The 262,636-nt window shown below is 53.1% G+C and overlaps 7 protein-coding genes across 8 annotated transcripts in view; 2 read left to right on the top strand and 5 right to left on the bottom strand.

Moving 5' to 3' along the window:
• Nucleotides 1-9,993: 9,993 nt before the first annotated feature.
• On the bottom strand, nt 9,994-31,171 carry FSTL3 (follistatin like 3). Its single transcript, XM_065422272.1, has 5 exons — nt 31,096-31,171; nt 21,235-21,420; nt 15,175-15,390; nt 10,563-10,790; nt 9,994-10,046 (listed from the first exon to the last, which is right to left on the bottom strand). The coding sequence occupies exons 1-5, from the start codon at nt 31,169-31,171 to the stop codon at nt 9,994-9,996; spliced, it is 759 nt and encodes a 252-aa protein (XP_065278344.1).
• Nucleotides 31,172-52,508: 21,337 nt separating this feature from the next.
• On the top strand, nt 52,509-70,812 carry RNF126 (ring finger protein 126). The gene is made up of 9 exons (XM_065421974.1): nt 52,509-52,614; nt 60,735-60,793; nt 62,979-63,042; nt 64,236-64,480; nt 65,557-65,625; nt 65,716-65,785; nt 67,042-67,135; nt 69,230-69,345; nt 69,589-70,812. The coding sequence occupies exons 1-9, from the start codon at nt 52,540-52,542 to the stop codon at nt 69,736-69,738; spliced, it is 942 nt and encodes a 313-aa protein (XP_065278046.1). The 5' UTR covers nt 52,509-52,539; the 3' UTR covers nt 69,739-70,812.
• Nucleotides 70,813-79,181: 8,369 nt separating this feature from the next.
• On the bottom strand, nt 79,182-97,384 carry FGF22 (fibroblast growth factor 22). The gene is made up of 3 exons (XM_065422347.1): nt 97,126-97,384; nt 79,900-80,003; nt 79,182-79,376 (listed from the first exon to the last, which is right to left on the bottom strand). The coding sequence occupies exons 1-3, from the start codon at nt 97,382-97,384 to the stop codon at nt 79,182-79,184; spliced, it is 558 nt and encodes a 185-aa protein (XP_065278419.1).
• An 8,263-nt stretch (nt 97,385-105,647) lies between these two features.
• On the top strand, nt 105,648-138,307 carry POLRMT (RNA polymerase mitochondrial). The gene is made up of 21 exons (XM_065422346.1): nt 105,648-105,714; nt 106,567-106,659; nt 107,430-108,202; nt 109,907-110,037; nt 115,631-115,817; nt 116,745-116,894; nt 117,737-117,898; nt 118,268-118,438; nt 119,555-119,788; nt 122,185-122,973; nt 124,158-124,280; nt 127,699-127,821; nt 129,019-129,198; nt 130,064-130,150; nt 130,634-130,747; nt 132,172-132,224; nt 132,864-132,962; nt 133,269-133,341; nt 133,886-133,977; nt 134,601-134,674; nt 136,935-138,307. Exons 1-21 carry the CDS (start codon nt 105,648-105,650, stop codon nt 136,982-136,984), a joined length of 3,825 nt encoding a protein of 1,274 aa, XP_065278418.1. The 3' UTR covers nt 136,985-138,307.
• Nucleotides 138,308-154,007: 15,700 nt separating this feature from the next.
• HCN2 (hyperpolarization activated cyclic nucleotide gated potassium and sodium channel 2) lies at nt 154,008-194,197 on the bottom strand. Its single transcript, XM_065422172.1, has 8 exons — nt 193,875-194,197; nt 183,015-183,438; nt 169,261-169,422; nt 162,722-162,940; nt 157,913-158,059; nt 157,485-157,725; nt 156,395-156,559; nt 154,008-154,909 (listed from the first exon to the last, which is right to left on the bottom strand). Exons 1-8 carry the CDS (start codon nt 194,018-194,020, stop codon nt 154,008-154,010), a joined length of 2,406 nt encoding a protein of 801 aa, XP_065278244.1. The 5' UTR covers nt 194,021-194,197.
• A 22,399-nt stretch (nt 194,198-216,596) lies between these two features.
• Nucleotides 216,597-238,352, bottom strand: BSG (basigin (Ok blood group)). Of its 2 annotated transcripts, XM_065421981.1 has the most exons (9): nt 238,280-238,352; nt 228,335-228,682; nt 226,482-226,641; nt 223,146-223,234; nt 222,507-222,643; nt 222,033-222,306; nt 220,293-220,317; nt 219,440-219,511; nt 216,597-217,809 (listed from the first exon to the last, which is right to left on the bottom strand). In XM_065421981.1, exons 1-8 carry the CDS (start codon nt 238,350-238,352, stop codon nt 219,454-219,456), a joined length of 1,164 nt encoding a protein of 387 aa, XP_065278053.1. In that variant the 3' UTR covers nt 216,597-217,809; nt 219,440-219,453. The 2 variants fall into 2 exon arrangements, with proteins under 2 accessions (XP_065278053.1, XP_065278052.1); XM_065421980.1 differs by lacking the exon at nt 228,335-228,682.
• A 16,230-nt stretch (nt 238,353-254,582) lies between these two features.
• The window catches only part of CDC34 (cell division cycle 34, ubiqiutin conjugating enzyme), an 11,016-nt gene continuing 2,962 nt past the window's right edge, over nt 254,583-262,636 (bottom strand). The window contains exons 2-5 of the mRNA XM_065422131.1: nt 259,202-259,288; nt 257,654-257,751; nt 257,014-257,148; nt 254,583-255,658 (exon numbers count right to left, since the gene is read on the bottom strand). Of these exons, the coding sequence (XP_065278203.1) occupies nt 255,448-255,658; nt 257,014-257,148; nt 257,654-257,751; nt 259,202-259,288 (531 nt within the window). The 3' untranslated portion in view covers nt 254,583-255,447. The remainder of the gene's footprint in view (nt 255,659-257,013; nt 257,149-257,653; nt 257,752-259,201; nt 259,289-262,636) is intronic.

Raw genomic sequence — 262,636 nt, 5'->3', positions numbered from 1 at the left:
TCATTTCAAAATGTTGATTTCAATTTTGACATTTTTTATTTTAAAAAGCCTTTGACTATAAATTAACTTACATTTGAAAAGAAATGTTGTTTTGAACTGAAAATGGGACTTTTCGTTTCAAAACCATCCAAAATGGGACACTGACAATTTCTAAACTTTTTTTTTTATTATTATTTATTTCCAAATTTTTTCGGAATGGGAAATGTGTCAAAATCAACCCTTTCCCCCGAAAAATTTCCCAACCAGCTCTATCGCTAAGCATTCATACAGTTTCCTGTCCCTGCCAGATATGGGAACCAAGACACAGAGAGACTGAGTGAGCTACAGTCAGAGAGTTTAAGGCCAGTCATCGTGTCTGATCTCCGGTGTATCATAGGCCAACCATCCACTCAACACCCGCACACTAACCCAACAACTAAAATTAGACCAAAGTGTTACAGCCCACAAGAGACTAGACAAGACTTGCAAATCAATGGAAGAGCCAGGAACAGAGACACCGGATGAGGCCATTCTTCCTTTGCACACACCCTTCCCTCCTTAGCCCCCCACTGGTCGACCCTTTTGGGAACCCACAGGACTAACCGGAGATGCAGTTCCACTCCCACTGAAGTCAGGGGAGCAGCAGTGGTGGGACATCTTCAAAAATAACCTCTAGTGCAGATGAGGCTCCGGTTTCCCAGGCTCCATTAGGCCATGCTGAGTTGCTGACCCCAGCTCTGAAGTTGAAGCCCTCGGAATATCCGGGGAGGTTGTTTCACTTAGAAACAGTTGGTCAGGTTTGAATTCAGTTGGTCTCGCTCCACAATCCCTTTTAACCATCAAAGAAGGACAGTCTGAGACCCACGTGGGTGGTGTCCAAGCCCCCAACCAGCTTGGTGCCGTGTTCAAGAGAATTTGAACGCAGTCATAGGCGCTGGAGGCAATAAAAGTTTATGAGGCTTAGCTTGGGAAGGGTAGGAAGGGAATCGTTATCATCCTGAGGGAGTTACGGGCCCCTGGCAAATTGTGGGCTCCTCTCTCAATGAGAACAGGGCCTTCGGTGTGGATGTTAATGGGACGGTTATTGCATGTTACTGGAAAGCCAGCAGATTATTAAAAACACATCGCCTGGGGCTTTATGTCGATTCAATAGTTCAGCAGCCATTTAACTTCAACGCGTTTTTAAGTAATCGGTATCTAGTTGCCCGGCAGTCTGGGCCATGCAAATACCTGCATGAAATGCAGCACTAGGCAGTTTTTGGTGGCATCATTGAAAGTCATCAGGTAACGAGAGGGGACCAGACTTACAGGTATATTCCAGCTGCTTTGCACAACTCTGGCAATGCAATCAACCCGGCAGAACCGGCCAGTGAAACTGGGCTCATGCTGGGAGTGAACTGGTGACTCTGGTCGTGGATTTAAAACTGCAGGTTCCCTTTGGAAGCTGCAAGGCTAGTGAGGAAAATCCTGTAAAACCAGGAGACCCAGTTTAGTACATTTAAAAGGTATCTCAGGGTTACAGCAAGGGACCAAGGGTTGTAGGGCTCCTGGCTCTGCCATGACTCTGTCATAGGAGGATAGGTCTTTAGGGCCCAATCCCTTGTGGTGCTGAATGCCCTCATGTCCCACTGACTTCACTGAGGGCAGTGGGTACTGCTCAGCACCTCATGGGATCTGGCCTTTCGCCTCACCGTGCCTCAGTTTCCCCATCTGTACATTAGGGATAATGACACATAGTGGACAAAGCACTGGCCTGAGACTTTGGAGACTTGGTTCTATTCCCAGCTCTGCCACTGGCCTTCTGGGTGATCATGGGGAAGCCACGCCCCCTCTCTGTACCTCAGTTTCCCCTCTCTGTAAAATGGGGATAAGGATCCTGACCTCCTTTGTAAAGCGCTTGGACATCTCTGGATGATAACAGCTAGAGGTTGTTATTACTACTACTTCCCACAGGGTGTAGGGAGGGGGATGGGATGACCATGGATCCTACCACAACAGAGTGAGATATAAGACCCATCTCTTTGCGACAGCCTTCAGACACAGCGGGAAAGTTGTCCCCTCACTCAGATACCTCACTGAGAGGACCCTTATAAATACTTAGCCAGACAGTACCAGGGCTACTATTGCAGCAGCCTTTGGGCTATACAGCTGGGTATGGACCCGCCAGGTCTACATATTCCTGGAGCCATCAGCCCCCTCCTTATCCCCCCCCCTTCATGCGGACACAGAGCGTAGCTGCAGATTGTGGTGACCGGCCTCCCGACCTTCCCAAACCGTAGCAGTTCACCAGCATCTCATGTCTATGCTCAGCGGGGAGCATAAGCTGACCCAACGTCAATAAGCAAAGGCAGAACATGGGACCTGGAAGGGTTTGAGTTAGGAACGGAGAAATTGGAAATTCACCCGTTCAGGGAGCCCAGCAGAAGGCAGGACCTCCCTTTAGGTCCCACGCAGAGTACTGCCAACCTCAGGAGAGCAAAAAATAAATGAGTTGGATGCCAACAGATCAGGAAATAGCCACATGTTTGGGGGGCCAATTTACAAAGAGATTATGTGGTTTTTTTTCAGTCTGCCTAACAATTGGTGAACTGCCCATCCCCAGATTGAGAGAGGTGGTGTGTTAGTGCTGCCCATACTCCCAGACATATTGGGTAGGAGGATTTTGGCCCCTGCTGCAGGAGTTTTCACCCCCCACATCTGCCCGTCCCCTGCCCGGCAATGAATTCTTCCCCCCAACTTCCAAATCAACCCTGTGCCCCTAGTCTCCAAATCAGTTCCGCTCTCCAGACGCCCACCAGTTCTGTCCTCCCCTTCCACCAGTCCAGCCAGCACCTCACTCCAAATCTGCCCCACCCGGCCCCCGCCAGTTCTGCCCCCCAGCTCTTCCATCCCCACCCAGCCCCAAATCTGCCCCACCCAGTCCCCACTAGGTCTGCCCCCCAGCTCCTCCACCCCCCACCTCACCCCAAATCTGCCCCACCCAGCCCCCACCAGTTCTGCCCCCCAGCTCCTCCACCCCACCTCACCCCAAATCTGCCCCACCCGGCCCCTGCCAGTTCTGCCCCCCAGCTCTTCCATCCCCACCCAGCCCCAAATCTGCCCCACCCAGTCCCCACTAGGTCTGCCCCCCAGCTCCTCCACCCCCACCCAGCCCCCACCTGACCCCAAATCTGCCCCACCCAGCCCCCGCCAGTTCTGCCCCCCAGCTCTTCCATCCCCACCCAGCCCCAAATCTGCCCCACCCCACCCAGTCCCCACTAGATCTGCCCCCAGCTCCTCCACCCCCACCCAGCCCCCACCTCACCCCAAATCTGCCCCACCCAGCCCCTGCCAGTTCTGTCCCCCAGCTCCTCCACCCCCACCCAGCCCCACCTCACCCCAAATCTGCCCCACCCAGCCCCTGCCAGTTCTGCCCCAGCAGCTCCTCCACCCCCACCCAGCCCCCACCAGTTCTGCCCCCCAGCTCTTCCACCCCCGCCCCAAATCTACCCCACCCCACCCCACCCAGCCTCCACCAGTTCTGCCCCAGCAGCTCCCCAGCCCCCGCCCCTCACCTCCACACGCCCCCTGGGGTTCTTCACCCCTCCCAACGCTGGGGGCTGCAGCAGCGTCCCCGCTCCCCTTCCAAGCCGGGCGGGGGCAACTCCAGGGGCGCTTCAGCCCCCCCCCCGCCACTGCAGGTCCTGCGGGAGGAGCAGGGAGAGGAGCCCACGCGGTGCTCCCAGGAGGGGAGGAGGCCAGGAAAGGGGAGCTAGAGCTCTGATTGGTTGCTCTGCCCCTGGAGGAGGCGGGCAGAGAGGCAGACGGCCAATAAGAAGGGGGCTTTTCCCCCTCCCCACCCACTCAGCGGGGCTCAAATTTGCATGAGGGCAAACCATGGCGAGAGTTGAGCGCTACTACGGTCCCACATCCACCCATAGGGCTAAAGTAGGACTTAAGTGGCGCTGGTGGTGCCTAGGCCTTGTGCTAGGTCCCTACAGACCAGGGGGCGGGGCCTGTGCAGCCCAGGGGGCGGGGCCTGTGCAGCCCAGGGGGCGGGGCCTGTGCTAAGTCCCTGCAGCCCAGGGGGCGGGGCGTGTGCTTAGTCCCTGCAGCCCAGGGGGCGGGGCCTGTGCAGCCCAGGGGGCGGGGCCTGTGCTAGGTCTGTGCAGCCCAGGGGGCGGGGCATGTGCTAGGTCTCTGCACTAGGGTCAGTTATCACCCCTTGAGAGCAAACTCCTTGAGTAGACTCGTGTGTTCCCCCCACCCCCAAACACACACACAGCGACTGTGGTGAAGAACCCCAGCCATCGCCACAGCCCGTTTTAGACCGCGGCTCCTGCGATTTCGCAAAGGATGAGGTTGTGTGGTGATGTCGGGGAGAGTCACACATCGGGACTCAATTAATTGCCGGAGTTGTGTTGTGAAATACCAAACCTTTATGGCACACGCTGATATTAGGAACATATTTGAGGGTTGTTGTTTTTTTTTCTTTCTTTCTTTCTTCTGCATAGAGAGGAGACTTGGCCAGGCTGGAAAAAACCCAACACAAAGTCGAAACAGATGCTTGCCAGGGGCATGGCTCGTTCCAGTGCAGGAACAAAGGCCATGCCACAGTGCATTCTTCACCTGCTAGCCCGGAGGGGCCCCTCCAAGCCCACCGGGGCTGTCTGGGGCGCATGAGGATATGTCTGCAGCAGGGGCAGTGTTGATGTTTTTAGCCCTATTCATAAGAGAAATCTGGGCGGCCAGATTCCAAGCCGGGATGTGTGTTCACTTAAGGAAGAAAGCTCCTTTAAAGGAACACGGGGCACTGTTCTACCCTGGAAGACCAATGTCCCAGGCACTCAGCTGATCAACCTAATCTGTCTGGAAGTCCTTTACTCACCGTGTAAACATCTGCTCATGTGGGAAGCGGTGTGGCTCAGTGGCTAGGGGGCTGGCATAGGCATCAGCTCAGCCCCAGCCCTGCTGTAGGATGTTGGGCAAGTTCCTCTTTGGGGCATGGACTATGTCGCAGTCTGTGTCAGGGATCTCAGTCAGTGCTATTGTATTCCAAACAAAAGCACCCGTCATGGAAGCCATTGCTCACCCGTGGGAAGAAGAGGTTTACCAGTCTGTCCTGCCTCTGCCACACTGCCGTGTGGGCCAGGCTTTCAAACACCGGCTTCTCTTTACAAAGAGAGTGTTCTGGGGGAGTTTTGCACCCCCCGTTATTTGCAAGGGCATGTTAGGTGTAAGCAGCTGGTTGTACCTGCATGTGTTTGGTGGGTGCAAAACCAGAGGCTTGGTTAATGCTGGAATTAAATCTGGCTCTAGCCATGTAGCTGATCATCTCGGCTCCTGGAAATGCTTTGTGCTGAGCAAGCTTAGAGACAGGGCTTCCCTGCACCTGCCCAGAGCTGTGGGCGTGGCCGGACTGCCATGGGTCTGCTCGCACAACAGGCACAAACAGGCGCACACCCAGGCACTTAATAGAGACTCATGTGTGGCCTCAAAGACCCACAAATGCATCATCACACACACAGGCACTTTGTACACACACACACATGCACTTGCAGAGACTTGTGTACACACACACACATTCACACACACCTTCTGGCTCAGCCTGCACCAGCCAGACTGATGCCTGTGCAAAGCCTCTAGGAATTTGCTTTTCTGTCCTGCTCTTTTAGCCAGTGTTATGTGCCGTTGTTGTTTTAAGCGAATCTGTGCTCCAATCTCAGCTATGGGCGCAGAAGTTTCTCAGTAAAAAGTAGAAACTGAGAAACAGCTTCAGGAAGCTTATTTATTCTTTCTCCAAAAGTATCCTTACTTGTAAGTGACCCCAGGATCTGGCCCCATACCCTGCTCTCAATCTCATTGAATTCAGCCAGGGGCATGAGAGAAAACCAGAGACAGGATCTAATCTGTCCACCCCCACCGACCAGCTCAAATATCATGAATGCGGTGATGTTTCCCAGCCATTTTTATTGGGAACTAAAGTGACTGTGATCCAACTTTGCAGCAATATGGCTTGAATGTATAAAATTGCATTAAGGGCATTTGAGCTGCACCGCGGGAAGTTGCGTGCCGTTCAGGGGGCCATCGGAGCGGGCTATCACGCTGGAGATCTCAAAGAGCTCAAAAGTTGGGCACGGCTCACTATCCCTGTCTAATGGAGAAGGAAACCAAGAGGAAGTGACTTGCCCAAGGTCACATGACAGGTCACTGGCGGAGCCAGGAACAGAACCAAGGCCTGGCACCCAGGCCAGTGCCGAATTTACAAATCCGTACTGCCTCGAAAATGGGATGTACCAACAGCCACCTTCAAATATGACCCAGGGGCAGTAGGTGCAGAAAGGACTGACGGGCTCACCCAGTCTGATCAAATGCGTTTTGCATGATTAACCCCTGTGTAATTTCCCTGAATGGGTTACGCTACCTGCCCCTGAGTATCTGCAGTGATCTCACCTGAAGATCACTTCCTTAAGGACTCTGCCAAAACGCCCTGATTCAGTAACTACCAACTTTAACAAGCGGTCTGGTAACAAAGACAAGTGGACTGGATCGATTGGGGATTGGGAATGGAGTCTGAAACATTTCCACTCCAGGGTCTGATCCTAGTCACATTAAGGGGGAGGAAGGAAGGATGGGCCAGTGGTTAGGGTGCTAGCCCGGGACTCTACAGCCATGGATCCAAGTCCCCGTTCTGCGACAGACTCCCTGTGTGCCCTTGGGCTAGTCACCCAGTTGCTCCATGCCTCGGTTTCCAATCTGTAAAATGGGGCTAACAGCACTGCCCCACCTCCCAGCAGTGTTGTGAGGCTAAATACATTAAAGACTGATACTATGGTAATGAGGGCCATAGAAAGGCTTCCCCTGATTTCAGTGGTCTCCGCTACAGCGGAGGAACTTCCATTTGGTGTTATGTGCTGGTGTAAACTGGCCCGTAGGGCTGGATATAGCTCTGGTCAGTGATGCCCAGATGGCTTTACCACATGATGGCTGTTTGGCAGCCTATGTGAAATGAGTTTGGCAGGTCTCAATCAACCCCCCATCTGGGACAAGAGACCACAAAAAAACACCACCTCCATTGCTACTAACTGCTCCCCTTTGCTGTCAATCTCAGTGGAGAGGCCAAGGTCAGGGCTGAGATATATTGCTGGGGAAGTTGGTGCTGTTGGTACCCAGGATGCACCTGTTCTATGGATGACAGAAGACTCGTCTCCAATGCTGTCACTCAGACTGGAAAAAAGATGCAAATTTTTAATAGCGATTACTCACTGGAATTGTTGAGCATTTGCCATCTTTCAATCAAATTAAATGTCTCTTTCCTAAAGACATACTCTAGCTCGACCACAAATTACTGGTCTTGCTGCAGGAATCACTGGTTGCAATTCTCTGCCCTGTGGTATGCAAAAAGTCAGACTAGACTAGTTAATCAGAATGGCCTCTTCTGGCCTTCAGCTCTGTGAATCTGGGCACGGCCTCCACTTTAGAAATTACTAAAAGAAAACAACGACGTGGAACTAGTTTTATTCCTTTTAATTATAACCCAAAATGTAACATAGCAGTAAAATGCCCCCGAACAATATGGAATAGGAAACATACGTGTTACATGGCATACATAAAGGATGGGGACACAACCATACAAAAATAGAAGAGAGGGGATTTTTTAATATATATAATAATATAAAGGCAATGGTTTCTGAGCCGCGTGGTGTTGGAGACGATACGCTATTTACACAGGTCACAACACACACGATGTCGCTGGGGATGTGAAAAATAAATACTGGGGATGCGATCAGAGGAAGCTGAGCTGAGGATCCTTTTTGAATGTGTCCATGAGGTTCTTATGATGTGTTTGATAAGCCAGGGACAGCTGTAATGTCCCGAGGTTCAAGAAACCAACCTGCTGGAGAGGGGGCAGCTGGGATGGGTCACAAAGGAGCCAGGCACCGCTTCCAGGACACAACAGGCCAACCCAATGTAATAGCAACTAGAGGTTCCTGTTGCCATCAGGACCCCTGTGGGCAGAGCTCTGTTAACACACACAGGGAGAGAGAGAGGCAGGAGTTTGGAGGAGAGGCTAACCAGACTAGACAGACAACAGAAGAACTACCGCCCCCATTTTTACAGGTGCGGAACTGAGGCACAGGGACCCCAAAGTCACATACAGAAGCTGTGGCAGGGCTGGGAATTAAACCCAGATCTCCTGAGCCTCAGGGCTTGACCAAGCAGCCAACCTTCGTCTCGCAACGCTTCCCTATTTGCCAAGCACTCATCACCTCTCTTCCCGACTGCCCTCCCCCCTTTCTAGTGAGCGACTGTCTTTGGGATTCCTCCCCCGTTTGTGTCCCAGGGTCAGCAGCCGGGGGAAGAGGGCCAGTCTGGAAACAGAGTTTGCAGCCAACCTGCAGCATGCTCTGTAGCTAGCAGTGGCCTTTCAGCGTGGGCCTGATGGCGATCAAGGGACTGATTTGAAAACCCCAGAATGACATTTAAAACCCAAAAGGCACTGGGCCGGGTTCTCCTCTCACTTACACCGCTGTTAATCAGAGCGACTCCCCTAAAGCTGGGGCAAAGCTGATGTAGGCGAGATCAGGTTTGTAATGACGTTAGGAGAGGTCAGAGTCGGGACCAAAGCTGCCTGCCTGTCTCTTTAACGCACATCCCCTTGGGGCCCTGGTCTCAGATGCCTTGTCTCACAGCCTCCGAACGAGTGCAAAGTGCTACCATGCATACTTGCTTTGCACCAGCATCAGTGGCTCCGCAAAGGTAGGGTGACCAGATGTCCCGATTTTATAGGGATGGTCTCGATTTTTTGGGTCTTTTACTTATATAGGCTCCTATTACCCCCCACCCCTTGTCCCGATTTTTCATACTTGCTGTCTGGTCGCCCTACGCAAAGGTGCAGGACAATGAAAAATGAAGCCCAGAGGTATTACCGAGATGGGCCTGAACTAAGAGACCAACACCACTGAATTCTGGGTAAATTTGGCTCTGAATCCAGACTGGAGCCCTTTGCAGTTGCAATGATCCAGGCTGGTGTAACCCACTCATGTGGCACATTGTCTCTGTCTAGGTCAATGAGCCTGCCACAGCACTGGCTAACGGAGCTGATGCTTTTAGCTCCAGAGGTCTCAGGTTCTATCCCTGCTGCCAATGAGCCACTCAGGGGCATGGCATTATAATGGCAAAGGTTTGCCCAGCCTTGCCCGTTGTGTGAAACCTGGCTTCGAGGGCAGTGTGCGAGGTTGTGTTACCTCTGCGTCCTCACTGACATTGCTTATTACATGGGAACCTGGATTGGACAAGCTTAGGAAAACAAAAGATGCAACAACCACAGCTTTGAACTGAGTTTCCTGCCGTCGGGAGCTGTCCATCCCCACAGCTGAGCCCCTAGGACAGAAAGTCCCTCAAGGGAAGGCTCAACCTCACATTCCCGCTGGACAGGTCCAGGAACTTCTGCAGATGGGGGCACCAAGAATTAAAACAAAAAAATAAATACGCCCGGGAGTGCTGTCTTGGGGCTAGTATACAGCGTGGGCCCAATTCTCAGGGACACTAAGGCCCTCTGGCAGCATAAAGGGGCCTTAAAAAGGTGGAAATGGCTCCCAGACAACCCTCCTGCACGTGGGGGCCTCCCCAGTCAGTGTAGAGCTGGTGTAAAGATGGTACAATGGTCCTGCTCCCAGCCCACAGCCCAGACTGAAGACATGGTTGGAGTGCTCTGTGCTACGGCTAGTCACTGCCTCCCATGGGGAGCAGAGCATAAGTTAGAGCAGCCTAGAGGCTGCTCTAACTTACACCAGGCTCTGAACCACCCAGGACTATGAGGAGCAGAAAGGTGGTTTAAAGCCACCCTAATCTCCCTCCCGTGCCCCAGACGCAGGAACGGAGTAATGAGAATCGGGCCCTATGCGTCTGCATAACATAAACAGATATAAATAAGAATCTTTCATCTTAATAAATATCAGGTATATGGTTTGTACAATATACACATAATGCCCCTGTCTCCTGGGTTCAGCCTCTTGGCAAAGAAGGAGTGTTTCACACATAGTTTTCTTCGGCATCGCCCACATCGAGGGGGAACTTGGCCACAGCTGTAAATAGAGCCATAAAAGAAAATGAGCTGCAGGGCAATATTAAACACTACAGTCTGGAGGGCTCAGGGGACCGGGACTGGGCCATGGAGCATTTCATCTCCAGGTCACTGGTGTAACGTGGCCCATCACAAGAGTGGTCAAAAGTCATCACTCTGCTCTCGGGACAGTTCTCAGACCAGTCCCCAGCGGGCAGGTCTCTGGATCAGGGGAAGCTGAGCACCTGGGATCATGCCCCATCTCTTTAAGCTGAGCGGTAACAGTCAGAAGCAGAAATTGGACGCTCGCAAACGGAGGCACTAAAATTAGAGGGCACGGGACTGACAGGAAAGAGCCATCAGCCTGGGGAATCCCTTTCCACTCTCAAAAGCCCCTTACAAGTGTGGTCTGGGTTGTTTCTCAACACATCTTTACGCAAGGTCTGACTGTGTGGAAGGACCTACCAGCCAACTCTGAACCACACCCCCATCCACCATACCCAGGTGAATGTTCTCCAGGTGAAGAAGTGAAACATACCTAAGCAGCTTCCGTAGTGACGGACTCCGATAGATCTGCCCAAGAAGCAGGTTGCCCGCCGTAGATGGCAGGCAGACGGGTAGGTGATGTTGTTGTTGCCGCAGAGAGTGTGGTCCAGGGTGGAGGGATCCGGGCAGGGGGCCGTTCTGCACATCACACAGTGGGCGCTGCCCGTCTGGTCCACAACGCAGGTGTGAGTCCCGGGGCACACCACGCTGGAGCAGGACTCTAAGGGAAGCAGTCACAAGCCGGAGAGTGAGCTTGGGCGGAGCATGTGTGCGCGTGGTTTAAGCTCCATCAACGAAGGATCATTGTGGACCAAATACTGCTCTCAGTTTCACCAGATTAACTCCGGAATAACCCCACTGGTTTCAGTGAGGTTTCTCCAGCTCTACACTGAGGTAACTGGGAGCAGGGTTTAGCAACAAGTTTCCCTGGAAATTGTGCTTCCCCTCTTTTATTCAGCACAAATCCAGATATTTGGCTACTGGCAAACATTTGCTTCTCTTCACCAGCAGAAGGAAGAAGCCTATGTGGTTTTAGACGGTGCTGTGCATCTGATGGCTACTTGTTCGTGCCTCTGTAGATCTGGGTACAGGAGCAAATCGGATCATAAGTGCAATGAATCCCATGGCCTCATCTGCCCCTGGCATGACACTTGCACACTTCCCCAAACCTCAGTGGATGTAAAACCAGTGACCCTTCCTTTGGCCCCTCTCCACTGCCCGACTGATGGTCTGTGACCTGGGTTCTACAATTCACTCCAAATTAAAACAAGAAGCAAATAGTGGCTTTACCATCCCTAGGCACTGCCCAGCCAGAACCAAATGGAACCGGCAAATTGCTGGGTTCTCGACCCACCGAGCAGTCACAAGAGTGCGAACCCGCACGCTAAGCTAGCCAGAACACATGGAGCAACGGCTGATTTCTGCTCTGACAGCCCGCCTGCGTCCCATCTCTGCTGTGTACACACATACGCTCACACACGCCAGCAGACGGGGCATTCCATGGCAAGTGTGCGTCATCACTTACTGTAGATTATAAACACTCTTTCACAGGGGTTTAAAACTTCAGCTCTTTTTGAAGCTGGATCAGGCGGTGACTCGACAGCCCAGCTCCCAACTCCCCAGATTTGGCTTTTAAGATGATTTCGACAGGAAGGAATTTCAGAGAGGGGGCTGGCAAAAATAATTGGCGTAATAAAGCTGCCAGACCTTGGCAGGTTTGGGATGTTTTTCTGGTCTGTTTTTTTTAAAACAATAGCTGGATGCATCTAAGTGACATGTTATGGGCCGCTGTTCTTTCGTCGGTGATGGACGTAAAACCCCCATTAAATCCAGAGCTGGTTACGCATCAGAAGATGCTACTCTAGTGTAGAAATATACAGCGCATTCAATACTGGGCATCGTATTTCAGTGAGTACATAGGGCTTAAAAATCCCATTGCTCAGTGAGACTTTGGAGCTGTCAGGTCCTGTCGCCCTGCCCCTTGTGCAGTTATTGCCGAAGGAGGATCCCTTATGAAGGAGAAGGGCAGCATTTTATACCCACTTCATGCTGGTGCGATTGCAAAAGCCTTTAGAGTCATACACTTCCTATTGCAATTTGGAGCAAATGAGGATATACGTTGCTGTGCACTGTTAAATATCTGCCACTTATCACCCAGAGGTGGCTGCATTTCAGTGATGGATAAAGTAACCCCCACAGCGGTAGATCAGGTTGCAAATTTCTTTGGGATGGTTCAGGTTACCTAAAGAATAAAAATAACGCCTTCCATTTATCACCTTAACTCCTCAGCTTCCGTTGAGCCTCGTCAGCTTAGTACATACGGGGCCACATCCACAACTGGTGTAAATGGTCATTGTTCTATTTATGACAGTTTGCAGGAGCTGAGCATCTGCCCTCTGCTACGTGAGGTTATGCACTTCTCAGAGGGTGTGTCTACACTGCACACTAAGCCCAGGCTATGTCCCACGTTTGAGCCCAAGCCCCACTTCTGTCCACACACAAGTCAATAGGACTCGGGTCAACAAGCACTCAGGACCTGGGTCCTAGGACTCTGGGAGGAGGCTGGGTCAAGCTCTGTCACTTTGCAGTGTGGTCGCATTAGCACAGCTGGGAGGTTTACAATGTGGAGACATACCCAGAGACTCGCTACAGCTCTTAGATGCAGCAGGGTGAGGTAGACACGGGGGGCCTAATCCTCATCTCACTTACACCCAATGTACATCAGAGGAAAACCCATGGAAGCCAGGGGAATTATCCCAGTGTAAACGAGATCAGAATCAGGGAGTGAGTTTCAACAGGTTCTTCACCAAAACCTCAAAGACTTCAGGGTTCAATGCTGCCACCGGTACCCATGCTGAGTGGGATCTTGCTAGGCAAGGCCCTCCCCTGGGGACTTGCTATGCAAAGAGAGTGGCAGAATCGGGCTATTCAGTATTCGAAGATTCTGGTTCTTACTCATCATTTGCTACATTTATCCCAGCTGCTGGACACATGCAGACCCCCTGGTTCTCTCTGGCTCAGGTCCCAGCCAGCGCTACACATTGTCCTCCCCAAGTCCTGGCCCCAGTGCAGCTCTGCTCAGGCAAGCAACCAAAGCAGGATCACTAATGCAGACCCGGTGCTGGGAGTTTTTACAGTGAGGCGTCTCATCCTGCTCAGGGCTGGCATGGGTGGTGCTGCACTGGGGCTAGGCCAACGGTGGGAGAACAGCTGAGACTCTAGCCTCAGGGGACATGGGAGACAGTGATGCCTAGTGGACAGAGCACTGGACTGGGATTCAGGATTTCTTGGTTCTATTCCACCAATGACCTGTTGGGTGACTGTGGGCAAGTCGCTTCACTGCCCTGTGCCTCAGTTGCCCCATGGGTTATCATGACACTGGCCTCCTTTGTAAAAAGTCTTAAGCTCTACTGGCGAAAAGTGCGAGATAGGAGCTTGGTATTGTTATTTAGGAGGATAAAATAATGCAACATCTGCTCTCCTCACGGCATTTCCACCTAGGGACAGAAACAGCCGGGAGAATGACAGATCTCTCATACTGGGCACCCTGTCACATTAAAATAACCCATGAAAAGACATACAATAAAACTGGAACTAGGCCCGAACCAGATTGGCCCCACCTTGGCCCTTAGTAGGGTGACCAATGTCCCAATTTTATAGGGACAGTCCCGATATTTGGGGCTTGTCTTCTATAGGCGCCTATTACCCCCCACCCCCGTCCCGATTTTTCACACTTGCTGCCTGGTCACCCTAGCCCTTAGAGAAGCCCAGATTTGAACTCCATCTCTCTGGCCCAGCTCTGCTCCTAGGCCCCCAGAGCACCCCTAGAGTGATTGGCTGAATAGGTCAGAGGCCCCGCAGGAGACAGAAGCCTGGGCTCCCACCGCAGCCCTTAGCATTGGAAACTGGGCTATGGAAAGTGAACGCTGGCCGGGGCGCAGGGATGATCCAAACGGAGCAGCAGGGATCTGCTGAGTGGGGCCCGCTCAGCCCTGGAACCAGCTGCCACGTCTCAGCCTGGGCACGGCCGAGGGAATTCACGTGTCTCCAGATTGGAAAGGGTTTGGGGATCCTGAGGGATGGATTAACCTCTCTCTCGATGGCCCTGGAGCATGGTCAGGAGGGGCCTCAATTTAACAGCTCAGCTGGAAGACCGTGCCTCAAACAGGGCAACCCCCTTTCAGGCCTTGGCTTGGAACATGAGTCATGACGGGGGCTCTCTCGGACCCTAAAGCTTCTGGCTCAGAGGCAAGAGGTAAGAAGTGGGGGAACGGCCTGTAGGTCAAACCCAGCTCTGGCCTGCCAGCCCATGTGCCAGTGACCCACACGCTGCCGTCCAGAGCTTTCCTCCCAGCTCCACTCTTGCGTTGAGGGGGCCAGGGATAGCTCAGTGGTTTGAGCATTGGCCTGCTAAACCCAGGGTTGTGAGCCCAATCCTGGGGTAAAAATCTGTCTGGGGATTGGCCCTGCTTTGAGCAGGGGGTTGGACTAGATGACCTCCTGAGGTCCCTTCCAACCCTGACATTCTATGATTCTATGAATTCTGACCAGGCATAAATGCGTGCGGCTCCATTGGGGGTGATGGGTTTCCACCCACTAACAATCGACTCTAAATAGGACCCTGCCCTTCCACCACGAATTCCCATTTCCGCTGCAGGCGGCACAGCGGGCATGTCAGGGGAACAGCCCCAGGCTCCTTGCCCAGTATAGAAATCTCCCACGCTAGAGGGATACGCCACGGGGACCTCAGTAGGGGAATCGCTGCAAAGTCACCTCCAGGGGACAGGAGATACCAGACATGAGGAGAGGGGGAATGCTTGTACCGAGCCTTGAATGTGCTAGGGCTGCAAGCGCCAGCTACTGGGGAAGCTGCCCTCGGGGAGGATCAGCTGCCTTGGTGGAAAGGGTGACCCGTGAGAACATCCATCTTGACAGCACCGGAGAAGCAAGGACAATCTGAAATGATTGAGCACCATTTCCTCCAATTACCAAGGGAACTTGAAACACACTCGCGTTGGGGGTTTTTAGGATAGTTCCACTAAGGCTGCCCGTCGCATGCAGGGAGAGGGCCAGGGCGCGGGAAGAGAAAGGGGGGCCCGACGTACTTTTGCATTTGCCCTGGTACATCACTTCCAGGTCGGGGTGGTCTCTGCACTTTGCGGTCAGCAGCTCGCACTCGTTGCGGTAGGTGTAGCCATCCGAGCCGCACACTTGCAGCTTCCTGGGCAGGCTGGAGCAATCCGGGGCACAGGCGCAGTGGGGACGGCCGTGTTTCATCTTGCAGACTTTACCAGGGCCGCACTCCACCCCCTCGCAGGTCTCTGGGGGGAAAGGAAAGAGGCATTAGCACAAGGGAGCCCCCACTCGGTTTGCACCGGGGCGCGTCCTCTCCCTCTGCAGAGGGATCGAAGGCTGCAAGGGGACCGGGAGACACAGGAGCGGACCAAGAACCAGCTGTGGTTCAAATCTTGCTCACCAGCCTCCTGGTGTGAGGCAAAGATGAATTAACCCCCTAAGGCCCACAGGGACTGAAATCCTTTCTTTAATCACAGGACAGGAGCAAGCAGTCCAAGCTTCCCCACAGCACCTCCTGTTATGAGAGTGCTCGATCAATGAGGGATGGCGGCGCAGATCTAAACAGCGGGTCCACAGTGACAGTGCCAGTAGGGGGCGCTCAAGACAACGCAGTATTGGTCCTGGGTTCGATCGGACCAGTGATGCCTCTTGTTGAGCCCTGTCAAAGGCTTCTTGTATGCTGCTCTTTATACGCCAGCTGCTCTTAACAGCCCCCAGCTGGGCCAGAGCCTGGGGGAGAGAGGATACAGCACCGCGGCCTGCTCAGTCCTTGGACTCTGCTGGGGCCACCATCGAGAGTGCTCACTCCCGTGCTGGCTTTTGGGACGTGCGGGCCCGTCTCCTAAGAACCCCCCCCCCCAAGACCCGCCCAACTCGTTACACAAACAGATGGTAACAGCTACTGGTTCTCGCTGGGGTCAGCCCTGGGGGATTGGATGTGGAAAGCTCCCCGGGCTTTGTCTAGACGAGGGGTTGTTCCCTCCAGCTTGAATGCAACTTGCCCTCCATCCGGACGCAGAACTTCCTTGATTGAGCGTTCAGTTTCAGATCATGCCCGGTAGCCCAGGCTTTACCCTGCGTCACCTCAATCCTGTGTAACTACAGGGTAATGACACAAAGTCCTGAGCCACTCAGCCCCATAACAGTCTGGTTCCTGCCCAATGGGAGCTGTGGAGCCGGCGCTTGGGGCGGGGGCAGCGTGCGGAACCCCCTGGCTGTCTCCACACATAGGAGCCGGAGGGGGGACATGCTGCTGCTTCCGGGAGCTGCACAAAGCCATGGTAGACAGGGCGCCTGCCTTAGCCCCGCTGCACCGCCAACCAGACTTTTAACGGCCCGGTCAGCAGTGCTGATCGGAACCGCCAGGGTCCCATTTCGACCAGGCATTCCGGTCGAAAGCCGGACACCGGGCAACCCTAATAACGGAGCAGATCTGCAGCTTGAAAAGTCGCTCCATTCATCAGCGGAGTCAGACCGGTTTACAGCAGTCGAGGGGCTGGCCCCTATGTTCAACTGCCAGCTGATTTTTCTTTTTTTTAAGAGACATTTCTTTCTCTCGTGCAACAGAGAACCCTGCTCTGTTGTGCACGGCACCCTCCAGAAAGCCCAGCCTGTGCACGCGGCTGTGTGATCAACAAGTTCTCTTTCCCAAACAATACCCAGCCCTGTTTCGCTCCAGGCCTCCGTGACTTGAAAACGAGAATGGGCAACAGCGAGGGGGGAAATCTGTCTGGGACGCCTCTTTCCCTACGGGCAGGGGAGGAAGAAACAGATGGCTGCATTGTCGCACTGGGTCGCCTCCTAGCAAAAACAGTCTGCGCGGGTTCAACGGGGCCGTTGAACTCATGTGCGTGTGTGGCAAGCCGCAGAATTTCCCCCGAACCCAGAAGACATTTGGGGAGTGCGCAGCGCGAGCCGGGGGGAGGCGACATTGGCTCCTATGAGAGGCTAGTTATCACGTCTCCAGAGATTGGAGGTGTGCAGCGGGGAGGAGAGGGGGGAAATCAGGTTGCTCCAGTGGGAGCATTTACAGCATGTTCCACAAGTGTGACTCGGAACCACTGCCCCTGCTTTGCAGGACGGCTACCTTCCCCAGTGCTCTCGGCATCTTCTCTAGCCTGTCGGCCGCGGGGTCAGCTTTACTGCCCCGTTTGGAGCAGGGGAACACGGACGCCCACCACGGTATTACTTGAAATGTGTCTCTTTGGACCTAGAGAACTCTCCCCCTGCGGAGTCATTCCTTCACTGAAGTGGGAGGCGGGGGGCTTGGGGAATGTGACCCCAGGAGCTCGGGGGGGGGTGGAGGAAGTGACTCCATTCAATAAGGGGAAGGGATTGACTGTGGACATGGTGTGGTGCGGTTTCCCTGGAAGATCGCGTAGGGAGGAAGGTGGAATTCCCCCAGGAGTTTGTCCCTATTTCGCAGAGGGGAAATCCCCTGGCAGGGGACCAGCTGCTTTTCCTGTTTGCACCCGGAGCTCTATATCCAAGCAGTAGCCATTGCCTGGAACAGGGCCTGTCTTGTGAGTCAAAGTCCCTAGCTCTGCCGGGACTGAGTAAATGAGTGACGTGGGGCTAGCTCCTGCGGACGAGCCTCGGCTGAGCTCGCCTGGCATCGGCCACGCTCCAAACAGGCCACGCCCTTCGGCGAGCTGGGCTGGGCGATTCCAGCACGCGCAGGGCTCTCTCTGCGCCGGGGTGGCAGTGAGGACTGCTAGACAGATAAAGCATGAGCCTGGGGGGGCGTTGCCACTGCTCCATTCCCAGCAGCCCCGGCCCCTCGCCCAGGTTAGCTCTGCAGTGCCCCGCCGGGCCCCAGAATGCCCCAGAAGGAACGTAACCTGCCTCTGACATGGAACCCTGGCACCCTCCTCCATTCAGGAGCCCTGGGGGTGCTGCCTGGACCTTTCTGCCACTCTCCAGCGGACCTGGCTGCAGAGCAGGGGGAGACACTATGCTAGGGGCAGAGAGACACCGTTTCTCCTGGAGCAGAGCCAGGAGCTGGATCACAGATACAGGTCGTCCCTCCTGCCCTTTTCCAAGGCCTCCTGTGCATCGGCTAGCTCTGGGGGAGGTTCCTTTCCGGCACCTGGGGAACGGGCAGGATCAGATTGGACTTTATGGGGGTTTCTGCAGTGTGGGGAGTTTGTTCCTCCTCTTGCTTTGGGATCCTCTCGTCTCTGGGATCCTGAGGCGCTGATAAATCCCGTGCAGCGGATCGGTGCCTGGCTAAAGCAGCAGAGCTAAACGTAAGCAGAAGCCGAGCAGATCAAGGAGCTCTGTTACCTCCTCCTGGACAGGGTGAGTGAGGAAGGCTGGTTCTCAGCCCGTGTCGCAGGAGAGCTGGGTTTAATTTCTGGCTCGGCCACTGATTCATCACGTGATCTTTAGCAAGTTGCTTAGGATTTTCAGAAGGGCTCAGAAGCACCCAGGTTGTCCAAAGCTCCTGGCCCCCACATCTCTCTGTGCCTCAGTTCCTCCGCTGCAAAACTGGGAGAATAATCTTCCCTTTGCCTGCCTTGTGCATGTCAATTGTAAGATCTCTGGGGGAAGGGCTGGCTCTTGCTGTGCGCCGTGCCTGGCACAATGGGGTCCCAATCTCAGCCCTGCGGTGCAGGCCGAGGTGCAGTGAACAGTAATCATTGACCTGGAGGCGGATTCTGACTTCCCTCATTAAATCAGGGCCTCTACCTCCGTTCCCTCCCAGCGCTGCCTGCCACTCAGCGATGTCAGACATCAGAAGCAGACCCAATCCTCAGAACCTTGAATTGGGGGAAGTTTCAAGTCTGAATCCTGCAGCCTGGGCCTGGTCTCTATAAGGAATCAAGGACCGGGAGGGCAGTTTCAGTTTTACCTCCAGCCTCTCTCACTACCCGTCACGTTGTTCCCCTTCTGGGGACCTCTCCAAGGCTGATTTAAGGGCAGGGAGGCAGCAGTGTCTGTGATCAGGCACGAGAGGGGTGCATAAGGGCGGGGGAAGGCTGTTCGTTAATGGCCTTTGTAAAACAAATGACTCAAAGATCCACGCGACCTTTCCAACCCACTCCCTTACAACTGCGGTCAGCAGGTCTTCTGGCCTGTCCTCACATGGCCGTGCAAGTGTGACGGGAGGATCCGTGCCTCTGGCTTGCTCCGAAACATCTGGAGGGCTTGGAACGCACAAACTGGAGCGTTTCCATTTTTTGAACTAGCCCGTTCTATAAAGACGTTTGGAGATGTTGAAAGGGGAGAGCCGTAAATAAATAAATGGAAATCTGCGGCGGGCAGCTGGAAAGGGAGGATCTGGCAAGAGGAAACTGTTATTTCACCGGGAACGAGCCGCTGCAAGCCGGCTTAGCACACTCAGATCTCTGCTCCTCAGCGGTGTCCAGGGCTGGAACTGCGTTCCAACAGGACTGGGGGGAGTTGCACAGTGTGGGGCGGCAGTCAATCGTCCTACGCTGCCCCCTTGCAAGCCCCCATGCAGGGGGCGGGGCCAGCAGTGGGAGGAGGAGTCTCCACAGTGCACCTCATGGACACGCAAGGCTCCTCTGGAACGCGGGGCAGCCCATAGGCAGCTGTCACACAGCGCCCGCCTGGCGTTATTCTGATCGATGTCAGGGGCCGTTCCAGTCCTCGGGGCCACCCAGGATCCTGAGGGCATGATGCCAACTTCGCCCCCTTGGGCTCTTGCCTCTAGTTGGGGATCTTGCTGCTCGTGCCCTGCTACCCCGACCAGCACTTCTGCTCCTGTTGCTCTAGGATTTGGCTGGGAGTGGCGGGGCAGGGAATAAACCCCCGCACCTCCTGATCCTGAGGAGGGCCATGACAGGGGGAACCTCCAGGTCGTCCCTCCCCCACATGCAGGAGCAGGGAGAAACAAAGTCACACACGTTGGGCCTAAGAGCCTACGTCATCATTGACACCAGTGCAAAGTGAGCGCAAATGGCTCCCCCGTTCCATGGGGGTTCAGTTTACACCTCTCCGCACGGGTGTAAACAACTGCGCGCCAGACACGGCAGTGACTTGGCTCAGAACCAACTCTGCTGGTTCCATGTCGGACCCCAACCCAAAAAGGGGCCTGTTTGTCTAGGTCCGCTGTGGCCGGTCTCCTGAGCTACCAGGCCAAGATGGTGGAAATGCTGCAAGAACAGACAATGGCTGGAGATTTCTGGTTTGTAGGACCAAACTCCCCCAAGGGCGACGCCGGAGTCGATGCCATTTTAAATGTGACCCCAAACCTCTGCTCCTAGTGGCTGTTTGTGATCTAGTAGCTATGACAACAGACTGGGACTCAGGACACCTGTGTTCTTGTCCTAGCTCTGCCTCATGTCACTCTGGGTAAATCACTTCCTTTGTTTCACCTCCCATCCTTTACCTGCTCTCGCTATTTAAGCGAATATCTTTGGGACAGGGACAGTCTCACTCTGGGTACTGCTGCAGCTAAAGCGCCACAGCATAAGACACGTCCTGTGTTGACGGAAGGGGTTTTCCTATCCAGGTAGTTAATCCATCTCTCCAAGAGGCAATGGCTAGGTTGATGTGAGAATTCGTCCGTCAAATTAGCCACGTCTACACCAGGGGTTAGCTCGACCTGTGACGTTTTTCACTGTCCTGAGCCGTGTCGCTGGGTTGAACTAATTTTTAAGTGTAGACCAGGCCTTTGCGGTTAGCTCCACACTGCAAAAAAACCCACAAACACCCATGCCAGCGAGTCTCCGAGCCCAGGTCAGTGGACTCGGGCTCCCGCTACAGGGCTAAAAATAGCAGTGTCCATGTGCCTGCTCTGGCCAGAGCCCGGGGTCTGGGACCCAGCGAGGGGAGAGGGTCTCAGGGCCCGGGAGGGAATGTTGACACTGCTATGTTTAGCCCTGCAGCACAAGCCCGAGTCAGGTAACCCGGGCTCGGAGACTTGCTGCCACAGGGTGTTTTTTTGCAGTGTAGACGTACTGTGTCTCTAGATGCTCCCATAACACTACGCAGTATTTATAATAAAATACAATAGGCTCGGGCCTCCCGCCCCTGGGCAGGCCGGGGCTTCCTTGGGCACTTTGCCGACGTAAGGACAGCGGGGCGGCTGTATGATTTCAGCCATCAGCAAGCACATCTACCTTTGCAAGGATGGCAGGGCACCAGCCCGAGGAACCCCAAGAGGCTGATCTTGTTGCCTGGCTGGGTGTAGTTGGACCAAGCGACGTCAACGTTGCTATTGCCGCAGCATTCCTCCCAGGTCACGTCGGCCTTTAGGATCATGGTGCATTTTGCTTCCTTCCCCTGCTGCAGCCAGCAGATCCCACCTGCCAGGAGAAAGCAGACCATGAGAACCACACTTGGGAGGCTGTGTCCTTAAGATGAAGCTACTGCGTTTATTGGGTAAAGCCACTCCCTGGACAGAGAGCCAGCCCGAAGCCTTTGCACGGCTAAAACAGTGCATAATAGGTGCGAAGTAGTTCCCCACCTCCTGGTGCTTCTAGATACTTGCAGTTCACAAGCTGGCTGTCGCCCCTCTTCAAAGACACAACAGAGCTCAACCTCGGGGTGGGGGTGGGTGGTGGTGGGGGGAATAAACTAATATTTAGGGCTGGATTTGCAAAATGTGTGTCAGCCTGCTATGGCATGTGCAGCTGCCCCATATGCATGGGCTTTGCACAGGTGCACACACATATTTGTGCAGGTGCAGGCATTGGGCCCGGCTTGGGAAATGCAGGGGGTGCTGAGCAGCACGGTCTGCAAATGGCTGTGTTTGAGACAGGCGGTCTGTCTCTCTCCCCTCACTCCCTTCTAGTGCCTTCTCTGAGCCAGACCTGCTTGCCCCTCACCCATCTCTGGCATTAGGCTCTGGAAAACAGACACGGGGTAGTTGTTAAAGAGAACAGCACCAAAACCCTAAAGTGGCAGTTCCCAAACCCCTTCATTTTCATCTGTAGGGCTGGATACTCATGAATCTAGTTCTACAGATGCGGCCCAAGCTATAGTCCTGAGCTCCAGACAGCAAAGACCCCAAAATTGAAAGAGATTTGGCAGTTCTGTCAACTCCAAGCATTCAAAAATCATGAGTTGGGCCCCAAAATTCCATCAGATTGGCTTAAAAACCATGAGACTTTTCAAAAATAGCAACTTTGGGATGCTTTTCATTTGCCTTCCCGTATCGTAGCCTCTAGCGGGTCACGTTTTCAAGCTTTTCTCAGCAATCACAAGGGCTAGAATCTGTTGGGGTTTTTTAAATGAAAGTCGAGATTCTCTCTTATTCACATGAATCCAGGATCTGGGGCTTTAAGAAAGGCACTGAACAGCACGAGGCTTGCAATTCAATCGCAATTCAATCCTAACAGTGGATGTGCAAAAAGAGGTTTCAATCTGGGATTAGATTTCAAGCCTCCCTCCAAGTGTCCAGGGACATTTGGCTCTGGAGATTCTGAGCTCTCCCTCGTTACTTCCCCCTTTCTTAGGTTTTCATCGTTTATAACCACCCATTCAAAAAAAAAAAAAAGAGCACAGAGCATTCAAGCAAGACTAGAACAAGCTGAAAAGACCTGGCACCTCACTGGCAGCACAATGAATTGCCCTGGCCTAAAACACCCCATGGATGCCCTGGTGCCATGACCCCGGGCTGGGCTAAGCTGTGGAGAGTGCTGCCCTATGTCCAGTGTGCAGCACTGCAAAACTACCGGCTGTAGTGGTGGAGCAGACGTGTGGGACCATGAGTGGTATGGCACTTGGGATCAATCCTTCTAGTATGCAGCCATGTCTTGACCATTGGGCACTGGAGACAGCCCCTTGGGACACAGCCAGGCCACTGGCATTTGATCTCACTGAGTCAAAAGCCTGTTTGTTTCTTAATCTCATGAGCGAATCATTTCTTTTTTCTCTCTCTCTTGTGAGTGATTCCTTTGCCATTTCCTTCCTTGTAAACCGGCCACTGCTGACGCTGGTTGGTTTGTTTTCTCATTAGCTTGATCTGGGGTTTGTTAAACGGCTAAAGATGTGGGGGCCAGTTTCCGCCCTCAGACATGCCGGGGTAAATCTGGAGTCACTGCGGTAATCAGTGAAGTTACTTGGGGAGTCACCCCAGTGCACACGGAGATCAGAGTCTGGTCTGAGCTTCCCCAGCCCGCAATTAACCTGACTCTGGTTGGGTTGCAGTAGCTCTTTGCCCTGGGCAATTGGAAGCTCCCGAGGGAAGATTTCTCACTGCAGCCCAGCTTTCTCTGTTCTATAGAGGAGAAGATAATAACAGACTCTGTGTCTGGGCCCTCTCTGATTAAAAGCGCAGGACACCAGGCCACTAACTGAGGAACAGAAGGTTCCTAGTCTCCCCCTCTCGCCCCCGGTCACTAGTCTAGACGGGTGGGGTGTCTGAGCAGAAACAATGGGAAGAGGGAGCCCGCTGTCTCATTCAGGAGGGTTTCTCCCACCCTGGCCTCATGCAGGGTTAATCCTGAACAAACTCACTGAGTTCTGATCATTCTGGGTGACTAACTGCTGGGCCCCACTCCCTTTCTCCCAATCTCACAATGCTGCAGCCAAGGGTAAACCCACAGAGATGACCCTGGGGCATCCTAACATTTGGAGTATACTCCCTCCTCCCCACCCCCATTGGTCATGGACAGGGGCTGTCACTCCTCTTGCCAGCACAGTGTTTCTTTGCATACGACCAGGACTTTGGATTCTGCTCTTAATCTTACCCATGTTAAAGGCATCACAGAGGGTGTAAACCAGAGCAGGATTCAGCCCTGAACACTGACTTGGTCCTTTGTAAATAGCACTGCACACATATTAATGAGTTAATCCTCACAGTGCCCCCTGGGGGATGAGTGAGGATCACGCCCCTGATGGGGAAACTGAGGCACGGAGTGATTTTAATGGGTTGTCTATATGGGTATAATGCCCCCTGTGGACATTCTTATTCCAGCATGAGTGGCTTTTTTCAGTTTAGCACAATAAACTAACAAAAAAAAAGAAAAAGGTACTTTATATCTTTGTTTCCACATGCAGCTATTCCAGAACAACGATTCCTGAGTAACTCCATATTTGGACACTCTCGTTCAGAGTACCTTGTTCTGGTTTAGCTTAATCTACTTGTGAATTAAGCTAAACAGGGACATTTTATTCTAGAATAGAGCGTTCACGCATGGAGTTATTCAGAAATGGCTATTCCACTTTAACTTCGCATCCCACCTTTATCCAAAATAACTTCCAAATCTAGACAAATCCTAGTGGTCATGCAAGGAACTGTAACCACCATAGAACTAGTTTCAATTCACACCTTAGCTTATCCTGGTGTAACTTTCCCATGTGGACAAGCCCTACTACAAAGCTTGCCCAAGGTCAATAACAATGCCATGCCACAGCAGGAAATAGAACCCAGGAGTCCTGATTCCTAGTCCTCGGCTCTAACCTCCAGACCACACTTCCTCCTAGTGGCAGGACTAGAGGGCTGAGTCCCAATGTTTGATCTAACCCAGGGGTGGGCAAAATTTTTGGCCCGAGGGCCACATCGGGGTTGCGCAACTGTATGGAGGGCTGGGTAGGGAAGGCTGTGCCTCCCCAAACAGCCTGGGCCCCGCCCCCCCATCCGTCCCCTGACTGCCCCCCTCCGAACACCCAACCCCTGCTCCTTGTCCCCTGACCGCCCCCTCCCGGGACCCCCGCTGCCTATCCAGCCCCCCTGCTCCCTATCCCCTGACTGCCCCGACCCCTATCCACACCGCCGTCCCCTGACAGCCCCCCCAGGACTCCCACCCCCATCCAACTGCCCTCTGCTCCTCGTCCCCTGACCACCCCCTCCCGGGACCCCCTGCCCCTAACTGTCTCCTGGGATCCCCACCCCCTTATCCACCCCACCCCCCCGCTCCCTGTCCCCTGACTGCCCTCCCGACCCCTATCCACATCCCCGCTCCCTGACAGGCTCCCCGGGACTCCCACTCCCAACTCTCCCTGTTCCCCATCCCCTGACCGACCCCCCAGAACCTCCTCCCCATACAATTGCCCCCTCCTCCCTGACTGCCCCCAGCATCCCCCACTCCCCGCCCCCTTACCAGCAGCAGGAGCTCGCAGCCCCGACACCAGGCCAGAACCAGCTGCGCTCCCCACGCTGCCCAGCGGGAGCGGTGGGCCAGAGTGTGGCCCACATGGCTGCAGGGGAGGGGCTGGGGACTAGGCTCCCAGTCCGGGAGCTCAGGGGCCGGGCTGGATGGTCCCGTGGGCCATAGTTTGTCCACGTCTGATCTAACCACTAGACAACACTGCCCCCTTCAGAACTGTACATTGCGATGACGTGGTTGTCAATGAGCCCGGAATTTGGCCCTGAGCTGCTTATTCATCTGTTAATAATATTAATTGGGCTAGACTCTGCTTTGTTACAAATCCCAGCGACATCCATTCCGGAGTCACGCCATTTTCACACTGGTATAAGTCAAATCAGCCTCCGAGGGTTTGTCTACACGTAGAGCGCTGCCGGGGCAGTAGCGCTTAGTGCAGACGCTACCTACAAGAGCTTGTCCCGTCGGCGTAGGGGCTCCCCCGCCCCAAGAGGCGGTAGCTATGTCGACTGGAGAAGCCCTCCCATTAACACAGTGCTGTCTACACCAGGGGCTAGGTCAGTATAGCTACATCGCTTTTCCACACCCCTGACGTTGGTTTGTAGTGTAGACTCACGCGTGTAGTCTGCATGTCACAACGTTAGCCCCGAGCCAGATCTTTGTCCCCTCTTGATAAAAAATGTTGGGTTTTTTTAAGCAAATAAACATCCTCTGCAGCATTTGCAACCCAAACATTGCAACATTCTGCTGGTGCAACTGACTGGAAACAGTGAAACTGACCAGCCTGTTGTCTTGTCCAAGTTGAGAGCAATGTAAAAGGTAAACAAAGAGCAACCAGCGCAAGCCAGATCCTGCTGTTACTACTGAGTGTAGTAAGGCTCTCTGTGAGCTGAGGGGTGAAAACATTATTACTATCCTGAGTAGTCCCATTGATCCTGGGGACAGGGACCTTGTTCTGAAGTGTTTGCAGGATCAAATCCTCTAAAATAGATTGTTAAAATGCTTTCAGTTTTAAGTACCTGGGACATTACAGGGAGAGGAATGTGTTTGCTTTTAAAGTATGCCGGCAACCGGTGTAAATTCACATCACTGCACTGAATTCAACGGCGTTACAATGATTTACACCAGCTGAGGATCTGGCTCATGTTTTTTAATTTAGCACATGATAAGGGGCTTGGAGCAGAATCCAGGTTCCCCCCCCCCCCCCCCCAAAAAGGTGGAAAGTGTTTGGATCCACGATTTTTCACCCATCTCTAAGTCCAGATGCTAATTCTGGGCCTGATCCCAAGAAGCGCTGAGTTCCCATCGAAGTAAATGGGAGTGGCAGGCGCTGAGGCCCAGATCCCCAAAGGTATTTAGGTGCCTAGCTCCCATGGGAGTCAGCCACCTAAATACCTTTGAGGATCTGGGCCTCTGCCCTTGTCTGCCACCTCTTCTTTCAGTCCTGTTTGCCACTGCCACAGCCCCGTGTGATTCCTTATTGCTTGCTGCAGAAACTGTGCTGCCCTCTCCCGAACGTAATTCATCAAGGGGAAATCTCAATAACTGGCTGGGTACTAAACTCGGATGCAAAATGTGGGGAGCTTTGGCCCCCCTCACGGCTCTGCCAAACCTCCTCATTCCCGACTTGCAGCCTGCCTGGCTGTTCCAGTCCTAGACAACCCACGCACAGCTCTGTCAGTCCTCCCCAATCCTGGCCCCAGCAGATCCAACTCCATCAATTCCAATCCCGGCATTCCACACAGCTCTGCTGCAACTCGGCCAGCCGTTCCAGTGCTGGGCTCCCCACACAGCTCTCTGTCAGTCCTCCTCAATCTTAACCTGCAGCTGCCCCATTCCTGGGCTCCCCACTCACCTTGATCCTGACCCACTCATTTCTCTATAGCATTTCCACTAGTCATAGGTATTTAAAGTGCCACTGGCACCATAGAAATAAATTAGGTTAGATCCAGGAAATTAATTAAAATTACCCGAGGACCTCCCGATTTCATAGCATCTCAGTCTCACGAATGTCCGTTCCCACCACACCACCCCAAAAGCTAGTGAAAAATATAAGCACAAGTATTAGAAGTGGGCCAAACCCTTCCCCAGGAGCCTCCTTATGGAAGCAAGGTCATCCTTCCAGTAGGATTTAAATTCATTGCAGGCTGGGAGATGACACACAGCTACCGGGGAGGGGAGAATTTCTAAATTTGGATACAATCCGAACAAGGTTTTCTGGAATCTGGCTATTTTAGAATAGTTTAGTTGACAAAATAATTTGCAAGTGAAGAGGGGGTCAGTTGTCCTGAGCCTTATGAGAAAAAACAACTGTTTTAAGATTATCACTAACATTTACCCTGTGTCGTTACTTTAACACATCCATTAATCCCATTGCTACTACATAGAACAACTTCTTGCATTTCTAACTGTGCCTAGGTACCATACTGTTGGCACTCTTTAGGGTCCTTCAAATCCTAGTGCCTTTCAACTTGAAGGAACCCCAACGCACTGTGTAAACTTAACCGCCAGGAGAATTTATACGCAAGTAACACTTCTGCTACCGCTGAAATGCAGCTAGGGAGGAGCACCGAATCTGTTTAACAAGGCTGCACACCAGTTCAGGGAAGAAAGAAGCAAATTAGAATCCCATATCCAATTGCATGCTGCAGGGGAGAATTGGAGGGAGACAGGTTGCAACTCTCCGAACTGCAATTTGGCCTGGACCTCGGGGCAAACACCTGTATACTTGTCCTGGGTTCTTTAACGAGGAGGAGTGGTCGCAAGCTTGGTTTTACAATCCCTGGGAAGGAGTTAATTCCCCAGGTTCCTACTCAGGCAAAGTTCCTGTTGATTCCTAGGGTGAAAAGCTGAAAACAGGAGTTGTGCCATTGATTTCAATGGAACCAGGATTTCACCCCTTAATCTGTGCCTCAGTGGGGACTGAAACCATCTATGGTACTTCTCTAGCCCCCACTGCTGGAGTACCTGAGCTCCTTACAAACTTTAATGCATTTAGGCTCCCAGCATCCCTGCGAGGTAGGGGAAGTGCTGTTAAATGGAGAACTCAGGCACAGAGGCTCAGATGTGGAGGAAGGGGAATTGAATCCAGGTCTCCTAAATCCAGGATCGTGCATAGTCACCGGATCATCCTTCCTCTATGAGAATAAGAACTCATTAAGGACGCCAGGGTTTTGACCCAGGGACTGCCTGTGTGGCACTGTTAGTGCACCTAATCCCCAAGATTTAACTGGATCTTGGCTGATATTTGTAACAATTCTTTTGATTTCAGCAAGGGTCCGAATGGCCTGTGCTCCCATTGCCAGTCAGCAACTGTATCTCATACAATGTGCAAGCTGTAGTAATTTTATTCAGATTAGACCAGGTTCAGAGGTGCACTGAGTATCAGGGGAAACATTGCGGTGCAGGCAATGGCACAGATTTGTCTTGTGGCGAAGGCATGAGGCTGGGATCTAGGTCCAATTCCCAGCTCTGCCCTGTGGCCCTTGGGTAAATCACATTAAAGTCCGTGTCTGTAAAACAGGAATCCTACCTCCCAAGGATGCTGCAAGCATAAAATCTATGAATAATTGCAGCATGCTAAGATGATGCCATAGCTAAGGTGATTGGAAATATTTTTGAAGTAAGGTCCCCATTGACCTCGCTCTATCACTCAAGGAAGAAGCAAAAACCCACTGCCTGGCAGAATTCGAGCTTTATATACAGGCTGAGCAAAACTGCAGTGGGAACTTGGATGCTTTAAAATGTTCTCGTAAGATAGGGATTTGTTAGCTAGCTGGCATCTCTGAGGCAGGTTCCCCGGTAGACAGCCATTAGCAAAATTCCATAGGCAAACCCCACGCTTAGTGTTATTTTATGTTAATATTCTTAACAGAAAGGGGCACAAGCAGCAACCTCTGTACCTGGCTTTGGAACGCTCCAGTTAGATGGATCTGGGGTTTGGGGATGCCCCTTTATAAACCCGAGGGGCCTGATTCTCCATTACCTTCCATCTTCAGCAGCAATTTGCAATGGTAAAATGCTACCAGAACAGAATGATAGTACCTGGTACTCACTTGGCCCGGGGGTAAATGACCGCACGAGGCAATGGAAAAATCAGGCCCATGGGCAGGGCTGCTAAATTCAAGTCGGTTCCCAGGTTTGGATTCTGAACGCCCAATGTTTCGAGCTGGCGTTTGGAAATCATTTCTAGTTTTTAAACGGATAAAACTCAGCACTATGGCTGCCCTAGAAAGCATGTGCGTTCTCTTGCTTTTGAGATCCTTCGGGACTGATCCTGATGGGAGGTGAGCACCTGTGGACGTCAGTGGGAGTTATGGGTACTCAGCACTTTTTAGGAACTGACCCCAGTGGGCGACTTTTATACTAACGCCAACTTGGTGAAACAGACCAGCCGCAGTATACTGAGATAGCAGGGGACTTGGCTAACTTTTGCCTGGAATCTCTTTGCTTGAGGCTTCCTTCCACAATGAAATCACAGCCTTTATGACACTGCAGTCTATATCAGTATGATCATGATAGTGGGACTTCATCCTTATGTCTTCACACAGGACCAAATGGGGCAGGGAGAGAAGCTATGGGGGAGGGCTGAGGAGGCTCAGAACCTCAGAGGATTGGGCCCGTAACAAGCCTGGTGAGAAGAAATGCTCCTGTGAAGCACACCAATAGCTACAAAAACAACGAGGAGTCCGGTGGCACCTTAAAGACTAACAGCTTTATTTGGGCATAAGCTTTCGTGGGTAAAAAACCCACTTCTTCAGATGCAACATGTTGTGGTTTTTCACCCATGAAAGCTCATGCCCAAATAAATCTGTTAGTCTTTAAGGTGCCACGGGACTCCTTGTTGTTTTTGTGGATACAGATCGGCTACCCCGATACTGGACACCAATAGCTAGTCTCCAGTAGTGGCCAGGGGTGAACGACCATAATGCTAGATTTATAGTGGTTCTCAACTTTTCCCATACTGGGACCCCCTCCCGGCCTGGGATCCCTCGCCCATCTAGCTAGAAAACCCCTTCCCATTTAGCAATCTGAGAAGGGGGAAAGTGGTCACAACCTCCCCTCCACACACACCTGTTTGTGACGACCCCTAGGGGATTGCTCCCCTGAGGTTAAAACACCTGCTGAATTACAACACAGGGAGGCAATTTCTTCCTAAGCCCAGCTGGGGAACGGTAAGGACCATGTGGCAGGTAAATGGATGGGTGTTCGTCTGGCATCTCCCCCAGTCTGCCCCAATGCAGTTGTCTAGACTACACATGATTTGCACAGATCCAGAGTTGCTGCAACCAACCCATCCCATAGATGATTCGTTTTAAAAGTTTCTAAACTCCCAAGTGCAAAGGAGCCGAAGAAACATTGAACAGCCGCCCTGGAGCTCCAGCTGGGGACTAGCCCAGCTCTCCAGAGCAGGAACTAGCCAGACCGTTTGGAGCACAGGTAGTTTTGCAGCCCCCCAGGGGCACCCCACTCTGCGGCAGCTCCCACACGAACGGCCGCGTTACGGCCGGACGAGGCGTGCGCTGCTAGGAAGTTCATCCAACACCCAACCAAAGGTGCGCCTTGCATTGGTGCTGACCGGGGGAGGGGGCAGGCTGGGATCCTGATCCTGATCCGTTCGGGACAAGGTCCGGTCTGAGATCAGAACCGGCTTTGAACTACTGGAGACCTTTAGCGCTGCAGAATAGCAACGTTTAACCTAACAACGGGAAAGGGTTTTATTTTGGAGGGGGAATAATCCCTCCCACCCCCCAACTTCTACCCGGCGAGGTTTGCAAAGCTCACCTGCATACAAGCACGCGTCTGCAGCTGCCTGCCCTTCCCTAACTCCGGGCAGTTTGCTTCAGGGCAGCAGCGGGTTGTTTGGGGGTTTTTTTTGGCCGGGGTTGTTGTTAAGAGCTGCACCTGGAGCAGCCTCGGAGAATCACTTACCCTGGACGGAGTCCCCTTCCCCTCCAGTGATGTGACACCACATCCCAGCCAGCAGCAGCATCACCCAGGGCTTCATGTTGAGCCGAGACAAGCGATCAAAACCCAGCCAGGCAGCCCCAAAACTTGAAAAGTTGGGTAGTCAATTTCCCACCCCCGCCGAGCCCTCTCCTTTGCCCCAGGGCGTGCGGCTCCCGCAGATCTCCGAGGGGGAGAGGCGTGGGCTGGCCCTCCAAGTCTCTTCGCCTGGTCCTGGGCTGACCTGTTGCCTTTTGAGTTACAAATCTCAGTTTCACACTGGCTATATACAGATTTTTTTTTTCGTGCGGGGTTGAATCATGCTGCCGGGGTGGGCGGTGCCCGCGCAGCAGCCAGTGAAGTGCCGGGAAGAGCAGTGTGTGTGTGTGTGTGTCTGTCTGGACGAATGTATGTTTTCAGGCTCGATTGTCTGAGGTTACAAATCACCCCACTCCCACTCTCATCAATAACGTACACACAAGCGGACAGGCGGAGGGATGGGGAGAAAACTCTCTCGCGTAGCTGGCTGCGAGCGTCGACTTTTTTCTTTTTCTTTTCTCCACTCCTTATTCTTTTCCGCCAAAATAATGCTCCCTGCCTGACCCTTTAAACACATGTCTCTGGTATGTGGAGTAGATCTCTCCCGAGTTCTGTTTACTCCTGCCAGCCCCAGCTTAGAATCACTCATGATTCCAGGCTGGATGGCAAATGGCTTAAGTTTGTAGTTGTTGCTTAGCTGTGGGGAATAATTATAGCACTTTATACATCACAGTTGGTTCAAAAAAGAAGTAGAAGGGGAAAAAAGCTAGAGAATTAATATTAGGCTGTTGGGTTTTTTGTTGAAGTTGTTGGTGGAACGTAGATTTGTTGGGAGGGTCAGATCAAGTGTTATTCCCCAGAGATTTCTCTTGGAACTTCAGGATATGTGTGTGTGTGTGTGTGTGTGTGTACTAATGTGGAGTGGGGCAAATAATTTGACTCAGTGGAAGGATGGGACCAGACTGCAGAGTCCGTGCTAGTGCAAATGTCTGCATGGGTTGTAGGGCAACGAATAATCCAGACCCCTGATTTGAACTTTGGCAAAGTTCAGCCATGCGTGGGCCTGGGGTTTTCTTTCAGGTTAAATCTAGCCGTCTAGTGACCTAGGTTTTACAGCACCCTCTCAATCATGGTGCCAGAGTGCCCAGTAATTTCAGATCATATTACTACTACTTTGCTGTTATGCAGCCTTTTTCATCTTCAAAGCACTTTGTAAATGTTAATGAATTAAAGTTCACAGCCTCTCTAGTAGAACAGTGTTATCCACATTTTGTAGATGGGGAAACTGAGGCACAGACAGGCCCTCATAGAGCAATTCAGTGTCAGAGTGAGGGTTAGAAGTCCTGGCTCCCAGGCCTGTGCTTAGTCTTCTATGCTTGGTGCATGTCTGTGAGGCCAAGGAGAGTCTGCAAAGTAAATGTGGGCAGGTTTTCCATGGATATTACAGGTTGGCAGGTTTTCCATGGGGTGGGAGGGCTGGAATGGGGAAGGGGCGTGGCTTCCAGAACCTGCAGCTCCAGAGAAAATACAGGGAAATGAAGTGCTAGCTGCTTTGTGATTCTGCCTGGCTCCTTTCCCTCTCTTAGCATCACGCCTCAGGGGCCACTGACTCATCTGCCCAGGCCTGTGCAACACCAGTGCTGGGGTGGAGTGGAAGTTAAGGGAACCTGGAGTGATATCACTTCCATGTGAATATCATTCTGCATAGCTACCGGGTTCCGATCATGCCCCACTCCAACCACGCTTGTTCCCAGCCTCCCTGGGGTTGGGTAGAGCAGAGACGCATGCTGTATTCTCTCTGCCTCTTCCTGCAGCTGGTTCAGAGGTCTTTTCTAACCCCTGTCACCTTTATTTTTTGTCCCTCTGTACTTCACAGCTGAGGGGACCATCAGACCCTTAACACTGGCCTCCGCTGAGGTCACTCACTCTGCAAAACTGATCCAGGGTCTTTCCGAAAGGAGGCCCCTTCCAGATGCCACAGGGGACCTCCCTTGCTTCATACTCCCTCTCGCTTAAATTCTGCCTTATGGAGCAGTGATCTTGCTGCTCAGAGCAGGTCATCTCAGAGCTGCTGATGCTATCCCAGAGTTATCCCTGAGTCCTGGTTTGGTGGGGGATTAGTTCAGATCCAGCCAGGGCTAAATGTCACGTGGAAGGAGCAACTCTCTCCAGCCAGCTAGAATCGTAAGAAACGGGAAAGGCTGGCCATGCACAGAACCAGATTCTCCATTACCCTGCACCTCGTGCAGTCATCACACCCGTACATAGTCCATGTCAAATGCTACCAAATCAAAATGCTTCAGCCTTTGTGCAGAGACAACCTCACTAAAAAGAGCAGCGAAGGGGCAGCAGCCTGGGCAGTGGCAGAGGCTAGTTGCCGGCTGCCTTGTACCTTTCTGTTGCGGCACGTGGACCTTTGCTGCGTTCTCTCTAAGCAATTGCCCACGGAAGGGCAGGGGGTCGTAGAGTCAAATTCTGTGGCTGGCTTTAAATCAGCAAGAACAAGTATGCAGCACTGCAGAGGGATCATTAATCCACCCGCTTCAAGGCACGAGCTGCTCATTGAAGTGGCCAAGATGGGATTTTCCCCTGGCATTGCACAATGGGGAGGAGGTTACCTTTCTCAGCAGCATCAAGGATTGGCCACCTCGGGAGGCAGGCTGCCAGAACTGCTGGTCAGATGCCCTACGTCTACAGCATTGTGTTGGGGAGGGAAAAGGTCAAAGCATGGCATATTTTCTTCCTCTCGGAACATAATTCTGTAGTGTCCCTTCAAGGATTGCAAAGGCTGGGGGAAGAGGGATACTCAGCTAATATAAATTGTCATAGCTTTGCTACTGTAGTCAATGAAGATATGACACTTTACGTCAGCTGAGGATCTGTCCCTTTCTAAGCACTAATGAATTTAGCTTCAGCATCCCTGGAAGGCAGGGAAGTATCATTAACCCCATTTTAAAGCTGGGGAAACTGAGGCCCAGCGAGAGGAAGTGGCTTGCCTAAATTCATGCTAGGAGGGGGGGAAGTTCTGTAGCAGAGCCAGGAACAGAAGGTAACAACCCGTCCTGTGCTGTAATCAACAGACAATCCTTCTTCCCCTTTTCACATTTTCCCTGGTGCGCTTATGATTGTCAGCCTAAGGTCAAAACAAAACGGAATGGCTGGCAGATACGAAGCCATAACAGCAGCACATGCCCAAGGGGAAAGGGAGAAGCCATGCCGGAAAAACCAAGTACAGTATGTTTTCTGTCCAGTGATAAAAGGTCATAGGTGCCTGAGCTTAGCCTGAGCACCCAAGAAACGAAACATGTCTCTTTGGCGAGGCCAAAATGTTTCTTCTAGATCTGCCCTCCATGGAGAGGGACATTGTAATGCTGGCTTTTGCAACAGGCTTTGGTGCCGCTACAGTGTTTGGTGGGCAGGGATAAAGCAATTCTTTACAGACACAATAAATGGTAACCTTGCACTTGACCTTCTCTGTCTGATTATGTTCCCTTGTTGAAACGACTCGGGTTAGTTGTCTGGGTGCTGGCATTGTTCTGGATCAAGCGGCTTCCAATGGTATTTTGCTCTGTAGTGGTATTTTAAAATTATGTGTACATTAAAGAGGGAAAAAGAAACAATCTTCTTTAATCTCATTCCATAATCCCTGAACCGCAGATGACCCTTCAAGAGAATCTTGCTTCTCTCCTTTGTTTGGGCTAATTACACTCTGCTATATAAATTATGGCTCCAATTTGCAACAAGACATTGAATTCATTAGTGGCATTGAGGAAAGTGCTTCTTAAAGATCCCATGGCTAGAGCTACACGAGAATGGGGTTTCCATCCCGGCTCGGCAACAGATTTACTGTGGGGCCTCGGGCAAATAATTTAATCTCACTATCGGCCTCAGTTTCCCCACCAGTAAAATGGCATTGATAGCTCCCTACTCCACCGGGATGTAATCCACTAACACTCAGGAGCTGCTCTGATACAACTGGTGATGAGTGCCATAGAAAAACCTACAGATAAACATGGGAGACCAGGCAGCAGAAGCGGGTGGGGTGGGGGAGACCCTTGAGTGTAGGAATTTGCTCTGTGATTAAAAAGAGCCCCAACCCACTGACCTTCAGGGTGTAATATAAGAACCATCTATTTACTTAGGCATTTGCCTAAGCAGGGGGATGATTACAGAGAATACAGAGGTAGCTTTATTCTGGACAGGGAATTTTGTAGGCTGACCTTTGTCAATAGTGTTTTGCACAAGAAATAGCAAGAGGGGCACATTTTACGTGTCACACAATAGAAAACGACAACTGTGCATTATTGCCGTGTACTTGTTGAACACACGATTAGAATCTGGCTTAGAGGACCAGGTCTTTATTTAGTGTAAATTGGTGTGGCTACTCTGAAGTCAGTGGAGCTGCCTCGGTTTACATCACCAAAGGATCTGGCACACAATCCAAATGTAAGCCCAGCAAAGCCAGGGAACCAAGATATAAGGGCAAAGCTCCACTCTTTACTTGTGCCCAGGGACTTCAGCATGTCTCTTATGTTGTTCTGAGATGTCTTCAGCACTCAGGCACAGTAGGGTGTATTAAGGCAGTGTCGCCTAATGGATAGAGCACTAGGAGACCTGGCTTGTATCCCTGTTTCTGCCATTAGCTGTTGGGTGACATTGGGCAAGTCACTACCCTGCTCATTGCCTCAGTTTCCCCATCTGTAAAAAGGGAATAACGATACTGACTTTCTTTATAAAGTACTTTGAGACCTACTGATGAAAAGTGCTGAATAAGAGCTAGGGATAAGGCTGAGGGAAACTGGGGTTATTTAGTCTGGAGAAGAGAAGAGTGAGGGGGGATTTGATAGCAGCCTTCAACTACCTGAAGGGGGGTTCCAAAGAGGATGGAGCTCGGCTGTTCTCAGGGGTGGCAGAACAAGAAGCAATGGTCTCAAGTTGCAGTGGGGGAGGTTTAGGTTGGATATTAGGAAAAACTATTTCACTAGGAGGGTGGTGAAGCACTGGAATGGGTTATTTAGGGTGGTGGAATCTCCACCCTTAGAGCTTTTTAAGGCCCGGCTTGACAAAGCCTTGGCTGGGATGATTTAGTTGGGGTTGGTCCTGCTTTGAGCAGGGGGTTGGGCTAGATACCTCCTGAGGTCTCTTCCTGCCCTAATATGCTATGATTCTATGACTAAGGGAAACGGCCAGATCCTCAGCTAGTATAAACTGGTGCAGCTCCATCAACTTCAATGGAGCTACGCCCATTTAAATCAACTGGCCCTTTATTCAGAGCGATGCCACTTTAGTGGGTTTGCCTCATGGCTGTATTCCCCGCCGTTCACGCTTTCTATGTAGTTGGAATGAGAGAGTTGCTTGTAGACCATGGTCTTATCCATGGAGTTGGGGAGAGATATGTACAGACTAGTGGGTCTGAGCCCAGAGCTGGACATCAGGCACTGCTGTGTTCTAATCCCAGCTCTGAGGCTAGCTTCCTCTGTTCCCCTGGGGCCAGTTGCTTCAAAGCTCCATGCCTCAGTTTCCCCATCTGTCAAACAAAGATAATGTTTCTTGCTCCAGCCTATGGTCGCTCGCGGGGAAGTTGCTGAGGATTAATTCGTTAATATTCACAAAAGTCTTTGAAGATGAAAACCCCCGAAGAAATGCCAAGAATTACTGAGCTATATTCTCCTACCCAAGCAATCTTTTCATGTCACACTTCCATTTCTGCAAAATGGGGAGAGAGGGTTTCAAATCTTTCAAAGACCAACGCCTCCAAATCTGATTCCCTTGGATGTTTGGTCTTGATTCATAGATTCATAGATTCTAGGACTGGAAGGGACCTCGAGAGGTCATCGAGTCCAGTCCCCCTCCTCAAGTCAGACTCCCCCTGACTACTCACCCTGGTTTCTTCAAATAGAGCCTCTGTAGGGAATGCAAGATACTAATGATACCACCTTATAAATACTTAGTTCCACTACTTGGTCTTTTATCCCAGTGCAGCTGCTTTTCCTGACTGCGGTTTTCCCTCTCCAGCCAAGCCCATGGCTGCACCGGGCCCTACTGTAGCATCAACTGCACAGCTAATTAATACCCCATTTACCTCATCTTCCAGATTATTAACAACAAGGGGGTTAAATGACAAAACCGCCTCATGCCCAGTCCTGCAGCAAACCAACTCCCCACCCCGACTTGACACTTTGCCATTTGTTTACTATCCTCCTGCCAGATTTCAGCACATGTGGCAGTGCTTATATCCCAGGCAATTTGAATTAATTATTTGGGTAAGATTTCACAAGGCGCTGTGTCAAATGCTTAATTAAAGTTCCGATCTATTACGCTGCCTGCATCCCACGCCGTAAGCTCAGTCTGTAATTCGATCAGAAAAGCTATTGAGTTTGTCTGGCACAGGTTTGCTCTCTATGAACCCAGCTGTTTATTGCTCAGGGTCCCATTAACCCCTCGGTGCCTGCAGAGCTCTTCTCGGACTATACTCTGCATACATACACTTCTGTCGGCTCATTACATCTCCTTGCCTCAGTTCGCTCTAGAAGGACCTGATCTAAAGCCCCCCCCGAAGTCAGTGGGAGTCTTTCCATTGATTTCAATAGATGTTGAATTAGACCCAGATTTTCAAAGCCACCTAGATAGAAAATCTGGCCCTATATTAAGCCACCTGATCCATGCGTGTTCAATCCCATGGCAATAGATCCTGCAACATACCCAAGACTCTAACTGAATCCAGATGCGGCCCCACTCTAGCTGTTTTCCTGATCCTGACCCCTCTCTCCACTGAAGGTGGCCTGAAAGCTATTCCAGCCCAGAGACATCTTTAGTGCCACAGAGCCAGGGCCGGCTCCAGGCACCAGCTTAACAAGCAGGTGCTTGGGGCGGCCAAGGGAGAGGGGCGGCACCTGCAGCAATTTGGGGGCGGCAGGTCCCTCACTCCCTCTAGGAGCGAAGGACCTGCCACTGAACTGCCGCTGCCGATCGCGGCTTTTTGTTGTTGTTGTTGTTGCTTGGGATGGCAGAAATGCTGGAGCCGGCCCTGCACAGAGCCGCTTGTGTTTTGTCTCTGCAAGCTTCATCCAACTGAATATTCTTTCCTGGTTCTTTCCTTCTCCGTTTCCAGGACATCACCTCCTTAATCCTCAGAGCTTTGCGTCAGCCCCATCCGAAGCCACATCAGCCTCCTTATTGCTCCTGGTGGTTCTCTTTTTCCTGGCATTATGGCCTCTTGCTCCTCAGTTATGCTGGGCAAAGTCCAGAGAACCTGACTCGGTTTCTTACTCAGACTAAGTTTGCTCCAGCCTTCTTCTGTTCTTGGGGGTGCTTCTTCCCCTTGCTTTCTTCACCCAGGTTCTGGGTTCCCATGTGAGCTCAAAGTTTCCCAGTATTCCTTGCATCCTTCTGGGTATCTTTCTAATCCTGGTGTGCCATCCTGTTCTCTTCATCTGGTTCAATGGTTCTCTATCCATTCACCAGTCAATATCACTATGAGCTGGTGGGCTAGCTCACTAGCCCTGGAAGGAGTAAGTTTCCCATCTGTAGAATGGGAATAATAATCCTCCTTTTGTCTGTTTTGCCCATTTAGAATGTAATCTCTTTGGGATAGGGATTGTCTCTTACGATGTGTCTGTACAGTGCCTAGCTCAGTGGGGCTAGGATCTTGCTTGGGACCTCTAGGTGCTACCATAATACAGATAGTAACAGGTCAGAAATCAGCCAGTACCCCTTGCCTACATTGTCTCCCTGCCATTCCAACAGGAACATTGCTCATCTTCTGCATCTGGCTTGGCAGGCAGAGTGGTCTATGAGCGCTTGCACAAGGCTAAGAGCCTCTGACTTTCTTTGTTCTAATCCAGCTCTGCAACTTACTCTGTGACAAGTCACTTGGGCCTAGATCTTCAACGATATTTAGGTGCCTAACTCCCAAGGACTTCAATGTATTTCTTCGCACAAGGCACAGTCAACCTGTGGAACTCCTTGCCAGAGGATATTGAGAAGACCAAGACTTTAACAGGGTTCAAAAAGGAATTAGAGAAGTTCGTGGAGGATAGGTCCATCAATGGCGATTAGCCAGGATGGGCAGGGATGGTATCCCTAGCGTCTGTTTGCCAGAAGCTGGGAATGGGCTACAGGGGATGGATCACTTGGTGATTCCCTGTTCTGTTCATTCCCTCCGGGGCACCTGGCACTGGCCACTGTTGGAAGACACAGGATACTGGGCTGGATGGACCGCTGGTCTGACCCAGTATGGCCGTTCTTATGTTCAGTGGGAGTTAGGCACCTAAATACCGCAGACGGTCAGGGCCTTGACCCCTATGCGTCTGAAGAATGTTGACATAATTCTTGGTTACCTACCTTTCAAGAGCATTGGGAGGATTGCTGCAATTAGTTGGTGTTAGTATGCTTTGAAGATACAAAGCAAAATGTGTGATCTTGAGATCCTTTACTGTGTGTCCCAGTAAAGACTTCTTGGGTAAAATCTAGCCGTACTGTATTCAATGGCAAACCTCTCATGATTTCAATAGGGCCAGGATTTGACTTCTGACCTCTAGTGAGGTCCTTTTCTTTCGTTACAACACGTTCAACAGCCCAGACTCTGACATGGAGGAGCAAATTAAGCCTTGGCATAAGCAGGTGTAATGAAGTCAATGTACACGTGCTCACTTGGAGATTTTTAAAACACGTTCGTCAATACTGAAGCACATTAAAGTTTATGGCCCCAACTGCCTGAAAAGAAAGGCATAAGAAACATGACCGGGGCTGTGAAGTAGAGCTATGGAAAGCAGAGAAATATAGACAGCACCTTGGAGATGGGAAAGTTGTACAGAAGTCGGTAGAGTCACGTTGTTACTACTGAAGAGAAGCAGCTAGTCATTGATGTAGCTGGTTTCCCATCTGAGTGAAGGACCAGATGCCTCTTGTCTATGGCGTTCACTGGGCTCTGTATTTGATTTCTCCAGGCTGTGGATGCACATAGATTTATAGCTGCCTTAATTGGTTCCCTATGAAATGATCGAGTTACGCACATAATTGTCTGATCATTAGGATGGGGGCTGGGGCACAAGTGCCAGGCTATGAAAGAAAAGGGGAAGGCTGGATGGCAAGATTTTAGTTGTCGCTGAAGAGGTTATGTTTCTAATGACCCAGAGTCTCTGCCCAAGTCACTTGCCTGGGTCTAACTGAAGCCAGGTGGACACAGCGTAGTGGGAAGACAATCTGGGGCACAGGAAGAGTCCTGAATGAGCACATCCAGAGGCATCCAAGATTGCTCTGGGCCATGGGGAAAACAGCACCGTGTCCAAAGTCCCTTCCAAGACATGCAAGTCAAAGGAATCATGTTGCCATCAATGTCCTATTCTAATGGGTGCAAGATGTTTTGATCTGTTTGGTCCAAGAATTTTAATTCAGGAGCAGTGCACAAAAAATATTTGCACAAAAGGATATTGCACAAATACAGACGGTGCAGTCATATCGCCCAAGTAACATGGTGCACAAAGATATGTGTCCAAAACGTCACGGAAATATTGCATTGCAACACCCCCCCGTTGATTACACTTCTGTTATGTGGCACTGTGTCTGCTCCTCCGGAGCAAACTCAACCCAGGTGCCTTTAATAGAGTTGCCCCCTTTTATACATCAAGACTCAGTTTCACCCGTGACGTCAAACAGGACAGAAGAACCATTGGCACTGGGAACCCACACAGCCTACTTGTGTGTTGACTCATAACTTTGTCTACACTACATTCCTGCGTGAGTTGCGTAGCAAACTGTGTCATGCATGATGGATCTGGGCCACGTAATTTCACAAAACCCCGGGTGTTCCTTGCCATAAGTTATTGCGGGCATGAGTCTGACTGGGGGATGAATAAGCAGGAAAAGGGACAGAGGCTGTAACAACAGGTAACAGTAGCAGTTAGTGGCACAGAGGATCAATTCAAGAGGGAGCTGTGCCGACGTACACCAGCTGCAGAGCTTGGTTAGAGCTAGGAAAGTGACTATGAACAAGGATGTGGGGCCGGAGGATCCTGCTGAGCGCTGCATGCTCAGGTGTGCCTCTGTGGGCGATCTTCCCCTTTCCGGGGAAAAGTGGGTGCTGCCTCCTCCGCGCCCTCCTCTTCCCTCCCCATCCTGTGAGGAGGGCACGCTACTGGATGTGGGATCTGCATGTGGGGATAGAGGTGGCAGGGAGTGCAGTTGAAGAGGGAACTGGGTTGCTTAATGCATTGTCCTGCCCATCCTGCAATCATCCTTGCAGGGAATCTGCTCCAAAGTGAGCAATACTCAGAGCCTGTTAGCCTGGTGGGACCTTCCAGAGAGCTGGGGGCAGAGACGTGTGAGGAGCAGAGGTTCCTCAAAGCCGGTGTACAAGAAGAGGATGTCTGTGCGGATAGTCCTTTCATCTGGCAGATCACCCAAGGTCTGTTGGTTCCGGGGGGCCAAAAGCTGTGCACTTTCTGCCAGGAATAGGAGAGAAATTCTACCATCCACCCTCCCCCCGTTCACCCCAATGGAACGATGGGGTACTAACTCCTCACGGTGACTCTCATACAGTGTACCAACCCAACCCTCCCGTCTTCTGGCAAGAGGGGACAATCTGGCCCATCCCAGGGCTCTGTGTCTAGTCTCTCTCAATGATGGATCCCAGTTGCTCAATATGCGACTCCAGATTCTGCCTTGCAAGCGCCACCGAAAAGGTCTGAAGAGCCAGCTGCTTTCATCCTGCCCCTTGCACGTCATCACCTGTGACAAAGAGCCTGCGACCGGATGTCAGCTGAGGGTGTAATGGAGGAGGATGAATGGGGCCGAATGGAATCCAGCCCGCTCTTGCAGAGCCATCCTGTCAATGCCGCACTAACCAGAGAAATGAAAGCAAGGCAAGCAGCTATTACTCACAGCTTGACACGTGGTGGGGAGCAGAGACATTGAGTAAGAAAGTGCTATTTATACTGTCAGCTTTTCCCACTGAAGACCCAATCCCGCTCCCACTGAATCACAGGGAAGAGAAGCAAGCTGCAAAATGGCATCTGAGGCCTTGATGCCGCAAGGCACTGAGAACACTCTGCTCCCATTGGCTTCGGGGGGTTTTGAGGGTAGTCAGCACCTGGCGGAAGGCGCACAGCATCTTACAGGATTGGGCCCTTCGTTAGAAGTTGGATCAGTACCCTCCTGGCAGGTCTGATGGGACCATAATTTACATAGTTCAGTACCAGAAAGAGAGGAATTGTTCAGAGAACCGCAATGACAAAAGTTACATTGGCTCAGCAAGCTGCTAGCCAGGAGGGGGGGATCTAACTGTGCCAGGCTTACAACCTACTCAGAAATCAGGGGTCTAGGTTCTTGGTAGCTTGAAGGCTCCACTTCTGACTGGTTTCAGTGAAATGCGAGTCCTGTGCTGCTGCATGGCATGGCACATTCTTAGATTCGCCCCGTCTTCCTCAGCAGCGGGGCAGAATGACTTTCAGAGAAGAATCTCGATGGCTTGCCTAGTACAGGCTTCCAGATAATATAAAAACAAAACATGTTTTTCACATTAAATTTCCCTTGAAAAACAATGGTTTAAATTAAGGGTAAAAAGGAGAGGGGGGAAAAAAGAAAGAAAAGAGAAGAAAACTTTAACGAAACTCCAAAAAGTTTAATGAAACTCCAAACTTTTTAAAAAATAAGTTCTAGAGGTTTCATGAACCCTAAAAGGCAGGTGGGTTCTCCCACCATGAGCTGCTCCAATAGATCAACCCCTCCAGCAAGGACTGGGAATATCAGCAGGGCAAAGAGATGAATGAATGATTGATTATTATTGGCCCTCCAGGAGTTCTTAGAAGCCCCGCCCCTGGATTGGGGCCCTGTTGGGCTGGGCACTATATACCAAAAGCCAGTCCCTGCCCCAAAGAGCGTATCATCTAAAGAGGACAGACAAACAGTGGGAAAGTAAAGAGACTTGCTCAAGGTCACACAAGCAGGTCAGTGGCAGGGATGGGAACAGAATCCACACCTTCTGTCCCAAGAATTTATCTGGACCCCATCACCGCAGTATCTGAGCACCTCCCAATCTTTAATGGGTTTATCCGCACCCTGCCGTGGGGAACGGCAGTGCCATTATCCCTGTTGTGCAGATCACACTCCTCAGACACAGAGTAGGTCTACATTACAGCAGGGCCGCCCGGGGGTGGGGGTGGGGGGGCAAGTGGGGCAATTTGCCCCAGGCCCTGCGAGCCCTGGCCGAGAATCCCTTCCCTGGTTACTCACCCGGCGGCGGTCCGGGTCTTCGGCGGCACTTCGGCAGTGGGCCCTTCAGTCGCTCCGGGTCTTCGGCAGCATTTCGGCGGGCAGGTCCTTCAGTGCTGCGGAAGACGCGGAGCGAGTGAAGGACCCGCCGCCGCCGCTGCAGACTCGGAGCGCCGCCCGGTGAGTACAAGCGCCGCAGTGGGTGGCGCCTTTTTTTATGTCCGCTCCCCCGCTTTGCCCCAGGCCCCCTGAATCCTCTGGGCGGCCCTGCATTACAGTGGCTAAGCTAGAGGACTGCAGCTGTAGCGTAGACACTTCCTACAGCAATGGAAGGGGATTTTCCATCAGTGTAGATAATCCATCTCTCGGAGTGACAGAAGAATCTTGGTTGTGTCTATAGCAGGAGTTAGGTTTACCTAGCTACGTCACACAGGGTGTGAGACTTTTCTCAGCCCTGAGCAATGTAGGTAGGTAGACCTACGTTTTAGGTACATACCAGACTTCTGTGACTTGCCCAGAATCACACAAGGGTGTGCCAGTTCGGATAGTGGTTTTAGGCGATGTGCACACATGATTTGGTGGAAAGCGGATTGAGACCCTCAAACTCAATTCACGCAGGCCACCAAACAGCCACCCGATAACTTTTGGTCACGGCAGCTGGGGCTGGTTTTGAACCTGTGAGCCAGAGGTGAAAGGCTCTTTGGGTGGAGGTGGGGATAGAAATGTAATTCTTATGATCTGCCTGTACATTCATTCAAAGGGAAACTGATTCAAATCCAACATGACGTGAGTGACTGGTTCAGTGCGGACAGTCCCTGAAGCGTTTGTAACAAACCTATCGGCTTTCATTTGAATGGTCTCCAATTTATGAATTAAAATATGCAATTCTAGATCATCTGGGGTGGGGGAAAGCCAGGAGCCCAGCTACTCTATTTATTCTCACTTGCCCAGAAACACAACACAGAGCTAGGCTTTGGCTCCTTTGAGCTTCTCCTGGCTTCAAGGATCTTTCTAAGGCAGAATCTGGGGTTGGTTCTGTGCCTTGCAGGAGAGAATTGCATCTGCCATTCTGGAACTAACCAGCTCTGGGTCTGCACGGCAGAGTTTGGATCTGAATGGTGGGGCAGTCTGGGAGAGTTTGAAACTGGGATTTCAACTCTGGATATCACTTAAAACAAAGACCCTTGTTCTGGGGCGGGGACATCGTTCTCGAACTAGCTCTCCCCTGGACATGTATGGTTTTGTGAAACAGGATTTAGGGTGACGGAGGTGGTATGCAACAGCTCAGCTTTAACCCCAGACTTGCTGATGACCTCTCAGCTTTTATGAATAGGAAATATACAGCGCTTGGGAGCCCCCGGCTTCCACAACGTGATGTGGATCTGGGGTGTGCAGGGGGAGGAACTGTGAAGGGAACACGTCTGTGCAAGGCGACATCTACGTGGAATAACATCTGAGAGTCTGGGATTTATATAAACACTGCAGAGCTCATGTCAGCAAATCCAGGAGTCGGATGGATTTCCCCACAGCTTTGTTACTTCCCGCAGGGCATGTCTGGATAGAGAAGGCCCCAGCTACAGGTTCCTCTGCCTGCTAACCACCTTTGAGCAATGTAAACTAGACCCCACGCAGCTGGCACAGTGCTGGCAAGCTGGACTTCCCCCAGCACAAAATGGGAGCAAGTGTGTGCCATGAACACACGTCACACACGCATGCTGGAGAGCCTCAGAGTCTGAGCCGCCTCTCACCCCTCGCCAACAGCCTGGCAGAGTGGCATTGTCTGAATGAAGTAACGTCTCGGGACGTGATCTCATGGTTAACGCCCACAGGCCCTTGGATGGAATGCAAGCGGCAGGGTCATGTGAATGGAACAAGAGGTGCCCTGACTCAATTCCTCTGGGCTTCCTGGGCATGTGCATCTCATGTGCATGAGCCAGACAGAATCACTTGCTTGGGGCTGGGTATGATCTGTAGGCTGCTTCCTGCAGGGAGCTGAACAGAGAAGATTCTACTGCTTTGCAGTGGTGCTAGATTAAACTTCCCCTTTTCCTGCAGGTGTGGACAGTTTAAAGGTCTAAGCATTGGCCTTGCTACATTTACTCTCCCTGTAATCACAGGGACAGAATCCCAAGTGAGGTCTCCAACCCTTCATCTTAAAGGAGATATATTCAGCCACTGCAGTTTACTCCATGTGCCTCTCAGATGTGTCCTTTCAGGCCTGTCTCTTCCTTGTGGACATTTAAGTGTTTGTGATATTTTCCACTGCCCTTAGCCAAAATTCTCCCTCTTTCCTTGCTGCCTTCCCTGAATGGTTATGGCTGCATTCCAGCAATTGCTAGAAAAGCATTTTGGGAATGGAAGGTGCTGTATACGGATAACTTAGTGCTGAGCAACTAATTCACAGAGGATAACTGATTCAAAACATTTTGCCTCCTGGTCAATCTTCTGCAAACAGACTGCAGTTTTCTCATATTTGCTATTCAAGAGCATTAGCAGAAAATGTTCATGGCTGGCAGCTCACTTGCAAATATTCAAAACGGAGTCCGTTTTGATTGGACGCATGTTCCACCTGAGAATTTTCTGCCCCCACTGAAAGAGGATAACTCTTAGAATTGGCTTCCCAGTACAAATATGCATCACTCTGAATTTGATAACGGCTTTCCGTCAATGACCATTGACGTTTGCTTAAAATGTGAGGTTTCTGCCAATGCTCCTGCTGGTGAACCTGTGTGCTAGAAATCATGCAGAACAGGGGCATGCACTCAGCAAAGCAGGCTCATTTAAACCATCGGATGTTTGCAGCAAATCTTTCCTGCAGTATTCGCCCAGCTCCCACTATTATCTCCTTAAATGGCTGGATTTACTCACAGGGGATAATATTCACCCAAGTGAAGACAGCGCATGTGACAATCTCTGCTTGACTTATGTCCCACAAGAGGGAAGAGCTGGGCATCTGTAGTATCAACTGGTACAATCTCTTCCTTTGTCTCCAGGAGGCCTTCTAAAGATCAACCGCTTTGGAATGTCCCTCACCACATCTGTTATCCAGGATGTGGCCTCTGGTGGGACAGACTGTGCAAAGTGGCTGCCAATACACTCTACTATCCCAGTGCAGAAATGCAAGACTCAGCCTCTACTAACTACCCATCTATCTCTACCCATCTGTCCACAGGCATTTAGATGCCAACTGCTGGGACTGAAACTTTCCCAGGTTTGTAAATCTGTCCACAAGCGTGTAGTTTCCTCTCTGGATCGGTCAGATTGCCTCTAAAGGGTCTTTCTTTCCATTGTCCACTCATCTTCTCTCACCTAAGATGAGAAACAGCAGCACTGAAGAATAGAGTTGCTCTTGCGCATTGGTCCATTGACCTCCAGCACCAACAATAGCGAATACTTGATGCTTCCGAGGACAGTGCAAACCTCTCCAGCTGTGCACTTTGTTTGTACATCTAGTACAATGGGGCCCTGCTCCATGACTGGGGCTCCCACGCTCTACTGCAATACAAATAAAACAAACCACAATAATGACAGGGAAATTATTTCCTGCTTGCTCCAGGCTATCAGCGCCTGAAGCCCTGAAACATGAGATTTGATCACCCTTATCTCAATATGCCTATGTGAAAATATTATCAATGATTATTAAAATGATACAGCTGCCATATTTGACTCCATCCCTTCCTTTGTCCAGGACACAGAAAGCAAAGGAGTATTTCCTGCTTGTTATAAATGTACAGCCATTCGCTACAGCTTGTTCTCCTACCATGGCACAGAGTAAAAAAAGGAGAGAGAGGTCCAAGTCAAAAAAGTCAGATCAGAACTTTCCTTAAGTTTGAGAGGTGTCAGAACCCAGGATTTGGGTTCAGACTAGTATAGTTGGTGGGAATTTACAAAGTTTGGCTCTAGATTTAGAGCTGAACTGTCACCCGGGTCAGGGGATTTCAGATGTGATGTTTTCGTCTAGACTCATCTCCTATAAAAAGGAGGGACTCACCAGTTACAGGAATAGCTAGCAGAATCGTGAATCAATTACCAATCAATTGTGAAAATTTCTCAACAAATACTAGAATCCTTACTAATGACTCTACAGTAACTGACTACAGTTACTAATCAGCTGCAGAATTTGCTAAGCAATTGTTAGAATTTCTAAGCAATTACTAAGCAATTCTAGAAATAGCTGCTCAATTACTAATCAGTTTCTATAACGATGTCTAAACGGCTCCAGAAAAAGCCAGTTATTTAGTAACCAATGGCAAAATTTTGTACCACTGTCCCTCAGCTTTTTAATTTTTTAAAATAAACTGACAATTTCAGAGTTTTACCTCTCTGCTTTTCAGAAGTACAAAAATTCACTGAGCAAAAACACCTCCAGAAGTTCATCTCTTCTTAAAAACCTGAGCCAATGGCGCCCTCTCGTGGATACAGATTAATTTGATGCTTAGGCATCTATGCAGCAGCCCCTTTTTTGTGCGTGACCAGATTCTTCTGTTGTATTAACTGTTGGCTTCAGTGGAGTTCTCGGTGTGAATTAGATCCAGCATGTGCAGCTAGGAAGAGTATTCTCAAACCACCACATACATACACAATCTATTCTCTGATATCAGGGGGTAGCCGTGTTAATCTGTAGTGACAAAAACAACAAGGAGTCCTGTAGCACCTTAAAGACTAACAGATTTATTTGGGCATAAGCTTTTGTGCGTAAAAAACCCACTTCTTCAGATGCTTCTGCCTTCAGATGCATCTGAAGAAGTGGGTTTTTTTAACCCACAAAAGCTTATGCCCAAATAAATCTGTTAGTCTTTAAGGTGCCCCCGGACTCCCAATCTATTCTCTGAGTCTCATGTTGATGGGTGAATTTGTGTGTGGAATTGTGGCATTTGCCTCTTATTATTTATATCACGGTAGCATCTACAAGCCCCACCCATGATCAGGACCCCACTGCGCTAGGCTCTGTACAGACACAGAACATAAAGACAGTGCCTGCCCCACAGAGCTTACAATCTAAGTAACGTGCCTGGCATAGAGCTGTTTTTACCATAGTGTTCTTTCTCCGAACACTGTGGTTAAAAATAGCCAGCACTTGCTAAAATAAAGCTAGGATCCTGCACATACACACGCATACAGGTCTGTCGCATCTTACGCGCATTTAACATGCGCGATTTCAGCTTTACGCGGTCGGCAAAAAAAAAAAAAAAAAGAGAGAGAAAAATAACAATTTTAATACTGTTCTTGTAGTGCGGGCGATTCTGCCCGCCATTCAACTCAATGTAATTTTGACTATACACGGTTTTCACTTTACGCGCTAACCGCGGAACAGAACCCCCGCGTAAGATGAGACTCGTCTGTACTTAACTTTGCCTCATATGGGTAATCATGTGTGCAAAATTAAGCAGCTAATTAGTGTTTGCAGGATTGGGGCTTTTAGGCTGTTCTGAGGTTTTAGCTTATTGTCTATCAGGGCCCTTGGAGAAACAGAGCAAAAGAACTATTTATTTCTCTGTTGTTTAAGCCACCCTTAACTCTCACAAGTGCCAACATCTGAAGTTAAAAAAATTAGCAGAGCTGATCAAAAACTTTCTGAAAAGTTATTTTGACAGTGGGATTTTTTTGGTTAGAAATTTACACTTGAAACACCATCCAAAAAATGATTTCCCCTCCCCCCCCAGTTTTTTGCTAACCAGCTCCCCCAACCCCACTCCAATTTTGGTTTTCAGAGGAAGTTTTTCATTTTTGCCAACATTTTTCACAAGGAGAAAAAAAATGTACCAGCCAGCTCCACCGTTTTGAAAACGGTGCCATCCTTCCACAGATAAGCACATCACCAAACCACCAACACACGCAGTGATAAGACTCACTGGAGAGGACAAGAACTGAATGGGCTAGGGAGACGGATTTCCCTTCTCTGCCCTACACAGGGTCACTTCAGGACCCTGCGGAGGCACTCTGGCTGGGTGGAGTCGGAGAAAAGCTTGCTCTGCAAGTTCCCAAGCTGTCCCTGTTTTGTGCATTGACAGTCCAGGGGCCTCATGACCTCTATCCAGAAGTGCTGGAACTTGGGGTGCTGCCGCACCCCCTGGTTTGAAGTGGTTTCCATCAGATACAGGGTTTACAGCTTGGTTCAATGGCTCTCAGCACCCCCACTCTGCAAATTGTTCCAGCACCACTGCCTCTATCTGGCACCTTTCACCGGCAATACATTCACTTCTAAAAGTTTTTTAAAAAATTGTTTTTTTTTTTAAAAAGGTGGATCTATGCATAGGATTTTTCTTTGTGCACCACCAGCACACTGGGGCCCTAATCTCAGTGAGCAATAGCATAAATCATAATAATCACTGGTGCTATAATTCTGTAACAATTGGCTGCTGCATCCCATTACCATGCCTTGGACTCCTATATATTCTCCACGCCCTCAATCAATCAGAGACTTCCTTTCACAATGCCATCCTGATCCATATCTTGGGCCAGATTCTATTTCACACCTCTTAGTGGGTGCAGATCAGAAGGTCCAACACAGAGGGAGCAAAAGTAGATTCATGCCTCCCAAATTCTGGTCTGGTAGAACAGATAACCCTATAGAGCTGTGTGGCAACCCAGAATAGTTGGAACATAGAGGGCTCCTTCCTGCCACGACCAGGCCCATGGGTCTGTCCTACGTTATATCCCTTTGTCAGAGGCTGTGAATGGAGACAACATAAGGCCTTATGCTGCATAGGAACCCACCTGCAATAGGGGGGAATTTCTGGCTGGTGGATCTGCCAATGTTCTAGCCCCTTTAAGCAGCTGGAGCAATGCTAAGGCCCAGAATTGGGGCCCTTGTCTGTGCATGGATAGATTAGATTAATTCATAAAACCAAATTTATAGCTGAGGACCAATCATCCAATGGGCCAAATCCTGAGGTTCGTCCTCAGAGCCAAAACCTCACATGTGTATGCAGAAGACTTCAATTCTTCCTTAGATATTAAGGGGAACGGTGTTCCAAAAACTTCTCTTTAAAAAAAAAATGAAATTTTGTTTGTTTCATTATATATTCAAAATAAATACACGGCACTTGTTTTTGTCAACTGGCACTAACTGGTCCCAGCTGCCAGACACAGCTGAAATTGGCAATGGATGGTTTTATCCCTGACCACCAGCTAGCATTTCCATGGAAACAGAAATGGTAAAAATGGGGGAATTTGCTTTAACTGTTTCTCAGCTACCTAACATGCCAGGCACGAGGGAGAGATGAACCCCAGTGCTGCCAGAAGTACTAGGAACATGAGCAGGCAGCACTGGAATTTGAACGCCATAGCAAAAAAATACTCTTTGACAGCACAGGTGCTGGAGTGGCAGCACCAGCACGCCACTGCTAGTTCTTCTCTAGTACAGATATTGGGTCAAATCCATCTTCAGTGAAGTGTCATCCCCTGGAAACAAATCTGTCCCTTGAAGGAGGAGGATGTATGGCTACAGTGGCTAGCAAACTTTGCTCAGCTGAGGGCTGCCTTCATAACCCGCTATGTGCCTAGGTACCTCTCCTAATTGACCAAAATTGGGGTAGACTGAGAATACACAGAGGTGCAGCTGATAAAGACTGGTTTCAGAGTAGCAGCCGTGTTAGTCTGTATCCGCAAAAAGAACAGGAGTACTTGTGGCACCTTAGAGACTAACAAATTTATTAGAGCATAAGCTTTCGTGGGCTGCATGCGAAGTGGGCTGTAGCCCACGAAAGCTTATGCTCTAATAAATTTTTTAGTCTCTAAGGTGCCACAAGTACTCCTGTTCTTTTTGCGGATAAAGACTGCCGGTCCCAGCATGCAATGCTCTTATTGATTTCAGATCAGAAGCATGCTGGGATATGTAGTCTCCATGGAAATACCTCTGTATTAATGAAGAGAACAGACATTAGCTAAATTATGGAATTCTGTGGGCAGCAGTGAGCCCAAGGACACAAGCTGGTAGTAGCGCCATGAGTAAGCTCTCCCATCAGTCAGAACATTGTTCTTCCACAGTGTAGTTTATAAAATATGTATTATGCAGAATGTAGTTGAAATATTACTCCAGCCAGTTACCAATACTCCTTCAATTCCTGTCCCTCACCAACATGCAGCGTTGCTGTGGGGTTGTCAACTGCTGCACTCCACCCCAGAGGTGGCTGCATTTCAGTGGCAGATGAAGTCAGTCTTGTGCTTGCAAGCATACATTTACAGAGGAAAAACTCACCCACAGATGTGAGAGGGGTGCTGGTGCTGAGTGGCCACATCGAGATGAGCGTCACGTTCGCCAATGGAAAAGCAAACCCGGCACCAGCCGTCAGAGCCCCGGCACTCCAGTCAAAGGAGCCGTTCCCGCCGCTGGGTGTCAGCACCGGGCCGTGCTAGTGGTTGAGGCTTAGCGGTAGTGGGAGACACTGTCGTGGGGGGCTTCTTTTGTATCTGAGACCAACAAGCAGACAGGCCTCCGTGCAGACCCCACAGAGCCCAATAGGCACAGGTAGAGGGACTCCCCTGCCCCCGTGCAGCCCCCTACACTCCATACCTCTGTGCAGTCCCCTACACCCCCATGCAGCCCCCTACACCCGATACTCGTGCTGTCCCCTACACCCCTATGCAGCCCCCCAAACCCCCATGCAGTCCCCTACGCCCCATACCCCTGTGGAGTCCCCTACACCCCCATGCAGCCTCCTACACCCCTTACCCCTATGCAGTCCCCTACGTCCCCATGCAGCCCCCTACAACCCATACCCCTGTGCAGCTCCCTCTTGCCCCTGTCCAGTAAGGGGACATGGACCCTAGATGGGGAGTCCTTCCCCAAGCCCTCCTGCTCTTCCCCCTCTCCTCAATTAGCTCCTCCTCCCAAAATGGTTTTAGCCCCTCCCACTTCATCAGGAGCCCCCAGTGGGCGTGGCTATGCCCTCCAGTGGTTTCCCACCTCAACCCTCTCCCCTGAGGAGACTCAACGCCCCATCCCTCAAATCAAAGAGGCCCCGCCCCCTCCCTTTGGGCTCCCAGAGGCCCCGCCCTCAAGACTCTCAGCAGCTCCGCCCTTCGCCCCCCCCTCCCGCCGAGTCACAGAGGCTCCACCCCATCTCGACCCGCGTTTCCGCCAGTCCCACCACGAGCCCTTTTCGTGCCTGCTCGGCTGCCGTAGCCGCGCCGTGCGTCGCCCCCGGCCGGGCGGGGCGGCGTGGCGTGCGGGGAAAGATGGCGGAGGCTTCCCCGCAGCCGGGACGGTACTTCTGCCACTGCTGCGCGGCCGAGATCGCTCCGCGCCTGCCGGTGAGGAGGGGGTCGCGGCCTGAGCTGGGGGGTGGCCGGGCAGTTGGTGAGGGGGAGGGGCCCGGGCCAGCTGGGGGATGGGGGGCTGAGAGGGGGTCGCTGGGGGGCAGCGGCCTGGGGAGGGTGAGTGATCAGACTGGGGGAGCTGGGGCAGTGGGGAGAAGTGGGGGGATGAAGGGGGTTGGGGTGGAGGGGGGGGGTCGGGGAAGGCGTGTAAAAGGGTCCCCTAGGCTGGAGGGGGAGGGAGGGAGGGAGGTTGTACTGGGCGGGGTTTAGGGAAGCCAGTCTGGGAGGGTGATGGGCTCTGTGCTGGGGAGAGCGGGGAGTTTCTAGCCTGCTGGACATCCCCTTGCTCTTCCTGGGTTGGAAGATAGCAAAGGGGACTGGGGGCTCTTGGGTGGGGAGCAGGAGGGTGAAGGGGACCCCCCCCATGTTCTGGGAAGAGTGGGATCCTGCTGACTGTTAAACTGCGAGGCGGTGGCTGTCCCCACACACCCTTCCCCCAGGCTTTCGAACTGGGACAACTTGACTGGGAGGGTGACTTCAATGTTTCATGGTAACATACACTGCAAAATGTTTGATCAAAAGACGTGCCCACCCCAACGCTGCCTATACCAAATACCCAGGGGGGCTGTCTCCTGGCACCCTATCCATGCCTCTGGGTTTTTCTTGCCCCACTGCCTTCATTTATGTGGCGGGAGAGGTTCTAAGTGACACTCTTCCAAATTAAAGCTGTGTGTTTACTACTCTATGTGCACCAGATAAACCCCAAACAAAAAACATGGGGGGGGGGGTGAGAGAGTTTCTCCAATTATCAGGAAGATTTTCTATTAACAGTCAGTGGAGAAAAGCGGAGTGTAACCCTTAGAGAAAGTAATTCTTTGGAATGTAGGAATGGGCAACCGTGAGGCAAACACAATAATTTCACTGACCAGCGCAGGACTGTTTCTTATACTCATTGTAGTGCTTTAACAGTGTGCTTTGAGCTCCACCTAAAATGCCCATGCAGCTTTACTTGTTAGGAGAGAAACACCCTCCCCCCATAATGGTGAGAAAAAAGTGCTGATTATTGGCATGAAAGTGACTTTGATAAAGTAACACGTTTGACCATGACTTGTAGGAAATCCAGCCAAGATGTGTTCTATTAATGAGTTGCCAAATGTCATCAGCCCATCAAGTTTATTTTTGAAGTTAATGAGCCTTTCCCTTGATGCTGAGCCTTTATTTGTCCTGAAACTCCTAACACATCATGCCAGGAAATTAATTGCAATAGAATTTTTATCTTTAGTGAAAAGCGACAGAGTCCTGTGGCACCTTATAGACTAACAGACATATTGGAGCATAAGCTTTCAAGGGTGAATACCCACTTCGTCAGATGTGTATGCATCTGACGAAGTGGGTATTCACCCACGAAAGCTTATGCTCCAATACGTCTGTAAGGTGCCACGGGACTCTTTGTCGCTTTTCACAGATCCAGACTAATGCGGCTACCCCTCTGATACTATCTTTAGTGAAATTCATTTGCTGATCTGGTGTACAGTGAAAACTCAAGATGTGCCATGAACTTGGTAGTGAGTTCCAGATATAATACTTGACATTTTAGTAGAGTGCTTAGCAGCTGAACATCTCAGGGTCCTTTAGACATGTTGCTAAATATTACTCCGGTATTACTGGGGAAATTGAGCCCTCAAACAGATTAAGAAATTTACCCAAGGTCATAAAAACATCAGTGCCAAGGTTGGAAATAGAACCCACTTCCCTACTCTAGCCACTAGACCATGAGGCTTCTCGGTGTTGTATTGTTTCTAGGGAAGTCTTTTTAAATGGTGTGCAAAAATAATCCAGTTTAATTCATATTTAAAAATCAACCCAGAGCTTCACTGTGTATTGTAAATGTGTGTTGCTGTCAACCGGTCTCTTTACTAGAGTAATTCACAGGGCTGTGAATGGTTGGTTGGTTGTGCTGGACTACTTTGTTAAATCTTCCTTCTGAGTGTTCAAATCTATAGCATTTTATATAGTCATAAGAGCGCTTTTACCACACCCTTTGGCCGGGGTTTTGGAAGGAGCAAAAGGAAGTTAGGTGTTCAGTTCTTATTAATTCAATGGGAATTGGGTGCCTAACTCCCTTGGGTCTCTTTGAAACTCCCAGCTGTAAAGTCTGAGTTGCAGAATCCTACCAAAAATCTATTTTCTGTTAGGCTATATGTACACTACCACATTTGTTGGTACAGTATAACTTGTGTTGTTCAGGAGTGTGGAAAAAACCACCCCTCTGAGCAACGCAAGTTTCACCAACAGAAGCGCCGGTGTGGACAGTGCTATGTCAGTCGAAGAGCTTCTCCCGCCAACATAACTACCGCCTCTCTTTGGGGATCGTTTAATTACGTTGATAGGAGAGCTCTGTCCCATCCGCATAGAGCGGCTACACAAGAGATCTTACAGCGGTGCAGCTGCATTGGTACAGTCGGGTGCTGTAAGCTTTCTAGTGTATACATAGCCTGGGTGAAGTGTACAAGATTTTGAGATAAACAAGTCTCTTTTTTGCCTCATACCTGATAAAGAGCTCTGTGTAGCTTGAAAGCTTGTACTCTCCACCAACTGAACCTGGTCCCATAAAAGATATTCCCTCACCCACCTTGTCCCTCTCATATCAGCTACAACACCACTGCAAACTATCTTTTAGTGTCAGACTTGACACCTAGTGCCAGTAGATTGTGTAGAGGAGTGTATGTTTATCTTAAAATGAACTAGAGGAAAGTTTACAAGTTTTTTATATTTTGAGGGTGTCTAGATTAGTTCAATGATTGTCTAGTAATTGTAACAGGCTGCTGAGAAGGTTGTCAAATTATTTTTAAATATAAATAAAAATGTCTCCTTTAAATCAGTTGCTGTTCAGCTGTTGCTGTAGCGTTGCTGTGATGCTTACTGTGAAAAGATTCTGCCTTTTCCCGATGTTTTTTAAACCTTCCAAAGTTACAAAAATACTAGTTTTTTTGTTTGGTAAATAGGCTCCCACATCTGTGTATGATTTAGCTTTAAGGTAAATACCACATTATGAATGCTCCTCAGGATGTGATCTTTGTCTGTGAACAGCAGCTGCTAAAACCTTCCAGTGCACACTGATGCTTGATTCTCCAAGTGTGTGTGTGTCTGAATATACCTGGTTAACCCTTTATATGGAGGAGATTTTTTTAGGTATGACTATCAAACACTATATTTTATTTTCTAGTCTGATTATGTTGTAACGGACGTTTTTAACCACAGCTTCAGACTCACTAACTGGATGTCATTTTCTTTCACGTGTGACAGCAGGGATTCCCTGATATTTCGACAAACTACTGTTGAACTGGGAGGTTAATATTTTTGTTAAAGGATGTTTAGCCTGGCAGGCTTTAATTTGAGCATCCAGCTTTCCTGATAACTCCTCAATTCAGTGGCTGTTTGATGAAAACTTTGCTGGCTGTTATTTTAAAATCAGGAAAGAGAATGTTTATAGCAAGATTTTCTAGATACGCCACCTTGGACTTATGTCAAGCACTGGTTCATAAACTAACCAAGGACAGGGCTGGTTGTTGCTTGAATGGAAGACCTTGAGGAAATCCAGCATGGTGATGCAGCTGGTGGCACTCGTCTTTCTGAGGCTTGGTCTACACTTACCCCCCAATTCGAACTAAGGTACGCAACTTCAGCTACGTGAATAACGTAGCTGAAGTTCGAAGTACCTTAGTTCGAACTTACCTCGGTCCACACGCGGCAGGCAGGCTCCCCCGTCGACGCCGCGGTTCCCCCGTCGACGCCACGGTACTCCTCTCGTCTAGCTGGAGTACCGCAGTCGACGGCGATCACTTCCTGGTTCGACTTATCGCGTCCAGACAAGACGCGATAAGTCGAACCCAGAACTTCGATTCCCAGCCGCCGAACTAGCGGCTGGGTGTAGACATACCCTGAGTCAGCAACTGGAAGTGCTGTTTCTGAAATACATAAAACTCAGGCCTTTAATCTTTGGTCCCATTAGAGATTCCATAGTACTTTTCAAAACGTGCTGAAGATAGATTTCTTGGCCAGATTCCAGCTTGGGTAATTAGTCCACCTACCTACAGTTCTTCCTACAATGTTATGTTGCTGCATTCTTTTAAACACCTGCTGTTTCACTTCTGGGATACCTGCAGTTGAGCAGTGGGTGAAATGAACCCTTTGTATCGCTGATCAGTTTTTCACCGGGTTGAAAGAATTGGATTTATATTTTACATTTATATACAGTTTAAGAGCTAAAAGGCTGATATGCTCCTGCTAACTACTCTTGAGCTTTGAGAGGGTGGATAGGGAATTTGTTGGTTGTCACCCCTCCATCCCCCCCCAAAATACTTCCTCCCAGATATATTGGTCACTAGCCTTGTGTAATACGCAAAGTTGGGTTTCCTATAACAATTGGAGCAATCCTTTTGGTGGTGAATGCAACCGTTGTCTGTTTTCTAACATCGCTCAGTGCTGAAAATCCAGGCTCAGTTGATTGATGCTCAAGCAGCTAGTTGTTTCAGAGGTCCAAATTAGGTAGGTCACTCTTATTGACAGCAAACTAAGTCACCAGAGTGGAACTGACACTGCATGTGTTACAAAAGGAAAGAGTCTAACAGTTTGAGGAGCAGCGAACTTTGGCAATTGTGCTGTTCCAGCTGCAAAAGAATTTGCTGATTGCTGTATTCAGAACTGCCTGTTGGCAAAATTATATCCCTCTAATAGGAAAGCTGAGAGGAGCCAATCACTTGCTTCTCTTGATCAGGCTCACGGTACTGAGCATGGAAAGCAATAGATTGGTTTTGTAAATTCTTATCCGAGTGGGGCATTGATGGAATTTGAGGACATTGGCTGAAGTTTATTTCAAAGGGAGAGAGACTGATCCAGTTTTTTGTACACTCCTTCCCCTGTGTGCCGTTAACCAACTCCCTGTGAGGCGTTTGGGTTAGGTAGGAACACGTCTGAAATACAAGTTGCAGGTATTTTGTAGAAACATGACTGCAAATCTAAAGAGAGTTCCGTGGGGGAGAGGAGGCAGCTGCATCTGTTAAGTGGTATTCAGGGGCAGTACCTACAGATGGGTGGCGTCTTGCTGACTCCTTATTCTCTGGAATAGAGACAATATCGAATGGATTTTGGGTGTTGCTGTGCACAGCTAGGGTCTTACAATGTTTTTTTTCCCCCATGGCTTGGGAAGGAATCACAAACTTCTTAGCAGGGTGAGCACAGGCCACTTGCATCCTGTTCCTTTTGGGAATCAGGTAGCTCGGCTCCTAAGTGGAATATCTTTGGGCTTGACTACACCACCCCACAGTTTGGACTAAAGGGATGTGAACAGCCGTGCACTCCAAAGTGCTGTGCTGTAACTGCCCCGTTTGGGCGCTTCGGGTGCAAATGTAAAGATCCCGAGTTCACACTAATTTAGTCCTCTTGGACTTGGGACCTTTAAATTCATGCCTGCAGTGTCCACAGCACTTTGGTACTCACTGCTATTCATACCACCGTAGTTCAAGCTGCAGGTTAATGTAGACATGCCCTATGTTCTTGGGTGTGACAATCCTGAAAGTAAAAGTAGTAGGGGAAGCAGCACCTGCATTCTTTGGAAAGATAAACTCAGATAAGCCAGCTATTAGTATTAGTGGAATTAGTAAATTCCACTTAGGGTAGGCAAAATATAAATGACCAAAGTGTCCTGTTTGGTTCAAACTGGGCATGGTACACTTCACTTCCTCTCTCCAGCTGCACTGTATTGTATAGCATTGTTGTGTGTAGTTATTTGTGGGGGCTCATTTTAGTGACAAGTGAGTCCTGCGTATAATTTTAAGCCCTTTGAGTTTCTTCTGTCTCAAAGGGGCAATCGAACCATCAATAGTCATTAAACATAAATGCTTCACTAAAGCTGGGACTAAATGAGAAAAGCAGGTGTAGAAGACCCTTACTCTGAGAAGGAATTCCGATTCTGAACATGCCGACTGTTTGAGCTTTATAAAAGGTCCGGTCTTAAATTTGGAGCGATAGAGGTAGATGGAACGAGCTTTCTCTAATGAGCATGCAGAGTGGGAGGTTATTTTAGTGTTTGTGTTGCAGAATGACCCCCTTATGTCTCCTTGAAGCCTCCATTGGTAGAGCTACACTGCAATTATAAACCCATGGCGGGCCCATGCCAACTGGCTGGGGCTGTGAGGCTTCTAAATTGTGGTGTAGACATCTGGGTTCTGGCTGGAGCCCGGGCTCTAGGACCCTGCAAGGTGGGAGGGTCCCAGAGCTCAGGGCTGCAGCCAGAGACCCAACTCTACACCGCAGTTAAACAGCCTCTCAGCCCCACATGCCTGAGTCAGCTGGGTTGTCTAATTGCAATGTCGACATACCCTGTGTGGTGAAAAATCCCAGCTCTTGTTAGTAAATGCTTTCCTCTTTGTTCTTCCTGACATTATAATTGGCAGTAACTGTAACTCCACATTGTTTCTCTTTCATTCTGACAGTTTGTCCTCTAGAAGCCATTTGAAAATCAACACGTACGCATGCTGCCTTGCCAGGAAATCCAGTGGTTTTGCTTTCACTTCACCTGTGACTACATTAAGATCTGTCTTCTTTCTAATGCTCTGTCTGCGCTGGGGGTTAACCAGTGTTATCTGAACCACTTTTAAACCATGCTCCAAACAGTTTCAGGCTTAAGTTTGTCTGGCCAGTGTGATGAAGGCCCAAGTTCCCTCTAAGCTGTGCGGCCACATGGCTGCGCAGCAGGCTATCAAGGGCTGCTGCGGCAAGAGAGGGCTGGAGGGAGTCCCCTCCCCCCCCCCCCCCTTGGGGCAGCCTGCACCCGAAACCCCTCATCCCCAGCCCCACCCCAGAGCCCACACCCCCAGGCTAAGCCCTCACCCCCTGCACCCCAACCCTCTGCCCCAGCCCTGAGCCCCCTCCCATATCCTGAACCCCTCATCCCTGGCCCCACCCCAGAGCCCCCAGCCGAAGCCCTCACCCCCCTGCACCCCAACCCTCTGCCCCAGCCCTGAGCCCCCTCCCACACTCCAAATCCCTCGGCCCCACCCCCGCCACACATCACTTCCATATTGGTGCACATAACAAAATTAATTCCGCACATGGATGTAAACAATAGAGGGAACATTGACTGAAGGCATACGTTAATGATTTAAAAACTGTTATAAAGGGTGCTTGACTTTCTGTGGTCTATAATCTAATCTCTGCATAACAGAATGCTTTTAAAACATGATTTGATAACAGTTGTGCCCTGTTCCCACTGACTAGGGAAACTGTTATGCCTGAAATGGTTTTATGCAGCATTTAAAACTGGTTCATGTAATACAGTGTGGATAGAGAAGGATGTAGCCATGTGTCTGTATCCCATGAGTCTGTTAAGTAGAGATTCTTTTTACAAAAGGGTGAGAAACAAGCATGGAATTCTGGGATTTGTAGCCTTCCGTCATAAAAGGCACAAAATAAGTCCAGACAGAACTCCTGAAATCATCTCAGTTGCCATCAGAAACTAAAGAATGCTCCGGAAAGTGTGAGGTAGAAAGGCTGCCTATTACATTTGTAGTTAATCCTGCTCTACCTGGGGAAGGATAGTAAGAGTGAGGTTATGAAGTTTGGAATTTTCTCTGGAATTGTTAACTTCACGTATTGTTACATGTTGGTCCTCATTGTGAAAGTTGGTGTGGCCTTGCATGAATTAAGACCAATTTCTAGTTAGTCCCCTTAAATGTGAATAATTTGAGCCCGGTGTTACACGGGGCTGCAGTGCTATATGTCCTACCATATCTAATCCATAAAGATGGCTTCCTCCTTCTCCAGGACTTAGAGCTCCTGCTTGTCGCCAGAGTGGCTCAAAACAGTGACTTCTTTGGTACTTAAAGCATGGTGGACTTTGGGGAGTGGCGCAATGCCTGACTTCACCTCTTAGTTTATAGAATGTTATTCTGAGCGCACAGTCAGGTTTTCCGTGCCTTATGCCTGTTGGCTAGCAGTAACATCCATCCTTGAGAATGGAACGCAGGGTTTTTCTCCATTTCTCCATATGGAAGATACTATCTGTAACTATTTTCTAGCACCTGCGTTTCTCATGTAGTTTTTCTCTTCTATAGGATTATATTTGCCCAAGGTGTGAATCTGGTTTTATTGAAGAACTTCCAGAGGAGCCCAGGTAATTTGCTGTTCCTGAAGGATACCGTGAACGTTAACTTGGAATCTTCTCTGTTCTGTTTCCTTTTCCTGGGGTGGGAGGTGTTACAAACTAAGGGGACCGGTTGGACAACCTCTAACGATATTTGGTTTTTCTCAGTGAAAACCTACTTGATTTTTCCAAAGTTGTAACATACTTAACTCACACACAGTCTGTGTCCACAACCATGTTTCCCAACCATGATGGATGGAAGCCTGACATCCTCACTAGTGACCTGTGGACATTCAGAGAACTTTCTGCAGTTTTGACTGGACTTTCTCTGCCCTGGGCTGCTTGCTCCAAACCTCTCTCTTTCCCACAGTCTCTTCATCTTAGCTTCACTCCATACCTTCTCTTCTCCCATGCCTTGACCCCTCATCCCCCTGCCCTTTTCTTTCCTTTTAACTGATCCCCTGCTAACTAACCCCCCCCCCCAAAAAAAAAAACCCCACCATGCAACTTAAATCCCATTTGCTGCCATCACATTGTTTACTCTGCTTGTATGTTCTACCTCATCCCCCACCCTGCGTCTGTCTTGTCTAGTTGGTTTGTAAGCTCTTCAGGGCAGGACCGTCTACTTTTCTGTGTTGCAGGGTGCCCAGCATAATCGTGCCCTGATCTTGTTTGGTCCTTAGGCACTACCAAAATATACATATTAATTTAAATAAAATAATAAGCATGACAGTAGCTGATTTCTAACCGTTTTTCTGCTATGTAGACAGTAGCACCTAGCTGTGGGTTAATTGGGGGTAGCGCCCCCCGAAATCTGAGAGAGCGGATGATGTCCCAGAGGCCACTGTGAAGAAACACCCACTATTCCAGGGGTTCTCAAACTGGGGGTCGGGACCCCTCAGGGGGTTGTGCGGTTATTACATGGGGGGTCGCGAGCTGTCAGCCTCCACCCCAAACCCCGCTTTGCCTCCAGCATTTATGTCGTGTTAAATATATTAAAAGTGTTTTTCATTTATAAGGGGGGTCACACTCAGAGGCTTGCTATGTGAAAGGGGTCACCACTACAAAAGATAGAGAACCCCTGCACTATCCCATACACACAGCAGGAAGCAGTGATACACACATAGTTATACAGAATGTGATCAGGATGTGGTTTTTGCCTTGTAAAAAATGCTTTAATGTGTGGACACGCTGACCTGTTTTGGCTGTAATGGTGCGTTTGCCAGTGCAGGTTACGCGTAATGTAATTCTTGGTCTTGACTTGCAGTGAGCGTGGCCTTGAGATTTAAACAGTGCAAGGTGACAAGATGTTAAAGAGGTCCACTTGTTTGTTCTTAAACGTATAAGCAAGTCTCCGCCTACGTCAACTGTATCAAGTGTGCATTAGTTATTCCTTTGGATTGCAGTAGGTTTTCTAAACCCATGCAGAGGCATAGCTCCATGCTGAAAGGCAGCATTGTCTGGTAGATGGAGCTAGAAATCGTGCCTAGCTAATCCTAGCTCTGAGAGTGACTTGCTGTGACTTTGGCAGAGTCAATCAGGTGCTCTGAACCTCAGTTTACTCTGCTGTAAAACCAAGATAACATTTAGCACACGCATGAGCCATGAGGAGTAACGTTCATACAGCTCTTTGAAAGCATAGCGCTATGTATTGTTAATAGTTCTCTTGTAATCATTTGCTAACTGTCATTCTCTGACTGGTCATGTGATTTTGCAGTGCAGAAAAGAGGACTGGTTCCAACGAGTGGGTTTGCAACAGCAGCATTAAGCGTGTTTGCATCGTTGTGATGTTGGCATCCTAAATCTTACCCTCATGGTGCTCTGGAGAACGTAGCTGAGTTGCCTAGGGGTGGAGTGGGTAGAGGAATGCTTGGCTGATGTAACAGGTGGGCCTTCTCTAGCAAAGTTACTGTTCTGCAGCTTCATGAGATGTGCACAAGGCAATCAACAAGAGGGGGAAAGATCTGAATATTCAGGGAAGTAAGGAACAGCAAGAAACAAAAATTACATGAGCGATTGCAGTGGGAAACAGCAGCTGATGAGAAAATAATGTGTTGCCTGTGAAATGGTTTTGCACAACTCGTAAACTGGTGTGACGTTTGCCCCTACCGAGATCCCATCCCTTGCTTCCCTCTGCTGCAAAAGGCTTTCCATCGACCCCGCGCGTCGCGAGTCAGCATTTCTGAGTCTAACCGATGCTGTTCGCTCTTCTCAGGAATGCTGAGAATGGTTCCAGCTCTTCCGCGTCGACCAGCGATCAGAGCAGGCATCCATTCGAGGTGAGTAATAGCAGCTCCCCAGCCCCTGCTAGATTATTTTTTTCTTGCCATTGGATCTGAATGTTTTCCACAGACAGATCATTTTATTATGTCCCCTGGATTTTGTCAAAGTTTGGGGGTAAATATCATCCAAGCGCCGCTTCTAGAACTCTCTAAATATGGCATTCTTCTCGGTGGACAGCTGCGTCTCCCCATATCCCGCTTTTGTTAGGGGGAGCCAGGCTGTGGTATATTGAACTGTTTATCTGGGTATGCCGTGGTCACCGTTTAAGGCAGGGGTGGGCAAACTTTTTGGCCTGAGGGCCACATTGGGGTTGCAAAACTGTATGGAGGGCCGGGTAGGGAAGGCTGTGCCTCCCCAAATAGCCTGGCTCCCGCCCCCTATCTGACACCTCCCAGTTTCCGCTCCCTGACTGCCCCCCTCAGAACCCCTGACCCATCCAACCCCCCCGCTCCTTGTCCCCTGATCGCCCCCGGGACCCCACCCCCATCCAACCCTCCTGCTCCTAGCCCCCTGACTGCTCTGACCTCTATCCACACCCCCGTCCCCTGACAGGCCCCCCGGGACTCCCATGCTTATCCTCCGCCCCCCGTCCGCCCCCCAGAACCTCCGCCCCATCCGTCCGCCCCCTGCTCCCTGTCCCCTGACTGCCCCCCCAGAACCTCCCGCCCCTTATCCACCCTCCGGCCCCCTTACCATGCTGCTCAGAACAGCATGTCTGGCAGCCGCGCCGCCCGGCTGGAGGTAGACACACTGACGCTCTGCTCGGCAGGAGCACGCAACCCCGCCACCCAGAGCGCTGCCTGCGCGGTGGCGTAGCTGCTGGGGAGGGGGGACAGCAGGGGAGGGGGCTGGGGGCTAGCCTCCCTGGCTGGGAGCTCAAGGGCCGGGCAGGACGGTCCCACGGGCCGTAGTTTGCCCACCTCTGGTTTAAAGAGTCAGCAGTTAGCCTCAGTGCCACACAGTGGTATCAGAAAAATAATGGTTATTTCCTAAATTTAATCTCGGCCGATGCTGTCTGCTCATTACAGGGCTGCTTCTCAGCACAGAGCCCTCAGCTGTGATGCTGGAGGCTGTCTGCAGAGTTTGGCTTTGTTTCATCACAGAGGCCTTTGTTGGGACCTGAATATTGTTAGTAGAAGTAAAAGCTTGCTCCTTGTGACCAATCTGCCTTGAATTCCCTTCACTACAGAACGTGGATCAGCACTTATTCACCTTGCCACAGGGCTATGGCCAGTTCGCCTTTGGGATTTTTGATGACAGCTTTGAGTTTCCTGCCTTTGGGTCCAGTGGCCAATCTGAAGACAACAGGGACTCCGAGAACCGGCGGGACAGAGAGCACCAGTCTCGGCACAGATATGGCGCAAGGCAGCCCCGAGCCCGCCTCACTGCACGGCGTGCCACTGGCAGGCACGAGGGAGTCCCAACGCTAGAAGGGTGAGAGGTGGTTTCGCTTTCTAGGGCTCTGCTCAGTGACCAGGGCTTGATTTTCTTTTTAAAGGGGTTTAGCTGAGAACCATAACATTTGTTTGTGTTCTCCATTCACGAGGACTAGCCCCCACTAAAAGCTTCCTGTGTCGCGTTCTTCTCCTTCACAGATGTCTTACTTTCCATGCAAACAGCTGCTTTTGGAAGATTACATTTCAGCCGGACTAGAACCCTTATCAAGCCTGTATCTTGAGTGAAATTGGCCATGGTTTACCTGTACTCTACAATAGGTCATACCACAAAGAAGGGAATATACCTGAGAGCTTTTAACTAAAAGATGCCCTAGACTGAATAAGCATCTGTCTGCCCTGATTCTTTTCCTTGAGCTTGGTCACTTGTGGGCAAAGCAGCATGAAACCCAGCTGATGTGTCCGATCACTGGTGAATTTCTCCGCTCTTTGCAATCAGCAGTTGGAAATGCTGCTGCCTCCTAGGCCTATGCTAAAAAGTAGGATCCCAGAGACACTGTCCACTTCCCACCTTTGTGTAGGAAAATGTTCCTCTCTGAATAAAATCCTTCGACTTCTTTCTGTGGCAAGAAATAAGTAGTCACTAGGGCGTGGTCTACACTGTGGGGGGGGGGGGGGAGGGATCGATCTAAGATACGCAACTTCAGCTACGAGAATAGCGTCGCTGAAGTCGACGTATCTTAGATCGACTTAGAATCACTTACTTCGCGTCCTCGCGGCGCGGGATCGACGGCCGCCGCTCCCCCGTCGACTCCGCTTCTGCCTCTCGCTGTGGTGGAGTTCCGGAGTTGATGGCAAAGCGATCGGGGATCGATTTATCGCATCTACACTAGACGCGATAAATTGATCCCTGATAGCTTGATCACTACCCGCCGATCTGGCGGGTAGTGTAGACGTACCCTTGGATGCAGTTGCATCTTAAGCCGGATACCGTGTCTTACCTTTCGTTCCCCCTGATGGTACCACAGTATTTCCTAGCTACTCTGGACTTCCAGGCTGTTTGTGGGATTTAGTGGATCCTAGTTCTTATTTGATTTTGATTTTGCTGTCTTTCAGAATTATACAGCAGCTGGTCAATGGCATTATTGCACCTACAACAATACCAAACCTAGGACTAGGCCCTTGGTGAGTTGGAGTTACGGGTTACTCTACCTAAAGGTCTGGTTGTGTGTAGTCCCAGTGGAGACTAACACCCTGTTGTCTTTATTCTTAAAGGGGAGTCTTGCATTCGAATCCAATGGACTATGCCTGGGGTGCCAATGGCTTGGATGCAATTATTACACAGGTAAAACTGGCACCTGTTCTATGCGTATGCCACTGGGGGATGCTCGTGTGCAGTGATTGGTACTGGAGTGGAGCCCTTTCTCTAAGAATCTACCCTTCTCCCTTCCATAGAGGGGTAGCACTGACATCTGTCTTGGTTAGTAGGGACTTACAGTCCAGTATGCCTCCAAACCCTACCGTTGAGTCAATGTGTATAAAAGTGTCTACACAAGGAGCTTAGGTTTGCACTCCATTGCCAGGGAAAATGTCTTTTGTTTCATGTTTCATGATTCATGTGTCTTGAAATGCACCAGTAGGGAGCGCTCTGTTTACTTCCCCTGCAGTGGCTTATCCTGGAATGAGGCTTTTCAGTAACTGTTTCCTAAAGGAAGCAATGTATTTGAAAACCCAAGATCTGCACCTAGGGGGAACAGTGTGACCAGAAACATGTTTCAGTCGGGGCTTGGTTGTGGTTCCAAAAGACAAGCATGTTCTCCTGTCTGCCACAAGCTGACAACCTGTTTTATGGCTGTTGGTGATTTAGGAAGGTAGAAGAGAGGGCCGCACTTGATTCTGCTCCTGGTATTCCTCATGCTGTCCGATAACAAAGGCACCCATTAAATTTGTGGCAGGAACAATGTTTTAAATTTAAAAACATTAAGAGGAAATCATTCCTGTAGCATGTGTTCGGCAAGTGGAATTCACTGCTGGAGAGTTCTAAGACGAATTGTCATGACTGGGGCATGGGCGGTCAGACCTAGTGGTTGGAGCAGGAGTCAGGAATTAGGAAGCAGCCCAAAGCAGGGAGATCCCCGTTGCATGCACAACTTCCTGTTCCTGTGCTGGGTTTATATAGAAGTTGTGAACCAATCAGGACCTCCAGCATTCTGCCAATCAGATTCCAGGACTGGAGTCCTCTGCCAGGGGCTTCTATTCTGGCAACTGCTAGCAGGTCCCTGGGTGGCAGGTTGGAAGAGCCCTGTGGACCAGGGTTCAAGACTTGTGGTCCCCGCCGTCTATGCGCATGTTAAATCTCATGCTGAGGGTTGTCAGCTGGTCCATTCAGAGGTCAGGATGGAATTTTTCTCCTCGGTGCAGCTCTGCAAAGTTGCCCAGCTCCATGGTGGGGAATTAATATTTGAAGCATCAGGAGTTAGCCAGCAGTAGAAGCAGGTGACAGGACACTGGGTTAGATGTCTCAATACCTTAACCTAACAAATCCTGTGTACCATCCAGCCGGTGTCGTTTTCCTGTACTGTATGGCGTTTTGTCTTTCAGTTATTAAATCAATTTGAAAACACTGGGCCGCCTCCAGCAGACAAAGAGAAGATCCAAGCGCTCCCCACCGTTCAGATAACAGAGGAACACGTAGGTACGTCCCCTGCCTCCTCAGCGAGTCATCCAACAAAGAGCTTTGCAAAGCTTTCATGTGGTTTTTCCCTTGGGATTTTCATGTTGGCTCCTAATCTGTCGTAGGGCTAAAGAATTCCAGAGGCAGAACTGGGCACAGCTCTCTCTCATACGCCTGCCTGAAGGAAGCACTGTAAAGCTGATACGTTTGCACTAGGCAGTTAACTGCCCCAGCTTTAGCAGCTAACGTAGCTAGACGCGTATAAACGTTGGAGCCAGCAGAGAAGTTGGGGGACTCTCTTGGAAATGAGAGGTCTTTACTATCTCCTGGGCATTGTCGCTTTTTAGGGGAATCTCACACCGCTGTAGTGCCACTGGTAGGAGTGGTGGTGTAGAACAGCCGGCAGCATGCTTACCACTGCGTAGAGATTGGCTCAATCCTCATTTTAAAGCCCAGACCGAACCTGTTGAGGAGTTTTCACACCTGACCCAAACCTGATGCTTGTAGTTGGGTGGGGCCCATTGGTTTTGTTTCAGGTAGCACGGCTCTCGCGCACGCTGTGCCGGACTCTGGGCCAGGAGCCCTATGCTGTCTGGTCTCCACCCCCGCACTCCACTCACCCCCCAGGAGGTTCTGTCCCTGCCACTGCTGGGTGCACATGGTACATGACATGTCGCACTCCGCTGGGGCTCCTTCCTACAGGACTGGGGAGCCCAGTCTGAGGCATGCCCCTGCAGGGAGCTCGGCTGCCTGGCAGCAGCTTCAGACAGCCCTAGCGCCTTTGGCCACGGAGTGTCCTGGCAGGCAGGCAGGACGGGGAAGGAATCCAGCCCACCTGCCTGGCTAAGCCAGCATCGTCCCACGCCTGCTGTGCTGTGCTATGTGTATCCCACCCCTACCTGCACAGCAGCACAACGTGGGCTCCTGGTGCACTCCGAGTCTCCTCGTGCTGCCCCCTTCCATGGCAGAGCCGGGCCGCTGTCCGCCGACTCCTTCAGCCAGCTGCTGCCACCTCCACTGAGCTCTGGGGACAGGGAACCGGATCCTTCCCTTGCTTCCTCAAAGTCCAAACCCGAGCGTGAGAGCGTCAAGTTCTTTTCATGCCTCATCTGACACCTGTAGTCAGGTTCTGGTCAGGCTGCAAGCCTCTGCCCCTGTCTCTTCTAGATGGGCTATAAGCAGCATTACATGAGACAGCCGTAAAAATGCACCCAGTGGGACTGCAGCTGTGAAATTCTCCTGAAACGGTCAGCGCTGGTGCAGCCCCTGCGTGTAAACATCTCTTGGGAGCAGTGAATGGTGTTTGCTGGCTGTCATAGCAGTGCATAGTAAAATGCTGGGCAGACTGGCTTACAGGAATAGATATTTGACTCTGTTAGGTTTAATATAGAATTAGGCTTGGCAGACTTTGATTTTTAGTTTTTATACTATCGGTGTTTATTTTTAAGCTTTTTTTTTTATTTCTAGCTTCACAATGGGGGAATGATGGGAGGGGTTGGACAATACTTATTGAATGACAGTATTCGCTGAGAGTCACAAAGTTAGTTTTGTAATTGTTGAAATACAAATTGTCGACCACATATGTCAAAATATACAAGGTACGTTTCCTTAACTCAAATTCTAATAGGTTCTCAAACAGCCTTTTTCTTTCTTTACCGGTGTGTAAATTTTGATGATTGTTGATGGAAATATTTTTTCGTGGGTTTGTGTGTACAATGACATTGACATTTAAAAATAAAAAATTGAATCTTTCCAAGCCTACACCTGAAACACTGGCAGCAGCATGTTGCGAAAGGGAGTAAGAGAGAAAATATAGGTAAGGAAGGAGAGGAATTTGGGAGTAAGGTGGAGAGATACAGGCAGCTATCCCAAGTGGCAGAAGCTCTGGAGGCAGTAGCTTTCTCCCCAGTGCTGGGGAGACTGAGAAAGGTCATCAGGTAACTGGCCTAAGTCAAGAATAAAGAGAGTCAGGTTAGCTGGAGCACGTCCGTGGCGAGTTTTCAAAGCTGGGCAGCTCTGAACGGATTTCTGAAATGGGAGGGGAAACCAGCGCTCATTCTGCTCCCAAGCAGTCAGCCCTCTTGATTCTTAGCTTTGTGTTTTTGTGACTCGCAGGTTCCGGGCTCGAGTGTCCTGTATGTAAAGAGGATTACACACTTGGTGAAAATGTCCGGCAATTACCCTGCAATCATCTATTCCACAATGGCTGTATAGTCCCTTGGCTGGAACAGGTTAGTTACACCAGCGTGCGGATCCCTTTGATGCCAGGGGAATATTATATACTCTGGACATGTTCCATTATACTGTTCTCATTGGTAAATATTTCTATATCCTGATGATGCCTGAGCGTGAGCAGCCTTTTGGCTCTGAAGAAGGAGGCAGTCAGCAGCGTGACCGGCTGTTACTCGCACTGTTCCCATGTCCTATGTCTAATCCTTTCTCTCTTGATTTTTTTTTTTTTTTAATCTCCAAAGCACGACACATGCCCCGTGTGCCGGAAAAGTTTAAGTGGACAAAACACTGCCACGAATCCCCCAGGACTCACAGGGATGAATTTCTCCTCCTCGTCGTCTTCCTCTTCCTCCAGCTCACCAAGTAATGAAAACTCGTCAAACAACTCATGAATCCTAGCCCAGCCCCTGTCCCGCGTTCCCTGTCCATAGCCCTTCCTCCCTAGCCAACATAAGCAACTAAGGGCCTTCCGGAGCGGAGCAAGGGGGGGAACTGAAACCCAGAAATTCCCTCACGAGGCCCCTGGTTCTTCAGAGACGAGACACCTCATGCTCTCCAGTGGGAGGAAGTTCTCTGAATTCATCGCGTCGCCGCGTGGACTCTTAAAACTGCCGTGAAAGGCCGTTAAGCTTCACAAATTGGAAACCCAAGGTGCTGAGCGATTGGCTGCGACTCCAACTGGGGGAAGGTGGTTTGTATGGTTTTGAGATTCCGCTCTTTATATTCTGGCCCCCGCTCCTCCATCCCTTATGCTTTGAAGTTTTAAACCTTTAAAATGACAGTGTAACAAAATCTGGTTTGCTCCGAGGATTTCCAGGTGGGGAGGACGAGTGAGGGTGGAGGAGTTGCCACAGAAAATGTGAACTCTTGGAATAGACAGCTATCCCTCCCTCCCCTGCCACAGTCCCTTTTTGTTTTCTTTATAACTTCACCCTTCTCATAGTCAACACCGAAAGGGTTTTTATAATTTTAAATTATTACTGCTGTTAAATAAATGGACATTTCAGCTCAACAAGAAGGTATGCATGATTTGTGGATAAATACAGGGTAAGCTCGTCTGAGTACTGTACTATACCTTCCCAGCGGCAGGGCAGCCTGCCCTGAGATCATTGTGCCCTCGTTCCCTCCCCAGCGTGCCATAGGCTGGTACACGGTGACTTCTTTAGCACTAGGTTCCTACTGACCAACGCCCGTGTACATTGCCAGCCTGCAAATCGTCAAGCGCTGTCGGCTGCGGGATAGAAACTGCAGCATTCTTGTTCGGTTTTTGTATTTCTACCCCTCCTGCCAACCCCTGCAGTCCTGCCCTTCTCTCACCCTGGATGTGGAGTGTTGGCTGCAGGACTGGAGTTGTACCAGAGTGAGGACCAGCCAAACACCATCGTGATCAGATCAAATACAGAGCAAGGGACGCTTGAGAAAAATGTATTTCAAAGCTACTTCAAAATACAGCTGCTTTAAAAATTCCCAGGAGCTTGTGAATCGGTTTCCTTGCAAGAGTTGGTTTGCTGGGGGGAGGGTGGTGGGGGGAACTTTTGTCCTGATCTGGGGGTTTTTGATTTGGTATGAGGTTTTTTAATCGGATCCATTCTGGAGGGAGGAAGTCAGAGCGAGTATGCTCAAAGTTACGTTTTCATGGGTTGGGGGCAGGACATATTCCATTTACTGTTCTGATCACTTTGAAGCTGAAGTTTTAGTGGCGGATGGTGTGATTCTGAAGGCATCCGTAGTAGGAACCGTTGTAGATGGGGGTTTTCCAGGCCTGCCTGCGGGATAGAGGGTCCTGCCCCATGTAAAGGGGAGGCTGTGACACAAGCTGTAGCTGGAGGATTAAGTGAAGCAACTGATCCCATGGAAGACCCCAAAGAAGCACTATGGGTGTGCGGCTCCAACTGAGCTCTGGGGCTGCACAGTCAGCAGGGAGAGCCAGGTGGGAAATCTAGCTGTCGGACCACAGAAGATGCTGAATGATGTGTCTTCAGGGTGAGAGGTAGAAGCTTATTTCTGGAGTCAAGTGGTGGATTCTCAAAAACAAATCTGCTCTTGAGAGCTCGCCACACTGACATGGTCTGGCCTTAGAAGGAATCCTGGAGTCTTAGCCAAGATCAATGGGTGTGTGATATGCAATGTGTGTTGAAGGCCTTCACAGAAGTGTACGGGGGAAGGAAGATGGGTAAGGAGTCCGCTGCAGAGAGAGCCTTTTCCTCCAGGGTGGGACCGTGTGGCAAGGCACATGAGCATTCTCTCATCTCCAAGGCCAGGTTGACAGGTTTTACCAATGTAGCTATGTCAGGAGTGTGGAAAAAATCACCCCCCTAACTCATGGCTTTGCCAGCAAAACCCTTTGTGTAGACACATCTTCTACCGCAAAAGGGACTCTTTCTGGTATAGCTAATGTCATTCGGGGAGATGGTTTAACAGAAGAACTCCTTTTGCTGGTATAAGCTGCATCTCCCCTAGGGGACTTCGCCCAAAGCCTTTGTAGTGTGGCAGGAACGCTGCCAGCTTTTTTGCTGCCCTAGGCGGCGGAAGGTCCCACCCCCGAAATACCGCCCCCCACAGAGGCGGCGGAAGGTCCCGCCCCCGAAATACCGCCGATGACCGGGGCGGCCAAAGATCCGGCTGCCGCCCCCCAAATGTTAGCGCCCTAGGCGACTGCCTAGGTCGCCTAATGGGTTGCGCCGGCCCTGTAGTGTGGACTAGCCCCAAGTAATGTGAGGTTTTTAACAGGAAGAAGCTGTTATACCCTGCAAACTCACAGTTGCAGTTTTGTGTGTTGCCAGCAGGTGGAGCAACAGGCCCAGAGGTTTCAAACAATCTGGTTGTGGCAAAGCTAAAACGTCCTAAAGATGATTGGGTGTCTAGTGGCAGTCAGCCAGGTCACGTACTGACCCGGCTAACCTAGTCTTCATGGGAAGGCTTTTATTCTGACTCTGGGGTAGGGGGGCCAAGGGGACCTGGCTTATACCTTTAGTTAAGATCTGTGGCTCGGGGTGTAAATTTTAGGACTCCGTACTCTCCTCGCTCCACAGCAGAGCTACCACTGGGCTCAACGGGAGATTTGCACAAAGGTCAAGGGGAGGATCTGGCCTTTATGTTAAAAACACCAAGGAGTCTGGTGGCACCTTAAAGACTAACAGATGGATTTGGGCATAAGCTTTCGTGGGTAAAAACCCCACTTCTTCAGATGCATCTGAAGAAGTGGGTTTTTTACCCACGAAAGCTTATGCCCAAATACATCTGTTAGTCTTTAAGGTGCCACCAGACTCCTCATTGTTTTTGTGGATACAGACTAACACGGCTACCCCCTGATACTTGATGCCTTTATGTTGTAACTAAACTTTTATTCTGCCCTTGCCATTGTGCTCAGGGAAATATGCTCCTGGTTAAGACCGGTTGGCTTTCTTCCTCTTCCAGCCACCTTTCTCCATCTCTCCTCCAGTCTGTCTGTCACCTCTTTTCCCTCCCTTTCAGTAACTTCCAGTCCCACACCAGTGGAGCCAGCTCCCATTCCCTTTCCCCTCCTCCCATCTGCAAAAACCAGAAATAGTTCACCCTGCCATCTAAAGTGTCGCTGGTCATGTGCGTTATCGCCCCAGTCAGGTTAACGGTAAGCGAGGAAGTACGTACCTCTCTCATTGTTTCAGGCTTGCTGCAGACTCAGGCAGACACCATTGCCTCAGTTCCACTTGGTGCACGTTTGGAAGGTTATCTTCATAACTGGGGGGCTAGAAACCTTTTTATAAAATGAAAGTTTAGACTCCACGTGGGCCACATAAATGTACCATGCTGGCTCGGGGCTGTATGTTTGACACTATTGCTATAGGATGTGTAGTGACAAAGGCCAAAGTGGGCGAGCCTAGAGTCATCGAGTCACCCCATTGTGATTAGGGTGATCCATATAAAAGTGACTGCCTTCCATATTTCCCCGCCATAGTGTATTTCCATTGGGGCAAACACAGTTAGAACCAAAACCTAACTATCTGGGCTCTGGGTCTTTGGATCTCCTGGCAAAATCAGCCTATGGACCCTTCCTTGACTTCTCCAGCTTAGCTCCACTGCTCCTCTACCCAGACTGTTGGGGTATGTTCTGCTTCATACTAAATCTGGAGTTTCCCTGTGTCCCACTGGTTCCCCGTTGCTTAATGTTGCCAGGCTACGATGCTGGTGACTCCTCCAAATTGACCTGTTGTCCTAAGGCCCCATTGCTGGTTGGCTTTTAGGACAGTCTCTGTTTTTAGGATTCAAGGGCAGAAACTCGGCTGTGCTCTGAAAGGGTGAGAATGCAACCAGGAAGCCGGTGCGCTGTGGAAAGGGGGAGGAGCTGGTAGACTCTGGCTGCTGGCCCCTTGTTGACAGTCCAGTTTGTGAAGTGGGGCTATGGGAGAGGCTGGTAGGATGACTTGAGCAATCCTGCCACTGTACTTTCTGTTCCAGCGACACTTCATAAAACAAACTGGCTGTTACATGCCAGCTAGGTCACTTGGATTGCCACACACTTCAAACCCTCTCGGCTCGCTTCTCAGTTGCCTTGTGCTGTTGAAAATCTTTTGACCTGTTTCATGTTAACTTGACAACTCTGGGTGGGAAGGAAGGTATGGTACTCCGGGTATCTCCTTTAGACAGTCCGCCGACACCTCGACGACTTTCAACTGCATCTTTCTTGAGATACTCGCAGAGGTGCCTTCTGCACTATATGTTGCCTTTTATAGATTTGTTAAAGATGCATTTAGGGCAAGATGGTTCTAGCCCTGCTTTGTGGAGGACGCGCAACTTCAAGGTTGTTACTGACATAAAGGAGGGACCGGTGCCATGAAAACCCAGGGGGTGTTTAAACACGCAGTGGTGATGGTTGTGGTAGCACCCAAAGCCTCAAATCAGGAGTGGGGACCCCACGTCCTCCCAGAGAGTTAGATCATGACATCATAACCCCTTCCCATTTAGGACGAGGTTTTCCAAAGAGTTCTGCTCCCATCTAGGCAAGTGGTCAGATGTTCTCAATGGGATGCTGCTCGGTGCTGAGTCCTTAAGAAAATCAGTCCAGAAGGGTATTCGTTCCCTCCAGTTCTTTACGCTCTGTCACTTGCAGGGCCTTGATCCATCCTAGTTTAGCTATGCTGTTGAGGCTGCTGGGAGTCTAAGGAAACCCTTAAGCACAGGTCTGTGTCTTAAGATCATCCAAGGGAGGATGGATGTTTGTCTAGAGCCTCTTCTTAAACTGTTTCGGAAGAAAAACTAGACCATTTTGCTAGAGGACGGAGCTGCTAAAATGTCTGGAGAAAAAGCCCAACTGTGAGTGCAGCGCGTGGCCATCGAAAGCATGCCTGGGATTCACACCAGGGTCTAATCCAGGGAAGCTACACCTGAGCAGCAGTGCTGGAATGTTTCTCCCATCGTGCTTGCCAAGTGGACATGTGTCGTTGGGAAGTTCCTTTGATCTTTCAAAAGGCTGGTATCTTCGGGACGGGGCATCAGGGTCGGTGGCTTGTTTGGAACGTCCTGAGCTGGCTGGTGAGGCAGGAATTTTGTCACCAGGGCTGCCTTGCTTGAGGGCCAGCTCTCTCATAGCCCATTGATCTTGCTTCTGAGGATGAGTGGGTTTAGACCCAGGATGGACAGAAGGAAGCATTTACTTCGTCATTAAAACACAGGCCTGGGAGACAGAGAGGTAGGTTCTGTACCCAACTCTGCCATCGACTGAGACCTTGGACACCTTTGCTGTGTCTTCACACTTGTAAAACAGGGATGTTACCTACTCCACACAGGTATAGGGCGGCTTCATTCATTCATGTTTGTAAAACACACAGTCTCACAAACTGCCAGAAGGCTCCCAAGAGTTTCCTCTCCAGGCCCTTGTGGCTAATGGTGGTGGTGTGAGACCTGATTCTCTTTAGCAAGAGGCACCATGGGGTTAATGCGGGAGCTTTTCCCCTGAGCACAGACCAGTTCTAAATCTGGTTTGATGACAAAGCAAACAAGTCGTGGTTTCTGCACAATTTTGATTCTCCAGAACCTGGCTCAGCACGGGTGTTGCAGAACTGTGCACAGTCAGAGCCCCGTGTGGGACGCTTCCGGGCTTGTGCTATGTCTGGTTCCAGCCAGCGTCGAGATCGCTACATTCACCCGGTTGTTTTCTTCAAAGGAAACGAGTCAGCGCTGTAGCCTGTGCCCCTTTAAGGACCGAGCTGCCTTCAGACCCACGGAGCATGACTCAGTGGCTAAAGTACTAGCCTTAGACTCTGGATACCTGGGTTCGATTCCCTGCTGTGCCACACACCTTGGGCTCAGATCCTTAAAGGTTTGGGATCTGGGCCTTGATCTCTCTACCTCTGTAAGCTGGGGGTAAAAGCACTGTCCTACCTCAGAGGGGTGTTAGGAGGAGGTCAGATTACCCGAGTGCTCAGTAATGGGGCTATGGAAGTCGCTCAAACCAGCACACCTGCATGCCTTAAACAGGGTGAGGTGCAAAATGAGGCACTTCCTGGCACTGTTTTTGGTTGGGGGCTTCAATCCCTGGGATATAACCAACTAATAAAATCTAAAGCTTCCATCCCACTGTGCTTTGCTCTGGGTCTCATGGAGAAGGAAGCTTTTCTGGCCAGAACAGCACTCCAACACTAATCCCTGAGATGGGGAATGGGGGCGAATAGATTTCTCCTGCAGCAGAGATCTCCTGGACTGTCTCGTAGTGGGTGAGATCAGGAGCTCCATACGGGATCACAGGTGGCATTTCCTGCTCTGTAAGAGGATGCTGCTGTGTTAAGGAAGCTGTTGTCTCAGTCTGATGGGGTGGCTTGAGTCCACTAGCCTCGTTTAGTTACTGAGAAACTGGGCTGCTCCTTGGAGCTTGACTTTGATTCCTTCTAAATAGCTAGGGATTTCCCCTCTTATACTTTCCTCCTTCTCTTCCTGCTCCGGGAGGGGCTGCTTCAGCTGGAAGCGCAGTGATTAGGATCAGGCAGCTGTTCTTACTTGATTCCACAGTGGAGCCTTTGATGTCCTGGGCACAGCCCCACGCTCCGGTGTGAGAAGCTGGCAGCAGTAAAATGAAGATAGGCCAGTTCACGTACCAGCACAAAGGAGGAAGTGTCTCTGCTGCACCTGAGAGAGGTCAGAGGGGAGCCTGTCTAGTATACACCCAGGATCGGAATGTCTTGGTCAGGCTGAAGCAGCGGTGTGGTGTAGAGGCTACAGCTCTGACCCTGGGAGTCAGGAGATCTGGGTTCTACTCCTGGCTCTGCCATTGACCCGCTGTGTGCCCTTGGGCAAGTCACGTCCTCGCTCTGTGCCTCAGTTTCCCCTCCTACTCTTTGTCCAGTCTATTTAGATTGTGAGCTCTTTGGGGAAGGGATGTCGCTGTATGTACAGCACCTTGCACAGTGTGGTCCTGATCTCAGCTGGGGCCTGTCAATGTTCCTGTATCCCAGATGATAATCCCTTTCAGGGCGGCTGCATCACAACTCCTTTCCTCAACAGGGTAACAGCTGGAGTGCAGGATCTGGGTTGCCCGTCAGTTTGCAGCCCACCTTCCAAGTCGTTCCGTAGTGCTTGGCGCATGAGCTACTGGCACATGTTTTCCTCGTGCTGAAGATGCTGAGACTCCCAAGTGATTGGGCGGCCTTACGAGTGGGAGCGTGCTGCACTGCGTGTGGGGGCAAGCGCCTGCTGGATGTAATAGCAGAGCTGAGCTGGCACCCACGCGCCGTTTGCGGGTACAAGGAGCGCGCACACAGCGATCGGCTTCGAACCGCCACTTCGTAGCAGTTAGAACCCATCGGCGCCTCTCTCCACCTGGCTTCAGACCTACCTTGTTGGCTTCCCCTCTCCGGCTGGCGTGTCCTGCGCCTACCCAGAAAGCCCAACCGGAAGGGCAGAGTCTGCCGCTGCTCCGGCACGGAGGCGTTGGGTGAGAAGTTGTTCTTCCTGCCGGGTGGCGAGGAATAGGAAATCCAGTCACTGCCCCGGTTCGTGCTGCTGAGGTCCGGAGAAGGGAATTTCCTCCCGAATACAGATGGTAGCAGCGGGGTGACTCCTTGCGTAGTGATACTTAGAAGGAAGCACGGGTGTCTTGCTTTCATTGTGGCAGGCCTTGTTTCCCCTGCCTGAAATCCACTGCGTAGGGCTGGGCTGTAACCTGGTGAACACACGCCGAGAGCACAGTCCTCTCAGCACCTGGGAGCCCTTTGGTTCCCTCTGATTGTCCTTATCTGTGGAGGAACCGAGGAGGAGTGTGAAGTCCAAGCGTGTTCTGGGAACGTTATGGGTGCCGTGAAGTGAGATGCCCCTGCAGTACCGTTGTTGAGCTAGGCGGGCTGCCTTGCCCTGGCCTCCTGGGACTAGTTTAGCTGTGAGTGGACCCCGAACTCGCTCACTATCTTATCTCTGCACAGTCTCTCTGGCTCCAGCAGTCTCCTGAGGACCCTTCCCTGATGGAGTCTCCTGCTGTTTGACAAGAGCTTGAATGGAGCCGTGGCTTTCACTTTCTCTCAGCTCATTGCCTGTGGATGGGGGAGAGGGGCACCTGTATTAATGGGACCACCGGGAGGTCGTATCTGTTTCTCCTGCTTCTTTCCCCTTCCACCCTACTCTGACTGCTGGGACCAGCTCGTCACCTGGACCAAATCTGGCCACTCTCAGCGCTGACCTATTTAGGTCCTTACTGGGGATGCCCAGTGGTGGTCATGAGTCCTGAGGATCTAGGTGGTGAGTCAGAGCCGCCCTACAGAGGGTCGAAAGGCTCCATCGTCTTGATCCCTTTACTGGGCTACCGTCAGGAGCCAACGTCCTAGGGCAAAGTGAGCTCATTTGGGCCTGTGCCCTTCTTTGAGCTGTGTGCTGTCAGTCTAACCCCTGCCGGGCTCTACGCTGGCCACGGGGCGTCCTTCATGGTGCTGTGAAAGAGCATCGCAGGGCAGGCTGCTCTGCTGCTTTAAAGCCCTATCGGCCCTTTGGTGGTGGGGAAAGGGGGAGACAAGACAAGGATTCAGGAAAGCAGGAGCCGCTGGTTCTTTTCAAACCATCTGTGCCCTGTTTCCTTCTCTCTTAGCTTTGCTCTTCAGGACAAATTCCATCACAGGTCTCGGTGCTGTACCTAGCTAATACTTTGCACATAGAGCATTTGACACCTGTAGATCTCAACGCACTTGACCAAGGTATCGAAGGCAATCACGGCTGTGCCCATCTAGCTGCCGTGGTCCAGAGCTGGCTGCCGTCCACTCTGTCTGGGAAAGGCACAAGTTGTAGACAGGCGCTTTCAGCTTTGGGAAAGCCAAGCGGATGCAGCACAGAGAACCCAGAAGAGCAAAACTACAGAGGTTTTACCCCTTGCCCTCCAGCAATGGCACAGCCCCATGGTTACTGTAAAAGTACAGAACAGGGCTTTAATTTGCCTGGCCGCTTATAGACAGACACTGTATACATGTGCATTGATACGTCGTTTAACAAAAACAACCCCAAAGTGTCTGGCCGTTCCCACTTGGGTGGCTCAGCCTCCCTTCAGCCGTCTTTTGAGGGAACAATGGTTGGAGCATTATGCCCATAGATCCTGGGGGCCTGCTGCGGGGGGGTGGGGGAGCTGCCAGCGCTCAGGGTGACACACGCAGGATGATTCCACTTCCTGGGTCCACGGGGAGTCAGTTCTAGCCACGTGGGGGGCTCCAGTGCTGCTCACTGGAGAGCAGATCCAAAGCAGCGGTTTTAAATCCTTCACCGCTCCCGGGGCAGGGGGAGAGCCCATCTCCTTTTTCATTCCAAAAAATAATAAATAGCACAAAAAGAGTCCTTTAAAAAAAAACGACCCCCCAACCCGCCTCAGTCCAGGGTGGCTGCGTGCGGCTCAGGAGACGAGCATGGGCAGGAAGTGAGCGGAGAGGTGCTGGCGCCGCGTCTTGTCCCCCTGCCTGGGCCTGCCCTTGCCGTTGAGGGCCAGGAACATGGGGCGGTTCCCGGGGCGCCAGCGCAGCGAGGCGTAGGTGTTGTAGCCGTTCTCCTCGATGCGCTCTTTGAACTTGCAGTTGGGGTTATACTCCTTCTGGGGAGACAGAAACGGGGCCGTGAGTGCAGTGCGGCTGGGGGGTGTCCTCTGACTGGGGGGGGCTAGAGCAAGGAACCTTAAGAGTCCGGGGTTATATCCCCAGCTCCTGGCCGGGAATGAAGTTCAGAGGTTACAGCCGGAGACTAGGAGTCAGGGAGTTCCAGTTTCAGGAAGGGAGTGGGGTGTAACAGAGCAAGCAGCCAGGAGGCAAGACTCCTAGCAATGTGTGCATCCGTAGGTTCAGACATTTGGTGTATGTGCTGCCGGCCCCCAGCAGTGAGGGCTTCCTTCCAGCAGCATGCTGCCTGTCTCTAAGCAGCTACCCACCCCCTGACTTAGCAGCATCAGGCACAATATCCTGAATGCCGGGCTGGGCTGAGCAGGGTCCTGCTAGCTCCTATCCCAAATTCTCCAGCCGACCAGTCTGATCCCTGGTCCAGAACGAAGCCACAAGCCGTGCTCCCCACAGAGCATCCTGTAAGGAGGGCCGAGGAGGAGGGGAAAACAGCTTGCTACCTACCGACCCGTATACTTTCCCCTTCTTGTTCATGGCCAGGTAGAAACCCGTGTGCACGGATTTGATGGCTACGACGCCCACTCGCACCGACCGGATCTCCAGGATGCCTGCGGGGAAACAGAGAATTCAGGGCACTGAATCGGAAGAGTGGAACAGTGCTGCAAGCGGGTGTGGAAAACAGCTGGGCTGCCATGGCGCAGGGCCCAGGCGCTTCATTTCGTTAGCCAGCAAAGCCCCTGTGGAGACACATTTTGTACGAGCGCCAACGGAAGGCATCGCATTGCCTGCCACTGGAATGCAGCCACCTCTGGGGTGGAAGGTGGCAGCATTTAGCAGCTTATTACAGCAATATTATTCAATACCTAAGAAGCCTTTCATCCAATTTGAACTGTTCAGGGGAGGCAGAGTGCAGTCAGCTAGGTTGGAATCTGTCGAGGGCACCCATGTGTGGATGATTCTGGCTGGACCTTTGTCAATGAGGCTGCCGGTAGCAAAACATCTTCCTATCGCTCCCTCAGCTTGCCTGACCTTTGATTTCCCAGTAACAGTCGGCAGGAGGCTTGAGTTAATTGAATGCCTCCCATCGCCAGAAAGCTGAGAGACAGACAGCTGCTGTCACGTGACTAACAAGGCGTTGCTTTATGCGGAGAAGCTTGTCTCTCACCAACAGAAGCGGGTCCAATAAAAGAGATTCCCTTGCCCCGTATCACTTGACAGGGGAGTGACTTGAGGCTGGAAAGTGAACCAACAAGTGACTGAGTTACAAATTGCTCCATATAAACTCCCTGGCCGAGGAGAGCTTTAAGGAGGGATGGCAGAATAACCAGCAGTGCATGACCAAAGAGCTTACCATCTAAATAGACAACCGGTGGGAGGTGAAACTGAGGCACAGAGATGAGACTAGAACCCAGGTCTCCTGACTCCCAGTCCTGTGTGCTAGGCACTGGGCAACACGGCCTCCTAATTATTGGTTGTGTTGCAGGAGCATCAAGAGCCCCCAATCAGAAATCGGTGCCCCACTCTGCTAGGCGCCCATACACACAATGAAGAAAGCCGTGATCCAAAAAGCTTCAATCTAAGCGAAGACTTTGGCCATGTTGGGATTTTTGGGCCGTAGATGAGTGCAGTGGGGACAGAGGATGCAATTTCACTGAGGACCTCTTGGGCCAAACTCTGATCTTGGTTCTTCTAGTGAAAATCTGGAGTCACTCCATGGAGATCAATGGAGTGACGCCCGGTTTTCAGCAGTGTAAGATCAGAAATGAGTCCATTGAGAAATGCCAAGGTAAGCCCTACACTGCTTCAGAGCTTGACAACAATGCATGGGTGCTGTGTTGTTTATTTGTCTTGTGATAGTCCAGGGCCCCATCGTACTAGGTGCAAAAGGGGAGTCCCTGCCCACAGCAGAGAGACCTTTCAATTCCTCCAGGCCTGGAGAGGTTTATCCTTCCAGTCCCAATACAAAACAAAAAGACCCTTTGATACTGGGCTGGAGGGGGAGACTGGGTTTGCAGAGCTCCGCTCTGCAGCCTTCATCCTTCCAATCCGATCCCGCCCATGGCACAGAGTTGAGCCATACGCACTAAGGGAGGGAAATCCAGTTTCCTTGGGTTGCCCCAGCCTTGTGTGTAGAGAGCTGACAGCGTGTTCAGTAGAACTGCTTACACATTTTCCATTGCCAGTTTTCCGTCAGGAACTGCGGCTTCGAGATTGGCGGAAACGTATCGATGTTGTCGACATCGGACAGGAAATTATTGAAGCTATTCGTTTTGACTTCATTGTTTCAACTTTTACGGTATAATTTAGAATACAGACCAAAGTCAAAACATTTAGACTTTTAATATAGCACAAAATGAACCAAAGTCAAAATATCTCTGTATCGGGTGGTTTTGATGATTTGGAAATGAAATCTAGCCATTTTCATTGTGTGACACACTTAGAAATTTTGACTTTTCACTTGGCTTCGGCTCAAGAGATGATCCTCAGCTGGGGTGAAGCTGCAGAACTCCACTGACCTCAATGGATCTACAGTGACTTTAGGCCAGTTTAGAGATTAACAAATTTATTTGGGCATAAGCTTTAGCCCAGGAAAGCTTATGCCCAAATAAATGTGTTAGTCTCTAAGGTGCCACAAGGACTCCTCGTTGTTTTTGCTGATACAGACTAACACGGCTGCCGCTCTGAAACCTTTATGCCAGCTGCGGATCTGCCCCAAAGCCTCCATCCCCAGGAGCTCAGACAACACAGAATGCCCTGGAATGCACAAAGAAGAAAACTAATGTAGCTCACCAGACTGTCCTGATCACACGCACGTGTTGATGTTGATTGAGCTAATCAGTGCAAACAGTTCCTGCCCTTGTCTGGGCTCAGGGGCCAGCTACTCAGATTGCTGCCAATTGATGCTGGAAACAGGGCTATTCCTGAATGCAGACAAAGCCATTAGAGTGATGGTGTTTTTATGATGCTAATACCTAGTGGTTACATGGAGCTTTTTCATCCGTAGATCTCAAAGTGCTTTACAGAGGAGGTCTGTATCATTATCCTCCTTGTACAAATGGGGAAACTGAGGCACAGAGCAATGTCATTTTCTTCTTTTGTACGTGCCCCAAGTTGATATCTAGACTGTTCAGCCCTCTAACGGCTGCATCAGAGGGCACCAAGGTGTTGCAGTCCACCCTCCAATCTTCTAAACGTGCACTCCTGCCCCACCCTCTGCCTCAGTGCCCCACCCTCCCAATCTGTGAAGATTGGACTAAGCCACCTTTCTGCATTGTGGTAGCCGCTCTGGGCCATGCAGTCAGCAGCCTGTGTAGCCTAGTCTAGGATCTGCATCCCAAGTTGCAAGCAGGTCAATTAGGGCTTCTGAAATTCATCTCTCGATCCCAGAGTTGCTGCCGCTCTCTGAGGACATAGCTGTCAGCCCTGATGTGCCCTGGTTCATCTGGGATTGGCACTGGGCTGGCGGCACTGGGCATGAACGTGAATGGCAACTACAAAAGGATGGCGCCTTGTGTAAGTTTTGGGGGAGCTCTGTGTGCCAGTAGATACAAATTAGATATTAACGTGTGGCAAAGGCAACCACTAATGGTACATGTCACTGCGTTCAGTTCTGCATCAACTGGATGTGTGTGCTGCCTTCTGCTCTAAACTGCTCCACCTTATTCTGCTGGTGCGAACATCAGCGCCAGGACCGAGGTCTGTACCACATTCTGCTCTGCAGAAGGTTCCTGCTGTCTTCTGAATCAATGGCCGTGCGGGAGCTGATCTTTTCTTTGCGTTCTACATGGGCGCAGTATGTTAGAGTCCAGTCCAGATTGATCTCACTTCTTTAGGAGTCAGGCTAGAAAGAGATCGGACTGTCCTCAACACAAACTGTTAGGGGTTGGTCGGTCAGGTGGAAGCTTTTCCAAACCTTGCCCCTCTTTTCTGGCTTCCAGTGGGGACTCGGGGTTGGCCTGGTTCTCATGTGCCAGGAGCAGCTTTGCTCCATCCTGGAGTTATCTGCTGAGACTAACCGAGCTCAACGGGAATGTTATTGCTTCAATAGAACACAGTTTGTATCAATGTTTTTTTTCTTTCTTTAAAATGCTCGCAACCAAGGAGACAAATTCCAGTTGCCCTCGAGCGCCGGGGATGGGACGAGGTGCCCCTTAATCCCGACAGGCGGCCTTTGATATTTCCAACCAAAATTGGTGTCAACGCGGGCGAGAGGCCAAGGTTTATCTACAAAACAGCGGCAGCTGCGTGGTAACTGACCTTTCCCATCTTCTGAGCTGTCTGAAGGGCCTGGCTCTATTGAAGGCTCCAGAGGAATTCTCCGGTGGCAAGATTTCCCATAGACTCCCATTCACCCCAATGGTTCCACCCTCATAGACAGCCACTGAAAGGGAACGGGGAACAGTCTAGGGATCTGGCTTTCACGACAGCAGGTTGGGTCGTTGAAGCTGAGCCAGGCTCAAGGGGGCGCCCTGGTGCATAGACATCACGCACGCAAATACGCCACCTCTGAAAAAGAACCTCCCACCCGCCTGCCCCCTTCATTAACAGAAATTTAGAGGGTCTGGTCTGAATTTCAGTGGCAGATGGGGGCCTTGGGATCCTGCACTGATGGGGCTGAATCCAAGCTCTGGAGCTGAACCCTGAGTTCTGAACTTCAGTGACGCTCCCTAACAAGGCAGAGGATTGTGTCCGTGCAGCGCCAAGCACTACAGGCTCCCGATCCTGGCTGCTGCCCCAATGTTGTTTTCATTGTTTGTGTCGAGGTAGCACCCAGGAGCCCCAGTCACAGGCCAGGACCTATTGTGGTCGGTGCTGTGCAAACAGGACAGAGAGACAGTCCCTGCCCCAGGGACATTGCAATTGGAGTATAAGACCAGAGAAAATAGAGGGATCCAGACACGGGATTATATGGAAACTATGAGCCAATATTGGTCGGCATGAAAAGTAGCGGTCCAGGCACACCAGCAGCTTAAACGCTGTCAGGTTTGTTGTGGGAATCACAGCAGAGGAGCGTCTGAAGGCGGATCAGGAGGGAACTTTGTGGATGTTTCCGGGGAGAGAGGGGGCAGCGTGGGAGAAGGCACAAAGGGGCTTGTTTGGGGAATGTAACAACAGGCTGGGATCTTGGGCCGGTCGGAGGCGGGAGTCGATGGTGGAGAACGAGACGTGAGCTCGGGTGGGGATCGGCCGTGAATGGCCTTGACCGTGAAGACAAGCAGCTGGGGTTAGATGTGATAGAGAAGGTGCTTAATAATCAGGGCCGGCTCCAGCATTTCTGCCGCCCCAAGCAAAAAAAAAAAGCTGCGATCGCGATCAGCGGCGGCAATTGGGGAGGAAAAAAAAAAAGCCGCGATCGGCGGCGACAGTTCAGCGGCAGATCCTTCGCTCCTAGAGGGAGTGAGGGACCTGCCACCCCCAAATTGCCGCAGGTGCCGCCCCTCTCCCTTGGCCACCCCAAGCACCTGCTTGTTAAGCTGGTGCCTGGAGCCGGCCCTGTTAATAATAATTAACCTAGACTCCCTTAGACCCACTTATACTCGTGATGTGATCAGTTACTCAAAAACTTCCCACGCTGTTAGTCACAACCAGCTCAATGGGCACAACGGCCTTGGGGTTTAGACCCTGGGGTATGGCGTAGGAGACCTGAGCTCAGTTCCCAGCTCTGCTACAGATCTCCTTGAGCAAACCACCTCACTGATGGCCCCAGTGCCCGCTGCAGGGAATGTTGGGAAGACGTTACATCTGGTATGGACGTGACCCGCTAGCAGAAAAGCGCGTTCACTCATAAGGAAGCTGGGAGCAGCACAGAAAGCACCATCCATACATCAGTGTGAAGTGCAGTGCCAGGCGCATCATTAACGTGACAAGTGCTAACGGCGGACGGGGAACGATGCCAATACCTCGGAGGGGAATCTTCCACTCATTCCCCACTGAGGAGTGCTGCGCTGCATGGAAGCAGGAAAAGCGTGTGGCCCTGACAGGATTTCACCAGAAATGTAACTACACCCTTGGTAAGAAGAGTATAAAATGGCTGTCCATCTTCATGTCATCCAAGAGAACAAGATGTCCAAGATATGGGAGAAAGCTAGGGTGATACCTATATCAAAACCAGGAAAGGACCAGTCCCTACCAGCTAGCGACCGGCTGATATCACTTCCAAACTTGCTTACAAACTCCTGGCGCAACTAATGCTTCAAAGCCTCATGTCTACAGTAGAGTTGGCTCTGGGTGATGACCAGGCAGGCCTAATAGGAGGACTTGTGACCAAGTTCTTGCTCTTGCCACCAAAACATAAAGTGGTTTCCCACAGAAGGAGAAGACGGGCTGTGTTTCTTGATTTGACGCCATCTGGCACACTAACCTGCTAGTCAAGATGTCAGAGATGTTACTTCCAATAGGTTGTTATGGCTACAGAAATGATGCTTTGAAACAGACAATTCCAAGTGATATTAGGCAGTAAACTAAGGACATGGAGGATCCAGAAGAACGGACTCTTCCAGGGCTCTGCTCTTGCCCCAATTTTTTCCAATGTATTTACAAATGATCTGCCCCCCACAATCTCAAGGCCATTCAGGTATGCAGATGACATCTGCCTCGCTTCAAGAGACAGAGATTTCCAAAAGATTGGGGACAACCTGAACTAAGGCGTGGCAGCATCAGACTATTGCAAGAAGTGGAGACTTAAGACCCGGGTGTCAAAGACTGTGTGGTCATACTTCCATCTCGGTCACGCCAATGCTTCACGTGAGCCCAACATCTTCTTGAGTGGAAAACAATGGGCATGGGACCCGCAGGCCATATATCCAGGAGTAACTCCTAGCTTGTATACTTACCTACAAAGAACGCCTCAGCCATGTAGCTGAGAAGATTAAGAGCAAAAATGGCCTCCTACATAAGCTTCCCTGCTCGGTGCTAGCTCTCTGCTACTCAGTGGCGCAATGCCGTGCTCCGGTGCGGTTAAGCTCTTCCCACACCAAGCTAGTTGATGTCCAATTGAATCAAACAATGAAAATAACCGGGACTACGAGACCAAACCAACACAGAGTTGCTGCTGGTCCTTTCGAATATCCCGCCGGCTAACATCAGGCATCAGGCGTCACGTTGCAGCACAAGAACCGCCTGGACAAAATCCAGGAGACCCACAACTGCCATTTTTCATAGGGATCGGGGAAGCGTCTCACCACCATGAGCAAAACCAAGGAGGGACCAGGAAAGCCGGAGGTTCAGGTGGACCTTTCCCAAAGGCCCTAGCACAACTGAGACACCAGAGGTGCTGTGAGCACAGGAACGTGTGCAGTCTGGTAGTCAGAGGAGGAGTCGGGGCTCCTGGGTTCTATTCCCCGTTCCCACACTCTGTGACCCAGGGCGGATAGTGTTCTTGGTGCCTCGTGTGGCCAGCCAATAAAATCCCTGGGATAAGACTTATCAGGCCCTTCGGGCCCTATAATTTATGCTCGTCGTCTGACCTCCCGCATGACACAAGCCAGAGAACCTCACCCAATAGTCCTAGAGTGGAGGGAATTCCCCTCCCCTTCTCCACCAGCCCAGCAACTTGTGTTGGGAGCTTCTGGGATGGAAGGTGCTACATGAAAGGGAAAGCACGGTTACCGTCTCAGGCGCTGGCTGGGGAATTGGGATTTCTGTCCCAGCGCTACGTTCTCTGAGCTCCAGCTTGAAAAACAGGCCAGCACTTTGATCCCAAGCTGCACGGGCAGCGAGATCAGCAAACAGCAAAGAACAAAACCACCCCAGCTTGGACCTGGCTGCATTAGCCGCAGCCATGGTCGTCCTTTTCCCCGCAGGCAAGGAGATGAAAGTTGGGGACTGATTTCCCTGCGGCGAAAAGTCCAATTTTGTTGTGTGATTTCTTTTCCCCTTCTCCCTTGGGACCAGCTGCTTCCCCAGAGCCAGGCGGAAGGGATCCAAGCAAAACCTCCACTTGGCTGGAACAAATTGTCAGTCTTTGACCTGCGCTGACCCCTGATTTATTCCCCCCTAATTGGCAGCCGTGTTGTGCCTTTTGCCGAAATGTGATTCCTGATCTTCAGGCACAGACCCCTGCTGTTAGATCATCCCAGGCTCTTTCACCTCCCGGGGTCCTTCCTCAGCTCCCGGTGCCCGGGTGGTCTGGGAAGAACCGGCCCCAGAGACTAAGGGCTAATTGTTATATTCACTCCCACCTGCGGGGGGCCGGAGGGGAAGCCTGACACTAGCTCCTGGCTGCTTTTGCGGAGTGGCAGAGGGGGGGGAAAAGGCACAAAAAGATGAGGAAAGAGGAACTGAAGGGATTAAAGTGGTAAAACTGCAATTCTCCCCCACTACCCAGTGCCTCCGGGGCTGCGTTTGTTTTTTTCCTATCTGCTTTTTTTCCCTTCCTCTTGGGAAACGCCTGCCGTGTCCTAGCTGTGTGAGCCACGTCCCCCATGACCCTCCAGGCCGGGCCCAGGACGACTTCCTCATGTCAGCCTGCAACCCACTGACCCACCTTCCAAGGAAAGAGAAAGGACCCGGCCTTGGGTGTGTCTGGGGTGTGGATACGTGCATGGGCGTAAAGTAGGGGTGTGTGCATGGGCACATGCTCTGCCTCGTGCATGCATATATACACAGTACACGCATAAACAAATCCCATATCGATCAGTGATTCTCAGACTTTTGTACTGGTGACCCCTTTCACAGAGCAAGCCTCTGAGTGTGACCCCCCCCCTTATAAATTAAAACCACTTTTTTATATATTTAACACCATTATAAATGCTGGAGGCAAACCGGGGTTTGGGGTGGAGGCTGACAGCTCGCGACCCCCTGAAGGGGCCCGACCCCCAGTTTAAGAACCCCTGATATAGATGCTCTCCCCATATACACAATAACATGTGGCCTGCATTACACACGTACCTTGCACCTATACACACTACGCTATGTATGCAATGGAGATGTACATGCCACGCACGTAGCTTGCACAGGTACACACGACATGCATTGCACAGACAGGGATGCAAAGGTGCAGTGTGTCTACGTGAATGGATGGAGGGGCCTCGCCTGCGCACTTGTGAGAATGGGGGTGGAGGTGTGCGGCTGTGCGTATACGAAAGAAGGCGGATGGCTCAGTGCAAGGCGGGGTGTGTGTTTGAACGAGGGGAGGAGGAGGAGGAGATGTGAGTAGCACAGGGTGTGCACACGTGGGAATGTGGGTGGATCAGAGTGCAAGTGGAGGGAATGCAGCTGGATGAGTGGTGTGCGTGTGTGAACAGGGCTGGGCGAGGATTTCTGTCCCCTGGATGGTTAGCGGGAGTCTGTGTGTGTGGGGGTGGGAGGAGTACATGAAGAGAGGAGGGGTGTCGTTGTAATACAGACCTCGCCTGGGGTCTGGCTCTGTGCTCGGCCAGAGGTGTCTGGCTGGCTGGCAGATCTCCTAGCAGCGTCACTAATGCAAAAGGCATGTGGCCAGACAAGGCAGGGTTTACACTGGAACCACCCAGCGCAGTTTCAGGAAACTCCATCTCCAGATTCCCGGAGCTCCTGCTCTGGCCAAGACCCTGGGGGTAGCGAGCCTCTGCGCAGACACACAGCTCCCCACGTGTGCCGCCGACTCCTTCGCAGCCCCCCACGCTGGCACTGGCAAGCTGCACTGCCATCCCTGGTGCTACTCAGCCAGCTTTACTCAGTGTCCTTAGCACAACCTGCTCGCCCAGGGGTGTGATGAGAGTTCACGTTGCCTTGGGCTGGGGCCCGAGGAGCTCGAAGCATTGTGCAAATGGCTAGTTCTCACAACACCCTGGGGAGTGAGGTCAGTATTTTCAGTCCCATTTTGCAACTGGGGAAACTGAGGCACAAAGGGGCCGAGAGTCACCCAAGCTAACACAGCAAGTCAGCATCAGAGCCGGGCACTCAGGTTCGGAGCTCCTGGCCTGCAGGTGCTTGCTCAGACTTCGAGCCCACGCTACGCTCTTGGGAAATCCCAACTCTCCTATTAAACCCAGAGGAAGCAGCACTGAGAAAAAACAATGGGGGCCCTTTCTAGGATCCCCTTCCACTCCCCTCTCTGCGCCGCTCTTCCCCACTCACAGCCTCTATGAATATACAAGAATCTGGCGCCCGGGTCTCATGCCTCCTCCATCTCTGCGCTGAGCCCGGTAACAGGTCGCAGCAGAGCAGGTCTGGAAGCAAACGTCTCCCTGCTCAGGACACGACCAGGTTCTCTGCTGCACAGCATGTAGATATGGGAGGCCAGGGAGGGACTGCTCCGTTCTGGGGGGTGGATCTCCATTCTCTGTGTCCTTTCTCCAGAGCAGCGGTTCCCTGGGAGGGTGTCTCCTTCCCCACATTCCGGAGCTGGAATGCCCTCATTAGCACCATCCCCTCTAATGCTTGAGCGAAAGGAGTAACTCCATTAACTGGCAGCTCCCACAGGCTCTTCTGTGGATTTGCCACTCAAGGAGGACAAAGACCCCCCCACACACACTCCTACCATGAGTACAGAAGCATCGCCCTTAGTGGCGCCAGCCCTGGGAGGAGAGAGCGCGAAATCCACTCAGTGACACTGACAAACCTCTTTTCTTTGGGGCAGGTGGGGTTTTCAGCACAGCATCCGATTTGTTGTTCTTTGTATCACAGGAGCAGCTAGGGATCAGAGCCCTGTTGCACCAGGCTGGGTTGGGGTATACACCCCACACTGGCACTGAGAGGTTCAGGGCCGCCCAGAGGGGGGGCAAGTGGGGCAATTTGCCCCAGGCCCCGGGCCCCACAAGAATATAGTATTCTATAAATATTGCAAGTTTTTTTTTTATGGAAGGGGCCCCCGAAATTGCTTTGCCCCAGGCCCCCTAATCCTCTGGGCAGCCCTGGAGAGGGTTAATGGGAGCTCCGGCACTCAATCAGCTACCTGCTGGCACCTGGAGGGGGTCAATTAAGCAAGGCCACCGGGAAAGGAATCAGGCGACCCTCAGTTGGGGGGAGACCCACGAAAGAGGAAGCGCGGCGCAGTGGAGGAGGCTGGGAAGGGCAGAAGGGGCTTCAGAGCGTAGCTGTGGTTTGGGGATTTGTTGGTGAGCCCTGGGGAAGGATGCTGGGGTGTACGGCCCTGAAGGAAGGGTGAGGGCTGAAACCTTGAAGCGCCTGAGAGAAATACAGCTGCCTGGCAGGCCCAGGAAGGGGCTGTGGGGAAAGGCCTGCTGCCAGCCCAGGGTAGGAAGAAGCCTGTGGGAGGCAGCAGGGGATGAGTCTGAATAGACAGACCCAGGCTGCTCACTACAGGCTCCCTGGGCTGGCACCCGGAGGAGAGAAAGGGCCTGGGTTCCTCTACCAGCCACCAGGGAAGGTGGTGGGGGAAAAACCTGCAGAGACAGACAAGGGGATCAGGACTTCTGACTACCCTGGGACAAGGGCGTGTACGGACCACGGGGCCCAGAGTCGTGGGCTGCAAACCTCTCAGAACAACATTGGACAGTTGCTGTGTTGGACTTTCTCTTACCCCGGAAGGGGTGGAAACAAAATAGGACCTGGCCAAAGAGCAGCCCCCTGCACCCGGAGCATGGGAACAAAGCCTGCTGGGCCGCGCCCAGCCCCTAGGAGGCGCACCTGCAGCGAGTCCACCCCTCTACTCGGGCGCTGGTCAACTGGTCCTGCCCCCAAGATTTGCCGTCGAAACACAGGGGAGGTGCAAGGGGCGGGTGCAGACTGCAGTGACCCTGCAGGGGGCGCCGCATGATGCACGGATGGAGCCACGCATGCAGCGGCTTCAAAGACACCAAGCGAGAGCCCAGGGTTGAGCCAGGTGCATTTTCCCAGCTGCCGCCTGACCTGCTGTCATACAGCCGGAGTTCCCAGCCAAACTTGCCCCCAACGTCCCTCGTAAATCTGGCCAGGGCAGGCTGGCGAGGGGCAGGCTGGCGCCTGTGCGTGATCACAAGGCAGGAAGTCTTTCATTAACGAGGCCAGCTCCGAGGAAGCCTGGCAGCCTCTGAGGATCAAAGGTCACCTGGCTCTTTATTGTTTCCGATTGCGCTTCACGGATGGGGAAGCTGGCTGGGAATTGGAAGGCACCCGGCATCCTGCACCCCTTGCAGAGGCTGGGGGGCGGGGGAGGGAGTCTAGATACCCACTCAATGCTCCCCCAGCTGAGGCCACTGGTGTGTTTGCAATCAACCTCCCCTTGCCCTGATGGGCTGGCACCGGCAAGCCAGAATTCTTCCCCCATCGCCCCAGGCCCCCCATGGGGGGAAGGCGGAGGATGTGCTCTTACTCTCCAGAGAGAGGGGAAGAGCTCCCAGGGGCGACTGAACAGATGGAGCCCAGATGAGGACGGGAGAAGCATCAGGAGCTGCCCTCGGTCAGGGTAAAGGAGGTGGGTGGGAAACTGGCAGGAACTTTGAGCAAGGGAGAAGGCTCCAGACACCGTAAGAGACAGACAGACGGATGGATGGACGGACAGATACGAATTTAGGTCGAATTATTTCACATGAAAGGGCCGTTCAACATGGTCCCAGTTGGGGCGGCTGCAGCAGCTGTTACAAAGGAGTTGGAGAGACAGGTAGGCTCATTTCTGGAGCCGGAGAGAAGCTGCTACCGATCTATATGCCAAGGGGGTTCTGGGCACATCCTCTGGCCCTGGCCATCAGGGCAGAACGTTTCCCGCAGCACCTCCTGCTGGCTAGACAGAGATTAGTCTCTCTCTCTGGAAGCAGCCAGCGGGCTCCTTACTTTGCTTTGTGCCACAGCGGCCCGCTGTAGCCGCAGGCGAACGGACCCGTCGCCACAAACTAGCAGCCTCGTTCACGGCTGGGGTGGGCTTTGCTGTGGTGGGCAGCTCCCGGGGCAGTGGGAGCACCTAGGGTGACCAGATGTCCCGATTTTATAGGGACAGTCCCGATTTTGGGTCTTTTTCTTATATAGGCTCCTATTATCCCCCACCCCCATCCGGATTTTTCACACTTGCTGTCTGGTCACCCTAGGAGCACCGCAGGAGGATCAGCAGTTGAGTCTGGGTTAACTCAGCCCAGGGGTGAGCGGTCACACTGCTGCAAAGCCGCGGCGCTCCTGGGGTCTATCCCATGTCACTTTGTGCTGCAGGCAGCCCAGCTGCTCTCTGATTTCCCCCCCCCCCCCAATGACTTGTGGGAGGATTTGACTGTCTTTCCAGGCACCCAGGGGGGATTGTGGGAAGGCATTGGAGGACAGGCAGCATTCAAGTGGTGCTAGCCCACATCCTCCCCGCCAAGAGGGCAGGTTACCAGCGGGAGTGAACCCAGCACTCAGGACAGGATGGGCCAGGGAGCCCAGGTTTAAAGCACCACAGCACGAGAGTTTTGTGTGTGGAGGTGGAGCCAGGATGGGGCATCACCCGAGTAAGACCCCGGACTCTCTTTTGTGAAAACATCCCCCTTAGATTTTCACACTCAGCTGGACACCACTTCATCTCTTAGCATGAGCAAAACTGGTCTCCATTAAGCAACATTTTCTGTCCCTGTTTTGCAGATAGCGCAACGTCCCCGGTCTCTAGTTTTGGCTCATCAAGGCCGTTAAAGGGACACTGTCAGGATGAAAATGGCGTTTTACGAAGACCAGAGTTTGCAAAGCCTCTGATCAATGGGAGCACAGAAACTGCCAGACCAGATCAGACTAACAGCCCATCACCCCGTCTCCAACAGGCCCCAGCACCGCTACTTCAGAGAAAGGTGCATGAAGCCCTGCAGCAGGCACTTACGGGAAAATTTCTCTTCAGCCCCTCGGTTATTGGTTGGCTTCTGCCTAAAATGGGAAGGGTCAGATCTTTTCCCAGGGGGGAGGGAAATTTACCCCCTCCTCTGTGGCATTTGCCACCCACTCATCGCAGCGTTGCACAAGTGCCCCGGAGCCAGGACCTGGCACCGGCTAGAAAGAAGTCATCTTTTGCAAGGTCTGAGCAAAGCCGCCCGCAAACAGCCTGGGAGGTGAGAAGCTAATTAGGTGGCAGCAACTCCAGTCAGGTTGAACGATCCTGTGCGGTTGTTGCTATTAATAACAAAGGACGTTTGCTTCTCTACAAATAACACAAGCTGGTCTGCTCTCAGTCGGGGCTGGCTCTGTCCTGGGAGTTCAAACCCGACAGTGGCTCTGTTCCCTTGCCCAACAAAATCGCCATCCCAATAAAGGCTAGATCCCACCTTGGCCAGCCTCAGGCTTAGCAGAGGGGGCTGCACAGGAGGAACTGATCCCTTCGGGAGGCTCCAGGACAGCATACGCTGCTGCAGGCAGCATCCGCATATAGTTCCCCCCCCACACACACATCACCCCAGGCCATGCTGCTAGCCAGGACCGATACGGAGTCACTGCTCTGCCCTCATTGCTTCTTTCCAAGCCTTCGGCTCCTGCTAGGGGAGCTTGGCAGGAGTGAAAGGTGACGCAATCCTCCCAATTGGGCCCTTGGTGTTTGCAACCATCAGCTTTAGAGAAAGGACCTGGCTCTGCCACTGAGCCCCTGCGTGGAGTCAGTCCCGTCGCTCTGTGCCTCGGTTTCCCCATCTGTACAATGGAGATCATCCTTTGTCGGTCTTGTTTATTACGATTGTAAACTCTTTGGGGGCAGAGTCTCTCGGTCTGTTCAGTTCCCAGCACAATGGGATCCAGACTGTCATACCAATAATAAACTCGACCAAACTCACAGGGAAGGGTAACCCTGGCCGATCTGGGCCATGTTAGTCATCACATAGCCATGCTGGGCTAGACACCACCCTCGTTAGGGTCAGTGGAACTGCCTGGGTGCAAACGAGGACGGGATCGGACTCCTGCAGGAGCCAATCCCTCGGATTGCGCCCAGATCTCAGGCGGCTTTCCTGACTCCAGCGCTTTTGTCTTCGAGATACCGTCAGCCTCCCATCCCTGTCTCCGTGGCTGCACTTGGGTGCCAAGTCCCGCCAGGAGCTGCAGCACTGTTATCAAGGAGATGGGAGAGGGGTGGGGACTGGCAGAGCAGGGAGAGAGTGGAACTGAATCAGGACTTTGCTTCCACAGTGAAAATATTTACGGCCGAACTCTGATGAACTGAGACTACTAGCTACGGGGGCCACTGGCCGCCTCTTCCCGCCTCCTGCCGGTAGGGTGACCAGATGTCCCGATTTTATAGGGACAGTCCCGATTTTTGGGTCTTTTTCTCATATAGGCTCCTATTACCCCCCACCCCGTCCCGATTTTTCACACTTGCAGTCTGGTCACCCTACCTGCCGGCGGCCTGGGGAACTCCTGATTAGAGGCCGGTGGAGGAGGCAAAGCAGCAGCCTCATGCCCCAGGGAAAGGCCTAATCCTGTGGTGTTGTTACTGTATCCTAGCATCATGGCAAATCTTGGGTGCTCCTCCCCATACCGCCTCTCTGTGGGATGCAGGTGACGCTGCTGTAGGGAGGCAGGGATAGCTCAGTGGTTTGAGCATTGGCCTGCTAAACCCAGGATTGTAAATTCAATCCTTGATGGGGCCACTTACGGATCTGGGGCAAAATCAGTACTTGGTCCTGCTAGTGAAGGCAGGGGGCTGGACTCGATGACCTTCAAGGTCCCTTCCAGTTCTAGGAGATAGGATATCTCCATAAATGTATTTATTTAAAGCAGCCGGCTGATGTTATGCTCCTGATCCCCTTGCTGTGATTTTCCCTGACCCTTCCTTAATGCACTCGAGATGTCATATCATAATGCTGTCCGACGGGGTCAGGCTGCACGCTATTTGGGGCAGTGGCCTCACCTTCGTATTTGACTCTTAAGTATCTCGGGCCCTATGCAAAGGTATCATAACAACACTATCTGGCCTCCTGTAGCAAACACAGGCCCCCATGCATCTGCCCAGGCCTCCTGGCGTTAATTAGGATGCAGTTCTGGGCACTGACGCAAAGGCAGAGGCGCAAAGTACCTTGCTGCATTTCAGGGCCAGTCTGTTGCGCAGAGAGAGCTGGGCAGAATTCCAGGCGTCTGGGAAGCGGGCTTGGAACGGGTCAGGATTAATGTAGCGGAGGGGTGTTAAGACTAGAGGATGCCTCAGTCTGCAAAAAGTCAGACCTGGATTCTGAGCCTCCCCCTCCAGCAGAAATTTGGTTCAAGCCCAACTCATCTTAAGAGCAATTCTCCTAAGTATTAACACTACAAGAGCATCTCTGAGGCCACGATCAGCCCCCAGTGATAACATACAGAGAGTAAAAGAGCCCAAGAATTTACAATAGAGTAGGCAAAGGGCAGGGGAAAGGGATTATTAGCCCCATTTTACAGATGGGGAACTGAGGGCCAGAAAGATTAAAGCCCAGGTCCTCAAAGGTATATAGCCCGGGTCCCATTCAAACCAATGGGAGTTAGGTGCCTAAATATCAATGAGGATCTGGGCTTTAAAGTGCCTCACCCAAGGCTGCACAAGGGGTCAATGTTAGAGCTGGCAAGTGACCCCAGATCCCCTGAGTCACAGGTCACAAGCCCATCCCAACCCTCATTAGCAGCAGGCAAGTGACCCTATGATCTAATGAAAAACTCGCTCATCGCTGCACGGAGCTGGACAGGCGACTCAATCACAGGGCAAAGAATTGCTGCAGGTGCCGAGTGCAACTAAAAAGAGAATTATTAGCGATCAGACAAGAAGCTGATGTCCCGACGGCCTGGTGAGGCCGTGTGTCGACTGCAGGGGCTGTGCCTCAGGGCTGGGATGCAGGGGGAATTGGAGATTTCCGGTGGCCTTGCAGGAGATCTTCTCATGCATACGTAAGGCAAGATTTTCAAAAGTGACTCAGTGAGTTTGGGGGCTCAACTTGAAGCTACTTTAAAACCCTGATTTTTAGAGAGCAGGTGCTCAGGTCCCTTCTGAAAATCAGGCTTTCTTTCAAGCTGTTGCTAATCCCTTTTGAAAGTCCGGGCCTTACTTGAGTTTCCGTTAGAGATGGGCCTGAATCCGAACTGGAATACAAACCTAGATCCGGCCCCACGTTTCATGGCTGCACCTAGCGCCAAACTCCCCCACCTCTGCTTCAAATGGAGCTTCCTAACTTTGAAAACCCCTGCTCTCTCCGTGACGCCTGGTCCGTCCTTCCTGTCCTTGGGTAAGTCGCTTCCCCGCTCCGGGCCTCAGTTTCTCCATCTGTAAAATGGGGCTAACAGCACCTACCCACCTTCATGGAGCACTTTGAGATCGACTGATGGGAAGTGCTCAGTGCGTGATGGTTATGTCCATGCCAGACTAAATAATTCCAGAAAAATTCCTCTGAAAAAACACCTACTGCAGCATATCCAGCACACCACCTCTCTACCCCGGCACCCGTATACACGGATGCTCCCCAGGCCTACATACATCTCTGAGAGTTAACATGCTTGTAATGACCCAGCTGAGTGACACTCTTACTGTTATTTTCCTTTGTGATGGGAGTGGGAACCTGGGGGAACCCAGGCTCCAAACAGCCAGGCAAAAAGACCAGGTCCACCAGCAGGGTAGGAAGGATCAGGACCCGGGGATAGGACCATTGATAACAGAGCTTTCCACCTTCAAAGCCCTTTACACACATTAACCAAGCCCCCCCCCCCCCACCAAATCTTGTCTCCCATGTCACAGACAGGGAAACTGAGGCACAAAGAGGCAAAGTGATGCACCCAGGGTTGCAGCCAGAGGCAGAGCAGGGGTTAGGAAGGAGCTGTTCCTGGCTCCCAGCCCAGTGCTCAAACCACTCGCCCCTGCTACCTGATGCACAGGCCTCTAATGTCCCCTGGGGACCCTCCCACCCCGGTGCCCTCCATACTCACTGTTCGGACTTTCCTTCCACCGTGTGCCTTGCACCTTGCCACTGCTGTCGATGCACAGGAAGAAGTGGGTGGAGGCGTACAGCCTCCTCCAGCGCACATCACCCTCCAGATGGTTGTAGCTCCGGGGGTGCCTGCTGGTGGCCCCCAAGTGGCTGCTCCCCAGCGGGGCAGCTGGGTCCCCGTGGGCCGATCCGGCGAGCAGCGAGAGGGCCAGGCAGAGCCAGAGAGAGCAGGGGCCGGCCGCCCCCCACCGCCCCATGGCAGTCCTGGGGGCAGGAGGTCCAGGCGGCAGGTGGGACGGGTGTGACCATGTGCTACGACTGGTTCCAGCACATGCCCGGGCTCAGGCTGGTGGAAGGCGCGGGGCGTTCTCCAGAGCGCGTCACCAGCCCGGGCGAGAGCTCCCGGGGGGCATCCCTGGTGCCAGCTTCCCCGCAGGGCTCCTAGGGCAGGGGGACGACCCCCAGGAAGGGGTCAGCGGGCAGCAACCTCTGGGGGAGCCAGGCCAGAGCAGGCAGCAGCCGGGCTACGCCTGGGGCTTGGCAGGAGCGGCGGGTGCCCCCTGCCCGGCCGCTGCTGGAGTCAGGGTCAGAGCAGGTGGCAGCGGGGACCCCCGGGCGCCGGCTGAGGCTCGGTCTCAGGCGCTGGAGGAGGAAGTGGGGGGCGCGGACGCCACGCGGGGCCCGCCGGACCCGGGGACTCCGGCCATTGACAGGCAAAGCCGCCGCTTCTCCCGGGGGGGGCCCTGCCCGGCGAAGTCCCAGCCAATGGCAGCGGGCGGAGGGCGGGGCGGCTCCTCATTCATAAATCTGCGCGGCTGCGAGGTCTTTAAACCTCTGGGTGCGCGTGTGTGTGAGTACCTGTGTGTGTGCGTGTTTGTGTGGGTGTGTGCATGAGGGTGTATGTATGTGTCTGCATGCATGGGTGCATATCTGTGTCTGTGTGTGCGTACATGTGTACATATGTGTGTGCATGTTTGTGTGGGTGTGTGCATGCGGGTGTATGTGTTTGTGTGCATGTGTGTGTGCATGTTTGCATTTGTGTGTGTTTGTGTGCATATCTGTGTTTGTGTGTGCGTACGTGTGTACATATGTGTGTATGTGTGCGCATGCGTGTGTGTGTGTGTGTGTGTGCACGCATGTGTGTGTGTTTGGGCTCATGTGTGCGTGTGCATGTGCGTGTCTGTTGCCTTGCCCTTGGTGTGGTCACTTGCACACGTCCTACCTTGTGTCGGCCCAGCTCATTGCACGCCACCAGGGCTCCTTCCATCCTCTGTTGCCGCCCACAAACTCCCTGTGTGCCCCCCTCACCTCCCCTTCAATGTCAGGGACTCCCTGCAACTGCCCCACCAATCGCCACCTGGTCATTTTACAGCCACTTGGCACTAGTGTGAATGGCTGTGCAAGGGGCAGTGACATGGAAACTCAAGTGTGTGTGTGTGAGAGAGAGATGGTGTGCGCCACAACCTTAGCTCCCCCACTGACCCTGGGCAAGTCCTGGCACCGTGCCTCAGTTTCCCTCTCTGTAAAAGATGGGCGATTGCTCACCCCAGAGATAGACGTGTGCGTGTGTAGCTGTGTCCTGAAGTCAGTGTGTCATGTTTACCCGTAACACACACCTGAGCCTTCTGCCTTTTTCACACCAACCGCAGCTCTTCTTCGGCTTCTCATGCCAGTACATTGTGAAATGGAGATTTGTCTGTGTGCCCAACAGGTGGTGTGAAAATCGGTGTGTATGTTTACACGTGTGAGGGAGACACGGAAGCCGGGGGTGGGCGGGAGGGAGAGCCTGAGAAGAGAACTCACAGAAACACGACACACGAAACTGAGTTTCTTTTTAGAGGCAGGCTCTGGGTCACCCTCCCTGTGCACAAGCCAGCCACACAATTCCAAGTCCCTCCCTTGGGATCCTGAGGCTGCTGACGGTGCTTGAACAGTGGGTGCAGCTGAGCTCTTGAAAATCCGGGCCTGTGCTTTTTGGGGGGAACGTCTGTAGCTTGAGCTCCCTATTTGCAGCGACCCCTAGCTGTAGAGTGGGCGAGAGCCTCAGTGCCAATAAATGCACCTGCCCCTTGCTCTTTCCTGGTCTGGCTTTTGGTCACGCCTCTAAAGCAGTAAACTGTTTGCTGGAGAACTTTCCCCTTTCTCCCACTTTCTGCCATGAGGTTCCTGAAGCGCCATTAGCCAGATCCTCGAGAGGGTAACCGGCTGGAAGCCAGAGCTCCGGAAAGGTTCCAGAGGCATTCGAATATGCATTAAAGAAGGGAAGCCAGTCCCCCCTCCCAGCCCCACCCCAGACTCACTGCTCCCTCCTTGTTCATGGAATAGGCTGTGAGATGTGACTACGTCACTTAGATACCTAATTACGTACCTATCCCCTCTAACCATTGATCCTGACTCCTCCGCATTTGGAGGAGGCACTAGAGAGGAAGAGTTGTCCAGCGCTAGCCTGGGACCTCAGAGACCCGAGTTCAATTCTTCACCGACTCCCTTGGGCAAGTCACTTAGTCGCCCTGTGCCTTGTTTTCCCCATCTGTTCAATGGGGATGATAGCACTGCCCTTCTTCCTGGGGGGGCTGTGAGGACAGGTACCTTAAAGACTGTGAGGTACTAAGGTGACAGGGGTTATATACATACCCTGGACAGACAGCTCTGGAGAGGGGGGAAGTTGGAAACAGGCCAGACCGCTTTGGAGAATCCAGCTCAGCATCTGCACGTCGGGTGCTGGTCTGACTCTCTGCATCTTCCGACGAACAGGCCCGACGTCTGACTCCCGGGATGCCCCTCTGCCTGGTGGGCTCTGCGGTGACACAGAGTGTTTTGGGGGCCATGCTGAGCCTGTTGGTCCCCAGCAGCAGGAGATGAGCTTCTGGAAGGCAGCGACTGTCCTATGTTGACAAACATTCTTCTCCCTAATTAGCAGTAGGGAGGGAAGTGAGCACAAATATGCCTGGGCTGACCTGACCAGTTTTTTTATAGCTTAATAGCAGCCCGTGAGTCACTGCTTGTCACCAGGCGTATTTCTGCACCGAGACAGAATGACGAGGTACTGGAGCAGGCCCTGGAATACCTGTACTGCTGGCAGAGTGCAGCCTTGGGTATCGATGTGCTAGTCACACCCACACACTGCCGGGGATGTGACTTTGGCAACACAAACACACATATACATGTGACCTGCACACATACATATGTGTATACACACATGCATACTCGCATGGTACCGCTGATCATGTGACTCGTGCATACACACGTAGGTACTCATGCACAAACACACACATGACTGCGGGCCATGGGATTTGTAGGCATCATTGATGTGTGCACGCACTACTGCTGATCATGTGACTCGTGCACCCACCCACACAAGTACAGCACATGTACACACAACCACCAGTCGTGTGACTTGTGCGTGCACACGCGAGAGCTTTCATGGTAATTATTATCAGCTGCTGCCTCCATGAAACAACCCCTGTCCAAAAGTCAATGTGGCAAACCCTGGAATTCAAGCGGGGTCTTGATGCACCAAACCCAGCAGCGAGTGCTGGGGGATACAGCCTTGTCCCTCCCAGCTGCAGCTGGCTTTAAACAGGCTTTCTCCCGAGCCACTCTCTCACTCTCTACCCCCACTACAGTCGCTGTCTGCCTGCCCCCTTCTGTCCGACCGTGGTGTTCAGAGGAGCAGGAACCCTCGTGGTGGTGAAACGCCGGAGGGGCCCGTGCGATGCCCCTGGGTGCAGCAGATGGGTCGAGCAGTGACACCCTGGAACGCAAAATGGTGACAAGGCCAGAAACAGACCAAGAACCAACCATGCGGCACTGGGAATGGACCTCTGGGGCTCCCCCACGTCCCCAGTGCCGTGGGATCCCGCCGGGGCTCCCTGCCCTCTTGAGTCCCTACAACAGGTGTGATTCTCACCCTGGCTCACCGGCTGACCTCCAAAACAGCAGCTGCTCCTTAGCTCCGGAATAGGCCTCTTGGCAGCAAACCAGCATGCCCAGGCGAAGTGGGCAGGAAGGGAGTGGGAACAACCTATCGATCCAGCCTGGGGAACGGGCTTCTTGGAGCCTGGGGGCAAGAGAGGAGGGAAAGAAAGATCGACAGATGGGACTAAACTAAGACCCCCAGATCTGGCCACCCCGGATCTTTGGGGCTCAGATCCTAAGGCGAGTGGGGATGGACAGCTAGTCAGACAGGATCAGGAGCAACTGATCGCTTTGTGCCTGTTGTGTTATCGCCGGAGATTAAAGGGTCCAAGGTTTGATTTCTCGTTGGGGCAATAATTCTCCTGTAAACGCTCCCTGCAGAGGAGCGTTCATCTCCCTCCCTCCCTCCCAAGTCGGGTGACCAGGTACCAAGGGTGAAAAATTGGGACATTTTGTTCTTTTCTGGGGTGGGGGTATAGTTGCCTATATAAAACAAAGTCCTTAATATTAGGACAGTCCCTATAATATGGGGATGTCGGGTCACCCTACTCCCGAGGGACCCGGTACGGCTTTTAGAAATGCAGGCGGGTGCCACGCTGGGGGCTGGGAGGGAGAGGGCAGGCTCCGGAGGATGCAGAAGGTCCTGGGACCTGACATCTCTAGTGATTTCCCCAGTGCCGGGGTTTGATGGTTCCCTTCCTTGGCTAAGGAAGGCGCTGGGTCACCGAACGAGAGCGGCTCACTCGTTGCCCGCTGGGCAGCAGCTGCAGACGTGGTGTCTATTGCTGGCCTCGAGGAAGAGGCTCAGCCGGGCTGGGTGGCTCAGAGCTCTCCCGGCAGCTCTGGAAACGGAGATCGATTTCCTCCCACCCTAGGGTGACCAGACAGCAAGTGTGAAAAATCAGGACGGGGGGTGGGGGGTAATAGGAGCCTATATAAGAAAAAGACCCAAAAATCGGGACTGTCCCTATAAAATCGGGACATCTGGTCACCCTATCCCACCCCCAAATTATCTTTGTGCCAGCCAGGGGTTCCTGGCAGCTCTGCTCACCTGCCTGCAATCAGCATCACCTGCTGCTTTCGGACTGCGCCACCCACTGGCCCCCAGGCTCACCTGCCCACATGAGCATCCTGGGGGTGGGATCAGCCCCGGGGCCCCACCCCCTGCAGTGTCACTCAGCGCTGGTGTCAGCCATCTGCAGTGGGAGCTGCCTGCAACTGGTGACGCCCATATACCCCTCACTGCACCTGCCTGTTGCTGAACTGCCCCCCACGTAGGGTGACCAGATGTCCCCATTTTATAGGGACAGTCCCGATTTTTGGGTCTTTTTCTTATCTAGGCTCCTATTACCCCCCACCCCCGTCCCGATTCTTCACACTTGCTGTCTGGTCACCCTACCCCCACGTCACCCCCACTGCAAACCGCCTCCCCCTGCGCTCCTCGTAATCAGTATCCCAGAACTGGCAGCTCAGGACCCCCCCTGCTATGAGCCACCACCGGGACTCGGAGGGGGCCCATCGCTGGCCGCAGCTCAGGGGACGTCCCCCGAACCCGAAGCCCCATCGGGTTGGGTTTCCAGACCCGGCAGTTTAACAAGAATTCCCACCCCGTACATTTCTCTGCAGCTGTGTCCCCCGCCGCACGTAGCGCCTCCCCGTACTGCGCGTGGTTATATAATGGTTATAAAGGCTAATCTGATCTCTGTGCAGTGCCCAGGCCTTTGCCATCCCAGCAGCAGCCCCACGCCGGGAGCTCGTGTGATGCTCCGCCCAGTTCCACCAGCTCAAGGTCAGTGGTTCAAATCCCCTGCAGCCTGGGGTGACCAAACCGTGGCTGCGGGGCAGCGGTTTGGTCGTAGGGTGAGCGTCCACCTCCCAAAAAAGGCAGGCTGCCTGTTAAGGGTGGGGACGACCATGAGCTGAGTCCCTGCTGCCTTTCACATCACCAACAGCACTCCGGCACTTGGCCTCACGCCCCGAATGACCATCCTTGGAGAAAATGGGGTCTTAGTGATGTCAACTAGACGCATTTTCCCCTCTGGCTCCCGTGTAACTGGCTTCCACAGAGTCACTCCAGATTTGCACGGGTGTAAATGCTCTGGGAGAGCTGGCCACACCCGCAACTGCTGTTACTCCCAGCGTGGGTGTATGTTGTGTTTTCACAGCCTCACCCTGCTGGGTGTTATTCCATAGGTGCCTATGCAGATGGGGAAGCCCACTGCTGATTACTGTGTCTTGCCAATTAGCTGGGAGGCAAACAAACCCTAATGAAAGTGGGCCCATGGCCCCCACGATGCACTGTAGCCATCTGGCTGGTGGGTGACGCTCGTTCTAGTTCTGCCAACAGCAGCCTGCTAGAAAGGGGTCCTTGGTAGATTTAAGAGTCTTTTGCTAAAGTGTTCCCCTCTGCTGTTCGGGAGGAGGGGGGCGACATCTCTGTGTGTGAGAAATCGAGGGGTGCAAAATTCGGGGGTTACTACGGTCAGAGCAGTGGGCTGGGAGTCAGGACTCCTGGGTTCTACTCTGAGCTCTTGGAGGGGAGAGGGGTCGAGTGGTTAGAGCAGGGCGGAGGCTGTGAGTTGGGATTCCTGGTTTTTATTCCTAGCTCTGGGAGGGGAGAGTGACCATGAATGAACCCCTTCCACCTTGGGATAGTAACTCACATCCTTGTTCTTTAGGGCTTAATCTGATCTGTAACTACAAGACCCCAGGATGGGCCCTAAGGTGGGGGGCAGGTTATCTCACATCTGCTTCCTGCAGCATTTCTTGCACCTTCCTCTACTGCACCCGGTACTGGCCCCCGCCCCGTGGCAGGCAGGAGGATGGACTAGAAGGACCTCGTGTCTGATCCAGTCTGGCAAAGCTGATAGTAGGACATGGGAGCTTTGTGTAACCATTAACCCTTCCCACGCTCCTGCAGGGTAGCTGCTTGCATGCCCCTCTCTCAGCTCCCCGGGGCAGGCACTGGAGCAGACAGCAGCTCTTGTGTCACTGGAGGTGATGCTGACTCAGATGCGGAGTCATCTTAATGAGCAAGAGTCCTCGCCCCAAGCAGGTGGCGTGCGGCGTTCCTGTTCCTCCGTCTGCACCGCGGTGGCATTTTCTAGGCTTGCCTTGGCAGGAGTTTATTTGCAGGGAGGATTCTGGTGTCCCCCAGGTGGATTGTTCCCATAGAAATAGCTGGCTCAGAGGAGAGGCCTGTGGGAACCAAGCAGAGAGTGCGGGTGACTGGTCAGAACAGGGGAGCTGGGCAACAGGACTCCTCCTGGGTCCTCTTACAGGCTCTGGGAGAGAAGCGTGGTCTAATGGTTAGAGCACTGAGGCTGGGAGTTCAGACTCCTGGGTTCTGTCATTGGATCGGGGGGGGGGGGGGGGCGTGCGTCTAATGGTTAGAGCAGTGGGGCTGGGAGTCAGGATTTCTGGAATCTATTCCCAGCTCTGCCACTGTCTCACTAAGCCAGTTTGGGCAGGTCATTTCCCCGTGCCTCAGTTTCCCCATCTGTAAAATGTCTGATAGCCCTGACCTCCGTCACCAGGAGTTATGATAATGTGGTATTTGGCTCTCAGAGCTGAGTCAGCTCTATAATCCCTCATTTTTCAGACAGGGAAACTGAGGCCCAAAGAGTGGAAGCAGCTCGCTCAGGGCCAGACAGCAAGTTAGCAGCAGAACCCAAAACAAACCACAGCGCACTCGACTTTCAGCCCAGTGTGCTATGGACTACACGACGCTGCCTCTTCTAGGGTTTGCTTTGAGATCCTCCGGGCCAAAACCCATTAAAACCAATGGGAGTCTGTGACCCTGGGCAGAGGGAGAGGGTGTGTGCGCCCTCTGCTGGAACAGGTGCAAACTGCCAGCTCTAGAGTTAAATACCTGCTTGACATGAGGCCTTGGCAATGCAGAGAGCCGGTGAAGCAGATGGGATGGGAGAGCAGGGGCTGCCAAGGAGCAGGCTCTTGCGCCGATGATATGGGTGAGGTCTGGTGCTACACGAGCAGAGGGGGCGGGAAGTGGAGGATTTTACAAGCCAAGGGCCCACTCCTGCCCGCTTCCCTTGTAGCTAGTGGAAATACTCCCCCTGATTTTAACCGAATTGACCTGCCTAGCATGCCTGCGGCTATCGTGGGCCGGCCTTGGAGGGTGAGAGTGAAACGAATCAAAGGAGATGGAGCCCGGACCTAGGAGGAGGGCGACTGAGGGGGAGAGGGCAGGGTAGCAACCAGGAACCGTGACTGCCCTGCGAGCAGCACCAGCCATGCCAGGAGGATCTCAAAGCTCCAGGAGGACACAGGAGGGGAGGCAGCCCCAGCAACCATGGGAGAAAGGGTCACAGGCAGTGCCCTGCGCTCCCAGCTCAGCCCACCAGAGGGAGCCAAAGGGCGCCCCTACCCTGCACTGCATCCTGGGAGTTGGAGTCTCCAGCGCCGGAGACAGCCCCACCTAGGCTTGCCGCGGCGCGGTGCACGCCGGGAGATGTAGTTCCGCGGTGCCCGGGGGTGGGGCGGGGAACTACAGCCCCCGGGAGGCGGTGCGGCCGGCGCGTGCGCGGTGGAGCCGGCGGCGCTGAGCAGAGGGAGGGATGGCGGCCTAGCGTGGCCGGGGGCATGTGGCGGGTGCTGAGGCTGCGGGCGGCGCTGCTGGGCCGGGGGCCGGCCTGGCTGTGGGGCCCAGGTAACGGCGGGTCCAGACAGAGCGGGGGGGGCTGCGCCCCGCGCCCCTCCCCCCCACGGGCACAGAGTCGGGGGGGGCTGAGCCCCCGCGCCCCTCCCCCCCACGGGCAATGAGCCGGGGGGGTGAACCCGCCTCCCCCCCTCAACGGGCACAGAGTCGGGGGGGCTGAGCCCCGCGCCCCTCCCCCCCACGGGCAATGAGCCGGGGTGTGTGTGAACCCCTCCCCCCCACGGGCACGGAGTCGGGGGGGGGCTGAGTCCCCCGGCCCCCTCCCTCCCAGCAGCGTGGTGAAGGTTTGTTCCCACATCCCAGGTATAGAGGACAACGGGGGCCACGGAGTCCCTGACCCTTTCCCCGTTGCCCCTGCACAGCAGCGGGGGGGGGGGGGTCATCGAGCACCCCCTTCCCCTCCCCGTGATCCCATCCCCCCTTTGATAGCCATGCTGGGGAGGTGGGGGGTGATGGGGCACGAGCTGCTCCTCGGGGGTCGGGCAGTTTTCAGTCTCCTCTGCACAGTCCCCATAATGGGGAAGGGGCTCCCCTTCCTCTGAAGTGGCAGGGCCCTTTGGGGAGGAGCCCGGGAGGCTGGTTCTCCACTCGGCGGTCCTGGCTCGGTTGCTGCAGCCCCTGGCCTGTCCCTGTGCTGCTGGGGCTTCTCCATGTGCATGGACCAGCGGTGACTCCATGTGCGTGTGTGTCTGCGTTGTGCCCAGCCATGGTCGAGGGGGCGTGCGGGGAATCACCGAAATGCTGGGCGGGAAGGGACCCCCGGAGGTCATCTCGTGAGCAGAGCCATCCATCTCGTCCACCCTGGGGTCAGGACCTCGCCCTCATTGTCCCTTTTTGCTGCAGGAAGATGGACCGTAGTGAGAAATTACTCCTCAGCCAGCGCAAAGGAGGAGGCCAGGAGAAGAGGCGCCTGCGGCAGGGCTGAGCTGCTGGAGTGTAAGTCGGAAACATGGGGGAGAACCAAAGGCATCTGTTCCCATAAGAGCCTCCCCCTCCCCCCCCCCGAGCAGTCTGGGTTTCCTGGTTAGTGGGGTTTATGTGCAGACCCGTAGCTTGGGGGAAAATGCCCCTGTGGCAGTGAGAAGGATCCTTTAGCCAACTCCACCGCCTGGCTGGCCCATACATTGATGTCAGGTTTGAGGCGTTCTCAGCCTCTTCCCTGCTCTGACCCCAAGTTACAGTGGGGCAAAGGTTGGGGAGCCCTCCCACCTAGCCGTGAGGAGCGGGAGGGTGGTTGCGAATGCTTCCCATAGTGCAGTGATGCAGATAAGGCGAACCAAGGCGGGCTTGCTCTCCAACCCTCCAGGCTGCCGTGCTGGGCCGGGAATGTGTGCTTGCCTAAATCAGGGCCCAGTGATGGGTTAATCTGGTTCTGGATATGGCAACCTTCCAGCCACCCCCTGGTAAGGCAGGACCCACTGCTGGGAAACACCACTCTAGGGGGTCCAGGCCATCTGCCTTTGCCACACTGGGGCACCTTGGCCAAGTCACTTTCCTTCAGTGGGAGCTGGGGATCACGCTCGCCTCCCCGAGGCTGGGGAGGGATAACTCACTCCTGTCAAAGAAGAGTGTCAAGCTGAGAATCTGGTGTGTGGGGAGCGACGAGAGGCTTGATTGGTGATGGGGGGACCTGGATGGAGACTGTCTGCAGTGACCGTGAATCACTTTAATTCCCCGTTCGCTCTCTGGTGTGTTTTCTCTGGCAGTGCTGGAGGCTCGCGTCAAGCAGCTCCAGGCCGATAACGTCTCGGAGGTGACAGTTGACCGAGTGGACGTTGCCCCACTGCGGAAGAGCAGCCTCCGGTGCCCTGCGCTGAGTCCGGCAGGGAAGGAGCCTGCTGCAAAAGTCAGGGAGGGGGGCGTCTCCTCTTCCGGGGCCCCCTCCCAGCCCAGCCGCTGGTTTGAAAAGCTGAAAAAGGAGAAATGGATCAAGCATAAGAGACAGTTGAAGCTGGAGCAGAAATTCTCCGCGGCTGCCTCAGCCCCTGGTGCAGAACGAACTAGCCCGCCGTTCTTGGAGCCAGGCAAGGCTGCTGGAGCCAAAGAGAGCCAAGGCAGGGCCAAAGCCGTTCCCCCAAAGGGAGGGACAAATCCAAAGGTATCCAGCAAATCCAAGACCTTCCGTGAAAGCCCCAGGGCTGCGGTGGCTCCTGCCCAGGGCTCTCCCAAGCCGGGCTCCCCTGCCAGCCCCTGTGCTGCGCAGAGCTATGAACGCAGCAGACTGGAGGAATTGCCCGAGATGGGGGAGCTAGAGGGGCCAGTGGTGTTGTGGGAACCAAGGCTGCGGCTGGAAGACAAGGAGGGTAACAAGTACGGGAGCATCCAGCTCATCATCATGTCCTACCTGGAGAGCTGCCTCTTCCTCCGCCAGCCCGAGAGGGCCCAGCAGTGCCTGCTGTTCTACCACCGCTCCCATGCCAGGAGGAAGCTGCTGGGCATCAAGATGTATAACATCCTCATGCACGGCTGGGCTAAAAAGGTACCTTATCCCAGTAACCCACGCTGGTGTGATGGGGGCGCTCACCCTCCAGTGGCCGCACCACATACAGATGTTTGGGTTAGCAGCTGGCTTTGAGCTAATGGTGCAAGCTGTAGTTGCATGTTTTTAGATCTGGAGGTCTGAGGTTCGATCCCTGCAGGGAGCATCTCTTTTCAGCACGCACCCTTGAGCCAGGCCCATGGGTCTGTTTTGAACGGGGGATGGCATGTTTCTGAGGGTGGAGTTTTCTGAGCCATTTGATCATATTTATTCATTGCTGAAATCCGGGGAGATTGATTTAAATCGTCAAGTGAGAAGCCTCAATTTAAATCATCGATTTTAATCAATTTTTCCGTTTGTACTTCAGTTATTTTCTAAAGAAAGGTGCATTCTCATTGGTTGATATAACCATTAAAACATGCTAATTGACAACTAAATAGAACCTTGACACTAGATTTGGTACATCTTTTTGCTACCTAGATGGGTACGCTATAATGGTATAACGTTTACCTAATCAATTATCACGTAATATTTTCAGATTGTATTAATTAATTGTATGTTTTTAGTATGTTAGAAAAGTGATGCATTGCTTATTTACTAGATAATCAACTTTTTGCTCATGATCTGTGTCAAGCTGCGTTAGGATGGTAACTGAAATTTAATTAAACACACAAAACAGCATATCAAATTTATTTTCATTAAACAAAACAAGCCCTTAATACAGGACATGATTTATTGTGCCATATTTTTAAAGCTTGACCAATAAAGTTAGATTTCCCCCCCCTACTTCTTTCTTTATATAGAAAAGCAGCCTTTCACTCAACATTTCTGATAGAGGCTCATAGATTTAGCATATTTATTTCCTATTTAAATATTTTAAGAGATTATAATAAATTCAGGCCTTAACCTATTTTGTATTAAATTTAGATTTAATTTTAAACAGGTTTATTTTTAAAAAGAAAACATAGGTATATCTCCATATATTAATATCTCATAGAGCTGGAAGGGACCCTGAAAGGTCATCGAGAGCCTCCTGCCTTCACTAGCAGGACCAAGTACTGATTTTGCCCCAGATCCCTAAGTGGCCCCCTCAAGGATTGAACTCACAACCCTGGGTTTAAAAGGCCAATGCTCAAACCACTGAGCTATCCCTTCCCCCCTAATTTTTAAACAGCAAAATCAATCCCCCCCCAATAATTTAAACAGCAAAATCAAAAAAATTCAATTTATATTGGACGAAAATAGATTTTTTTTTTGTTAGCCTTGGGAGTAATTAACTCGAGCGGGAGTTTAGCACTGATGGGAGGGAGCAGCTTGCCAGCCGTGGGGACCGGGTCCTTGGTGCTGGTACGGCATGGGGAGTGGCAGATTGTGTGCCTCACACACACACAGCCACTCAATGTCTCTCAGCTCTGATTGGACTGGAAGGGGTGAGGGGGAACCCGGGCGCCAATGCCCGTTCAGTCTGGCACCACTGGGGCCCAGAATGGGGCCAGTTGGGATGGTGGTTTGGGGGTTGCTGCCAGTTGTAATGCCCACTGGGAACTAGTCTGAGACCCACCACACTCGGCTCATGCAGGACCCCTTGGAGCCATTCGATGGTGGGACCATTCAGTGGCTGGGTTCAGAACGAAGCAGGTTTAATCTGGAAGAGAAATGGAGGGGCTTGGAGCTTGAATTGATCTCTCTCCCTCCTCCTCTCAGGGCTCCTTGAACCAGATTGGCCGGCTCTTCTTCATGCTGGAGGAAGCTGGCCTGAAGCCCAATCTCAGCTGCTACGCGGCCGCGCTGGAGTGCATGGGCCGCACTCGAGCCCCCGCCACAGTCATCCTAAGGTAACTGTCCGGGCGTGCTATGCCGCCTCTCCCTTTTCCACTGTTTCCCCCGGGAGCTGGGAAGAGTCGGCTCTCTAACGGCTCGGGAGCTGCGTGGGATAAGCACGGGAGACCTGCCTTCTCTGTGGAAATGCAGATTTGGGGGTTGTAGCGAGCTGCGCTGTGGGTTTGGTTCCCATTGAACCAGTGGGCGTGGGCGGGCTGGGGCAGAGCTTCCCTGCCGGGCAGGCTGGGGCACATCCTCCCAACCTGCCGCGGGGCACGTGCAGCTCCGTGTCTCGCAGTGGGGGACAGAACGGGAAGCAGCCAGCGGTGGCAGTGTGACGGGACATTGCGCGGGTGCTCAGAAGGGGAGCCGAGAGGAGCAGGCACACAAATCTCAAGCCCCCGTATTGGTCCGTGCTAGGAACAGTCTCTCTGGAGCTGCTGGGGGATGGGAGGTTGGAAAGCAGTGAACCTCTGCAAACAGCTGGATCTCCTGCCCTCCATGTATTCGTTACGGGGCAGCTCCTTAGACTCCTCTGTCTCTGGGATGAGCCGCTGTCCTGCTGGGTCTGTCTAAGTGGCATTCCTCCAGGGCCTTTCTCTAGTTAAAGTCTCCTGTTAGCTATGCCTGGACAGGTGAGGGTGACCCTGGCATCTCCCCCAGTTGCTGCTCCACCATCTGTCAGTGGCATTTGTGCACTGTTTCTCCTGGTTGCTATGACTTGGTGCCAGAAGCTGCTGTTAGCCCAGGGTATCAGTCCTAGGGATGACGGGCGTGGCTTAAAAAGGATTCGTGGTTGAAAACTAGTGTGTGGGAAGCACTGGATATGAGTCAAGGCAGCACGAAAGACCTCTTAAAAATCATAAATAGTGTTTGTTTATTAAAAGGGTCTCAATCCAGGTGAATTTCTGTGGCCCGATGTCTGTCACCTGCCTTGAAATGGGGCCGTTGATAGTTTCCTTGCAGTTCTGTTGGCGTGCTTTTTGTGACTCTGACTTTATGGCAGTCTGTATGTTCTTGGCCGGCTTGCCTGTTGCAGACGCCTCTTGTTAACTTGTCCCGGGTCACCTGTTCAGAGCTCAGTTGTGTTGATTTCTTGCCTGCACAAATCTATAAAAACATTTGCACGTCCCTTTGGCTCTGAGCATGTCTCCCCCCCGCCATAAAGATTCAGAATGGACCATCCTGTATTCAGAGACTGTGTGGTTTAATGGGTAGAGTTTAATGGACTGGAGACGTGGATTCTATTCCCAGCTCTGCCACTGAGCTGCTGGGTGGCCTTGGGCAGATCACTTACCTGTTTCATCTGACACCTTTTGTGTGTCTTGTCTATTTAGATTGTAAGCGCTTTGGGGCAGGGACTATCTCTGACTCTGGGTCTGTATGGTGCCTAGTGTGATAGAAGCCCCAATCAAGATCAGGGCCGTAGTGCTACTGTAATACAGGGAGTAATTAGATATTTCCAATGTACCTTTTGTGGCTCACTCGCTGTACTGGGGTGTTTATTGGCCAGCTTTGGAGAAAAGAGGTCACGGTGACTTGCTCTGCTGTAAAATCTTCCATCATGGAGGCTCCCGAAGTGCTACAGTCTTTACATAAAGCACCGCTGAAATGCAATCACTTCTGGGGAGGAGTGCAGCAGCCAGGTGCCCAGCACGCTGCACTAGGAGGAGTTTTGGCCAAGGATGTTGATGTAAAATGCCTTGGGATCTTTCCTGCTCTCACAGGACAAGGCAGGACCTCGGTTTTCCAGGTGATGGGTTTCACTCGCAGTCAGAGTTGAGTTTAGGATGGGGAACACGCTGCAGTTCTCTCAGTAGCATCATTCATCAGCCGCTGCAATGAGCTTGCCTCTCCTCCCTCATTTCTACAAAGTCAGCTGCCTGCAAATCTCCCTGCCTGTCACTTGCTGCGTAATGCTTGGGGGGCCACCAGATGGCGCTCTGAGCATGTGTCTGCACTCTGCCTGGCTGGTGTCCCAGAGATCTTGGTGGCTTTAAATAGCGGCTCGCAGGCTCCCAGGATTGTAGCTACTATGAGCAGCAGTGACTGATTCACCTTGGGAGCTGAAGGGCTCCATGTACGGGAGAGATTTTGATGCCGGGGCTCAGGGTGGCTGCAGAAGACTCCCAGGGCATGGCATCACGGGAATGGAGATGGTCCTAACCCAAACCACTGAGTTCGCCTCCTTACATCTATGCAGCAGCTGGCTTTTATTTAGCATCACGCTGGCCTGAGCTATGCCCACAGCACCGCCAGGCTCTTGTCCAGTCAGCTCGGTGGTAAACCCACAGTCCTGCTGCTCTGCGTGAGCATCAACGGTCTCACGGTGCTTCTGAAAGAATAGCATCCAGTGTGCTGGTTGGCTGCTGCTCTCCACACCAGAGCAGGCTGCCTTTCAGCACCCTCTAAGCAAGCGCTCGCCTCTGCCCGAGTCAGGCATAACAGCGTGGGCGGAGCTGAGCCTAGGGCTGCAACAGGGATATCCAAGTAGCTTCCCTTTGTCCCTCCCCTTTGATCTCATGACTGCATTGCAACCCAACCTCATGGGTTTGGAATAGCCTGAAATTCCCTGGCCCTCAGTCATGCTGGCAGCTGCCCCGCCGCCATCCTTCAGTTACACGCTCTCTGCCCTCTACCAGATGCCACCCGTCTGCAGCGTGGCTGGGAGCGAGCTCTGACGGGATGTGATACGAGGCATGTGTTGGAAGCAGGCTCCGGCGTAACAGTGGGATTCGGCTGCTTTGCTGTTAGAGTAGGAGGAGGATCCTGTAAGGGAGAAGGGGGCATATTCAGAACATGGTTCTCTGCCCTTGGTCCGTTAACGCCGTTTTCCAGCCTCTGCTAATGCAGAATGACAGGTGGATGCATGTGTTCGGAGGTGCTGAGACCTAGAGATGTCGGGGCTTCAGGTCTCTCTCCTCCCAAGCTTGCAGTTGGCACTGTAACCCCACTAGCTCAGGCTGTGACTTCATTGCATCTCTCCAGCTAATCAGGGTTAGGACTTGGTTGGGAGACCCTGCGAGAAAAATCCAGAACGCCGCAGGAAGTGGTGCCAGGTCACTAGGAGACGCGCTGCCCATTGAGCCAGATGGAGCCAGTGGCACCTGGCTTTGCAGCTGGTGAGGTCTCCTGTCAGCTGGGACATAAAACCGAGGACCTGACTGCTCGTGTGATCTTGAATGGTTGGAGCAGGTGTGTTAGCCCCCGTGCCCCATCGATTTCCAACATGGGTACGTGAGCTCTGCCTGGCTTCAGATCCACTGTCCACCTCTTGTGCCAGGCTGCTGTATGCCGTTAAACAACGGCCATGCCCCAACACAGCAGCTGGATTTCAGAAATTGGTGATGTCTCTTTCTACATCTCCGTGGGGCTGAATCCTGGGCCAGTGGGATTGTAGGTGTGGGGCACCTCTCAAGGTTTGACCCATCACAGGTTTCCAAAGTGGCTTGCGGACAGAGCTGGGGAAACCGACACGGCAGAGCGGGAATGTGCTTGGGAAGGGCGGTGAGTCCTGCTGCAGGGACGAAGCCCCACGCAGGGGAATCAGGCCTTCGTATTTCCAGGCAGCGTCTGGCAGGCCTGAGGCTCTGCTGTGGGAGCTAGGTTTCTGCTCAGCGCTGCACGAATGGAACATGAAGGTTAAGCCGGGCCCCTTGGCGGAGGTGGATGCGGAGCAGGGAAGGTAATGGATGTAACACGAGGCTGGGGATGTTCTGGTAAATAGCACTTCAATCCCAGTGCCTCCTTCGTTTCCCGCAGCTGGCCCGCGTGAAGCACATGGGCAGAGAGGGCTCTGTGCTCTCCCAAGGGACTGGATCTTGCTGGCTGGTGCCTCTGCTGACACTTGGGTTGCTGGTTTTAACCATCCCGGGTGGCTGAGGGGTCCGTCTTCTGCTGGCAGGTCCTGTCCCGCGCTCCCTGCAGCCTGCGTCGCTGGTTGTGCTGCCTTTCCCCTGTTACAGCGTGGGTAGAGAGACGGATTCCCGGCTGATGTACGTGGACAAGTTCCAGTCAAGTCTGTAGGCCCAGTCCCCGGCTGTGTGAGTCGGCAGCTTTGTCGAAGTCAATGGACCTGTGCCCCAGTAGGCCAGCTGGGGCTCCGGCCCTCAAAGGGTACAGCTACCCTGCAGAAAAACCCTGCAGTTGCATGTCTCAGAGCTTGGCTCACCTGACTCAGGCTGCTGGGCTCCCAATAGCGGTGTAGTCATTCCCGCCCGGGCTCTGAAACCCAGCGAGGCGGGGGGGGGGCGGGTCTCCGAACCTGGGCTCCAGCCTGCGCCTCAGCATCTACGCCACTATTTTTAGCCCCTCGGTGCAAGCCGGAGCCGTTGACCCGGGCTCTGAACCTCGCTGCTACTGGGATGTGGGGCACTGGAGATGTACCCAGAGTGCACATGTGGGTGTTTGCATTGACTGAATTCAGTCACGTGTGCAATTCCGCACGCTTCCAAGCAGAGGCCAGGAAAGTGTCCTGAGTGCTTTCTCCTTTTGCCCTTGCTCTGTCATCTGGGTAACTGCCCCTCAGGCTGGCGTTGTCTTTACTCCTGGCAGGGATGCGGGCTGATTTCCTGCCTGTCAAATGCTCTGCCCGTCTATCTATCCACTGGTTCTCAGCCTTATCCACTCTGAGACCTGTCTCTCATCCAGCTGGCATCTAGCCAGAACCACTCCCGCCCCCCATTTAGCTGCATGGGTAAGACCAGGGGGTCATGATTCCCCCCCCCAGTGCCTGGTCCTGACCCCACCTCTCCCAGGCTGAGAACCTCTGGGCCAGTCTCCCCTTGGTTGCACAGTAGAAACTAGTTCATTTCAAACCCTCTTTGGCTCCCGCTCCCTCTGTTAACTGAAGGCATTTGCAGGCCTCGTTTGAAAGGCTCCCCATGGACAATGCCGGCACTGCGTGGGGGAGCTGGCGCTGGCCGGCCAAGCTGAGGCCCTGCCCCAAAGAGCCCGTGGCTGGCGCACTGCAGCACAGATCATTGGGACGGGGTGTCTGTGGCCTGAGGATTCCTGGTTCACTTGGGATTTCGGAGACGTTGGAAAGGGCAGAGGGGTGCATGGGATAGAGCCAGCTGTACGGGGTGGCATGAGAGAAGGGCAAGGGATTGCTGTGTCAGCAAAGCCGCCCCCTCTTCTGGCCAGGATAGTGTGTCGAACCCATTCTCTGTAGCTGCCCTCGAGATCCTATTGGCTCCTGCCCCGGGTCTGTAGGCCCGGGCAGCGCGGCAGCTGGAAGCCTGGTAGCACGCAACAGAAGTTCCAGCTCCAGTGCTCTGTCTCGGTAGGTGTCTGCATTTCACAATGGCCAGCGTCTCCAGCTGAGCGTGACTCCCGGTGCGCTGGCTGACACCTGACTGCGCTTGGGAGGAGGAGAGGCTACAGCAGACCTGGGCCAGAGGGACCGTTCCATCGGGGCTCCCCAAGGTGGGGCTTGCTCTGATCCACATGGTTCCTTTCTTCTCCTCTCTGGTGTGCATCTTGCTTAGTCTCTGGTTCCCTGTTTGCACCATCCCTTGTCCTGTGCTTAAACATTAATCGTCTTCCTGGGTAGATATTCCCTCCCTCTCCTCCGTCCCCCCTGCTGATCCATACCTGTCTCCCCAGATGTGTGCAGCAGCTGGAAGAGGATGGTTTCAAGCTGGACGAGCTCTTCAAAGACATTGTCTACGAGGAGGACGAACGGGAGATGGTGCTGAAGGCTGTCAGGATAATCGAGCCAAACTTTCATCCGCTGTCTCAGCCCTGCTCGGAAATTTGCACTTCTCCTTTGCTCCGGGATTTCTACTCCAAGGTAAAGGGGGGCTGCTGGGCGCATGTGCCCGGGGATCCTGCAGGGCTAATGACATTTACCCTTTTGGGATAGGCTATTTGGGGCACAGAGCCCTTGTTATCGGGGTGATTGTCACAGAACTGGTTGCACAGACCACGAGCCCCTTGAGTGAACCAGCAGTATGACTAGCACTGAGCACGGATACATGAATCCTTCCAGCATCCCCAAGAGGCAGAGCCAGCTTTATAGATGGGGAGAAAGGAGCTGGGAGAATAAGTGAGTTGGCCAAGGCCAGAGAGGGAGGCCTGTGTCAGAGCTGGGATGAGAACTCTCAGGTTCCTGGCTCCTAATCCTGTGATCAGTCCCATTCGGCCATGCTAAGAGCTGGGGTTCGGTCCCTCCTGAAGGCCTGCTAGCTGGTGGTTTGGCTTCCAAGGTGCCTCACTTGAGAGCCATGGAAAATGGGGCCTTATGTCTCGGGAGGGGGGGAATCCACTGCCAAAAACAGCGGGGAGTAGTGCCCACGCCAGGTGTGTAGGGTGCTAGCTCGTTGCTGGAAATAAAGCTGGCAAAGGCATGGAAGCAGATTAGTTTGATGTACGACTGCAGCGTCTCATCTAGTTCGGCCAACCGCACGGAAAGGGGAGAGGCTGCGTGGGGCCAGCCCCGGAAGCTCCCTCATTCTGCTCGCGAGGTTGGGATTCTAGCGATGACCCTCATCTCACTGTCACCCCTGCCGAGGAGGCAGCCTGGGTTTCAGCCGTGTGGGTGCTAGCCGGGGACCCGGATTCAACGCCTTGCTCTGCCACAAGTCACTAGGGGGGTCTCTGCCTCAGGTCTGTAAATGAGGGACTATTTACACCTGGGAGCATCCAGCCGCTGAGCGACAGAAGCACCCGAACGCCCTGTACCTGAATCCCAGCACTCACCACCTCTGTCTCCCTGCAGGAAAAGCCGGTCTCCTATCCCAAGCTGGACTTCTCGGTGCGCGAGCTGCGGGAACGCTTCCGGCAGCAGCTGGAGATGGAGACTTCCAACACCATAACCATCAGCTCCGTGGAGTCAGCCAAGCCCCTGACGGAGCAAGCCAGCAAAGCGGTAAAGCCTGGCGCTCGGTGGAGTTACCGCAGGCCTCCTCTGAGAGCAAGGGCTGTAAAGGGAGTTTGGGTGGCTCTGTAGAAGGTGTGCCTCCGGCTCGGCCAGAGGCGATGAGCTGCATGTGGGAATCGTTGGGGGTGTTATGCAGGAGGTCAGACTAGACGATCAGCGTGAGCCTTGTGGCTGGAGATCACTGGCTATCCAGCGAAGTGCTGCCGGAGCCTTACGCCCAAACTGTGCCGGGGGTTACAGCAGTATTGGAAAGTCAGTAAATACCCACAATTCGAAACTAAAGAGCCTCATTCAAAACAAGCAGGGGACTAGATCCCCCCGGGTGTAACCCCCTACTCCACTGGGTTGGGTTTGTTAGTGCCTCGCTCTGGATTATCTATGAGCATTCCGTGTAATAACTGATGCCCTAGGGGTAGGGAAGTAGAAGCCGTTCTGTGCTCTGTGTAAACAGAATGCCCTGCTGAGAGAATGTGGAGATTGAAGACTGGAGGATCCCTTTGCTTGGGGAGTGCCCCCTGCTGGTTCATTCAGGGAAGTGCTTCCTCAACTCGCTGACTCTATGGAGCAGCTGGTGGTTGCATTGGAGGGCAAGAGAATTAAAGAAAACGTAGCCAGAGGCAGGCAGTGAGATAGAGGAGGCGGCAGCGGAGTTCTGGCCCTGATACTGGGAAAGGGGGTGAGAGCTTGGTGTGGGTCTCTAGAGACCCACAGACCTGGGGAATGGGGAAACCCACCGGCGAACTCCTGTGCCCTCGGTTAGCCCACACCTGCCTCTGCGCTCGCACCGTGTGATTGCCAAGCAGCTGACCGCCTTGTTTGCCTGTGTGCAGCGGGAGCTGTTGACCGCGCTGCGCTCTGAGTGGCGGAAGTCCCTCCTCCAGACCCTGCAGGAGTCTAAGATCCACATGGCGAACAGGAGGTCCTGGCAGATGAGCCTCTATCCCTACCTGTGCTTGCTGGAGGACGAGGAGTACGTGGACATCATGCTGCAGGTAGGACACTTTCCCCCGCCCCGTTAGGCTGCCGTGCGGGAACGGAAGAGTCTCCCTTGGCCGATGAGTCGGGCTTGCAGCTGTGCCGCGGGGCACTGTCATGGGGGGATTTGCATCTGGGCCTGCAGAACCAGAACTTGTGCCATGAGCCTGGACCGGGTCTTAGATCAGGGCCACGTTTGCTCCGCGTGCTGAGTAGCAAGCCCACGATCTAGCCCAGCTGTTCCTTCACCTCGATCTTGGCTGCGTCCTGCTGGCTTCTGTCTGTGTTGCACTCTCCCTTTGCTGCCGGGAGCCTGGGTGGTGCCTTTAATGCCCTGATTGATTTGCCCTTCTCCCCTAAGACCCTCGCTGCCTCCCCCTTTTCAGATCCTCTCCAGCCTCCCTCCCCAAGGAGAGTCCCTGCTGGTTTTAGCTAAAGAGCTGGGCGCCAAGATCCACAACAAGTACGCCGTCCGGAAGAAATCGCGCAGCCGCCTGCTGAAGAAGATCCAGAAAATCTATGATACCTACGCCCAGCTGCTGGCAAAGGACGCCCAGGTAGGCCTGTCTTAGCTCCCTGCCCCAAGGGTGAGGGGTCCCCCAGGCTGGTGGGCCATGGCGGCTGGGTGTGATAGAGACAAGGGCAACTGTAGCTTCCAAGGCCTGGACCCAGGGCCTTGTCTCAGGCTCTCCAGTCAATGCGAGCAGCTCTTTGCGGGGAAGCGGCCTGGGCAGCAGATTGCTTCCTGGGTGGGGCAAAGGGCTGCGTCTCTGTCTGCGGGATGCCCTGCGTGCTGAGCCCACGTCCGTGGGGAGGAAGCACTGACTGAGGGGTTGGGGTGTGAAGGGCGCTCCTCCCCCAACACCTAAGATGTTTGGGATTTTCCAGAGGCTTTGGGATTTGCTGTCAGACTAATGTTCCCCAATGCAGGACTCTCGACAGCTGAGAGTGGAGGAGTCGTTGTCCTAGGGCTCGGTAGGTTGGAGGACGTCTCCCAGAGACTCTGCCTCTGCAAACGTCCAGGGCTTGTCTCCTGGGAGGGCATCTCGGGAATTGCAAGTTCCGGAGAAGAGGCTGCGAGAGCTAACGAAACCACTAGCCTGTCTGGCATGCCTGGCGGTCTCTTCCTTCCCGGGTGTGGCTCCGGGAATGAACTCCACTGGCAGAGCCGGAAGGGTCGCCCGGGCACCGCTTGCCCAAGCTAGACCTGGCTCTGGCTCAGGAGCGACCCTGGGTTTGTACAGCATAAGCACGGCCGGTGAAGTTGGCGCTCAGAGCTGTGTGTATGTGTGGAAGGTGCAGATCTGGAAAGGTGAGAGGGTCGTTGCAGGTCAGGCTGGAGGGGGTTGGCAGAGGCTGCTTGTAGGAAGCCAGCCCCTTTCCTGCCTGCACTGACCATGCCTGTGCGGCTTTGCTCCTCAGCTGTCGCGCCTGTTCACATTTACACACACTGTGCGGCTGCCCTGCGGGCGTGGCGGGGGAAGAGCTCTCCTCGGCATCGTCCCACCCACACTGTGCGTCCTCGGCTGCCCCTCTCCAGAAGGCCCCCAGCCCCCGGAGGCGGCGCGGAGGGTTATCTGACCCAGATTCCAGACAGCTCAGTCGGCCCCAATTAATCTCTCGGGAGAAATAATTGCTGCTCACGCTGGGCCATTCTCCTCCTGCCTCCTCAGCTGGATAGTTACCTGCCGCGGGAGTACTGGGAGAAGCTGGAGGCCAGCTCGGGGTCCTCCCTGCTCAGCAAGGACTGCACCTGGCCTCACATCCTGATGGTGCAGCTGGGTGTTCACATGGTGGAGCTCCTCGTGCAAGTGATCAAGGTACAGAGCAACGTCCTGAACCCCAGCTTGGAGGCGAAACTCATCCCCGTCCTGTATCACGTCTACTCCTTCCGCAGCAGCCGGCAGGTAAGGGCCCCAGGGCAGGGAGGGGTCTGTAACCAGGCATCTGGACCCTCCATCAGAACAAACCCACTAGATCATCAGGTCCGGCCTTCTGCCAGCACCAGGTGTGGTCCCCCATCCTCTTGGAAGGCATCGCTATTCAACTGAACATAAGAACGGCCCTACTGGGTCAGACCAATGGTCCATCTAGCCCAGTATCCAATGCCAGGTGGCCAATGCCAGGTGCTTCACAGGGAATGAACAGGGAATCATCAAGTGATCCATCCCCTGTTGTCCATTCCTGGCAAACAGAGGTTAGGGACACTCAGAGCATGGTGTTACATCCCTGTCCATCCTTGCTAATCCCATGAATTTATCTAGTTCTTTTTTGTACCCTGTATTAGTTTTAGCCTTCATAACATCCTCTGGCAAAGAGTTCCACAGGTTGACTGTGTGTTGTGTGAAGAAATACTCCCTTTTGTTTGTTTTAAACCTGCTGCCTATTCATTTCATTGGGTGACCCCTGCTTCTTGTGTTATGTGAAGGAGTAAATAACATTTCCTTATTCACTTTCTCCACATCATTCAAGATTTTATAGACCTCTATCATATCCCCCCTCAGTCGTCTCTTTTCCAAGCTGAAAAGTCCCAGTCTTTTTAATCTCTTCTCATACGGAAGCTGTTCCATACCCCTAATCATTTTTCTTGCCCTTCTCTGTATCTTTTCCAATTCCAATATATCTTTTTTGAAATCTGCACACAGTATTCAAGATGTTGGTGTACCATGGATTTATATAGAGGCCTTATATTTTCTGTCTTGTTCTCTATCGCTTTCCTAATGGTTCCTAACATTCTGTTAGTGTTTTTGACTGTCACTGCACGTTGAGCAGATTTTTTTCAGAGAACTATCCACAATGAATCCTAGATCTCTTTCTTGAGTGGTAACAGCTAATTTAGACACCATCATTTTGTACGTGTAGTTGGGATTATGTTTTCCAATATGCATTACTTTGCATTTATCAACATTGAATTTCATCTGCCATTGTGTTACCCAGTCACCCAGTTTTGTGAGATCCCTCTGTAACTCTTCACAATCTGCTTTGGATTTGATTCTCTTGAGTAATTTTGCCACCTCACTGTTTATTCCTTTTTCCAGATCATTTAGGAATATGTTGGACACTACTGGTCCCAGTACAGACCTTTGGAGGACCCCACTATTTACCTCTCTCCATTCTGAAAACTGACCATTTATTCCTACCCTTTGTTTCCCATCTTTTAACCAGTTACTGATCCATGAGAGGACCTTCCTTCTTATCCCATGACTGCTTACTTTCTGAAAGTCTCTGAAATACACTATATCCGCTGAATCACTCTTGTCCACATATTTGTTGACCCCCTCAACGAATTCTAATAGATTGGTGAGGCATGATTTTCCTTTAACATGATTTGTTGGGGGAAGAGTCAACATGTTTTTTGTAATCTATTTATCTGTTCTTTACTATAGTTCCAACCAATTTCCCTGAAGGCAGGCTTACCGGCCTGTAAGTGCCAGGATCGCCTCTGGAGCCTTTTCAAACAATTGGCGTCACATTAGCTCTCCTCCAGTCATTGGGTACAGAAGCTGATTTAAATGATAGGTTCCATACCGCAGTTAGTAGTTCTGCAATTTCATATTTGAGTTCCTTCAGAACTCAGGTGAATCCCATCTGGTCCTGGTGATTTATTACTCTTTAATTTATCAATTTGTTCCAAAACCTCCTCCAGTGACACCTCAGTCTGGAATGCCTCATACCAGCAAAGGGCTACGGTTAGGCACATGTCCTGTTAGTTCTAGTTCCTTTCCTTCCTCTTCCCAGCTGCCCTGACTTGTGTGTGTGCCCGTTGTGTGCCTTGCATGCAGGCCCCGTTTCACTGACCAAATAGCTTCCTTCTCTTTCTTCCCTCCCCGCTATTCAGTTCCTGGCACACCCCACAGCCTCCCCAGAAGGGACAGAGGGTCATAAACTGCCCCGACGGTTCAGACATCCAGGCCTGCTCCAGCTGGGACCCCCCTCACGGCCTCGCCAGCTCCAGGGTGTTCGGCAGCTTCGGCTCCTACAGCCCCACTCCCACGTAGCTGTCATCCTTGCTCACGTGCTGTGGGTTAAATGGATCAGCAGGTTTTGGGCAGCCGAGCATGATGGATGAACTGGAGTCTGTCCGTTTGTCTGGTTCCGAAGGGGAGGGCTGGGGCGAGAGGCCCCTTTCCCCGGCAGTGAGCGAAGTGAAGCCGCAGTGCAGGGTTACAGGAGCTTTGCATTGTGCTGCCTGACTGGACTCTCTTGGAACCCAGTCTGAAGGGAGTTGTAGCCCCCTGTGTCGCTAATGAACTTGCCCCCCTCTCCCTTCAGAGCTTCACCCTTCTTTAATTCTCCCCCCCAGATCGGGTTTATAAAGCCCCATCCGATCCTCACCCAGATCCTGTCGAACGCCGCCGAGACCACGTTGACTTTCGACTCCTTTGTCATGCCCATGCTGTGCCCCCCGGTGCCATGGACCTCGCCGCACTTCGGGGCCTACATCCTCCTCCCCACCAAGCTGATGCGCTGCGTGGAGGGGGCCATCCAGCACCAGCTCCTGCTGGAGGAGTGTCCCCGCAGCAACCTGCACTCGGTCCTGGACGCCTTGAACCAGCTGGGCAACTGCCCCTGGAAGATCAACCAGCCCGTGCTGGATATCATCATCTCCATCTTCAACGCCAAGGGCAGTGAGAAGCTGGACGTCCCGCCGCCCCTCTCGGAGGCCCCCAAGCCATCCGTGGCCCTCCACGTGGGGCCCAGCACTCCCTGGAGCAAGTCGTCCCTGAAACGCGAGCTGACGCAGTGCAGGAAGAAGACGGTGGAAATGTACAGCCTGCGGATGGACGCCCTCTACAAGCTCTCCATAGCCAACCACATGAGGGATAAGGTGTTCTGGTTCCCCCACAACATGGACTTCCGGGGCAGGACCTACCCCTGCCCGCCCTACTTCAACCACTTGGGCAGCGACATCACCCGGGCCATTCTGCTGTTCGCAGAGGGAAAGCCACTGGGGGCGCGTGGCCTCGACTGGCTCAAGATCCACCTCATTAACCTGACGGGGCTGAAGAAGAAGAACTCTCTGCGGGAGCGGCTGGCCTACGCCAACGAGATAATGGAGGAAATCCTGGACTCTGCTGACAACCCGCTGACGGTATGTAGCGGGGATGGTCTCTCTCGCTTTAGAGGGAGCCCAGAACAAGCCTGGCACTGCTAGCCCTCAGGGAGAGGCATCAGGAACTAAGCGACAAAGCAGAACCCTGGAATCCAGGTCCTCTCGAAGCTGCTCTCAGCTCAGGTCCACACGACAAGCTTGTGCGGGCAGAGGTGCAAAGAGCTGTGATTTCCTGACCGATCCAGCTGTGCCTGCAAACGCCCCAGTGTAGATGCAGTTATGCCGGCAGATCTGTGCTGTTACTGGGGTGGCTTGTTTCGCTCAGTGGGGCTGGAATAAACCCTGCTGGCAGTAGCACAGGTTTGCCGGTTTGCGCTAGGAGTGCTTTGCTGGTATTGTATCGGGCATCTCTACGCCAGCAAAGCGCCTCTAGATGTGGCCTCCGTGATCCTGTGAGAGAGGATCTTGCCCTGCGCCCAAAGTGGAAGCCGGTGAGCGCCTGCCCACCCTGGGTGGCTTTATTAATGTTCCAGTAGCACCCTGGGGTCCCAGTCGAGACTGTGCTAGGCCTAGTGAGAGACAGGCACTGCCCTGAAGCTCTTCCAGTCTAAATACGCACAACAGGAAGGGTTGAAGAGGGATGCTGAGGCCAGGTCTACACTAGAAACTTTTGCTGGTATAATAGCGTTAGTTAGGGGTGTGATCTGCAACATTTTTATACTGGCCAAAGCCTTCGTGTCAGTGTGGTTATACCGGCAAAAGGTGGTACTGCATATTTCATTGGGGGGGGGATAGCTCAGTGGTTTGAGCATTGGCCTGCTAAACCCAAGGTTGTGAGTTCAATCCTTGAGGGGGCCATTTAGGGATCTGGGGCAAAAATCTGTCTGGGGATTGGTCCTGCTTTGAGCAGGGGGTTGGACTAGATGACCTCCTGAGGTCCCTTCCAACCCTGATATTCTATGATTTGGGGAGCCAGAATACGCTCTATCAGCAAAGCCTGTTTTTGCCAGTAGAACCTGTCTCTCTGCTAGGAGGTGCTGCCAATACAGCTGTACCGGCAAACCTTTTCTAGAGCGGACTAGCTTGCCAATGGGTGGGGTGACTTGCCGGAGGTTGTGCCGCAGGTCAGTGGCAGGAGACGTGGCTCCTGGTTCTGACCCAGTTCAATACCCAGGGGCTCTTCTACTCTAGTGCTGAGATGCTCTTCCCTCCCCTCCCCCCAGGGCAGGAAGTGGTGGATGGACACCGATGAACCCTGGCAGGCCTTGGCGTGCTGCATGGAGATAGCCAAGGCTTTGAGATCGCCGGACCCCACAGCCTACATCTCGCACTTCCCCATTCATCAGGTAAGGGGCCCGGTGGCTGTGACTGTTGGATTCCTCCTGCACGGGGCAGAGAGCTTGGGGAGCTAACAGAAACTCGGCGGGGAGAGGGCAGAGGGATGTGGAAGGCTCTGGGTCGCAGGGGTACAGAGGCTGTTGGAACTGCAGTGGTGCTTGGGTTCGACCTGTAAGCAAACAGACCCTAATTCACTCCCATGGCAAGGACCAGGCCACTTTCAAGTGCTTCCTGTTCCAGGGTATGGACGGGAAGGATCAGCGTGCACAAATCCCTGGTCTCTTCCTCATTGGCTGCCAGGCCTGTTATCTGGGTATTTATATGGCCGTCATCCCCATGGTATCTAAACCTCTCCCAAGGATCTGTAGTTTCAGTCTCACTACACACTCCTGCGGGTAGGGAAGCATCACTAACTATGCTGTGCAGATGGGGAAACTGAGTCACAAAGCTGCAGTGACTCACCCATGAGTTTGTAGCAGAGCTGGGATTTGAATCCAGCCTGACCCCGTGTTGCTTTGGATCAGGCAGGCTTGCTGCGAATAGCGGTCGTGGCTGCAGTCTCTGAAAGGCATTGCAACTGCTCAGTATATGCCCCTGGGGGTGGATCTCTCCTAGTCTGTAGCCAGAGGGCTTACGTCAGCTGTTCCGGGTCCTTGCTCATCTGGTCTGAGGGCTGGAGCGGAGCAGCTCTGCTGGCTGGAAGGATGAAAGCCTGACTCTGGATGAGGGCAGAGATAGTTCCTGCTGCGCTAAATGATGCGAGTCCAAGTGCTTCGTGCTCACAGCAAGGCCAGGCCCCGACGGGGCAGTGGAAGCAGAATAACCCTGAGCTTGGTCTACTCACGCTGCCTCCTCGCTAGCGGGGGCTGCCCTTACTGTCCAGAGAGGAGCTGTGGTAGAAAGGATCAGTTGCTCTCATTAACCTTAGCCCTGCTCCGTTCCGTCAGCACAGCCTGGGTGCACCTGTCAGAGGCCTGTGTCGTCAGAGGATACCCCGTCATTAACATTTCCCTGCAAGAGGCGTCTGTGTTTCTCCCCTTAGAGGCTGGATGCTTCTAATGGGGGCAGGGCGAGCGTGTGTCAGAAACTAACCCCAATGTCTCAGATCTCATTGGTGTGACGGCGAAAGCCGATGGGGATGGGGGCGGAATGGAAAATCAAAGATCAAGCGGAGGTGCTGGGAGTCACTTAATAGCTGGCCCATCAACCTCCCGTTGACAGAAGCAGTTCTAAGGTGGGGGCACGGCTGCCATGGGCCTGTGGATCCCGTTTCACCTGTCTGCAGAGCTGCAGGTGCCTCAGGTGGGACAGGGTGGTCCTTTCTCGTGGTGGCTTCAGCCCCCCCGAATATAGACACTGTAGCAGGAGTGGTGGGAGGTACTGAGCATCAAGGCCTCTGCGGTTCAAAGTATGTGTTGCAGGGTGGATTGATTGAAACCACCCGGTAGAAAGGCTCGATTTAAGTCATCACTTTGAATCAGCTTTTCTTTTTCTAAAAAAGTGCATTCTCATTGGTTGGGATAACCATTAAAACATGTTGATTTACACCTAAGCAGAGCCTTTCCATTGGCTTTGGTACATCAATTTTCTACCTGGGAGGGACCGCTAGAAAAATACACATTTATTTAAGCAATTATATGGCTTAACATTTTCAGATTCTTATTAATTGAACATTTTTAATATGTTAGAAAGTGGGGAATAATACATTGCTTAGTTACTCGGTAATTAACTTTTTCCTCGTGATTGGTGTCAGGCTGGGTTAGGATGGTAACCGGAATGTAACGAAACACACAAGAGCATATAAACATTAACACCCTTAAATGTTTTGGACAGATAAACTTCTCTTATCACAACATGTTTCAGATTTTCAACTAAATGGTTTATTAAACAGAGGGATTAACCACAGTCAGTGAACTAAATTGATTAGTTCAGGTCAGCCTGGGAAAATTTTCAAATAAACCTAAATGAAAGTGACTGGAGCTTAAAATCTTACTTACTCTTGAAAATGAGACAGTCTCCTAAGTTACTTAGGTGGATCTTTCGTACCATATTTATAAAGTTTGACTTCAGAAGTTAGATGTTTATTGCCCTGATTCTTTCTTTATACAGAAAAGCAGCCTTTAATGCAAAGTTTTTGATAGAGGCTCATGGATTCAGCATATTTTTTTTTTATTTAAATGTTTTAAGAGATTATAATAAGTTTAGGCCTTAACATATTTTGTATTAAAATCAGATTTCATTTTAAACAGGTTTAAATTTTTAAAGAAAATGTTGTTGTTTAAATAAAATAAGAAAAATCTGATTTAAATAAAAAAAAATCTGTTTTAAAAATTTTGTTTTCAAAAACACAGAATTTTATCCACCCTGCCATGTTGCATTTTAACTATCCTCCATAGAATTTTATCCACCCTGCCATGTTGCATTTTAACTACCCCCCCCCCCCCCAATCCCATTGCTTGGTTCACACCAGGCATGTTTTTGTCGGTGTTGTCCCCCCAGCAGCTGTCGATCCAACTGTTGTGGGAGATTGCTCAGTGGCGAGCATCTGCAAAGGAGGCCTGATACCTGTCTGGTCGCCTAGACTGCAGTGCCACACTTAGGACAGGTCGATGTTAGGTTTGGTAAGGGTCAGGGTGGGGGCCCAATCAAACCCACAGAGCTGAACACCCCAGAGTTTTGGGAGAGCTGAGATCTGGAGCAAAACTCTGGCTCAGTTGCCTCTTTGGTTTCAGGAAGGTTTTCCAAGCAACAGAGGAGAGGCAGCCTGACCCAGTGGCTAGAGCAGTGGACTGGGAGTCAGGAACCCTGGTTTCTATTCCTGGCACTACCACGGACGTGTTGCGTGACCTTGGGCAATTCCCTGCCCTTCTCTGGGTCGGTCTCCCCTCCCACCCTTTTTGTGTCTTATCTACTTCAATTGTAAGCTCTTCTGGGCTGCCTCTTACTATGTTTGTACAGCGCTTAGGACAATAGTGCTCCTATAATACAAACAATATAGAACAATAATTAAAATGTTGCCATTCTTTTTTTTTTTTTTTTAATTCCAGTGAAAACTTACTGTGGGGGTAGAGAGAGGGGCTGATTTTATAAACGTCCCATGCCATGTTTGCAACCCCGTAGTTGCAGCATCGGGCTAGTTCCAGAGACTCAGACAGTGACGCAGACGGGAGATGAAAGGGAAACCAATGAGTCCTTTGTCCCTGCTGGGAAAAGTAAAAAAGCAAAAACGGTGCAAAGTCCGCATCAAAACTTCTTCTGTCCTGAGCCGTTTCCAGCAACATTGGTGAGGGCATGAGAAAGTCAGTGGGAATTGGGTGCCTAACTCCCTTAGGCTTCACTGAAAATCCCAGCCTTGGTTTTTAACCAGGCAATGCCCCTTTAAATGGCCAGGCTCTCAGTCCCACCCTTTGTTCTTCCTGCTCGCAGGACGGCTCTTGCAACGGGCTGCAGCACTACGCCGCGCTGGGGCGTGACGTCATCGGCGCCACCTCGGTCAACCTGATGCCGTGCGACAGCCCCCAGGACGTGTACAGCGGAGTGGCCCAGCAGGTGAGACAGAGCCGGTAACCCTGGCAGGTCCCTACGGTTCACCCCTCTGCTCGGACCCACCGTGGAGCTGGTGGTCAGTGTCCCCAAGCAGAACAGTGCAGTTCCTGCCCTCCGGGGGGAGAGGAGAGGCTGAGATAGACAGCACTATGGCATGCAGCAGGCTCAGTAGACATCAGCTGATTGGAATCTAGCGCCGGACTGTCCCTCTCTCCCCTAGAGGGAAGCACTGCGGTGGCCACAATGAAAATCCAGCTGAGATTGTGCTAGAAGAGGGGAGGGTGTGATCACAGTAGACAGAGAAGGAGCCGTGACCGAGAAATCCCCAAGCCATGAACCATCCCCAGGCTGCTTCTCTCTGGGTTTCCCCCAGGGGCAGATGGGGAGTTGGTGAGACAGGGTCTCCAAGCAGCAGGGAGATGCTCCTCCTGAGTTGCTAGCACCTGGCCAGCACATAGGAGGAGAATTCTCTTTCTTTTGGGCGACATGGGAAACTGATCTCCATGGCACATTCAGTCCTCGGCCTCTCTTCAGAGACTGGGGTTTTCTTGGCATGTTTTGCAATATGAAATCGGCCTGCTGGGAACTGGACTGAGACCTGCCGCATTCATTCCACACACAGAAACTATCCTTAGCTCTTATCTAGAGCTTGTCATCTGTGGATCACCAAGGTCAAGTAGCGTTCTCCCCAATTTTCAGATGGGGAAACCGAGGCACAGAGAGCGGCTCAGCCAGAGGGTCACTGGCAGAGCCAGGAACAGAACCCTGGTCTCCGAAGGCTTGGTCCAGTGCTCAATCCATTCGGCCACATGGTGCACCTGACAGCCATTGGGTGCTGTGCCAGCACAGGGGTGCAAAGGGTCCGTATCGCAATACCAGTGCCCTGAGCTGGTGTCTCTGTGGTCCAAAAACTCCCTAGTTCCTCAGCTAGTGGCCTCTGTTATCCAGGGTGGCTAGCATGGGCCACAGTGTCTGTCGTGGGTGTGGGGGAGGGGCATTCCTAGGGCAGACCGGTGGTCTTGGCTTGGTTTCTCCACAGTCTGTGTAGAGGGGGTGCAGCCCAGCTGGGCCCTGGGGCTCCCTCGATGACCCTATTCCTATCGTAGAATATCAGGGTTGGAGGGGACCTCAGGTGGGTCCTGATTCAGCGGCGGCAGGATCACGGCATCTCCCCCTTGGTTCCTCTCCACGCTGCCCTAGGTAGAAGAATTCCGGAAGCAGGATGCCCAGGAGGGCATGAAGGTCGCCCAGGTCCTGGATGGCTTCATCAGCCGCAAGGTGGTGAAGCAAACGGTGATGACGGTGGTGTACGGCGTCACCAGGTACGGAGGGAGGCTGCAGATCGAGAAGCGGCTCAAGGAGATCAACGGCTTCCCACAGGTAGGACGTCCAGCCCGGCTTCCCCGCTGTCCCGCCTGTGGCCGCTGCCACTGGTGCCTGGCTGAGTTTTATGAAGCGCCTGTTTCCCTGTGGAGAGATTTCCCTTTTCCTCCTCCCCCGGCGCTGCCCTGCCCTCTGGGTCCTGCTAAGTAGATCCAGGCCAGGGGGTTCAGCGAGTGGGGCGGAATGGGACCCAGGTTCTAGGTGGTGTGCAGGCCCCTTTCTCTGCCTGTCGCAGGATGGGGTGGATTCTTCAATCAGGTGTATCCTGTCCCTTTGGTTTCCAGCATTGTCATCTGCTGCCCAGCCTCTCTGGCAGTAATGGGCCTCAGCTGGTGTCTTGTACAATACGAGGCCGTTCTGCTCCCTCTGGGGGTCGTATTGGCCCCCCTGAACCCCCAGAGGTCTGTCTCCATGCAGCCTGCTGGTGCCTGGGCTGGGCTAATGGCACCTCCTGCAGAGCAGAGGGTTTCAGTCGGCACCTCTCAGCGGCTCGTAGTCCCTGTTACTTACATGGCCAGTAATGCTGCGCAGAGGCCGGCAGGGTGCCCCGTGACTTGGCCCTCCTCCCGTGGGAGAGGAGAATCGTGTTAAATGCCAGAGCTCAGCTTCCTCTCCACCCACTCGGCAGCCAGATCCGGGTTCGGATTCCCGGCTCCCCTGACTTGCAGCGAGATCTGGGGTCTCAGCTAGCCCAGGTGGGAAGGCAGGTTCTGTGAGGCGGTAACCCTGGAGGGGAGGGAGACACGTCAGCAACGGCTCATCCCAGCTGTGGTCCTTCGGGTGAGAAGGCAGGCGTGTCTTCATCACAGGGACTCCCACTCCTCCCAAGGGGAGCCCCTCACCCTGCCTCTGATCCACACAGGAGTACGTCTGGGAGGCGTCGCATTACCTCGTCCGGCAGGTGTTCAACAGCCTCAAGGAGATGTTCTCAGGGACTCGAGAGATCCAGGTAAGGTCCCTGCTGCTTTTCTCCCTCTCTCTCTCCTTCCTGCTTTTCCCCTCGCTCCCCTCCTCTTCTGGCTTCCCTGTGTGCTGGAGAGAGCAGCACCGCAGAGCTCCTGGGAGCGCTACAAGCAGGTTGGAGAACAGGAGAGGAGCAGGGGGGGAGCCCCTAGAGATTGTCTCCTCCCATCACCCCGGGGAATGCAGCCCGATCTCTAACGCCAGCCCTGCTCAGGAAGTGAATCGGGGCCACTGGATCCGGCATCTCAAGCAGCAGGTCTCTGTGGGATCCTAGCCCCACAGGAGCATTCCTGACCCCCACCCAGGTGGAATGACTCCCCTGGGGGAGGGGGCCGGAGGGTGTTGTGCCATCCATGGTGGGCTCAGAACAGCCTGTGGTGGGCGGGGACGTTATGGGGTGAATCTGTCCTTAGAACCCCTGGAGCCTCTGGGGCTCTTAAAAGCTGCTCACTCCAGTCTGTCCCTGCAGATCTGGCTGACGGCGAGTGCCCGGCTCATCGCCAAGTCCGGGAACCCGGTGGAGTGGGTCACCCCACTGGGCCTCCCCATCGTGCAGCCGTACCATCAGGCCAAGTCCACAGTGGTGAGTGCCAAGGGGAGCAGAGGTACCGGCAGCTTGTGAGCTGGGACCTCAGTATGGAACATGGGGGATCTAGATCAACGCCCCGCCAACCACCGCCCTGGACCGAGGGCATTAAGGGGCAGTGCGGCAAAGTCTCCAGCCGGTGCATGTGTCGAACCTTGCTGTGTATGTGTGGGTAGTGTGCTGGGAAGTCTCCAGCCGGTGTATGTGTGTCGAACCTTGCTCTGTATGTGTGGGTAGTGTGCTGGGAAGTCTCCAGCCAGTGTATGTGTGTCAAACCTTGCTCTGTATGTGTGGGTAGTGTACACCGTGCTGTGAAGATTCCAGCCGGCGGGGGTGCCGAATCTAGTTGTGTTATACATGCCCGTAGTACAGTGAAGTCTCCCGTGGGTGGGTCTGGGCGGGGAGGGTTTGTGAGGGATGGGTACGGTGTCAGGCCGCGCTCTCTCCCCCCTCCCCACTGACTCACCGGGGTAATGAACCTTTCAGACTCCGGGAGGTGAGCCCAGCACGAGGCAGGGAAACAGGATGAGAAATGAGAAGTGGTTCCTCAGGGTTCACATGACTCACTCTCGCTCCAGTCCCACACTCATCCTCGCTGATCCCCTTCCTTTCTCTCCCCCTCCCCCCCCCCCCCCCCCAGTCTAGTCCTCTCAGCAGCCCTCTCCTTCCCACTCCACCTGACTAATTCAGCAGCTGAGATTCTTGGAGGTGGGAGGAGTTTATCCCTGAGAGGAAGAGACCAGAGGGGGCTTGTATGAGCACTGACATGTGGGCATGAGTCAGCTCTGGGGCGGGGCCCACGGCGGAGCCAGCATCCTTGGGGGGCTGAAGGGTGAGTCAGCGGGACGAAGTCAGGATGGTATTTAAGAGTAGTGGAGCTGGTGAGTAACCGGGGCTCCCCAAAGGCTCAATGACGAGACCCCCACGTGGTGCCGACGGGGGCAATTTTCCGGCATATCAGCAGGGAAACAGATTCCTGCTTGCCCACCTGCACGCAGAACCTGCCCCGTCTCCTAGCCACTGGCACGCCACGTCCCAGCAGTTATGGGGCAGTTCAGGGCGGCCTGCCTGTCTCCAAGCCACTGATTTGTTCAGCTGCATTTCCCAGATCTGCTCGTGAGATAAAGGCCTTTAAAGCCAGGGAGTCTGGGAGCCGGTGAGTCTAGCCGCTGGGCGCCTCCTGGGAGACATGCTGGCCAGCAGGATGAAAGCTCCTGTCCGCTTTCAAAGATCTGAAGTAGGCTGTTCTAATCTGGCCAGGGAGGTGGCCGGGCCAGTCCTGATCCTAGGCTCTGCACGGCGCATGCTGGGGGCCTATTGCTCGTGTGAGCCGCTCTCCAAGAGTGGCATGCCTGGGACTCCCTGGGAACGGGTGATTGTGTCTCTCTGCAGCTGAGTCCGGTCTCTCTCTCTCTCTCTAGCTGAACAGCACCATGCAAACCCTGAGTCTGAACGTGCGATTTGACGCCAGCCAGTAAGTACCAGACTGCGAGAGCTCGGCGCAGACTCTGCGTTCCTTTCCCCTCAGTCTGAGTGATTCCCCCGCCCGCCCCGGTGCAGCCTGGAACTGGGGGAGCCCTCGCCTCCAGGCCGTTTGGAGACAAAACCCTCCCATCAGCAGAGCTTGGCAGATGAGCCCGCAGCAGGAGACACAGGCACTGGTCAGGGCTGCTGCTGGTATTCGCACGCTCCTACGTTCCTTACCTCATGCTGCCCAGTAGGCGTAGGGGGTGGCAGGGGAGGAAGGGCCGGAGGGAATCCAGCAGCGTCCGTGGACAGCGCTGGAGGTGCAGGGCCGTAGCACCCGGCGTGGGATTCCTGGAGAGGGCAGCATCTGCCACCTGCTCCCTTGTGTCCATGAACCAGTGGGGGGGGGGGGGGGGGGGGGGGCAGCTCCTAGAGCTCCCGTCACCGCAGGGAATGCAGCCCAGGCTCCATCCCCACCTGTGCTCTGCCCACTGGATCCAGTTCCCTCCGATCGTGCAGCTCTGGTTGGGGGCATTACCCTGACAGCAGGTCCTGGGCGCTCTGCCTCCCTGCTCTTCCCTTCCCCCGGCTCTGGCCGTGGCGGGCAGCCGGGCTGTCTGACTGACTGGTCTGTGCTCCGCTGCAGGAAACCGGATACGGTGAAGCAGAAAAACGCCTTCCCGCCCAACTTCATCCACTCGCTGGACTCCACGCACATGATGCTGACGGCACTGCACTGCCACAGGTAGGGCCACCTCGGGTCATCCTTGGGGCTACTCTAGCATTTGTGGAGGCAAATCCGCAGGGTTGAGCTGCCCTTGCCGGGGTCCAGCCCTGCTCCTCCCCCCACGGGCCTGCGATCAGGGAGGCACCGTACCCAGGGCACTAGGCAGTGCCACAAGGGATGGCAGCCCCCTTTCAGCTCACGCAGGCCCCTGTGCTGGCGCCAGCAGGAGGGTTTGGCTGCCTGAGACAGGGCCTGGGCTGACATCAGAGAAGAGGGAGGGTCTCTGCGGGCACCACCTGACCCGGCTGCTCTGCTGCCTTTCAGACGGGGCCTGACGTTCGTCTCGGTCCACGACTGCTACTGGACCCACGCGCTGACTGTGGATGTCATGAACCAGGTAGAGACCAGCTCCACCCCCGCGTGAGCAGAGCCTCTTTCACTGACCCAACGCGTCCTCCTCGAGGGGGCTCGGCAGGTGCTGTCCGGCCCCTGTACCTGGCTCTGGAAATCGTCTCCTCCCCCCGCCCCAATTACGTGGGTCTCCTTTCCCTCCCCACCCTGTAGTCTGATTGGCTGTCGGTAACCAAGGCGATGCACCCTGCAAAATACAGTGTGCCAAGATGGCACCTGCTGTTCATGTGTCCCAACCCGCAGCCCCCTGCTATCCCAGCCCTGGGCTCCCCAGGCACGTAGCTCTGCCATTGCCCCTCGCTCGTAATGCACGGCCCTTCCTGGGGTGTTAGCCCTGGGCTTCCCTCCGTTCCCATCCCCCTCCAGCTCCGCTGACACCCCTCGACCCACGGCCCCTCGCTGTGCTCCGTGCTCTGCAGACGCACCCCACCTTCAGCCCGGTGAGAATAGCTCTAAATGGAATCTGTCTTGGGGTGAGAGGGGTGCATGCTATTGTATTCCACTCACTTGTGACCTCCGTGCACTGCCAGGTGTGTCGAGAGCAGTTTGTGGAGTTGCACAGCCAGCCCATCCTGCAGGATCTGTCCAGGTTCATGCTGCAGAAATATTGCACTGACTCTCTGTAAGTACCCAGCTCACCCGCCCGCCCTCTCTGGGGCTCCTTCAGGGGAACTTCCTTTGTTGACTGTGCTGTGTAAGTTCCACAGCCTCCGGCTTGGAGCCTATCCGCATTATCGTTCTTCCGGCTGCCTCTGGGCCGCTCTAGGACAAGGATGGCCCAGTGGTTAGTGAGCTAGGCTACGGCTAGCCTGGGTTCAATCCCCTGCTCTGCCACAGACTCCCTGTGTGACCTTGGGCAAGTCTCTCTGGGCCTCAGCTCCCCATCTGCAAAGGAGGGTGAGATCACTGCCCTGCCTCAGAGGGGCTCTGTGTGCAGAAATTCTGTGAAAGTTGGCAGGTGCTCAGATACTCTGGCCAGATGGGGGCGGCTAGGCACCAGAGAGCGATACTGAGATAACATGGGCCGCAGGAAGATACTTAGATGCCCAAGCGGTCACATAGGGAGAGTCTTATCTCGAAGCTGATCTGGTGGTTCCTTTGACACCGGGGACCTGTCACCGCCCCCTTGGCTCAGAGCCATGTGCCCACAAGCTGCACAGGAGATGTGTGAGAGTCAGGCTGGGAGCAGGAAGGGTTCACGTTCCTGTTTAACACCCCTTTTTCTCGTGGCTTTTTTTGACCCAGGGCTGAGTGGAGGGATAAGAAGTCCCTCGAACCCAAGAGGCTGGTGGAGCTGCTGTCCAAGGTCCCTGAGACAGGTACTGTTATTATCCATTGTGGTTGTTACGGTAGTGCCTCTGGGCCACCCACGAATGCTAGGCACTGGACACACACTTGCCTCTGGAGCTGGTTCCCAGGGGCGGCTCCCAGGCGTGAGCCCTCTGACATGAGTGATTGGAATGAGCCGGCCCCCAGCCCTTCCCCGGCAGTAGCCATGTTTCTGATGACCAGTGTCTTTGAGTTCATCCCGCAGTGGGCAGGAGGAACCTACGAGACAGGACATGGCGTTGTGCTCGGGGGGTGAAAGAGACAGAGGCTTGGTCTACGCCTAAGATGTAGGTTGACCTAGCTACGGTGCTGGAGAGATGTAGCTAAGCCCCGGTGTAGACACAGCTAGGTCAATAGAAGGATTCTTCCGTCAACTAGCTACTGCCTCTCGGGGCAGGATAACCCTTTCTGTCGCTGTAGCAAGTGTCTGTAGAACAGCGGCAGGGCTGCAGCGGCGCCTCTGTAGCGCTGGTAGTGTAGACGCACCTTAGCCTGCCAGACCCTACTGGGGAGCTCGCTTGATCCCCAGGGATCCGTCTCGCGCTGCCAGGAAGGCTGGGTGAGCATCACTATCTTCCCTGTGTCTGGCTGCCAGCCCCCACCCCAGCAGAATCTCCTCCTGGTCCCCGTCCCGAGGCTGGAGTGGACGCACGGCTGGCTGGGAGAACCCCGAGCTCGGCAGTGTCTTGCTGGGGCAGTTAGCGCAGGCGATCTAGCCGAGTTGCAGTTCAGCACTGCACCCTGCCTCCCTGGAACTCCGCCGTGGGGCTTTGCTCCTCATAGACAGGGGCACGGGCAGGAAGGCTGGCACTGCGGTTGAGGCACTGGGCTGGGTCTCAGAAGATTTGGCTCAGTTCCACCACACACTCCCTGTGTGACCATGGGCAAGTCACTTCATCTCTGGGCTTGTGTTGCCGTTCTGAAATGGGAACTCCATTTCCCCTCCACAGCGCCCACCTTAGGCAGAATTTAGCTCGTTTCTTCTCCCCCTGGAAGCCAGTCTCCCCAGTGCGCTAATACGTCTTGTTGCTCTGCTCCAAACATTCGTATTTGCCAATCTGTTCCCACGAACGAGACATCGTACCAGGGATAGAAGTTAGACGCATGGGATAGCGATTGCCGAGATGCGGCTGATACGCATGCAGCGGGAGTAAGACAATTTGTTTAGTTCCCTTAATCTCCAGGCGGGCGTCTCATATGGGTCGCATGCATCTGTCTACATTTTCTCCACAGGAGAAGGTGGGAGAAAGTAGCATTGCCGCTCACTGTTACGCAGCTGCCACCCACCGCCCCAGAGGTGGCTGCATTTCAATGGCGGGTGAAGCCTTCCTTTTGGGATGACTCTGCTAACATCAGCCATTGCTGAGGGAGCCCCTGGCAATCAGGCAGGGCTGGTTTTGATTGCGTGCGGGGCAGACACGCTGCTGCAGTTCTCAGGTGCCCTGAGAGCCGCAATCAGACCCCAGGTTTCGAAGGCTGAGATGCCGTCATCTGTGCGAGTCCCCTCTCCGCCCTGGTAGGACATAACCCCCCGCACAGCAAGCTGCCTTTGGCTCCCATCCCGGCATCCAACTTGCTGCGCGAGCCCAGGCCGGCTGGAGAGCAGAACCTAACTAGCTGGCCGAGATAATCGGAGGTCACCAAGCAAACAGCCCTTGTCCTGACCCAGTCTCTGTCCCTCGCTGGTTCTTCTGCAAGGCCTGGTCCACGCAAAGCTAGAAGCATCCTTGCCCCGGTACTGAAGCCTTCCAGCGTTGCACCCAGCACAGCCTAGGAGGGGGGAGAACATGTCCTGGGGTGGGTGTCCTAGTTCCTCTTCCTCCCCGCTAACCCTCTGCCCCAGGGAAAGCGTCTGCCCGCAATGGGCCGGGTAGCAGGCGGGGGCCTGTGAGCAGTGTGGGCCCCCTGGCATGCTCTCTGCCCCAGGTGGGGTCAGGGAGAGTCGGGCTGATTGCAGCAAAGGGGCTGCAATACGTCTCTTGCTGCTCTCTCCTCCCTGCAGTGGGGGGCTCGTGCTGAGTTTGGGGGGTCGGGGTGTAGCCTAGAATTTAGGGCGGCAAGGGCCAGTGGGATCATCTGATCTGAGTGCCTGCATAACACACCCAGCGATTCCTGCATCCAACCCGTACCTTGTGGTTGAGCTAGAGCACATAGTTGAATCCTTTCCCCTAGAATGCTAAGAGACGCCCCCAGTCTCCAACCTGTGCAGCCCCCGCTCTGACCTTCCCTCTGCTCCCTCTTCCCCTCCAGGCAACTTTGACCTGCAGAAGGTGAAGGAATCTACGTATTTCTTCAGCTGAAACGGACCCCGGGCAAGGCCCTGGACTGTCTATCGAACGCTGGCTAATTGGACCAGAGGTGCCAGCCAGCCGAGTCCAGGGTGGGACCTGGCTCACAGCACCCCCAGCAGAGAACAAGGGGAGACTGTGTCCAGGACCTCGTCCTGGGGGCACAGCAGACAGCTGGCCCAGGGAAATACCCACAAGGGGTGCGTCGGCCTCTGCTTTGGAAACGGACCCTGCCTGGAGAGCAGGAGCATGTGGCTCCACTAGGAGGCAGGATCTCTGCTTTCCCTTGTGCCAGGAGGGGCGTGGCGCTGCCTTCGTATGGCTCTCGCCAGCCCAGCTCACCCGTTCCTCCCTCTGTGCCAAGGGACCTTGAGCTGGAGATCACCGGCTGCTATTTCCCCCGGCGACTGGGGATCGCCGACGCTGACCCAAAGACAAGGTTGCTTTGCTCACCGGGAGCCTCTGGCCCCAAACTGAGGTGGAAGGCAAGGGGCTGATTGGGGACTGGCATTCCCTGCGACCTCAGCCTCACACAGTTGGGTCTCAGCAAGGGGCCCCTGTTTGCTGCTGGTAACTCAGGTGCTCTAGGCCAATCGACCAGGCCTCTCTTCCCCCTTCACTCACCCCCACTCACTACCCCATGCGTCCGGGGAGGAGGGCATCCTGCAGATGGAGCCCTCCAGGCCTGGCTTTGAACACCGTCTGGGTCACCCCCGCCCACGCCAGGCCGGAGCGCTGTCGGTCTGCGCAGGGAAGGGGGCCGTGGGTCTAGGATCCCAGTGAGATACTCTCTTCACTGGACTCCTGCGCCAGTAGCTCTAATGGCGCCGTTGCAGGCTAGCCGAGTGTGCCTGGGGGAGCGAGCTGGAGAGCTCCTCCCGGAACAGCAGCATCCTACAACCAAAGACCTCAGAGTGCTTTAGGATTCTTGGCCAATGAGCTGTTGAATAACCACTTGCCTGGGGAACGAGAACCTGCCCGTCCCTGGTCTCTGCAGCTGCGTCGGACTTTGCTGGCGTTGGCCGGGGTGCGGCACTCAGCCCCGCACTCCGTTTCCGTTCCTTTCCTCTAGCAGCGTGTGTGGGGGGGGGGGGAGACGGCTCCTGGGATATGCGCCTCCCCAGGGGAGTGGTTATTCTGCACTGGGGCAGCCAGTCACTACTGGAATCCAGAGGAGCCTCCCGTACTGATTCACCCTCCCTGCTACGCGGAGTCCTGTCTCCGGGCGCTTTCCAGCGGTGTCTCGTTTTCTGGGATATTGAAGATTCGGCTGCACAGTCTCCGGTGGGGCGGGTGTGTAACTGGAGCGGTGTGTGGAGCACTGTACATTAAAGCCCTTTGAAACGTCTCCTATCGGGGCTGCTTTGTTAGCAAGTGTGGTTGTATTCCGGTGGCGTCTAGAGGCCCCAGCTGAGTTCAGGGCTGGTTAGGCCCAGCACTGCAGTGAGAGCACGTCCCTGCACTGAGGAGCTGACAGGTTCAAACGAAGAGAGAAAGGGTGGCAGGGGAAACTGAGGCACAGAGCAGGGAGGTCAGTGTCAGGGATATAGAACCCAGGGCGCCTGACTCCCAGTCTGCTACCCCATCGCTGGGCCACACTGCGGACCTCACTGTGTGGAGGTGCGTGCTATTTACTGCAGGGGCGGCCAGCCTGAGCCTGAGAAGGAGCCAGAATTTACCAATGTACATTGCCAAAGAGCCACGGTAACACGTAAGCAGCATAGGCGCCGACTTCTGCTGGTACCGGTGGGTGCTCGACCTCCCTCTGCCCCTTCCCCTCCCGCCCCCTTCCAACCCCTTCCCCAAATCCCCACCCTGGCCCCGACTCCTCCCCTGAGCGCGCTGCGTTCCCGCTCCTCCCCCCTCCCTCCTGGAACTTGTTAGGCCGCGAAAGGGCTGTTTTGCTGCGGCAAACGCTGGGAGGAGAAGCAGGGATGCGGCGCTCTCAGGGGAGGAGGGGGGGTGGGGAGGGGAGCTTGGCTGCCAGTGGCTGCAGAGCACCCACTAATTTTTCCCTGTGGGTGCTCCAGCCCCGGACCACCCACGAAGTTGGTGCCTATGGTGAGCAGCCCCCCATCAACTCCGCTCCTGCTCCCACTCCCAGCGCCTCCCACCCACCGCCGATCAATGCCTCCCCCTCTCTCCCCGCACCTCCTGATCAGCTGTTTTGTGGCGTGCAGGAGGCTCTGGGGGGGAGAAGGGGAGCGAGGGCGTGGCAGGCTCAGGGGAGGGGGCAGGAAGCGGTGGAGTGGGGGCAGGGTCTGTGGCAGAGCCAGGGGTTGAGCAGTGAGCTCCCCCTGGCACATTGGAAAGTTGGCGCCTGTAGCTCCAGCCCCGGAGTCGGTGCCTGTACAAGGAGCCGCATATTAACTTCTGAAGAGCCACATGCGGCTCCAGAGACACAGGTTGCCCCCCCCCCCCAATCTACTGCAGGGATGTGTACGCGTACGGGCTGCCTTTACCAAGCACTGCGGGTACAGAGGCTGCGCTGTGCTGGCAACACTGCACAAGGCCAGGACCCGAAGCCTCTTGCAATTAGAGCAGTGACTTACTCAGCAGGGGGTAAGGAAGCCAGCCGAGGCTGCTCTCTGCTACAGTGCAAGGTACCTGGGCGCCCTCGTGGCTAGACGTGAATCTGGGCTTTGGGCCTGATTCTCAGTTACACCAAGGCCTCTTCCCCCTTCCCCCCCACCAGCAACCTCAGGGGGCCTTAAAGTGTCATTACACCTGCAGCCCGAGTGGCTTTAGACTCGCTGAGTTTGAGGCCTGTATCTGCCGATGGTTTGGGGCGTCCGTTCAGCACAAACCAGAGGGGAAAGCGCCACCTCCCACGGCACCTGGCTTTTCCCTGGAGGTCTCCCATCCAGTCCACTCACCGCCCCCATCCGGTGGAGGTTGAGCTCAGCGCAGTCTGACTGCAGCATGACCGGCCTTCACTTTCAACCCGTCCCTCTGCCAGGCCTCTGATGAGCTGAGAGTTGGTCAGTGATGTTTGACATGGCCGCACTCTTCACATGTCCCTTTTCCAGGCGCACCGTGCCCTTGTCACCTCTGTTCCGGTGCAGGCAGCTCGCTGACAGACAATGATTGCACAGCCCGTGGCTTGGCTGCTGGTTAATTTCCCTTGCTTTTAATCGACCTGGAGTTGCTTTGTTTTTTTCCTTTTCCTCCAAAAGACACAAGCCATCTGCCATTTAACGCCCTTCAAGTCTGTCTTTACAAGTGTGCAGTTTTGCGCTAATTAAGAGATTTGCACTTGTGGCTAATAACACCAGCGGCTCCGCTTCCAATTGGCCTTAGATTCTGCCTAGGCTTCTAGGTGGGTTAATGAGAGATGAGTCCTGTTTCTTGGGATTCGAAAAAGGGATCAGACCTTGAGAGAACAAGACTATGCACAGAGACAATAGAGAGCGTTCTGGAAGGGGATCTACATACTCATGCTTCAGGGCTTAAACCTACCTCTAACAGTGGGGGTCAGGAGGAAATGTTTCCCGGGGGCAGATTATTCCATAACTGGCTACTACAAGGTTTCTGGAATCTGCCTCTGAATCAGCTAATATTAGCCATTATTGGCTCGATGGATTCCTGGTCTGATCCAGAGGACAGTTCCTCTCTCATCATCAGCGTGTTAACCCCTCCCATCATGACCAGCAGTGGGCGCACTGAGTCTGCAGGCGTGTCAGAAACTGGTTAGGAGAGGCTGGTTAGAAACCGAGCTGTAGGATGCGGCTGGCCCTTGCCCGGGGAGAGCAGGTTGCCAGCTTGGTGCTTACAGACGAGAAGCTGAGTGCCTGAGAATCACGGTCTGCTCCTCAGCTGTGCAAGCAGCCGTGCGTGTGTTCCAGCCGCGGCAGCCGGGTGCATGGAGATCTGAGTGACGGAGGGCTGTTGTTCCATTTGTTCTTTTGCTGGAGTGTTTGAGTGCAGTGGGGGGCTGCAGATGCCAGCCAGGAGCCGGAGCTCGGCATCTCAGCAGGCTGCACTGAAATGGGAGCCGCGGATGACTGCGCTGGATGCAATCAGCGTGAATCTTGGGGGTGGAGGGGGATGCATGAGGAAATTAAGGGAAAGCACAGCTGCCAGCATGGAGGTGGTAGGAGAAGCCGGCTGGAGGGTAGTCGTGGGCCTCTCCCTTTCCGTTCTATGGAGAAAGGTTAAAGATAGTGGTGGGGGACCAGCTCCCAAATCTCCCCCCCCACCCCCCGAAGGGTGTGTGACTGAGCACATCTCCTCTCCCAAGGGTATTTCTGCATCTGGCTGACCGCCCTCCCCAGCTGAGTGACGCAAGCCCTTCGCCGCCCTCAGCCCTGCTTGGGCCCGTTCACGGCTGGCACGGATCCCTCCCTCCTCTGCCCTGGGGCCATGGTAGCGGGATGCAGAGGGTATCGCTTCTCAGCCAGCCGCTTGAACCTGGCCGGGGGCAGTCGTGGCCGCTGTGGGATGCGGCTTCGATGCTCTGGGTTGCAGTGAGCTGGGGGGCTCTTTAGGCCGTGGGGATCTATGTCGCACCCCCTAGCTTGGTTAGCAGCCTCAGCAGTGGGGACTAAACATCCCCAGTCGAGCGACCAGGGGTTAGGCCCCAAAGCCCTTGGAAGTCATTGGAAAGTGACTGGTGAGCTTTGGATCAGGCCCGTAGGCAGGACGCTGTACGGGGCGAGGGGAGCGCCTGCTGCGGGGGTGGCGAAGACTTTCTCACGCTCTCCCTCGTAGCTTAGCAGCCTCGTTGCTCTTTGCACCTTGGAAATGGGCCTTTTCCAGGGCTGATCCCAAAGCCAAGCCAAGGGACCGGGATCTGCCAGGAGCCCATCGTGAGGGGTTTTTTTTCTTGAAGCAGTCGGCTCTGATTCCATGCCCAGCAGCCCTTATCGTGTGGCTGTGAATGGTACGGGCTGGGGAGGGGAAGTTGCAGGCTTGGGTTTAATTGTATCCATTTTGGAGGCTCAGAAATGCTCCACGGACTCTCCCTGTAAGGAGGATTCGGCTACCAGTAAATTGCAGCCCACGCTGGGACTCCTCTGATTGACGGCACAGCAGGGAGGTGTCTAGGGCTGCAGAGCGTCATTAGTCAAGCCGGGGTTCGGCCAGGACACAAAGGCGATTGGGGGCAGACAGGGCCATGGTTTTAGGCCCCTTTTCCTAGGAATCCCAGGCTTGAACGCGCTGGGGGCTCTGCTGGGAATGGATCAGGGCCGAAGTGGGGGGAAATAGCGAATGCGCGGCAGCATCGCAAGTGGGGAGGTAGGAGCTGGCCAAGAGAAAGGTCCCGCCTGCTCTTGCCATGAAGGCTTGTCCCATTGCTGAGAGCCAGTTCACCAGCTCGCGGGGCTCAGGCTCGGGCTGTTTCATTGCGGTGTAGGCTTCCGGGCTCGGGACCCTCGCACCGCCTGGGCTCCAGCCCAATCCCCTGGACGTGTGCCCTGCAATGAAACAGCCCCTTAGTCTTCAGCGGCAGTGGAGACATGCCCTCCACAGGCCAAGGTGATTGTAGGGGGGGGTCGCAGTACTGCTACCATTACTTCTGTGCTGCTGCTGATGGCGGCATGTAATTATACGACCTGACCCAAAAATGAGTTGGGGTGGGGGGTCGCAAGGTGATTGTAGGGGGGGGTCGCAGTACTGCTACCCTTACTTCTGCGCTGCTGCTGATGGCGGCGCTGCCTTCAGAGCTGGGCTCCCAGCCAGCCGCTGCCGCTCTCCAGCTGCCCAGCTTAGAAGTCAGCACAGAAGTAAGGGTGGCAATACTGCAGCCCCCCTAAAATAACCTTGTGACCCCCCCCTCACAATTCCCTTTTGGGTCAGGACCCCCAATTTGAGAAACGCTGGTCTCCCCTGTGAACTCTGTATAGTAGAGGGTAAAAGCACACAAAAGACCAGATTTCATGGTCGTGACTTTGGTAGGGCCCTGCCCATAACATCTCCCTTCTTCCCAGGGGGGGTTGCGAGGCGAAAACCCATTGCTGACTGTGCGCAGCTCACTCCTGTGATGCTAGGGGCCAGATCAGCACCTCGGTAAGCAGCAGGAGCAAAGGCCTCTTGGAACAAGCTCTGTGTTTGGCAAGGGCGGTGCCCTTCCAACCCCCATGTATTACCCTGCTGGGTACATGACTGGCTCTCTAGCGCCTCCTTTCTCTGCAGCAGCCCCTGGCGGGGCAGGATATGGTGTCAATGACTGAACCTGTGAGTTGATGAGACGATGCAAGCAAGGTCGCCGCCTTCCTGAAATGCTCCTTGTTCGTGTATCTGACAAACAAAGTGAAGTTTTAATTATTAACGATGCTTCGGCATCTCCCGGCAAGTGTTTTGTAGCCTGTTTTGTCACAGGAAGGGAGATGAAACCTCCCTGTCGCGCGCTCTTGTTCAGTCGTAGCGCACACAGGTGGAGGGAGGCAGCTGATGAACTGAGCAAGATTCTGCTGCAGTGGGAAGGAAAGCGACTAGTGAAACGCCGTCTGTCTTCTGTCCCCGACCCCCAGTGATGGGGTGCTGAAGGAAGACAAGTTTTGGGTGTAGTGATGACTAGGACTCTGATTTGTTGTTAATTACCCTGTGGTCCCCCTGAGAATTGTTCCCTTGCCACACAAGTCAGTATCACTGTCTCCATATTACAGGTGGGGAAACTGAGGCACAGCAGCCCAGTGACTTGCCCAAGGAGTCAGTACTAGAGTGGGGGAATTGACCCTGGAGCCTCTGAATGCTGGCTCAGTGCCTTAACCGCACAGCCATCTTGTCTCTGCGTAGCTGGCAGCTTTATTTCAAAGCTGATTGTTCTAGTTGCAAACTCCAGCTGGGATCTGACAGTCCGGCTGTGGCCCAGTCATGTTCGGCTTCTAAGATCTGCAGCCAGGCCGTAGCTCTGAGCTGCGTGAGCTCTGCACAGCTAGCGGGAGGAAGGGGGATGGGTGTATCAGTACAGCCAGCTGGATAGGAGGTGAGGATGTGGAGTAAGACGGTGAGATGGTTTTATATTTGTCACTTTTCTGGCTGGAACTGCCTCTTGAAAGGAAAACGCCCCCAGTGAAATCTCTTCTGAGCTGAGCTGGTACCTGTGAGTCACACCGGTCCACCTACCCACCCAGGCTCAGCGCCGCAGTGCTACTGAGTCATGCTTTTCCCTGCCACGCTCCTGTGCTGGGAGCGACTCCCCATCCATAGCAATAGCCTCTCGGTACCAGGTACCAATGAATCTTTTCTCTTTTCCCCCCGCTGCCCTCTGGGAGGCAGGGTAGAACCTTGCTAATCCCTGCGCCCCCTAATTCACACACACACTGACCAGCAACCAGGAGAGTGTGTGTTCTCCATTACAACCCCTTTTGCATTGCTCTGGGCCCTTAAAGTGGGTGGAAATGATCCCCTGAGATGATCCCATGCCCAGAAGGCATCCCCAGCTGACCCAGAACTGGTGCTGACCCTGCGCCCAGGCTCTGGTGTAGCGGGTGTGTTGGGGGCATGGGCAGGGGCTGTGGACTGTGGTTATTCTCTGCTTCCCAGGGGAACATAGGCCGCAGATCACAGATTGCAGCAGCCCCAAGGCTGCTCTGGTTTACGCTAGGGGCTGGGTAGAGACCTGCCCAGCTCCAGAAGATGGGGAGCACAAAGGAGGCTTAAAGATATCGAACCGTCCCCCAGCTCCTGTTCAGGGCCCGGGTCACTGAGACTAGGCCGTAGGCCTCCACTGCTCTGGGGGGAGACTGGATTTGTCAGGTCTCGGCTCGCAGTGGCCAGAGCCGAGCCCACAGTGCCTGATCCACTACCCAGGAGACAGGTTGTTTGCTCGGGATGTGGGGAAGAGTCATGAATAATTGAAACGAACCTGCGCTTGCCAAATAACTGAACAAAGTACATTCCAGGCTGCATTAGTCCAGCTGTTGTTCTTCTAATAGCTCGTTTGCTCTAGCCCGGTCGATCGCAGTGGCGCGCCTGTTCGGTAGCGGGCGCTAGCGATGGTTTTCTGTTTGTTTTTTCCCAAATCCCCAGACGGTGTCAGCTGTCGGGCCCTGCTGCTGCAATGGTTTCTTTCCTCTGAAGTGATACCCCTGCCCTCACTAGCGACTCATGGGCTGGGATGCAGAGCTGGGGGGCTTTGGAAGTGATACCCCTGCCCTCACTAGCGACTCATGGGCTGGGATGCAGAGCTGGGGGGCTTTGGAAGTGATACCCCTGCCCTCACTAGCGACTCATGGGCTGGGATGCAGAGCTGGGGGGCTTTGGAAGTGATACCCCTGTCCTCACTAGCGACTCATGGGCTGGGATGCAGAGCTGGGGGGGCTTTGGAAGTGATACCCCTGCCCTCACTAGCGACTCATGGGCTGGGATGCAGAGCTGGGGGGCTTTGGAAGTGATACCCCTGCCCTCACTAGCGACTCATGGGCTGGGATGCAGAGCTGGGGGGCTTTGGAAGTTCCCAGCTCAAATGTGTTTGCTGAAAAGCATCTCACCATGACGCCTTACAGAGATGGGCCTAGATCCTCAAAGGTTCTTTAGGTGCCTAACCCACATTTATGTCCATGGGAGTTGGGCACCTAAATACCTTAAGTACCTAAATACATAATTGCTTCACCAAGTGCAAAGGGGGAGGATCTCAGAGCTGATCACTCATTGCTGGGGTTTTTTAAGGTAGAGTCCAGGCCAGGTGGATCAGCTGCACCCTAGGATGGCTTGTGGCTGGACTGTATCTTCGACGGGGGAGATTAGCAGCAGGTGCTGACCATTCTAACAGGCCTAGCCTGGCTATGCATCTTAAGCGGCTCTGAGAGAACCTCGGGGGTGGGTGGCCAGGGTTTTTTTTGTTACTCACTGGCCAAGTTCACAGGCAATTTCTGTTGTTCTCTTCCGAGGAGAGACTGTTGTGGGGGTCGCAGAGCTCATGTGAGCGGAATCCTTTGCACGGCCAGAAGGGAACGTCTCTCATGCAGCGTTCACCGGGTGTGAGCACAGAGACTGAGACCTGAGTAAGGGCTTTGTGTGGGGCTGGGGCCCGACCTTTTCACCTCCTCCTATGGGCTACAGAGCGACATCTTGCTCAGCGGGAGCCCCTTGCTCCCCTTCACACAGGATGAATGGGTTTGTACAGCACCTAGCGCGATCCTAGTCCAGGACAGGGGCACCACCGTGCTACTGCAATACACATTATAAACTGCATTCCTGCTGCCGGCATCGCCGGTGCTGCTCCCCCCTGCCCGCCGCTGCAGCCTTCGCCAGCTTATCTGCATGTTTGCAGGGGACGGCCTTGGCACTTCAGCGCCCCTCCTGCTGCAGGAAATGTGTGTGGCCTGGGGGTGGGGGAACCAAGACTGGAAATAAATGTTTAAGGGTGAGATAATTAACCCCTGGGACCATGAGGAGGGGCCGATTCGCCGTCTCTGCTGCTTTTCAGCTCAAGATTGGCTGGTTTTCTAAAAGCTCTGCGCCAGGCGTTGTGTGTGGGCTGGTCTCTGGTCTGGGCCATGCAGGAGGTCAGACTAGATGAGCACAATGGTCCCTTCTGGCCTTGGATGCTATGTGGAAACCCCCCCCCCCATATTTGGGGGAGCAGGGGTGTGGTCTAGCAGGAAAGGGGGAGAAGTGGGAGTCAGGACTCCCGGGTTCTGTTCCTGACACTGGGTGGAGAATGTGGTCTAGTAGTTAGAGTAGGGAGGCGACTTGGGACTCTGGACTCCTGGGTTCTCTTCCCAGCACTGGAAGTGCGGGGGAATGGGAGCTGGTTTATCTATTCCCAGCTGCGTGTCCTAACTTAGAGACCTTGAGCAAGACATGTCCCCTTCTTCGTCCTGCCTTGGTGCAGGGGACTGGCCTAGATGACCTAGCGAGGTGCCTTCCACGCCTACATTTCTGTGAGGCTCTTCGCCTCAGTTTCTCCATCTGCAACATGGGGATAAAAACCTTGTGAACTGTCATTAACCCTGGGGAAACATGTTGGCCTTCTATGGCAGGTGCTGGAGAAGGGGCGGAGGTTGTGTGACAGGCAACAGGATGGCTGGGGGTTACAGTGAGACACCCTTGGCTGGGGCCACCCCAGCATGGAACAGCCTGGTCTGCTTCACCATTGGGGGGGCGGGAAGCTGTGAGATAGTGTCTCTTCTGCAGCCCGGGAGGATGGCGACTCATCGGCCAGGGTGTGGCTGGCCCTTCAGGTGATCAACCAAAGGCCTGAACAGCTTCTGAAGAGGGGGTCCCATTTCCCAGCACTCTGTGAGTGTTGGGGGGGGGGGGGGGCTTGTTCCACAGCGCTGTCGTCTCCCTGGCTGCATGCCCCATGCAGAGCCCGTGCGGCAGGAGAGGTGTTAGCATTCTGCGCAGCACAGAGCTGCCCTTGGAACGACCTTGCAGCTGAGTCGCATGGAAGCTGCTGCGGCCTCTGACAAGTTCTGCGCACTGATGCCGCTCCTGCAGCTGGCTGGACTCGGATGAGGGAGGGAACACGGGCGGAGGGAGGGGGAATATTAAAACACAGAACTGCATGGATCCCGCGGGCTGGGAGGAGGGGGGCGAGCCGAGTGTCACAGTGTGCGTGTGCTTGGACAGGATTGGATATTAATTACCTTCCCTGGCAGAGATAACACAGCCTGCTAAAAGCTTGGGTGAGCAGAGATGTGTGTGGGGGGGAGAGGATAAAGGACCCACCAAAGCAAGTGGGTGTTAATAAGCCCGAGAAGCCATTAGGAACAAGAGCCACGTTAATCACCCTTCGCTTCCTCAGGCCAGAGATTGCAGCTGCTGCTTTGGGATTTTTTCCCCCTGTCCTCCTGGAAGAACCAAATTGAACAAGCTGGGAGGAGGGTCAGACTAGTCCCTCAGCTTTTCTTAAGGGGGAGGGATGGGGGGAAATGGGCTCGCCTCGCTGGGCTCCCCGCTGGAGATGGGTGCATTTGTCTTCGGAGATCCACGCCCAGGAATTAAGGCTCAACTTTCCTTTGCACTGGCAAGGCCATGGCCTCCCCACGCCAGCTGGCTGCTGCCTTCGCGCTGGTTGGCGTTACCCCGCGGGGAGCCCGCCCAACCTCCCAAGAGGCTGCTGGAAGTAGGGGGGTGGCTGCCATTCTAGACAGGGTTTAGTTTGGTTCAGTGGCTCTCAGCACCCCCCCGCTACAAATAGTTCCTGCACCCTGGAACGTAGGTGCCCAGGTCATAGGATCTGAGGCAAGACTTGGCAGGGAAGCGTGTCTGGCCTGGGCTTTGGAGGAGGTCAGACTAGGCATTGCATCTGGCCTTGGCATCTAGGAGCCGTGGTCTATAGGAGGGGGTGAAACTGGCCTGCATAGCATGGAGTTGTGTGCTGGGGGGGCAGTGCCCCCCTGTGCGAGAGGAGGCTAAAGATGGTCTTGGACCAGTGGGAACTAAAACAAATGACACATTGCAATGGGCTGGGCGGCTCAGTCACGTACCACGGCTGCACGATCCGCCCTGGGGCTTTCTTTAGCTACAAAAATCCTCAAAATGAGTCTGTTTAACATCTCCACCTGGCAACAGAGCTGGAGAGAAATGCAGAGGGACAGTCCCAGCTGCTCCTGGCTTCTGACAGCAGACCCTACCGTGCCGGTGCCAGGACTGGAGTAGCTAGAAGCTCCTTCCCTGCCCCCTACAGCACCTCCTGCTGGGCAAGGCTGCTCCTCTCCAGAGCCAGCACCCCCTGTTGGGAGAGGAACCACTGTGAGCACCCTGCTGGGCTGGGAGTGATGGCCTTGATTTTTCTGAGCTGCACTTGGAGGTGGGCAGGGTGGGGACGTGATCATTCCTCTCTATTCGACATTGGTGAGGCCTCACCTGGAGTACTGTGTCCAGTTTTGGGCCCCACACTACAAGAAGGATGTGGAAAAATTGGAAAGAGTCCAGCGGAGGGCAACAAAAATGATTAGGGGGCTGGAGCACATGACTTAGGAGGAGAGTCTGAGGGAACTGGGATTGTTTAGTCTGCAGAAGAGAAGAATGAGGGGGGATTTGATAGCTGCTTTCCACTACCTGAAAGGGGGTTCCAAAGAGGATGGATCTAGACTGTTCTCAGTGGTACCAGATGACAGAACAAGGACTAATGGTCTCAAGTTGCAGTGGGGGAGGTTTAGGTTGGATATTAGGAAAAACTTTTTCACTAGGAGGATGGTGAAGCACTGGAATGGGTTCCCTAGGGAGGTGGTGGAATCTCCTTCCTTAGAGGTTTTTAAGGCCCGGCTTGACAAAGCCCTGGCTGGGATGATTTAGTTGGGATTAGGTCCTGCTTTGAGCAGGGGGTGGGACTAGATGACCTCCTGAGGTCCCTTCCAGCCCTGAGATTCTATGAACTGTTGCAGCAAGCCTGGGGCGAGGAGAGGGATTGAAAAGGGGGTAGAAGATAGAAAGAAGCCGGGGCAGCCGGCCGGAGTGGAGACAAGGCGAGGCAGGGGAGGAGCAGGCCCACGAGAACGTGACGGGCGGCAGTGAAAAGAGACGGACGCCGGCGTAGCTCTGCCAGTGCTGCCATGTTTATTGCACAGGATGGTCTGGATGAAAAAAAGGTGGATTCTCCGACGGAAACAGCCGCCAGTGCCAGTGACACAATCCAGCCGTCTCCATAGCGACGGGGCGCTTTGATTGGCTTTTGTCACCACGAGTTCCGTTATCGGTTATACATTCAACATGAAAGGCGCAAGGATGCTAGGAATACAGGCGTTAGCACACACAGCTCACCTGCCTCTGCCTTAGAAAAGGTACCGGTTACACGTTAGCGTAATAAGGAGATTAGTAAGGAGTATCGATAATAAACACGTTGACCGTTTGCCCGCTCCTTGCCTTGTCCGTGGTGGATAGACGTCGAGGATTAAAGCAAGAACGCCTCATCGCCGGCCAGGCGTGATGCAAATACTACTCACCAGGCCAAGGGGTTGTGCTGCCCCCCCATCCCCAGCTTTTCACTCCCTGTCCCCCATCTCATCAGTGCCAGGACAGGGCTGGCTTTCCAACAAGCCTCGGCCAGGAGGTCACAGCCCCCGTGGGCTGGAGCCGGCCGCGCCAGCTTTTACTTTTAAAAACGCTTACGAATGGCCGCCAGTGCCCCCCGCCCCAGGGAACCGTGCATAAAAAATTCACGCACGAAGCACCAACGCACCCGTGCGACAAACTCAAATCGAAGGCGAGAAAAGTACTAAAAGGTGCGTCCCCTTCCTAAAAGCTCCACTCCTGCTGGACTAGAAAAACAGACGCTCTTCCTACAACGCCAAAGTCAGTCCCAGCACGTTGCCCCGGACGTTAAGAAACCTCCCGGGACTGTGCGCTTCAGATCCCCTTTAAGGGGAGAAAAATTATCACCTGCTTCTGCTCAGGTGAACCAACCTGAGTCTGAGATTCCAGGGAACATGTACTGTAGGGAGCCGTCACAAAATGCAGGAGGATGGGGACCCCCGGCTCTTTCCGGTCTCTCGAAACCTTATGCTCAAATAAATGTGTTAGTCTCTAAGGTGCCACAAGTACTCCTGTTCTTCTTAAGGAGGGGAATGGGCTGGTTACTGGGCAACCCAGCTGCAAGTCCAAGTGCAGCTGCACCAAGCAGTGTTTGCTCCCCTCCCCACAGTGTCTTACCTGGGAGGAATCCAGGTAACACAAGAGATCGGGGGGCAGGATCCCTTTTGCCCCCAGGCTGAGCTGGCTTTGGCAGTCTGGCCCCTACCTCAGCGGTGCTGTTTAGACCACCACCAGGGTGGCAGAACACGTTTAGGGGCCCTCGCAGCAGGGGAGCGGGTGGGGCAAGGGCTGGTGCCTGCACTGTTGGGAGCCAGATATAGGCTGATTGATCACACACCTCTGAGAGTGGCACCTTCACAGTCAGTTCTGCCTCTGCTAGGGAGGCCAGGCTGGAGTAAGGAGCAGTCCTGATACCTCTCAGGGTGGGAAATCAGTGAGCGTGAGATCTTCCCCCTACCAGCCCTGTACATGGAAAGCAGGAGGGAGAGACACCCCCCCTCACACGCCCAGGGCTAATTCCCCCCCCCCCGGCCCTCAAGCAGCTTCTTCTCCCCCCCCAACAACCCCTGCCTTCCAGATGCAGACAATGTGGCACCTCCCCACATAGGCAGACGCACACGGGACGAAAGACGCACACAGCAGGCCCAATGGCGAGAGACAGACACACACATGCAGACACCACAGATGCTGGGGGGCGCTAAACACTGCGAGGCAGCTGGAAGGGTTGGGGCAGCTGGTCCTGGCAAGACGTGGTAACCCCTCCCCACCCTCCCGCCCTACACTCCTAGCGCTTCAGCTACAGCGATAGACCCAAGCTGCCAAGTTCAGACCCAAGCTCTCCCAAGTTGGGCGTTTGGCTGTGGAGGGAAGGAGGGGGGGGTGTCATTTGACCCGACCTCTAATGCTGTCCCCTTGGCTGGTGTAGCCCCCAAATCGAGGGGCTGATGGGAAGTGGGGGCCCACTGCCAACCCGCTCTGGATTCATCAACCACAAAGCCCTCGCCCCATTTCCTTTCTTACTAAGCTAATGGGGATTTTGCTCCCCCCAGCACGACGGAAGCTCGCTCAGGAATTAGCTTTTGTAGGACAAAGCAGGAGCCCTCGGTGAAAGGGGCTTTGCTCCTGCACCCCACACACAGCCCCAGGGGCCGGGCTAGAGGCTGAGTAGTATTTGTGTCCGCTGGCTTATTGCAGTGATGAGGGTGGCAGGAGGGAATGGACGACGCTCGCCGAGCCCAGCGCTTTCCGTTTCAATATTGCACTTGAAAACCAAACAGCCGCCCAGGTTGCAAAGTGCCAATGTCAAGAGGGGGCAGCCACCCCCAGAGACGGTGCCCAGCCGCCTCCTGGAGCCTGCCTGCTCTGCCAGGAGTCCCCAAAGCCAACCCTCTCCTCGTCACATCCCCGACCCCCTCATGCCCGGTGCTCACTTACCTTCAGTGTCACCTAGCAGCCTCTCGCAGAGGCTGGTATGTGAATTGATGGTATTGCAGGGACAGCAGGGAAGGGATCCAGATGCACGTTCGGCCAGGGGCTGAGCACACGACTCTCCTGCCAATGAGAGCTGTAGTGCCAGCATCCCGGAGGGGGCGTGTGGGGCCCACTGAGAGAGAGAGATCAGAGCAAGTTTTCCCTAGGACCCTGGACCCTCCCATGGGAGAGGGGGTGTTAGTGCCCAGGAGGGCTGGCTCCAGGCTTTCAACTGTTCTCAGTGCGCGTCCTGGTGTCTGCAGGAGCCAGCCTGGATGGAGGTGCCAGGCAGCTGTGCCCTGGGAAGGTGAGGAGACGGGACAGCAGAGCGCAGGGATGCTAATAATAATAATAATACTTTGCCCATCTCTGTTGCAAGGCTCGCAAAGCACTTTAGTTCCCAACCCCTCATGCTGTCATGTAGGTAAGTATTATTATCCCCATTTTACAGATGGGAAAACCGAGGCACAGAGAGGTGAGGCGACTTGCCCAAAGCCACACAGCGAGTCGGGCCAGAGCCAGGGACTAGACCACCCGGTCCCTCGCTCTGCCCGTTAAACTATGTGGGGGGAAGATGGGAGAAGAGGAGGATGGGGGGGGGGGGTGTTGAGCAGCTTGACATTGATTTTTCTATTTAAAACATAGAAAACATTCAGCGAGCGAGATGGGAACTGGGGCCTCCCGGCCCGGGTGCCCCCTCCCCAAGCCCCCGGGCCAGGCAGCAGGGGCTGGAGGCCGCTCCTTGGAACAGAGCGAGGGAGGTGTACGCAAAGGCATGGGGGGGCCTGATGGGACCATTGGGGGGGGGGTCCCAGGCTGGAACTGGGGCTAGGGATTGCACTAGCTCCTGGGGGAAGAGATCCCCTCCTCTCTGCCTCTGATGCCAAGGGGGTGGGGATGAGGCGATGAGCTGAGGGGGAGCGGAGAGCGGGGGGGACGAGGCGACGCGCTGGGGGGGGGAGCAGAGAGCGGGGGTGGGGACGAGGCGACGCGCTGGGGGGGGAGGCGACGCGCTGGGGGGGAGCAGAGAGCGGGGGGAGGGGGATGAGGTGACGCGCTGGGGGGGAGCAGAGAGCGGGGGGAGGGGGACGAGGTGACGCGCTGGGGGGGAGCAGAGAGCGGGGGGAGGGGGATGAGGTGACGCGCTGGGGGGAGCAGAGAGGAGCCAGGGCATGAGGCAGGGGCAGGATGAGGTTTGCGGGGGGGAGGGTGGGGGGGGCAGAAGCATCCAGCCCCAAAGGCTAGCCCAGCAAGGGCAGAGGAAGTGGGAGCCCCAGGAAGCGCCTGTCCTCAGGGGCCTTTGCAGACAGAACCACTCGGCCAAGGCGCCCGTCTCCTTCCAAATCCCCCCCCCCCATCCCCGCGTGTGGCACAGGGCTCGGGTTGGGTACAGGCCGGTGCCAGGAGGCAGAACACGTTGGGTGGGGAACTTGGCAGGGCCTGGCAGGGGCTCAGCCCCCTCTGGCTACTCCTCCCTCTCCCGCCAGGCCCCGGAGTGGGCGACCCGTTCCACAGAGCCCTGTGCTGTCGCGGCGCCTGGCTATACAGTGCGTGTGGGCTCCCATGGGCGGCCCTACGAGGGGGGCCCTGCGCACACAGCTATATTCATATATATATAATATACAGATTTCATAATCAAGAGATTAACTAGTTATGGCTTCTATGGTGCAGTCAGTGGGTTTGGATGGACGATGCTCTTCACACGGGCGGTGGCAGCGGGCGATGGGGCTGGACTTTGGTCATAGATGATTCATCGGGGCGCGTGTGGGAGGCTCGACTGGACCTCCCCCGGCCCAGGGAACGGCAGGGGCCTCTGTCCACGCCCCTCCTACCCTGGCCTCTCCGGGCAAAGCGTGTGGAAGCGACGCCCGGCTGCTGTGCTCTGTACAGAAGGGGGCAGGCCCCCGCTGGGTCAGAAGCTCCGGCCGCAGGTTTAGAGTCAGGTGGTGGCGACCCCCACGGTCGGCTCTGGGGCTCATTAACCCTTTGATTTCCACTCCCCTAGGGAGCGGGCCAGGGTGAGGCCTTCGCCAGTTGGAAACAAGCAGGCGGGAGCGTGGAGACGGTGGAAATTGCTGCTGCTTGGCAGCCCCACCGTTACCCCCCCTGCCCGGGATCAGCGGGCAAGGAGCAAAGGTCACAAGTTGGAAGAGAGCCTGGATTTGGCTGGGTCCGTGTCGGGGGCACTGACCACCGAATCTTTCCGGGCGCCGCTCGAGTCCTGCTGGCTGCCGGCTGCCCCCGCGTAGACAGAGCCCGTGGACATCTGGTGGGACAGGGCCATGCGGGGCGGCACCACCCCTCTGAGCCCGGCCTGGGGGCCCGAGCCAGGGGAGGCCGAAGCCTGGACCCCGGCGACGGAGGTGCTGGACTCGTGGGCCGAGGGCGGAGGGCTCTGGGTCATGGTCTGCGAGATCCCGTGAGGCAGGGAGGGCTGCGAGGCTGACAAAGGCCTCGACTCCTCGCTCAGGCTGCTCGTGTGCAGGGCCTGTGTGCTTTTGTGGACGGCCAGCCGCTGGGGTGAGCCAGGAGCCGTCTGCTGAGTCAGGGACAGCTGGGAGCCCGACTGACCCTGGGCGGCGTAAGGGAACGTCCGGCTGGCTCGGGGGCTTTGGGTCGGAGGGCTGGACACCACCGAGGCGAAGGTGCCGGCGGAGGTGGGCCGGGGCGGCTGCTGCAGCTGCATGTTCTGCTGCTGCTGGAGCAGCACCGGGGAGACGGAGAAGGGGCCAGGGACGCCCTGGGCGTACTGCAGGCGCCGCATCATCCTGGGCGAACCGAGGGCCACGGAGCTCACCAGGGGGCTGGCCATCTGGGGGCAGAAGCTCATGGCGACGGCCTGCTGCAGGGTGGCGATGGCCGAGGTCACCTGGGGCTGGACGGGCGCGTATATGGCCGTGTGGTGCCGCAACTCCGCCTGCTGCACCATCTCCCGGTCGTACTTGACGATCTCCTGGATGATCTCGTTCTCCTGGTTGTTGAAGACCCCGGAGTTCAGGTCGTGCTGGACCTTGTGCAGCAGGATGGAATTCTTCTTCCCTGGGGGGTGGGGAAGGGGAAAAAAAGGGGGGGGGTGTTAGTCACAGCCCCATCATTGTCCTTCTGCATGCGGCCCCCCAGCCCGGCTCTTTATCCCACCCTGGCACAGCACCGACCCCCCTCCATGCCTCGCGTGTGCCTCCCTGTGTCCAGACCTTCTCCCCGTGACATGTTTGACCGTTGTAGCTGGGTAACTTTAGCAGCTCCCCGGCCACGGCAGATGCCGGAGTCCTGGCACCCGACGCGGCACGATATTTTTCAGACAGTTTATTCGATGAAAAGTGCTGTTTGGGTCGACCCCAAACTGGTCGCGAATTTGCTGTGAAGAGTTCGGCCGATGACAAAAGGGAGGAGTGGGGAGGGTGCGGCTGCGGCTGCTTCCCCCCCCCATACCCTTTAGCCCAGGGGGCAGGGAACCCATCGGGGATGTGCGAGAGCCAGGTTCAAATCCCTGCTCTGGGCACAGACCCAAAACGAACCTTTTCGATGAACCGAAACGTCTGGAAAATGGCAGAAGTGTCACCGAACAAAAGAATCATGATTGACCCAGCTCTGGCCTATACGTGCTCGGCTCGTCCTCCCTGGGCTGTTCCTTACCGCCTAGGTTTTAAATGCCCCAGTGACCATAAATCAGCCTTCACTGACAGCCCTTCTTGCAGCGAGGACTGGGGCAGGAGGTGAGATTGAAGAGGGATTTGTGGGAGTGAAAAGGAAACAGGTGTGCATGGCTGCAGCTAGGCCTCTCCCTGCCTCCTTAGTCCTCGGGTACCAAGGGCCGCCAATGCCCGAGCTGCCAACTCTGCAGGAGGATGCGGGGCTGCCCCTGGGGTCCCAAAGAGGGGAAGGAGGCGGCAGGGGAGGAGAGAAATTGGAGGCAGGCAGAGGAGGCTCTCCAAGCCCAGCCTCTGCGAGGAGCTGACCGACCCCATCTCAGCACACAGGGGAGGGAGCGAATCTAACTGGCCATTCCCAGCAGGATTTGTGGGGCACGTGGGAAACCTCGTGGGGCGCTTTTAAAGAGGGGACAAGGCCCCTGAGGTCCAACGCCTGACTGAGATCCAGAGAGGTAACCACCCGTCCCCTGTCCCGGGGAGAGAACCCGGCACAGATAGCAAGGACTGCCCCCTGCAGCCCACACGCCACACTCTCCCTATTAACATCTAGTGTCCTCTAGCCACCCCCCTCGCCTCCCGTTATCTTTGCTCCTCTGATGCTATCACTGCTTCTTCCCACTTCAACTGCTGCCCGGGACATTCTGGTTACGGGGCAGCCAAACTTCTGCAGAGCTCCTGAAACTCAGCTCCTCAGCGGCAACTGGGCCTCGGGAGTCAGCCCAGAGGCTGTCCCCCAGGTGGGTCCCCTTTCCATCGGAGGCCTGAGCCCAGGAATGATCGCAGGGGGCCTGTGCGAGCCAGCATGAGAGGGGATGGGCCCCAGGAGTGTCCCCAGCTCGTGGATCGGACCAGCGTCCCTGCCCCCCGGTACCTATGCGGTCGAGGCGGTCGATGGCGACGGTCTCGAAGGCCCGTCTCATCATGGGGTGCTCCTCCAGCACTTCGTTGAAGTTATCCACCGAGAGCGAGTAGAGGCGGCAGTAGGTGTCGGCCCGGACGCTTGCCGTGCGGCGGCCCCTCGTCAGCAAACAGATTTCTGGCGGGGGGGGGGGGGGGAGAGAGGGACCCAGATGTTACAATAAAACCGTGCCCGCGCTAGTGCCCGCCATCAGGAGACGTCACACGCTAACCCAGCCAGCCTCACAACCCTCCCGAGAGACACGGAACAGGCGCAGAGAAGGAGCGACCTGGCCAAGTCTATGGCCCAGCCAGGAATAGAAGCCAATAGTTTTGGCTCCTGGTCACAGCTTTAAACACTAGCCCACAGCCCCCTCCCATGGGAACCAAGCACTGTCCTAGTGGGACTTGCACAGAAGGTGTCACAGAGTGTGGGGAGACAAGGCCCTGCACCCCCTGCTTCCTGGGATTCACCATGACTCTCAGCCAGCCAGTAAAGCGGCAGGTTTATTTAGAAGACAGGAACACAGTCCAAGACAGGTCTTGCAGGTACAGACAACAGGACCCCCCCAGTTAGGTCCATCTTGGGGTCCCAGGGGCACCACAGCCCCATTGGGGGGTCAGAGCCCCATCTGGGCTCCCCTCCATTACACCAGCCAGCTCCTGAAAACCTAACTCTCTCCAGCGTCTCTCACCCAGCCTCTCCCCGGCTCCTCCCCCAGCCTTTGTCCAGTTTCCCGGGCAGAGGTGTCACCTGGCCTCCAACCCCCTTCCTGGGTTCTCACGTTACATGCTCAGGTATCTTCCCTCAAGGCCAGTCTCCCATCCCCCCAATGCAGACGCTCCCAGCCAACCTCCCCACTCAGCATTCAAAGGCCACATTAAGAACAGTCCCAGTTCGTCACAGAAGGTCGCTCCCACTTACCAGGGACGCAGCATCCAGCCTGGAGAACGGCAGTGCCAGCCCGACGCTTACCATCCCCCCGCAGCCGTGTCCACGGAATAAGGCCAGCGAGCACGGCTCGACGGGCAGCACCAGCCGGGGGCCTCCCGCGGGCACTCACCTCCGAAGTAGGAGCCATCCGAGAGCTTCATCTCCTTGTTGCCCTTGGTGAGGACGCTCACCACGCCGTGCTGGATGAAGTACATCTTCTTGCCAATGGTGCCTTCGCGGATGATGTAGTCGCCCGGCTGGAAGACCTCGAACTTCAGCTTGGTGAGCATGGCCGTGACGAAGTTGGGGTCCGCGTTGGCGAAGAGGGGCATGGAGGCCACCAGCTTGCGGCAATTGAAGTTCACAATCTCCTACGGGGGAGGAGAGGAAGGGGGTGAGCGGGGGAAGAGGCAGGCGGACAAGAGGCGGGGAGAAGGGGGACCCTCGTTTCCCTCGGGCTCCTCCCCCCAGCCTGGCTCTTGGGGTAGGGCAGCCCCCGCCTCACTCTAGGGGTGACACCTGCACCCCGGGGGCATCCCCGAGCGGAGGGCTCCTCACCTCCCGCAGGGGCTCGTTCAGCTCGCCCAGGATGCTGTCCTCGTCGAACATCTTGCCCTGGTAGCGGTGTTCGTAGTAGTCGTGGAGCTTCTGCCGGAAGTCGGCAGGCAGCTTGTGGAAGGACATGTACTGCTCCACTTGCTTGTACTGTCCGGGAGGTGGGTGGGGGGGGACAAAACCAATCACAGGCGTTAGATGCAGCCCAGCCAGAACCCAAACGTCCCACCCCCAAGCGTTTGGTTCTGGGTTGGCCCATCGCAGAGAGCGGGGCTATAGCGGGATGTCCCAGCAGCCTGGCGGTGTCTGGAGATGGGGCTCGGGGTCAGGGCCTCTCAGTTATTCAAACAGTGTGGGTGGAAGCTTTGTCATCTGGGGCCTTTAACAGAGATTGGTGCGATCTCAGATCCCCCCTGTCACAGAGTGTGGGGGGACACAAGGCCCTGCACCCCCGGCTTCCTGTGATTAACCATGACTCTCAGCCAGCCAGTAAAGCAGAAGGTTTATTTAGACGACAGGAACACAGTCCAAGACAGGTCTTGCAGGCACAGACAACAGGATCCCCCCCAATTAGGTGCATCTTGGGGTCCCAGGGCACCACAGCCCCTTGGGGGGTCAGAGCCCCATCTGCCTCCCAGCCATTCCACCAGCCAGCTCTGAAACTCCCCCTCCAGCGACCCCTCCCACAGCCTTTGTTCCGTTTCCCGGGCCAAGGTGTCACCTGGCCTCTAACCCCTTCCTGGGTTCTCATGTTACATGCTCAGGTATTCTCCCTCACGGCCAGTCTCCCATCCCCCAATGCAGACCATCCTAGCCACACTCCCCTGCCTTCCCAGCCAACACTCCCCACTCAGCATTCAAAGACCACATTAAGAACAGTCCCAGTTCGTCACACACACACCCCCGCCGCCCCTGTCCCACAAACCCAGGTGCAGCTCAGGCCGATCCCTACCTGCGCCCGCATCGCAGCGTCACCAATGGGCGCCAATCTGTGTGCGCTGCTGGGTGCCCTTGGGGCCCTGATCCCTTTGCTATCAGCTCCAGCTCCGAGCCCCATACCAACAGCCACGCTCAGACCTCCCCCTCCCCAGAGAGGGGCACAAACAGAGCTGCTCGTCTTTGCCCATCCGCGCTCACTCCCAGCCAGTGACAGGCTCCCGCTCCAAGGACTCCAGCCAGCTGTTGGCAGGTCTCTCTGCCCGCCTGACACTCTCCGTGGCTGTCTGGCTCCTCCACCCCCCATGACCTGTCAAAGTCCCCAGCACATGAGTTCTCAGCCCAGTGGCGGGGGGAAATTGCTGCTTTTCACCAGTTCACCTTCATCAGAGATACAGCGACCTGAGCCCCCCACCAATGAACAGCATTGAAGGGGATCATAGATAGCTGGAAAGCTACAGATGCAGGAAAGCGAGGGGCGAGCAGCTGAGGAAGAGAAAGGCCAGGGGAGCAGGGGGGGCAGAGTTGGAATCCGCTCGGAGAATCAAGGGGTCTTGATCGAGGCTGAGGTGCTCAATCAGCCGGTCATTCTGGCTCTAGAGCAGCAGATTGTTCTAGCTCAGCGAGATGTTTTACTTCTAGAGCAGCAGGTCGTTCTGGATCAGGAAGGTGGTTCTGGGGGTTCCAGCTGGGTAAGGCTCTGATCAGGGCTTCATTTGCAAGGAAAGAGGGGCCAGGGCTCAAGCAACTTTTTTTACTTTCACATCCTATGTGGCAAACAGAGGCGCCGGGGCTCTGAACGGCCAGGCCCAGAGGCGCCGGGGCTACGAACGGCCAGGCCCAGAGGCGCCGGGGCTACGAACGGCCAGGCCCAGAGGCGCCGGGGCTCTGAACCGCCAGGCCCAGAGGCGCCGGGGCTCTGAACCGCCAGGCCCAGAGGCGCCGGGGCTCTGAACCGCCAGGCCCAGAGGCGCCGGGGCTCTGAACCGCCAGGCCCAGAGGCGCCGGGGCTCTGAACCGCCGGGCCCAGAGGCGCCGGGGCTCAGCCTTGGCCAGCTCTAGCACAAATCAAGCCTGGGCTGTGATAAAACAGGAGTTCTCAGCTGCTGTGTGCCAATTTCTTTGACTCTTTCCCACCTCAGCACCAGAGCAGGGCTCACTTTCAGCAAGAATCTGATTGTTTGCCCAACATCAGGGTCCCAACGAGCTGGGAATACAAGGCCTGAACTCACCCCCCCGCCATTTCTGAATATCTCCCCCCAGGCTTTTGGGGGTTTGAATCCCAACTTGGAGCTGCACCCCAATCTCCTAGCTTGGCCCCTCTTTCTGTTATGGGCTGTGACCCCCATTGTAGAGATGGGGGAAATGAAGGCACAGAGAGCCCCACGGTTAGACAGTGGGTCAGTGGCACAGCCAGGAACGGAACCCAGGCGTCCTGCCTCCCGCTGGTGAGGAGGGGGGAGAATATGGGGGGAAGGAAGGTGGATGGATGTGGGGAATAGGAGATGGGGCAACTGCTTGGGGAGTGCAAGGGAGCATGGGGGGGAGATGGGGGGGGTGATAGGAGGAGTTTGTATCCACAGCTGAGATCTGTCGCCGTCACATGCTGCAGGTCTCTAACTGCTGCCCGTGAATTCGCTCCCCTCCCTGCCACGTTCCGGCCAGGCCCCTTGGCTGCTGCCTGGCGCTTGGCACAGAGCAGCTCCCTGGCGCTTGGCACAGCTCCCTGGGCAGCCTCACTCCATTGCAGCAATTTGCCAGTGTCACTTTCCCAGCTCCAGGGGTGGAGCGGGGAGGTCACCTTGCAGGGAAGAGCACAGCAGCTCCCTTTGGCAGCTGCTCCAATCACTAGCAGCCCCGGACACCCCGTCTCTCCCTACAGCAGACACCCATGCAGCGAGGGAGCTTGGTCAGGATGGCGACAAAAGGATCGAGTGAGCTGGAAACACCCTCTGGCAGAGGGTTCAGAAGAGGCTCTCTCAGTGGGCAAGATCCTGGAGTCCTCACTAAGGAGCTCAGGATCTGGCCCTTTCTAAAGGGCGCTCTGCCTATGGTGCCAGGCTCCTGGAGCGCTCGCCATACAAATGCGAGCCCTCCCAACAAGGGAGGGGTCTGAGCCGTGAGCAGGGCGGTCCGTCTGCTTGAGCAATGGGGGCTGGGCAGGCTCCTCCGATGAGAATCTCTCCCCCACCCCAGGACCCGAGAAGCAGCTGCAGCCCTGGCTGGTGGAGGAGCGATTGCCACGCGCACACAATCCCACGGGAGCCCTCAGGATTCCAGACCTGTCTTGATGAGCTCCCCGAATGCTCCCCGGGGAGGCGCATATGGAGCAGGCCGCGTTCCGGCAGCGCAGGCTCCCCCAGGACACCGGCTAATGAAGGGAAACGGCAATCTGGTGAGGATGTAAACTCCGGGGTTGCAGCTCACAGACCTCCTGCCTCTCCTGCCAGGATGGGCCAGTCCCCTGCTACAGCCGGAGCCAAGGGGGATGCAAGTTTCCAAAGCCAAGATCCGTCCCCAAAAATGCCATGCAGCCAAAATTCTCCTGCCTGAACCATGGGCCCGTTTGCCTAAATCTTAGGCCCTGTTAATCCCTCTCTCTAACACCAGGCTGCCTTCAGCCCGGCACACAGCCTGCCCCACCCACCCCTGCAATACGACAGTACAGCTCACAGACCCCGTGGTTGCCCTGGCTCATCTTGCGTGGCCCTGGCTTTGATCAGGATGCCCCACTGCACACTGGGATCTGAAGTCTCCATGGGTTATGCCCGTGTTTTAAAGATAACGGGAGATGCACCTGCTCTGTGTTATTTAAAAGAGTTGCGTCCCTCGGGGGTCTGGTCAATTGCACTGTTCCAACAGGCCTCTTGTCTCCCCCTTAATATAACAGCTCAGTTCCTGCACTCGGGGTCATGATTCTGAAGGTGGCTGGGGCTTGTGTCTCCGTGTGCAGGTCTGAATCCCCCTTGAGCGCTTGATCCTACTCTGTCCATGGTCCTGGACTCACCGCTATTAAGTGGAGGTGATTTGAAAGTCTCCCTGTCCAAGGTTCTCAGTTCTACCTCAGACAGGGTTGTTGTCCAAGTGTCATGAAAACCCTCGCTTGGCACATTCTCCGAAGACAAGGGTCGCTCATTTACAGGGGACTTGAACAGAGTCAAAGTCTATCCACAGCGCAGTAGGACCAAGCCCCAGTTTGCGTCCATGCCCAGATTGCTGTCACAGCAATAAAATACAGAATATCCTGTCTCCCGACATGGTGAACAAAGGACACCTAGGGATTCAGTTCGCCTCCCCATGCAATGCAGCCACCTCTGGGGTGGAATGGGGCAGCTGTTTAACAGCTGCGCTGAACATCTGCTTAGGTCAGGGCTGGAAATGACAGAAAAAACCCTGTACCCAGCTGAAATTGCAGAGGGGGATTTCAGGGGGCAGAAGGTAATCATCCAAGCAGGAATTCAGCCCAGGCACATGGGCTAACATCCCTGCTCATTCAGAATTCCCAGGACCTGGGATCAAGTGAGCAGGGCCTCGATGGGACATTTCCATGGGTAGATAGTGCCCCCAGGGCACAGCATCCCCCACTCCCCAACATGTGCTTTTGGGGCCAATGCTGAACAACCTGGACTCCCCTTGAAGCCAGCTCAGGAGGTGCTCACAGGATCGGGCCCAGCAGAGCACTCGTTCTGCAATCAACACGTCCTCCTCCTCCGATGATCCCAGTACCCCCCAACCAAAGCGCCCCGGTCAGTCACGCAGCTTCCCAGCAGCCCGCAGGCCTGCACCATCTCCAGTGTCAAAAATTTTCCAGGCTTCCCACTTGAACGCAAGCCACAACCCCCCCACCCCTCGGCGTGGCACACTGCTCTTCCCTACCTTTTCCTGGTACTGGCGCCGGGAGGAGTCCAGCGACTGGATGAGGGCGGTGGCGTGGCCAATGAACATGGCATAGCAGGTAGCGCCGACGATCATGCTGAGCATGGTAAGCCAGATATCCGTCATGCTCTCGGGGGCCTGCTTCCCGTACCCGATGCACAGCATATGGCTCATCGACATGAACAGGGCAAAGGAGTACAGCTCGCTCCACGAGTTGTTCTGCAAAGACAACATCAGCAGCGACGAACAACTCGCATCAAATGCATCACTCAGGGTGTGCGCGCGTGGGTGGAAGGAGCTGCTCAGACCCACCTCGCAGTTTCCTGGAGAGCAGCTGATAAAAGACAACTGGGTGTGTGTGTGTGTGTGTGTGTGTGTGTGTGTGTGTGTGTGTGTGTGTGTGTGTGTGTGTGTGTGTGAGTGTGTGAGAGAGAGAGAGAGAGAGAGAGAGAGAGAGAGAGAGACCTGGAGACCAGCTGATAAAAGACAACTGGTGTGTGTGTGTGAGAGAGAGAGAGAGAGAGAGACCTGGAGACCAGCTGATAAAAGACAACTGTGTGTGTGTGCGTGTGTGTGTGTGTGTGAGAGAGAGAGAGAGAGAGACCTGGAGACCAGCTGATAAAAGACAAGTGTGTGTGTGTGTGTGTGTGTGTGTGTGTGTGTGTGTGTGTGTGTGAGAGAGAGAGAGAGAGAGAGAGAGAGAGAGAGAGAGAGAGAGAGACCTGGAGACCAGCTGATAAAAGACAACTGTGTGTGTGTGCGTGTGTGTGTGTGTGTGAGAGAGAGAGAGAGAGACCTGGAGACCATCTGATAAAAGACAACTGTGTGTGTGTGTGTGTGTGTGTGAGAGAGAGAGAGAGACCTGGAGGCCAGCTGATAAAAGACAACTGGTGTGTGTGTGTGTGTGTGTGTGTGAGTGAGAGAGAGAGAGAGAGAGAGAGAGACCTGGAGACCAGCTGATAAAAGACAACTGTGTGTGTGTGTGTGTGTGTGTGTGTGTGTGTGTGTGTGTGTGTGTGTGTGTGTGTGTGTGTGTGTGTGTGAGTGAGAGAGAGAGAGAGAGAGAGAGAGAGAGAGAGACCGGGAGACCAGCTGATAAAAGACAACTGGTGTGTGTGTGGGGGGGTGGGGGGGGCTGCTCAGATCCAGCTCTGATCTTCCTCCGGACCAGCTTTTAAAACACAACCACTCTGCTAGAGTCTTGCTGGGGGGTCGGGAGACATGATTTTTGACACAGCATCATGAAGAAATAAACACAAGGCAGCTGAAGGTGTATTTCCAACGGTGCCCATAGAAAATGCTGCCTCTCTACACGTCTTTCGTCGTATCAATGGAAACAAAGCACAAGCAGTCCTGCCCTCCCCCACCCCGTTGGAGTTATTTGGTTGTTTTTACGGGTTTATGAAAGCGCCTGGATCCCCGAGCGCATTTTACAAAAATTAAAATATTATCCATAATTGATTAACGACCCGTCATCACCGCTCACTAGCAAACACCAGCTTTTGGAAAATGACGCTTCAGCCTAGAATAGCACAATTCCGCGTCATCAGCCAAACAGGGCCTTATCCTATTCTGGGTGACCGAGGAATGGAACAGAGCATAGAGAGGAGGGCTGGGCAGAGAGGGTGAGCAGCCCAAGGTCTAGGCACCACTACGAGGGGGATCCACAAAGGTAGTTAGGGGCCTAATGCCCATTGATCTCAATGCGATTTAAGCACTGAAATACCTTTGTGAATTCCACCCCAAGTCCCGGTTACACCCCACAGAGTAGCATCTTCCCATCCACGCCAAGGGCCTGATCCTTCAGCCCTGCCTCAGGCACAACTCTCTTGAAGAGCATCTCGCGAGATGGCAGGATCGGGCCCAAGGTGCTAACCCAAGTCCCAGCTGCATGGGAGGGGCGGGAGTCTCCTCCTCTGATGGCTGGAAATGGGAGGAGCCACCAAGCCACGAGCCATAAACGCCAGGGCTGCCCAGCTTAAAAGGAGAAAAAAGAACCCGTCTGTGTGTAGATTCAAATAAACCGGCTGGGTTGAAATCAAAGGGAAGCGGCAACCCCGTGGGCCGGGGTGGGAGGGGAGAGGGCAGCAGTTAGAGGCACCTTGCTGCGGTGAATTGAATAACACACCGATCATTCCTGACTCTTCCAGATTGGCTGGGGAACGCACACGCACGCACAGACACCAGTCACACCCGCACTGCCCTCACAACTCTCACACACTCACCATCAGCACTCACTCTGCAACTTGAACCCCCACTGTTACCCCCCCACACACTATCTATACACAGATTGCAATAACAACTCTCCCACAATTAGCATTGGCATACACAGCTTAGTCACCACACACGTACACAACCATTACCACATGCATACACAGACACCCCCAAATTACCATGCACATGGCTCTACCATACACCCGCCTCCCCAGGGGCAAGCCAGCATCTCTACACACGCCCCAGTGTTTGTGTCCGAGCAGCAGGGTGGAATCCTATGAGCATAAGCTTGATAAGTTTATGGAGGGAATGGTTTGATGGGATAACGTGATTTTAGTCAATTAGGCATTAACGTGCCATCGCTGGTAAAATGAGGGTCCGGCTGGAGAATCTTGCCCGCATGCTCGGGGTTCTACTGATCGCCATATTTGGGGTCGGGAAGGAATTTTCCTCCAGGGTAGATTGGCAGAGGCCCTGGAGGTTTTTCACCTTCCTCCGCAGCATAGGGCAGGGGTCGCAGGCTGGAGGATTCTGTTGTGGGTGGGTCAGCTTTTGTGGCCTGCATCATGCGGGAGGTCAGACTAGATGACCATATTGGTCCCTTCTGACCTTAAAGTCTATGAGTCTATGAGCACCCACATTCACGTGCAGACAGATCTGTGCATCACCTTACCACGCACGCATCCCTGATAGTAACGATTCGTTTCAAAACGCAACTGACCAAGCCTCAGAGGTCACATGGTTTAGGTTCAAAATAAAGACAAGAGCTTGGAAGGAGAACGCCCGCATCCCTGGGTGCCAATGGAACTCCACCAGCAGGGGGCACTGCTTTGCATCGGCAGCTGTCAGAACTACATCTTAGCCATGGGCAGTGCTCTAAATGGGCAGGCAGCCTGCTCCAAACGCATAGTCCAGCTGGCAAAAGAACTGCTCAGTACATTTTTACAGAGATTGTCCGGGTCCCAATCTCCTGTCTCCCTCTCTCCCCCACATAGATCCACCCCTGGCTTGGGAGCGTTTTGTCTTTACTCTGCCTGTCACTTGGCTCCCAGAACCAGGCCGACGTGACAAGGGCAGGTTTAGATCATCTGTCAGTCAGCTGGGACCCTGCCAAATCCTACTGATGGATGAGGAGCTAACAGAAGCCAGTTTGGTTGGGAGGGAGGGAGGAGTGCAGGTCCCGGTGAAGGAAATGAGCTCAGACAGTCTGGAAAGCACCGAGTTTATTAAAGTACTTGTGCTGGGATACTCAGCTTGTGTGGCAGGAGAGAGAGAGAAGGCAAGAAATGAAAAGCTACCGGTGTGTAAGGAAAGGGGGGTGTACATGGACACCCGTAAGCGGACACCAGTAATGCTGCTCTGGGGAAGGTGTGTTGTAATGGTCAGAGCACAGGTTTGGGAGGCAGCAATTCCTGAGTTCCACGCCCAGCTCTGTGCCTCAGTTTCCCTCTCTGTAAAACAGGCAGAACACCTGACCTGCTTCACAGAACGGTGTGATGCTCAGTTAGTGCACTCCTCTACGAGGAGACGTACGTGGAATTAAAGCTTTGCACCAAACTATTGCTGCCAGTAGCTACATCTGTGATGGGTCCGTGAAGGATAGAGAGATCCCCTCGAAGACGGGAAAGTGTTATATTCCTTTTCTCTGTGATTACACAGTGCCACAGAGAGGACAAGCGACTTGCCCAAGGTGACACAGCAAGTCAGTGACAGAGCTGGAAAAAGAACCCAGGAGTCCTGACTCCCAGCCCCCAGACTGCATGCACTTCATCCCATTCACTGTAATGGAACCTGGAACCCGGAGCCTGAGAGCAACCCACACCTGCCAGCCTTACCTTGCCTTGCATATTCTATTCTGTTCTCACTAGAGTCTTATCCTGTGCCCATGAACGTAGTATCTGAGTCCCTTCCAATGGGGCATTAACCTACTGGGCTAGCATCTGTCCCATGTGGTTTGTTCTCTCATCCTCTCCCGTGGGGGAGCAGTGTGCATGGGAGTGTCTTGGTTTGGATATTTTAATCCACAGGTTGTTCCATGTTGATGTGAGAGAAGGCAGGTCAAAGAACACTTGGAGTAGAAGGTGGGGAGGTTTGGGATGGTCCTCGTTTCTTGGAGGAGTTCGCCCCACAGTCTCAAACCAGACCCCAGACAGCTCCGTCCTCCGCACAGATGCACTTTCCCCTTATGGCAACCATGACCTGGCATTATCTTGCTGCTGATCGCTGGACTTTCCTAACCCCAGAAATGCATCAGAGGCAACGGCAAAACTACCCTCGACCAACTGGGCCCCGAACTCGGTTGGGCCTCTTGTTAATTCTCACGCTGTCATGGACAGTGTAGGGGCCACCGACCGTGTTATGTGCCTCCATGATGTTCTGTCCTACGCCCAGTCTGGCATGTGACGAGGTAGGATGACTGTGACCATCCAGCCATTGTGTTTCAGGTCTTCCGCAGGGTCTTCTCCATTCTTCTTGCATTAGATAAAAGTCCAAGGTGGTTCTCGCCGGGAAGTTGATAGGCATTCGGAGAAATGGCCGTACCACCTGAGAGCGCTGGGTGACCGTTGGAGAGAGCGGGGCCTGTTTAGTTAGAAGCTGGATCTCTTCATTTGACTTGAATTCGAACCATTAGACGTTTTTGATCATTCGGCGATGCTTCCCTTGGACGGTGTTCAACTTCTTTCCAATCTAGGCGCTACAGTAATTCATCTAACAACCGCTCCTGCCATTGGCCAGCCAGCATCTCTGCACACGCCCAAACGTTTGTCTCCGGGCAGCGGGGTGGGATCCTATGTGCACCCGCATTCATGTGCGGAAACTTACGTGCATCACAATCCCACTGCACAACACACACACACACACACACACAGAGGCATGTACCCCCCCATCAATAACACAGACAGGGCATGACACTCACATATGTGATACGCCCCAAGACACACACAGGGCTTGTTGCGCTGTTGGGTTTCGGTTTTAGGTCGATCCTCAAGGTCATGGATCCTGCTAAGGAAATACCTTCCCCTCCCTCGAATTCCTGCTTGGGTTGGAAAAGCTTTACTTGTGTCTCAGTCATTGCAAGGAACGTGGGGGTGGAGGGGAGAGGGAAGGAAACAGAAAGACACGGAGGAATGAAAGAGGAGGAGGTAAACAGAGAGGGGAGGAAGAGAGGGAAGGAAACAGTCAGAAAAAGAGGAAGGCAAGCGAGGACAGGGGAGAAAGACCTAGATGGAGAGAGGAAAACACAAGGAGAGAGAGAGGAGGAGCTGCAGACCGGCGAAAGCGGGTAGATGGAAAGAGAGGAAGGAAATTGTGAGGCGGGAGGGGGAGCTCTGTTAATGCCGCTGCTGCAGGGCCGAGGTAGTGCAATTAAAAGCACGTCCCATTATTTATTAATAGCAGTTTTGTTGCTAAATGAGAAATGGAGGAGAAAGTGGGGGAGGGGAGGAAGCAGAGAGATGCCACAACATCTCTGCTCTGCTCAGAGGAGGGAGGGGGCCGTGTACTTCCGAGCCAGAGCTCTCTGCCAGCAAGACAGGGCCCGGCCTCATGCCATTGATTTGGCTTCCAGCCCCTTTGGCGAATGACGCACCCGAAAGAAAGAGGAACAAGCCCTGCTCCTGTGTCCATGACCGAGACGTATCCTCCTGCCTCCCTCAGCCAGGAGACTGGCTCCGCTCCCCACTGCACCTGCTGGCTGGGGGGGGTCCCGGCAGATCACAGCCAGGACTCTGGGAGCTGCCCCCACAGCAGTGGGGAGGGAGCGTCCTCCGGGAGGTTTGAGACTGCCATGTGGAGTTGCCGGAAGGGGGCAGGGATGGCAGAAGGCGAGTCTCTGCCCATCGCCTTAGCAGGGAGGAGAGGGGTTCTGAATGGGTCTTGGCTTCGGGAGATCCAGCTCCCAGCACCCCTTGGAGCCGATGCGACTCCACCCGGGGCTGCCTAATGGAGCCCGAGAGCACCCAGATGCCTGTGCGCAGCGCCCCGCGGGGACGAAACCGGAGGGAGCTCAGGATAAAAAGGCTTCGGACACAATGAAGAGGTTTGCAGGGACTGTAGGACTGGACAGACCGAGGCTGGCTAAGCGAGGGGGACAGGACATACCCATCTACACACATGGGCGGGGTTAGGAGCCACTGGGGGGCGCTGGCCAGAAGTCCCGGGATGAAACCGACCAAAGGAAATTTTAGGCTGAAGGCATAAGGCTGGGGGAAAGCCCAGCCCCAGGGGAACCGGCCTGCCCTGGCCGGGGAAAGGACCTCAGCACCATGTTCTAGCTCTGTTCGCTCACCCCCCGGAGCAGGAGGCAGCTCTCCCCCGGCACTCACCACCATGCCGTTGATGGAGACCCAGCAGTTGCTGGGGAAGTCCTGGAGCATGGGCACGAGGAACTGGAGGCAGCCGTCCCAGTGACACAGCAGCAGCATCATGCCGATGAGGTTAATGATCCTCATCACCGCGCTGGCCAGGTCGTAGGTCATGTGGAAGATCTGCCGGGGGGAAACAAACGGCGTTAGACCAGTCCTCCCGCTGCTGTGCCAGCCTGCACCGGCCCACCTCCAGGGGAGCTGAAAAGCAATGCCCTGTATTGGGCGCACGGTAGCAGCTTCCCTAGCGGAGGTGAGTTGCAGGGTTTGATTGGGGCCTTTCACTCCACTCTGACCTGGGGAGATTTGCAACCCCCGTCCCTGAGTGTCAGGCTCATCACCCTCGTGTGTCACCGGATTCCAAGCCAAACCTTGTGTTCTCCAAGGGTTCCCGAACCTGGGCTGAGCTGGGAGCTTGCAACCAAAACTGGGCGAGCTCCGCAGGGCACCGGCAGCAAAGCGCCGCACGGCTCCAGGCCCAGCTGTCCAGCATTAGGGAATCACCTGCTGCATGTTAACAGAGAGGGCTGCTTTCCTTCTGCCCCTTCTCCCTCCCCCCTCACACGCAGGACCAGAATCAGGGGGTCACACGACATGGGCAAACTGGTGCCTTGCTAGCCTGCAGCCACCCGGCTAAAGCGCTAGGGACATTTAGCTGCTCTCAGTGACGATCTGTACTGTCTCCATATGCCCGATAGCAATGCTGGGTCTCTGTCACTCACTCGCTCTCTCACACACACACCTCTCGCTTGTTATTTCCCCGGTACAAAGAAAGCCATTTCACGTGGGCTCTGATTCACAGCTGCTCATGATGCTAACGAGCCAAGACAGGGCTGCTTAGCCAAAGAAGCATCCGCTTTGAAATGACTAGATGCTCAGGAACCGTGGGTTCAAATCCCAGCTGGGCACATTTTGAAGGGGAATAACTTGACTTCGGCACAGTACGCCGTGAGTGAATCTTGAGAAGGAGACTTTAAAGCGCAGAGTTTCCGCATGGACATTAAAGACACCAGAGCCCTTTCTTTATGGGGATATTGGCGAACCGCTTGGGCCAATGGGGCAACAGATTCCTTTGACATGAGCGGCACTGTTAATATACAGGACGGGCCCAGCGCTGGACTATTCTTCTTATCATGAATAAGAGCAGTAACTCTCCAGTCACCGGCCTTTTCACTGACATCTGTTCGTCTGAAAACAGTCTCTATTCCCGGCTGGAGCCTGCAGTTATTTTAGGGACCTGGGCTTCCCCTGCCTCCTTTGTCTACACTGCCACAGTCTGGCGACATGTTCTTTGCGTTTATTCTTCCTGCTCTTGGGCTCCGATCCAGCAAAGCTTTAATAACAACGATCCCTAGCTCTCCTCGGCAGACCTCAAAGTGCGGGCGGTATCATTACCCCCATTTTACAGATGGGGAAACCGAGGCAAGGAGCAGGAAGGGACTTGCCCAAGGCCACCCAGAGCCTGAAACAGAGCCCAGGTGTCCTGAATCTCAGCCACTAGGCCACCCTGCCTCTCTCTCCAGCCTGTAAACTCGGCTGCCTAGAAGGGATGAATGGCAGGGTTTATGGAAGAAGTGCTCTCTTGTGGCCACTTCCCCTTCCAGTATCCTGGGCTCCTGATGGATTAAAGGTGTGCGGGCAGCACAGGATTAAATACATCGGTCTCTTAGCACTTTACAAAGGAGGGTCGTTACTCCTATTGTATGGATGGAGAAACTGAGGCACGGGGAGACGGGACTTGCCAAAGATCAGCCAGCAGGAATAGAATCCAGGTGCCCCAGTCCAGGGAGTCACATCACTGCTCTACTACTAACAACTACTCCAATGACTCCATTTGAGTTATGCTAGGGATGGATTTACACCCCCCCCCCATGACCACCTAGAACTCCCCCAAACTGAACAGCACACAAAGCACTTGGATCTCCCCCCAATTCCAACCCCATTTTAACGCGCTTTTCACCCCTTAGGCCTGGCAGCAGGCGGCGTCAGTCTTGGCCCTCCCCAAATCAGAGGAGCCCATCCACCAAAACACCAGACCGACCCTTTCCTCTCCGTCCCCCACCCCCGCGGCCAGGTAACGGTGCTCACAGCCACCCTAAAATCAGGGCATGGGGGAGGGGGAGGGGAGAAAATGATGCCATCCGAGTACCAGCCTCACTGACAGCAGAGATGGTGCAAAATTCAGAGCCAGATTTCCACCCTCAGGGCGGTTAGGAGCCTATTTGGCCTGTTAGACACACGGGGCTGAAAGGCGAGCGGCCTGTCTGGCTCCGGGTTCGAATCCTGAAAGCCCCAAAGCACAGGGATGTTTGGTTTGGAGGGAGGCGGCTGGGGAAGCTCTCACAGAACAGGCCAGCAGGGGACACGGATATGGAGGTGGGTTCTCAGCGCTGAGCTAGAGTCATTCCTAGTGTCGCTCCCGGAACATAACCAGGTGTGACCTATTCGGCATTGGTGAGGCCTCATCTGGAGTACTGCGTCCAGTTTTGGGCCCCACACTACAGGAAGGATGTGGAAAAATTGGAAAGAGTCCAGCGGAGGGCAACAAAAATGATTAGGGGGCTGGAGCACATGACTTATGAGGAGAGGCTGAAGGAACTGGGATTGTTTAGTCTGCAGAAGAGAAGAATGAGGGGGGATTTGATAGCTGCTTTCAACTACCTGAAGGGGGGGGTCATAGAAATTTCTGTCCGTTCCAGCTGAGGAATAAGGAGAGACGGACACAGCTAATCAAGCAAGGAGCCCCGGGAGGGGCGATCCGTTTATTTCAATTGCAATTGGGTTCGAGCTCATAAGTCAGCAAGAACAAAGAAAACACTTACACCAAAGCATTATATGCAGTTGCTTATGATAATCTATCGCTCTATGATTGGCCAAAATTTGCCATCATTACCATACATAATTAGCAAGCTACATGTATCTGCCCCTCTTGTGACCCCTTATTGTTCATTTACTTGCCCCCCACCCTTGTTATTTTGCAAACTAAGTAGTTAGTTATCTCTAGGATACAGGCACAGCGAGTTCCATTGTCTATAGGTTTGGAGTTTGGCTACATTTCCTCTCGAAGGAACTTCCTGAGTTAAGACAACCTATAGCTGACCCCGTGTGTACGTGACAAATTTGCCCCCTGGCCGTTAAGTAGAATAATTCTATATCAGGGGGTTCCAAAGAGGATGGATCTAGACTGTTCTCAGTGGTGGCAGATGACAGAACAAGGAGCAATGGTCTCAAGTTGCAGTGGGGGAGGTTTAGGTTGGATCTTAGGAAAAACTTTTTCACTAGGAGGGCGGTGAAGCACTGGAATGGGTTCCCTAGGGAGGTGGTGGAATCTCCTTCCTTAGAGGTTTTTAAGGCCCAGCTTGACAAAGCCCTGGCTGGGATGATTTTGTTGGGGGTTGGTCCTGCTTTGAGCAGGGGGTTGGACTAGATGACCTCCTGAGGTCCCTTCAAACCCTGATATTCTATGATTCTATGACGGGGACCAGGAAGGAATCAGGCCTCTGGCGTGGAAATTCAACCGGTTCATTTCGGTCCTGGGGGGTAACAGGGCTGGTGATGAGAATGTCCGAGTCTTCCACCCCCAGGACCTCTGCTAGGAGCCCCCACGGGCTGCGGTTAGCAAGCTGCTGTGGGTACAAGTCCCAGCAAGTTAATCCCACAGCAAAGCTCCCCCTGCCAGATCATTGGAACAGGGTGGAAAAAGCCAGGGGACCGAATTTCCCCTCCCACACCAGGTGAGCCGGAGGGCGGGGGGCTGGGAACTGGGGGGGGCGGGGGGGGCTCATTGTAGCAGGTCTCAGGAGACAAGGAAGCAGCTCTTTGCTATGCTGGCATAACCCAGTAGTGTAGACGCAACCGATAGTGATAAAGAAGGTCGTGCTATAACCACACAACCTCCCCGAGCGATGGATTTTTCTCACCCCTGAGCGCCGTAACTATCAACCTAACCTGAGACCAGCCGAAATCTGCACCTTCCACAGACAGATCTTATGTTACTGCCCCGTTAGGGATGGTTAATGGCTCAGCACCTACCTAGAAATGCAGAGCCCGCAGCATTACTGGCCACACTCGGCTGCGCACAATTTTTAACCTGAGCGCGAGGCAGGGGCCAGCGGTGTGAGCAGACCCGGGGTGCTGGGATCCTCCGTTGTAACGCAGCAGCGACCCCCCCACTTTGGAGACCTGGGGCACAGCATTTCAGCCACCGCTTTCCACCGCCGCCTTCCACTTGGGAATCCAGGTCGAGCGAGGGCCCGATTTTAAAGCATTGCGCTGAGCTGCCCCTGCTGCCCCGGAAGTCGCCAGGAGTTGCAGGCGCGCTGAAAATCAGCCCCTCAAGTTGGGCACTAAAAACATATACCACTTTCCGGAGTGTGGCCACTAGCATGCCTCAGTTCCCCCCCCGGGATAACAGCATCTCCTGCCTTGCCAGGGCTCTGCGAGAATGAGCTCGCATTTGCCAAGCACGTGGAGAGGTAATTAGCACAATTTTATCAATGAGGGCTACAAACCGAGCCACGCCCATGAATGGGCATCCTTGGGCTTGCCGGGAAGATGCAGGCCAGGTGTCCAAACCTGCGTTTGCTAAAGAGCAGTTGTGAGCAGGTTGATGGGGCAGCAGCCAGACGTGCATCCGAAGAAGTGGGTATTCACCCACGAAAGCTCATGCTCCTATACGTCTATTAGTTGATAAGGTGCCACAGGCCTCTTTGCCACATGGCGAGTCACTTTGGGAGGAGAGTTGAGCAGGCTAGAAGAGGAAAGGAGGGGACCAACCTTGCGCACGGTGCAGGCACAGAGCCTGCATCCTGCAGAGCTCAGAGGATAAATCCTGGCCCAGGCTGACTGGGGGATCACTGGGTACGACCGAGGCCCCCAGCCGGCTCCACACAGGTGCCTGACCACATGGATCAGGACCTCAGACTGACTGGGGGTCTCACAGCCAAGGGCTGCATCTAGGGTGCACCTCACAGTTGTTAACGCGTTGATCGGCACAGCAGCCCCGGGAGTATGGAACGGCTGTTAACCCCATTTCACAGATGGGGGCTCCGACCTGCAAAGGGATTTAGGCGCCTAGCGATTTTGGAGCACTCGGCCTTCAGTGACTTGCCCAAGGAATCCTGGGGCAGAGCAGAGAATTGGACCCGGGTCTCCCAGGGGCTAGCCTGAGTCGCCCTTCCTCTCTCGTGCCCATACCTAGCTTTAAGACGTGATGCATCACAGAGGGTTTTAGCCTCTCGTCTGAGCCACTCGAACAGATCTGGGGCTCTCTCAGCCAAGCTGCTTTGAGTTTCACTCTCAGGAGCAGCTCAGCTTCCCTCCCCTATCAAACACCAGGGGCCGGGCCGGGCTACTCCCTCTGGACAGCGGATCCAGCCATCGCCAGCTCGGGCAGTAGCCCTTTCCCACTGGTGGCCGGACTCCCTCCTCCCAAGTGGAGCGGACGGGACAGAGACGCATTGGGGATGCCACTCCGAGGGGCGCAAGGATCTGCAGCTCACCCCTCGCCCAGAGCACCCCAGCAAAGTGAAAACTCAGGGCAGCTGCCTGGCTCCTGAATCCCACGGGGCTTCTGTTTCCAATGCCAACGAGACGGGCTCCTCTCCTGCCTGGGGCTTTTCTAACACGGGACACTTTGTACAGCACCGCCCGGCTGAGGAGCTCAAAGCAATTGACCAACAGGGCGCAATTAAGCTTCCCAATACCCCTCCCCCAATTTTAGCCCTGTTCCACAGATCGGGAAACTGAGGTAAAGAGCAAGGACGTGCCCAAGGTCACATAGTGAGGCAGTGGCGACTGGCAGAAAGTCAGCTGGGAATGGAACCCAGGAGTCCTGCCTACCAGCCTTGTGCTGTAGTCACCAGACCATCCTCTTCCTCCTTCTCGTACTACAGAGGGGGCGCAGAGCAGGGGATGCAACGCATCTGAGATCATGCAGCGCGTCAGGGGCTGAGCTGAGAATCGAAGCCAGAACTCTTGGGCTGGTGCTGTGAACACTTACCCCTGTTCCTCCCCAGCATTAGGTGCATCCTAGCAATTCCTACATGCTTCCTCTGCTGGATCAAGCACTGCCCCTGCCTGAATCAGGATACGGGACAGGCCTGTCCATAGCCACACGACAATACACAGTACATGAAAACATGCATGTCAATAAACTCGGAAGATAGGAGCCAGGAGGCAACAAACGGGCAGGAACACATGTGTATGTGTGTGTGTGGGGAGGGGGGGGGTGTTTCATAGCACTGTCTCCCCGCAGCTTGAGGGTAAAACTCCCCCGTCTCCAGGATCCGCAAGGAGGATCCCGCTGCTGAGATCTAAGATTAGGCTTTTCCATAGCACGCCCAGGTGCAGGGGATTTCTGCGTCGCTTCCCAACCCAGCTGTGCCCTGCACCCGGGATCTTGCACTGTTTCAAAGACCCCAGGAGGGAGATATTATTAAACGTGCTTCAAATCCTCTCACTCGCCTCTACCTAGTTTAATGCCCAGACCAAGGCAGCCCTTTTACACACACACACACACACACACACACACACACACACACACACACACACACACACACACACACACACACACACACACACACACACACACACACACACGATATCACTAGTGAGCGAGCCTGGCACCCCCATCCCACTGCTGCAGGGCTGGACTCTGAAGCCATCCCCTCCTCAGCTGGCCCTGCGAGCTCTCATCAGCTGCTTGGTACAGGCTTTTAACAGCCACGTATGAAATATTAACAGCGGGAGATGCCAGCCTCCAGGGCCGCCGCCTGGCGGGCCTGGGCACAGCCGGGCACTGGGGTACACGGACCACTCTGAAAGCGGTGCTGGCCATGCCCCCCAAGGGCACCTCTGGGAGAAGCCAGAGGAGGCACATTTTCTATCTAGGTTCTTATACCACCGCCCATCACTGTGGTATCTGAGCCCGCCCACACGTTGGCAGGACTGGCGGGAGCTGCACTGTGAGATGAGACAATCCAGGGGGTCTTTGACAACACGGGATGCAGAGATACCTCTGAGTGTCCAAAGCAGGGCCTGGGGTAGGCCAGCATGTCCTAATGGGGGTGTGTTTAAACGGGAGGGCGGGGGGCAAGGACAAGCCTCTCAATTGTTGGCCATCATCCAAACTTTCAGTAAAAAAACCCAAGTCTCTACCTGTTACAGCAAACCTTGCAAACACGACCCACGGGGGACCAATGCAGCAGCATCTGCCTGAGTCTGCAGAGAGCCTGAAACAATTGCTTCGAGGTAGGAACGGTCCTATGTGTTTCCAGGGGTGACGACGATACTGTAAACGTCAACACGACATGACGACACTGGGTCATCCAAGGAGAGGAAGGAGGAGTCCGGGCAGGGAGAGAGACAGGAGGGGAGAGGGATGAATGAAGGCCTTGAACACAGCACGGGGCGGGGAGGGGTCATTCTCCGATGTCAAGGCTCAGCTTTCAGAACGGTGGGACTGACACACTTGGGCGGACCATGGTCACACAGCGCGCAGGGGATTGACTTCCCTGCCAAAGGACACAGGTACACTGCAGGTAACACCCCTTCCCCCCGCCCCCGCACACACACACACGGCAGCATGTCTCAGAGCCTGGGTCAACTGACTCGGACTCGCATGGCTCCCACTCCAGGGCTAAAAAGAGCCGTGTGGACGTTCCCGCTCAGGCTGGAGCCTGGGCTCGGAAATCTAGCGAGGGGGGGAAGGTCTCCGAGCCCGGAAACGCCTACCCTAGTTGCAGCCTCCCAGCACAAACTACATTACTTGACCCTCAGCTCTGAGACTTGCTGCCCCAGGGTGGGTTTTTTTTTGCAGTGCCGACATCCCCTCCCTTTTCCATGCAATGCCCCTGGCCGCCCACAGGACGGGGCCAGGCCAGCGCTCGCCCATCCGGCACATTCCCGCCTCCCCCTTTGTAGGCATGGCGTTATTCCGGCGGGCCAGTTCTGCGGAAGGAAGCAGGCGGCACGAAATTAAACCGTTTATTCCGAACGGCCGCCGTGGTTATTAATAGGAGCTATTTGCCGGGGAGGGAGCTGGGCTGCTCCGTCCATGCACGGCCCTGACAGGAGCGGAAGGAATTACGACGGAAGAGATGGAAAAGAGCGAACGGAGCAGCTAGTCCTGCCGGCCGAGGCTGGTTCCCTGCTGTCGTGCTCCTGGCAGGTGAAGGAACGGGGATCCAGGAGGTGGGGATTCATTCCCAGCTCGGACACCAACTCCCTCGGGCCAGTCACTTTCTCTCTCGGGGCCTCAGCTGTAAGCAGAGATAACGAGTCTTCCTTTCTCCCCTGTTTCAGCTCGTTAGCTGGGGGCTTGAAGTAGGGGAAAGCCCCACTTGAGGGCTCCCAAACTAGTGAAAGGGATATTACCCAATTCCTATGTACTACCCCGTGGTTCTCAACCAGGGTACGCAAACCCCAGGCGGTGCGCAGAGATCTTCCAGGGGGTACATCCACTCAGCTAGAGATTTGTCTAGTCTTGCAACAGGCTACATAAAAAGCACCCACAAAGTCAGCACCAATTAAAATGTCAACCAATGACTTGTTCACACTGCTCTGTAGCCTGTACACAGAAATGGAAGTACGGTATTTATATTCCAAATCGATAGTTTTTATAATTATACGGCAGGACTGAGAAAGTCGGCCATGGTTCAGTAACAATTTGCTGTGACACTTCTGTATTTTTATGGCGGATTTTGTCAGCGAGTCGTTTTGCAGTGAGGTGAAAGAGGAATCGGACTCCTGAAAGGGGGACGGGAGTCTGGGAAGGTTGAGAGCCCCTGTACTACACCCCCCTGAGCCCCCATGCAGGGACTCAGGCAGAGGGGCAGGATGGGAGAGACAGGAGATGGTGACACAAAAGTGAGGCCCAAAGCAAGAATCTGAATCCACTCTCCAGCCCTGAATGCGTCAGCCTCAGCTCCCCTGCCAAGAAGGTGCAGGGAAGCAGCTCCCCGGAGCTCTGGGCACCAGGGGGTCCCACAGACCCTGTGCCTATGCCGAAGGAGCCTCCCGCATCCAGCAGAGACAAGGGAACGACAGCGCTGTGCTCTCCCCCTCCTGAGTTGGGTCACGGCGCAGGGCCACGCTCCTCGCTGACGGCTCCACGGCGGTGAGCGGCTGTCAGCTCTGATCCAGCGTGAGCGGCGCTTCCCTGGCGCGATTCCTCGCAGCATGTGGCAGCTTCTTGCCGGGGCAGCACGGGCTTTTTGGGGTCCCCTGCCGAGCGTTCCAGCAGCAACCCGACTCAGGGCCCCGCATGTGGGCCAGGTTCAGCAGGAAGCAAACCCAGAAGCCCATGCTGCCCTCAAAGCTGGGTGTGACCCCCAAATCCCAACCTCCCCTTAGGGATCCCAATCCCTGCCCAGCCCCAGCAAGGAATCAGCAGGGGAAACACCAGGAGTGTGCCAGTGACCTCCCTCAGGCAAGGGTCGGGTGAGACTGCCCCTGCTCCTGGCATTGTCACACCCACAGCCTGTGACATCACGCTTGTGACATTACATGCGACATCAGAGGAAGATGGTCTCTGCAGCCCCAATCATTCCAAAGTTCCCTCGGATTCAAAGGCCCCAGAGTGCTGACGTCTCAGCCTCTGCTCTGCAATGTGTCGGGGAAGGAATCTAAGTGCCCGATCCCTTGTCCCCATCGACACCCAGAGAGGGTTTAAGGATTAGGTAAATGCCATCCCTATATTACAGGTGGGAAAACTGAGGCACAGAAACGTGGCGCAACTGATTCAGTTTGGCCCAGGAGTTGGGTCAGAGTCAGGTTTAGAACCTGGCAGCTCCTCGCTCTGGTCTCTGACCATCGGCCCCCCACTGGCCCCCGTTCCAACTCCCTTTAGACCCAGATCCCATTGCCAGGAAATCCCCAATTCAGATGCCACTGTGAACATGGAGCATAAGCACCGACCCCGGTGGGAGGCAGACGGATGTGCGTGAAAACACGGCTAGATGTGCACAGACACACATCCGCCGCTCTGATGGAGTTTAAATGCCTGAGCCATGCTAATCAGCCACTGACAGCCAGTCTCAGTGAGGCTGTGTGTGTGTGTGTGGGGGGGAAGCATTTGGGGTCACCTAGGCAGAAGACAGCCAGGCATAGCATAGGTGGCACCATCCGTAGGACTTTGCCAAGGCTCCCTTCCCAGAGCCAAGCGTCGGGCGTCGGTGGAGCAGAGCTGAGAGCGGGTGGCAGGCTCTGGGTCATGGGAAAACTCCTCCTAAAGTCTGGGATGAGGCCCAGCAAACCTGTCTCTCCACACGGCGATCAGGAGCCGGGCAGGGAGCCCGGAAGAGAATGGAGAGTCAGGGGCGACAGAGGCAGGCCCCCGCCGAGGAACCCGGGTCGCTCGCTCCCCTTCCTGCTAGCGGCGAGGCAGATGGGGATGGTTTTGAGAGGCCAGCTTCAGACGGGAGGAGACGAGGGAATTTAGGGACAAAGCAGCCGCCTCTCACGGCCTCTCCCAGGCCCCCCGCCCACCCCGTGCACGGAGATTTGTGGGGTGAAGCAAGGGGGCTGGGCTCAGCAGCTGGAGGGCTTCAGAAATCAGCCCCAGGAGCCAGGAACTCCCAAGTCCAAACCGTTTATTAGCACCCCCTCCCCCTGCCAAAACAACCACCCAGCAGGGGCAGAGATAAGGGCACCCACCGGGTGGCGCTACCCCATCAGTTGGCCCCTGTTTAGATAGGCCGAGACTGGTGGTTTGCAGCCCTGGATGGCCGTGACCTTCAAAGCTCAGCCTGGTCGGCTTCTCTGTGCTAGACGCAGCCTCAGGCCCTGGAGTTTCCAGCTGCAAAACGCCAGCCCAGAGCCCCCCGAGCTCGCCAGGCTGGACTGCGGAGGAGAGGAGCGGCCGGCGGGGAGAGCCCAGAGGGGTCTGACTCCTCTCTCCGTGACCTCCCGGGCTGATGTCGCCGTGCTCAGCCTCCACACTGCAGATCGTCTCAGCGCTGCCTGGGCAGCAGAGCCATTACTCAATCCCATCCCCTCTGCCGCTCGGAGCCGGTACCTGCGAGGAGACGGGCGCTGGCGCTGCCTTCGCACCCAGCGTTCCCTCGCCCGCAGACAGCGAGAGACGCCAGGGAGCCGCAGGCAGTTCATGGCCCATCGCGGTCCTGTGGCAGCTCAGGGAGCAGCGGGTGACGGGCCCTGCTCCCGTGCCACAGACAGCGCTCCCAACACGGCCAACAGCGCCTGCAACGCGGTCAGGAAAACTGATACACGCCGGCAACTGGTACATACCCCACCACCCACACAGAGGCTACCGTTACGCACACCAGCAACAGTACATACCACACACCCCGGCAACTGATACACACTCAGCCACACACACACAGAGGCTACCGCTACGCACACCAGCAACAGTACACACCACTCACACCGGCAACTGGTACACACCCCGTCACACACGGAGAGCCTACCACTACACACACCAGCAATAGTACACAGACCACACATACCGGCAACCGGTACACACACCACACACAAAGGCTACTGCTATGCACACCACCAACAGTACACACACCACACACAGAGGCTACCGCTACACGCAGCAGCAACAGTACACACCGGTAACCGGTACACACACCACACAAAGGCAACTGATATACACCCCACCACACACACACACAGGCTACCACTACGCACACCAGCAAACAGTACACACACCACACACAAAGGCAACTGGTACACACATCACACACACCGGCAACTGATACACCACACACGCACACTGGCAACTGGCACACACACACCAACAACCGGCACACACACCGGCAACTGGGTACACACATCACACTCAGAGGCAACCGCTACACACACCGCACATGCAGGCAGAGGGACATCCCAGCTCACCCGCACAGCCCCGGGTGTACATAACACTCCCCCACACCCCATGCAGCGTAGTTGAGGGTAAGGGAATTTTCCTACTTCTCATGTGGGGACTACGGGGTTTAGTGCAGTTTACCCACTTCTTTTTTTACCGCTACACCCGTCTACACAGTTACACGCCCAACCCTCACCTGCCCCGTAGCGCGTTCCTTAGCGCTTTGCGTGTCCTTAAGTGCTGTGGAGGCAAGAAAACACGACAATGAATCCTCCCAGCCGTCCTTGTGAGACAGCCTGTTTTACAGAAGGGGAAACTGAGGCAGGGGGCGGGAAGGGATTTGCTCAAAGTCGAGTCAGTGGCAGTGGTGCTCCGGGCTCCAGTTCACTAGTCCACACTGTCTCTGCGCACGAGGGTGTGAATGTGCATACACAAACGCCCGTGCCTAGACACACGCACTGATGTCCATTCACATCTCTAGGCACACAAATGGACAGCGCACACTTATCAGACACACAATCCCGGAGGCACTCGCGTCTCCCCGTGTGCGCACACAGCACACTGAATCCACACACACGCCGCAGACACCTGCATATTAGACTGACACTTCTCTGGGGCAGGGACTGGCCTTTGGTTCTGTCTGTACAGCGCCTAGCGCAACGGAGTCCTGATCCATGACCCGGGCTGCGGGATGCGATCCCCTCCCAGGGCTGACCCAGGGCTGCCCTCCATTGGAAGGACCGGCCTGCCCAATTCAAAGGGAGCCTCAAAAGACACCACCCCCAAAAACACACACACGCTGTTGCAACGTACGCCTCAGGTAACCACGTCCCAACTCCCTCCTGCTCCGGAAACAGATACGGATCCACACGGGCGGGTGCCTGCGGGCTTAGGGTTTGTCAGCTGGGCGACGCTCAGTCCGGGGTGGGGAAGTGGGGGTGACGATACACACCCTAACCGACCCCCCCCCCCCCCGTCATCAGCCTCTCAAGCCGGGGAGGAGCTGGCTATTCAGGCTGGCACCAAGGGGAAAGGGGACTGGCACAGAGGGGGCGGGGAGCTAAATCCAGGGGAGGGTTCGTGGGGTGAGACCCTGGCTCAGTGGCCAGGCTGGCACCCTTCATAGACTGGTGTCCCCAACCATGCCATCTCTGGGGTGCAGGAGGAGATGCAGGGGTCATACACGGGTGGGGTGGGAGGGGCTTAACAATAATCCAGGCTGGCCACAAGCTGAATGAAGGCGGGAGTGCGCACTAGCGGTTAGAGCAGGAGACTGGCAGTCAGGATCCCTGGGTTCTATTCCCAGCTCTGACCACGTCTTCCTTGGATGACCTCGAGCAAGTCATTCAGTGCATGTGCCTCGGTGTCCCCAGCTCTGGGATCCCAGGAGACTTAGCTTAGGGTTGTAAAGCACTCTGAGCCAGCGAGACAATACGTTAGACTCGATCCCATTATTACTAGGATGACAGGAAAATCCAGGCCAGGACAGTTGTACTAGGGGCAGCCAGTCATCACCATGTGATGGCCTGTGTGAAATGAGTTTGCCAGGTCTCATCCATTCCTAGCGGGCAGGGGCCCCATCAGCAAAACCCACTGCACGTTTGGGAGCAAGACCCTGCTTTGCAGAGGGGCCGATGGCACACGACTCTTTGGCGGGAGTTCTAAGCAACCAGCACCTTTGGCTACTGAGCCATAACCCGCCCCTTCTTAGCCATCTCCTCGAGCTGTTGGGGCCTGAACTCATCCATCTCAGCCCTTTGGACTCTGGGCGAGAGCGCCAGAAGAAGCTGCCTGTGCTCTGATGGAGGAAGGGAATGCAGCCCAGCCGGCATCAAAGGCAGGCAGGTGCCCAAAGGCCATCGGGCCGAGAGACACCCCTTACCTCTTCCCACTGGTGGATGTAGCGGATGAGCCGGGAAAGGCGCAGCAGACGCAGCAGGCTGAGGATCTTGGTGAAGCGGACGATGCGGAGGGCCCGGGCCGTTTTGTACACCTCCGAATCGATGCCCTTCTCCACGATGAGAAAAATATAATCCACAGGGATGGAGGAGACAAAATCCACCACGAACCAGGTCTTCAGGTACTTCTTCTTAATCCTCTCCGGGTCCAGGATGATATCCGTGTTGTCCTCGATGATTATCCCTGTGCGGAAGTTCAGCACCAGGTCCATGAGGAAGAACGTGTCAGAGACCACGTTGAAGACGATCCAGGGGGCCGTGGTCTCCTCCTTAAAGAAGGTGATGCCCACCGGGATGATGATGAGGTTGCCCACCATGAAGAGAAGCATCGTGAAGTCCCAGTAGAACCTGGAGAGGCAGAGCAGATGGAGACATCACCGACAAGCCCTCCGCGTTCCCTCTTGGTTTACTGTGCTCCCGCCCCTGCCCATCCTCACAACGGCCTCCCGCAGGCGTGACCCTCCTGGGAAGCTGGGGTGGGAAATTGAGCTCCGTGTGGGGCTCCGAGCAGCGCAGGGTGGAGTCACCCCGTAACGGGTCGATTAGCCAGCTCTGCCCCGGAGGGGCGGCGTGGCAGCAGCATTTAGGCACAATGGGCAACATGCCATGTGGCGCCTTGATGCCAGATAATCCCTTGTCCCACTTCCCTCTCCTCCCCCTCCCCGCCTCATACCTGCTGCCGGGAAAAGCTTCCCCGTGTGTCCGGTCCCTCCTCCCCCAAACCCAGCTCTCTGGAACCTGCCCCCCGTTCTCCTCCCTTCCTTCACCCTCCTCCTCGTGGGGCTCTGTGCTTGTCTGAAGTAGGGCCTGACTGCAAACACGTGCAGTCCAATGGCTGGATGAGGTCACCCACGGTGGGGGTGTCTGCAGGGCCCCACGCTCTGCGGGGCAGGGGATTATCTAACGCTAGGTCTGTGCACGTTCAAGGTGCTGGATCAGCATCGGGCTGGACCATAAAACGGGAGCTAAGGAGACTGAGCAGCAGGAAATGTAGCAAGCTCCATCAGCCTGAGGGATCTGCAACCCCCCATCGCTTGGGACAAACAACTAGGCTGGGAGAGGCACTGCAGGGACAAGGGGCATGGACCCCAATTCAGCAACCCGGGGCCTATGGCCACGCAACTGCCTGAGCTTCTCACGGCTCCCTCGTCCTTCCTGGTCATGCCGGGAAGGCAGCGCTGGAGCTGGGAACAGAACCCAGGAGTCCTGACTCCCCATCTCCTGCTCTAACCCCTTGAGAGCGCTTCCCTTCCGAGAACAAGCCGGATCGGTGTCCTCTGACCCGGAGCCATTCAGGGCCGAGAGGTGGAAATCTGTCCTGGGAAGGGACAGAGCACTGACCCCAGAAACCCCATCTCCCCAGAGGCTCCATGTGGAAGGGGGGAAGTGGCGGGGAGGGGGAAGGGAGCCTCTCTCTCTCTCAGGGATTGCCTCCAGAGAGAGGCTGGGTTTGAATCACGTACAACTGCAGCTTAAGCCAGTGCTTCCTGCAACCTCCGTTAGACGGAGGGAGGGGGGCGGATTAAGGTTTGGGGGTCTACTCTCGCCTCCCCAGTGTGTTTTCCACCCGGCCCCAACTCCCCTGGCCCTTCCCCGCTCCTTCAGGGCCAGCGGCGACCTTTCCCAAGCGCCTGCAAGGTCGAAGCAGAGCCCCACGGCCCCATCCTAACATTAGCATGCTGCTCCCGTCTCCTCGTTAACATGGTGCTCACCCTCTCCGGGAACGCACCAGCCCCTTGCAGCAGAGCAGTCATGTGTCCACGCGGGTGTGTGTGTGTGTGTGTGGGGGGGAACACACGGAGAGAACGCTGCGGGTTTAACAGCCCGATGCTAAAGAAAAACACGTGCACCCCCTCCTCTCGCCGTACCCAGGAACGCAGCCAGTGGGCCCCTTGCATCCCCCCGTGGTCCCTCTGTCTAACCTCCGGGGGTCTCTGAGCAATTGGCTGGGGCGGCTAATTCCCAGCCTCTCGTCCCCGTGCACCAGATACCCTGCTCTGCTCGATAAGATAATGACACGGGGCCGGGATGCGTTTTTTGCCAGCACTGGGTGATGCCGCTGCTCCGAAGAGCCTCATTTTCTACATGGGTGGGTATTTCATCGCTTACTCTAATGATGGCAATTTATTCATGCAGTTCCTGGGGGCACCTCGTCGCATAAAAGGTCTCAAAGCCGCAGGACCGAAGCAAAGGCAGGTGCAAGCCACAGAAAACCCAGAGAGGGGAAGCAGACAGATATACGTGGTCACTCCTGGCTAAGGAGCTAGTATATATTTGCGGGGGGGAGGGCTGGCTCTCCTCTCCCCCCTCCATTCTCTCCCTCATAAAGGCCGGCACATGAATAGAATTAAACCTGCATCTTTCAAAAGGAAACACAGCTCTCCCTTGGCAGCCAGCCTCCTGACCTTTCTCCAGTGACAGCCTGCACCTGAGACGTTTCCATGGCAACAGCTAGTGATGTCACAACTGCACAATTATGACTTCAGAGCACAGCACGGGGTGCGTCTCCAAGGTACCCTTCAATTATCCCCCGAGGATGCAGAGGGAACATTCGCAGCTGAGAGGAGAGAGAGGCAGTATGGTCTAGTGGCTTTGTATTGAGGGCCTGGGTTCTATTCCCAGCTCCGCCACAGCCTTCCTGTATGACCTTGAGCAAGTCACCTAATCTCTTTGTCTCTTAGGGTCCCCCTCTAGCCGGTCAAGGAGGCAGCAACGGGTGGCAAGAAAGCTCCACCGGGACCTCCTCAGGGAGCGAGTAGGTGGTGGGGATTCCACCTACCCAGACGTCACAGTAATCTGAGTGCCTCACCTGTATTAGTCAAGCTAGTCCTGTGACTCAAGTATTATCCCCATTCTACCAACAGACACCTGAGGCAGAGAGCGGGAATCGAACCCAGGTCTCCCACGTTCCCCTGTCGCACCTTAACCACAAGACCACTCCCCTTCCCTTTCAAAGTCGCAGGGGGGGGGGCCTTAGAGTTCAAGGAACGCTGGAGTAGGGGGAGACTGACAGAGGAGAAAGGCCCCCAAATCTATTAACAACTGCACAAGCCATCTTGCCCCAAATTCGACAAGCTAGATCCCAAAACACCCCTAAGACTCTCGAGGGTAGCTCTGCCCGGCTCAGGATTCCAGGGGCCCGGCCGAAGCAAAACTTTCTGTCCTTGCCTCCGCTAGGGGGTCTGCCAATGCCAGTGTAACTTCCTTACCACCATTTCCTGAGAACTTGTCCCAGACGCTTAAGAGTTCTAAACTCCCTCAGCGCAGAAGCCTGCTGCAGAAGTTTGTACTAATCCTTTTAAATGTTGCCACTGGAATTTCAAGACTGCAGATGCAACAACAGGGCAAACAATCAGAGCAACCCCATCCCTCCTACAAACACTACTTCTAGGATGTATTAGCAGACGTGTTGTAAGCAAGACATGAGAAGTAATTCTTCCGCTCTACTCCGCGCTGATTAGGCCTCAACTGCAGTATTGTGGCCCGTTCTGCATGCCACATTTCAGGAAAGATGTGGACAAATTGGAGAAAGTCCAGAGAAGAGCAACAAAAATGATTAAAGGTCTAGAAAACATGATCTATGGGGGAAGATTGAAAAAAATTGGGTTTGTTTAGTCTGGAAAAGAGAAGACTCAGAGGGGACATGATAACCTTTTATGTACTTGAAAACTGTTGTTAGAAGGAGAAGCGGGGGGAAATTGTTCTTCTTAACCTCTGAGGATAGGACAAGAAGCAACAGGCTTAAATTGCAGCAAGGGCGGTTTAGATTGGACATTCGGAAAAACTTCCTAACTGTCAGGGTGGTTAAGCATTGGAATAAATTGCCTAGGGAGGTTGTGGAATCTCCATCATTGGAGATTTTTAAGAGCAGGTTGGACAAACACCTGTCAGGGATGGTCTAGATAATACTTAGCCCTGCCATGATGGTAGGGGACTGGATTAGATGACCTTTCGAGGTGCCTTCCAATCCTACGATTCTATGATATGATTCCTCCTAGGCTGAAATCTTAAGTTCATTCGAATTCAGCACCACGGACAGCTCACCGCGGTCAGCGATTCAGAGCAGAGAACATTTGTAAACTAATCCCCAGCAACAGAATGCCAGAGAAAATGAAACAGTGCAACCATCAAATATTTTTCCAGCCCAGCCTAGAATATGCTTCATTACCAGAGTGCAGAAAGCAGAAAATTTAGGGTGAGTAAACAAGCAACACATGACTCGTGTAATAGCAGGGAAGGAACCGGCATCCCCCCTACCATTAACCAATTCCACATTTAATTAGTCATGATGCTGCTTGAAGGTTAATAGCCATCGGGATAAATTAGGATTTAAAGACACAAAGAGCAAGGCCCTGATTTCCACATCCTACACTGCCACCCACTGGCTTTGTGGGTGCTCAGCACCTTTTAGATCAGGCCCTAAGGCCAACAGTGTCATACCGAGTTGTCTAAGGTTAGGCTCCTAAATCAAGATTGAGGCACCTAAGTATAAACAGCCTGGTTTTCAGAAAAGCTGCACACCCACATATCCACCGGAAGTTCACGGGAGCAGTGGGCCATCACTGCTTTTGAAAAAAAGGAATCGGGCCACTTACTTAAGTGGGTTTGGGAGCCTAACGGTACAAACCAGGTTTGAAAACTTTGGCCCAAGTGTTTAAGATCCAGTGAGACCTACATTATTGAACCCAATCTCAAACAGTCAAGTACGCAAGGATTCCAACACAGCTGTGTGTGCCATTTCATTGGCCACCAATGTCCTGCATGGATCCTTTGGGGGATTGCTTTGAAGCATTCTTAGCAGTCATCCAAAAAGATTCCCAAACCCTTAAAACATGTCCCTGAAGCAGCAGTTGCTAGCTTATGTTTTTGATGAACAAACTACCAAGTCTGTCTCCCATCTATCAAATATGAGCACTTTGCATTAATTCCATAGCAAGGAAGAATCACCAAAGATATCAGTAATAACCAGTTCATCAGAGCGGTCTCTCAGCTCACAGAGAGAGGCCATCAGATAAATATGTAGCTAAGGTGTCATTTTAAAAAACCACCACCTGAAACAACAGGCCAGACATCCCAGGGAAGCAATACAAATTCTGGTAAAACTACTAGCGCAGCAGCTGCATGCTTTGCAGCATCAAAAGCCACATGGGCAACTTGCCATGGGTATAAAGGCTTCAGCTAATTGGCACAAAATTGTTTATCTAAAACACACACCTGCCATAACACTTGCTTTGACATATCCCTGCCTGGTAGCTCAGCAGCTATTGCTTCACCAGCAGGACCTCACCAGAAATAAAAACCTGCAACTTGCCCAGGTTTATTTCCCATCTGCAGTTGCAGGGAAATGGTGCCTTTGAGTCAGATTACAGGACTCCCAGTCATTCCTTAGGCACGTTTTGATCCTCAGCCTGAACTCTGAGTTTCTCTGTACCAGACAGTCCCAAAGCAAATACACAGAGACACACACACACACACACATTTGCAGCCGCAACGAACTGACTCATCCAAAGTGTGTTGCTCTCGTTTCTAACGTTCCCGGGTTGTGTGCATGCTTCAGGGCTTAAACCAAGCTCTATCTACTAGAAATCAGGATGCATCCTAACGTGGGGACAGATTATTCCACATCTGTCTACTGTGGGGTTTCCTGCACCTTCCTCTGTAGCATCTGGCACTAGCCCCTGTCAGAAACAGGCTACAGTACTAGATGGACCTTGTGTCTGCCCAGTATGTTTGTTCCTATCAGCTGGAAGTAAAACTCTTTTATAACAACACTTTGTGCTATTCTAGTGTCTTATATCCACAGATCTCAAAGCATTTCACAACCATGTTTTGGTGTATTACATCTCCTCACCCTCCTATGTCTCAATTTTACAGAGGGATAAACTGGGGCTTAGAGAAATTAAGCAATTTGCCCAAGGCCACTGCCGAACTGGGAAAAGAACCCATGAGTCCTGACTCTTAGTTATCTGTCCCATCTTAGCTTTAAAGTTTAGCTTCAACCGGGGATAAAAGCGCTAACCAGACATTTTTAAAAAGGCACCAGGAACAGGAAATAAATGGAGAGGGTAACAGAAGACAGCTCATCACTGGGTGGGTCAATTCTGCATCGTATGTTTCAACATGTAATTTATAAGGTTTTTATCAGATTTGCAACTAGTGATACGAAACAGTCACCCTGTTGCCTCCTAGTAATTCAATATTTGTGTAAATAGGAACTTTAGCTCCTGCAGCATATCTCCCCCTTGCATTTTGCATGAATAATTATAGTGCTCTGCCTGTGATGAGATACATTCTGCAAATGGGTGCGATTATGAAGTGATGTCACATATGCAGATGGGCATGATTTTATCTTAAAATGAGAAAATGGATCTTGCAAGGAAAACATTGCTGGAAACACATTCCATTATCCTGATCAGATTTTGGGATGAGAAATATCATTTGGCATAAGCATTAATATGTAGAGTGGAAATCAAATAAAGCCAAATCCGTATGCACCTTGATATGATTTCTGAGATAAATTCTTCCCAGATTTTGCTCTCTGTGTGTATGTATTAAATCTGTGAATGTAACAGGATGGATTTGTTATGAATTCTTTTTCTTCTGCACCTAAATGCCCCAGGTAATACTAGCAAATGAGTCCCTGTCCGCAAAGGGTTTATAGCCTAAATAAACAAAACAGACAAAGGATGGGAGTGGGGGAAAAAACACAGAGAGGAAGTGATGTGCCCATGGTCGCACAGCAGGTTGGTGGCAGAACTGGGGACAGAACCCAGGGCTGTTGCCGCCTAGTTCTTTGCCCTCGCTGCTGCCTACCAGATGACCTTGTGATTGAAGCCCATCACAACGAATAACGCATGGATTTTGATTCCCAGTTCTAACACTGACTCACTGCGTAATCTTGGGCAAATCTCTTAGTCCCCAATTCCGCCAGGCGCTCTGAAAGAGCAGAGCCTGGTGCCCAGGCAAAACTCCACTGGCATCAGGAGTTTCTGTAACCAGCACATGGAGTTGCTGACACAGAGCCTATTGCAGAATTGGGGACGTCAGAGTCTTGTCTGCTGTAAAATGGGATAGAGGAGGAGGAGACGTTTCACGGGAGTGGCGACGCACAATGGATAGCGTTTGCAGAGCCCTGAACGAACACGCCACAAAAGTGCAAGGCACTGTCTGTTCTCGTCTCTTGTTACAACACAATTTAAAAGAAATGCTTTGAAATGGTCCCAATGTCTGTCTGCGAGAAGTAGCTCCTGGCCCTGGTAATTCCTAATTCTCTTAAACACAGCCCAAGCATTGCCACGGCGATCTCATTATGACAAGGTCAAGACAGACAATGGAGATGACACTACAATGTCAAGATGAAACAAACAGATGTCAATGCAAGTTACGCTCTAATACCATTTAAACTCACCACCCCAGATAACGTTAGAACAAAGCGACGACAAATGGAATGAAGAGGGGGCGGGGGAGAGACATTCGGGGCAGATTCTGACCTGAAACCACTGGGACTGAATTGATTTCTATGGAGCTGATCCTTCCTTTCTACACTGGTGCGAATCACGCTCTTTATGCTAGCTGCTTATTCTGCATTAATGCCTCAGGACAAATGATGTGTGGTGGTAATTGACAAGGAGGGGAAAGGTAGAGCTGGCTACACCAGAGACTCATAGAAAAAGATTAACGACCCTACACGTTGTTAGAATGGGATAGCTCAGTGGTTTGAGCATTGGCCAACTAAACCCAGGGTTGTGAATTCAATCCTTGAGGGAGCCACTTAGGGATCTGGGGCAAAAATCAGTACTTTGTCCTGCTAGTGAAGGCAGGGGGCTGGACTGGATGACCTTTCAGGGTCCCTTCCAGTTCTATGAGATAGGTATATCTCCATATATTATATATCAGGGAGCCTTTCCTCTGAGTATCTCGGTCATGTTTCAGCCCTGCAGCATATATGGCCCCTTCCCTGAGAGGGACCCACACCATGGGGAGCGGGGGAAGGAGAATTCCTGTAAGGAATCGCAGTCAGCGGACAGGAGCTAGAGTCTTCTGAACTGGGGAAACACTACAGAACCATTGACACGCGCTACCGCAAGCATGTAACCAGAGGTTACCTACCCAGACAGCCTGTTCCTCCAATAAACACAGCCCGAGCCAATGGAGAGAGGGCACTGGACTGGGAGTCAGGAGGCCCTGGTTCCATCCCCTGTTCTGACACTGACCTGCTGTGTGACCTCGGCCAAATCATTTCCCCCGGATTCTCCTCCCACCCCTTGTCTGGCCTGTCTTTGGGGGCAAGGACAATCTCTCACTACATGTTTGTACAGTCCCTAGTACCACGGGGCCCTGATCTTGTAGGTGCTGTTTGGATACAGATAAGTAAGATCCCCCAAAATCCCCACACACAGCTTTGGAATTCAGTTCAATCCTCTATTGAAATGCCCATATAAACAGACAGAAAGCAGCAGCAAAGCCATCAAGGGAATAAGGGAATAAAACAGCCCATTGGTTCAGGAAACAAGGTTAAGTGGCTACCACAACAGAGGGGCTGGAACTAACTGCAAGACTTTCTGTCCGCCGCATGGGCGCTCTGCATCTCCTACTCTCCAGAGCTGGAGACAGCCTGCATTGCTCCTTGCAAAATGCTGCCGGAGAGAGACGCAGGTAGAGCAGGAACAGCAAGGGAAGGAGGAAGAAAATGGTACCCAAGCGGGCTTGAGCACCCAGATGTCTGGTGACAGCTGCATCCTCTGCACAGTCTTTTGCCTTGGAGAGTGTGGGTGATGGGCAATTTTTCAGCCCCCAATAATAACCACAAAACCCCACAAAGCTGTACAATATTTGATCAGATCATACGCCTCCCCCCAGCAGTTTGAATTTAACTCTGCAAACACTGGGACCAGTCAAAGCTCTCCCGAGGGCTTGGCAGAGGAGGTTGGGGCGGCGGGGACGACAGAATACCGTATGACACGCCAGATGGAAAGGACACAGACGCCGCTGCAGTAGCTTGCGTTCTGCTTTGTGAGTCCCAAGGGGCGCTAGTCCCATGGTGCTGGATGAAAATCTTGCTGGGAAGCCTCAGCACGGAGGACCTGGCTTCACCCACCCTGGAGAATTAAAGCTAGTAACACAATCTGGCCTCATTAAAACATCCTGTAGTGCAGGAGGGGAGAGAGACACACACAAAGCTGCTGCATCACTGATGTTTAAATAAGGGGAGAGACCAGATCCTCGGCCGCTGTTATGCCCACCCTACCTTCCACCGTTCTGTTTACATGGCCAGCCCCGTGCTGGTGGCAGGGAGAAGCCGATTGCTGTGGAATGTTAGACTGAGGGGAGGGGGGCACCATTGCCCACTGGGCTGGGCCATATTTTATTCCCGCTCCTTGCAGCTGCCTTCCCATTTCTGCCTCTCTGGGAGTGACCCCCCGACAAAGCCGGGTCTCTGAACACTGCTGGGTCACTGTGATGGCTTCCTGTTTGGTTACAGGCACCTCGGCGGGAGGGCTAAGAGGTTCAGAGGCCTCCTAGGTGGAGGAAACGCCCAGCCCTGGGGAAAGGCTAAGGGATGCCCCTGTCAAAGGCACCCAGCTTGGGTTCCTCACTCCCTGTCCCCAAGGGAAGCCGGAGGCCTGGTGCCCGCTCAGATGGGCTGCTGCTTCAGTTGGGGATCAGGGCTTCCGCACCCCCAGGGCCAGACAGGAGAAGAAGGTGTAAAACAGAGCCTGGGCTCCTCTCAGCTCCTCCATTCTCCAGGGACAGCTCAAGGTGCCCTCCTGCCAAAGCATCGCCCGGCCTCCCAGCCAGCCCTGGCCTCTCCCCCTGGCGCTCAGCCTCCTCCCCACCCTGGAGGGGCTGATCAGTGGGATAGGGGTGGGGGGGGGAAGATGAGCTAGGTTCCCCTGCCCCTCTGAACTGGGGAAACACTGGCTCCCCCAGAACCTGAAGTCGCTGTAGGGGTGGATGGTCCTGCTCCCTCCTCCAACCTGGGCTCCCTGCCCCTCTCTCTCTCCTCCCCCCCCCATCCTGGGCTCACACACACACCCCGGGGCTCCCTGCCCCTCTCTCTCCCCCCCCCATTCCGGGCTCACACCCCCATCCCGGGCTCCCTGCCCCTCTTTCCCCCCCATCCCGGGCTCACACCCACCCCACGGGGCTCCCTGCCCCTCTCTTCCCCCCCATCCCAGGCTCACCCCCCCATCCCGGGCTCCCTGCCCCTCTCCCCCCCCCCCCATTCCGGGCTCACACACCCCCATCCCGGGCTCCCTGCCCCTCTCTCCCCCCCATCCCGGGCTCACCCCCCGGCCTCCCTGCCGCTCTCTTCTCCCCTATCCCGGGCTCACCTCCCCCCCCCGGCCTCCCTGCCCCTCTCACCCCCCCCCCATTCCGGGCTCACACACCCCCATCCCGGGCTCCCTGCCCCTCTCTCCCCCCCATCCCGGGCTCACCCCCCGGCTCCCTGCCCCTCTCTTCTCCCCTATCCCGGGCTCACCCTCCCCCCGGCCTCCCTGCCCCTCTCCCCCCCCCATCCCGGCCTCCCTGCTCCTCTCTCTCCCCCCCCATCCCGGGCTCACACCCACCCCCCGGGGCTCCCTGCCCCTCTCTTCCCCCCCATCCCAGGCTCACCCCCGCATCCCGGGCTCCCTGCCCCCCCCATTCCGGGCTCACACCCACCCCCCGGAGCTCCCTGCCCCTCTCTTCCCCACTATCCCGGGCTCACCCCCCCCCCCGGCCTCCCCCCGTATTTGAGGTCGCTGAAGGGGTGATCTAGGCCCCCCCCCGGGGTCCGGCACCTGAAGTCGCTGTAGGGGTGGATGATCCAGGCCCCCGCCGACTTGACCCGCTCCTGCTCCCGCTCCACCGCCTTCTGGGAGCCGAACATCCGCAGCGAGAACTTGTTGACCCCGGGCTGGAGCATGGCCCCGAGCTGGCGCTGCATGAAGCTCGCCTGGCTGCCGCGGGGCTCGCCGCCCTCCTCCCCGCCGGCCCCGTCCGGCCCCCCGGGGGAGCCGCTCTCGGTCTCGGCCCCGCTGCACGAGAAGGAGACCTTGGGCTCCCGGGGGGGCTGGGGCTCGGCCTCCGGCTCCCCCCGCCGGCACTCCCCGTTCGGGGAGCCCTTCCCGGCCCGCCCGCTCATGCTGCCGCCCCGCAGCTGCCGCTGCCCGCGCTTGGCCCCTTGGCCCGGCCGCTCCTCCGGGCCCGGCGCCCCGCCGCCGCCGGCCGCCGCCTCCCCGCCGCTGCCCGTCCGCATGCTGCAGCCGCCGCCTCCCTCGCCCGGCCCGCCCGAGAGCCGCAGCCGGCGAGTGGCGAGCCCAGCCCGGCCGGGGGGCGGGGAGAGGGGCGGGGAGAGCGAGCGAGCCTGGAGAACCGGGGGGCGGGGGGCGGATGGAGGAAGGGGGGAGAGTGAGACAGAGACTGGGAGAAGAAGGGGAATGAGGCGGGAGGGATGGAGGGGGGGGGAGGATGGGGAGAGAGGGTAGGAGGGATGGAGGGAGAGAGGGAATGAGATAGAAGGAATGGAGGGAGAGAGAGACTGGGAGAAGAGGGGAATGAGGCAGGAGAGATAGAGAGAGACAAGGAGAAAAGGGGGAATGTGGCAGGAGGGATGGAGGGAGAGAGAGAGACTGGGAGAAGAGGGGGAATGTGGCAGGAGGGATGGAGGGAGAGAGAGAGACTGGGAGAAGAGGGGGCATGTGGCAGGAGGGATGGAGGGGGGACGGAGGGGGAGAGAGGGAATGAGATAGAAGGAATGGAGGGAGAGACAGAGACTGGGAGAAGAGGGGGAATGAGGCAGGAGGGATGGAGGGAGAGAGAGAGACAAGGAGAAGAGGGGGGAGGAGGGGGAAGGATGGAGAGAGTGGGAATGAGATAGAAGGAATGGAGGGAGAGACAGACTGGGAGAAGAGGGGGAATGAGGCAGGAGGGATGTAGGGAGAGAGAGACAAGGAGAAGAGGGGGGAGGAGGCAGGGGGGAGGAGGGGGGAAGGATGGGGAGAGTGGGAATGAGATAGAAGGAATGGAGGGAGAGACAGACTGGGAGAAGAGGGGAATGAGGCAGGAGAGATGGAGGGAGAGAGACAAGGAGAAGAGGGGGAAGGAGGCAGGAGGGATGGAGGGAGGGGTGAAGAATGGGGAGGGGGTAGAGTAAGGCAGGAGAAGGGAGTAACACAAGGGGAGAGGGAGATGGATCAGACTGAAGAAAGGAACAGAGAGAGGGACAGAGACAGGAGAAAGGGAAATCAAGGGGGGGGGGCAGGTGGAGAGAAAGGAAAAGAGAAAGGGAATGCTGGAGGGAGAAAGAAAGGAGAGAGAGGAGGATAAAAAAGAAGCATGCGACAGTGAAATGAGGGCAGGGGAAGAGTAAGGCAAGACAGGAGGGATGGGCAGAGGGGATAGAAGAGAGAAAAGGGGGGAGGGAAATGTGAGAGGCAGAAGTTCCGCTGGGAAAAAGAATTCAGGTTTGAGCCTTCAGTCCCCCCCGGAGTCCCATCTTGCTGCCGGGTCTTAGCAATGCAGCACAGCCCCCTCCCCGCCCCCAGCAAGCAGCTGAGGTGTTGTGCATGAGTCCCAAACCCCGGTGGAGGCCTAGAATGCCATCAGTGTCAGATCCCAGGATGGCCAGGTCCGGGGGTGCTAAGGATGACACCCCCCCCACCCCCACGCCTGCTATGAGTTGCAAGGGTCTCAGCGGCAGGCTGGGGGATTATGGAATTGCTGTCTGTGCCTCAACAAAGTGCATTAGCCTTGACCCGTTCGTGCCGTACCTCACAGCGACTATGTTTGATTTTCTCTCCTTAATGTTTGTTTAAAACAACGGCTACATCATGGCAGTACAGGATGCCTGACGAGGAGCTGCAGGGGCTGGGGGCTGTGCATTCTGTACCCAGTGTCTAGGTGATGGAAATATTCAGAGGAAAAGTACTTACAGGGAAATGTACTTACTCTGCACGAGTAATAGCTTCCTATCTGGTCTTGCAGCTAAAACACTAGACTGGGATGCAGGAAATCTGGATTCAGTTCCTGGCTCCACCACAGTCTCCCTGGGCAGGTCACTTAATCGCCAAAGAGTTGATATCTTCTTAACTTTGCCATTTAAAACAAAAAAACAAACCCAGTTTTGCAATCCACCAACCCAGAAAATTATAAAAATGACTCTCTGAACACCACCATGCTGTGGGAGTCCCATACAGTCTCTCTAGGCTGTTCCAGACCAATTTTCCTCCATTTAGCAACCCTAAATTAACTTTACACCCTGCAAACTCAGCCTGAAACCTGGAGACTCTGCAGTGTTTGACCTCACTGCCATGAGGAACAGACAATTCTGCAGCCAGAATTTAGGTGACAAGTTTTCTTGATGTTTTCCAGCCCTGATAAAGTGATCATCTGTCATCTCAAAGCGCTTTACAAAGGAGGTCAGCATCACTCTCCCCATTTTACGGATGGGGAAACTGAGGCACAGAGCAGGAAATGGAAATGACGTGCTCATGATCACACAGGAAGTTTGTGACAGCCCAAGAGTCCTGTATCCTAGTGCAGTGCACTGTTCACTGCCTCTCTCCCTCTGCTCTGCAGGGCCAACAGGATTAGCAGCCTGTTCACGCTAAGAAACTAACCCTCCCTGACACACACACAAACGGGGAGCCAATATGGTCTGCACTTTCATAGATAGATACACACCCTATATTGACCTTCCCCTTGTTTGACACCCTCGATGACTTAAAACCAGCCAAATCAGCCGGGGGCTGGGACTTCATTCACCATCACGTCAATTTTGGCAGCTGAGACCCTGACCCATAAAACCCAGGTTTCATAATGGAAGCCACTCACAGATCCTTAGGCACTGCCTGATGCTGCTCTACTACACAGAGTTAATCAGAGCGCCTGGGAAACAGCTAAGACTTGGGAAAAGGGTGACACTGGGGGAAGATTTCGTCTTCCGACATCTGGTGTTTTCCATGAATCCTTTGCCCATCTTTGCATGTGTGCTGAGTGGATCCAGTTCAGAAGAAAAGTGCATTTTATGGAGGATTGCTGCCATTTTGGGGTTGAACACAGAACGATGGGCATTAATCATCCACTTTATAACTCCCTGGGGAATCTGACTGTAGGCAGTACTCCTGATCTCACAGCCCTGAAATTGACAGCCCCACCTTCCGCTGCAGGTTCCCAACCTGGCCTGGGCTGGAAGGGAATAGAGATGAATAGCTTTCTTTGTGGTGCAATGTTCCTTAAAGGTTACAGACATTTTAAGAACTAGTAGGCCAATTTTCCCTTTCTCTAGATGGCCAGGAATAGGCAGGGTGAGGAGTCAAACTGGATAGATCACTATATATACATGCACAGTTCCTGGTCTGTTTCCTGAACGCTATAGTCTTCTCATTTGTTTGTTACAGAATTATGTCTGGGTTGACACAGCTTCGTATCAACAATACTAAACAGTCAAAGCATTTTAGAGCATTCATAGGAATTGCCTCACACCCACCATTGAAATACAGCTGCTTTCATGGTGGGATGTAGCAATTCCCAAGCACAGCCTCCCACTGGGAATTAGAACAAGGAAGGAAGAAAAATACTGTCTGCTTGAAACTGCCATGGTGGGGGTGGGTAGTTAGAGATCAGGGGATCACGCTGGAATATTCAGAGCCAGAGCCTGATTTTGAACACTCTGAAGATTGGCTAGGCCTGTCTCATTTTAAGTAGGCAGGGGCCAGAATGGTCTCAAGTGGTCAGGATCTTAGTTTTTACATCTCATCTGAAAGACTCCAAATTCTTGCTCGCCATCAGGAGATGAAGAAAGCAGAGCGTAGGTTAGAGCAGCCCGGTGGTTGCTCTCATTTAGACTGGGGGCCGGGCAGGTTTCTGAACAGCACCCGAATAAGGGAAGAGCAAAGGTGGCTTAAAGACACTTTAAACTGCCCCCAGCCCATCCTTCCTCCCCAAGTGCAGGAGTAATTGGGAATCAGACTCTTATTCACTCTGAGTCTCCTCGTTCGGGTTTGGTTTGTGGAAAGAGTCTGAGCTTCCGAGAGGTCTGGACAGAGCAGTGGGGAAAGCGGCTTGAGGATTTCAGCTCCTCTCCTGGGATCGAGGCCCAGGCATGGAAGCTCAGGGGTCCATCAGCCAAGAGAAAGGAAGCCAAGTTGTGGCAGCATGTGAGAAGCCCTAGGGAGCTGCCTTTGCTAGACAGGGAAGGCTGAAAATGACTTGACACAGAGCAGGATCACAGTACCACGTGGGCTGGTGTCTCAGGGCCTGGCTAGCTTGCCCAACACTGTGGCACCTAGACACCAGCCTGCCTGGCCCTTGCATCACACAGAGACACAAAACCAGACTGGAAGCTGTGTGACAAAGTGGGAATAGTTTTGTGAGTCCTATGTGTGCCTCAGTTTCCCCATCTGGGCGGCATTGTTACCCAGTGGGTGGCTGGGGACTGTTTGCTCTCAGGGAAGGCTAGGAGACATAGGTGGGTGTCGCCTAGCTCCCTGGGCCTTAGTGTCCATATCAGTGGAGTACCTGAGAAGACAGTGGCAAATCCAAACGCTAGGACATTGGCACCTAGCAACCAAGGACCCAGAGGGAGATGGAGATCAAAGGACTGTCAGGTGTGAGGTGGGGGATAAGATCTGATTTCTGGAAGGAGTCAGAGCTCTCCCTGGAGTCTGATGAAGGTCAGATGGACAGAGATGGAACCAAGGGGTTCACTGCAGCTTGGCTGGGCTCTGGGCCAACCAGAATGGATTATGCTTTAACCTTCAGTTCTCGGTGCTACCCTAAGGACTTCCTATGCTGGGTTCCAGGTGACTAGCAAGCCCGTGCGAATGCTGGATGAGCTGCTTTAATCGCTGACGAGTGGACAAATCTGTCTCAGTTGGCGTGGCTGAACGGAGCTTGCGGTGTGAAGCAGGGGCGCTGAAGGCCCAGAGGTCCAGTCCAAGGAGGTGGTGAAGCCGCACGGCTTACCCGGGAAGAAGAGGGACGCTCTTTGGGTGTCTGGCCCACTGAAGGGGTTCCTCCTAGAGACTGTTCCAAAGCTGGGGCCGTAGCACTGATCCTGTGGATCTGGGACAAGCTGCATTTCACACTCACACTGCCACCTGCATGGCAAGGAGAGACTCTGCCAACCTGTCATACCCCCCCCCCCATATATTACACTTCCCCCTACGTCACACACAGATACAGTTACACACAGCACCAGGCATGAGCCCAAATGCATGCTCATGCATAGACCCCCATGCTACACCCTGCATCTCCCCACTACATTCATCCCCCGTGCTACACCCTGCATGACCCCACTACAGTCATCCCCCATGCTACAACCTGCATTACCCCACTACAATCACCCAAATGCTACAACCTGCTTCTCCCCACTACAGTCATCCCCCATGCATCACCCCAGCTACACACATATACACTCACTATATGCTACAGCCAGTGTTACCCCCCCACAGCTCTACACACACACACACACACACTGCAACTTGCATGACTCCCTCTCTCTCTCTCGCACACCAGTCTACTACCTGCACCACGTACACAAGGATAAACACACACCCGCGAGCAGCAGGTTGCCATCTCCATCACACACGCAGGGCTCACATGTGCCAGCAGCATCCTCTGTTTACAGGCTCATTATCAGGCCTGCCAACAAACACATTCCAGGGACAGACAGCCAAAGCAAACCAGACAGCAGGACACGCCACGCAGAGAAAACCATCCAAGGCTCAACGCTGCACTGCGAAGAATCTTTCGGACTGAACTCTGCGTCCACCTCATTAGCCATCTGGTGTGTGTGTTTGTGAGATGGAGGGGAAGGGAGTGGGAGGAGACCCTGAAGGTGATTTGATTTTATGGAGACTTTTGGGGTCAGTTGTCCCTTCTGGCAGCTGCAGATAGCTGTGTGTGTGTCACAAGACGACAGCCGGCCAAGGGCCCCCATGTGCTCAGCCCCTAGTGCCAGTGGTGGCTTGTGGACCAGGGTGTTTGCCTAGCAAAGAGATTCGCAAAGGATCACTGCAGACAGCCCTTGCTGAGGCAGTTTGCATGGAGCAAAACATCCTGCTGCTGCATGTGGCAGTCTGGAGGGGTTTGGAATCATCTGACCTTTCCAGAGACAGGCCAGGTGAGGAGGGGGCAGGTTAGACAGCAAGGTGAGAGGCATTAGAGAGAGCTGTCTTAATCAGAGCCCTCCAGAATAAAGGAGAAGGAAAGGTAGGAGAAAGAGTGAGTGTGAGGAAGGATGGTCCAGAGATTAGGGCACTAGCCTAGGACTTCTGGGTTCCTTTCTCTGCTCTGTTTGATCTGGGGCAAGTCACTCAGTCTCTCTGTGCCTCTGTTTCCCATCTATAAAATGGGGATCATAGCCCTGCTGTACCTCACAGGAGTGTTGTGAGATGCTCAGTGCATCACCATGCTGATGGGGATCATATAAGTACCATAGACTGATGTGCCTGGGTGGGGGAGTGGTGGGGAAGTGGGCGGTGTCATGGTACGTGGAACCACAGGAGGCATTTAGTAAAGAAAACCACTACAGCCACAAACAGGCTTCCACACAGCTTGAGTGCCAGTTTTGTCTCCCATGTGTACCAGGGACCATTGTCTGGAATTCTACACAGCACCCAGAGACACCTAGTGGCTGAACAATGTACTACAGGCAAGCCTCTTGTGGCAGGTGAGAGCACAGAGAAGAGTATGCACAGATGTACATAAGAGGAAAAAGGAAAAACATGCACACATGTTCCTGAGGGGCGTAGGAGACACACTCTGTCTCTCAGCCCATCCCCTGACACTGCCAGCCTGGCTGGTCTTCTGGACACAGATTCACAGCTGACTAGGAGCCTCCTGCCTCCTCCTGCCCCGTTTCCTTCCAATTTTTTGTCACAATCACTTGTTGCAGCTGATCTTAAACTATAGCCTCCTCGGAACTGGGCCTGTCTGCACAGCACCCAGCAAAGGTGGGCTCTTGTCCAGACTGAGGTCTCTGGGCACTACTGCAATATATGTACCAGAGAGAGAGAGAGAGTCCCATTTGCTGACGACCGTCTGAAGCTGTGGGGAGAGTTGGGCTTGCGGTAATTCTTTGTTCCCCTCCCTCCAGCTGAAATCAGAACCTTTTAGCGTTAGATCCACCAGCACCAGCATCTCCCTGGGAAGCCGTACTCAGTGCCCGGTCAGCTGAGCGGGAAAGAGGGGACTGGCTGCGTGTGGCATGGGGTCAGAGCTGTCACCCCTCCCTCCTAGCTGATGCTGACTCTGCACCTAAGTGCAGCCTCCTGCTCATGAGAAGGTGCAAGCCCTAGCCCATCCTATGGGAGAAGAGACTCATTCTCCTCCATCACACCCGGAATTCCCTGCAGCGTGAGACAAGAGGATCCCATCTCTCAGGACAGTCAGGCCTGTTTCGAGCAGGCTGGGTGGAGAGAGGGCAAGGATCAGAGTCAGTTTCCCCCAGGGCTGACACTACAGCCATAGGCCATGGCACAGCCGAGCGGGGAGTGGGACCATCACTGGCTTTAGCTGCTAGTGGTACGAGCAGAGAGACTTCTAGTGCGGGGGATCGTCTCTCGACTCGGCCCCCATTGGTGGGTACCTGAGCCCCTCCTGCTTGTGTATGGGTTTGTGAGCAGTGCTATTGTACAGAGGGGGAAACAGGCCCAGAGAAATGGATTAACTTCGCCAGGCAGTCTGCAGCAGAGCAGGGAACTGAACCCGGATCTCCCAGGTCAGTGCCCTAACCACTAGTCCAGCCTCTCTCTCACCATCACCTGCATCAACACTGCAGACAGATGCAATGTTCATCCCCCTTGGGCAGGGCCCTCAGTGCCACTTGCTCCTCTCTTGGTTCCCTGAGCTCTAGGGCTGGCTGCTTCCCCCACTTCCTGGGATCCACCTCAAGTGCCCATGTCAAAGCCCAGCCCCTTTGAATCCACCACTTGGGTTTCTCCCCTGCGAGGATTCATGTGGAAGAATTCCACTCCGCCCCACCCCAGGAGTGTCCGAATGACTGACCCGATCTAACAGCCTGTTGGCTTTATCCTGTCCCTTCCAGCACTGCCTGGACCTCGGGAGATTCCCCTCCCCTCCTTATGTCTCGCCTTAGTCTGTTACAAAGGAGAAAGCTGGCGGATCTAACCCCAGTCCCCCACCGCCCACACAGAGCGTAGCAACAGTTATAAAGGCAAATCTGGCTGATCTAACCCTCCTTCCCTACACACACACACACAGCCAACAGCGTTTTGCAGCAGAGCTTTCATTATGCTGAGATGTCTGCTGGGCCCTCTGTGTCCTCGCATGGCTCTCTCCTGGGCATGTCACATGTTAACATAAAGGGCAGACAAGGCGGGGGGCACTGCTTGCTCGCTCCATAACAAGAGGGCTAGAACAGCACAAGATTAGGCAGAGTACAAGGGGGATGCCAGGGGACCAGGGGGTCCAGACCAAGATAACTAGCCTGCTTTGGTGCTGGGTGCATACAGAAGGCCTGGCATGAAGTTCACGTCAGTTACCTGGTAGGATTTTTTTCAGAAGATCTTTAGCGAGTTAAGAGTTCCGGCCCAGCCTGCACCTTCCTAAACCGGATCTGGTGTAAGCATGAGACAAATCCTCTCCTTGATTTCCGTGGGGCTATGCAGAGGATCTAGCCCCTGAGCACTGAGAGACTGAGTCTCCCAGGCCCTGCACCTTGTGTCAGTTACCCCGGCGTGAAATGTTACCATCGATGCAAGAGACCATCCTACACAGGTGGAAATGAGAACACAAGGTGGGGAACTTGGATCCTGGACTTCATAGGCAATGAAGAGGTCCTATTCCTGCCTCTGCCGCTGGCTCACTGGGTGACCATGGGCGAGTCACGCCCCTACCCCCGCTTCTGTGCCTCAGTTTCCCCACCTGTACCATGTGGATGACGACATGACCTTTTGTGAAGCGCTTTGCTATCTCTGGATGAAGAAGGCTGGGTGATGACGATGTCTCTCTGGATGATGAAGCATGTATAGAGTTAATCTTTCAGTGTTTTATTATTTCCATTTGTCACGGAGTGTGGGGGATACAGGGCCCTGCACCCCTCTTCCTGAGATTCACCGTGACCCTCAGCCAGCCAGTAAAACGGAAGGTTTATTGGACAACAGGAACACAGTCTACAGCAGAGCTTGTAGATACAACAAGGACCCCTCAATCAAGTCCTTTTGGGGAGTGCAGGGAGCTTAGACCCCAGCTTGGGGTTCCTTGTGTTGCACCTCCCAGCCCAAAACTGAAAAAAAACCTCCCAAATCCCTCCAGCAGCTCTCTCCCCACTCCCCTCTGCTCCTCCTCTCCTTTGTTCCATCTCCCGGGCAGAAGGTGTCACCTCTCCCACCCCCCTTCCTGGCTCAGGTTACAGCTCAGGTAGCTCAATGTAACTCCCAGGCTACATTCCCAGGTCAAATCCGCCTCGCTCCCTGCTCCATCACACCATTACTACAGGGCCAGAGACCCCAGCTGAGAGCAGAGCCCTGGAGGGAGAGACACCTCCTGTGCTGAGCAGCTTTGGCAAGACAGACAGACATGGATGGGAGAGGGGAAAACAGAGACACAGAGAAGTGACTTGCCCAAAGTCAAACAGCAGGGCCATAAAAGAGGTCCTGCGTGCCAGGCCAGCACCCGCTCCATTGCTCCACACTGCCTTTCTGCTGCAAAAATGGCAGCTCACGTTGGAAGGAGCAGAGGTCTCAATGGAAACAAACCAGCCCCGTTGTTAGCCGGTTGCCTCGTGAGCACGCACTGGCATTTTCTGCCAAGCTCTGCCCAGATGGCATCAGTTGGAGTGCGCGACGCACCATCACACCCAAGACTGTTTCCTGGCCTCTTGGGGATATTTCTGTCCCTTCCACTTTACCTCCGTACTTGGGAGTGGAAGCAGCTTCCAAGAGGAACAGTCATTAGCTTATAGGAAACCTCCTTCCAGCCCGGGCTATTTCTTTCCCGTCCTCCCTGATCTTTTCTCTCTTCTGGGCTGCAAGCAAAACCGCAGCAGGGCTAAATGGACACAGTTCTTCTATTTTAAAACCAGTCGGGGGCTGACAGAGGAGCCCTGAGCACAAGGCGGTTTCTCCACCTCCCAGCTCCGCAGGCTGAACCTGAAACCTGGGTTATAAATATCCACGTATTGTTTCCCTATTTAGCCCCTTTGCAGGATCCGGGCTCGCTGCTGGCAGGTGGGGCGGACAGAGGGCAGGCGGCGGCTGCAGAGAAGGAAATGGAGAAAAGAAGAGGAGGAGGAGGAGGATAGAGGGGATGAAGGCCCAGTACAAATGCACGTGACGCAGGAGAGAGGGGCCCAGTCCTGCTTCCACATTCAAGTGGAGACCAGCAGAGCGGACGGGCTCGGGGCTGGGTTGGGATTGTGCGAAGGCACATTGGAGTTTCACAGGGAAGTATCAGAGACACTGGCTGATAACGAGCGTTTGCAGGTCTCAGCACAAGGGGGTGAGGGGAGGGGCAGGAGAATCGGTGGGGGGATTCGGTGCCTCCAAACAGAGTCCCGATCTACGGACAGACACAGCGTGGCCTAGTGCTCTGAGCACAGCCATGGGAGGCCTGAATTCCACACCTCTAGCACAATGTGTCCCAGCTCTGCGCCTCAGTTTCCCCACCTGTAAAATGGGGGCGATACCGCTTTGCCACCTGTGGGGTTGTGAGGCTGGGCTTGCTGGCGGCCACAGGGTGCCAAGCACCGAACAGCTCCAAGAAATGCTTGGATGAGCTAAAGGCAAAGATAACAGCCTCTGATTGGCTCCTGGCGACAGACTTCAGCAGAGCATGAAGAGGGGCAGCTGCCACAAGTCCGCCTTGTGGCCGGGCAAGGCTGGGTGAGATCCAGGAGGGTACAGGAGACTCAACAGAAGCTACTCGATCATTTGCCTTTGCCCAGCATCTGCAGGAGAGCAGCGCCCTCTGCTGCCCAGCATGTGGAACCACAGACGGGTGGAAATTCGAATTCGCACTGAGTAAGGTTCCCTGTAACCACACCGTCTTGTACTGCCAGCCCTTTAGTTCCCCCAAGCTAGACTTGGGTGTGGGGGGGTCAAGTCTCCAATGCCCCCACGCTGGTGCTAGGGGGTACCGGGCTGTTGGAGTTACCGTCTTTCCCATCAGCCTGAGTTCCTGACCACTGCACCTCCTTTCAAACCCCCAAGGCGCAGTTTGGGGAAGGAACCATTGCCCCTACCATAGCAATCAGACCTGAGTCCCAGCCCAGCTTCTCAGCTGCAAGGCCGGCCACCTCCCTAAAATGGTCCCAATGATCTGAAGAGAGCCCTCTGCCCCCGCAGTGTCCGCTCGGCCAGAGATTTCACTGCAGCAGCTATCAGAGAGAGACCAGAGATACTGGGCCAAGGGACGTCCCAGGCATCAGGCCTTTCAAACCATACTAGCGCTGTCAGGTAAAGCGAAACTTAGCCAATGTCACCGAGCGGCTGAAGAAAGAGCCTTCAGCCCTGGCATCCTATTGTAGAAAGGGCTAAGAGGAGAAGAGACACCAGGCCTCCATCCAGAGCTTGAAGGTGACATCCTGGCTCCACTTAAGCCAATGGCAAACTCCCATGGACTTCCGTGGGGTCTAGATTTCACTTTTAGTCTGGTTTATCCGAAGTGGGCACGGACCGCAGGGCAGCGCTGAGACCTTGAAACTTGCCGCATGCAACAGGAAGACGACCTCACTGAACGGAGCTCGTTACGGCCTTAACGAGGGAGCAAAGCCCAGAGCGAAAGGTAAGTCAGCACAGAGCGCAAAGAGGATGACCCTGAATGGATTCCAGGTCCTCTGAAGCTGAGAGACTCATAGAGAGGGAAGCGGTAACTCAGGCTGTGGGGCATGCCCCCCTGGGGGGGGCATGGAGGAATGTTCGCAGGAGGGGGGGAGTGGTGAGACCAGGTGGCTTATGCCAGTGCAGCGGGACCTGGCCCAGGTGGAGAGGAAGGGCCATCTCCACCCCTGACTTACCTCAGCGGGCCACCCAGCCTGTGAGTCAGCGTCAACATCTGCCACGCCGATTTCCACTTCCAGCAGCCTCCTTGCCCACGCACCTTCCCCGACCCTGAACACCCAAGGGGGAAGGGGCAGAGGGGCACATGTTGACCCTGCCCTAGTGGGGCAGCCTGGCTGAAAGGTAGGCAGTGCCACTGGTAAGTAGCTGTGCATTTGAAACTTGCAGGTGTAGGGAATTTAATTCAAGCTGTGCTAAAGTCTCCGCTAGCTTTATGGGTAGGTTATCAAGCCAACTTTTGCATGTGTCTATTTTTGTCTGGCTTGAGGGAGGGGTGCAACCCCAAATTGTAACTCAAAGGGGGGGCAGGAGGGGGGGCTCAACTCAAAGAGTTTGCAAACCACTGAATTAGTTACATTACCTGTGTGGTTATGCCCCATTGGTGATCAGAAAAAAACTACAAAGCAGATTTTAGAATTATTCTGAGCATATCTGGGGTTTACAATATGCCAGAAGCTGGGAATGGGCGACAGGGGATGGATCACTTGCTGATTCCCTGTTCTGTTCATTCCCTCTGGGGCACCTGGCACTGGCCACTGTCGGAAGACAGGACACTGGGCTTGATGTTGGACTGACCCAGTCTGGCTGCTCTTATGTACAATATAGCAGCTTAAGGGGCACGTTGTTTAGAACCTGAAGTTTGGTTTCATTCACACCAGAGGAAATCTTTTGTTGTGAACTGAAATAAAACGATTGTTCAGTTATTTGGATGTTTAACATTGGAGTTAATGTCCGCACCTTGCTGCTCGTTCTCAGGAGCGTTGGGCAGAAGCTTGACCACACTTCCGAAGGCTCCGTACGGCACGTTTGGACCAGAGCTGCTGTCGCAGAGTAGTGCGTTGCAGTGAAATAAGCATAACGGCTTTAGAGTAATACTTGGAGGAACATCGTGCCTTCGGGCTTTAGTTTGTATGAATTCTGATCATTCCAAGCGCCATTTCAGACATTCATCGCCTCTCATTTACCCAGCAGGTAACTGGCTTTATGTTACTTCCTGTGGCTTTTATTTGTCTCTGAATGTCTTTGTTTAGTAAAACTTCTAACTGTGGAAGACTTCTTGAATCATCTCCTTTAGCCTAAGCCATGTGGACTCCAAATGCATGGGGGAGGAAGGTCTGAAATGGTTTGTTAGCGTTACATATCCCTGGTGGGTTGGGTTTGGTTTTGCTTGCTCTGGGTGAGAAGCCCCTATGGCAGAGCCAGAAATAGAACCCAGGAGTCCTGAGTCTGAGCCGCCTGCTCCGACCACACTCCCTTCCAGAGCTGGACGTAGAACCCAGGCGTCCTGAACTCCCAGTGTCCTACTTTAACCCAGCGGTCCCCAAACTTTTTACCTCGTGATACCCTCCCCTTACCCAGAGCCAGGGCAGGGAGCGAAGACTCCGCTCTGGGAGTGGGGGACATGGACAGGGGTAAGGGGCCAAGGCTGGGGCCACAGCTCGGGGTGGGGCTAGGAGTGGAGCCTTGGCTGGAGGCCGAGGCCGGCAGCTGGGACCGGGCACAGGGCTGGGCTGGCAGCTGGGGCCAGGAGCAGAGCTGGGTGGCGCTCCCTCCCCACCCCTGTGGGGGATGGTTTGCCCCCCCCCAAACATTCCTCCGTGTTCCCCCAGGGGGTGAACCTCACAGTTTGGGGATCTCTGTTTTAGCCATTAGACCCTGCTCCCGCCAAAGTTGGGAATAGAACCCAGGAGTCCTGGCTCCCAGTTCCCCGCTCTGATCCCATTCCTCCCTTTCATGTCTGTTATTCAGCTACACTGGTGCTCTCAGATGCCGGTATACGTTTTCTCCTTGAGACACAATCCCACCCCAGGCTCACGCTCAGCTCCCTTTAGCAACCCCCTGGTGTGGGGGTCTTGGCTGCCCTTGGCCTTCCACGGGGAGCGAAAGCCGGGCAGGTGGGAGCAGAGGGAATCCTGCTCCAACTAGGGAACGGGGGGCGCAGCACAACTCAAAACTCCCCTGCTGGGCTTTTCCTGCCACGCTCAACTCTCCACCCCCGTCCTCGCTCTTAATTAACCGTCAGCCTGGGGGCTTCTTTGCTTCTGCAGGTCCCACTACGAGGCCTCCTGTGGACCAACCAGCTCTCAGCCTGCAGAGCAAGCAGAAACGCAAGCGGAAGCCTCCTCTCTGTCTCCCAGCAGCCCCTGCACGGTGACTCGGGGGCTGCCCGGCTGGACTGTTTCTGGCAGGCAGGGCTGGGCTGGAAACAGGTAGAGTCAGTGGCCAAGAAACAGGGAAGTCAGAGGGGTTCTCAGGGAGGTGGCACTGTCTGCCTCTAACGGCGGATAACATGGTCCCTTCCTCCCCCCAGGGGCGCTGGTGCCCCTCTGCCCATCACTCTTGTCAGCACACACCCTAAGATCCTGTCTGGTCACCTGCATCCCTGCTCGATGCTGTTACAGCCACAGACCTTCCTGTCTGAAGACGGAAGCGGCCTTCCCGGGCCCCCTTGCGCTCATGAGCTGACAACTGGAGCGTAATTAGGAGCATTCCAGGGGCATGAGACAGCTGGGCACCGCTGCCCCTTGGCCAAGCGGGAGCAGGTCGCAGGATCCTGTATGTTACCTTCCCACGGGAGCAGACGTCAGCGAGGCGGAGGCGAGATATTTGCTTAGGGGTTCCTGTTTCCTCCTGCAGCCGTGATCACTGAGCTCATGCCACTTTGCCCTGGCATCAGGCAGCCGTTCGATGGGCCCCGTCCCTCCTGGAATCTAAAGCCTGGACTACACTGACAAAGTGTCACTGGCCCAGCTGAAGGGATTTTACACGGACGCAGTTATGCTGGTAAAAGCCATGGCACCAATGCAGTTGCACTGGTATAAAGCACTTATTTAATATCTGTATCAATGCCTGATTTGCTTTGCCAAACTGGAATAAGCGATACCGGTCTGAGCACCCTTGATACCAGTGTATGTATATACCTACCAGGGGTCAATGCTGTCTGGGGAGACAGGGGAGGAATTGCCGCTTAAGAGCAGCAAAACGTTTAGATGCAGACAATACACCGTTCTCTCTTCCTGCCTCGGCTCCTGGGCTGTACACCGGGAAACCCACTGTCACAGAGCCACGGGGTCTGTGCTTCTCCCCAGCTTTTAAACAGGCCCTGGGAGGAACCCCTCTTCCGCCAGGGTAGGCCAGGTGGTCTCACCACCTCCGAGACTGAGCCGCCAGACTCCTGCTTCACAGTGTGAGCTCAGCCCCAGGTTGGAGACCTTGACGTGCTTTACTTTTACACGCGCCTCCGTGGGCATTTGCAGGGACACCAGGCAGCCTTTTCAAAGCAGAGTCGGGTTTCCCCGTCAGCTGGAGCCCAGCACTGGGAAATCCTTAGGTTAGCACAGTCCATTCTAGCCAAGCTGCTGTAGAATCCATTCCCGCTGTCTCCCTGCCCCGTTGTCAGTCCCAGGTGAGCGCCCTGCGTCTCTCCACAGGGCAGCCCTTAATCCAGCCACCTGACACTTTTCCCCTTTGTTCTCGAGCTGGGGACTGTGCCCTTCATCGCTCAGTGGAGAAGCAGAACCATCGCCCTCCGCTTGGCAGCTCGCTGTGAATGTTCCAGCCATTGGGGTTCCCACTGTCTGCTTGGGTTCGCCCCCTTGATCCGAGTCGGTTTCAGCACGTTCCAGCCCGGGTCTTAGCGGCCCATTCTTCCCGGCCCAGCCAGCGCTGTGACACAAACGCCCCGGGCTCGGGTTCTGCCCGCTGGCTCTCAACGCCAGTACAGAAGGAACTGGAGGCAAATGGAGAATTCATAAAAATATTGCAGAAAATTCCCACTTCGTCACCCCCATCAGAGCAAAACTGCTCAGCTCCCAACAGTCTCCAAAGGTAGCCTGGGTCTTCGCGCCTTTTGGGCACTCGATACACTGCACAAAGACACCTTGAAACGCATTTAACTGCCCCTTCAGAGGACACTTTAACCCACGCAAGCCCCCCCGCCCGGTATGGAAAGCTTCATCTTGAGTGCAATGACTCCTGACGCGTATGACATTAGCGCCTGTTGCCATAACAACATTGATTTATTAGCGGAGGAAACTTTGAAGTTAAGGCCAACATTTTCGAGTGGCTTCAGTTGGCAAAAGCCCTGTTTTTGATCCCACCTGTCAGCCTCCAGCCTCCACTTATCAAAGCATCTCACCGTCCCCAAAGTCACTTAGCGTCTGGTTTACAACATCTCAGTGCCAAGGCCGTCCTGTGCTGCTGGGTCCCTAGGGACTGGGGGGGAGGGATGCAGTGACTCGCCCACCCCAGAGGGGACTGGATTCTAGCAGACAAAGAGGGGATGTGACAGTGGCTAGGGCATTGGATAGACTGGGAGAAAAGAGACTTGAGTTCTGTTCTTGGGTCTGCTGCTAACTGGCTAGTCTCTGCCCCCAGCTCCATGCCTGTTTCCCCTCCACCCTTTATTGGGCTTGTCTATTTAGACCAGTGGTTCTTAACCTGGAGTGCATGCACCCCCTGGGGGTCAGAGAATCATAGAATATCAGAGTTGGAAGGGACCTCAGGAGATCATCTAGTCCAACCCCCTGCTCAAAGTAGGACCAATCCCCAGACAGATTTTTGCCCCAGATCCCTAAATGGCCCCCTCAAGGATTGAACTCACAACCCTGGGTTTAGCAGGCCAATGCGCAAACCACTGAGCTATCCCTGCCCCCCCAACTAAGGCTGAGAACACAAAGACAGCATTAGATGCCCTTTCTGGGGGTGTGCGCCATGCCAGATTTTTTTAGAAGGCAAATCATCGAAAACACAAATTAAGCACCGGCACATAAGCACAACTACTTTGTTTCATCAAACCTATGTGTTTATTAACATTATACATCTTTTAACGATTACTGTAATATACAAAAAAATATATATCTAGGTTTAAGAGTGCGAGAACATATTTTTTAGGTTTAAGGGGTGCGAGAACATATTTTGAGAACCAAGGGGGTGCAGGCTGCAGTAAAGGTTAAGAACCACTGATTGAGACTAAGCTTTTTGAGGCAGGGACTGTCTCTGTACAGCGCCTAGCACCTTGAGCTCAGCTGGGGGCTCTAGCTGCTCTTATAACCCAGATCCCCAGAAAGTAGCTGCTGCTGCAGTGGGACATGATTTGGGCCAAGCTGGCCTGCGGAGAGTTAAAAATGTCTAGTAAATGTCACCCCCACACACACACCCAATTCAATTAATTGTGACACTCAGCACTTCACAGAGCAGGGCACCCGCCGCCTTAGGGGGCACCCAGGAGGGAAGGGAGGTGATCTGCTCGCCCAGCCCGGCACTGGCAGAGCTGTCAGCCCCTGGGAGCACAGGGCCTCCACCCACCGCCCAGCCAGGACGGGATCCTGGCGTCACAACTGAAAATGACACAGGCTCAGCCCAGCCTCGGCCACACAGGGCTGCTGCAGCGGAGCGAGCCCCGCAGAGGGCAGCACAACCACGAGTCTATTTCTCCCCCCTTCCGCACCCAGCCCAGCCTGGGGTTTGTTTTGCTGGGGCCCAGCAGCGTGGAACAAAGACACAAACCGAGCGTTGTGCGGCTCCGCCAGACTGGGGCCCATCGTCTGGCCTACAGCCATCAGGCTTTGGCTGGGTTTGTAAACAGGACAATACGTACAACACCGAGTTCGGGCCAGGGTACAGGGTGAGCCAGAGACAGGCACAGAGACTGCCCTGCGCAATCCACTGGCAGGCAGCAGAATCCTGCAGGCCAGCTGCCATCCCAGGTGTGTGGGCAAACGGGGCCACGGCCGCACCCCAGGGAAGGAAACTTGCCATGCTGCCAAGGCAAAAGTGCCCAACTACAGTCGATCGGTTTGTGTTTAAGCAATGGCCATTAGTGGTAAAGGATCCGAGCGGACCCGGGAAGCGCTCGGGAGAACAGCAAGCTTTGTAACAAGGGGGGCAGGGTTTAGTGGTGAAAGCCGGTGACTGGGTACCCAGCCTCCTGTGTGCTATTTCTAGCTCTGCCTTTGACTCCTTCTGCAAACCCCTGAACTGCCCTGTGCCTCCGATTGCCTCCTGGGGCCAGGTGATGCTTCCCGGGGCAGTGGAAGGTCTAGTTCACTGCTTGAGATCACAGCAGAAGAGGTGCCAGAAACAGGCCAAAGCTCACTGTAAAATCACTGACACGTCGGGCACGTGGTTTTGATTGGACAAACAAATCACTCCTCTCTCCCCTGCAGTCTCTGCTGATGAAGACAGCCGGGGTGCAGCCCAGGGCATGGGCTGCCCCTTACCCCACCAGCAGTGGTTGGTTAGAGTCCGGTGCTGAAGTCAGCGCCTGGTGAAGATGATGTCACTCCCCCGACCGTAGATGGGCCTGCGCTGGTACTAGCACCGTACCCAGCCATGAACAGCCTAGCCAGGGAAGGAGCATTGGAGGACAGTCCCCCTATCCCGCCCTTCTCACGTACAGCCTGCACTGCAGCATTCCCGACGACACTCACTACGTTCTGTCACCGCACAGGGCCCCTTCTTTCACTGCTTAATCGATGCAACGCCCGCTAGCTCCTGGCTGGCCGGAAAGCAGATTGCCTCCCCACTACTAAACGCTCTAATGCTTTCCCTGGCCAAGGGACGTGCACCCATTCAACACGAAGCAAGGAAGGAAAATCTTCAGGCTGCGTCTACACGTATAACGCTACAGCGGCGCAGCCCCAGCGTAGACACGCACTGGAGCGATGGGAGGAGCTCTCCTCACGGTAGTTAACCCGCCTCCCTGAGAAGTGGTAGTTAGGTAGGGAGGTCACATTGGCAGAGCTACAACTCTGAGGATGTGTGTGTGTTTCACATTCCAGAAAGACGGAGCTAAGCCGATGGAAGTTTTCAGTATAGACCAGCCCTTTAATTTAAGGCAGGCGCCTATACTACGGAGTCTGTGCCGGCAGAGCCCCCTAGTGTAGACGCAGCCTGCACCGACAGAAGGAGTTTTAGCCCCACCTGCCCAAATGCTGGTAGCTATGTGGACGGAAGCCCTTGTCTGTTGACACAGCTGCGTCTACGCCAGGGGTTTGGTCAGTGAAGTTACGTCGATCCGGGTATGGGGGTTTTCCCGTAACCTGACTGACCGAGCTAAGATGCTGATAATCTCAGCTTGGATAACACAAGCGTGCACGGTCCTCTTCACATTGAGGGAGAGGCGGACCGGGTATTAAACCCATAGACTGGCCATATACCAAGCTGGGAGGCTGGTGGTTAGAGAAGCCTGCATGTAACTGCAGCTGGGTGTGTCCTGACCTGTATGAATGCTGGTGAAAGTGCAAGCGTGGAGGGCTTTGCAGACTGTCACAGCAGCACGGTGTGAGAGGGAGCCCGGGCTGGTGCGGCAGAGGGCTCAGTGGTACCCAGGGCCGGCTCTACCATTTTTGCCGCCCCAAGCAAAATAAAATAAAAAAAAAAAGCCACCCGGACTGTGCCGCCCCCCCAAGAATGGCTGGAATGCCGCCCCAGGCATGTGCTTCCTCCGCTGTGCCTGGAGCCAGCCCTGGTGGTACCCCAGGGGGAACCCGTCACACGAATATGCGGATATAACTTTTAAGCATAGACTAAGCCTTACTTGACTGGGCAACTGAAGCAGAGCAGGGTTAAGGCCAAGAATTTCAAGGAGGCCCCTTGTTTTTGAATCACCCGCAGGCCTGGTCTCCAGAAGTGCTGAGCACTCACAGTTCCCATTTGCTTCTGCTGGAACTGGGCGTGCTGAGCACTTCTGAGAATCAGGCCCGAGAGGCCTAAAATTGGGTCCCCATAAATCAGTGCTGGGAATTAGAACAGCTGCCAGCCAGTCCTTCACTCTGTCCTTCACAGTTGACCTGCAAGATCTTCTCTAGCTTTAACATCCATTTTCCTTCCTGCTGATATACAGGGAAGAACTAGGCAGTAGACATCGCCTGGTTTGATTTGCAGTTGAATGAACCGGACATGAGTTTTCTGCTCAGACTCGTATGCAAATAGGCTCACGGACCTTTGATTCCCCCCTGCGCCCAAGCCTGCACTTCCCCACTCTGCACGTGTGACCCTGAGCACTCGTGGACACAAGAGAGTTCCCTTTCTCCCCTCAAGACCGCTGGCGCGGTTCGTGACAGGGTAGCCAAGGAGCTCGGGCACTGTGCTGGGAGTCAGGAGACTGTGGGTAAGTCCTGTAGCCTCATTTTACAGATGAGGAACCTCTGAATAGGGATGCATATCGCTGCTTAAGTGATACAGAGCCCAGGCCTGGAGGCAGAGTAACTCTTCTTCATACAATTGCCTCGTCTCAGCGTGTAATGTCCTGTTTTCCTTCCTCCCTGCCCTCTCCTACCCCAGCTCCTTCGGGGGCAGGGGTAATACCATTCTCCTCTATAAGCACTAGGTGTTACAGCACTGTGGACCAGGGCAGTACGGGGGCTGGATTGTTTACAACTGGTGGTTTGATATTTATACTCCCTCTGCGCTGTCCACCCCATTTTGTTAAGCTCCAGCATTACAGAGCCTTGAAAACATTGGTTTGGACGGCCTGATAACAGGCAGATAAGATTTCATAACAACGATTGCAGAACTGCTTTTGGAGGCTCGTCAGCGCTTTGATCCTTGCCAGCAGGAGCGAAGGACGGACTCCGTTGAGTTAGTCTATCCTCCTCCTTTGCTTTCGGCTCCGTGCGATGGCCATTTTATCAGCGCTTTGCAAAAGAAAGAAAGAGGCACTCGCTTCGGGGGGGTGGGGGGTGGGAGGGAGTTTATCAGCAGCAGCTGCTGCCTCCGGCACTGGCTCAGAAAGGCCAAGAGCCCAAAAGGGAGAGTTTACATGCCTTTGAAAATCCCACTCTAAGGGAGTTATGCCCCCAGCATCCATTGGTGCCCTAAGCCAAGTGGATTTCAAATGAGTGTAGGGCCCCCATCTTTATGCTTTCATTTTAGATTTTCAAGGGGTGGCGAGTTAAGACACCAAAGGCACAGTAGGCCAGCTACCCCTAAGTACTAAACACGGTAACAAGGAAAAAGGGCTAAGTCTAGAAAACGGTGCTTATTTGTGTTACGGCAGCACCGAGCAGCCCAGCCACGGACTAAGATCCCGTTGCGCTAGGCGCTGTACAAAGAGACAGTCCCTGCCCCCAACGAGCTTACTAGAGATGTGGCTTGGGTAGGAGAGTGCAGCAAGGAAAACTCAAGCCATTAACTGCTCTTGGTAACACTGCTACTGCTCAGCTGTGCCTTCGGGGTCTGGGGCCCTTGTTGCTTAAGCAGCATTCATCTACGGCTGCCCAGGACTCAGATCGCAGCATATACAAACTGGGGCGGGGAAATAGCATCCCCTTTGAAACAACTTTAACAGCAGGATACAGGCTCTATTGACCATTGGTCTGATGCCGCACGGCCATTCCTGTAGCTCATGCTAGGGGAATCCCCATGAAGGCCTCACTTCACATCTTGCGAGGAACAGTGAAACCCCCTCAGCTTCTTGTTTACAAGCAGTGAAACCTGAAACTAAAAAGGTCTTCTTGCCCATTGTTCCGCTTGCTGGATGCATTACGGATCAAGCTTCTTGGGAGGGACGGTGCAAGAGAAGGGGGCAGGCCGGCTGTTGGAATAAAGGGGCTGCAAGGGGGATACCTCCCTCCCGGGTGACAGGAATGGGTTCCACCCGTAAAGGGGAAAGTGACTGATCACATATCAGACACCCCTGGACTTTAATCAGTTACAATCTTCACTTAGGCAGCATCCCTTCCACGCCAGCTGAAGTTGGTAGGGACAGACAATGGGTACTTGCAACTGAGATTCATTTGAGCCTCAAATCAGCTCCTAGTCAGATGTCCACAAAAACCCGTTAACCAGAGTAATAAATGGAATCCCAGGTGTGCCAAAGACTGAATGGGCCCCAGCCACCCCTTCACGCCCCCGGTAACCCCTCCAGGTCAAGTAAGCCTAGACTTCTGCCGGTGCCTGCGCTGCATCCGATCCATGGAGAGGGGCCTTCAGCCTCCAGCCATACTTATCAGAACGCCCACAACCCAGTGTTCGGTCACCCTCCGAGGGCCACGTGGGCGCCACGGCTCCAGAAGAGGCAGGGGAGAATATGCAATTTTGGACCACTCAAAAGGAACCCAACACTTCACCTTACGTGGGCCTGGGGCAGAGGGGATCCCAGGAGATGCACTCAAGAGACCTAGGGTCTATTCCCAGCCCATGGGGTGAGCTTGAGAAAGTCGCTCTTTGTCGGTACATGCCTCAGTTTCCCCATCTATAAAATGAGGGATAATATGTACTTCCCTTGGCAAAGTGCTTTGAGATGTACCCATGAAAAGCGCTCTGTAAGAGCAAGGGATGACTATGCAGTGCAAGCCGTAAGCATTTGGGGATTCAAGTCCAACCAGCCCGAAGTCAAGGTCTGACCCCGTGTCTCCAAACCACAGCGATCTCTTGAGAGGTGCCAGTGACTGATGCTGAAGGTGGCATTACACTGCAGAGCAGATTAGGCCTGCCGTGATCGCTGCTGGCCTACCGGGAGCTGAAAGCAGGAATCAGAATTCACACAAGCGGGACCAGAAAAAGGAATCATCTTTATTGGTGAAGTTTGTTAACAGATGGAATATTTCAATGCTAACCCAACAACACGGGTGATGAATACAGACTGCGTGGCGCGTCCGTTCGCAGGCGCCTAGTCACAGAGAAACACTGAGATGGCTCGAGCACAAGGAAACATGCAGTCAATCTGCTCCCTGGCAGATCTGAACATGAGCCCTGCAGCCCAGCAATCACTCCAAGACTCAGCCCCCCCTCCCACCCCCAGTGTAGCGACATTTAAAAAGAGACTAACAAAACAGTGTGAAATAAGTTAACTAGTCACATTTGCTCAGTTTCCAGCTTTAAAAGCTACCCCTTAAGTTGTCTTTGTTGTTTAAGAGGGTAAATAAAGCAGCCCTGCTGAGAGAGACAATGGGGCAGGAAGCCCATGAGAGTAGCTATGGCATTGATCAATTGCGGGGGAGGGAAAGAAGGGGGGGGTTCCTGCAGATATCAGAGGATTTCCCACCCATTCCCCAAGGGACGGAGCCAGACACCCCCCTTGGTGCCACAGAGAGGTGGGAGCACACACACCACCCAATCCAAGCTCTGTAAAGTATCTCTTCTAGCCGGTACATAACTGGCTTCCCACCCCTTTGGGTCAGATCAGGTCTCCTCTGAAAGGTCATTGAAACAGTTTCTCCCTGACATGCACAAAACAGGGCAGGATGACAGGGCTCCTGGGAGGACACGGCATGCGGGCTGCGTCTAAGGTTCACACTCGCCTACATGGAGATGTCAGTTCTCTCTTTAGCTCCCAGCAGGGCCTCCGACCAGAAATCAGGAAAGCGGAGCAGAGGCACTTTGACTCCTGGAAGCGCAGTGTCTGCAGACACACTCCAACCCCTCCCCGCACACCTCCTTCTCCCCCGATTAACTTTACACACTGCATAAAGCCAGCAAGACACCACACAGGTCACGCTCCCACCTTGCCCTCCCTGCACCAACACTGAGATATAGGACAAAAAGACAGCCAGTGACCAAAGACTACCAGCAACAAAGGGACTAAGTTTACAGGTAGAAAAATCATCCCACTGCTCTTTTTAAAAAAAGTGTATATTTTAGAAGCTACAACTTAAGTTTGTTTCTTTAAAAAGTGAAGTAACTGAATTGCAAGGACACCCTAGGATATTCTTGATGCTACTTTGCAAAACAAAACATCCAGGTGATCTTCTCAGCTACACACCACCTGACAGGAGAGAGAGAAGCCAGTTAGCCATTGCTGGGACGTCCCCAACCCAGGCAGTTTTATTTCAGACAGGTAGGGGGGTGCTGCACTCCTAGGCAGTACAGTGGTTTAAATGGTACAGCCAGAGGGAAGATGGCCTAGTGGTGAAGGCATCGGACTGGGACTCAGGAGATCAAGGCTCAACTCCCAGTTCTGTCTCTCTGTGTGCGCGCTGTCAGGCAAATCACATAGGATCTGTCCACACAGCTTCCCAGTGTGGGTAAACAATCACTCACTAGCTGTGCTGGAGGCAGCAGGCTAGAAACAGCGTGGCCACAGCAGCATGGGCTAATCAACTGAATACAATCCCCTGGTTCTACACATTGATGCGGCTAGTCTGAGCTGCCGCCCGTGTGCGAGCTCAAGATGGGCTCGCATGTTGGCTCACCTGCACTGGGAAGCACCCCCCAAGCAGTGGCGCAGACGCACCCTAAGGCCTTGTCTACACTACGAAGTTTTGTTGGCAAAAGTCACGTCGCTTTAATTAAAATCGCCGTCGCAGGTCCACACTAGCTCCTTGTGTGGGCAGAGCGCATCCACACGCACCGCTCTTGCAAGGACACAGAAAGCAGTGCACTGTGGTAGCGATCCCACTGCGCAACTGGCCGCAGGGCGCTTTGGGAAGGGTTTGCAATGCCTCATGGGGCAGGGACAGCATCACATGAGGCAGGTTTCTCAATCCCATGGTTCCAGGGGCATCCTAGTAGATTGTCAGCTGCTTTTTCAACTGAAGCGTGTGGAGGAATGTCAAAGCAGCCCAGCAGCCTCACGCAGCCAAAAGTAGCTTTGTAGCGTATACACCTTTTGTTGGCAACGTAGTGTCGACAAGGCCTAAGTCTTCGCTCCCTCTCCAAGATGGAGAGGATCATCCTTTCTCCCACCTTTTGTCTACTTAGATTCCTCAGGGCAGTGACTGCGTTACTCTGCCACTGTGCCTAGCACAGGCGTTGTTATAACTGGTGACTGTTAGAGTCCGTTTAAGGCCAGAAGGGACCACCAGATCATCTAGCTTGACCGCCTGTGTATCACAGGCCACCAACACCACCCAGCACCTGCACGCTAAACCCAACAACTGAAACGAGACCCAAGTATTATAGCCCATCAGAGACTAGACTATGACGTCACAGGCAGAGAACAGGAAAGACGGAGGCGCACCACTGCCTGAGGCCCTGCAGTTGGGCAAAGGAGCTTAAGGGAGGAGCCTTTCCCCAGTGTTAATGATTTGGGCTATTCACATGAGGGGCAAGGGGTTTTTGTTTTTGTTTTTAACCAGTGTCCCTTTGATACAATGGCTCCAAATCAGCAGCACATGGACCCCTGCGAAGCCGTAAGTACCCGCTGCTTCCCATTTCCTCCCTCCCATTTCCTGCTGCCCATCTGCATCCACTAGCTCCCAATGGGTGATGCCAGACCCAACAATCCGTTACCCAGGGCTGGAGCTGCCTATGCTTCCAGCAAGAGGCATTCAGCCGGTGGTGGGGAACACCGGGGGGCAGAGGCAAGGCCTCAGCACTGGTTGGGAGAGCAAACTACACCACGTTCTGCAAAGTGCAGACAGCTGAGGGTTGAGGTTGTTGCTGAGATGCCTCACCTGGCCGCCCACTCCTAGTTAGCATTTCTCTGGCGGACGTTCTTGTCCTTGTGGTTTGGGGGATTGCTTTTCCTAGGAAAAGGGGGAGAGAGAAGGCAGTGAGAGGAGAGCCAGGACTTCCTAGCACAACAAAGAAGAAACTGCCTGGCTGCGTAGAAAGCTAAGGGGCCAACTCCCTCCTCACTGATGGAGCACGGGTCTAAAGTGGACAGATGTAAAGACAGGCATCCAGGACACAGCGAGATACGGTTATGAGCCATCTGAACACAAAAGAAGCTACTGTTCCCAACTGAACACCGTGAACAAAGACCACACTGATGACAAGCCACTGGAAGGCGTTTCTGGTAGCTGGTTGGCTCACTAGGGCAGCGGCTCTCAACCTTTCCAGACTACTAAACTCCTTTCCGGAGGCTGATTTGTCTTGCATACCCCAAGTTCCACCTCACTTAAAAACGACGCGCTTACAAAAATCAGACCAACATTCCAAAGTGTCCCAGCGCGCTAGTACTGAACCATGGCTGACTCTCTCATTTCTACCATACAATTACAAAATCAATCCATTGGAATATAAATACTGTACTTGCATTTCAGTGTACAGGATTCAGAACAGTATGAACAAGTCATGACATTTTAGTCTGTCCTGACTTTGCTAATGCTTTTTATGTAGCCTGTTGTAAAAGTAGGCAAATAGCTAGATGAGCTGATGACCTCTGCATCCTGCCTGGGGTACGTGTACCCCTGGTTGAGAACCATTGCACTAGGGCACTAGCCAGTTTGTTCATGCCCACAAGTATGCAAAGCACATCACTGCATCTGTGCCAACATGTCATATAATAAGAGAGCTGGTACTCACAGTGGTGCGGACCCTCCATCATCATCTTCAGGTCCAGGATCGCATGGTAAGAAGGAAAAAGAAAGGTCAGGATGCAGCCTTTAGCCAAACATCACGTCCTGTACACCCCACCCAGCCACTGGTCCCCGAACCTTAAGAGCCAGCATTCTGAACAGGCCTTTCTATACAGGCTGCTGCATATTGGCGGAGATTACAGTTAAGATGCCATCCCATCCTGAGCCTCCCAACAGGCAATATAGCGGTCACTTCAGCAGGGTCTAGGGATGTGAATTTAAGGCCAGAAGCAGCAAGAGCTGTATTGTTCCTAGGTGGTCACCTGTTTTTTGGCAAGTAGTGGGCTTGGCTGTCCCAGGGATGTCCCTTTCTGGGATCCCTGAGGACTAATAGCTGCCAAGGATAACTAAACTTCATCCCCAACCCGGAGGAATTCTTGTACCACATTAACTGAGGTGGATCTGAAGGCCACACTGCTAGGGATCCATGAAGCAATGGCTGGGCAGCTGTTTAATACTGAACAGCCAAAGCTTCAGCATGCTGGGCATAAAAATCAACCCTCAGTCACTCCCAAGAAGTATAATTCCTCTTTGGCACAGAGCTGGAGTGACTTGCCCAAGCCAACAGCAGAGCCACAATTACACATTTCCTGCCTCAAATACTGCAGCCCCGTTGATCCAGCTGAATGTCCCAGAGCCCAAGCACTAACGCACACAGACCCTGACAGCAAGCGAAGATTGCATTAAATTAAACAGGAGACTTTCAGGGAAGTAGGGGGGAGCAGTGCCCCCGCCCTGTACACATTCTGCCAAACACTGTGCGCTGGCTACATCAACAGCACTGTAACTAGGGAAAGACATCTCTGGTGTCACCTGACTCGCTCAGACCTTTCACCAGTTCATTGGCATCTGCCTCCCTCTAACAGGAGAGGGCTGTGTGCCATCGTTTCCATGGCCCACACTTCCCCCACGTGCCGCCCAGCGGTAAGGCCCAGGGGACTGCAATGGGGCACTCTGAAGATTATACGCAGCTGGTGAGAGGACTGATGCAGAGGGACAGCTGGAGCTGTCTCTTCCACTTACCATGTGAGGTCCCACCCAGCAGCAGAGGAGGGAAGAGAGCGGAAAGATAATGCCAGCAGGGACATTGGTCACAGCCATGTTCTCAGCCATCCCAGAAACCCACCACCACATAACCTTCCGGGGCAAGCCTTTGAGCTGGCTCGGGATAAGCTTCTTGCAGTTCCCTTCATCAGAGGGCCAGAGTTTGAGGCATCTTTTTACAGAGCCAGAACTGACTGGTCTGCAGCTAGTTTTTAGGAATCTATAATCCCCCTTTCAGAAGTTCTTGGTAACGTCTGCTCAAGGGTTTCCGATCAGATGACTCACACTACAAGTCGCTGAGTAATTCTTCTCTGCAATGTGATTGGCTACTACCAACGTGACATCACTGTGTTAGGAAGAGATGAGGAGGATCTCAGCCTTCCGGCTATGATCAGGGATGAGTTTAGCCAACACAGGTCCAATCAGAGGCTGTATCTATCCCTGGCTGGGGCAGGAGGCACCGAGCAGAGCGGTTTTCCCCTTTAACATCTGATCAGAAACCCCTCCGGCAGCATCTCTGGAAGCGGGGAAGCCCCCTCTGAAATCAAGATACTTTCATCCCCACCCTACCCAGAACTGTTACACCCATATGCTGCAGAGTTCCTGGGTTAGACGCGACCCCTAAACTCCAGGTGCACCTTACCATCAAGGACTTCATCCGGCTTTCTCCTTTTCTCATAGATGAAGATGATGGTGACAAGAACCAGCACCTCGGCCACAATGCCCAGGAAGGGCCAGAGCGCTGCCAGGCGGCTACGAACCCGCAGTTCCACGATGGTGCCGTCGGTGCCCAACTCGTTGGTGGCATTGCAGACGTACTTGCCCGGGTCCTTCTCGATGTCCAGGTTAACAACACGCAGCTCTGTCTTGTTCCCGCTGGACTTGATGATGAACCGCTCTGTGCCATTGATGATGGGCTGGAAGCGGGGGAAAGAAGCGAATGATTGGGGCAGCCTCTTGTGACTGGACCACTAGCAACTCCACCCCACACAGACCTGCCTTGCTCACTGAGGCACCTCCAGAGCTGCCTATCTCAGGGTTACAGCTCCAGGGGAGGGATAAGCTGCCACCCTCCCTACCACTCCTCCGGGAAGAGAGGTCCCCCCAAAATGCTCACCTCATTCACATCGTTTATGATCTTGTACCAGGTCCACTGACTAACAGGAGGATAAGAGTTACACTTGCAGATCAGAACGCCGGTGTCCCCCTCGTTCCCATGCTCGGATTTCTTGTAGGCCGTCACATGTGGCTTAACTGCAGAGAAAGGCAGCTCAGACGAAGGATTTGGCCAGCCTGATTGGGCTGCAAGTGCTGTAGGCCAGCTAGCCAGCGTCATGGGCAAGGTAGCCATAGGCTTGTATGTCAGCCCGAGAAACAGGCCTCTGGCTCCCATCCCCCCATCCCTTCTCTCAAAAGACCGAGCATTCAAGGTGCTTCCCAAGCAGGCGATGAGAGATTCATGGCTCAAGACCACCTGATCAGCTATTAGCTATCTTCACCCCCTGCCCATATGTCCACGGGGATCATTCCCTTTGTTCAGGAAGGCAGAGGGTTGATGCATCTTTGGTTCTGCTTCCCCAGGCGGCCAAACTGTTCTGTTTACAAGCCGCTTGATCCTAACGCTAGAAGAAGCTGCCTAGTAGGAATCTATCCCATTCCTTCCCCATTTACTACCAGAAGCAGCTGTAAATTGCCAGAGCTGAGCGAGCACATCCGCCCACCCCCCTTACCCGAGAGGAGATACTAAAATAGTTACCTGTCACGTGCACAGTCCTACTCACAGGGGGCTTCGTTTCGAAGATACACTCGTACACCCCTGAGCTGTCTCCATTCACGTCCCCTATTCTGTAAGAAGAAAGGGACATAAGCAGGAAGATTTAGGGGACGTCACGGCCTGTCACACTACCGGGAGCAGGGAGACCATCCCGTCATTAGCTCAGAGGCTGGAAAGGAACAGCCAACTCCAGGCTGCAGAAAGCAGGGCTGAGCTTTCACCTATGGGCAAGAGAAATAGGCCGACTTTTCTGCTTAGGCACTTGAATTGGAGCTAAAAAATACTAAGCCCATCCATATGGAGAAATTGGAAAGGGTCCAGAGAAGAGCAACAAGAATGATTAAAGGTCTTGAGAACATGACCCATGAAGGAAGGCTGAAAGAATTTGGTTTGTTTAGTTTGGAAAAGAGAAGACTGAGAGGGGACATGATAGCAGTTTTCAGGTATCTAAAAGGGTGTCATAAGGAGGAGGGAGAAAACTTGTTCACCTTAGCCTCTAAGGATAGAACAAGAAGCAATGGGCGTAAACTGCAGCAAGGGAGGTCTAGGTTGGACATTAGGAAAAAGTTCCTAACTGTCAGGGTGGTTAAACACTGGAATAAATTGCCTAGGGAGGTTGTGGAATCTCCATCTCTGGAGATATTTAAGAGTAGGTTAGATAAATGTCTATCAGGGATGGTCTAGACAGTATTTGGTCCTGCCATGCGGGCAGGGGACTGGACTCGATGACCTCTCAAGGTCCTTTCCAGTCCTAGAATCTATGAATCATATGTTTAGCAGAAGCCCACCTCCCCTGCTCCCCCCTGCCCTTAATCTGTACTGGGCCTAAGGTCTCTCAACACAGCATTGTCCACCCTGGCCAGATTGCTTAGTTTTAAGTTCCTACCCAGGCAGATGAATCTGCAAACCCACCATCCACCTTTCACTCCTTCCTAGCTCTGCCCCCAGCACCCACTGAGGGTATGCCTACCCCGCCATTAGACACTCGCGGCTGGCCCGTGCCAGCTGACTCAGACTCACGGGGCTCGGGCTGAGGGGCTCCGATTATGGTGTAGACATTCGGGCTTGCGTTGGAGTCCAGGGTCTAGAACTCTGCGAGGTGGTCCGAGCCCCTTAGCCATGCAAGCCTGAGTCAGCTGGCTTGGCCTGGGGCGTCTAATTGCAGCGTAGACACATCCTAGGCAATGACACTGCGTTTTCTTGACTCTGCAGTTAATGTGGAGCTGTGACTAACAGGACAAAACTGGTCAGCAAAACCAAGGTTCTGAAGCACCAGAAGTGAGGTTATATTAAGCGTAAACCATCTCCAGCATGCTCCTCTTTCTTTCAGGCAACAAAGGCCTCAGAGGCTAACTTAAAATGAACTCAGCAGACCAAAGCTATCACAAGGCGTGCAACCAAAAAAAAAAAGTTAAGAACCGAGTTAGCAAGACTCCAGATATGCTGTCCCACCTCTCATGTGGGACATCAACCCCGTGTCCGCTCTGCAAATCAGACAGCTAAAGCGGCAGCAGGATGGGTTTAAAAGAAAGTTACTGGGGGAGTGGCTGCTCAGCTCCCGTTCAGAAATGCCCACCAAGCAAGGGCTGCACATGGGGCTATGCTGCGGCTTTCAAAAGTAAGAAAATCAGATTAGGGCAGAATAATCCCGCCCGAATCCAGAACCTGCCGTTTGTGTCTTGGGGGGGTTGCAGCGACAGGATTTGATGGATTAAAGCTGCCTCACGACAAACGCTCAATTCTGCAGCGTGGTGATCCCCAATGCGGGGGGCCGAGTTTTAGTGCTGTTATTGCACGGACACAATGGGCAGTTTTGTTAGTTCTGCTGCGCTCGGAGCTTTCCCCCTTCCAAAAGCCACTCGAGCGAAGGAATTGAGGTCACACGAGGGAGGCTGGCTTAGAAATACTTTAATCCTTGTTCAGCTCCCTGTTGCTATGGGGAGAGAGGCACGTCAGCTCTGCCATACAAAAGGACATGATGCCGCTCCGGCTGGCTGGGCCAATGCCAGCAGGGGCTGATGGTAATGAGTCTGGAAAGCTCGTTGTCCCTATACAATGGGGCTGGTATTCCAGTTCCCGCTCAGCCACAGCCTGGGACTAGAAAGGCTTGGGCAGTGACCGTTGTAACTAGCAGGGCAGCTCTCTGGGGACAGCGGACAGGACCCTGGAAGCATACCAGAGGAGGACTGCGCAGGAAAATCTTTCCCGACTCAAGTGCAGACAAACAAAACATATCCTGGAGTCTCCTGCACCACATGCGGCCCTCAGCAGGAGCGGGACAGTTCACTTCCTGTCCAAAGAGTGGGAATGCTGGTTTGGTTTGTCTGAGTGCCTTCGAACACTTGATTTTCATCAAAGCCATTTCCCGAAGCTTATCACAAGGAACCTTGCTGACACAGTTCTGTCCAAAGTCAACACAGCAGACAAACCAGAAGGAACAAATTTAGGACACTAGAATACATACTTTTAAATATGCCTCTCACCAAGGGGCTCAATGTATTATTCCTACTGGGCAGGTCCCAGTCTCTCTATTGGTGTGAGATCTGACAGTTACCAAGTTGGGACCAGAATCCAGGTTCCTCATCTCTCAGGCCCCCTGACACGCGCAGCACCTCTATACAATGCTGGAGCACTAAAATCCCACCTGAACTTTCCCAGTCCTGCAGAGGACTTCCTGGCCTTCAGGAGAAGTTTTAGGTCTCCAGGGCTGTATCTGAGCACTCCCCCGACTGCACTCACGATTGCCGCTTCCATCCAGGAAATCCAGCAGCGATCCTTTGAATTGTTGCATGAACTCAGTGTGTTTGATCACCAGCCAGTCCATCCCACTGCATGTTCAGGAGGGATGGGGTGCAGAACCACAGCAGAGGCCAGATATGTCAATAGCCTGAGGCCATGTTACATCTTGTACTGCTATAGTTTAGAAGTGGGAAGGAATTGCCTCTCTGGGGCACACTGGCAGGGACCTTGGGTGTAATGGGGTTGGGGGAAAGGAAGTACATTTCCCTGCTCAGTGCTTTAGAAGGCAGGCTTTTTGGTAGCATGAGTATGGTCAAGTTTTCTGCAAACAAGAGGCTTTCATTCCTGAGCCTCAATGAATCTTAGTCCTGATAGTCCAATGCTGTTATTGTCCCCAAGTTTGGATCCTTCCCTGAAGTACCTGTCCTATGTTCATAGTTAGTTCCACAACCTTGCCATTTGGGTCTGGCTGACCTGAAGTATCAGCTGCCTTAGACAGAACTTTTCTTGGGACAGACCAGAGCAAGAACAATATCTCCCCCCTCTCCCCCTGCCCCCTCAATGCCCTCAGACACCTACTTGTAGGCGGTATATTCAGTCATTTCCTTATCGGAGGTCAAGGTCTTGTCTCCTTTCTTCCACATATGGCCCATGACCGGACCCTGAGGATCGGTTATGTTACAGGAAATCACAACAGCCGAGCCAGAAGTCACATTTGGGGAGGTTTCTACAATGGGATCTGCATTCATAACAAACCTAAGTTAACATGTGGCATTAATATATTTCAGCAGCCATTTCACCTGCCTTAGGACCTTTAAAACAAAGAACATCTATATCACTCACCGTCTCCATGGCAGCTTTTCACTTACCCTCGCAACTTACAAGAAACTGATAAACGGTATCAGCAAGGGAGGTGCAGGAGGAGTCAGACAACCAAGTCTTGAGCACATTTGGCAAAAAGGCAACTATGTTCTCCGCACATCCCTTAGCAGAGCAAGGCAGAATCCTTCTCCAAACCGTCTCTAGACGGTTCAGAGCCTCCTGCGCTCTCAGGAGCGGATGTGTTTTATATTCCATCACAGCTAAGTGCCCATCAAAGCACTTCGTTTTCCATTGCATATCTGAGCAATTACAAGGGGAAAACCCTTTAAGCAGTGTTATCATTCACTCCATTTTTTCATACCTGAATCTGTCAGGGTTTAACAGATTTCACCTGGTGATTGAACAGAGGACCACAATCCAGTCCCTTTTTTGGATGGAAACACAATGCAAGTCTGAGAGACTGGAATCCAGCCTGCACATCTGAAATCAGTGTAGCTTCACTGACTTGGGTGGATTTACACCAGTTTAACAGGAGAATGAGGTCCTGACTCTCCAAAGTCTGACAAGAAAGTTGATCTAACCTGTTGTCACACAGCTAAGCGATCACTAGAGGAAAAATTCTATTCACAGGGAGAGGAAAGTCTCTGGGAAAACAGTTCAATCAATGGAAACTATTAAGCAGCCAATATAAAACGTGAGGTTTTCTACTCTCCCACCCCAGCCCTCTCTGAAGGAACATTTCGCACAGGGCTGAAAAGCACTTAGGATGGTAAAAAAAAAAGCTAAGAACTACTCCAGCAGTATTGTCTTCCGCTAGATTTCTTTGCATTATCTAGAACATTTGCACTACCTGGAACATACACCACAAATGCTACAACCATTTAGTTCCAATGATTTCAAGAGCCAAGATACCATCTTAAGTAGTGAGGTTAAATTTGATTTCCATGCATTAGTCCAAGTTTCAGCTACCGAGAGGAAAAAGATCTCGTCTAGCTCAAAAACTGGACTTTTAACTCTAAGTGAGAGACAGTTTGGTCACTTCCACAGTACAGATAACTACAGTCACATTATCAGTGTCACACACAGACACATACGGCCATTTCAAAAATGGTTGCATCACCAGAAACTAAAAAAGAATTTGATGCCCACAGCTCATACTGCTAGCAAGGAAGAAAGCGTAAAGCAAGGCTGGTCACAGGAGCAGAAGTTGGAAGGAACTGTAGGGAAGGGCTGGTTTGTCAGTGGTGGTTAAGGCAGAGTCTACCAGCAGAATCAAGACTCTGAATTCTGCGAGTCAGCATTGGGACACCGAGGCATCTTAGGACAAGCAGCACATACTAGTTCTTTGGGCTCTGAAAGGTACAGGTTGGTCGGACGGTGTTTTGGTGGGGAAGTCACAACCCTTTTTGAGCAGGGCCACTGTGGATCAAATCACGGATGGTGAAGGGGATCACAGGAGGGTAGGAGTCTCTCAGTTCTACAGCCAGGACGGGAGGGTGAGGAGAGTTTTCAGGAAGTCACAGGACACAAGTGCGGGGGACAGGCCTGGCAAAACACTCAAGACATCGCCGCGTCTGAACAAGTGCCAAGGCCTCAGTGCGGCCACTCACGTTCAATGACAAAAACGTTAGCCTGGGAACGGATCCACTTGACTTTGGGGCTCTTCGACAAGTGGTTGCGGTCGGGGTCGTTGCTAGCCCGGCACTCATATGTGCCCGAGTCGTTGATCGTGAGGTTTGCGATGTAGATGGTGCTGGTAGAGTGCAGGTTATAGGTGGCGTTGATTTTGACACGGTCCTGCCGTGCGCCATCCCAGAGCTGAGCATAGGTCTCGTTCGACTCATCTCCCTCAAACCACCATTGGATCTCAGGGATAGGGTTGCCAATCGCCTCGCAGTGCAATTCCACACTGTCCTCGGTCAGTTTCTTTTGAGACAGTGGTGACTTTATAAAGCCAGCTACGAGTTGGAGAGGTATTAGTGCAAAGCATTAGTGCAAAGAGAGAATTCAGCCACACAGATTTTAGCTGTTTTAAGAAAGTGCAACATGTTATTGCTTCAGGTAAGCATACCTCCCCCCCACCCTGTGTGTGCTATATCCAGCCACGCTGTTAAGATATAGCGACCCAAACCAATGCTTTCCACCAGCGCTGCTAGTCTGCATTTTACAGGCTACTACAGAACCAGAGCCCCCAACCAGCACTGAACAGGGAGCTCAAACACACTACTCAGAGTGGCGCATGCAACACAACAGCCACTGTCTACACACTCTCGCACACTCCATCTGCCCTGCACAGCAATGCTACAAGCCCCTGTCAACTTAATGTAGAGCAAGGAGGCAAATAAAATCAACTGCCTGTGCAAAACGCCCAATGTGTGTGCAGAGCAGATAAGTGTTGCAGTAGAGGTGGAAGAGAAAGAAACCTGAAAGTGTGTTGGAGTTCTTAAATAGTTTGGAAGCTGAGCTGGCAGGCCCAGATATATATTTTTTGCAAGAGAATACGCCTCAGCCTCAGAATCTAAGCTTTGATTTTTAAGAGAGAGAAGCTATGTTTTTAGCCCTTACAGCTGTGAAGGACGTCCCCCACATGTGAACAGAGAAACCGAGGCAGTGCTATCTGCCCAAGCATGCAGAGAACCTAGACGAGGGAAACGACAGCTATCCCAATTTGATGGCGGGGACACAGACTCTGGAACCGAATGACAACATGGTTAACTACTTTGCTGTTAGTTGTGCGCTTACCCCTCCATTGTTAAATGCAGAGTTGGATATTTTGGAAGGAATTGGTTGGCTAGCATTGAAGGTTATAGTGGAATTAAGAGTTTGACCCCCTCTGTGCCGTCCCAGAAGCAGGAGGTAAAGAGGAAGAGGCAGTCCCTTCCCCAGCGCCCAAAATACCAGCACCCTGGGTGTCAAGAGACCTCCTCCCAAAGCTTCCAACCACCTTTCATTCATAAGGCTCAAGGCACTTTGAAGGTGGGGGGCACATTATCACCCCCATTTTGCAGATGGGGAAAGAGACGTCAGAGTTTCGGAGGTTTTTTGGGCAGGGGAGGGGGAGAAGTGAGAGAGAACATCACTAGCCAAGTTCAGTAGCACTTTTTACCCACGAAAGCTTATGCCCAAATAAATCTGTTAGTCTTTAAGGTGCCACCAGACTCCTTGTTGTTTTTGTAGATACAGACTAACACGGCTACCCCCTGATACTTGACAGCTGGGAATAGGACTCTGGTCTCCTGCCTCCAGTCCCGTGCCCTATCCACTGGACTGGGTGAATTATCTTTGTCACATTTAATTCAGTTACAAAACCACCCCATGTTTCTGGGAGTTTACTGGAAGCTGCCACAGAAGTTTTGATGTGCTGCTGCATGTAGCATAAGTGAGGTGGCTGTGCTGCAGAGTTTAGACCCAGTGTGCCACAAACCTATTATACAGCAGGATGGCTTTAATACAGGGGGTGGCAGCATTTCCATTAGGAAAAAAACCCAAATGATTTCAGGTGATCATAGGAGAGGCACTCTCTCTTTTAATGAGTCAGGAGCCTAGTTGTGCCACTGCCAGCTTCCACACTAGAGCTGGCAAAACTGATTTATAAAGCGACTTCCAAAATTCTTCTAACTTGGAGAGTGATTATTCAGACAGGCAAGTGAGATGTGTTATCACATTACCCTTTTGGTGTAGAAGGGCAAGAAAATTTTGTACCTGGGCTAGTGAATTACGTTGAGTTTAAAAGGCTACAAACACCCTGATCTGAGCAGTCGGTTTACATTTTCTTTTTACTATTACAGCATATGTGCAATGATATGGTCTCTCTTATCACAGTCCAGATTCTTCTCCTAGCTGATCCTGCAAAGAAGTCACAGCCCCATGGGATATGACTACTATAGAAGTGAGGATGGCTGCAGGATCACAGCACCAGAAGAGATCAAACCCTTGATTAACCACAGATTTGGTAAGTGTCAAATATGGTAGGAAAATGGATCAAAGGCATGAGATACCCATAGGTAGGCACATGAGTTTGATTCAAACATAGCTGAAATCCCTCCCATCCCCTTGAAGGTGATCTGGCGAGTGCCCCAAATAACCAGGGGAATGCATCAAGCATAATTTGCCATTAAAAAGATACGCTCTATTTTGATAACCAGGAAAGCAGGCACAAATCAAGCTATTCCAGGTATTCACAGTTTTACGCGCGTTTGGATCAAATTGAAAAAACAAACATCTGTAGGTTAGACGAGATTAAGAATTTAATGTAAAATTCTGTTAGTCACCCTAAGTCTTCTAAACACTCTACAAACTAGCTAATCCCTACGTTACAACTGGGAAAAGCGAGGCAGAAAGGCTGAATGACTTGACCAAGGCTAGAACAAGGGTGAGAGTTCTATGAACTCAGACCACCGTTGGAGTATTAATCTATCACACGATGTGGTCTTTAAAAGAAGGTTTTTTAAAATGTGAGCTTTTCAAGGGTCGGGGGGGGAGCCAAGGATTCCGGTTGCTCACCACTTTTTATCCCTAAAAGGATTGTGAATCATAGCAAACACCTTTTTCAGGGAAGAGGGCTGGACACAAGCCCCTTTAAAACTAGAACCAATCAACAACACACCATGGGCTAAAAATCAGCCCTGGTGTAAGCAGATATCGCTCTCAGTCTTATGCAGCAGTTGCACCTAGTTATACCAGGGTGAATTGGCCCCGTATGTCCACAAGTGACCCAGCAGCCCTCAGTCAGACAGACTAAGGGTGAGGAACACAGGCAAGTGAGTCATTTATAATGTAGTAAACAAGTTTTTGCATAGAGAGTTCTGTGCTTTATAAAAAGACACGTCCCCACGTTCACCACATGAGAGACGTGCAAATTCTGTCCTTGCCTTCACACACTCCAAAGTCAGTTGACCACGGTTTAGAATTGGCCAAAGCCCGGCTCTCACCCCAGTCACGGTGACCGGGTGGTATTGTTCAGCATTCCCATTACTGCATCATCTGCCAGCCTTCTCGGTGCTAGCTGATCTGTTCTGGTTCAGAGATTCTTGCAAACTTGCTCTTAGTCACCCTATTGTGGATAGTTTCAGATATTTCAGCTAAGAAAAAAAGAGCAGTTACAACGTGAGCGTTAATAGCAGCTTTGTAAAGTAGTCACGCAAATTCACCAGCCCAGGCACGAAACTGACTTGCTAACAACTCAAGATACAGAGAATGAAGTAATTTTTACTCAGCACAGGCAAGCTCAACTTTGAAAGGTTACATAAGTCAAGGCTACATAGACTCCAGGAGTGGTTAGAGGATAGGAACCTGAACATACTTGTTTCTATTGTGCTCAAGGTAGCAAAGTCCAGAGGATTCACCTATTTCACCCTTCCCAAGAACTGGAAAGACGGCTCAGCACTGATGGATCTGTAAATCAATAGCCTCACAGCAGTCAGACCTGCCAGATACCACACCACTCCCGATTATTTGCCTTTAAAATGGCTTACAGACAATCCGTTAACTGTTTGGAGCCAGAAGCTACAGTTCTACTTCAGAGGCAGGTATTGCATAAGGCCTGGTCTAAAATTAAAACATCAGATCGACCTGGCTACACTGCGTGGTGGTAAGGTCGACCTAACTCCCGGTGTAGACACAGGTAGGTTAATGGAAGAATTCTTCCACCGAAGTAGCTGAAGCAGATTAACTACAGATGGAAAAGACCCCTTCCGTCAACACAGGAAGTGTCTCTACTATGGCACTACAGTGCCACTGTAGTGTAGACATATTGCCCCCCCCCCCCCCCCACCTCCACCAAGGTCTATGAGTTGCTTTGCAGGAAATAACCTATTTCTAGAGAAGTCATTTCTGGACAGTGAAGAAATACTGAGTGACATCAGCTAAAACGACCGTGTTGAGTCAGCGGGTTTTCAGGAAGATTGACCAAAAAACTAGGGTTATTTGTGACATATGCATCCTGTACAGTCACTCCAGACTGTGCAGCTCTCACTGCCAGCTACCTCAACTGCCAGGCCTCCCTACAGGAAAGCAATACACCCTTTATGTAATTAAGTAAACTCCTGGAAAAAGGTGGGGGGGGGGAAGAGAAGAGAGTGTATGTATGTATAATGTACTATGTGTGTATATATATGAGAGCTCTTTCTAATATGATATCTGTATGCAATTTTTGCTGCTCCTACATTTTTGATGCCTGAATGTGGGTACAGTGGAATTTTCCCCCCCTAAAAGGACTCCACAAGATGCATATGTAACAAAGGCATCAGAGGATATACTCTCTCCATACACCAAGCTTTGCATACTTCTAGCACTGAGGAACTAATGAGAATCCACTTCTACTATTAAATAAGTAGGTTTTATTCACCTGATCACAAGGGGTAAGTTCGTTCGTTCGTGTGTTGTGGCTGGCAATCTCTCTTGATTTTGCAAGACTGCTTGGTTTTGAATCACAATCCTATGATTAAACATTCTTAACTACCTAATTTTGAAGAGTCAAGGAAGCGAACACCATTCCTGTGACAGCCTGTCCCATTTTAACTACGGCCTGGTTTAAAGGGGGCCATTAAAATAAAGGTTACTGCTACACAGCCAAGTTGACTACAGAGTGCTCAACAAAATAATCTGCTCCACGATTATCGGTCTTTAAGTTACAGAGCCCCTCATTCACAATTCAAACAGGCTTCTAGAAGCTCAGCAGGTCTGCATTGCTCCTGTGACACCCTTCAGTACTTGCAGTAACCAAGTATCGCCCCTCTTGCTTATGGAAGTAACAAAAACCTCTCCGAGCACAAACTGGATGAGTTAGAACATAAGATAGCCACCAAGAGAGTATATGGCATTCTCTGGAGCTGATGAGAGTTCCTGCTGTTGTAGAACATACAGGTACAACTAACATCAACTCACTGGAATAGCAACGTTAACTGCTTGGTTTTCATTGGCCCTGGACTAGGAGGGGTAACAAGCAAGCAAAAGGACAGGACATTCTCTGACAACTGAGAGCTCACGAGTGTACCAGACTCTGCCATTTTACAGCCTGTTCAAACTCTGCTCTGCCCCACAGAAAAAAACCCACAACGTGATAAATAACGTTCTCTACATGAAAGTCACCTTCATCTAAAAACAGACACTCCCTCTGAGCTGGGGGAGGAGCTGCTGCATTATAACAGTCTGGCACATGTATCTGACTGTCCGTCCCCCCTAGCCTAGCAGCCCCTCCTCTCCCAGAACAGAATATTGTCTTTTCAGCACTGAAGACCCCTTTGCTTATAGGGTTGACGCTTGTTCCACAGTCCAGGAAATGAAATGTGAACATTCCAGCTACTGATGGAGGCTCTGGAGGAATGTTTTATATAACATCAGGGAGCGTCAACGAGTAACCAAGTGAGAGGTGAGAACACTTCCGGGAGTGAGAATTGCTCAGTCTTCCCCATGAATCTGGCAGAGAACAGCAGGTTCCAAGCATGCACACAAGATACCTCTGTGTGGGATTAGCATTAGCAGATTTTAGAAGGGGACCACCAATTGTTCTGTCCAATAAGAATAGCCAAAAAAATATTTCTTGACACTGCAAAGTTATAAGGAGAGTCACTATTAACATACAAAAATCTCATTTGTCTAAATCGGTTTTCTTTTAAACCTATCATTACACATGATTAAGGGATTAGAGAGGAAAAATATCTGCTTCCCCTTCCACCCTCATTTTGTTTACTTGGTGTATTGATAGCCCTTTATTTTCCTATTTGTTTGGGTCTCACACAGCAACGAAGGAGGGAAAAGATAAAAAAGTATGGTTGGAAAGCCAGACTTCGTCAAGGGGGCTCAGTACAGTAGCCACACTTTTTAAAAAAAAGTTAACATACTTATAAAATGTTTAGAGCTTAATTTTGTTCAATAAGGAAAGAGGGAAAGTTCTTCATACAGAATCATAAAGGAATAGGGAGAAGAAAAAACTTGTAAGCATTCGCCCAGATATGCTACTGGAGTTTGTAAGAGCAGCTAAATCCATGTCCTCAATGCAGTCAAGATAGTTTTTGACCATTTTTTGTGAGAATCAATGAGTTAGACCTGAGCATTTTGAGTCATTTCTCTCACTTACACACTCATCACTACAGACCAGCAAACCAGCCTGTCAGACATTTCTATATTTGCTGCTTTCAAGTTTTAATGATGTTTTTCACCCCAGTCCCATTAACAGAATCAAGCCATAAATGGAAGGCTACTGAGCTCCATTTAAAGATTCTGTTTTGAGCCAGACTCACTCTGTAACCTTTAAAGTCCTAATAAAAGAAGCCAGGATGTAACGATACTGGCACACCACACAGTTCTCAGAGCAGCAAGCTACTGAGCTGCCCAAATAGGGGCCTGAATTATCCTACTAAACTATTTTTTTCAGGGCTTTGCCTAGCGCTGGCACCCTAGCTGACATGAGACACGGTGGCCCATGGTCTCATTCCTTGGGAAAGAAGGAGCTGGAAACACAAAGCTCAGGAAAATCCCACTATGGTTAAGGGGGCACTGCAAAACTGACTGGTTTATTAAGGAACCCCCCTCAAAGCCTTCTTGAGGTTAACAAATGTTAGCTACAGCATGAGGTTTTGGCGGAGAGTAGGGAAGGAAAGAAGTTGCCTGTACAGAGACCCCCCTATTTAAGCAAAAAAAACCAAAACAGCTGCACAGACAAAGCCTAATAGCAACAGAACAAATTTACAGCAAGACCAATACTTGACAAATTACATCACTGAACGACACTGGCATCAAAAATCAGATGTAAACTGACCAAAGGGACAGACATGTGACGATAGAAGACCAGCTGGGAAAGTTCCATACTACTGACAGGTTGCCTAGAAGCGCCAGTTGCTTGCCAGGCCATTGTACTTTGAAGCACCTGAAAGAGGACAAATTCATCTGCAGGAGAGAAGATATACACTAGCCAAAGGTTACTGCTTTGCCAGGGTGGGGGGAGACGGGGACTGAGGGGTGTTAGTGTCTCAACTCTGATTTCTGAAGCATCTCATGAGAAATCAGATCTTTACATACAGCACAAACATTAGCCAGTCACATACTACATATGGGCCACAGACTACCTTAATTTTGAAAAGCAGTGCTAGGTATTAAAGTGTAGGGTTAGTGTCAGTCCTTTATAGAAAAATTCAAGCTCACTACAGATGCATACAACATGGGGAGGGAGGAATGCAAATACCCCAAATGTAGCCCAGAACACCAGCTGTTCTAGTTTAATTTGTTGGACACTGTGTCACAAGCCTTAGGGGATGGAAGATGGGGGGGGGGAGGGGGGGAGAACCACATACAATTTTCTGCCTTTAATCCTGCTGCGTAAACAAGATGCAGTTTTGCTGTGGGGCACTGTGAGAGCAAAGCCATTTTATTACTACCCATGCATTTCTCTCCCCCATATACTTGCCTCCTCTGATTTTTCATGAGGTACCAAATGTATTTATGATTTAGAAAAACCACACACAGACCAAAGATCCCACAGCCACACAAGTGTGAAATGGGCAAGACACCATAACTGCAAACCAACCCTGCAATCCCTGAAGGACAAAGCATTTCCCATCATTCTGTGCAGCGTTAGGTTGAATTAGAGTCCTGGGTCTTATTTGTTCTCGAAAACCCCCTATGGCCTAAGGCACACCCGTAGCTCTGTGTAAATACATCCAGCAAACTTCTTTGATAACAGCACAAGAGGTGGGAAACTGAAATGTCACAAAGCAGCGGGAAATGCCAAAGCCTGGCTTATTTACAGTCATATTTCTAGCCATGCCCACCGTCTCACTAGTGCACAGCTTTAACATGGTGACCACACAGGCATTCCTAGGTACTGCTGGTACATTATAAACACCTAAGAGATATATATGGCAGAATTGTTGCTCCATTAGCAGATTACCAAGTGAAGCCCCATGTACACATTTACAGGGTTTTAAAGTCTAAAGATCAGTTACTACTGAAAAACCTTTTGAGTTGATGAACTTAGGCTCTGACAGTAACTAGACTGGCAACAAGGAGCCAGCTTAATTTTCTCTCTTTATTTTTTGCTTTATTTCAAAATGAACACAACAGAGAAATGAGAGAGCATCAAACCAGCTTCACATTAAAAACAGAAACAACAAGGAGTCTGGTGGCACCTTAAAGACTAACAGATTTATTTGGGCATAAGCTTTCGTGGGTAAAAACCTCACTTCTTCGGATGCAACAGTGAGGTTTTTCCCCACGAAAGCTTATGCCCAAATAAATCTGTTAGTCTTTAAGGTGCCACCAGACTCCTTGTTGTTTTTGTAGATACAGACTAACACGGCTACCCCCTGATAATTAAAAACAGAAAATGCTAATTACAGATTAACCTTTTAAGGGAGAGTTTCCATCAGCAAGCACATTCATGCTCCCAAGGGGAGATGATGGGCTGAGAAATGGCAGCTCACAGTACTTCTGGAGTGAATGGAACGGTCCTACACATAACCACTCATCCCATCCACCATTTCCTTGACAACCTTACTCTGGGGACCATCCCCAGGTGGAGAGCTCACCCTGGGGAGACTATGAACACCTGCCTCCCAACACTCCCTCAGATCAGATACCATCCTGGGACAGCAGTCTCCGCCACACCCCTAATCCCACCCCCACCCTCTTATCATGGGAAATGGTGGTACATGTCCCTAGGGAAGGAGGGTAATCATCCCAGATCTCCCTGTGTTTGGGCACATCCTACCTTGGGGTGAAAGTAAGGAACAGTCCCATATACATCTCCTGCCTGCCCCCCCCCCCCAGTGGGATATGCCCTAGACACACACAACAATCCCAGCTGCAGCTCCCCCATTCTCCTCCCCCAAGATGCCAGGACCCTCACCCAACAACCATATGTGCCATGCCCCAGAGGGGACTCCCCCTGTTCACATGTGCCCCAGACAAGCTCCCACTCCTTCAGGGTTCCTCTATTCATGCTCAGGAAGTACCCAACTCATCTTAGCAAGGGTGGGGGGATTCCCTTAAGCTAGTGTGCCTCTCATACCCAAGTTCCTCATCACAGTCATTCTGTTCCCAGCCCCCCCCCCCTAATACCTGCCGCCACCACCCACAAGACCTCAACCCACAGGAGTCCCAGTCTCTCCTCACCAATGGGGGCCCCCCTCATCAGAGCCCTGGCCTCCTCCTCCCCCACAACGGCCCCAGAAGTCTCCTTCCCCCCCCCCCAGCAAGGTCCCCCACAAGCCTCCCTTTACCCTGGATCCCCCCCCGCCCTTCTGGGTCTCAGTCTCCCCCCCACTGCAGGGTCCCCCATGAGCCTCCCACCAGGGCGTCCCACTCTCCCCTCCCACCGTGGGGCCCCCCGTCCTACTGCGGGGTCCTACATGGGCTCCCGCTATGGGGTCGCCCACAGATCTCCCCCTCCCCCAGGCGGGGTCCCAGTCCCCCCTCCACTGCGGGGTCCCCCTACAGGCTCCCCCCACAGGCTCCCAGTCTCCTCTCCCCCCCGGGGGGGTCCCAGCGTCCCCTCCTCCTACGGGTCCCCCCCAGCTCTCCCCTCCCCCCCCGGGGTCCCAGCCCCCCCCGGCTCCTACCTGCTCCGGAGGCGCCTCTCCCGGCGCACAGCAGCGCTACCAGCACCAGCCCCGTGGCCCCGGCCGCCCCCATCGCCGACGCCGCTCGCTGCTCCACCGGCCCCACCAAGAGCCGCCCCGCGCGCGCGCCGCCGCCGCGCCAAGTCACCTCACACCCCGGCAGCCAGCCACGCCCCTCCGACGCCCACGGCGGCCAATCACAACGCCGAAGGGGGAGAACGCCCCGCCCACTCGCCCAGGGGCGCTCCGCCCTCTGACCTTCGACAACAGCGAAGGACGGAATCCGGGAGGGGACATGTGACCGTCAGGGCCGTGTCCTGAAGGAGCAGGGAGGGGCGGGGCTGAATGAGGAGAGTCACGTGCGCCTGTAGGGACGAGGGAGAGGGTGCGGTGCAAATGGGGGGGAAGGGCTGCTGCGGGGGAGGGGTCGAAGCAGGCGGGGGTGGGGGAAGGGCAAAGGGAATGGGGGCAGGGGGATGAGACAGGCAGGGGGTGGGGGGAGGACAAAGGGAATGGGGGCAAGGGGAAGAGACAGGCAGGGGGTGGGGGAAGGGCAGAGGGACCAGACACTTATGTCTGGGCCTGTCTCCATCACTGCCAAGTGGCTGGTTATTTGCCCCAGGGACAGGGGCTTAGGGTTGCCACTTTCCAATCTCACAAAACCGAATATCCTAGCCCCACCCCCTTCCCTGAGGCCCCGCCTCCACTCTCTGCATCCCCCCTCCCTCACTTTCACTGGGCTGGTGGATGCGGGAGGGGACAAGGGCTCTAACTGGGGGTGTGGGGGTGCTGGTTCCTGGCCAAAGGAAGTGTAGAGCCAGTGCCCCGTGGCCCCCCTGTCTAGGAGCCAGACCTGCTGTCCACTTCCGGGGCACAGCGCAGTGTCAGAACAGGTAGGGCCTAGCCTGCCTTAGCCGGGCAGCACCACTGACTGGACTTTTAACAGCCTGGTCAAAAACTAGACACCTGGTCACCCTACAGGGGCTAGTCCCTGTCCCAAGACACTTCAGCTATGTCTACACTGGCACTTGAACAACAAAACGGTTGTCTTTCAGAGGTGTCAATCCCTCCACCCCCGAAAGACAAAAGTTTTGCTGCAACAAGCGCCAGTGTGAACAGTGCGTTGTCGGCAGGAAAACGCAAACGCCGCTTGTTGGGGGTGAATGTTTTTTGTTGGCAGGAGAGCTGACAGCCGCTGCACTGCAGGACCTTTAGCGGCACAGCTGTAGCTACACAGCCGTGTCACTAAAAGCTGTGTAGTGTAGTCAGCCTTACAGACAGTTCAAGTCACAGCAGCAAAGCCCCCTCACCCCCATGCTTTAGAATGAGGCTGACTCAGAGCTCCCAAGGGAATAGGCCTCCAAGCAGCGCAACATCTATCCCCTGCCTTGGATGAGTCCAGAGGGAGCATGTGGGGAGAGGGAGAGAGTGGGGGGAAAGCAGAGACTGGGCCTTCACAGTCAGTTTCTCCTGTAGCTCACCCAGCCCACTGAGGCATCGGACTAGTGGAGCAGTCCTCGAACCCATGGGAGAATTTCCCTGCCAAAGGAGCAGCTCTATGCTCCCCCATTCTTGCAGCTCTTGGCATAGGGGTCATGAGAGGGGTGCGTCTGAGGACGGCAGGAGTGGCCTGGATATACATTTTGTGCTTTGGCGATGGGGAGGAAGCCCATAGCTTGACCTACTAAGGCTGCCGTGAGTTAGAGCACCGCTGGGAGCTATTCTAAACTTTTACTAAGGACTGCAGTGGTTCCTGCTGCAGGTTGAATACTAGCAGCACAAACGTGGCCAAAAGTCATGTTCACCACCCTCTTCTCCTCTCGGACAGCATCTTCTGTGCTGACCAGCTAACATGAGAAAGCACAGAATCTGTCCCATGGTTTTTAACATCATGTCAGAGGCAAGATTAGGCACTCAGCATAGCAGATAACTGTTTCCCCTTCCAGCTGGCAATCTCATGCCACTTTGCTCACATTAAATGAACAGGGCATCCAAAACCTTCTGTGATGCTTTTAAGGCATCATGTCCCTATGTTACAGATAGGGAAACTGAGGCACGGAGCAGTTAAAAAGTTGCCTGAAGTCACACAGTAAGTCATCGGCAGAGCTGGGAGCAGACAAGAGCAAACTGCAGTTGTCCTACCTCTCCTCCTCCAGCTCACTATATGCACTGCCTCCTACACCTAGAAGAATTGCTTAAGGCTGCAATAAAACTAAGACCCAGTACAGCACTTCGCTCCAAACCTGCTTATGGCCTGGATTGTTGGGCAGTGATTCATTTATCCAGCATATACCGCAAGTGGGCGTAAAATCCAGGATCTGTTCTCAACTCCGCCACTTACTCTCTGATCATTTCATTTTTGTACCTCCTCTTCTACAGCCCTGTTTTAATCATGGGAATGGAGACTCCCACCCGCTCTTCAACATAGACTCTAAGTTGGTATCGAAACTCTCCACCCCCAGGGTTTGAATTGTCAATGACACCAGCACTACATGAAGAAGCAAGGCCGGGTCTCTCTCCAGGAACACCCAGAGAGGCACTCCCTCTGCACCACCTTTATATCCAGGTTGCCGCTAATTGGACCTGTTTGTCACTATGACTCAGCAGTACTTACCCTGCCTCTTTTAGCATACAAGCTTTGGCTGATTTAACAGAAGAGCTGTACATTCCTATACAGGGCCAGAGTCTGCTCGCCTTTTACGGGGGGTAACATTGCCCACCTTCATAAAGTGCTTTGATACCTAGCTCGTTTCATCCAAAGGGAAGTGCAGAAAGTTCTACCAGCTGGAACATCCTCTGCACCATGGTAGTACCTAGGGCAATAGTACCGGGTGCTATTACAGAGTCACAGAAATGTGGGGCTGGAAAAGGCCACCTAGTCGAGCCCCCCAGGTATACTTAACCCCTGGCAGGTTTTTATTAAGCTGTTCTTAAAAACCTTCACTGATGGGGATTCCACAGCCTCTCTTAGTAACCCATTCCAGTGCTTAACTACCCTTATCGTTAGAAAGTTTTTCCTAATATCTAACCTAAAGCTCCCTTACTGCAGCTTACACTGATTACTTCTTGTCCTACCTTCAGTGGACATGGAGAACAATTGATCGCTGTCCTCTTTGTAACAGTCCTTAACATATTTGCAGACTGTTATCGGATCCCCTCTTGGTCTTCTTTTCTCAAGAGTAAACATGCCCAGTTTTTTAACCTATCTTCACAGGTCAGGCTTTCTAAACCTTTGATCGTTTTTGTTGCTCTCCTCTGGACTCTCTCCAATTTGTCCACATCTTTCCTGAAGTGGGGCAGCCAAGGCTGCACACTATATTCCAGCAAAGGCCTCACCACTGTTGAGTAAAGCTGAACAATTACTTCCCGTCTCACATCCAAGACTCCTGTTAATGCTCCCCAGAACATTAGCCTTTTTTGCAACTGCATCACATTGTTGACTCATATTCAATTTGTGAGCCACTTTAACTCCCAGATCCTTTAGAGCAGTCTTACCACTTTGCCAGTTATTCCCCATTTTGTAGTTATGCATCTGATTTTTCCTTCCTAAGCAAAGTACTTTGCACTTGTCTTCATTGAGGCCATGTCTAGCCATACAGCCGTGCAGGTGTCCTAGTACAGCTGCAGCACGTCTGGTGAAGATGCTCTATGCCGACAGGCGAGAGCTCTCCCATTTGCATAAAAAAACCCACCTCCGTGAGCGACATAAGCTATGCTGCTGGGAGAAGCTCTCCTGCTGACATAACGCTGTGCATACAAACGCTTATGTCAGTGTAACTTATGTTGCTCAAGGAGGTTGAATATTCACATCCCCGAGCAACGTAAGTTTTGCCAACATAGGCTGTAGTGCAACTGCATTGGCTTAATTGGGATTGCAAATGGGCATAAGCATCCATCCAGCTACATCCCTTTTCAGGATTGGGCCCCAATTCTGCACTCACTTAAGGCTTGGTCTACCCTGAAAACTTAAATCGGTGTAGCTACGTTTGTGTCTCTGGGTGTGAAAAGTCCACACCCCTGAGAGACGCAGCTGTACCAGTCTAACCCCCAGTGTGGACAGCACTAAGTCGACAAAAAGAATTTTTCCATTGACCCAGCTCCTGCCTCGTGGGGAGGTGGATTACCTATGCCCACAGGAGCACCCCTGCTGTTGGCGTAGATAGTGTCTACACTGAAGCGCTATAGCAGTGCAGCTACAGCTGTGTCATTTCAAATGTAGACAAGCACGTAGGCACCTGGAAGGCTCTGTGCATGTGGATGAGTTAGTTATCCCATAATGTTTGACGGGATGACTCATGCAGGCACGAATTCCCTCACGAGTTTAACAGCTGGCAGGATCGGGATCTGAGACTGCACATTCTTCTGGGCAAACCATTTGCTGTCAAGCTCCGAGCACATTCTTGGTGCTATGTAACAGGCAATAATCAGAGAGTGAAAACAGCGAAATCGACCAGCCTCGTCTAGTTTCAGTTGAAATGGGGCACTCGCGATTTTCAGTTTGTTCCAACCCAAAAAATCAGCTTTGAATTAAAAGACACACAGAAGGACTTGTAAAAAGAACGCGGAGTACTTGTGGCACGTTAGAGACTAACAAATTTATTTGAGCATAAGCTTTCGTGGGCTAAAGCCCACTTCATCAGATGCATGCAGTGGCTTTAGCCCATGAAAGCTTATGTTAGTGCCACAAGTACTCCTTGTTCTTTTTGCTGATACAGACTAACACGGCTACCACTCAGAAACCTGTCACCAAGAAGGACTTGTGTGTGGTTAAAGATTTCCAGCCCCTACGCATGTCACTTTCTAAACCGCACTAACAGCATCCACTATAGCATTTATACTATTAATTGTTGCCAGTGTACTTGGAGCTGTACAAGACATGACAGACGAGACACTCCATGGGTAGGGCAGCTTAAAATGTAAGCAGATGGATAACACAGTGAGAGATCCAGAGACAGAATCTGCCTGAGACTAACCTCATCTACTCCAGTAGACTCAGTGCCAAAAATTCCAAACGTCTTAAGCTTAGTGACAAAGCATTTCAGATGCCCCAAAGTAGCACCACAGATTGTACATCTTGCCAGTTAGATACAAACGCCTAGGAGCAGATATATTCCCTTTGTATCCTGGATACACTAGGGATCCCTCTATCACCATGTTTTGTTCTGTTTGTAAAGATCACATGCCAACTTTCAGAGAGACCTGCCTACAGAAGTCTGGAACGCAGGGCCGCTTTAATTGCTGGCTGCTGCAGGAAAAAGCCACATGATCCACGGCTAGTATGTTGCTTGTGGCAGGCCAGGGTGGGTTCTTATTGGGGGTTGCCTCAGCAGTGCCTGTTACCATAGAAGTCACATGGGCAGCCGCATAGCTTCTCTGGGGCTTTGTGTACAAGCTTAGAGAGATATGACCTCCACTTAGGGTGACCAGATGTCCCGATTTTATAGGGACAGTCTCGATTTTTGGGTCTTTTTCTTATATAGGCTCCTATTACCCCCCACCCCCGTCCCGATTTTTCACATTTGCTGTCAGGTCACCCTACACTGTGACAGTATCTTCTCTACAGCAGCCAGGGCCCTCACTTGCCAGGGCTGGTTGGTGAGAGGCTGCTGTAGAAACAACCTTAAAAACAACCCCCCCCCCACACACACATAAAGCTAGATATAGGGGATGATGCTCCATGTCACTGCACTTTGACCAGATCTGTATTTGCAGATCACTACTCTCTTCCTAGGGCCCCCTACAGATTAGCATCCAGGCCAAATTCCAGCTCAGATCGTTACATTCTGCCCATGTAAAAATTTTCCACCGCCTCCCAGTTTTTCCATTCGTCACTGTCAGCTGAAACTGTCCTCCCCATATTGATGCTGAACATTAATTGGATAAAAAACAGCCAAAAAGGCGGAACAAAAATTATGGAAACAGCATGATGGCTCCTCTAGCACGTTGCTTTTCATCCCATCTATCCTCTGTCTGTAAGCCCCTCTGAATAGTCACACTTGTCTTTAAACACGCGGTTGTTAAGACAAGCTTGGTCTTGCTGTGAGCACTTCAATAGCTGCTGTGTTCCACCCCAGAAGTGGCTGCATTTTAGTGGGGGAAGGGAGAGATGAGATTCCTGTATATAGAAGTCTGGATCCTGCAGGTTCTAATGTTGTCAATGGGAGTGGCTCGTGCAGGACCAGGACCAGTCATGCAGGATTAAAGGCAACACTGTTGGAATACAAGTTCTGGGGAAGGCTGGTTTGCTTCAGTAGCAAAAGCCTCCCGTTAATGATTATCCCCCTTTCTCCCCCCAAGTCTCATGCCTGGGGACTTTGTATCCCAGGTCAACAAGCCTGACTCCTTCATAGGCCACCTCCAGCCGTTTCTCTTACAGACACACATGTTAAACTTTAATTTTTATGGAAGGAACCTAGGTCAGCAGGGGCCTCTTCTTGTAAAGGTTTTAAGAGATGGGTGTGGCCCCGAGCAAGTTTCTCACCCACACTAAATGCTGTATTCTTTCACCTGGGGCACTTCTCTAGGTATCAGCGCACGGCCCTTTAACCGCACTAGGCCATTTCCTCAGTGAACGGCAGCACTGAACTTTCCAATGGCGTTCGAGCACAGCCTGAGCGGTGACCGCACAGGACGGGAGTCAGACAGCAGAGACGGCCAGCCCTTCTCGAGAACTCTAGCCCTTCCCCTAATGCCCCGCGCAGTGGAGCGTTGTTTACAGAAAGCAATTTGCAACATTCGATGTAATTGGAAGGAAGGGGAATAGAAGAAACAAGCTTAGATGAGCTAATTATACCAGTGTGATGATGTGCTCGTTAGCCAGAGGATCTAGGGGCTTCCAGCTGCAGAGAAGGATGCTTGCTTCTCAGATAGTGCCTCTCATTCCTCTACTTCCCCCATCTGCCCTTTCATTGGTCCTCCGAGAAGCTTTGGTCTTGGGCATCATCTGTCAGCCCAGGAGAGATTATTTAAACAGGAGGGGAGGCAGGGCCGGCTCCAGGCACCAGCATGTGCTTGGGGCGGCGTGGTGGGCGCTCCGGCCCGAGAGTGGGGCCGCGACTGGGCTCGCCGCCCTCCCCGCGGCGCTCCAGCCGCCGGGGAGAGTGGAGCCGCAGCGGGCTCGCCGCCCTCCCCCCGGCGCTCTGGCCGCCGGGGGCTCTCCGTCCTCCCCCCGGTGCTCTGGGCGGCAAAAAAGCCAGAGCCGGCCCTGAGGGGAGGCACTGGGGGGCCAGGGAAGAGAACAATGCACTGGCAGCATAACAAAGTCAAAGCCAGGGGTAAGTTGACTTCAAAGGCTAAGGCCATCCCTTGGGTTTAGGTCAACTGACATCACCCGCAGTGTTTCTCGAGCCACTAGGATCATGCCTCAAGACGAAGATGATTCGGAGGCGGAGGGCAGCATCAGGAAGGATGTGTCCACCCCTTTCAGTGTGGTTATCACACCAAGCAAACGGCCAGGGGCATTATGTGAGGAGAGGCGTTGACTTTCCGCTGAAGCAGACCCCTGTTGGGGGAAGGATACATGAAGCATTGGTCTGTTCCATGGTTGCATTTCCTGAGACTCAACTCGTTGGATTTGAAAGGAGCAAGCTACAGGGTCTGCCCTATCGCCAAGTCCCACATGTTTGACCATCATGAGTCAAGACCCAATAAAATCATGAGATTTTAAAAAATAATAGAAGCTGCGTTCTTTTACTTTGCCTTCAGGCTTTGGAGTGTACTCAGGTTCTGTTTTCAAGCTTTTCTCTGCTACCATGAGGCTTAGAAACTAGAGCTGGTTTTTTAAAAAAAGAAAAGGTTGCATCCCATGTGAAATTCTGAGAATTTGCAATATAATTTCACCCCGCATGGGGCCAGAGTAGAAGTTCTGAATTTTTCATGAAACAAAGCATTCCAGAACATTTAGCTGAGGTCAAAACATTTGTTTTGACTTATATATTTAAATTAGAAAACTAAATGAAACATTTCAAGCTCATCAAAAGTAATGCTTTGATCATTTCCTATCAGGACTTTCAGCCACAAAAAAAATCCCAATACGTCCCCACCATGTTTTGATTTCATCAAATCAGCTTTTGCCAACAGAAACATGGTCCACTGAAAAATCTGACCAGCTCTATTAGAAACGTACTTTCAAAAAAAGAAAGGCAAGATTCTCACTGAGTCACATGACTCCAGGAGCTGAAACTTTAAGAAAAAACCCACAACACATCTAGTGAGACCCATGGTAAAATCATGGGAGTGAGCAACCCAGTGTCTGCAGAACTGTGTCTGAACAAGATGTGAAGAGAGAGGAAAAAAAGTAGAAATATGTCTAGAAACCTGGATATTTCCAAAGATACAGGAAAGACGTTTTAAAAAATTCCTAAGATAGTGTCTGTAAAAATAAAGCAAGAAAAAAACACCTCAGAAGAGAAAGGCATCCCAGCTTTGCTCCACAGCCCATATGATGGGCTAAGAAAGACTGACCAAGGAAGAGAAAAATAAGATAATTTTAGAGCATTTCATGGGCAGATCTCCAAGCATTTTACACCCAAACTGTTTAAGTGCTTCAGTTTACCATTTACTTGCTGCTATTTTTAGCATGCTGGCTTGCTCGAAGCCCTTGTATTTCCTGTACGTTATGCTTTTGTTGCATGGCTTTCTGAACATCCCACTCGAGCATTTAGGAATAGTATTATCCATTTCTCTCCAGCCTAAAGGCTCTCTGGACATGCCAGTGTCCGTCGGTCCCTATGGAATGATTCTAAAGTGCTTCACGAACAATACACATGCAGCACAATGCTGAAATGCAGCCACCTCTGGGGTGGCACGCAGGAGCCAGTTGTAGAGTAGAGTCCTAGTCAAGCCCCCCGCCCTTATGAGAGGAACTGTAGGGTCTGGTGCTCCTTCAGAGCAGACAGGACCTTGAGTTTTTTAAAGGATCTTCTCTGAAAAACTAAGCGCAGGGACTGTCTTTGTGTTCTGTGCAGCCCCTAGCACAGTGGGGTGGTGGTCCATGAGCCAGGGCTCCTAGGCACTAAGATAATAGAAGCAAGCAGTCACCTTCTTGAGACGCATTTTATCTAGGGAGGCAGGTGTGGCTGAGCCGACCCAGCTGAGATTGGACCTCAGCCATGTTCCCAGGACGTCTGTCTATCCCAGAGCTGGTAGAACGCTCAGCCTAAGCAACCCTCTTGGTTCAAAACACCAGAAGAGTCCAGGGTGGCAGCATCTCCTTGAACTTTGTTTCTTCTATTTCTCTCTCAGCCACACACCCCTCTTTGGCCTCCTCTCAGGGCCGCTCCGTGTTGGGACAGACGACCTAGCAGAACAGGCAAGAGGCCAGAACTGTCCCCACTGATGCAGCAACAAGTGACAATGAACAGGCCCCTTTGTGCAGGGCCATAGATGGGTTTGCTTGTGTTCTCCCTGGGAAGCATCGCTCATCCACAGCTTGCTGGCTCTCCCTCTCCATGATTAACTTGGAGGAGGCATTTTAGTTCCAGCATCAGGTTACCGACTGGGTGGAGTCCGGGACAGAGGGAGGGGAGTTTTCAGTGAGAGGATCCAGAGAAGGGAAACTCCAGAGATTTCTGGTTAAGGGCCAGGACCCGACTGTGTCACTCGCACACACACACGGACCACACGATTAGGAAAATGGGCGGGGCCAGGGCCCGTGGAGGGTCCTCTTTTTTTATTTAATAGATATGGTAACCCTAGTGGCACATCCCTTAAATCAGAACTTTTTATAAGGAACCGGTTGTTAAGATTTTGGCAGCTCATCACTGAGTGTAGACCCATTAGCCAGAGCTAAGGGGGATGGATTAGCGTAGCGAAAGGACCAGGAGCAGACAGGTTCTGCACCGTTGTTGTGCAGTTTTTGGCTGTGCTTGGGCAGGTTTCTGTTCTTGTTGAGAGACATGAAACTCTACCCTGCAGGACAAGACATGCATGCCCTTGAGTTCTTCCTTATGCCTTGGAGGGAGAAGGAGGCAGGCTCCATAACAGTGCCCACTGAGGAGGGCAGTGTGGGAGACAAGACACTGCTACTGACTTGCCACATAACCCTGGGCAAGCTACTTTCCCTCCCTGTGCCTTAGCTTAGCCCTCCGAGAGAGGGATACTAGCACATACTGTCCCAGCTGGGAGTGGGGCTGGGAGGTATTCATTAGGGTTTGTAAAGTGTTATGAGATCCTCAGGTGGAAGGCACTAAAGCGGGGGGGGGGAGGGGGAAGGAGAGCTGCGGGTGCGGTGCCTGTGGGCAGGGCAGCACGCAGAGCCACCTGGCCACACCTCCGCGTACTACATAGGAGCAGGAGGGGGGTCATGCCGGCTGCTTCCTGGGAGCCGCGCGGAGCGGGGCAAGCCCCCAACCCTGCTCCCCAGCTGGAGCGCCGGAGCAGGACAAACCCCTGACCCCACTCCCTGGCAGGAGCTGAAGGCCGGATTAAATGGTCTGACAGGCCGGATGTGGCCCGCGGGCCGTAGTTTGCCCACCCCTGCACTAAGGGATAATGCAGTAGGGCCCCATCCATTTCTAGAGCCAGCTCACTGCTAAAACAAGCACTGCCATTACCCCAAGGGGTGTCACCCTTTTGTTCAGCCAACACACTCTGGACCACACACCAAGATAGATCATAATGGTCGAGAGGAAGAAACTTCCTCCCAGCCCAAGCTGATCTATCCTTCCAGCCCCTTGAGTCTCAGCAGCTCAGATACTAGAGACTGGCAACGCCTGCTACCTGCAGGACAGCACCAGATGGTTTGAGTTCTGAACTCCTGCCCCACGCTGAAGGGGTGGCTGGTGCCTCTGCCATCAGAGACATGACGTTGAACACAAACATTAAGCCAGGACTCGCATCTAATTCTCAATTCCAGCGCCTACATTTTCACGTCCAGACACTGCCCCAGCTGCTCGTGCTGCAAACCCAGCCTGGGAGCCGAGAGATGTTGAAATCTTTCGGCCTATCATCTCATCAGCATTGACGGGGCTGCATTCAGACCGGAGGCGGCAGTTTTGCTGGGGACTCAGTGGGCACTGTAGAATCCAGTTTGCTCCATAATCAAGCCCAGGACTCAATTGTTTTCAGCACCCAGCAGAAGACAGTCCCAGCACTGAAGAATTCGTAACCTAAGGCCCTGCTCAGCAAATACTTCTGCACATGCCAGGTCCCGCTGGCTAGAATTACTCAGATACAGACACATTCATGGAATTGGAACCAAGCGAAGTTGAGGAAAGCACAGCTGAGTTCAAGTTGTTGCAGGACTCCTAGCTAGGATGATCCTTTCTTAACAGGAGGTGAAGTTTGTTTAGGTCATGGCAATCAGCGGATCTGACCCAGCCATACAGAAAACAGGACTGAGCAGGAACAAACATATATATACACCGCCTAGCCCTAATACTTCCCATTTTAAGTTCCACAATGTAGACAGAGTCTACACTGTATCCTTCGGGTTTCATCCTGTTGCCCATCAGAGCACTTTGCATGTCAAATTAATAGCAGGAGTGAAGTGGTAAAAACTATGCGTAGGGAAAGATTTCTGGGTTCTTAGGATGTATTGGCCACATGGCAAGTGGTGTGTATTCACCACAAGCGCATCATACAACCACGCGTTTGAGAGAAGCTGCTATAGAAGTGACTCAGTGCTTAGCGAATAAGCCTCACACGCCCATGCTGGAACAGCTCTGATCCCTGTTTACACATAGGGAAGCAGTGGGTAGTCACCCAGAAACTTGGCAGTCAGTAATCGAACCCCAGTGACTCAACTCCCAGCCCTGTGCTTTCCAGCCAAGAACCCATCATTACAGTCACGGCAGAGCCCCAAAGCTACAAAGCAAAGATCTTAAAACCAAAAAAGGGAAGTTAAAAGAGGAACAGCAGGGCAGGGACAGCGGCAAGACCCAGAGACCTCGCTGCAAGCATCAGCGGCTGCCCTCTCAAGCCTATAATGTTGATTGTAGCCCGTGGCTTGTGCTGATCGGTGTTAAGTGGGGTGTGGGGTCCCAGAAGGGGGAAGAGAAAGTGAGGAAGTGAAATGGAGGAGAGATTGAAAGGGGGAGGAGGAAGGATGGTCCAGTGGTTAGGGCACTAGATTAGGACTTGGGAGACCCAGCTTCAACTCCCTGCTCTGCCCAGTGACCGTGGGTGAGTCACTTGGCCCTTCTGGGCCTCAGTTCCCCCTCTGTACAGTGGGGACAGTCACACTGCCCTGCCTCACAGGGTAGTCGTGAGGAGAAATGTTAAAGATTTTGAGGTGCTCAGATACTAGTGTTGGGGGCCAGGTAAGTACCTAAGAGTAGGGTGACCAGATGTCCCATTTTATAGGGACAGTCCTGTTTTTTGGGATTTTTTCTTATATAGGCGCCTATTACCCTCCCACCCCCTGTTCCGTTTTTTCACAGTTGCTATCTGGTCACCCTACCTAAGAGAGAGACTGAAGTGAATTTAGTCCTGGCAAAACATACCAGGCAGCCCTTCAGACACACTGCCTCCTATTTACCCGCTCAGTCCCACCAGCAATGCATCCCCCTCCTGTCAGTGGGAGGTCAGTCTAGGGCTGACTCTGTCCTTGGGCTCAGACTCCCACCCCAGGGAACCAGATGGTCCAGCTCCATTAGCCACAACTGGCACAGAGACCCAAGCCCATTCTACACCTCTCTCCCATCTGGCTATCGCACAGCAGTGTTTAGTCACCAGTGGCATGAGCTGGAGCTGAACTAGCAACACCACCAACAAAAGGGCTGGCACACGGAGCCTTCCCCCAACTCCCTGAGCCAGATCTCAAGCCCCTTCTCCCCCTCTGCGGATTAACAGCTAGGGGCAATCAGATAGCACATCACAGTCCCACATGCAATGAGCTTTATCAGGCCAGTCACTCCCCCTTCTTCCCCCCTCCCTCCTCAGCACACGCAGGTCCCCAAGAATCTCCCCACACCCAGTCTGCAAACGGGAGGGGCCCCTGCCAGCCGCTCTGCTCCGTCACCGCCAGCGGGACCATCTGGAGGAGGGGGAGATGACACGCCACCTTAGAGCTTGAGGGCCCCATGCCCCTAGCGGCTAAGGCTACCCGGAGTGGTTCCCATGGTTACCCCCTCAGCTCCTGGCAGCGTTAGTGGGAAGACAGAGGGTAGCTCGTGAATGGAACAGGGCTGGCCTGACGAGGCACAGCCCTGCAGGTTCTTACCCTGGGAGCAGGCCCCCAAATCCAGATCAGCAGGTGGTGCATCTCAAGAACCATCTCCTTCTCCAGTGTAGAAATTTAACATTGACAGACTCCCCCCGCAGGAAGGTGAGATTGGCCCAGCTCCCCCGATGGCCCCAGCCACCCCCAGGCTATCCCTGATCTGAGCAGCGGCAGTGCAGGCTTCCGGCCTTCTCCCCCAGGGGTACCACCTGTAGGCTGGGGGGAGGGAGGGGAAGCTCTCTGCCTCTTCTCATGAGGGCAGCAGTTGTGTCAGGCAGCCGTGGATTTTCCACAAGTGCCACGCACCGTTGGATTCAGCCACGGAAAGTTAGCGGGTGACAAGTGAACAGCAAAGTGCAATGCAGGGAACGCTCAGTGCCTGCAGGTTCCCCGGCAGCCCAAGAGACACTTGCACACCCGTTATCTAGCCTCACTCCCCCGATGCCATAATACAGCAACCCCTCAACGGACGGACGTGGGTCCAGAAGCTGCTCCCCTGCCCAGACTATTCGTTATGTTCTAACCTGACAGAAGCAAGGATCCTCCATGGTCCCTTTCCAGCAGACCATGGCCTTCAATTGTTCTCACAGCCTGAGCCCACCAGCCTTCACTTCCATGAAGAGTACGGGAGCTTTAGCCAAGCTACAGTTTCCAAGGAGTCGCTCCCAGGCCCCTGGGGAGTTAAATGAACTATCCCTCTACTCACGGGCTCCCTGTCCAGCTGCAGGTAGGAGGGAGCAGAGTCAGGTGGAGAGGCAGCAACCCCAAAGGCTGCAGGGCAGCTCAAACTCTGGCCCCAAGTATCGTGGGGAAACAATGCAGCAGCCGCCAAGTGGTTGCAGCCAGGGCTTAATTTGTAATGAAAGAGGTGCCGGGGCTCAAGCAATTTTTTTTACTTTCATAACTGACATGGCAAGTCCAGAGGTGCTGGGGCTGTGAACTGCCAAACTTAAAGGTGCCAGGGGTCAACCCTGCCACAAATTAAGCACTGGTTGTATCCCTGACCATCCTGGCTGACAGCCATTGATGGACCTATCCTCCATGAACTCATTGAATTCTTTTTTGAACCCATTTATACTTTTGACCTTCACAATATCCTGGCAACAAATTCCACAGGTTGACCATGCATTGTGTGAAGGAGTACTTCCTTAGGTTGGTTTTAAACCTGCTGACCGTTAATTTCATTAGGTGACCCCTGGCTCTTGTGTTACGTGAAGGATAAACACTTCCCTAGTCACTTTCTCAACACCACTCATGATTTTATAGATGGTATGCCCCCCCTTAGTCATCTTTTTTTTCTAAGCTGAACAGTCCCTGTCTTCAAATCTCTTCTCACATGGAAGGTGTTCCATTCCCCTAAGCATTTTTGCTGCCCTTCTCTGTACCTTTTCCAATTCTAATAGATCTTTTTGGAGACGGGGCAACCAGAAGTGGATGCAGTATTCAAGTTGTGGGCATACGATGAATTTATAAAGTGGTATTATAATATTCTATCCCTTTCCTAATGGCTCATAACATTGTTAGTGTTTATGACTGTTGTTGCCTATTGAGCAGATATTTTCAGAGAACCATCCACACCGACTCCAAGATCCCTTTCTTGCATGGTAACACTAATTTAAAACTCATCATTTTGGATATATAATTAGGATTATGTTTTCCAGTGTGCATTACTTTGCACTTATCAATATTGAATGTTGTCTGCCATTTTGTTGCCTAATCACCCTGTTTCGTGAGATCCCTTTGTAACTCTTTGCAGGCAGCTTTGATCCTAACTGCCTTGACTAATTTTGTAGCATTTGCAAATTTTGCCGTCTCACTGTTCACCTCCCCCTTTCCAAGTCATTTAGGAAGATGTTGAACAGCAGAGATCCCAGTCAAATGCCTTGGGGGAACCTTCCCTTCACCTCTCTCCACTGTGAAAACTGTCCATGTATTCCTATACTTTCCTATTTTTTAACCAGTTACTGATCCATGAGAGGACATTTCCTCTTGTCCCATGATTGCGCTTAAGAGCCAGAAGCTGGGAATGGGCGACAGGGGATGGATCATTTGATGATTACCTGTTCTGTTCATTCCCTCTGGGGCACCTGGCACTGGCCACTGTCAGCAGACAGGATACTGGGCTAGCTGGACCTTTGGTTTGAGCCAGTATGGCCGTTCTGATGTTCCTTTACGGAGGGACCCTGTCAAAGGTTTTCTGAAAGCCCAGGCACCGTATCAACACGATCACCCCTATCCACATGCTTGTTGACACCCACAAAGAATCCAAATAGATTAGGATTTCCCTTTACAAAAAAGGAGTTGACTCTTCCCTAACGATGCGTTCCACATGGTCTGACGATTCTGTTCTTTACTGTAGTTTCAACCCATTTGCCTGGTACTGAAGTGAGACTTACCAGCCTGTAATTATGAGGATGGCTCCTGTAGCTCTTTGTTTAAAAAAATGGGTGTTGCGTTAGCTATCCTCCAGTTGTCTGGAGGATGATGCCCCATGCAACGCAGCTATGCTGCCGGAAAAGGGCTTCTGCCAGCATGGCTAACATTTGTGGAAGTGGTTTTCCTACACGCTGCGTCTACACCAGGGACTATGCCGTCACAGCTGTGTCAACATCGCTACGGTGGCAGAGGTTCTGTAGCGTAGACAGCCAGAGACTGCAACATCTCAGCAGAGGCTGAACTAAACCTGCAGCCTGCCTGCCTGGGCAGCAGCCTGAGTGCCCTGCGGACTAGATCCTGCTGCAGGGATGACAGAGTCCCTGGCTAGACAATCCTTGGCCCTCAAAGGGGGCCGTGGTGGGGGATACAGTTTATCACTTGCGTGTTAACAGAGTTAGTATGTAGTCATAACAGACAGCAGGAACCTATTCAACAGCTCCCACTTGTCACCCCCAACACATGGAGCAGATGCTTATTTATTGGCCTCGCTTTGTTAGACCCTTTTCCAGTTCACTCAGGGCAGCTTGTACTGTGTACTGCAGAGATCTCTCTCCCCGCAGCCCCCCCAGTTGCTGTTGTAGCCTTGGAAGACTTGAGATAAATATTCAAGTCCCACAGGCAAGTCTCCAAACCTCAGAAGCAGAGCACCACACCATGCTGAGGCAGCACTCCCTAGTGGTCACATGCCACACGGCTATTCCCTGAAAGTACTTTATTAAATACTTCGCAAAAAACAGAAGCCAAAAGATTGAAAATTAACCCCCCCCACCTACCCAGTTAAGAACTAAAAACTCCCCCCGCCCCAGGCTTGTCAGTGCAGCCCTGATGTTCTGCCCAGGAACACTCTTCACTTCTCCCCATCCCTGCTAGCATCACACTAGGCTCCACTGCCCAAAGCTAGGCAATTGCAAAAAGAGAGGCTCCCACGTACAGTGGCAGAAAGTAGCTAACTTACTCTCTAGGGCCTATGACTCGAATGCTGGCTGCGCAGCCTTTTGAGCATACTGCCCTCTGATGGCCTGGCCTGGTTCTGCAGAGCCACGCCAGGATGAAAAAGCTGAAACTTTAAAAACAAAGTGCTGGGGAGGGACCAGTTACTACTATGATCAATTCCATGTTGATTAGTTCATAGACTGCAGGGAACTAGTCATAAGCACACACATTCCCCCAACCTCTCCACCTCCTGCACGTAACCTTTCACCAACGCTGCAACGTCCTGGAAATCATTTCTCCTGTGCAGGATTTAAGACAAAGACACATCCCCAAGTGCCCCACATGATTTGCCAAGTTGTCTGTCACTGTCTCCTTAGTGTAACCAGGCTTGCTAGGTTCCCAGCTCAAGGTGGATTTGTAAACGCTCCATGGATTCACCCCCCCACCCTCATGGAAGTTTATAAAACAGGGTTTTTACAAAGACAGTTGTGGTTTTTCCTTTACAGCAGAACAGTCTCCCTGTGAGGTAGAGAGTTAATTTCAGGGCTGACAGATCCTAAATTCAAGCCAGTTTGTGTGTCCTAGTTGAGGTAAAATTCAATAGTTTATGATAAGTTTTGCGATTGCCAGAAGGGCGTCAGGATTCCTCGTTGCCAGAATCATCCTCATCGCCATAGCAACTGTCTGCCTCCTCCTCCATCTCATCATCCTCATAGTAGTCGTCGTAGAAAAGATCTGAGCCTTCGTCCGGGGCTGGAGTCTTGGTCTTCACACAGTACTCTGCCAACGTGGTGGGGACCTTCACGCCATCCCGTTCAGCATCCACCTTGGTTCCCAGGACTTGCTTCCTGAAAGGGGCAAGGAGCAGATGAGAACAGGGCAGAGACACGGAGCAGTTATTCAATCAAGGTCTGAAGGCCAAAAGAGGTGCCAGCCCTGAAGGCTGAAGTCTTCCACAGAGCTGGACATGCTTCTCTCGTTCTGGCCTGCCAATGAGCACTGATGCATGCCCACACCTCTAGGGATAAAAAGGCAGGCTGGTCTCCAGGGTCTACTCTGTCACACCTATCTTATGCCTGAGGCCCATTGGTCATTCACTACTCTGTGTCAGCAGCGCTTGTCAGGCCTGAAATACTCACTATGCCTAACACATTGTTGTCATAATCTGCATCTAAACTGCGTCTGGTAAGATATCGTTGGAAAACAAGTAGCTCACTGATCATTAATATTCTTGCATGGTGTATGTTCATGGTTCATACAAAGAGTCATGAATACGTGCTAGAATTATGTTTGGCAAGCAATATTATCAGCTCAATCTGCCTTAGATAAAGGAATGTGCCTTTATTGTCTCAGCCTGACAGCCAGGCTGGTCAGACAAACAAATACCACCAGTAAAGCCACCAACCTGGGGAGTCTAAATCTCACATGATAAGTAACTGAATCAACTGATTTATAATACTTGGTACATGTTGTATACAATATTGCTGTAATGTCTTATGAAAGTTAATGACACTGGCGATTAAGATCATTGTGACATCTATGAAGTAACACTATGTGAGAAAATATCGATACTCAATGTTATCATGCCTTAAAATCTGACCAAAACACAAGGAGAAACAGATTCTCCCTTCCTCCACTGCCGACAGGAGGGAATAAAATAAATAAATAAATGGAGATATCCTATCTCCTAGAACTGGAAGGGACCTTGAAAGGTCATCGAGTCCAGCCCCTTGCCTTCACTAGCAGGACCAAGTACTGATTTTTGCCCCAGATCCCTAAGTGGCCCCCTCAAGGACTGAACTCACAACCCTGGGTTTAGCAGGCCAATGCTCAAACCACTGAGCTATCCCTCCCCCCAACAACAGAGTTTTCCCCTCTAGACCACCACTTCACACCCAGCCCAGGCCCTTTGCCATAGAGTAGGATCTGCATTGAGACCTCTGCATGCTTTGTTCTCTGCAGAAATCCATGTCTTATAGTCCCCGACCTTCCTGGTAGCAGTGAGCTTTCACGATGTTAACCAGCTGGGCAATACAGGACTACAGCAACAGTGGAACAAGAATCCCTTCTGCATTCAGTCACCCCAAAGTCTATGCGGGACCATTTAGATAAACACTCCCAAGCAAGGTAGTCTAAACAAGAAGCTCCTCCCCTCTTGTTTAAATGCAAGTTATGAGAAGTCGGAGTTCAGCTTGCCACGCACCTGATGATGTCTGTGTACTCCCGATCCTTCCCTTTGGTGTCCTTCCACTTCCTGTACATCACAGAGGCATCCACATTTGCGGGGGAGAAGGTGTTGGGCTCATTGAGCAGCGAGATCACACTCAGAAGGATAGTCCTGAAAAACAGTTAACGAGCGGTAAGAGCCAAGACAGGAGATTGGCCAACCTGCACCACCTAGATCTGAGAGGGACTGGAAATCATCTTCTCATGGTGAGGAGTTTAACAGAACCCGGTCAGTTTGCAAGAGCAGCAGCCACTTACACTGCATGTCACAACAGTGACCACATCCTAACTCCCACAAGCAGGTCAGACACCATGACCTTCTTAAGCTGAAGGAGAAACTGAATGCCGATCAGAAGGCAAGCTGGTCTCTGGTGCATGAAAGACCTGAATTCCTTTGTCAGATTACGCTGCCTTTCAACAGTGCTGACATCCAGCCCGTAAGAAACTGATTTGCCTTTGAATTTCAAAAGAAATTAAATCCAGGTATTTCCTGCAACCTCTAGGATTAGAAGGGCTTTTCCCAGCTGTTTCCTTCGGGCACCTCCTCCAGCCTCTGCATCAGATCTGCTAAGCATCTCGCATCCAATGTGTTCTCCCCTCCCTCCTCGAGGCCTTACCGTACATTCTGGGTGGGGTTCCATCGCTCGGAAGGCAGCTCCCCGCTCTGTGGGTCATCCACCGGAGGGTGGAGAATTGAAATACAGACATCGCCAGTCTGAAAGCACACAGAGAGAGAGAGAGAGAGAGAGAGAGAGAGAGAGAGAGAGAGAGAGAGAGAGAGAGAGAGAGAGAGAGAGAGAGTCTGCTTACACAGGCGCTGATGTCCCAACTCCGGGCACTCCAAACCGCTCTACAAGGTGGTTGATTTATTGTGCCTGTTGCCCTGTTTGCTCGCCCCCCCCCCCCCTTTTGCTTCCAGGGCAGATCTGAGGAAAATGCCACCCAGTGGCTTACGAGTAACTGGGAACAGACAGCCAACCACTGTCGCCAATGCCCAGAGAAGAGCCAGGATCAGTTTAGCTGTCCTATCGTCAGCCACATCTTGGGGAGCAAGTCCCAGGACAGGGACCTCAAGGCTCTCCTGGCCTCCCCTAAGCCAGCAGCTCAGGCAGATTTCAATTAGCCTGAAAGGCCTCACAGAGCAGGGAGTGAGGTGTCTTGCTATGACAGATCCAGCAAAGAACCTTCCCAAGCTGAACTGTACTGAGATGTGCCTATGGGCAGAGCCACTACAGATATGACGCCCTGGGGAGTCTCTTTAGGGAGAGGTTCACTCCAATCACCCCTGCAGTGACGATTTAGAGCACTGATCTAAATCACACCCACTACTCACCTGCCAGCCCTTAAGAGTACCGGAGATTGCCATAGTTACTACAGGACAGGTAACGGATGGCAGTCAGTGACTTAGGAATGAGGAGTCATTTGCACAAGGGGGAGGGATAGCTCAGTGGTTTGAGCATTGGCCTGCTAAACCCAGGGTTGAGAGTTCAATCCTTGAGGGGGCCACTTAGGGATCTGGGGCAAAATCAGTACTTGGTCCTGCTAGTGAAGGCAGGGGGCTGGACTCAATGACCTTTCGGGGTCCCTTCCAGTTCTATGAGATAGAAATAGCTCCATATATCTCTGTCCTGGGACACTTGGAGAGAAGCCCTGCCTGCGTGGGCCGTATCCCCCAGTGCTCTGAATGAGGTGCAAGTACACACAGAGCACTGAGTACCCTAAATACTTTCTGCAGCCAGCCACACTGAGAGTCCTGCAAGTCGCTCGCTCGCTCAGTATCTCCCCATGGATCTTACAGGGCATGACCACATTCCAGCCAGGCGCTGTGGGCAAATACAGTAAACATGGAAGACTGCAAGACTGGACAGACAGACTAGTTCTGGAACAGATTCCAAGAAAGGAGATGAACTGTCTGAGCCCAGGACAAGCCTGGACTGGCTGCTGTGTTTCCAACACAAACTGAGAAAGGTACAAGACACTTCCAGGAGAACCCCAACGTATTTGCTTAAAACCGTCCTCCACTACAGGACATGTCAATACAGGCTGGTGTTCGACACCGAGGTCAACACTTCAGTGCGATCCAGAGGGCTTGGTGCCACTGCAGCAATTGACTAGAAACCCAATCTGTCCTGGGGGCAGATGAGAAGACAGTCCGTGTGACGTACCTCATAGATGTTGGGGTGCCACATTTTGGTCAGGAACCGAAAGGCGGGGGGCGAATAGGGATAATCAATAGGAAACCTGAGACGAGCCTGTGAAGAAACAAAGGGTTCGTTAGTGGCAGTGGTGGGGTGTCATGGCCATGCTGATGCTTCTGGGGGAGCCCCAGCCAAGACTGTACACAAAACCAGATGAGTTGTGCGAGCATGCAGCCCACGTACGCCCCCACTGGCACTCTGCATGCAGGCAGGAGACAGACCCCTTCCCCTGCAGCTCCAACAAGAAGTGACCATCAAGCCTCATCCAGAGGGAGCACCAGTACCACTTCCCATGCAGTAGCTAAGTCCAAAGCTCCCAGCTTCTCTTTACTACTGCTGAGTGGGGGAGGAAGCATGGTTGAGTGGTTAGAGCACAGGCACAGAAAATTAAGAGTACTATTCACAGCTGAGTCATAGACTGGGACCTGGGGCAAGTCACTAACCCTCTGCCTCTTTCCCTACCTGTGAAGTGAGGATGATAGCTTCCCTGGGGGTGGAAGGATATGACCACTGCTCATAATAAACACTTTCAGATCTTTAAGTAGACAGTGCTATGAAAGGTCAGATATAAACCAGCTCAGAAGGATTTTAGGCACTTTCAACTGTCTCGGGTGTTAACAGTCCCCTGAAATCCCTCCCCTTGGAGAAGTGGAGGTCAAGCCCTGCATATCTAGTGGAACAGCTTTGCATTGCTGGATAGAAGCCATGTAATCCCATACCCAAGCCTTATCCCCTAGGAAGGGGAGTGCCTTGCTACTCAGCAATACTGGCTGATGAAAGAGGCATCCCTATAGTGTTGAGGCTTCCAGGAAGATATTGACAAGAACACTGGTGGTCTGAGCTCTGGCAAAGATTCAGAGCGGAGGACAGGGAGCCCTCCCAGGTGGATTTATGGCACTTTTTGGAGGGGACTTTCAAGAGATCATGGCAGTCTTGCCTCCTTATCAAATCTGCTTCCTTGTATTCCCCATCCCATCACCAAGCCTCCCCTTCCCTCTTCAGGAGACCCAGCCGAGTACCAGGTCTCTACCATTTCCCCAGCGCAGATGATTCCCTCCCAGGTGAGGGATGAGTCACTGCTCAAGAGGCCAGCCAGGTATGGGAGAAAACAAAACAAACCACAAGACTCTTGTGGCAACAGGAGGAAATACTAAGATGGTACCAGAAAATTACCCTCCGGACAGTCCTCGTCATACAGGCATTAGGGCACTATCTGTGGATCAAATTCTTTTCTCCTCAGATCCATGGAGGGGCATCTTCAGACAGCCATGCAGCCTGGTAATTAGGTCAGGTTTGCTGGCAGTTACTATGTTTACCAGAGAGACAGAGTGAGACAAACTTTGTTCCTGTGATATAATAATAGCTCTTAAAGCAAGAACGTCAGGCTTTCTGCCTAACAAGTTCTTCAGGGTTAATTCCTTTAGAGACAGGAAATAGCTAAAATGGGTTGAGCCTCTCCCCTGTATCTAAAAAGATGGAATCCACCATCCTAGATCAAGGCAGCCCCCCTCAAAAACCCTGTTGAAGTCTGGATGAGAATTTGCAGCTCTGGGTCTTCTTGTTCCACACACTGAAGTGAAACCAGATCAGCACGCAGACAAACAGACAAGAAGTCAGCAGAGCCAGCATAGCAAAAACAAGCAGGGCTTTTTCTTAGTTGACAGGAACACAGAAGTCTGGATTTAATAAGTTGTTTTGTTTCAAAAGATAAATTCAGTTTGGGGCCTGGACACAGATCTAGTCAGGACTGGATAACATTTAAAGGCACACCATACACCTAGACTCTGTCTAAAACTTTCAACTGCTATAGCTACAAGAGTTTTGTTTACCCTTTACAGAACTTCCAGAAACATTCCTCGATCAAGCACTTTGCTCTTCTAGAGCAGTTTCAGGTTAGGACCTTAAAAGCTCTTTACAAAGATTAAGCCTCATGTCAGGCAGGTAAGTTTCACCATTCTACAGATGGAACAATCAAGGCACTGACAGGTTAAATAACTTGCCAAGTTAGTGGGCTGTGACAGAGTCAGGCATATAACTGAGGACTCCTGATCCCAGTCATGGTCTCCAACCACATTCCTTCCCAAATGCCAGTAACAGCATAAAGGAAAGAGCTGACAGTGTTATAGGGTGGTGAGGAGTTTTGTTGAAAAGGATCAGCAGTTTATTCAGCAGCAGCCTTGGAGGGTCAATGCAGAAGCCAAGGAGCCAGACAGGTTAGGAGCTGCCATGAAAGAAGATCTTAGCCTGATCCAATTCCATGAATATTGGCCCATCCTGGGACAGACCTGCTGTTCCTGTAGTGTTGCTGTGTCAGTCCCAGGATATTAGAGGGACCAGATGGTATCTTTTATTGGACCAACTTCTGTTGTAAGAGAGAGAAGCTTTGAGCTTCAAGAGAGCTTTGCTTCAGGTCTGGGAAACTTACGCAGACTGTCACAGCTAAATAAAAGATGGAACAGATAGTTTAGCATAAGTTAACACATTCCAAGGGACCACTCAAAGTGAAGTGGCCCATTAACATCCCTAATAATAGGGAGAAAGGAAGGGGGAAAGCAGCTGGGGTGGGGGGGTTGTTAGTGGTTACAGATTGTTATTCCATGTTCCTTGCACTTGCCATCCCCTCTGCCCCCATTCCCCAAAAAGGGAATTGCAGAGAGACAACAGATATGTGAAACATGATGCTGGTCTCAGACACTGCTTTACACCTGAGCACAATCAGCTAAATCTCACAGGACATTCTGAAATTAAGGATCCTGCTCCCTGTCCAATTTATTAACATGAAATAAAGAAAACAGCCTTATTCCCACGGTGGTAGTGCTCAGACAAAAATAGCTCAAAGGACTAAAGCCAAGCGAGCAGCTAGAGCATGTCTGCACAAAACCACCACCACCAAACACAGAAGCTGGTTTTGAGACCCAGAAATCGGTTAGGCCTATTGGTCAAAGCGGCAGCTAGAAGAGCTGAGGTTAAGCATTAACTGTCAGACTTCCTAGGTGACTTTAAGCAACTTGTTCAACTTCTGTGCCTCAGTCCCCTGATCTGCAGAATGGGAATAGTACCTTCCTCCAGTATGGCTTAGCTATCTGTAAGCTACTTGCAGATCCTCAGCTCTTGTGGGGAATTGGAGCTTGGTGATTAATGCAAGTTGATTTAATCCCTAAGAATAGCTGGTCCCCGTTGAGAAAGACCAAGCAAAAACTGGCAGGGGTGCATACTTTAGATGCTAAAAATAAACCCCTATGAATTTTGCACATCAGTCCAGCTCTCCAGCAAACTGAGCCATCACAATGGGGTCCTCTTGCAGGCAGTAGCAACAGGGAATCCAAGGATTAAAGCAGGCCATGGAGACAGACTTTCACTCAGCCTTCTGAGTCAGGGATGAAATCACATGCAGGGTGGTGT

The sequence above is a fragment of the Emys orbicularis genome, chromosome 24 (genome assembly GCF_028017835.1).
Source record: "Emys orbicularis isolate rEmyOrb1 chromosome 24, rEmyOrb1.hap1, whole genome shotgun sequence".
Taxonomy (NCBI): Eukaryota; Metazoa; Chordata; order Testudines; family Emydidae; genus Emys; species Emys orbicularis.
This window is presented reverse-complemented; position numbering and strand designations above follow the sequence as displayed.

Bases quoted from the DNA above. Each gene is read 5' to 3' on its own strand.
- FSTL3 (XM_065422272.1), bottom strand. From the start codon at position 31,171: ATGAAGCCCTGGGTGATGCTGCTGCTGGCTGGGATGTGGTGTCACATC. The intron at 15,391-21,234 runs GTAGATGTGCTT...CTTTCCCCCCAG, and splicing joins GCCCTGCCATCCTTGCAAAG to AGACCTGCGAGGGGGTGGAG. The intron at 10,047-10,562 runs GTATGTTTCACT...CTCTATTTACAG, and splicing joins TCACTACGGAAGCTGCTTAG to CTGTGGCCAAGTTCCCCCTC.
- RNF126 (XM_065421974.1), top strand. From the start codon at position 52,540: ATGGCGGAGGCTTCCCCGCAGCCGGGACGGTACTTCTGCCACTGCTGC. The intron at 64,481-65,556 runs GTGAGAGGTGGT...GCTGTCTTTCAG, and splicing joins GGAGTCCCAACGCTAGAAGG to AATTATACAGCAGCTGGTCA. The intron at 69,346-69,588 runs GTTAGTTACACC...TAATCTCCAAAG, and splicing joins TAGTCCCTTGGCTGGAACAG to CACGACACATGCCCCGTGTG.
- FGF22 (XM_065422347.1), bottom strand. From the start codon at position 97,384: ATGGGGCGGTGGGGGGCGGCCGGCCCCTGCTCTCTCTGGCTCTGCCTG. The intron at 80,004-97,125 runs GTGAGTATGGAG...GTTTCCCCGCAG, and splicing joins GTGGAAGGAAAGTCCGAACA to GCATCCTGGAGATCCGGTCG. The intron at 79,377-79,899 runs GTAGGTAGCAAG...CTGTCTCCCCAG, and splicing joins AGGGGAAAGTATACGGGTCG to AAGGAGTATAACCCCAACTG.
- POLRMT (XM_065422346.1), top strand. From the start codon at position 105,648: ATGTGGCGGGTGCTGAGGCTGCGGGCGGCGCTGCTGGGCCGGGGGCCG. The intron at 108,203-109,906 runs GTACCTTATCCC...TCCTCCTCTCAG, and splicing joins TGCACGGCTGGGCTAAAAAG to GGCTCCTTGAACCAGATTGG. The intron at 116,895-117,736 runs GTAAAGCCTGGC...GCCTGTGTGCAG, and splicing joins CGGAGCAAGCCAGCAAAGCG to CGGGAGCTGTTGACCGCGCT.
- HCN2 (XM_065422172.1), bottom strand. From the start codon at position 194,020: ATGCAGCGCCAGCTCGGGGCCATGCTCCAGCCCGGGGTCAACAAGTTC. The intron at 157,726-157,912 runs GTGAGGAGCCCT...CCTCCCCCGTAG, and splicing joins TGAACGAGCCCCTGCGGGAG to GAGATTGTGAACTTCAATTG. The intron at 156,560-157,484 runs GTGAGTGCCCGC...CCCCCCCGCCAG, and splicing joins GGATGGCTCCTACTTCGGAG to AAATCTGTTTGCTGACGAGG.
- BSG (XM_065421981.1), bottom strand. From the start codon at position 238,352: ATGGGGGCGGCCGGGGCCACGGGGCTGGTGCTGGTAGCGCTGCTGTGC. The intron at 228,683-238,279 runs GTAGGAGCCGGG...TCCAACTCGTAG, and splicing joins GAGAGGCGCCTCCGGAGCAG to CTGGCTTTATAAAGTCACCA. The intron at 222,307-222,506 runs GTGAGCATTTTG...CCCCGCTTCCAG, and splicing joins TCATAAACGATGTGAATGAG to CCCATCATCAATGGCACAGA.